At 35.5% G+C, this 281,369-nt stretch overlaps 1 protein-coding gene across 11 annotated transcripts; it reads right to left on the reverse strand.

Moving 5' to 3' along the window:
• Positions 1-7,214: 7,214 nt before the first annotated feature.
• Ikzf2 (IKAROS family zinc finger 2) lies at positions 7,215-169,028 on the reverse strand. Of its 11 annotated transcripts, none has more exons than XM_074071645.1 (10): positions 166,810-166,953; positions 165,232-165,280; positions 164,248-164,352; positions 75,891-76,157; positions 69,256-69,423; positions 41,768-41,905; positions 34,128-34,271; positions 18,046-29,143; positions 16,784-16,906; positions 7,215-8,777 (listed from the first exon to the last, which is right to left on the reverse strand). In XM_074071645.1, exons 1-8 carry the CDS (start codon positions 166,810-166,812, stop codon positions 28,419-28,421), a joined length of 1,599 nt encoding a protein of 532 aa, XP_073927746.1. In that variant the 5' UTR covers positions 166,813-166,953; the 3' UTR covers positions 7,215-8,777; positions 16,784-16,906; positions 18,046-28,418. The 11 variants fall into 11 exon arrangements, with proteins under 11 accessions (XP_073927746.1, XP_073927753.1, XP_073927754.1 ...); XM_074071644.1 differs by lacking the exon at positions 7,215-8,777 and adding an exon at positions 167,174-167,984 and having other exon boundaries at positions 16,520-16,906; positions 166,810-166,876; XM_074071649.1 differs by lacking the exon at positions 7,215-8,777 and adding an exon at positions 167,174-167,983 and having other exon boundaries at positions 16,520-16,906; positions 166,776-166,876.
• Between the last annotated feature and the right edge of the window lie 112,341 nt (positions 169,029-281,369).

The raw sequence follows: 281,369 nt of genomic DNA on the forward strand, positions 1-281,369 counted from the left end.
GTCGCACAGGAAATTAATGGGAGTCAACTCCCTGTATAGCTATCCTTATCTCAACCAGCAAAAACCCTTGTTCCTTCCTATTATTGCTTATACTCTCTCTACAACAAAATTAGAAATAAGGGCAAAATAGTTTCTGCTGGGTATTGAGGGGGTCAGGGGGAGAGGAAGGGGGCAGAGTGGGTGGTAAGGGAGGGGGTGGGGGCAGGGGGGAGAAATGACCTAAGCCTTGTATGCACATATGAATAATAAAATAATAAAAAAAGAATACAAAAAAACCCCCCAAAATAGTATTTGCTCTTGTGAAGTTCTCTTAAATGACCATCTCATGTCTGTGTACTGTGTGTAGTCTTTATCTAAATACTGTACAAACATTTGCAAAGTTAAAAGCGTCAGTAAAAAAAAATAAATAAAAATTGTGTATGTGTGTGTATATATATATATATATAGAGAGAGAGAGAGAGAGAGAGAGAGCGAGAGAGAGAGAGAGAGAGAGTTCTTTATCCTTGATCCATATCCATATCAAAAAGATTATTTTCAGATATTTTCTCCCAGTCTGTGACCGTCTTACTTATGGTGTCATTCAAAAAGTTTTAAATTTTGGTGAAATCTAATTTATCAGTTTTTCCCTTTGGTCATGTTTTTGGTGCTGTATCTAAGAAATCTTTGCCGAATTCAAGATTTAAGAAAAGATATTTCCTTTAGAAATTTTAGTTTTATGTCTTACTTTTAAGTATATGATCCATTTTAATTTCTATGTATGGTATGATGTATTAATCAACATTTATTTAATGGCATATGGCTATCCAATTGTTCTCATATGATTTGTTGAAAAGACTATCCTTCTTTATTGAATTGCCCCTGTCACTATGCCAGAAGGTTGTCCATGTGTATAGATTTCTCTTCTGTTTCACTGGTTTATCTGTCTACTGATATCACACTGTCACACTGTCTTCATGACTTAGCATTATGGTAAGTTTTGAAATCAAATAGTGTAAGCCCTCCAACTTTGTTTCTGTTTCTTCCCTTATAATTTCCCCTCCTATGGTTATTCTTGTAGATACTGCTGTTGGCTTGAGATTTTTCTCTCTAAACATGACTGGTCTTATTGAATTCTGGAAAATTTCTCACAATTTCCATAAACATTTTCCCTCTAAAGGCTCTAAAAAAAGAAGAAACACTAGCCCCAACTTCTCCTATGAGTTCTTGGCCTGTAGCTCTGCTAATAAGCAGAAAGCAATACTTGCAATTTCTTCTGTCTCTGAGCTCTTTTGAAGGTCCCTTGTAATATTCCCCATCAGCTAGCCTTCCCAACTTCATGATGTCTGCTCCACTGCTGTTCTTTGCTCTGTTGCCCAGACGGAAAACAACTTTTTTTTCACTTAACCACGTCCTTCTCTGGAGCCAAAAAATCACCACATCCTAGTCATTTTCTTTTTCACTCAAGACATCTTCCATATGAGTTCTCTCCAATCTCTCATTCTAACTGTTACTAAGGTCATATGATCATTTTTTTCCTGCCTAAATGGCTGACTGCAAGCCCAGCTGACCAGCCCATTTCCAGATTCTTCTCTGTCCCAAACCATTTCTCATATATAGCTTCTTAAAGCAAATTCATGCTCAAGTCACAGTTTTCCTTTCTGGCTTTATTTTCCCCTCTCTTCTTGTAAGTTGCTCCAGACAAGCTGGTTTTTCCACTCTTATTTGCAGCCTCCTATAGGATAGGCAAGACTTCTGCTACTGAGTGTATCACCAACCCAGGCTAAGTTTTCAAAAAGTATTCTCTCAATACAGGGGGATTTTAAGTAACACTTATTTTTTAGAATGGCTGTGCACCATTGCATTGTGATCCCAATCTCACGACTGTATTTAACTTACACTTCTAGAGTTTTCAGTGGAACTCTAAAGATAGTCTATCATTTAACGGTGAATAATCTTTTATTTAAACCCATCCCTTTTTCTATGTAGGAAATGACCATATATTAAAAACAAACAAACAATAAAAAAAAATTAAAAATTAAAAAACAAGAAAAATACATTTTATTAGTGGAATGATTTTTTCAAGGAGCTCAAGGTTTTTTGAAAACACTCCTGGATTTTCAAGGACAAGCACGTTCAGGTACAAGAGTTTGTGTGGGGTAAAGGTGTCATAAACCAGAACACGGTGTTTACAACACCAGGTCCGGTGCAATCTCACACAGTTCAACTTAATAGCTGTTTCAAAATATAGGAGAATTGGGGTTGTCAGAACAAAAGGAGATTAATTTACTTTGTCTTCCCCTTCATGTGTAAGGAGCGAGGGTCAAAGAAGGTTAGTGCCACAGTTAACCTTACACAGCAACCCAGCCCAAACCTTGCCTGACTGCTCAAGAGCTGTATGACGTTAACTTTCAACTGCTCAGGAGAGAGAAGAAAGTGTAATGCTTTATTTACATGAAAACACAAAAATTCAGGTAAGTGGAATCCAATATCCAATGAAAAGATGATTCAACTTATTAGAATCTTGGAAGACAATATGGGGGAAAAAAGAGATGGAAAAAGAATAACTCTACATTTCCCAGAAAACCTAACATCTGTCCTTAGGAGACAGGGGAAATCAGCATGTACAGTTTAATAGCTTAATATTTATGAAAAGATATACACAATTATATTGACTAGGAAAAGTAAAAATTAGAAAAGAGAACTAGAAATACTCAAATTACACGTAGTGCATACGATGTGATTTTTGATAGTTTTAGAAAGATATTTTTAACAGACTTTAAAAGGAACGGAGAAGGATGTAAGAGAGAAAGCTTGTCCATTTCAGCATATTTTTCCCCAGTCCTTACTGCTCATCTGAAAACAAGAAGTAGAGCAGGTCAGGAAAGGGGTTATGGTTAACACTGCAAGATGAAAGATAAGCAGCCAGGCAGTTAGAAGCCAAAGCATTTTATCTAGAAGAGCAGGTCTGGCCTTGTTTCCATCTTGATAAGAATTAGATTGGAGAGCTTGTTTGTCTATAGACTAGGATGGGGAGGAGGGGTGGCAGGGCTGAAGAAAGAGGACAGGGAAGTGGGGGGCTTAGTGATGGAGTTGCGGCAAACCACTAATGTAGCCGTAATTCCTTCTTTTGTGTTCTTGAACTTTGAAAATGGATAGACTTGTCTATTTAGGCAACATGGCTATGTTTCTATCATACGTGGAGACTGAAATATCTAGAAACTTTAGGTGACCTGAGCAGACACATTATCCTAGTCTCAAATTTTAAGACAAACTGACTGGGCCATTGAAAGAACTTGAAAGAAATGACATATGAATTTAAGGTCCTTTTTAAATGTGGTTATCTTTATTCTGAAGCATGTGCATAATATACTTTCTCTTTAAATTCATGTCGTCATTTTAAGCCCTTTAAAAAATAGTTTATAGGAATTTTCACTTTCATGCCACTGATTTGGTGCTATAACTTATTCAGAAGTGCTATTTTATGTAACTATTAAAATTGGCAAAGTTCTAAGATCATCAAGTTTTGCTCTGATAAGGACCACTGTTGCAAAAATAGCATTTTTCTCTGGGATTTTATTTCTTATTACTTTTAGAATTTCAGTCCATAAAAGAAACCAAAAATTCAAAATGAAATGTCATATATTTTTAAAAATTGGCCTTTAAAATTACTGTGACTAGTTAGCATGAATTTTTCTTTGTGGTGGGTTTATGTTACTCATGTTGGTTGCCCAAGTAGAGCTTATTGAATATTTAAGATGATTAGCATAGAAGGAAGCATTGAGGGATGAATGTAAGCCATAAGCAGGCTAGTTTATAATCTATATTAAATGAGAGATAAATCAACAGTGTTTTCAGATTAGATATGAAACAAGTTTGTATAACTGACAGGTGGGAAGAAACCATCCTAAAACAATATGTTCTTACTTATCTTGGCTGCTTTAGATTGTCTGGCATCTAAGTCTTCTCTGTGATCCTGTGGCAATCCCTATTGATAATTAGTTCTGGATAATTAGTTCTAGATACTGCCTGACCACCAGGAGCAATGCTCAGAATGCTTTTGTAGGAGCATTCTCTTTCTACAGCTCTTTTCATTTAAAATTTTTCTTTTCTTACCTCCTGCTCTTGGCTACTCTGCAGAGCGGAGCTGGTGCTAAAAGTCTATGAGGCCTAAAGGAAATCTAAAGATAATAACTGCAGCCCTTATTTATTAGAAACCTCCAGGTAGCAAATGCTTTATAAATGTGCACCTCTACTGGTTATAAATGTACTCTAGTGCTTACGTTCTTATTCTTCTTCCTTTCATGACAAGTTTTGCCAAAGCATAGTTATAACTTGCTATTCTATACCCTGATCTCCAGGATGTTTTAATTTTATTCTTACCATAAAAATGTTTTCAATATATACAAAATATTCAATATATACAATGAAAAAGTAAAATAAACAAATTCATACTCAACTACTTAGGTTTTATAAATACCTTGTTGTATAGCTTTCTAAAAATTGTCAATGTGTATCCAATATTTACTTACCTGTTTTCACTTACTCTATTCATTTTGGTTTATAAATTTTTCCTAATTTAATCCATTAATATCTTTCCATGTTGATAAATAGTAAACTACATAAATGTTCATGATTGTGTGGTATCACAGTACATAAATGAGTTCTTTTACACAATTTTATTATTGCTTATTTTTCTTACTTTTATCTGTATGAATTTAGCAAATACTCAATTTGAACTTAGTATGTGTTAGGAATTGTTGTGAACGCTTTATAAAATTAACTCCTTTAATTCTTTTAAAACTCAATTAGCCTGCAAGAACAATATTGATAACAATAATAATTTTACTATCCATAGTTTCCAGATAAAGAAACTGAGGCAGAGAAATGTTAGCAACTTGCCCAAGTTCACAGAGCTAGGAAATGGCAGACTTAAGATTTGAACTCAAGCCATCTGGCTTTAGAGTTGGTGCTCTTAACTACTGTGATACAACTGCTGTCGTAACAGTGCTGACATGAATGTTCAAATTTATTGTTTCCTTAGAAAAATACCTAGAATGCAACTGCTGGCTTTATAAATGCACCAGTGATTGCCCTTGCAAAGGTTTATGATCTTCTTTCACACATATATCTTCCCAGACTGTAGATAACACTGATGCCATAACTTAAAATTTCTCACTCACACTTAATCTACTAGACTTTTTAAGTCCTCCTCTTCCATGACTACTCCATAGCAACTGATGGTGCTTCAATTACTTCCTTCTCTTAGAAAACTCTCCTGCTTTGTCTGGTGTGAAATCACCATCTTTTATTTCCTTCTAACTTGTATTCACCTTCCTTCCCTGTCTCCCTCACTTTTCTCTGACCTCCTTTTTCATTTTGATGTTTCTTAGCTCTCCACTTGATTCCCTTGTCATGTTGCAGTCTCCTTGGGAAACCTCACCCATTCCCATGACTTTAGTCACAAATGAAATTCTAATACCTCATAAATCTCTATCTCCTCAAAGACATCTCTCCTAAATTCTAGACTTATATGTGTAACTGTCTATTAGACATCTTCACCAGAGACATTCTCCAGACTTCAAAAACAGAGTATGTTTAAAACTGAACGCACCATATTCCTCTGTACCCAATCTTTATTTTGTATTTATAGTCTGAATTTGATGTGACTATCATACAAGCAAATGTGTAGTCCTTCTGGATTTGGGTAATGATTTTGAATCTGGAAAATCTGAATTTGAACCTTGGCTATGCAACTTAAAATGTGGATGAACTTAGGAAAATTGATTGACTCTTGAAACTCTAGTTTTATTATCTGTAAAATGGAGATAAAAAATATACATTGCAAGGCTGTTGAGAAGAAGGAATGGGATGATGTTTGTTCCTGAAGTGTTAGACGTACCAAAAGCATTCAATAAAGAGTATTAATACTTGGGGAATGATGTTACATGTCTCACATTCAATCAGTTTTTGAATCCAACTCTTTCTAAATCTGAACTTCACTCGAACAGTCCTTCCTCTGTTGATAGTAGTGCTCTATGACCTTTTCATCACTGCTTCAATGATTGCAATGTTCTGTTACTCAGAAGTCTTCAATCTTTCCTGATGACAAAATTGGATCGGTAATGTTCACATGTGTAGCTCACGGCCACAGGCCATTTAGGTTTTAATGCTACCTCCTTCTTTCCCATTCCATCAGAAAATATACCAGAAGAAAAGTAAGAGTGACATTAGGAAAGAGGTAAACTTGAATCTCTTCAAGCTTTTTAAATTGTGTGCAAATTTGGGTACTGCATTTTTCGTAGCAAACTGCAACACTCCTGGGTGTTGTGTTCACTAGTTCCTTTTACTAAATTTCACACATATGCTAATTCCACGTACCACACTGTTGTTCAAGGGAGCTAGATTCTATTATAGAGGCTAATTTCTACTGTACACACAGTAATACCTCATATTCCCGATGGGACAAAATTCAGCCCCATCTAGCTTAAAATATAAGGACTTCCACACCAGCCCTTTCCAGTTTTTTCAGGCTTTTCTCTTTCATACTCCACCTTGCATGCAACTCTTGAAACAGCAAAAATAACAGCATTGTTCCATTTCTGTTTTGTCAACCTCCCTATTCCTTGTCCCACTGTATAGTTTAGTTTCCAGAGACTTAGGCTCCAGACATTCCCCCAACTGTGACCTCAATCCTGGACACCTATAACCTATATACTCCAAATTGCACTGGGCACTTTTCAATCAGCAGCAACAAATATCTTGAACATTCCTCTTCTTCTTGATTCTTTGGCTATTCCTCTATTAATCATTTTTGGCTTTACTTCCTCTCTACCCATATACCAATACTCTTTCCCCAGGACTCTTTCCTAACTAGTTGTCTTTTCTACTCTTTATATTTTATTAACTAACTCTCTTTGGGAGATCTGCTATATCCTTTATGGTTTCCATTGTTGTATATGCATACAATGCCAAAGAGTCCTCTATTTCTATGCCTTTCTACTTCCTTGAACCTTATGCAGAATTGGTCATACAGCTTTTCTACTTAGTCTTGTGACATAAGCACAAGTGTTTCCAGAGGAGAATTCATTGTCCTCCCCATACTGTCCAACCAACCTCTTTTTCTATTAAAGTTGCACGTTTGCACAAGTGACACTACCCACTTAATTTCCTCCCTCCCTCCCTTCCTTGCTTCCTTCCTTCCTCCTTCCTCCCTTCCTCCCTTCCTCTCTTCCTCTTTTCCTTGTTGGTTTTTTGGTTTTTTTGTTTTTTGGCAGCACTAGGAATTGAATTCCAGGCCTCATACTTGCTAGCCAAGCCCTCTAACACTTCAGCCATGCCCCTAGTCCTTTTGCTTTTAGTTTGTCTTTCAGAAAGGGTCGGATGCTTTTGCCCAGGTCAGCCTAGGACCATGATCCTACTACCTCTGTTTCCTGAGTAGCTGGGATTCATGTGCCACCATGACTGGCTCACTATCCACCTAATTTCTTAAACCAGAAACTAGGAAATAACTGAACTTTCACACTATTTTCAACCCCCTACATTTCAACTATAGACACATCTTGTCTATAGTTGATTATGCTACCTCTGAAGTTTTTAAAAATATCTCTAAAATCCATTGATATATCTCCATCTTTAGTGCCACTACCTTAATCCAGATTACCAACATCTCTTTCTTAGATTAATTAATCTCCTCCAATTTTACTCTTTACCAGTCCATCCTCATTTCATACTTCAAATCTGATAATATGGCCTCCTGTTTTAAAAAGATAAGGTTCAAGGATCAATCATGATTCATCAGGCTTTCCAATATCTGAGTCTGATTCCAGCTGACCAGCCCAAATGAATTGCCTTGTGCACTCTCAGACTACATAGTCCAGGTGCACTGAATTTTTGCCAGTTCCTTCTGTCTCTTTTTGTCTCTGTTTTGCATTGGATGCTCTCCTTTCCTTTTCCTTGTTCATTTATACTTCAGAGATTTTTAGGATTGATCAGGTCCTCCCCCTATAGATTTCCAAGATCCCAATACTTTCTGTATCTTAACATACACCATATTCCTTTCCCAGAAGCCATCTTATCCAATATGATTGCTAATAAAGTTGATTCAAATCAGGGAATGATAAAATTAAACATTTATTTAACCTAATTCATGTAAATGCACAGCCATTCACCATTTTTTTGACGTAGGGAAAGGGCCCTTAATTTGAATATGCGTTCACTGATGGTCCATGTAGTATTGGTTTAGCATAGTGCAACACCTATAGTTTCTGGCTTCATTTTATTTAAAGTGGAATCAAAACACAGATATTTACAAACCAATATGAGTGTAGAGCTTTTCTGAGTCTTTCCCTCTCTTGTATCTTCTCTACCTAATTTGACGAAATAGTTTTTAGCAATTGTTTTTTAGTGAGTCTTTCCAAAATAATCAATTTCATTTTCAAAGAAGCAACTCTTTCATTTTACACTCTACTTCACTGAATTATGTAATCAATGTTTAATTATATTACAGGTACCTTATATTGTACCTTATTAAGGTACAATAATAAGTCAACTGGCATAAATAGTTTGGGAATAAATACAACTAATTCTTGGCAGGCATGCAACTAAACCAAGGAGAGGAGTGTGTAGGCTTACTGGAGTGCAGCCTACTGACTATGAGTTTTCTCTGAGTCCTGATTATTAATCAGTTTATTTTCCAAAAGAAATTGGTAGTATTACTTAATTTTCCAAGTCGGTAAACGGAGTTCTGTTTGGAGCACTTCTGTTAACATAGTTTTTCTCTTGCACATTGACTGCAGGCACTGTGAAGACAGGAAAATATGCGTATCTTAGGAATGAAGAAATGAGTGAATGAATATATTAATAAATATCTAGAATACCTTAATTCTGTATCCTTCTTCTAGCTCACATGTCAACAGCATAATATAACCTGATTTTTCTAGATGATTTTCACATCGTTCAAAGTAAAATAACTAATTCCCCTTTTTCTGCCTCCACTGTATCCTATACTTACTCTTACTTTAAAATGTTCTTATTAATATTTGACTTTGTCCCTTTGTTCTATTATATATCTCTTGAAGGCAAGAAATTATTTTTATTTTTATATCTGTGTTTAATATATAAATGGCACGTTATTTCCTACCCACCAAATTAATTGATATAAGAATATATTAAATAGCTCTGCTTCGTACGTATTCTTATCACTACCTTAGATGAGGAAACTGAGGCCAGAAAGATTAAATACTATAAGTAATATTAACAACAAATAACTCTTGGGGTCTCCCTGGTTTGTGTACTTCTAAGCTCATGCTCTCTTTCAATTGTATGTCCCCTTCATTCAGCTAGTTAGATAAGACCTCTTCTAGGAACAGAAGTAAAGCACTTCCTGGCCCATCAATTCTTTTTGTGTTCTAGCTTCTTGTGAATATTAATACTCTCCGTTGGAATTTTTTAGCAGACTCACAGACAAACAGCAAGAGGAGCAGGGGAAGATGCTGAGGAAAATGGATATCAACCTCAGCAACAAGGAGGATTGTGTGGTCTGAACCACAGTTATGTGACTGTTGAGGTGGGAAAGAGGTTAGAAAGTAAACCAGACCCCAGGTTATAGATTTTACCCTACGGCAGTACTCAACACATGGGATGAGGGGGTTTCATATAAATTATCCAAGCCATTGCTCCCCTCCATAGAGGATACCATCTTTCCATATGTGATTTGGGAAGACTTCTGGGGGAGTCAATTGATTCCAGGTTTGAATGACAGATAAAATATAGCCTGGTGTTTAGAAGAAGAGATCTAAGTTGCAGGCTGAAAGGACAGTGAGATTAGGAAACTGATGGAAATAAAAATTGGGCAAATTTCAATGTTAGGTAGAGGGAAGAAAGAACCATTGCAATGAACAGTGAACAGTACAGAGATTCCATAGAAACCCTGGAAGAAGGACATAACATTTTTCATGAATGATTTTCCTGGACCTTCAATTCCATACCACTGACCCTCACATTCATTATTTATTTTGTCCAAAACAGACTTTCCTATTATTTATCTTAGAGTTCTTTAGACAACATATATTATGCTAAATCAAGCTGGAGTAACATCACATTTTAGAATATTTAGAACAAAATCAATTCTCTAGTTTTCTAAACACTTCTGTTACTGGTTTTCTTTCAGCATCCTCAATAATACAAAGGTTTATCAAATTTTTGTGTTTCACCACAGATTAATTCTCTTTCATATCATCTCATCAAACATGCATCTAGGATATACTATTACCCCCTTCCTACTTTTTATTTTTTGTTTTATAAGTCCTGTGGCTACTTTCTTTGACATCATTATCTCTGTAGTATTATCATTCATTTTCTCTACCTCCTTTTCCTCCTCCTCCTCTTCTTCTTCCCCTCCTCCTTCATTTTTTCCCCCATAAGCAAGATGAGGCAATGGCCCAATTTTTTTTATTATTTTATTATTCATATGTGCATACAAGGCTTGGGTCATTTCTCCCCACTGCCCACACCCCCTCCCTCTCCCCCCCCACCCCCTCAATACCCAGCAGAAACTATTTTGCCCTTATTTCTAATTTTGTTGTAGAGAGAGTATAAGCTAATAGGAAAGAACAAGGGTTTTTGCTGGTTGAGATAAGGATAGCTATACAGGGCATTGACTCACATTGATTTCCTGTGTGTGTTTTACCTTATAGGTTAATTCTTTTTGATCCAACCTTTTCTCTAGTTCCTGGTCCCCTTTTCCTATTGGCCTCAGTTGCTTTTAAGGTATCTGCTTTAGTTTCTCTGAGTTAAGGGCAACAAATGCTAGCTATTTTTTAGGTGTCTTACCTATCCTCACCCCTCCCTTGTGTACTCTCGCTTTTATCATGTGCTCAAAGTCCAATCCCATTGTTGTGTTTGCCCTTGATCTAATGTCCACATATGAGGGAGAACATACGATTTTTGGTCTTTTGGGCCAGGCTAACCTCACTCAGAATGATGTTCTCCAATTCCACCCATTTACCAGTGAATGATAACATTTCGTTCTTCTTCATGGCTGCATAAAATTCCATTGTGTATAGGTACCACATTTTCTTAATCCATTCGTCAGTGGTGGGGCATCTTGGCTGTTTCCATAACTTGGCTATTGTGAATAGTGCAATGGCCCAATTTTTAAATCACTTTAATCACTTTACCACAAATTTGCTTTCCCCTAAAGTGAAATTGGTTATCTTTACTGAAAATTATAAATTCAAAATCTTATAAAACAAAAAATTATAAACTCCATTTCAATAGAATTGTCTAGCTGCATGCTTGAATCTCTCTGGTCTTGTTAACACTGTAGCTTTAAGCAAGCCACAGAAATCCTCTTAATTCTCTTGTTACTTCATACAGAAAATGGGTTTGGAAATAGCATCTAGGACTGTTTTGAGGATGAAATAAGAAAAACATGGAAATCACCATAGTGACTGGCATGTAAGAAAAGATAATAGGTAGTGATGGCCATCATTATAACACAGGAGTGCTTATATATTTGCGTTTAATTATTAGAATAGACCATAGGTCTGCTATGGTGCTTTTGAAATGTGGTTTGTCTAAATAGAGATGTACTATAAATGTATAATACATGCTGTATTTCAAAGAAATATAAAAAATAAAGATGAAGTATCTTAGTAGTAAGTTTTTCCATGCTTACGTATTCAAATAATATAGATGTATGATAGCAAACAAAATAGATTGAAATTAATTTCACTTTTTAACATGGCTACTAGAGACAAATTTAATGACATAGGTAGTCTGTATTTGTGGTACAAGTTAACTTTCTACTGCATAGCACTGTTGTCAATAATGATAATCAAACTCTTGAGTGGGTTTAGGTTTACTTGGAAGTCTTGTTTGAAACTCCTTCTCATCTGAAATGTCACCCAAATGAGCTTTTATTAATTCTTATGTGAACTGATGTCTTTTGTACACATTTAAAATATTTTGAAATATTTTATTACAGGTTCTGCAGAACATGTGCTTTCTTAAGATTATAGAGTTTTTTTTGGAGCTGGGGAAGATAATAGATTTTTAGATGATCTATCAGTACATTGTAATTTGATATTAACAGATTCTTTTTATATCATGTTTGCAAGATGCCTTCCTTATATAAGCTGTGAAAATAACAATAAAGATTTACTTAAGCATCAAATATTTATGTATCCAGTTAATTTAAATGCATATGATTAACTGAAGACCTATATGACAATAAATATGAAGATTTAGTTAATTTTATTACAAGGTATTTGGATTACCAGATGATCAGTATTTGATGGTGGTTAAAAAGTGGTCCCAGAGAAGCCAATGTAAGTAAAAGAGATTGCCTAAAAAGTTGTGTGGAAACATTCTATTTTAGCGTGACCTTGACATTGAGCATCATCTAACTATGATGAAATCTAGTCTCCCATCATGTCATTAATTGTGAAGAAAAAAGACTAGTAAATAAGTTCACCCAAAAGCCTCACAATGAGGGTCTCAGTTCCCATCTTTGTAAGGTGAGATGGTCTCTAAGAGCCTCCAATTGAGAAGATGATCATATGTGGACCATTTGAGTAAGCAAGTGCAAACACATGCCCGTGTACACATGCTGCACTATAAAGAGAATAGTGTTAAACACTACTATACCCAAAGAAAAACAAGAAACTTCTCAAATGTTCATGAGAGAGGGGACCTGGGGATCTTGTCTCTCTGGACTAAGCAGAGCTGTGTGTTTGCGGAGGTTTGGGCTCTCTGGTTTCACGCTACATTTGCCTTTTGTAGACACCTTAAAATTCAAAGGACCTGGAAATGGAGGCACATTTCACTTAAATTTCTCCATAACATGATTTTGACGTAATTTTTAAGTTATCTTTCTGAAAACTTCCAAATGAAATTTCAAAACCTCTCTTTAATACCTTTCTCTTCAAGAGGCTTTTTCTATCACTCCAACGTGTCCCTACCACGAGGCCCAGGTAACCTGTACCTGTGACTGGACCCTTGATGATCATGTTTTTCAAGTCATTTTTAACACACATCTTTATACAAATTGCTTCTATTGTAACATACATTCTTTGGCAGAAATCTTCTTATATTATAATTGGCAGAACTCTTCTAATATTTTAAGTGCATGAATTTGACTTTAACCTTTTCGTTTTTACTATACACTCTCCCTAGATGGTATCATCAAACTGTGGCTTTAATTACTATAGCACACACATACAGACATAGACACATCACTTAAGCCCAGATCTAGCTCCTTATATTAACCTGGTGTCTTCATTTCCTACGATATATCTCCACCTGTGCATTTCACACTCAACATGGTCAATGAATTCGTCATGTTTGCTCCTCTTAAATTTGCTTCTCTCCCTGTGTTTTTGAGGTTAGTAAATACCACTGCAATGAACCTAACCTTCCCAGTTAGAAACTAGAGTATTATTCTGAACTAACCCCATTCTCTCACTATCTACACACAATCTAGCACAAACCAGTCCAGCACATTCTACATCTTAAGTATCTTCAGAATCTGACCATGCCTCACCATTTCCACACCCCTCCCACAGCAAAAGCCACCATTGTCTTTCCCAGGACTTACTGCAACAACTTTGACTTCCAGTCTGGCATCCCCCCTCAATCTGATCTTCTACGGAAACTCAAGCAATTTTGTCACTCCCAAATAGAAGTACCTTCACTGGTACTTGTTTCCACTGGTACAAATTCAAATTCTTAAACAAAGCCCTAATATCTGACTCTACTCATCTCTCTAGTTGCACCTTTTGCTTTGTCCTTGTTCTCATCCTATCCTCAAGCCATAATGAACATGCAATTTCCTAAATGTAATCATTTTTATTCCCTCTGTCTCTGTGTTCTCTCTGATTTTCCTTTGCCCTCTCCCTGTGTCCCCCAAGTGTCCTATGCTTTCTATTTTCCTCTCTCTCACCTTTCCCTCTTTGCCTCACTTGCTTTCTTTTATCTTTTGGACTCAACTTATATGTCACTTTTATTAAGGTATATTTTCTTATTCCAAGTTTAAATTAGTTTACCCTTTCATTTGTTTTCATAGCATATTACGCTTACATTTATAAAAATATCTATCTTGTTTATTATGCCAGATTATTTGTGTGCTTCCTCACTATAAGACTTTGATTTCCTGGAATTTAGCAACTGTGTATCTTTCAATATTATGGCCTGAGTACCTAGACTGATACCTTGAGGTACTGAATAAAAGAATGAGCTCCCTGAAGAACTTCCAAATGGCTTTTACACAGTAGGCACTCTAATTCCTTAATTTTTAAGTGATTTTTTCTAGTGGGTGATGGAACAGGAACAATCATGCAGAAAGGAAGAGCTAATATAGAAAGAAAGAAGACAGAGTTTTTGATCTTTTCAACTTTTCAAATGAACTCAAATCTTGATGTTGGGAACTAAATCATTGGCATATGTGTATCCTTCTGTTTTAGTACTTTGGACCTCTGGTTTCCTAAGCAAGCACTCTACTACTTGAGCTCTGCCATATGCCCTTTTATTTTTGTTTTAATTTTGACATAGGGTCTTGCTAACTTTGTGCGGGCATGAACTTGCTCCCACCTCCTGAGTAACTCCTGCTTCCTGCTGAATAGCAGGACATGTGCCAGCATATCCACACATTCTATCCTCTTGCTTAAATTTCTCCAAGGACACAAAGTGACCTAGCCTAAAATCCTAGAATAAATGATGTTCTCAGGGCCAGAAATCCTAGAGTGAAAATGTAAATATGTTGCTGCTTATTGATATTTTATTCTATTAGAACTATTTACCAAGTAACTTGTTCAGATTTCTCAAAAGACAAAAGGCAAAACCTCACTCACATCTTTGAAGGACAGTTTATGCCCATTCCCTTGAATTTAGGTTAAAATTAAAATTAGGTTGATTTTAGCTTTTAAATGGTGCACATGCTTTTATAGATACTCTGCTTAATATTAGTCAATCAAATGATCAAGGATGTTTTCACACTTAGACCCATTATGGGGTTACTTTACATATAGTAAAATATCAAAAGGCCTCATTGTGTTATGAATTAGGTGTTGCTACATATAAATCAGGTCTGCTTTGTACATAGTGATAAATGTAGTGAGGTAAGTCATTCATTCTGACTTGTCATTGAGACAGCCAATAATGTAGCTCTCCTTATTTCTAAAAATTGGTTTTATTATGGAGTTCAGCCATAATAGTCTGGCCAAATGGAATGAATTCAGATCCCATAGGCCAAACAGTTTTGTAGGAGTGAAACAGATATGGGTCAAATCCCCCAAATTATTGCATTTGTGATTAAGGTGGTTCCAAAATAGTGAATCTTACTTAAAAGTAAGAAAAACAGATAAACTCTTCACTTATGAGAAATACAAGGATTATTTATAATCCAGTGCCCCAGAGGACTCAAGAACAAACAGCAGATAAATAGAAAATAGAAAATAGACAGTCTACAGATTTAAAATGTAATAAAAAGTAAATAAATTATAATAGTTGTACCTTCAACCTGTGCTAGTGTACTCTTATGGTTGACACCGACTCTTCAGTAGCAAGCTGACAGGCGCCATTGCTGAGAGATAGTGCTTCAATGCGCCAGATTGCCATGGGACACTGGTGTTACCCAAAGCAACTTCTATGTGGTGACTAACAGCTGTACTTGGGTTATATACACACTGGAGATGTGGCTCCCAGCCCTACTGATGTTAATATGAACCACATGACCACAGAAAGGAACACACACACACACACACACACACACACACACACACACGTAAGGGTTCTTAAATGCTTTTTTTTTGGAAACTGGCTAATGGTGCCATGTTTTATATGTCAGATATATGAATACAATGTAACTAACCCACACATATAGAGCATGGTAACATATTTATTATAGCAGATTTCTTATATAAAAAAAGAGTAAAATAAACCATGTTGTTAAGATAATCCATACTGTTAGAACATGTTATAAATATCTATTAGGCTCCAAGTTACCACATTAGATCAGCCTCTTTAGTGTTACATTTTCTATAAATTAGAAACTATGAACCAGGATAAATTGATTTAAGAGGAGCTCAAAATATGTCAGCAGAAATGAGCACTTACTGCATTCAAGAGCTATTATATGAATATGGTGAGTGGCCTCAAGAAGATGTTCAATAACTTTTTTAAAAATCAAAGTCACATTTCTATAATTAAGGCAGAGTATGTTTTCCAGCACACTGTAGTTTAAATTGATGATCCTGTGTGCACATTTTAGAGTTTCAACTAAAAATAAAGAAAAACATAACAGATATAATTCTCTGCAGCTCATCTTTATTTCAGAAGAATTAGGCAATGATCCACTTTCTGTCCTACAGATCTTGGAAAGCTACTTGAATTCTTCTAGGCAAACATAGTGCTTTTCTTCTTTCTTTCTCTATGTCTGATACAGATTTTTTTCATGCTTATTATATGGTCAAGTGACCATTTTCTTAGCTATAATCACACTTGTCAAAACATTAAAGAAGAAAGCAGAAGACATACTTGGAGCTCAGAAAATATATCAGTGTTATAGTATAGCTAAATTACCATTTGTCAGGATGATTCAAAAATAATTTGGCTGACAGTTTGGAAAAACATGAGTCATTTGCTGTCCCAGTTTTTTTCCCTTTGAGTAATATCAAATGATAGTAATATGTATGCATGTTACAATCTGATATAAATAAACAAATAAACAAAGTGATGCCGGGTAGAGGGGGTGGGGTGCAGAGGCAAAGAATAGACTATTTGAAAGCCAAAAAATTAGATTACTTACTTCTGTTGTAGAAGTATGACAAGAACATGATGATAGGTATAACTATAGCAACCATTCCTGAAGACTGGTGAAATTTTCAGATCAAAGCCAAGAAATTCCAAAGTGGCAGTAGATGTCTCAGTCCTAAGGGTAGACAAAATGAAGCTGGGTGTTTATGGTAAATATATTACTTGCATCACAATGGATACAGTTGAGATTGGGGATAAGTTTTGGTATTGCTTTATGCTATAAAAGTAAAGAGATAAATTTGTAGATAGGTTTTTATGCGTGTGAAGAAGCAAAATGTCCAGGCTGCTCATTAACTTTGGAAGATATAATGACAAACATATTACTGAAAACTCTTGTATGTAATGGCCAGCTCAAGTTTTTTAAATGCAAAGGAGTAAGAAAAATAAGTTAAATACTGAAAGTTAATTCAGTATTAAATGAAAGAAGGAAATGAATGAAGGGGATATGGATAGAGTGATTTGGAAAAAGCAAAGAATTTCATCAAGGAAATTTAACAAATAAACAGAACACCACACTTCTTTAAATTAAATATAAAAAGACAAACTTAAGATAATACATCCATATTTTTAATCTTTCTGCAGCAAAACTTTAATTTCTAACCCGAATTTTTCAATCCCCCTGTGTTGATGAGCTCATCTGTGATCATTCTGTTTAAAAATGAGAAAAAGCAAAACATTAAAGTATGCCTGAATTATTTCTTGTCTTTCCTTCTTTTTTTAAAATTTTTTTCATTTATTCACATGTGCATACATTGTTTGGGTCATTTCTCCACCCTCCCCCTCTCCCCCCATCAGTTCCAGACAGGTCCTGTTCTGCCCTTATCACTAATTTTGTTGAAGAAATGACATAAGGATAATAAGAAAGACAAAGCGTTTTTGCTAGTTAAGGATAGCTATGAGATTCCTACTATTGCTTTCATGTACCCATGTGTTACCACCCATGTTGATTCAACTCTAACTCAATGAGCTTTATGTTGGTTCCTGATCCCCTGCTCATGATAACCTCTGTCGTTTTAAGGTTTCTGTATTAGTTCCTCTGGAGTGGGGACATCAAACACTTTCATGTTTTGGGTTTTCTACCTATTCCTATATCTCCCATGTGTGCTCTCCCCTTGTCATGTGATCCAAGTCCAACCACATTGCTGCATTTGTCCTAGATCTAAAGTCTGCATATGAGGGAGAACATACGATTTTTGGTCTTCTGAGCCTGGCTTACCTCGCTCAGAATGATGTTCTCCAGTTCCATCCATTTACCTGCAAATGATCAGATTTCATCCTTCTTCATGGCTGAGTAAAATTCCATTGTGTACAAGTACCACATTTTCTTGATCCATTCATCAATAATGGGGCATCTTGGTTGTTTCCATAACTTGGCTATTGTGAATAAACATGGGTGTGCAGGTGCCTCTGGAAAAACCTGTGTTGCATTCCTTTGGGTATATCCCCAGGAGTGGGATTGCTGGATCATATGGCAAGTTTCCTTCTTGATGGTGTTTATCTACCAAATGCTGAATAAACTGGTTTAGAAAATAAAACACTGGACAAAGTATACCTGAAATTAGAATCCAGTTTAATTTTTTCACTGATTTGGGTGTTTATGAACAAAATCACAGCCAACCTGAACCTGTTTCCTTGCCAAGAAAATGAAGGTAGAATATCAGAGACCCAAAGTGTCCATGATTGTTAGGAGAAGTATTTAAATAAAGCTAGTAACAACTGCACTTATTGTTAAGTATTTGTAAAAACAAAAAGGGAAGGGGCATGGTTAAAACTCATATATATTCTGGCTACATTAAATTACTTACATGGAAAGATTTATTTTATAATAGCTACTCAGAATTATGATAGCATTAAGGAGAATAGAAAGCAAGTGGTAAAACAAAACAGGTTATGTAGAGAAGAAAAAGAGAAAAGGTTGATGCAGAGAAATAAAGGACAGAGAGAAAGCAGCTGAACATAAATGTAGAAAAATTTCCATAAAATAATGAGGAAAACCAGAAAAAGAAAAAAAGAAGAAAGTGGAAGAAAAGATAAGCACTCATTCTCGGGCAGGGAAGGTATACATACAGTTCATTACTCTAACAGCCAAGTGTGCTGGGTCACCTCATCCCGACTTTCTAACAGGGAATGTCAAAATTGGAGACTCCTCAATCACTTACAAAAGCTTCCTTGGTCAGAGCCCTTTAAGCTTTTATGTCCACCAATCCAGAACCAGGACTTGGGCCCAAGGCATTGATATCATGTGGATTCTGTTGCCATTCCCTTTTAGTTAAATTCTACTTCCAAATTAAGGATTTTCAGCTGGTGAAGGCAGCTGATTCTGAAAAGACTACTCCCTTTTAGTCATAGGCTTACCTAAGGCACAGTGGAGCCCAACCCAAACTACCTTACCTTACTTCCTTTTCACCTTTGGTCCTTCCGGGAGCACTTAAAACTACAACTTCTTCACAGATATTCCAGGTGTTCTGAAGGTTATGTTCACATAGTTCTTCTCTAAGGGTTTCTAGAATAAACAACTCAACACCAATATGGGTAGTATTTGTTTTCACTATTTTGAGGGGTTTTTTTTTTTTTTTTTGCCTGACAAACTTCGTTAGAAGCATTTGGCTTGATGCCAGGATTATAAAGCAGCAGGAAGGATAAGAAGAAAAAGGTAAACACATTTTTCTCAGACTGAGCATATCTTTGGATTTCCCCCTACTTTTATCCAATTTGCTGGGGGACTATGCGTGTCCAAGTCACTTAAAACATTTCTTTTGTCAATGTCTTCCATTTGTTTTATGAAAGCACCTCCTTTAGGTATTTCATACAGGAGAAAAGTGGCAGAATTCAAATTTGCTAGTTGTTCTTGTTGGAAGCCCTTAGTGAAAAGTTTTTGTTTTTGTTTTTCCTAAACACACTGGGAATATCTAGTAGGGAAATTAAAAAAAATAAAAGGCTATTTGTTGGAACTTAGAACCTGCTAAAAACCAGGTACAGCTGCTAAATGGGACGAAATTGAAATTCCTTTAGTATGTGGCTTACACCTCACTTCCTTCAGTTTCTGTGTACCGATAAAAAAGTCCTAATATCATTGGTTCTCATTTATTTTCTGACTCTTTTGAAATGGAAAAGAGTAGGTAATATGTTTTTCAAAAAATCTTTTTTGTCACTTGATGCCATAAAACAGAATTTGATATTTGTTGCTGATTGGGATGGGACCCCTTCATAAACTTAGTACTGGAGAGTAAGTTGGTAAGTTCATCCTTTTCTTGTTTTGCTATTTCCCATATTTGCCTACCCCCACCTAAGTATTTTGATATAGTTAAGGAAGTAAAATTTCAGTTGAATTTGTATTTTTCATTTGGTGTGACATTTGGAAGTAAAATTTTTGAGGAATATGATAAATACCCGTGAATTCTGTAATTATATATCAAGGAAAACTTAAAAGCTATCTCAAATATGTGGCAGACTTTAAATTGGCCTGAAAGTAAGTGGATAGCCACAGCTACATGAGTTTGCAATCATTTGTGCCCTACCATATTTAAGCTTTAGATGTTTGTAACAGAACCAACCTCTCATGGCAAAACTCCACTTGTAAAATCCAAGGGGTGAGCAGTTTGACAGGATACCATGAAGCAGAACTGCAATCAAATTCATGCCAATCACAACTGAACAGAGATGCAGCTTAGTCCTTGGCTTTATCCATCCTCTTCTAAGAAATGTTGATTTCTAATACGATCAATAACTATTATTTGGATCACTTGGGTAATTTACTTACTGTGTACTTGGGAGCAAGGCACAGCTTTCTTCCTTTAGGTCTCACTTCTTTCTTCTATACAAAGGGCTTAGACTCAGAGAGATATAATGACCTCTTGGTTTTGTTATAAAGATAAAATAAGATTTATATGAAAACAAGGACAAAGAAGTCATCTTAACAAATCACGGAATGCCTTGTCCTCTACTTTGGTAGACTCCATATAATGATGGAAATCAATTAGTGACTGAGATGAGGAGTTCTGAGGTCACAAGTTTCATGTGGGTCAGGAAGTGTGACACACACAATGGCAATGCACCATCCAACAATTTAGTTTTCTGTGTTGGGAAGATGTGTCTGTGTACAGAATTTTCACCAGAAAGTTTTTATAGCAAACATTTTCTGTCAGATGTTTATTTTATTGGTAAAATATTAAATAATATACAGAATTAAAAACTGCACTTACACTTCTGAGAAGAAATAAATCTTGGACAAATTATATGCTTGTTCCTGAGATTCCCTAAATTTATTCCAGTAGCTGTGCACTCAGACAGTACAAACCTTTATAATATAATCCTTTTCACAAAGTATTACAAAGTTTCTGCAGCTTTAGTTGTACACATACAGACACACTCACACATGCATATACAACACTCACACACATATACACAGTATCCACACACTTGCACAGAGCATGTCTGTGTGTGCATTAAAAACAAAAGAAACACAAGTCCCACATTTTAGTCTGCAGTGATAAAACTGTTTAGCGGAGGTCTCCAAATCAGTATATAGCAGAGTGACTAGTCACACAGCTGCAAAGACTGGTTCAGTATTTCCATAGTAAACCCCATTTTCTGAGGTATGGTATTTGAGCCTTAGAAAACTACATTACACTGAGTAAACCTGACATACAAGGTCTGGAATTTAAATTTTACATATACCTATATATATTTCTTTTTAAAACAATAGTTTATATTTCCCCAAATTATTAGTTTGAAAAAATGAGGTTTACTGGTTTGACCTTTTTTTTTTTTTTTTTTGTTTTTTGCTTCTAAAACTCAAAATATCCTAGAAACTGTCAAGCAATTAGTCTTTAAAATAGTCTAATTACCTTTGGTATTGTTAAAGAAAAAATTAAGTAGCCAAGACACATACTGTACAAATGCAGTAACTGCTTTCAAAAGAAATGCCAAAGTAATGTTACATTTTAACAAAACATGTATTTACATTACAGCAGTTTCACTACAGAAACACAGGTATAAAAAAACCCAGCATACTACATATAAATATGCATGATACGAAAAATACTTTTTACTTAAATTTGTATGAAAACAGGGCTGCTCAAACTTTTTTTAATAATTATCTCCAATAGGTGAGATGTGTTTAAAATTGACCTAAGTGCTTTGATATATATATGTTTATTTCCAAAAAGGAGAGAAATGCAATAAAAATATTAAATATTAGTTTCTTAACTTAGAGCATTAGGCAAAGGTCTAAGAAGAAAATTCAGTCCGTAAGAATTTCAACTTTAGGACACATTTCTCTGGCAAAAGAGTAGTAATTTCAATGGAAATTTAGACTAAATAAAGATACCAGGAGATCAGAACAGTAGTTTCTACATTCTAATCTTTTGACTGTGGAGTGCTTTTATCTTTGCTTCTTGTGTCCTTTGACATACTATGATTTCCAAGGGCTTCTTTTTGTCATTAGCTAAAGAAAGAACAGGCTAGAAAAGGAAATAAAAATCACCATAGTTTTTAAGACTTCAAAGAAGTATTGCACTTGTACAGAAAGAAAAGGGTATCTTTTTAACTAAGTAGCAGAAGCAATCATTCTGGGACTGCAAATAACACATGGTCTAAAAGGTCCAATTGTTAAGAGCAAACATGGGGCCTGGACACTGCTTCCAAACCTGGAATATTATTATAGTAATGATAAAGTACTTTTCTCCCAATTGGGAGAAAGTTAAGACTCTTGTTTTACATTTTTAACATCTTTCTAAATACTTGCAAAAATTTTTGTAGACTCTCAAGATTTGTATTTTCAAAGAAAAGCCAAATAAGAATGTAAAATCCAACAAAAAAGGAAGGCAAACACAATCTGATCATATAATCTCTGGAGTCAGATTTTAGGTACCCGGTATTTGAAAGTGAAAGTAACATTAAGGGTTGTATAGCTTACTATTTTTAATCCAACCACTTTTCTTTTTAATATAAAACTACAATGGAGCATAAAAATATGCCAGCAGATTATACAGTCAACAAAAATCACAAATAAAAAAATTAAGACTTAAGAAACCAATGAATTGGAAATTAAGAGTTGACCTAATCTGGAAATTAGTGAGAGGCAAAGACTTCCAGAGACAATGGTCAAAGGGAGATGAACAGAAAAGTGAGAAAGAGATGAAGGGAATTTACAGTTGAAGAGGTAACAAGGCGAACTTAGTTACACAGAAAGGGAAGTGATTAATGTTCAAAATCTGAGAGTGCTTGACAGTCTGAAACAATGATCACAGTTTCAGAATTTGAACTACTAAAAAAAAAAAACAAAAACCAAAAAACAAAACCTAGATTCCTTCTCTTGTTACAGTGTATTTGTTTAAAAAAATCTACTTCCAGTAAATGAAATTAGGTGGAATCCTGATGAGTGCATAGTAAGGTGGCCTCCACCTGTTCAAGAAGCATTTCTTACCAGGTGTCACTGAGGTAACAAGAAGGCCCGGCTCACTGAAAACTGGCTTATTTGTACCTATATGAAATTAAATGCCGTTTTTATGTGGCTTACCAGAGGGCCTCTAAATTTTATATTTTATTCACAATAAAAAGGACAGCTTAGAAAACCATTCATGTACCACTCTCTGAATGGAATAAAGGTTAACTGACAAAAAAACTGTACAGAAAATATACAAATGCAATGTTATGGGAGATAAGTTCCATAAACAGAGTTTTTAACTTATCTAGAAGAGTGCATGTGAAAAACATCCACTAACTTACAGTATAGCAAGATAAAACTAAACAGCAAGAAACAGAATGTTGCATAAAAATCTTACGGAAATTCTAAAATTTTCGGTTTCTGCAATAAATGTAAAAATATTCAAGGTGTCAGTATTTGGCCTAGCAATGCACTATGGTAAAAAGAAACACTAGCAGATCACAGCTTCTTGGTCATGTGATATTTGCTTTATACAACCAGCAGCTCTTTTTCAAAAGCTTGTCATATTCTAACACATCCACCACAAGTTAATACACAACCATGGTATGAAACCATTTGAGGTTATGCTTTGGAGAATGGCAATGTGATATGACTATTCAATTTTGTTTTGCTCAAGAATTAATCACTGCCTTTTGATATCACTTCATAAAACATTGACAGATTAGAAGATAGAAGTTCCAAGACTAGAACAACACTAGTTTGGGGATAAGAATCCAAAACAATACTGCATATTACCGAGCAAAAATTCCACTATTAAATCCCTGTGTGACACAAAACTTATTCTTCCTTAAAAACAAAAACACACATCATAATTTAATTCACAGCTAAAATTTCACTTTACCTTATGTTCTGCCTGCATGATCTTTTAATGGTACTCAGAAATACTATCAAACCAAAAAAGATACTAAAATCTGGTTTCTAAGTTTCCTTTATCAGCTGAGCTGAAAGTTTCTGTATTGGAAATTACTTTAGCAGTTTTGCCCTAAGAACACTAAGAAGAATTATATAGTACTCAATTTTAAGTAATTTTAAAAAATACACCATAAAAGTGTTACAGAGCTAAAACAGCTAACCAACACTCTCAATGCACTTTAAAAAAGCACCAATAGAAAATTTCTATAAGTACTTAATACATTAAATTCAGAACCACAAGAGACCAGTTACTGTATATTTTAATTATTTGCAGAAACTGGAGTTTAGAAATATTTCTAAAATATTATATATAAAAATTTCAATTTCACCCCTCATTTTTTTCTTTTGGATTGGGGAATTTTCTACTGTAGAATAATCATTGACAGTAGTTACTAAAACAATATATAAGATATAACTGAAGATGACCACAAATCTAACAACTTTTTTTTTTAAATAAAATGAACAATCCAAAGTTAAAGAAAGGATGGCCAGTGCCTTTTATATTCTAACTTATATCTTGAAACTAGGGATATGAATTTTTTGTTTGTATTTTGGTAGCCTCTTCTGTTCCTTTTCTAACCTAACACCATTTTGGAGAGAGGATGAAATAAAATTTGGAAAATATTAAGAACATAATTTTCCTCTAACTGCCTTCTCTGCTGTAAATTCTGGGGCATTTAAAACAGGTAAAGAATTCATGTTTTTAGGAGATGTATAATGTACAACTGTGACACAAGAATTAGTTCTTATCTTTATTTGCCAAGTAAAAGTTGCCAAATATTTCTTCCTATCTCAAAATTTTATATTTCTTTCAATTTTTATTGGCCAATTTAACATCTTTTTTTTTATTGTTTATTTCATTTTGTTCTGGAAGTAAAGGATGAAGACCCAAGGTTTAAGCCTAATAATTGCCACTACTTCTAAAGACACATATAACTTCTTTAGTATTTTTTAATACAATCACTCTGGTAAAGCAAACCTAATAGCTCAGGTATTAACTGTAGTTTTAACTTTCTATTTCTTTAACACATTTGATAACTCTAGTTACTTCTTTTCATGAATTTTCTTTAAAAGAATGTGTGATACATATATACATGCAATTCAGACATACAGTTGCCTGTTTGCATATAGGTTAAACACTTCCTATTTTGTCCCAAATCTGAACTCCAGGCTCTCATTCTTCCATATTGTTCCTGCAGAAAGTTCTTAACGGAATGTTTCAACAACTTCAAATCTCTTTCTTCCAATCTGCCCACTGGTCATTTTCTCTGTTTTAAAAACCTGTGTAGTAGCAAGTCATCACTATTGCAGAGAGGCAGCACACATTCCCCAAAAAAACTGGAGATAAAAAAGTCTGTGCAAAATTAGGGCAAAGCAATATGATGATTTCTGAATTTTTGCCAAACTGGAAAATACAGAGGATAACCCATTTTCATGCCCCTCAAAAACTTCCTGCACTGTGAAATCTCACCTAAATAAACCGGGCATGCTACTGTTATATAAAATTTGATTTATTTGGTATCTGACCCTCATATTTATTTTTAGGTGCTACGGTATTGCACATTTCCTTTTGTGAACAAAAGGCATGCAAATATAGCCATCCAGAGTTTCTCAGAAAGCGCTATGTCCATAAAAATTCTCTCTAACCTATAAATTTGAATTGACCTTGTCCTCATTTGTCCTTGACACTCCTTGAGCCATCTCTACCTCTTTCTCTTCCTCATGTCATGTGGCTAAGAAAATTTACTTGTCACAAATAAACTCACACATTAACTCTGTTCAATAAATTAAGTTTTCCAAAAAGATAAAATCAGAAAAAAAGAGTGCACTAGTACCATTTTCACAGAGGAACGACACAACTTTTCAGGTCCAACTAAATTCAGTTTTACTCCAAGGCTGGTAGGTACATGATTGCTCACACACTAGTAGAAAAAAATGCAGCAAGCAAAGTCAGATGATGCCAGGAGAAATTTACACATGGCCAAAATGATGAGCATATTGACTGGCATTCAAATGTTTCCTTAAATTTCAGTACAACACAAAATCATGAGTCTTAAAAATCACTTAGCTCATCCAAAAAGAAAAAAAATGTCATTTCACCTATGGGAGTGGTTAAAGTAAGTTAGGGTAAGAAAGTCTTGAAGACACGCCTTATCTTTGAATAACTTGTATGTTCACCATATACCTAAGGCATTCAGAAAGAAAAAGAAAAGTACCAGTTGATAGTCTATGTATCTCTGTTTTGGTGCATTTTCTTAAATTTAAAAGAATAGTGTGGACATTTCCCCCAAAATAATTAAGATAGGGATTAGCAGATGAGAGCCGAGTTAGAACTGTTTTTACCTAGTTCTACTTTGTGTTAGTGCTTATAAGTTGCTTAAACAGGCAGGTGGTAAACTAGAAAAAAGACTTAATAGCAGTAATGACTCACTTATCTGTCCATAGTTTTCTAGTCTTGACACTTCTCACATCACACTGTAGTCAAACAATTTCAGCCTTCTATTTAATGAATTTTTTGAGCAGTTATTAGTTACTGCTTATCAGAATTTCAGTACTCACTAGTGGTTATCAAATAATCCAGTCATAGTCAGGCCTGTTTTCCCAAAATGCAAGCAGCATGTTTTGCCCACTAAAATATGTTCCCCCAAATGACCTGAAAATCAACATCACTTGATTCTTCTCCTCTAATGCTGATGGACTGCAAAACAGAGCACCCACACAAATGAAATTAAAATGTGCACATGATATATGCAGCATATGTCATACATGAATTACACGATGGAAAACTCTGTACTAAGGGATTGACATTCATTTCTGACAGACTTCGAGAGGTGAAATATTTTTAAAACAGAAAAAAGTACCACAAGTTTCTGTCATATTCTAGAGTCTAAGAAGGGTAAATCTTCATTGTCTTTTTGTTTGATCTATATAGTCCTGTGTGCAGGTTACAAAGAAGTTCCCTTTTCTCTGCAGCAAAAGTAGTAAATATTACCATTGAAGAAATACTAGAATAAATAGCCCTAGTTCAATAACCTTACAGGGTTCCAGGTACCACATTTAGGTCAAATTATCAGTTGCTCTGAGGAGATGTTGAAATAAGAGCCAAACGCATGACTGTTAAGACCTTCTACTCCAAGAGTAAAAGAGGAATGGACTATGGACAGAACACTGAATGGTCACAGCTTGAAAAAATGAGTGAAAAGAGAAATACCAGACGAGAGATCTCTAAGTGGGTTTTCCCCCTACTGTTAGCCTAATTATATTTTTCTGCTGACTGGTTAACACTGATTAAATGCTGATAAAGTGACAATCACAAGCATACTTTTAGAAACAAATACATATAGTATGCTGCTATCATATTACAACTTTAAAAAAAGTCTCAAATAAATTTATGAAAAGTGGAAGTCCCTCTTGGAAATTACTGACTGCTTCTTACCCACTCTTAGACCATATGTTATTCTGAAAACTACATAAAAATACTATTTGTTACAGGTGTTAAAAGTAAGGCTACCAGGGTGTCTACAAAATGCCAGTCATCAAAACTATGGAAAAACAGTGCTTAAGTTTAGAAAAATAAGATCAAAGGACCTCAGATGTACTGTAGTGGTCCTTAACTACCTGTAGTTTAAAAGTTTTGCTATATGGTACAGTGTAAAACATACTGAATTATAAGTTCCATAGGGGAAGTAAACATAGAACCCACAACAACTCAATTCATCCCAGGAGTTACCGTTGAAAAAAAACCAATTTGTCTGTGTTCCATAATTTCTAAAGAACAAAACAACAACAAAAAGGGTTTACATTTTGAAACAAGTTCTTCTTTGAAGAGTAAAATTACTTATGCCATTTTAAATTGTTGAAGGTCTACTCAGAAAACTCTAACCTTTCCTGCCTTCAATCAGAATCCTGAACATCAGTAGCAAATTAGAACATCTTAGGTGAATCCACATAAATCAGTGATTTTTTTTTAAAGCATGATATGCCTTAATATCTATGCATGGGAGAAATGAACTGCTTTAAATTTCCATAAAATAAACAAGCCAAGTGATCAGGAAACAATATTCCCATCCCTTCTCTCTTCTGTTACTTCCTCATTGTAATTAGGCAGAGCAAATGACACTGCGTCCACAAAATAAGAATTATTGACAGTAATAATATTAAAAAAAAAAAGGTATGTCAACATCTGAGGGAGGATGGGATTGTAAGTGCAGTATTTCTTCATGTGCAGTTCTTTACTTCATAGGGGTCCCCTTTGGAATGAAAAGGCCTAGTGGAATGTGTGCTCCCCTCGAACAATGTGTGATGAAAACTCATAGCGGTCCTGGCTTCTGTAGCCACAGATGTTGCATTCCAGTGGGTCCCGGTAGCCATGGCAACCCATGTGAATGGTGTACATGACATGGTCTAGGAAAAGGACTCGGCAGTGCTCACACTTGAAAGCTCTTATCTGTTCTCCTTCTCCATTGAAAACCTTGTAGATGTCTTTAAGAGAGCCCTTAGGAGCCTTGGTGGCATCCAAAGCTTTAACATCTTCCTTCATGTAAGCTGGGCTTTGTTTCCTCTTGGGATTTAAGGCAGGGTTTCCTTGGTAGGACTGGTGGTCATCATGACTGCTTTCTGAGTCAGTAGAATCCAGGCAGCTATTGCTGGGGGAGGCCTCTCTTTCCTGGGGTCGACTCTTTGGTCTGATGAGAGAGATAGGGCCATCCATGTTGTTTTCATGACTATCAGAGGTTTCCCTGCTAATGGGTCTTTCTATCCTATTTGGATGATAGACCTGAGAATAAGCTGAGCTTATAACTGGGGCCACCTCAGCGATTGTGCTTGGCGGGTGCTGCATCAGAGGGTGAAGGGCCTCAGTTCCAAGGTAGGTGATTGCATTGTTGATGGCTTGGTCCATCATATGAGACTGCATCAGCTCAGCCTCCTTCTCGTACGTTAAGTTCATATCAAAGTGAATATCTGGGTAGCCGAATCGCATGAGCTTTTCCCCTAAGACACAGGGCAAAAAAAAAAAGGAAAAAACAAAGTTACAACAGTCATTGACAGGATTAAAAACTATAATCCCATAATGTGATATATCTTAGTCTTTAGACTCTTTAACTCTGCTGAAACTCACAGACACTTGACATGAAAAGGAAATTAGTAACGAGCCATTTGCACTTGTCCTAATACCATCACAAGAATGCCTCTCATCTGTTACTTATTTTCATTTTCTATTGAAATTCTCACTTGTATGAAGCCTCTGGACTGAAGAAAGAATAAATACCAGGTGAAAATAAGCCAGAGACTATGATTGTTTTTGCATAATTCATACAGAGTGACCAAGCTACAAAGACAATAAATGTAAGAATGATCTGGCTATAGCATTTGTCACCTCACTCTTGTGTAGGATTAATTTGGTTGCTTTAGCTGCTACTTTAGAAAAAAGTTACAAAGCCAATATGTCACTTTGGAGAATTCAAAAAAATTATTAAAATACTTTAAAAAGTTGTTATCAGCTGATAAAGTGAATGAAATTAGAGGCTGTTTAAAGATAAATTTGGGAGTTAGTTCTAAAAGCACTTGATCATAAAACTAGAAAAATCTTGTATTTCACACTTTTGCTTCTTGAAATCAATAATTATGCATTTTTACATCATCACTTTCCTAATCAGACATGAGTGATACACTTACTTATATCCATTGTTAGTTTTCCATGCCTTTTCTTGTTTGAAATATGTAGTTTTTCCTTTAATATTTACTTCAACAAATATAATTTTACTCCAATATTTTAACAGAGAGATTTGGTGCTTAAAACAGAACAGGAGATTTTAATTTTTTCTCAAACTATTCCCAGCTGGCAATATAGTTCAACTTTAAGTGCATTATGGAAAAGCACATTCAGGTAGTTTTTATTATTTCATAATTGAAGAAATGGCCCCAAAGACAGATAAGGGTAATGACTGACATAATAAAAACCTGGAGAAAGAACTGATGAGAAATTATCTCATGCATGCAGTTTAAGATATTGCAATGTGAAGAATTTCAAAATTAAGCCAGACAAACCTATATTTTCAAAGAGCTTATAGTTGAGAGAGAATGACAGCAATTTAAAGATCACTTATAATAGTTTTTTAGGTGTTACTGGGTTAAATAACATGAATATTTAACTTACTATAGGAGAGTAAAGGAAGATACTGAAGGAAGTGGCACTAGGAATAAGAATGTGGAGGCAAACATTAGCCATGTAAAGATTTATGGGGGTGGAGTTGCTGGTAGGAAGGCTCAGAGGCAAGAGAGCATAACTTGGAAATAAGCAATTCAATAACTCATATTTCAACTGGCTAAGAGTAGCAACAGATGAGTAAGATGAGTCAGATAACATAGGGCTCACTGAGCAGCAAAGGAAGGAATTTTAGCCTGAGACCAGTAGGGCTTGAAGAGGTTAATCAGGGAAGTGACCTGATAGAATATTCTTCTAACAAGAGGATTTAGAAAGGTACCGTAGTGATGATGGTGCTGGAACTAGTGTAGTGGCAGGCAAATGGAGAAAATCAATGATACGGAGAGCAATTTTTAAAATACCACTGCTAGGGCTTGATATATACACAGAAAAAGAAAAAGAGAAAGAAGCATGAAGCTGTTTCCTGGCCTGGAAAACTTAACGGATGACAATGAGATAGAAAAAAGGACAAGTTCACTTTGGGGAATACTGAGTAGTAAAGTTGTGCCCAGTAAGTTGTTAGATATAGTATCAAACTTAGGAGAGAGATCTGGATTTGAGATATAGATAAGAGAGTCATCAGTTGATACAGGGCAACTTCTGAAGCATGGGAGAAGATGATATCACCTAACAATAGGCAAACTGTGCAGAGAAGAGGGTCAAAAATAGGACCTGGAACACATTTTTTATGCTAACCCATGGGCAAAACCAAATTGGATTCTTGCAGTAGGCATCACGTTTAGAATGTCCTTGGCCTTGCCCTCATGGAGTGAAGATTTTGTAGGGATAAAAGTTTGGGCCTATCTGACTTATTGACCAGACTTTGTTAGTCAGGGTACTCAGAATCCAGAATTCTTTCACCAAATGGCTCTGAGTGTGCTTCTAAGGTCTGTATAGTTCTCTTCATGGGGTCCATCTCCTAAGTACCAACTGTGCTACTGGTAAGCACACACCTAGGCTTAATGCATGGCCAAGACATTACTTTTTATGTGCTATGTGTGTGGTGCAATATAAAAAGAACTTAGATGTGCAGGTAGGAGTGTCTACACATGTATGCATTAGGCACATTTTTGGTAATGGACACAACCAGGAATGGGTCTGCCAGGGGGTAGTTCTGTCTAAGTTGTTAAGGTCTAGTATGAAGCACCAAGCATTCTGAGAATTCTGTATTTATTTAATCTTAATCTTCCAAATTAGGAAGGAAGAATGTATATTTTTCAGCCTAATTTATAGTAATAAAATATTTAGTCATATGAACTGGGGCCTCCATTAGAACTCTGTCCCATCTACATAGGAAGAGCAGTCTGAAAAGATGGAGGAAACATGGGAGAGATAAATGTCATAAAAACCAGGGAAAGAATGTGTTTCAGAAGGAGCAACTATTCAACAGTGTCAAATGTTCTCTAGGACTAAAGCATGGAGGGAAGTAGGCACAGAGAGAATTCTTTCAACAATTCTATTTTTGCACAGAAAGAGAAAGCAGGTGGTGGCAGATGAAGGAGATCTGGAGTTTAGGGAAGTTTTTTTTCTTTTTTTAATTATGAGAATTTTATCACATTAAATCACAAGTGAGAAGGAAGAAAAATAATAGTGTGACGTACATTGGGGGCAGGATAAGAGAATTCCAGATCTTAAAAGGAAGAACTAACTTTAATCAGAAAGAGGGATATTTCTTTCACTAAAATAAGAAAAAGAGAATAAAGTATTTATGTGGATGCACACAATCCTATAGGACTGATGATATTATACTGAAATGATATTAACTCATTTTATTCTGTGACCATAGCTAAAAGATCACCAAGGAGGCAGATGTCAATTTTGCAAAGAGTAGAGAAAGGTCAGGAATGGCCATAATGGAAAGAAGAGGAGGAGATTATTCAGGGATCAATTAGAGGAATGATAATACATAGTATTATGAACAAACTAGTATTTGAGACCACTTATTTATCTGTAATGACACCAATTTATAAGGTTGTGGTTTTTTCCAAAAGTACCGGGAGCTGAGATATAAATATGGAAAAGACACTCAGTCAGGCTTATGAGAGTGAGGTTTCACCAGGAGAAGGTGACAGGACAGCAAGGCAAGGCAGCCAAGACTCCTGGGAGGCAGTAGTAGAAGTGATGAACCATGAAATCTATGCTGCCTAAGAAAGAGAGGAAGAGGCCAACAGATGTGCATAAAGCCCAGGGGTCACTGGCCAGGAAAGCCTGACAGATGAAAGAACAGTATTTAATGGAGGGTAATAGTGGAAAAAGACTTATGGTTAAGTGTGGAATGATGAAAATTTCCATTTCAGGAGCAATCAAAGAAACAGTGATCGAAGCTATTATCTGTTATGCATTACTAGGGTAAAATCCAAAATAAAAGAGAAAAACCTGAAATTCTTAAAAAAAAACATCTAATATTATTTTAGAATCTTGCTGTAATTTTCTAAAAAGATGTCTCTTTTCTAAGGATGTAATCAAATTGAGTATAGCATTTCTAATTCATTGGAAACATGAAAAAGTACAGAAGACAGAAATCATTATAAATTTCTTATTTTTCCAATTAAACTAATTACCCCACACAAACTAAATAACTTTAGAAATAAATGAACTGGCTTCCCAGACCACTCCTCTTTTCACAGATACCTATAAAAAGGAAGAAAGAGGAACAGAAAGAAAAGTTGCCAAGCCAACCTTTGAGTATAATCTCAAGGTCTTGAACTGACCTTGTAGAAAGGAGTCTCCCATAGCCTTCATCCAGTGCCTTCTCACTAAATTCCTCCAGCTGGTCTTAATGTGATATTCTGGTGACTTGTTAGTTCTTCACTTTTAGACCAAAAGGAAATCTTTTCAATGTGTTTATTGGAGTATCAGACTTGCAATACCCTTTCCTGGTTGATATAACCAAAGAAAGGGCTTTTTTCCCTTCCAGAATGTCTCATAGTACTCTCTCTGATATTAGAATGTGGGAGTCTGCTTTAATATTTTTATTTTATCCTATATGAACTCTTATAGAATAGATACATTACAAAATCAGTGAATGATATTTCCTCAAGAATTTTTCTATTGAGTCTTTATTATTCATACACTATTTAAGAAATTGATGACTTTTGTGTCTTCAGAGACACTCTGTGAATTAGACACTCTATGACTAAATATACTGCATGTATTTAGAATGATGCCAACACTAGGCATATCAAAGGGTTTGGAAATAAGCAGGGAAAGCATAAATATATGTTTTTTAATATTTCTAGTGCAAAATATAGGCTGGGTGAAAAAATGATCAGAAATCAAAATATAGATCTACATATGAAACACCTTGAATGTAGAATGCTACATTATTTTTCTAATGCAGAATTTTGGGAAAAATTAAAACATCTCTTAATTTTAGATAAAATACTAAACAATTAATATGAAGAAATCAGGCAAAGACCTGATGCCAATGCAAATTTTAAAAGCAGCTTACAAAAGTCTAAATCAATATGCTAAATCACTTCCATTATTTTGTATAATTATTTTTAAAAGACATTATATTCTTTACATACTATTTCACTTTATATATAATTATACTGAGATAGCAATATACTATTATCAATGTTCCTTTATTTCTTTCTTATGTTCATATGCATAAGATTGTGTGTGTATTTAAAATGGGATATTCGTGGAGCCTCATAGAGTAGAAGGAATAATGATCTGAAATTTACCAATATAAATTTCTAAGTCATTGACTTGCCTTTTCCAGTGAAAATCACCTTGTAGAGAAACAAAAGTGTTTGTACTGCTTACCCACAAACTTTTGTGGAGTGGAGCTTTTACGTTTTCCCATATTCCCCGTGAGCTTCTCTATGACAGCAGGTCTCTCAAAAGGCACCAGAGAAATATTGTTGTCCATAATAGGCTCTTGTTCCTTACAATCTTCCATAGGAGGTACTATATAAAACCATATAAAAAGGCAATCTGATAATTTCTTCAACATTTTGAAATATGCAGAGATGGATTTGCCATCTCAATCTGTGTTACAAAAACATAAGCCAGTATGCTTGAATAAAAGCAAGTAAAAAGAACCTACAGTGTAGTGTGAAAGAACACTCCTTAATTTTATACACACACACACACACACACACACACACACACACACACTCAGGGGATTTGCTTTTGTCTGGTCTCTCTCAAATCAATGACATAAACTGTTGTCACTACTGGTGCCAAATCTGTTCATCTATTTTTTTCATTTTATTTTTCTGAAAGTATTTTTAACATTGATTAAAATCAATATAACTTCAACACTGATCTATTTTTAAGGTTTCTTGAGTTTACCTTTCTAAAACCATGTAGGTAAGTAAACTTGTTTTGGAGAAAAGCTAATTAGGCACTCAGGGTAACAGCACATACTTGACCATTTCCACCCCCATATGTTCTTCTGCAGCAGACTGCCTATTTGATGAGCTACTAGGCTCACTGGCAGTAGCTTAAAGACCTGCACAAAGAAGGCTTCATGAAGGGGATCCAATTCTGAACATGTCTACGCACAGTAAACCATGGCAGCTTTATGATTGCAATTTATTTTAAAAAGAGCTCTTCACCAGGAAAAAAGAATCCATTTCCAAATTGGCACACTGGTTCACTACACTTCTGCCCTAATTCATCGACATAACTCTCCAGTGCTGTGCTCCATTCATCCCACTGTCTATGGTGCTAATGTCTAAGGTGACTAATGTGTTAGTTAGCCCTTAGATATTAACACTAGATATTGACACTTATAGTGTAGCAAAGAACTTATAAAAGTTATTTTTGAAAAGAAAAACTGTCCAAGGATATTTGATTAAGGATACAGTAATATTTCAAACAGATCATAATAGTTGATTAAAACTAGTGTTCACAGGAAAGACCTAAAGTTCCCTATTTTAGGCATGAACTATAAAATGACTTATTCAGATCTTTTTGTTTGTATAAGATAGTCCCACTGTGTGAAACACAATGAATTCTTATTTATAAGGCAATCCTGCTGGCTGACACTAAAATAAGAAAGCAAAGATGAAGGTGAAGAGAATTAAGTGCACAATTCAAGTGACCTATTTAATAACCAATAGAGCTGCTGATTTTGAAGAAATGAGAAACAGTATCAAAAACATTTTGCTTAAGGAAATCAACATTCAACCTATGATTTAGTTAACCCAGTGGCTGGGCCAGAAAAAGGTAATCATTAATCTACGTTATACTAGCTTATGAAGGAATTCTACAACCACTAAAACTACTGATTTGTAAAAAAAAAAATCCAAGATAAGATTCAATAATAAGGAAATACTTAGATCACTTTCTACACCAATATCATTCATGACATTATCAAGTAGGAAATATGTCCTAAGACATTACATAAAACATTATATACTCTTTTAATAACTCAAAAAAGTTACTTATCAGAAAATCAGTAGATTAAGAAAAGGGAGAGAAATTAAAAAAAAAAAAGGCCTTCAAGGATGACCATCAAATTCAGATAGGGGGCCAGGAGGACAGAAGGGTGACAGTGATGTCATGGGAGCCGGGTAGTAAGATACAGATTATGGTCAAAAGCTTAACTTTTGTTTTCGGTTGTAGATTCTCAAGCACTTACTACATTATTGAAAATAACTACAAAACTACAAAGTAATTCATGTGTGAACTAAAGATGAAGATATGTCACAGACATAGATCAAAAATGAAAAAAACTTGGAAAGAAAAAAATTGTTGTTGTAAAATTTGCTAAAAAAACAGCAAAACTGGTTAACAGGGTTTGCCCCCAAAACTGAATATGCTAATTAGTTCTGAAATGAGCAGCCTCAATGTTGGCAGTTCTACCGAGTCGTACCGTGAATTTTCATATCTGCACATACTTAATACTCAAAATGAAACCTGTGTGTGGGAACTGTCCCACACCGCATCCACCTCAACTCAGGTGGTCTGTCCTAAGTTCAATGAAGCTCAGCTGAGCTGAAAGCAATGATTTTGGCAAACTCTGGTCTAACGTCTACTTTACAAGATCCCTTTATGTCAAAAATGGAACTGTGTTCTATCATACTGGCAATAATAATAACTGACTCATAATAGGTGCTAAGTACTATTTTAATAATCTATTTAATCCTTTCAACAGCCCCATGAAATAGATGCTATTACTATCTTCATTTTACAGATGGGCAAACAAAGGCCTAGAGAGTTCAAGTAATTTTCTCAAGGTTTACAACTGGTTAGAAAAGAACACTGGGCTCTGCTATTTGTAGACATGCTTTGAATGCTGACATCCTGTAAACCATTTTGACATATTTGTAAGGTCTGTCATGGCGAAAAGCCCTGATAAAATTTTCCTCAATTATATAACCTGAATGTTTTTGCTTTCAGGAATCTGGATGTAACTCAGCAAGTGTTTCTGGATCTATATTGCTTAAAACACAAAAATACATTCTCTAAATATCTGGTATCTCAATTGCATTAATCACATGCTAAGACATTTATTTAGGCTTAAGGTGTATCAACGTGCTAACAGCTTCACTTGTTTGAGGAAACTTCACAACCAAACATCTTCTTTGACCTTATTTGAAGTTATAACAAAGATGAAGATGTGCTTACGCTTGTATTATATCATTATTTCATATTGTTAAACCATAAAGGCAGAGCCATAAAACAAGCAAGGCATGGTAACACACAACTGCAATTCCAGCACTTAGAAGGCTGAGGCAGGATGATCATGACATGAAGGCCAGCATGCGCTGCGTAGTTAAGATCTTGTCTTACAAAATCAAAGACATAGCTATTTCTTTCGTTTCTTTTCCACCAATCAATGTAAAATTCAAATTCCAAGAACTAGACTGAGGGATCTACATCAGTCACAGGGGAAAGGTGGCTAATTGGACTGACTCTTCCATATAGCACATGCAATGGAGAAAATTTCTCTAAAGGAAATGGGAAAGAGAGGCAGAAACAGATGTTTTTTTTCTACAGTTTTTCTCCATGTTGCCGAATATGGAAACAAAAGTTTTCCAGATATTTGAGTTATTTTCTTGGTTGCATGTGACAGCGAGGACACTTGCTCTGCTGAAATGAAATCACCTTTTCCATGTTCTTACTCATTTTCATGGCTTTTCCCTCCCTGTCATGTTCTCGGCCTGCTAGGTGTCTCACTATATATTCACCCACATGGCCTTAGGTTATGGTTTGGACATGATTCATTTCCCCAAATGATCATGTGCTAACATTTGGTCCTGAAAGGTGGGGAGAACTTTAAGAGATGGGACCTAGTGGAAGGGCACCAGGGGCATGGCCCTGTGAAGGAATTAATGCTTTCTCTCAGAGTCTCCTAGCAGAGGATTACTTCCCAGGGAGCAGACCATTGTGAAAGTGCAAGTCTGGCCCCTCTCTGCTCCCATTTCCTATCTCGCCATGTGACACTTTTGTACATGAACCCGAGTTGTAATGCTAAATGCCATGAGGCCCTCACTGGAAGATGATGCTGACTCAGGCTCATGTGCCCTAAAACCACAAGCCAAAAGAAGCCTCTTTTCCTTGTAAAGTACCCAGCCTCAAATATTTTGTTATAGCAACTCAAAATGAATTAAGGCATCTTATGAAGACCTATTATTTCAAGCTTCTACCTATATAATGATGGTTGCTATCTCTTTGTTTCCTACACAGACTGCTCTCTAGAGCTTACTCAATTTTCTGCTAGACAGTTTAACTTGGCTCTTATGAGCACATTAAATGATATGTTCAAGGCTGGGCACTGGTGGCTCACGCCTGTAATCCTAGCTACTCAGGAGGCAGAGATCAGGAGGATCAAGGTTTGAAGCCAGGACGGGCAAACATTCCATGAGACCCTACCTCAAAAAACCCTTCACAAAAAAGGGCTGGAGGAGTGGCTCAAGGTTTATGCCCTGAGTTCAAGCCCCCATACTGCAAAAATAAAAAAAAAATAAATAAAAAGATGTGTTCAAAAACTGAAATCTTCCTTTTCTCCCCTAAATCTGTCCTGTTTTCCTAATTCCAATCCCAATGAATGACACTAAAAACTACTTTATCATCCATGTTAGATACTTGTGGCAAATCCTAGATTTTTGTCCTTCCATCCAGTTACCTGCCTCTCCCTACCACAAATACACATGGAGGTACCCAGTGTTTTAGATTCTGTGTGTGTACTTGTTCTCAAAACTGAACAGACTTGAAAAATGAGCATAAAGATAACATTCAAATAAGATAATCCACTATAAAAACCAATTTATTGTTATCTTTCCCCCAAACTAAAAGTCATAAAATTCCTTCCTTTCCCTCAAGCCCTATAAGCATTTATAAGAATTTTGTTTCTACCTCCAATATACACCTCCAGTGTTCCACTTTGTTCCCTTGTCCTGTCATTGTCCTTTCATCTTTTATTTTGCACTATTGCTTCTAGTCTCTTCCCACACCACCCCCTGTGCCAGGAAGATTTCAATCCTGTATTCTCCACTGGTCACATTTTTCTTTAGAAGACACAAATTTGATTACCTAGTGGCTCCATAAAATTCAATCACCAAATTACCATAAAAGGCTCTGCTTTGGCATTACTACTTACTACGTCAGTCTCATTTCCTATTACTCCTTTAACTCAAATCATGTACAATGTTAAGGAATCTGTTAATGATCCTTTGTATCTCCATACCTCTTCTCTTCATGGAATATACAGTGTCTGTAGATATACGCCATTTTTACTTCTCCTTCATGGTCTGATCACACACTGCTACATTTAAGTTTTAAGTTTTCCATTGCTTCTAATGGAGAAGTCTCTTGGAGAACTGTAGACACATCTTTACTACAATTTTTGCTTCATTTCATTTTATTATTTTTTAAAATGAGTGTATTTCCTATTAGGATATAAGTATATGAAAGAAACTGCATCCATCTATCCTTATATCCCCAGAATGTTCCTTGGAAGCTGGGTATGGTACCTCACATTTGTAATCTTGGCACTTGGGAGGCTGAGGCAAGGGGACTGAGGGTTCAAGGCAAACTAGCTACGTAGAGAGTTAGAGGCCAGCTTGAGATACACAGTGAGGCCCTGTCTCAAAAAACACAAAAGTGTTCCATAAAACTAGGCAAAGAACAAACCCTTGACAAATATTTCCTGAATGAAGTAAAAAAATGCTTCCTTTTCATCAGACACTTACTTCCTAGAAAAGCCAATATGGGATGAACATGTTTTAGAAATGGGAAGCTAGGGAAAATAACTGTCAGACATGAAAAACATTCATAGAGTTAATGACAACCACTTTGATGTCAACCCTAACTCCTACCACTAAAAGGGAAGGGAAGAAAACAGATAAGATACAGTAGGTTGGGAAGAGAGGAAAAGAGATAAATGGGAATTTCATTGTGACTCTGTTTAAAAGGAGACACATGCCAACCAAGTGTATGAGAAAAGATTAACGATGAGCTCCAGTAGCATTTATCAACTCCTACCTCATACAGTAATTCTCTATTAAGCATGTTAATAAAAGGAAAGGGTTGTTGATCTCAAATTATTATTACAACAAACATAGAAAAATACAGTATGAAATGGCATTATTCCTGTGGCTGCTGTAGTTAAAGAATAAATATACAAGTCTGTGCATAATACCAAAACCTACCCCCATCTTCTTGGCTTTAACCCTTGCTCAACCAAGAGCACCTGTCTCCTTCATATTCATCCCCAATCTGCACCACCTTCAACACTACCCGTGCTTGGTAAGAATGAAGAAATCTAGGAAACAGGGCAATACTGAAGCCCCAGTTACTTGGACCACGTGTTGTTTTCTCTCCCCAAATTATGACAGTCATTCTAAGAAGGTCAGTGTGCCAAGAGACAATGTTGATTATGATTATTTATATATTCCTTACTTTCCTATGAAAATAGAAAGCCACTAAGGAGAGATACTACTTCTTATTCAGGTATCTATCAGTGTGTAGCTCCATAAAAAATGAAAGTAAAAATAAATTAATTTTCAAATGTGTTTCAATCAAATGCCAGAACTGCAATTGGGAAAACATTATATGGAAAGGCTGGTGGTGAGGCCATAAATGTCTCCAGAAAGCTGCAGCATATTCCCGAGCCTCCATCAACTCCATGCCGCCAGCTACTCTTCACCCCAACAAAATGGTGTTCTAAGTAGGTGAACGAATCCTCTAATGCTTAAGTTAATACTGGAAAATGACAATTTTACTGGGAATGGCACATTTGTTGCTTCTTAGTATTAATGGCCTGAAATCTAACAGCAAATGAACAATCTGGTGGCTCTTTGTTATACACCAAATCACATTTAATTCTCAAACCAAGCCTATGAGCGACTCACTCAGACACCATGTAGCCAGACCAAGTTTACTGAAATCCAAGGCCCACTGATTTATAACTTCTAGTCTCTGGGTCCTATGCTGTCCTCTTACATCCAGGTAATACAAGCTTGCAATATCAAATTTATTGATTTGAAATAGAGAGATTTATAAAAATATTAGTTAATACTGGTTATAATATGAAAATAAATGACTTAATCAAACAATCAGTGGAATTAAATCAGATTTTTTAGGTTATAGAACCTATTCTCATACAAGAAAATGCTTAAATTATTTAGGATAACAGTGAATACTTAAAATTAAAAGAAATCGCAACTCAACAACAATAATCATTAACTATTTAATATGCACAGCTCCCTAGTATATTAAAAACAACCAAAAACCCATAAATGATCATTGAGCTATGTCGAAATCAATAAATGAATAAAATGTTGAAAGTGACTAAAGCAAAACACTACACATTTAAAGAACTAAAATTCATTGCTATCGTTTGTAAGGTTGATTTAATTAACTTTTCAGGAATTGAGAATTACTAATTGATAAACATTAGCAACTACCTTCCTATCTGTCATAGAATATTGTAAAGATCAGGATGTTTTGTTCAGAAAATGTTTATTTATGGAGGGAGATGGTGTCTAATTTTGGTCTACATTATCTCTTGCACATGTAGAATACAAAATTACTAATTTCTCAAAGAAATCAAAATAGATTGGAAAAGTTTTCAATTACATCACTGATCATGTACCTAACAGAGAAGAAATAACGCAAAGAATCAACTCCTTCTTTTAGGAAATCTACAAACCTATGTGGAACCATCTGTATCATTTAATTAGAATATTTTCCTTTGGCATATTTAAGCCAGTGGCCATTATTATGTTAATTCAAGTACGTTATCAGATATAATTGGGGAGTATCACAACTCAGTATAGCTTGTTTGCACCATATCCCAAAACTTAGCTCATTTCAAGTGCTTGAGAAGATAATCCCATACAAAGTACTATGGTCTAAAATTGTTTGAAACAGAGTAAGATTTTATCTTTATAAAGACAACAAAAGCAGAACAGGAGGGAATGAGAATCACAAATGCTCTTTCTACGCACCATGGTGACTCATGACCTGCCCAGCAGCCTCCATGCTGACATTCTGGAGATAGTTGTGGCAGCGTTCCTTGTGCTCCTCCAGTGAACTGCGCTGCTTGTAGCTTCGTCCACAGTAGTTGCACTTGTGAGGTTTACCCACTGTGAAGAAAGCTCAAGGTTAGCGTGCTGGCTCATCCACGTCTAAAACAAAATTAACAACTAGCTTTTGATAGTTTGGGGTAAGCATTTGTACGACGTTTACACCTAAATCTCTTCCTCCTCCACATTCTCATTTAGGCAAGAAAAAAGATAATACATTTCTACTAAGAGTAAAAGACAGCAAGAAGATAGGTAGATTTTTACCTCTGGCAATAGGGGAAATACTGAATCAAACTCATACTCTGACTGTATTCCTGACCACGAGGGACTGATGACCAATTTTAAAATTACCTGACTCTTTCACACATTTACTCTTACACAATTATGTCAGCTTTGACTCATTCGAAAGACAAATCAGGGGTATCCTACATAAATGCCGAGTAATCTTTTTCAGTATGTGTGTGTTTTGGTAAGAGCAAAGAATTTTTCTGAAAAAATACTAAAATGCAATCATTTGAAATGTCAATGCTTAAACAAAATGAGATTATTCATGGGTACCAAGAAGATCAAAAGGAATTCAAGTGGTGAGAAAAGTTACAGATAAAAGTAGAGTTTCTCTTTTCTTTCCATCCTGATAGTAACTGTTCACACATGAAAAACTGTGCAGCGAGTAAGTACATTCTCTCCCATCAGAACTGCTTTTCATAATACCAAGAGTTAGCCTAGAAGGCACTGAGTCAGGATTATCAACAATAACTACTGAAGTCATAACATATTTAATTACCATGATAGTGGTATTTTCAAAACACCTGTCATTCAGGAAATAATTTTGTTCCTAATAGCCAGGGAACCATAATCTCAGTACATCTATTAAAATATATACTGTGATGACTCAGCAGACAACTTTAAAATTTTTGATTGAAAAGAGATGAGGTATGTTTTAATGTATGATTACTCATAAGGATTTTAGAGAGCACTTCAATTCTTGGTTTTAAGTGGACACAGAACAACAAAACACAACAGGTGATCTGTGCCAAAGTCCTAAGTTATAAAGGACACCATGAATCAGGCCGGTGTCTCTCATTCGACTCCCACAGGAATCATTTAGTTTTGCCCAGAGAACAAACAGACAACTCTTTTTTCACAACTGAAGATAGCATTCTTAACTCTAGCTACCTTACAAACCCAGGTGGTGACACTGGTCACAAGAGAAACTAAAATACTCTAACAAAGAACAGTATCCAAGGCTGCCTAAAAAAAAAATAAAAACAAAACAACCCCCCCTCCAAATCAAACCCTCAGATTCTATGAGGTATACATACATTTAAGTCAGTTATTTCATGAGCATAATTTTTTTTTTTGTAAACCATCTTAAGTAAAGGCTATTTAAAGCACGATTAGTTGCTTTTAAAAATACTAGGCAAAGTACCATTTTTCAGAAACTTATTTCTGGGAAGTGTCTTTGAATGTTGTGCAGAATTTATACCACTTACATTAAAAAACAAAAGGAAAATTTTTGCTCAAAAAACTGAAAATAATCTAAATATATTTGTATGTAACTACTGCAAATCATGGGAACTATATAACAAAAAGTCCTTGTTTGCTATTAGAATTACTCATCATTTTGTAGAGTATGAAATAGTGATGAATTTATACTGAATAAGTCTAGTAACCAATCAATACTTATTAAGCACTTACAATGTAGTTACTAGTCTACTGTAAATAGTTCAGATTTCTCCTGGTCTTTCCTGTTCTAAGTCCTGTTTTATTGTGTCTTATGGTACCTGTGTTTTACTATGAACAAGTCCTCCTATACTTTCTTCCCCTTACTTCTATAAGTAACTTTCATACCATCAGGACCTAACGGAAACATGGTTGCAAGCCACTTCCCATGACTCCCAACTCTCTATAAAGTTCCAATGCACCTGGCAAGAAGAGACTATACTTGTTACTGCTGTCAACTCATTTTCTAGCTCTCATTTCTGAAGACTATCTTACCTGCGTTACTTCTGCTTCTTCTACTTTGTCATTAATTTATCTTGAAACATTACTCCTACCTCTTCATCTCATCCTGCCCACAGTGGGCCCAACAGGAATTTGAGTAATTATTCTAAAAGTATAATCTCAATTTTTCCACCTCCTATCTCTACTTACTCCAATAATCCAAACACTGTGTGACATGGTAGATTTTGACATGTCTTATTCAATCTCTAAGAAATTGACTCTGCAAACACTGTACCTTCTCTCTCTCCCTCTCTCATTCATTCAGCACTTATTAAAGACTACTATAGGCAGGCATGATGACACATGCCTTATAATCCCAGCTCTGGGGCGGCTGAGGCAGGAAGCTTGGGAATTCTGGGCCAGCTTGGGCAACATGGTGAGACCCTGTCTCAAACAAAAACAGACTACTAAGTACCAACACTGACACTGTCATGAGGCTAAAATAGAAAGTGGAAAACTAGTTCTCATTGTGATTATCCTCATGCACCTGAGCCTGGTGAGAAAAACAGACACTAACTATATGAGCAATATATTACAGATTGTGGCAGCTCTAATGGAGCAAAAGAATGGGGTGTGTTACAGCACGGGGAGCTGACTTTAGTTTGAGGTGGTTGGAAAGGATGGGCTGTCTGCAGTAGGAACATTTAGGGTAAAAGATGAAGGAAACACAGTAGTCAGAGAATTTCGGGTGGGACCAGAGGAGAGGCAGAATTTCAGGACTTTATGAGAAGTGTCATCATTTATTTTCTCTCACATACTTAGCTCTTTCAAGGACCACTTTTCTGCCTTTACTACTCCTTTGAAAAATTTTATTCAACCATCACTAACAATTCTTGCTAAATTCAATGACTCAGCCACCTCCACAAGACCATTTTCTTTTAGTTCCTTATCATTATTTCTTAAAACTAAAGTTCATGAATATACTGTTTATATTTCTTGTGTATATCTCCTATTTTAATTTCTGAGATCAGATTCTGTGTTCACTCTCACTGGCTTCTCATCCTCTTCCCACTTTGCAAATAGATAGAGCTTGTTCTTGGTACAAGCTCTTCCTCTTTGCCCTCTATATTAAATCTTCACTTCTATGAAACACCCATATCATGCTTGGAACAACTTCCCATTGGTAAGCTTCTACTGATCATTTAAATCTTCATTCAATGATCTCGGCACTCTCATTCATGTAACGGGAACAGCTTTGTCCTTTGTGATCTCACAGCACTTTGTTCATTCTCTGTTGATCCACTGCTTAATTGCATTGTAATTATTCACCTAATACCTATTTATTTCCCTAGTCCAAATAAAGAGTTCCAGAAGGACAGATACTGTGTCTTACTCAATTTTGAACTGATAATGCTTATGGCAGTTATTGAACATAGGACACACTCAATCTGTGTTTGCTGAATGACTGTATTTTCAAATCCATACTGCCTTTACATATCTACCTCACAGACATGCCCCTCTAAAAATCAAACCAACCATTCAAAACAGCCCGAGCCATCTTGTTCCACAAAACTCCTTTCTTCTTCTAATTTCCCTTTTAAGTTAGTATTACCACTGTTCTAATAATAAAGAGTCATATATGGCAGCCACTTTTGTTGCCTACTACTTCTCTTGCTTTCACATAATTTCTAAATTCTACATGCTCCTTTAATGTTTCTCAAGCTTATCCCTTCTTTCATTTCCAATACTAATATCCCAGTGTAAGCCCTCACTATTACAAACCTGGACGAGCATAACAGACTTCCAACAGGGTTCCTCTTTTTGTGTGTAATTATTCTACTCCCTCTTGAACAACCTTCAATGCTTGCTAATTTCTATTAAACAAATCTCTTCACCTGGCTTTCAGCACCCTGTATAACCTGGCCTCACCTCAAAGCACACGTTCCATCTTCTACCCCAGGCTCTAGCCCAAACTACCTTGTGCTAAACACTTCTGAATTTTGCTTTTGTTCAGAATGGCTTCACACAATTTCTGCTTTTTAAATTTTTCTGAATCTGGCCAGGCTCTGATGGCTCATGCCTATAATCCTAGCTTAGTTGGGAGGCTGAGATGGGGAGGACTGCGGTTCAAGGCCTGCCCATGCAAGTAGTTTGCAAAACCCCATCTCCAAAATGACCAGAGCAAAATGGACTGGAGGCAGTGAAGCCCAGTGTTCAAACCCCAGTCCCACCTAAATAAATAAATAAATAAATAAATAAATTCTGCCTCACTGGAATTCCCTTCCATCTAAAAGTGGTCTTTCTCATTAAAGAAGTGTAACTGCACTGGTCCCCATGCTGAGGACACTTCAAACATCCTATCTTGAGTTATTTGTGGTTTTTGTACATGGCATTTATACATTCATTTTTCATTTTGATCTCCCATGTTAGAAAGTGACCTTGAGAAATTCAAACAATATTTTGTGTATCTTAAATAATCTTCAAAGAGTTTAGTATGGTGCCTTATTCACAGAAAGCAGTAATAAATGGAGTTTTCATGAGAAAGATAATGTCTTCATTCTTTAGTTTTGCCTCACCAGATTTTCTTATATAATTTCCAATTCCAATACACATATAAAAATTTGAAAAAATTCACCAAAAATCATTCATAATTATACCATTCAGAAATAAATGTCTGGTATTTTTGTATCATCCTTTCATATTTTTCTATGCACACAAATATAAGTTTTGTTATGAAACTGGGTAATTTTGTACACTGCATTTTATAATCTGTGCATTTTACTGAATGATTTATCTTGATACGTCCCTGCTATGAAATGATATTTTGATTCCTGCCATTAGGTTAACCGTTTTCTCCCAGATTCTAGAATTATGGTAATGTTGAATCACTTATCTGGTTAGCGTGTTAGCATTCTAGTCCTTTTCTTTTTTAATTTAGTGACTTTTTTCTTTTTTACTGAAGTTATATATGCCCATACTTGAAAAATAAAAAACAAATAGTATGAAAGAGCATTTAAGGAAATGCATACTTTCTTCCCTGTCTGGCCCCCAGCAATCTAATTATAATCCATAAAAGCAACTGTTTTCAACTCCTTCCTGGAGTAATTATATCCTCATTTCTAAATAATGTATGTTTTTCTTTATTTATCAGGTGTAGAGATTAGATTGTCTTTTGCTAAGGATTCAACTTTCTTATAAATATCCTCTCATTTCTCCTTTTCTTTCAATAGTTATATAATAATTTAATTAATATTATAAAAAATGGAAATTTCCATTATTAATGAAAATATTAATCATAATATTTTCATTATATAATTTCATAATATTTATTATGAACTAAGTATCATAATATGTTACTTAGTTCAACAGCAATTACAGTTCATTTTTTCATGCAACTTTTAATTTTTCCTAGTAATGATTATCTCATTTTTAACTTTTCTTGGTGTTTTTGTACATAGTGCTACTTCTCCCTCCTCCAAAATATTCTCACACCTAATAATAATTATTCTAAATATTCAGAGTCCCGAACAATGTCTCAGGTCTCTGTCGACTCCATTTCCCTCTTGTTCCTATTGGAACAGCTGTTGTGTTGACACTGAGCTTTGTCTGCCTCATGACTGGTTCCCTTGATTACCTAAACCCTATGTTTTCATCTTACTTTCTTGGGTATAGAATTTTAAGGTTAGAAATCATTTTCCATTAATATTTTTAAGTTTTGTTCCACTGAGCTAGTAATCTTCAGTTTCTGATGCCAGAGCCAAATGTAGCTTCATATGCAGACTGTTTACCAGAAACAAATATCTAAAATATGAGTTATGTGTCTTTGGCTTCTGGTCTCTAATTTAGCTACTTGTCCTATGCCTCTGAAGAAATGTGTTTGTGCCATATATAATAATATTTATAGAATACATTACATATTATATGTACACCAATAATACCTACAGATTGTTATCAGAATTACAGATATCTGAGACTTTGGCAATTTAACTTTTGTATTTGGTATAAATTAAGACACTTACACTATTTTTCTTAAAAAGATGAACATCCAGTTGTGCCAACTGTAAACAGTATTCTTTCAGTCAAACACAGTATCAATACCTTTGTTAAAAAATCAATTGACAATATATTTTGGGATATAGTTCTAGACTCTATTCTACACTATTAATCTCTATGTCTATCCTTAAATCAATAGATCAAGTCTTCTTACCAATAGACTTAGTCTCTAAATTAGGTGTAAGTCATCCAACTTGGCTTTTTCAAAAATTTTTGGATATTTTAGGTCCTCTGCATTTCCAAAGGAATTTTGGAGTAAGTTTACCACTTTCTACCAACAAACACCTGCTGTGATGCTGACTGGGATTACGTTGAAAAGGCAGGCTCAATTTCAGGAGAATTAATCTTAACAGCAGTGAATCTTCTAAACTATGATCATATTCTAGTTCCCACTTGTTTAGGTGTTCTTTAATTTCTCTCAGAAATGCTTCAAAATTTTAAGCATATTGTTCTTATACATATTTACTAAAACTGAATTTGAGGTATTATATATTTTTGGATGTTATACTAAATGGCATTGCTTTCTAAATTCCAATGTTCAACTGCTAATTTCTACACATACAAATATATATTATTTCTTGTCAATAAAAGAGATATCTGCACTCCCATGTTCATGAATTGTAGTATTGGTTGGGGTGGTGTGTGCGCATGTGTGTGTGTGTGTGTTCACAGGTACATGCGGTTGTGTGTTAGGGAACTGTTTGTTAAAGGGCAGAAAATTTCAGTGTGATGAGAGGATTAAGTTCAAGAGAGCTACTGTGGTATACAGTAACTATAGTTAATAACATGGTGACTATGGTTAACAATAACATATTATACTCTTGAATTTTCTGGGTGAGTCGATTTCAAGTGTTTCACCCATAAAAAATAATAAAAATGTGAGTAGTGAATATTTTAATTTTCTGGATTTAGCCATTCCATAATATGTGTATATATAAAATGTCATGTTGTACATGACAAAAATTCTTTGTCAGTAAAAATATTTTTTAAAAGAAAAGAAACATACCAGATTTCTTTATATTGATCATACATCTTGAAGCCAAAATGAAATCACTAATTAGTTTTAATTTTTTGTTAGATTCCTTGGTATTTCTAAATAGGTGATCATATCACCCAAAATTAAAGACCACTTCATTTATCCCTTTCCAATCTGTGTGTCTTTTGTTTCTTCCCCTTTTGTTACTACACTGACCAAAATTCTCAGTATGATATCTAATAGAGTAGACAGAGAAACATTCTTGCTTTGTTCCTAATCTTATGGGAAGTTTTCATAATTTTACTATTAGTATGATATCAGCTGAAGATTTTCCATACATGATCTTCATCACATCGAGGAAGTTCCTTTCTACTCTTGTGCCAAGAATTCTTACTCTGCATGGGTGCTAAATTATGTCAAATGATCATTCTTCAACTATGAAAGTGACTATGTTTTTTTTCTTTTTTGTCTCCAAACATGAAGAGCTATATTAATCAATTATTGTTAATGTTAAACCAACCTAAATTTCTGGAACAAATCCTACTTGGTTATGATATATTATCCTTTCCATGTATTTCTATACTCGATTTGTTAAAATCTGAATAAGGATTTTTACATATATATCCATTAGGGTTATTTGTATATGGATATCACTTTTTTAATAATGTCTTTGGTTTTGGTATCAGGGTAATGCTGAACTCACACAATTCATTTGGAACTATTCTTCTCTCATCTTTTCTCTGGAAGAAACTTAAATGTTTTCCCTAAATTGTTTTTCTTTAAGTGTTTAACAGAATTCACTAGTCAAATTACATAGAATTTTCAGTTTGGACAGGTTTTCAATTTCAGTTTGAATTTTTGGAATAAATATAATGTTATTCAAAGTATCTACTTCTTCACAAGTTAGCTTTATCACCTAAGTTCCTTGAAAATAGAAATTACTTCATCGTGTTGAATTTGTTGACATACAATTGTAGTATGCTTCCAATGCCTATAGGGTTTTGGTTTGATGTTCCATTTTGAACTGTATGTTCTCTCTTAATATTGTTCAGTCTTGGCTTAAGGTTTATCCATTTTTATACAATAAGCCTTTTATTTCATTGACTTTTTGTTTTTCCTTTTTATTCATTTTATTGGTTTTTGTCTTTAGCATTCCTTCCTCCTTTTCTCCTTTCCTTTCTTCCTTCCTCCCTCCCTTCCCTCTTTCCTTCCTCTCTCTCTCTGTCTCTGTCTCTTTCTCTCGCTCTGTGTATGTAGTTTTTTTGTGTGTGACTGGAGCTTGAATTCAGGACCTCATGCTTGCTAAGCAGGTGCTCTACCATCTTTGTATATTTTGGGTTTAACTTGCTCTTCTTTTTATATTTTTAAAGAAGGAAGTTTAGATAATTAGTTGAAGACTTTCCTTCATGTCTAATATAGGCACAAGGCTACCCATTTCCCTCTAAGCCTCAATTCTCTTTCCATCATGTTGATACTTACCTCTATATTCTTGAACAGACAGTGTGTCTTTATAACAGCAATTTTATCAACTGTGCTGGCCAATTCCATCATTTTGGTCATTCTAGACCTGTACTACGGAATGATTATTCTACTAATGACTGATATTTTCTACCTTTTTGGCTTGTCTATTAATTTTTAATGGGATGCTGGGTATTATGAATTTTGTATTAGTGGGTTTTAGATTTGGTTGCATTTCTTTAAAATGTGGTTGACTTGTTCCAATATGCTGTTTGCTTACTTGGAATCAGTTGGATCCTTTGAAATTTGCTCTTATGCTTTAAGGCAGGTCCAGAGCACACTTTAAGGGCTACTTTAGCATTTCTGAGGACTTTAGTGAATGCCCTGCATCAGAACGTCCTTTCACTTTGGTGAGAATTAACTATTCTAGCCTTGCATTAGCTCCAGGAGGTATTCGGCTTTCTGCTTTCTAGTTTTTCTTTTGCCAGCTTCAGGTAGTTACCTCATACACACCACACAAGCAGATCATCATTTGGTGAAAGTCAAGGAGGCCAGACGCAAAATTCACAGTATTTTCTGTGTAGCTTCTAGCAGATACTGTCTACTCTAAGCACTTTGGTCTCTCTAGGCTCTGATCTCTGCCTCCTTAATTCAGCCACAGTACTTGAGTCTGTTGAGTTTGCTGCCTAAGCTGTGGTCTGAAAACTGCTTCCTGGAAGTAGACTGGGGAATCATAGTACTCATCATTTTTGTTTTCTGCTTTTGGAGATCAAAGACCTGTACTGCCTATTGTTATTATCTCAAAATCATTTAATATATTTTGTTCAATATTCTCATTGTTTGGGGTAGAAGGTAATTCTAATCCCTAACAGTTATCAGGATTGGAATAAAAAGTTAATGTATATTAAGGCAGTACTAGGAGTTGAACTCAGGACCTTGTGCTTATTGGGCAGGCTTGCTACTACTTGAGCCACTCCAGCAGCCCTTTTAGCACTGGTTATTTTTGAGATAGGGTCTCGATTTATGCTGGGTCTGGCCTGGACAGCAATCCTTCCATCTGTGTTTCCCTGCATTACTGGGATGACAGACATGCACCACCATCCCTGCCATCGATTGAAATGGGTTTCACTAACATTTTGCCTAAGCTGGCCTCAAACCAAGAACCTCCTGTTCTCCACTTCCCAAGCAGCTGGGATTACAGGCTTGAGCTGCTGCACCTAGTCAGCCAAAAGTTATATTTTTAATTGATTTAAATACCAAGAAGTTGTGCTAAGCCTTGTAAGTTTTAGTACCAGTTCAACTCAGGTAACTGAAAGTTTCTTATGAATATAATTTTAAGAAGAGAAATTATGATTCTAAGACCAAAGATTCTAAGACATAGAAGATAGCAAATGTTTCTAAATACCTCAAAAGTTAATGTATAATATTTTTTCATTAGCATGGGAACTGAACACCACATTTTTCTTCTGAAGCCCTATTTCTATTCTCAGTATGTTGATATTTTCCCTTGACAAAAATCCCACTCTAACAAAAATGGAAGGATTATTGACAGAATCTGAGGGATAAAGAGTTCTGACCTGAGGAATAAATTACAGATTGATGATTTAGAAAACAAAATAACAGATGACCCACCAACTATTCATTAGAACAAAAAGTGGCTTGCATTTACTAGTATTTTCCCTATGTCTTTTCAAGGAATTAGAAATAAGAAATAACTGTTCTGTATTCCTAAGACCCCCATAGGCTTACCTACAAATAAGAGCAAGTCAAATAGCCATAAAGAATTTAAAACAGGAATGTTTACCATAAGTTCATAAGTCTTGTTCACTTATATTTTCTTGAAATAGGTCACTTCAAGAGTTTTCCTAGTGAACCTATAAAACAAATTACAATAGCACTAATACATTTGGTAAATGTTTTATTCTTTATATAGATGTATGTATGTTTATACACATAGAAACATACAAAGAAACACATCTATATACAGAAAATATATTTACCATGACACATAATATCAGCAGAGCATTATGCATGTATTATATCCATTTCCTTTAATAAAATTAAATGTACTTATTTTCTTATACATATTTCTAGGACTAAAACTGGGACTTGGATATTTGACTTCATGTGGTAATTGCTTATAGAATTATAATCTTTGGAAAGAATAGCACTAATATATATGGCACAATTAACATTTAATTTTTGTTTTTACTCATAAATTATATTACATTTAAATTAGTGGTCTGTTTTATCATATGGACTCAGTATATGAACAGTTTTAAGGTTCTTGAGCCTTGTTGCTATACCTCTGACACAAAAGAACTTTTGCAAATTCATATTCACACTAGTAGTATATACGACAGCCATCTTACCACACTGTCATTAACAAGAATAATGTCGTTAAAATAATAAATTCTCTACCAACGTGCTAAGCCTATGTTCCAGAGTTGTAGCAAAATACTTTAGGATACTGAAGCAAATTCTTATGGAGACCATAAGATACTTTCCGTTTCTGAGGGAAATAAGAATAATCAACACCTCTCAGATATCATGAACTACTGCTCAGTTTCAACACTGTATCACTTTACATTCACTTAATGATGTGATATTTTTGTGAAGTTGAGTGTTAGCTATTGTTGCTCCAGTACAGAGCAAGTACTATGTACTAACCAATATGGAATAGGGAATGAGAATGGTATTGTCCAATCTGATTCCATGGGTTGGAAAGTAATCAAGAAGGCACACTGTCTCACTTGTAAGTAATTCTGGCTATTTAAGAATGAAATAAAAACATTATGTCTTCACTTACATATTATAATAATTTTTTTTCAAGTGGCTATTAGATCCTTAGGATACAAATAATTATTAACTTGTTTGGATCTGACTACTTAGTAAATAAAACTCTTCAGTATTTCTTTTAGCCTGGGAACCTCTGTGCTAGGCAATATGATATAATTTGTATTTCTTCTTAATTTGCCTTGGTAACGCTGAATAGTAAACAAAAATGTTAGTCACTTTTATGATACTGTATGCCATTTCAAATTCAGTGCCTTCACCTATTTATCAAATATGGTCTTAATGCTATTGTCTTTCTGATCATTTCATTCAATCTATATACGGTAATGTTAACAACTCCTAAACTTATTTCAAATAAACAGCTAACATAATAAACATTTTTTGAAGTTCAGAGGTTTTTAGTGTTCATGTGGTCAAAACTTGGTATTTTTTTCCCCTTCCTGATTTATTTTTATCTTTTACAAGTTTCAAAATCCTGCATGATGGAGAATCTTTGGAAGTCTTAATGACTCTAGACTTTTTAAAATAAAATGATTAAGTGGGACGAGAACATTTTAGAAAGGAAACAGATCTGTATCTGAAAAGTGAGCTATTTTTCAAAGAGAATCTCTGTTAAGTTAAATCATATCAGTATAATTAGGTGTCAGTCAAAAATGATTACAGTCAAATATCTTTTATCTTTCTTAGAAGAGTTTACTAATGCAGCTGGGGGAAAGAATGGAAAAAGTTTAAGCAGATCTGTGAAAAGGTATATTTGGTAGAGATTTCTTACAGATTCACAATGTACATGAGCAGAGCAAAGGTTCTTCTGGATGTTCAAGACTCCTTGTAACAAAACAAGGAGGCAAACAAACAAAGCTTGTTTAACAAAATATTTCTCCAAATTTTTGTCCTTGTATAATATTTTTCTCTTTTAATAGCTATTACTTTCCTGGGCAAACAATTTTTCTATGAACATGCTTTGAGAAGTTGTGCCCTATGATAATAAAACAGGTGTGCACTGATGACATTAATGCATGTTAGTTTCCTTTTATTACACTCTAATCTAATAAGTGTTGAGCAAGGACTAGAGTTCCTTTAGCATGCTTTAACATTTATTTATTGAGTACCTTCAGCACATCACCTGCAATGTTTTAGCGCTGTGCATACAGGAGAGAACAAGACAAACATTATCCCTGTGTTCAAAGAGCTAACTCCTTACATTTGTAGAACAATGTATTAACACGGATTTGCAAATTAAATTAAAAACCTTATAATGGACACAACCACCAAGAGAAAACATACATAGAAGTATGAGTAAGCCTTTTAAACAAAGAAAAAATCAGACAATTTCAGCCAAAAAAAACCCAAAACATACTTTTTATTATTAGCTCACTGAGGAAAATAGGCATAATTCAAAAACAAAGGACTCGTGTAAGACTCTTTTCCACAAGAGTGTAAGCTGCTGGCATCTATTTTAATATTACTTTGTTTAAATAACAGGTTTTGCCCCATTTCTTGAACTGAATGCCCAAAATATGGACGCAAAATGGAATTAAACAAAAAATACACTGTAAAATATCTGGGCAGTATAAGAGGTATGCGCACAGGCTCTTCTTTATCACATAAGATGCTATAATTTATTGCTTATATTTCTTGGTAAAATAATTTTTAAAACAATAAACAGATAAATATCTCAAAATTTTACAACTTTGTTTAAACATATGTATATTTTAATTGCTTATTCATATCTCAGGTGTTTAGTAACTACCTAAAATGTTCTATGTACAATAATAATAGTAGCAATAATAGTCACAAACTATTGGACCCAGTGGGATGCCAACTTCTTTCACTGTAGCTGTAACATAAATTGCTAAACTGATTGGTGAATGTGAGGAGAAGAGGTAAAGGAATTATAAAGGGGCAAAAAGACAATGGGGCAAGGAGAGGGTACAGTGAGCATAAGACAAATATATTTTGTACTGCTTCCTTATTATAAATGTGCAAAGTACTCATCAGGAGAATAAAAAGAAACAGAAAATCAAGAAAGAACTGTCTAGGCATACAGAAAAGATAAACAATCCAATCACATAAACTTTTTTGATGTAATTTCTATTCTTAGAACTAATTTTTCTTCACCTGACATTGAAGTGTGATAGTAACTCATACTACAAATGAGGAGACTTTTGGATAACATCAAAGTCCAAAATAAACCATTTGGAAGCAGATTAGTTGTTCTAATATATGGGTTATTCATACACAGTAAGATAAATATAAATGTAATATATACATATTTATGTATATATAACATGTCCAAAATATGATTTCTTTCTTGGATTTAAAATTGTAGTCCTAATGCCAGCTCTGTGTGAATCCTAGGTTAAGTTAAATGAAGAACAGTTGTACCTAACACACGTCTGTGAGAAATTTTTTTAAAAATGCATATGGGAACCTAAGACCTGACACACTGTTAATGCTTAAAATAGGTCAGCTATTTTTGCTTTTTTGATCCTGTAGCAGTACAATCTTCTACTGTACTGGAGAGTTGACTTACTGTGTTTACTAATTACTGTCCCTCTCCCTTCGTTAGATTGTAAATTCCACAAGGGCAAGATCTTTTTGCTTCCTAGTCATATCTCTAATGTCTAGGATAATCTTTAGTGCCTTAGACACTGAAGAAATATGTGTACAGTGATTAACTGTCATTTAATTGTTAGAGCCTGAAGGGACTTTTCCACATGGTACTAATGATTTTTCAACTGGGAGAAACCATTATCCATGCTTGCCATGTCTATTATCCAGGAGTGAGTAAAAAGAATCTAACTTCACAAGAAAAAAAATCTCTAAGTATTTGTTTTAGAGGTTTACAAACTTGAAAATATGCATTAACTGACCCTAAAAATATTAGAATGGGTTAGTGTTTCTCTTCTTTTTCCTTTGGTGAGGATTTTTTTAGAACAAGTGAGTAGAAACGTAAGGTCCTCTCCATTCAATACTTAAATACTTTTTGATTACTATTATATGCCAAACATGGTTCCCAGGACTGAGACTATATTAACAGGTAAGATAGAAGAGGTTTATGATCTCATACAGCTTAATTTTGAAAAGGAGGAGATAGATAACATGAATGTAAAGAAAAAAATCAACATAACCACAGGTTTTGATTCAAGCTTTTTAAGATGCTGAGACAGAGGCAACAAAATCAGGCACTTTTGGATATTTTGGAAATATCCTTATTTCTTCTAAGGATATAACATTTAAGCCAATATCTGAAGGGGAAAGAGCTGGAGATAGTGGCCTCTTGGTTTATCCATCACTGCAAAATTCCAAGAGTAGGAAAGAAAAAAGCAACCTACCATGGTAAAGAACTGAAAGTGAGGGGTTGGGTGGTATAGGATTAGATAAGAGAGTTGGGCAGAAGTTCCTATGGTCATGATAAGTAGCTTGGTTTTATTTCAAAGGCAATGGAAAGCCACTGAAAGATTTTAAGCAGAGGAGTGACATGATTTAAATTGAGTTTTAAAGTAACATTCTGGATGTACATGGAGAAGAGACTGTAAAGCAGGCGTATCATAGCAGAGAGCAAGGGCTTTGGAGTCAGGAAGGTCAGAGTATACAGCTCAGCTTTTCACAAGGGCATTGGATTTGTATAAAATATGCACCTGTAGCTATAAAAATAGGTATTTTACCACATAAGAGCATAATTTGTTAAAAGCTCTCTCACAAAGATAATTTGTACTACTCTTAATTAATTTTGTTGTAGCCTGGTGTATGTCCTCAATCATAATGGACTATTTTTCCTTACAAAAGCATGATACAATACTTTAGTTTTATCATGCTGTGTGTGGGTGTAAAATTTAACCCCCCAAAATACATTGTTAACAAAGCAGGAAGTAAAAATACAAATAAGGCAAAAGTATACTCTTAATAAGGTAAGAGAACATACACATATGTCATGTAAAATTATACACTGTGGGTACATTAGATAATATCACTCTCTTGAAACTTGACATTCCTTTACACTTTTTTGTTTTGGTTTCTTTTTTTTTGTTTTGGTGGGACTGGGATTTGAACATGACATTTCTTATCTGTGAAATAAGGCCCTTATAACGATGCTTCTCACAAAGTAAGAACCCACTAAATATTAGTCATAATATAAAATTTTTAATGGACTGGTGTTATGTACTAGAAAAAATATCCAACCACCACTGACATCCATTAACCTTAAACTTTCTAGTCAATGTAAGAATATTCATCTGATAGCACTGATTCATTCATCAGTACATTAGAAGACACACAAAAGAGAACATATATCAAGATCTCTTCCAGAGATGCCAGATTGAGGACCTTTCAATGTTACCCACATGCTTACTATCATCATAACTGTGCATAATTTAAAGGGATACTATTTATAGATGATTTATGATACCTAATATAAAAACTTAAATACATTCTAAATATATTTTATATACTGATAGCGAGTGATCCTTGGTTTGTATTTTTCTTATTTGTCTGATTTGCTACCATTTGAGAGTATTCTCAATTTGGCAAGAGTACAGCTATTGGATGAACATGTTTCTTTGACTTACATACACAGATTAAGTAGGGAAAAAAAAGTGGAGGGTTGTTTAAAAACAAAATGAAAACAATTCCAAATAACCTCCTCCCCCCCAAAGGTACCGTGCACTCTTTTGGACATTAAATGAGTAATGAAATTGGAATGCAGCCACTCCACTTCTTCCAAGGAGTACCAGGCCTGCAGACATGGTAAAGAAGGTAACTGTGAAATAGGAACAAGTCAAGACTTGTCCACACCAACATCCAAGGAGGATGCAAACTTTGAAATCACAGCAATGTCAGTAGGACATTTAGAACAGTAAGAAAGAGGACCACACATCTTTCTTATTTCCTTAGGATTCCTAAGAATAGAGAAAGGATCCTAATTGATTTAATAAATGACTTTATACAAAACTGAAAAGAGCTCTATCAAATGAATATGCATTACAGAAGAGAGACTTATCAATAATTCCTTTAAGAAATGTGCCTGGAATTTAAAGAAGCAAGGCTAACACTATCTGAAAAGGTGAGGTTGCATATGTCATTAAAATTTTTAATTTGTTTCATGAAAAACATATAAGGTAGAGCAGAAAGGTAATAATTGTTGGTTGGGTGAGGGGTGCAGAGGAATTCTGCCAGATGGTAATCACATGGATTGTCTCACCAGCTTGCCTGACTCAAAGTGGCTTTTACCTGGAGGTCAAATTTCTATGAGCAAGGCCTTAAGTAAGATATTAATCCCATCTCTTCTCTTCAGTGAAAACCAAAGAAAGAAACACCGAGAACATCAGTATCAGGACTTGGTATGAGAAATCAGAATGGCACAGTTATGCAAATCATGAGTCCAACTGACACTGTTTGTGTAATAATCAGTGTAACCCATTTCTATCAACTACCTCCAAAAGCGAAAGGAGGGGGTGTGGGTGGGGAAAGCTCACACTTGGGAGATCACGCAGAAAGTGGGTCAGGTGCCAGGTTTAAGATCAGTTCATAACAGTTCCTTCTCATGTGAAGCCGGCAGGACAATTACACTTCACTTACTGCAGCATTGCTATTTGAATGAGCTGCTCTTTCAATCTCTGAGGCAGTATAATTTAATCCAATGGGTCTGTCGTTATACTGGTTCATGGAGTTGCACTTTTAAAAAGATCTCCATAACAAATCTGGCAGAAAAGTCATGTTGGTCTCGTTTTAAAATAGTGTAAACATGAAAATAACTGATTGTGATAATCTTTGGGTCAAATACCTAATTTTCAAGCAAGTTGTATGTTTCATTTATTCTACAAAGTAAGCAATGGTTATTATCCAAACCTGCAACAATATCGTGTTACTCAAAACACTTTGAAAGTTATAGAAACTGAAGAGTGTCATTTATGTACTTTTTTGTGTCACCACAAAAACAAAAAACAAGATGAAGTAGTAATTTTGAGGCAAATGGTTGAAGGATTAGGGAAAGGACATATGAGAAAGACACTAAAGAGCAGACTGTGAAACAGGAGAAGAGGGAAGAAAATTTAAATAAAACAAGTTAGGATGGGCATACTAGAATAGAAGGTGCATGACTACATCAGGAAACATGTTTGTTTATGGAACTGCAGAACAGACAGCAATTTAAAGAAATGATATGGTTATGGTAATAAATTTCTAAGAAGTGACAGCATGTTTGGGGCATATCACTCATGAAAAATGAACAGAGTATCTCATATGAGGGTTAAAACTAGAGCAATGTTTTGTTTTTTTTTAAACAATGTAGGCAAAGGTTAACTCCATCTCAATCCAAGCCAGATAGTACTTTTAAATTTTATTTTTAAGAAACTTGAAAACATGGAAAAAGCTACTTTGTCTTATCATATTCTCTGAGGGCATGCAGCTTACACCTTAAAAATGCTTATTGGTCAATTTAACATTCTACTATAGGCAAATGGCCAAAGCATTCAAAAGCAGAATAGGTTATAGTATTTAATTTTCTCATTGATAGGTAAAGGCATAATTGAAAAGAACATAATCTAGAGTTTTTAAAAGGCAAACTAAAGTGAATTTTCAGCAATCATTATACTATTTAATTGATATGTTTTTAAGAACTCAGTTTTAGGAACTAATATGAGTATTCCATAATTCTGATCTATTTTGTGGATAAAATATAGTCCTTGGAATTATAGAGACATGAAGAACCAAGACCATTCTTGATTCAAAAAAAAAAAATCTAAAAATGTACAACAGGGAGAAAGCTGTTGTTATTTTAACAGATGGGCATTTATGTGGCACATCTGGTCCAGATCCTTTTTATAGGACAAAATAACTGACAATTAGACATAAACAATAAACTTCTTAAGCTGAGAATTGTCAAACATTGAATAGGTTGCAAAGTGTTGTAAAAAAAAAAAACATTCTTGAGGTGATTGGAAATAAATTAGGTATGTGTTTAGAATAATTTAGGCTTATTGACCCTAAGTCAAAAGAACTTTGACCGTGGAGGGTTCCTCAAATCTCTCTTACTGCATGGTTATGTGGTACAGATAAATCATAAAAAGTAATTATACAAAGTATTTATTTGTAAGTGACATATAAAAATACATGCTATAATTAGTAATTACATGCTAAGTAATTAGTCAATGGAAAGCTGTTACTTAGAATATATTAGAAAGCAATATTGAAAACTTGAAGTCATTCTATTCCTGAAGAGATGAACAAAAATAAATGATAACAATTCCTGAATGGGTCTGATTATTTGATAGTGTATTTCCATATTTATGGTAAATAACTCAGTGTCAGAACAAATAACCATCTTAAAAACATAGTACTGTTGAAGAATATTTGACTTTTGTAGGATATGAGACAAATTATTCCATTTTTGAGCACTAATTTTTCATAATAATTGATCCAGTACAAGTCTACCACCAGAGTTGAAAAATATTTGAGGTTCTATGATAGGCATTTTTACTCATTTTTCTCTTTATGATTTATAAAAAGGTATTATATACATATATGCTATAAGTTTTCTATACATTGAAACATATATGCTTATATTTTGCTTCCACTTACTAATTGGGTACAGTATTAGAATATTTGAGAAATAAATATTCCTGAAGTGCTAACTGGAACAAGCCAATAATTCTAGTTCTTCTTACAATTAAAAAAAAATCACAATTATGCTAAGTATTATTTTGATTAATAGAGGTTCATGGTCTAATTAAAAGTACTATTTCCCTAGAGTATTGGATATAATGAAGACAGTAAAAAGGAACAAAATATAATGTACAAAACACACTAATCAAGCTGGCTGTGGTGGTGTGCACCAGTAATCACAGCTACTTGGGTGGGATTGATAGCATTGTGATTTAAGGCCAGCCTGTGCAAGACTTAGCAAGACCTTATCTCAAAAGCAAGCCAGGCATGGTGGTTCATACCTATAATCTCAGCTACTCAGAATGTGGAGACTGGAGGATCATCATGGTCTGAGGCCAGCCCAGCCAAAAACATAAGATCCTATCTCAGAAACAAACTACAAAGTAAAGGATTGGGGCTGGGAATGAGTTTGGCTCAATTGGTAGAGTGCTTGCTTAGTAAGTGTGAGGCCGTGAGTTCAAGCCTGACTAGTGTCAAAAAAGAGAACCAAAAAAACCAAAAACCACAGTAACCAATTTCTAGGGCTGAAAGGATTATAATCACTTGTTGAATTGAAAATGGAAGAACCAAAAGTAATAAAAATCATTTTTGTAGCAGGAGCACTGATTTATTACTAAAGTCATATAAAAACTATGTCATGCTATAAATTTGTATAAAGTAAATGAGATACTTGATATATCTTAAGGTTACTGAAAAGCAAGACTTTAAATATGGACTAGTACCTTCTATTTCCTACAACGTTATAAAATATATATCTGGGACATCTTTTTAAAAGTATAATTCATCTTTTCATTGTCTGAAAACTTGACTGTGATCTTTATCTAATATATTGGTGATAATATATTTCAATTCTTTTTCTCCCTTTGCCTCTTATCTTTCCTACTGTCAATATGTCATTTAATTTTCATATGGAAAAAGTTTTCTTTCTTAGACATGGGTTAGCAGAGAGTAGCAGAGGAGAAATACTGGTGTTGTGAATACTCAATGAAAACCTTATCATGTTAAATCTGTTTCATATAAATCTGTTTTAAAAGTTAACATAAATTAGGACAAGTGGGACTACTCTTTTAGGTCTGGTAGCAGTGACCAATCAGGAGTAAAGTCTAGACAGAAAAGAGAACACACTGTGTGTGAACATCAATGCTATTTGCAGCACAGAAGACTTAAAAGAGCAAATCAAGTAACTAAGTCCTATAGCTAACTCATAGCAAGCCTGTTCTTAAATCCAGATCTTCTAACCTCTTGCCTTCTAAGAGCACTGGTTTTTGTTTGTTTGTTTGTTTGTTTGATTTTTTTTTACTTTCTTTAACATTAGGAGTTACTGTAAGAGAGTTAAATTTTATAGAATAAACACATGAAGCTGTTTCACGAATCCCATAGCATAAAGGTAAAGGACACAGATTCCAGAGTTTGACTGACTTAATTTGAATCCAGGCTCCTTCTGTGCTACTTCTCTCTGCCTCAGTCTCCTCATCTGTACAAGAGCAATAAAAGCAGGAAGCTCTTTGCCACTTGCTTACCTTTGTAGACACACTGATGGATGAGTAACCTGAAATACTTAATTCCTCAAGCTTTAGAGGAACCTCTTTTGGTATGTCCAAGTTAACTCCTAAGAGGTGAACTGTATAGTCACTTAAAGTCAGGTCTGCTTGTAGCCAAACTTACAGCGATTCCTGTAAGTAACTATAACTATATAACTATAATTATATAAATTACTCACATAATCAATTTCTTAAGAAATAATTTCAAAAAGAAAGCTCTTTCTATTTCTATCAAATGATATATATTTTTTTGGCAGTAGTAGCAGGCACTGTACTCCTTGAGACACTCCATTATCCCCTTTCGTACTGATTATTTTTGAGATAGGGCCTTATTTTTATGCCCAGACTGGTCTGAACTACAATCCTCCTATTTGTGCTTCCCCTTGTAGCTGGAATGACAGAAGTGAACTACTATGCCCAAGTTTTATCTGTTGAGATGGGGCACCTTTTTGTCGGGGTTAGCCTTGAAATGCAATCATCCCAATCTTGCCCTCCCGAGTATCTATTATTACTGGTAGGAACCAGTGTACTTGGCCCTAAAGTGAATTTTCCTGCTTTGAAAATATTCAGTAAGAATGAGTTGATAAAACTATTGCTAATAAATGGGATGGTGAGCAAAGATAATCATACACATGATTAAAAAAATCTTAAAAATTTAATAGAGGTCTGATTGCCTCACAAAGGTCTTTAAGTTCATACAGAAACTGAACGTATAATTATTAATTATGCATTATGAGTGTGGTTAGGCCAGAAAAGGCTTATATGCTATTCAAAATTCACTGAAAAAAGGTCTAGCTTTCCATCAAAAGATAAATGATTAGCCAAGCACAGTGGTGTACAGATATTAATCTTGCTTGATACATACAGCTTATTGATACATATCACATATATAGCACTTGTTGAATACATACTGTATTCCAGATAGTTGTCTAAGTGTTTTCCATTCTTTAAATTGTAATCCTGTATGACAGAAACATATAAATGTGCACCAATGCTGAGTTCACTGCTACCAACTACTAAATAAAAATCAACTTTCAAAAAATTCATTTCTACAATGTAGGAAGCAGAAATATGATAATATGATAATATCTAACATACAATGGAACATGGACAGTCCTTACCCACAGGCAAGGGGTAAACAAAATACTTTCTACTGATAAAAACATTCCTAAAAACAAGATAGATCTGTTCCTGCACAAAGCTAATTTTTATTGGCTTCTTCAGTAGGTTCCCTTGACCTCTGTTTTCTGGTTTAGTAATGAGGTGAAGCACCAGCAGGAAACTAGAGGTAGAAAGAGTGCATGCCCCAAGTCATAGATTGGCAAGGGGATCTGCTCCTCTCCCAAAGGTCAGTGCTCAGTGCTCTTCTATCATAATTTCAGTGACTACTGGTCCCTTTACCCTTTCAGACGAGGGCTGGTAATGGCTTCCTGCTATAGTTAGCCTCAGAGTACTTCAACCCTCCTTTGCTGGTTTCCCTTATGCCTAACTATTCTCTTGTAAATATGTATTCTTTCATGAATGTCTCTATAAATTTTTTCCAATTGTCTCATGGCTTTCCTAACTAACAAGTTATTGATAGCAGGAATAGCCCAAGGCTCCAGACAGTCACAATGGAATTGTGGAATTGGTTTGCTCATGTTTGAAGTGAGTGGGATAACCTACTTAGGAGGGAGTTAGTGGGACACTGTAAATCTCTAGGAAGGTGCTTGGGAAGAGCACTGATTACTCAAATTGTCTGTGTTGGTGGCATGGAATAAAGTGTGACACAGGGTAAGGTTTTGGAAGCTATGGTATTTACATGTAAAGCAGCAAAAGCATTAAACAGCAGCGTGGAGAGTAAAGCTTAAAGTGTGACAAGTCTTGATCTGATGGCCCTAAGGGACAAACAAAGGTGAAAGGACAAAATAAAGGCCTTGAATGCTTAAGCCAGAATATAGGTGAAACTTATTTACCTAAACCTAGGAGCAAATAAGGCTGAAAACCAACTCCAAAAAATTTGGAGGTAAGGCTAGGGCAACTTTTTGCTCCTTGTCATAATAGAGTTGGTAAGATCTTGCTCTTCTTAATGTGCCACAAAGTTCCAAGCTGGACCACTATGTTCATGACATTATACAGACTGGAACTGATGAGCAGGAATTAGTAAGCATCCAAGATACTTCCTTAAGATAAATGCTCAAAGATAGCAAATAAACTCCATCAAAGTTCAGCGACTTTCAGCATTTTTGAAATGGTATGGGCTCAGCAGCCTGGCTATGCTGAAACAGATCTGTCCCTATATTTGCCATTGTGAAAAATAAGGCATAACACTTGGTGACATCTTTGAGTTTGGGAAGCAGCGGAGACCACATTTGTGTATTCTGCATTAATGCAGGTATTAAGTATGCTACACGGTTGCCAGTTTTGAGAGAAGCCTGGAAAAAAAGGATCTGTATCATTTCCTTTTCATGATGGAAGTCCTCTGTCCTCTTGACTCTAAGGTCCAGCACATGCAAGGATTTCTGGAAATGTCTGTGGCAAGTAGAGATGCTGCATGACATTTCTGTCAGTAGAAGTCTCAGAACACAAATCCCCAGCTATTGGCAGACAAAGAGTGTCTGCCAATAACTACTCTCCACTTAAAAAGCAGCTCCTACCTTGCTACTGGATGTTCATTAAGACTGAGTCATCAGCAACACCACTAACAACAGGTGTTGGCGAGGATGCGGGGGAAAAGGAACCCTCTTACACTGTTGGTGGGAATGTAGACTAGTACAACCACTCTGGAAAAATATTTGGAGGCTACTTAAAAAGCTAGACATTGATGTACCATTTGATCCAGCAATACCACTCTTGGGGATATACCCAAAAGACTGTGACACAGGTTACTTCAGAGGCACCTGCACACCCATGTTTATTGCGGCACTATTCACAATAACCAAGTTATGGAAACAGCCAAGATGCCCCACCACTGATGAATGGATTAAGAAAATGTGGTATCTATACACAATGGAATTTTATGCAGCCATGAAGAAGAATGAAATGTTACGATTTGCTGGTAAATGGATGGAATTGGAGAACATCATTCTGAGTGAGGTTAGCCTGGCCCAAAAGACCAAAAATCGTATGTTCTCCCTCATATGTGGACATTAGATCAAGGGCAAACACAACAATGGGATTGGACTTTGAGCACATGATAAAAGCGAGAGCACACAAGGGAGGGGTGAGGATAGGTAAGACACCTAAAAAACTAGCTAGCATTTGTTGCCCTTAACTCAGAGAAACTAAAGCAGATACCTTAAAAGCAACTGAGGCCAATAGGAAAAGGGGACCAGGACCTAGAGAAAAGGTGAGATCAAAAAGAATTAACCTAGAAGGTAACACCCACGCACAGGAAATCAATGTGAGTCAATGCCCTGTATAGCTATCCTTATCTCAACCAGCAAAAACCCTTGTTCCTTCCTATTATTGCTTATACTCTCTCTACAACAAAATTAGAAATAAGGGCAAAATAGTTTCTGCTGGGTATTGAGGGGGTGGTGGGGAGAGGGAGGGGGCGGAGTGGGTGGTAAGGGAGGGGGTGGGGGCAGGGGGGAAAAATGACTCAAGCCTTGTATGCACATATGAATAATAAAAGGAAAAAAAAACAAAAAGACTGAGTACCACAATATAGGACTCCAAATAAGTAAATGGTTCAAAAGTACGCATCATGGAGGCATTATTTGAATTAACATATGACAGAATAAGAGAACACAACACCATTTCATTGTTCAATGCAAGTGGGACCAGACAGTTAAGGAAAGAAAACTTTAATGTATGAGCAAGTAACTTAGGTGTCTACAATAACTCTGACATCACAATCTGCCCCCTTCAACCCACATCTATCACTTTATGAACTGTTCTTAATGAATGGTTAATGGGTTAGTTTGTAAATGAATTGCATGGTATTTGGTACTAGCTGTGACTGCTGTGTTTTTAGATCCATTTAAAAGGACTAGCCTCAAAAGAGAGGCGAAAGAATATCTACTAGAAGCCAGGATTACAGCTAGTATGTTTGATTGTACACTCTGGAAGAAGAGATAGCTGAGGTAATGATAAATGGTATGACTATATGCTCATGGACTTCAAAGGTTTGAGACAGAGATCTAGAGAAGGGTTATGTAAATGTACCTTTTAGAATTGGAAAAATATGATAATGTGATGCCCTATGTTAATTCCACCTTGAGAACATCTACCGTGGAGGAGACTCTTAGTAATCTGGACAAAGTAAGGTATCTTATGAATTTCAGTTAAAATCTTTACCTTCCCATCCTAGTATTTCCTCAATGGGCCATGTACAAAGTAATAAGAGGAGCAAGGATAGAAACTACATATGAATTCAAATACATGCCTCCCCCCCAACACACACCTTTACAGCTGATTTAACTACCACCAATGCTGAGAGTATGGCACCATTCCCCAGGTAGATCAGCTAGTCACCAGTGCCAGGAAGATTATACTAGATTTCTTCTAGTGAGGAGGCAGAAATTTGTCCTCAGGAATTGATAGGTATTTAGGCTATGGATTTCCCCTCCTTCCCCTTCAATACTCTTTCTGCAAGCTCCTTCATGTGTGGATTAACATCATGCCTAATCAATTACCATGGTATTCCTTGCAACACCTTTCAACCAGGAAATTCATTTCAATGACAAAGAAAATACAATGGACCAAGACTCTAGAAATCTCCTGTCATACCTCATGCTCTACCATCTGGAATCAGCTGGCTGATGGAGTGGTGAAATGGCTTACTACTGGGTGCTTCATGTATGGTTACAGCTAGGAGAGGTTTGGGTGTATTCTACAGGGTATGATATAGACCCCAAAGTCATTTCTCCCATAGCCAGAATGCATGAGCCAGAGAACAGAGAAGTGGCTATTCTAATATATAAAGTAATCTTTTAATGGACTTTTTTCCTCTCTGTCTTAAAAACTTGGGATTGAAGCTTCTGGAGATCTCAGTACTCAAGGAAGCATGTTTCACTGAGGTTCAAAGTTCTGCTACATTGAAAGCTGTGAATATGTTTTGGTTACTTACGGCATCTCAAGCTGCTGAAAAAAGGGAGAAAAGTGGGCCACTGGTTGGTAGCAAATTGATTTTAGGTTATTGCTATAGAGGTCAAAGAGAGCTCTATTTGAAATTTGGGGGATTTACCAAGGCATCTCTTAAAAAAAATTCTGTAATTCTGGTTATTAAAAAACTGCAAGAAAGAAGGGAGCACCAAAGACTCAGAACTTATAGGAATGTATTATGTAGGAATTAAGGCTTTGATTAATGAACCTTGTCCAGCCCAGAAGTTAAAAGAGAGTAAGAAAAGAGGAAGATGGAAGTGGTGGAAAGGAGAAATCTATAATGATCAATTTCAAACTTTCTGACCAATTAGAGAAGCTTAGGCTTCAGCAGCTGTGTATTATGTGCTAGTTATTATGAATAACATTGAAGGTGGCTAATATTTTATATTCAGTTGGAAGTAGGATAAAATTGATATCACTCCTGATGATATAGTAGCTGGGTGCTTCTCCCTGATAGTCACTCCATTAAACTCCCTTACTCATACTACGTTGAGTATGCTGTTGTTGATAGCATATCAACATATGACTCGGTATACTAAATTGCAAAATCAGCACAATGGCAGTTATAAGAACCATGTCTTTATTCATGAAAATAGATTAAAATTATGTTTTAACACCCCAGTGTTAAAAGCAACATAATTTTGTAAAGAATGAAAGATATTTAATGTTATCTATTGTAGAAAGTTGAGGCAAAAGAATATGTTTATGAAAATCTGTATGTTATGTAATCCTTGGTCAATTTGGTAATGTTTTAATAAGCCAGATCACATAGCTGCTAAAGGAAATACCCATCACATCTTAAAATATCTTTCAATATGGAGTATTTGTCATAATAAAATAACACTTTAGGATATAATTTTCATAGCATAATACTCTTGAGTCAGGGAGGAAAGTAAAATGTATACCTAGAATATTTTAATGTTTGCATTAATATCATCTTTACAACTACCCGAATTTATTAATTAATGTTTAAAATAATCTTACATAATTCACATTCATGTTAAAAATTAAGTTCAGCCTTAAGGATAGCAGTAAAGATAATACAAGCATTCCCTCATAATCTTTAGTACTCTCTAATACAATTTGTCAGTGTAGATGAAAATATCACTTTCCTCATATCTGTATATTGAAATTAAAATGTAATGTGTCATTATAGACAAAAAGAGCATATAAAACTTGGAGGTACTCCCATTAATTTTCCACCTTTAACTTCTTATTCAAGCTAAAAGTCAAATGAGATTCATTCAGATGTCTGATCATTTTTTTCTCTTTTATATACTTATATTCTAGCATTTTAAAAATATCAAACCCTCTAGGTTAATAAATCATTTATAAAGCAGAGAAAAGTTTCAGATAGTGTCCAACAAATATAACTTGAGAGCTAAACAAGTTAAAATAAAATGTAAATTATTTTTACAGCCAATTTTTTAATGAGTATAATATTTTCTAGTTTAAAAATAACAATATTTGCTTTCCCATTGAAGTCTGAGCCTGAGTACATTATAAGCCAAAAATATCAGCACTTTCATCTCCTCTGTAGTAATTTCAGAATATAATTGTGGTATTTCAGTAGATCTTCAATTATCCTGGATTAACCATAATTATTACACTAATAAGTATAAAATTAAAAAATCACAGAAAATTTATATGATAGCTACTTATCCTGAAATAAGACACTCATTAGTTGACAGTCCTCCTTTGTGCCAATTCTATTAATCTAAAAGCAAGAAAGGCCATATGCATGCTGCAAGAACTATCAGTTAATATTCCTAAATTTCTGTCTAAGTTGTTAGCAGCTCCACACCAATCTGTATTCCACTTAGTACAATTGTGCAGCACTTTCTTGGAATCTCATATTTTAGCTTTATTCTCAAAGACTTGGTGACACTTACCAGAGTGGGTCCTGAGGTGTCCTGTGAGGGCGTCCCTTCTTCTACAAGCATAGCTACAGAAAGGACATTTGAACGGCTTTTCTCCAGAGTGTAACTTTATATGCCTCAGAAGATTGCCCTTCTGAGTAAAAGAAGCTCCACACTGGTTGCAGTGGAAGGGGCGTTCACCTGCAGACAAAAGTGGGAAAAATGAAGTAAGTTATGTGCCAGTGACTGACTTGCCATCCACTGTTAGGCAATTCTCTATGTTCCTGATATTCATTTCTCCTCATAAGTCTTCTAAATATTTATCTCCTCCTACAATTGCTTCTCTAACACTACAGCCTTTAGCATTAGGTCAAGAAGTCAATTCATTTCATATAAATTTGGCAAGATTCCTGTCACTGATTCAAAAGAATAACAATAATAGTATGTACCAGAGGTTGAACAACTAACTAGGTGCCATACAACACTTCACTACCTGACTGGTTGCTTTACATGCTTTAACTCTTACAATAATATTAATAATTAGGTATTAATTTAAATTTATAAAAGAAGAAACTGAAGTTCACATATCAAAGTATCTGATAATAGTCACAGAGCTAATAAGAACTCATTCAGAGAAGTGAACGTTGAAAGTGTGAATACAAAATTTTGTTCTATTTATTTTACCATGCTATCTAACATTCACAGATATTTTCAGTTGGAAGTGATTATTAGTCTAACTCCTTCATTCAGCTGATAAAGAAAAGGGAATAAAACAGGCATGATACATGAATCAGCTTACAAAGCTCAATACCACTAGATTCTCAAATACTGCCCAAGTCTCTTGATTCTTCTGGTAACTAACAATGAAACTTTTGGCAAACCTGACATAGTGGGGAAAACCCAAAGGAAATTATTCAGCCAGATATTTCTTATATATTCTTTATTTTATAATAATCCTTTTTGACAGGAGTCTTTTTTCACCTGTCTCCTATTATTGGTACTGCTATAAAATTGTTTAAGCCTCATCAATTTAGTCTATTGCCATCAACTTGCCATCACTAAAGTCATCAAACCTGAAAACACATAGGTAATGAAACAATAAAACTGGCAACTAGGATCAAACTGGTAACATTATCAAACCATGAAGAAAATACTCTTACATTAAGTTTGGATATCTCTTAAGGATAGACATGAAATAAATGATAAACTAACATACAAACAAATCATAAAAGTGTGTCATTCTAATTCTCAAAATTTAAGAAAAAAGAAAAAATTTAAAAATTCCCCTTTGATTGAATTATTTTCTGTATTAGAGGTTTCAATGTTTTCAAAACTAATTTTCAATAGTTTATAATTTCAGCAGATTTTCAAAACAATTAACATTGGATTGTCATGTTTTATGTATCTTTAACTGAAAAAGATAGTAAATAATGAATCTTAAATATAATTTTTTGGCTCTTCAGTGATTCTCTTATGAGGAAGATTAACTATGGTCACTTTCTGGAAATAGCCACTGCAAATTCAAAATACTTTTGTTACAAAGCCTAAAGAAACTAAAAATTAAGATCATATGTATCCAGAATTCTGTACATGCAAAACAAAAAAAAAGTGTATCTCTTTTTGTGGTTGGGATTGAAGTTTTCCCTTAAGAAATCTGGAGCTAAGTTTACAAAAGGTCCTATAATGATATATTAGGTTGAAAAAAATATTCATCATGTTAGAGCTAACATAAAGTATATATTATTTAACTACTTTGGTTCATTTGGTGAAATCTAAAACTGGTCATAAGAAGCCTCACAAAATAGTTAAAAGTTCTTAAATCTAATGTTTGCAGATCTTTTTTATTTTACATACACACATACAACTTAATTCTTTGATTTTTTTTCCTCTAATGAAATAACAAAGCACAGCTTTTAAAAATCATAATTATCTATTCCCCATCCTGCCATAGAATAATTAATGAAAGGACGGAGGTACTTCCTTTAAAAATTAACTTTTTTTGTTAACAAAGAAGAAAGCAACAAGTATAAATTATACTTTCACCTCAAATATTTGAGCTTACATTTCCAATCTCTCTATGTAGGGTTTCTCAGGTAAAAAACAAATTAGTATGCAATAACGTTAAAAAGGAACTTAAGCAGTAAGTATAGGGAACAAAAGAATGTGAAATCACGCTTGCCTTTGGAAAGTATTACTGTAGCATGTGACTTAGATTTTCCTTAAGCCTCCTGTAAGCTTTCAATTCAAAACAAATTTTAAATCCATAATTTAGGGTAGTTATTTCAAAATTCAAAATAATGCTAGTCTAAAAAAACAATAATAAGGGGAATCTTTAAAAAAAAAATTGTAAATTCACCTAACCCCATTTTATGAAACTAATGACAGGGCAATTTAGTTTTTACATTTACAAAATACTACAGATATCTTTGCTTTTTTTTTTTTTTACTAAGAACTACTGAATTTATATAATTAAAGGCGGCAGGAGAAATGTAAAAGAACATCTGGAAGTACTGCCATGCTGCTTAGTTTTCATGCCATGGTATAAGGCATGCTTTGGAGGCCCTTGTAAGCTCTGTGGCCATAAAATGTAAGGATAAGAGTAACCAGCCAGACTCTCTTGATAAGAGAAAAGGCCCTGTCAACAATGCATGTGAATTGCACCAGGCAAGGCTTTGAGAAAGTGATATGAGCTATGATTAAGTCTTGATTGATGCTTTTCACTTTTAGGTACCAATTACATGGCTTTCCTTATTTTTGGTTGAAATCTGCTTACCTACTCATAATGTCTTGATTATATGAAATTTATCATTTAAAGAACACAGTTGTTTTGTTATATTCAACACTAAAGTTAAGTGGAATTACAGGGATACCCTCAATAAAATCTCTATTGGAGACAGGGATGAAAGAAGACAACTGAAGAGTTTTTTTTTTTTTTTTTTTAAGTATGAATAGCTATATTCAGGAATACTCCAAATACAGTAGACATGTCCATATCTATTTAATAACAAATGAAAAGTAAGTGAATTAACTTGTTTTAGGGGAAAATGGATTAGGAATCTTTTTATGCAATGTTGTGGGGTATTTTCTGGCCTAGACATTATGAAGATATAGCTGAAATTGTTTGCTAATTAAGTAAAAGGTTAGCTACCTTTGTTTATGCAAAAGGCACACACATAAAAAACTATTTTGTCTGCAAAACTTTAAACAATGCATTTCAATTATTTTAATAATGTCTTTTTAAACTAAATAGAGTAAATCAGTTGGCCCTTTTGAGTCAGTTTAAACTTTGCATAAAGATGTTCTTCATATACAATTCAAAGCAAATTTTAAGAGAACCTCAAAATTTATTACCTATACTAATAATATTAAGGAGAATCCAACTCAAAACCTTTAAGTAAGCTGCTGTATATGTGATGGTTAATTTTCCCACTGGTGGACACAAAAGTCTGGACTAACAATGCCAGGAGAATAAATAAGACATGGTCACAGTATTTGCCATGTACATTCTGATCGTGATTTTTTAAAACAAAGTCTACCAATCTATTGGTCTATTTTTAGTTATTAACTAGACAAATTTATATATAATTTATATTATGGAAGAAATCATATTTCAATAGTTTACAAACTTTCATAAATTTATTTTTAAATCTGGTTTTAAACACCCACTTACAAAGCAAGTGTACATCATAAATTTGTTTTTGTGAATCAAAGACAGAAGGTGTTCCTGTGTTGGATGAACAACCACCTACAACTATGCAGAATCCTAAGCACTTATTAAGAGGGCCTTGGATTAAGAAAATGGCTCCACAACACTGCAATGTACAAAGGGTACTAAAACCTTAGTTACAATGATGGGAGTACTCTATCCAAAACAGGAGCAAAAATAAGGGCTTTCTGTATTTATTATACTCTCACCCATTCATGTTCATGCATGAATTGATTTACTACCCCTGTGTTCCCAGTGAAGAGTACCTGGAGCATCTAATGACAATATTATCTGATGACTTACTAAAGTAGCAATGCCAAAGAAATACCACTAAGCCATTAATAAGATACTGGAATTGGCACTTTAGTAGAGTATGAAAGAGAAAGAAGTGAATTAGATCTGATACTCCATGTCATTTTAATAAACAGGTTGGTTGTGTACTTTGTTTTCATTGTCAATTCTGCATTAGTCTATGAGCTAAAACACTCCAAAATGCCTCCCAAAGGCTTTATAAAGATTAAAGAAAGTGCCCTTTATATTAGCTATAAAATAATTTGTTAAGAGTGAAAAGTTCTAAAATAAAGACAGTAGTTCATGATATTATGGAGAAAACGTTTGATAAGACTAGATTCTGACTACTTTCTCAAACTTAATGAAAGAAACACAAATGGCTTTCTAAGTTCCAAAACAGTACTAAACTGAGTTGAAAATATCAGGACCCACTCAGATATGTATGTAACATGGGTCATGAAAAATACATATTAAAAGAACGAATTTAAGATAACACATCCAAGATTTCAGTCAACAAAGCCTAACAGCTATCCCAAGCTCATCCATGAATGGCTATTAACGTCAATAAAAATCTCCTACATCTTCAGAAGGTATAATAACTTGCACAATCGTCCAATAAACATTTACTAAGGAAGTCCACAGTGTTGCAAGTGTACTTTTAATGATTGTTTTAATTCATTGTCTTTGCATATACTAGTTTGTCATATTCTTAAGACTTATAGAAATCCAAGTAACTATTTATGAACAGGTTTCATGCCAATTAGATCATTTACAGTATTAAAATAATTTGACTCCACTACAGTAGTAAATATGGATAGTAGACTAGGCATGTAATTACTCTATTTGCAAACTAACAATCCTCATGAATATCACTATAGACAGTGAAATACTGATTGACATAATTTTTCAAGAAAATTTACTCTGGTTCTTTGAATTTTCTTTACTAAGGACAGAAAAGATTTAATAAAATTCTTTCACAAATTGTTTTTAATATACACTTCAGCCTTAAAATTAACACTGTGCAATTCAACTGAAAAGTAATTGTATGTATTTTTAGTATTTTACTGGAAAGTTTCACATTTGAATGAGTGTTATCTTCCTCAATATACTCACTCTGACACAATATAACTGTGGGACTCATTTTATGAATCACAGTTTGAATTACTTCATGAACATGAACAAAAAGGAGATTCATAATTTTGTAGTCTTCCCCTTTTGTCCTTATAAAATAGATAACAAGGCTTGATTGTTCCACTTTTCCTAAGACATTTAAAAAAATAAGGAAAAAAATTCACAGTAATATAAAAATTTTAGAACATGTTATTACTTTTAAAAAAATTCAAAATAGAACCAAAAGCAAAAATGTAACAGATTGTATGGTTAGAAGATGTGTATATACTAGAAAGTTAATGATTTTGGTTATGATCATACCGATTTTAGTGTATGATTATTCACTGTAATTAAAAAAAAATAAGCCTTAGTACAGTCATACCTCATAACAAGTTGTTGTATACTGATACACCAAGCATGATACACTCAAGGAAACCCAGTCTGGGCATCAAGATACCTTACTTCTGGCTTCAGCAATGCATTTACCCATATAAAGTACAATGGAAAAATCTTTCTTCATGTGTGATGTGAGAGGTTTGAATAAAAAACACATTGGTGTAACTTATATATCTCATGTTTTTAGGGTGAAATTATTAAATTGATTATTCAGAAGTAAAAAATTTTAAATAAATTTCTTTATTGTAATCTGTCACTCTTTCCAAGGTGTTACATTTTAAAATCCTGAGATACTATTGATTAATATGTTGCTGTAAAATGCTACTTTATATTATAGTGAAAGCTACAAGGCCTTCAAACCAATCTTTTAATATAAACCTTAAATTTGTTTTCAAGAGTCAACTATCTTCCTATATCTTGTTGTTGCTTTAAAAAACAACAACAACTGGCAAAGGATTTGAAGAGATTTAAAGAAGTCCTTCTCATTTGGCTGGATTTCGTTCTCAAAAACCCAACAGTATATATGAAATTAGAGAGCCTTTTCCTCATCCAATTCTATGATTGTACATGGTTACCTACACACCTGCCACCCTCCATCATATTTGATCCTAGGTATCTCCTTGTGGGAATTATAAACAAAAATTATAGGAGATGGTGGCATTCTAAACCAGGGAAACTACTTGCCTACTACAGAGACCTGAGGTAGGCAAAGACCCACTGGAAATTAAATTTCAAGGATTCAACTAGATAAACTGAAAATGATTTACCCTGTATAAATGTGTGAGTGCCATTTTGTAGTATAAAATCTTAGGTAGCAAACTGTATTACCTGCCCATGGGCAGGGTAAAATATGTACAGAAATATAAAAAATTAAATTACCCAATGAAATTCTCCTATACCTTTTGAACCCTTATCATATTATTGCTATATTAAGAACTGTGGAAACTGAATCCCAAACTTCTTTTCTGATATGCTATTCAGATTTGAAGGCTTGAAGTCAAGACCCAGGCTACTCTCTGCTTTTCAGCAATCCAATACTAGCAGAATTCTGAAAAGGTAGTTTCACCATTGCCACCCCTGAATAAAAAGGAAAGAGAATAGATGTCAGGTAATATCAACACCAGATGTCACAGGCAGTCATCAGGTTATTCTTTCAGCTGCTTACCAGTGTGACTCCTTTTATGTACCATAAGCACATTGGGCCCAATGCAAACCATGCCACAGACGTCACATTTCAGTTTACCATTCGGAAGCCGGATTCCTCCCTCGCCTTGAAGCTCCTGGGCTTTCCTGTTGTCCGCCACCTCACTGCTCTCAATTAGGGGCTCTTCTAGGCTGCTCCCCTCATCATGACCCCTGATCTCATCTTCACGGCTCAGGGGTTTCCTGTCACACTCTTCATCACTCTGCATTTCTAGCTTTACTGAATTTGCTGTAATTTAAAAAGAAGAAATTTTAAATACATGCCTACATCGCCTTCCTACCCACTGTCATTCTGTGAAATGGATGCAAATGATACATTAAGTAGGATACTGTTCATCAAAGGCCGTGTTGATACATGCTGTGTTCTATATTTTAGTGAAGCCTTGGTGTGGGAGTGAAGCTGTATTAGCAAAGCTTTCAGTAAACAGACCGAGCCTGTATTTTTATACATACATGATCATTTCTTTACCTCAGTTATTTCTGCTTTTTAAGCAAGTCATTAAATAATTATCATATTGGTTGTTGAGTCTGTCACTAAGGCTAAGAGTGAGATACATTAACGGAAGACATAAGGTTAAACATTGCTTAACCTACAAGCTATGCCCCTTCTTAATTTAACAATCATCATTATTTGTTTCATATTCTCTGCTTCACAACAGAATACTTGTGTAAACTTGTTTCTGAACAGAGCAAGAGAAACAAATCAAGATCTTAATCCCCCAAAAGTCTTTCACATATGAAGGCACACTCTCAAGGCAAATGTCTTAAAATCAGACTAAACACAAATATTCAGTTAAGAGCTGAATAAATATGGAACAAAGTGCACAGATCTCTCACACTCTGAAATTCCTCTACCTTTTTGTCCTGCACAGAAAAAAAAATTTCCTCTGTGAAACATATTATTCTGTAAACCAAAGAATTCTAACTCTAATCTGTGTACACGAAAAGCAGCTAGTGACAGGAATGGCACAGCAAGCAAGTACACACTTGTGACTTTGGAAATTTAATGCCTGCTGTTGGCTGTTTTTGGATCTTCCCACAGAAAAATTGGAATTCTGCTAGCACAGCCCTCATTCTGGATTGCTGACAGAGTCCTTTCATGGAGCAGAAGAAAGCTTTAAATTAATTTCAGATTTTTTATCCAGTGATCTTAAATTTTTCTTAAGAAGTCAGAACAAATTATTTGCACCTATTTGAATAGACGACCATTCTCATAAAAAGGAAGTTCTTTTCACTATAATTATTTTCTTGGAGAAACCACAAATTCTGTGACTTGCTAGACTACTTATCAGGACAGACAGTACTATCAAAACGGCTCTTTTCTTGTTCCTCTCCTCAGAGCTCCCCTAGTAAGTAAACGAAGTGAGGTGAAAGAGTACTAGCAGTGTGATCTTGAGCTAATTATTTAACCACTGATTCTTATGTCTGTCCTTTGCAAATTGGAGATGAATTTAGATTTCTAAGTGAAGTTTGAGCAGAACAATTTATTTAGTAAGTGAGGATCCTTAAATTCTTCAGCATCAAGAACCTAAGTTCTCTATTGCCTCCTAGGGTTAATGGTACCCATTTCTAGGGTTAATGAGAACATTAAATGAGCAAATATGGTAAACATGCTTAGCTATTGTTTTTCTCTGAATATATAGTACTATATTTATTTCATAAGATTTCTGTGAAGATTAGTCAACATAGTATACACACTACTCTACAATCTACAAAGGGATACAGATTCATGCTCAATCCATCTCTGTAACAGAGTGTTACTACATTGAGTTTGACATTATTTAGGAGTTGATATGGCCTCACTGGCTTTAGAGAAGACTAGAGGCAACATTTTATACAACTTTATATCCCTAGCAAAAAAGTCTCACAGACTGTGGTTATAGAAGATGTTGAAGCAATATTCATTGACAAGCAAAGTCAATGAATAAACTTATTACTAAATTTATTAAGAACTTTATTCTTTTAAACATATTTCATATCTTTAAAGAATTCATAACATAGTAAAGAAAAATGAAACAATATAAAGACTAAAAGATGAAAATTATGTTGTATTCTAGTTAAGGTACACAATCCCTCAGTCCCTGTCTCAAAAGATACCATGACTGTAATTTTCATATTTAGAAGTCTGTCTGAATCAATTTTTAACTATAATTTGTTCATCTAGACTATCATTAGAAATCTAACATTATTTCTTCTTTGTAGCTATTACAGACATTACTTTACAATACCACATAGAACTGTCAATGTGAAAACTAGTATTTTACTATAGGTTTTAATGTGCATTTAAAAGTTACGAATAAAGAGCTGGTCAAGTGACCCAAGTGGTAGAGTGCCTGCCTAGCAAGCACAATACCCTGGGTTCAACACCAGTACTGCAAAAAAAATACTTAAAGTTGATGAGTGAAGTTAGCCATCTTTTTTGCACATTTATGTATCTTTATTTTTTTCTGAAAACTTCACCATAGTTGTTTGCTCATTTTTCTACTAGGTTGTCAGTCTTTTCTCACTGAATTTAAATGTTCTTTATGTGCAAGTTGACCATTCCTTATTCTGGAAGTTCAAAAACCAAGATGCTCCAAAATCCAAAATGTTTTGAGCAATGGTGGGATACCACAAATAGAATATTCCAGACCTGACCTTGTGTGACAGGCTGCAGTCAGAATGCAGATGCACTACAAATATTGTACGATATTACTGTCAGGCTATGTTTATAAGTTGTATATGAAACATATTTAAATTTCTTCTTTAGACTACAGTTAACATCTCCAAGATTTCCTTATCATATGTAAGCACTGAAAAATATCTGAAAAAGTTTAAAATTAGGAATACTTCTTATTCTAGGCATTTCCAGTAAGAGATATTCCACCTGTACTAAGAAACATAGCCCTGTGTTGATGATGTATTTTGCAAATATTCTGGTTTATCTTTCCCGTCATATGTACCACTATCATACGTTGAATTTTTCAATTTTTCAATTATGACTTCTGGGTTTATATCCTGCTTTTAGAAGTTTTCTAATACTCCTAGAAGATTTTCCATATTTTCTTTTCTGGTAAGGAAGACTTTTCTAATCAATGTAAAATGCTACTGGTCTAGGTAGTCCCATATTTTATCCACAATTGTAATTTAAAAGAAAATTTTACTGCTGAGTGTGATGGCACATACTTGTAATCTCAGCTCCTTGAGAGGTGGGGATAGGGAGGATTGTGATTTGAAACCAATCTACACAAAAAGTTAATGAGACCCTATTGGAAAAATAACTAAAGCAAAGAAGGGCTGGGGTTCTGGCTCAAATGGTACATCTGCTTGCCTAGCAAGCACAAGGCCCTGAGTTCAAACCCTCCCACCACTACCACCAAAAAAATAAAAATAAAAGGTGTAAGGCAGAGCACCTAATATTTTAATGATTAAATTCAGGAGCTTGGTAAACTTAACTATACCTTAGATTAAAATTTACATTAATAAAAGGGTTATATTTTTACTATTTGTAGCCATGATATACACAGCTATTACAACTATTAATCTTTATACATAGCACTCAAAATAGTTTAAAATCTTTGAAAATAGATTTCTAATCTTCATTATATGGATTTTAAAAATTTTGTTAGAAAAAGACATTTTCACAAATGGGCTAATTTCATCCTCTAGTTTAAGTGAAATGAAATCTTGCTGTTGGAAATCTCAACATGAATAATTTTTCAAGACAGTTTCTCTAGTATGAAACAAAGGATGTGGAACTCGAGCACATCTGTGGGGGTTGCACACATTAATATGTACTGACAAGCAATAATAACTTAACAAAAATAACGTTTTGTCAGAACAAATTATTAGCAATGAAAAGGAACTGTAAAACAATTTCAGTTAATTCACCAATTTTCTTTTTGTTATCCAGTATTGTACCTACAATAATTACAATATACAAATACTTAAATTTTTTGACAAAAGTGTTCAATATAGGTATCTCTAGTTCTATTAACTTTAAGGGATATGGTTGATATTTAAAACAAATCAAATTTTAAGGCATTAATAATCAAGAAAATGTTATTTTGTGTATGGGCAATCAATAACTGACAGTGAAGATGTCTTTTATATTTTCATTATAGCAGCACACATCTATTTATAATTTTCTTTTTGAGGTACTTGGGGTTGAACTCAGGGTCCATGTTTGCTAGACAAGTGCTCTACCAGTTGAGCTATGTCCCCAGCCCTTTTTGCTGTAGTTATTTTTTTAATAGGGTCTCGTATTTATGCCTGGGCTGGCCTGGACTGCATCCTCTTATGTATGATTCCCACATAGCAGAGATGACAGGCATGTGCCACTACATCCAGTTGACTGAGATGGAGTCTCACAAACATTATGCCCAGGCTGGTCTTGAATCTTGATCTTCTTGATCTCAGCCTTCTGAGTAGTGAGGATTGCAGGTTGAGCCGCCATGCTGTGCTTAGAATTTACAGCTTATTATTATTGACATTTTTTAGTAGACTCTAATATCTGTGTGTACAATGAAAGGATAATGATAACTAACAGGAGAGCTTTTATGATCAAGTTTATGTAGAAAAGGCTTGAACATGTTTCAGGATAAAAAGTTCCACATGTATTTTTGTGAAAGTAGCATCACGATGCAAACATCCTATGAATACAAGTTCCCTCCTTCTCTTTGGTTTCAAAATACTACTCATAAACATTAAAATTTGAAATTATAGATGCCATAAGAACAGATTATCAGCACCATTTACTTCTTGGCAGAGATGCCAAGAAGTGAAGAGATTTATATAGGAGCACTTTTTAAAAATGACTTCTGGCCCAAACAATTTGCAACCATAAAAGTTTTTTCAGTGACCATACTGAGCTCTCCACCCTTAAAAGCTTCAGAATTATCACTGTTTCTAGTTGCACTGCACTTGCCTTTCATTCATTAATGCAGTATTGAAGAGGTGATTTACACAGGTAAACAGATACAAATTAGTATAAAATGGTAGAATTTAAAACCAAAAATAGGGAAAATTACATTATTTGTGAAGCTGTTACGAAGTTAATTCAATTCAATCCATGTCATAATAGCAATTTTCTTTGCCATCACTATTACTCTAAAAAAAACCTGAAAACATGATGGATGACATGCAAGAATGAAATGGAAAATAAAACGCACTATGCTGTTATAAACACACTCAAAGAATTCATCCTCCTCTGCAAGTAGGAAACAAAACTGAATTCTCTTTAAAATTGTAGCTCAAGGACAGCACTGGCCTAGCATGTAGCTGGCCCTAGGTTCGGTTCTCAGCATCCCTTCCCTGCCCTACCCCCCAAGAAAAACTTACCAAATTCCTGTTGTTCGCCTAACACTTTGCTTAAAACTTTAGTGAAAGTTTAAGCCTAAAAGCAATAATATTAACTTAAGAAACCCATATTAATGGGATAGCATGCACACAGAAACAGGTCACAAAAGAATTCTTGAGAAAGTGAATATTTCATTAGCATATATAATTTGGTTACACAATAAATTTATTGAGTGGGTGGAATAGTATATAAGTATTAAGAGGCTTTTCCTCACAAAAGGACATTTGACTCTAACATTAACTAGTTACCCACCTATGCAAGACACTATACATTTTTTCAATGTCTGGCAATTGATTTCTTCAGGTAACATGAAATATTCAAGCTTTTTGAGAAAATGATCATTTTTACATGCATGGTGAAATATGTTCATTTAATTTTGAATTGCCAAATGGATAAAATACTATCCTCAAAATCAGAATTTGGTTTGCAAAAATAATTCCATGAAATTTCAACTGTCATGTTCTAGAAATACCCTAGGAACCAGAACTGAAATGTTTTTGATTAAGCTAAATTTTGTACAGCTTAAAACTTAATCAGTAGTGTGGCTTGATCATTCAACTTGCAGATCACTCAGGTTTCCTAACCATGAAAATAGTGCAGAAGGATTATGATTCATTTTCTCTGTTTAAAAGGATATATTCTATTTATTTATTTAATTATTTTTTTATTCACATGTACATACATTATTTGGGTCATTTCTCCCCCCTGCCTCCCTCCCCCACCCTCTCCCCCCTTCCCCCTCAGTTCCAGGCAGGTTCTCTAGTTTTGTTGAAGAAAAGAGACAAGCCTAATAAGGAAGACAAAGTGTTTTTGCTAGTTGAGTTGAGGATAACTATCCAGAAATATTCCTAGCATTGCTTTCATGTACACGTGTTATGACCCATGTTGATTCATCTCTAATTGATCTTTACCCTGGTTACTGATCCCCTTCTCATGATAACCTCTGTTGCTTTAAGGTTTCTGTATTAGTTCCTCTGGAGTGGGGACACCAAACGCTTTCATGTTTTGGGTTTTCTACCTATTTCTATATCACCGAAATGTGCTCTCCCCTTATCAAAAAGGATACATTTTAGAGTACAAAAGTTTTCTAGATTACTTTCTATAAAGTTAGTCATTTACTTTTGTTTAGATTCCCAATTATATTTTTATATTTTTAATTCCTAATGGAATTAAATACTAAGGGAGTTCAAGAAATATTTGTTTCACAGTGCTGAATAGAAGAAGACTAAAATGCAATTCTTGACATATTAGAAAAAAAAGTTTAGGTGTGATTTTATATGCTTGCTTTCGGTTTGTGAGAATCCAAGTGGGTACTTATGGGATTTCATAATTTAGAAGCATTAATTTCTCCCAGGCTCTGCAAGATACTTAAAATGGTATTATATACACTAATTGAATCAATATGTCTATCTAAGAATCTGCTGAAGGTGCTAATATGACTTTCTCATTTAAACTTTACAAATGGAAACACCCAATGTGACCAAATCTGTGGTAACAGTCCAGCAGCTGTTTAAATAATGTTAGAAAAAAGACAAACTACTTTCAAAACTCTGATGTGGAGTACAATCACTTACCAGGAATCTACCAACAGGCTAAACAAAATAAAATCATCACGCCAGAATTAAAGTATATGCAAACATTTAAAAAATTTCTTCGGCACAATATCATATAACATAGAACCTTTGTTTCTGTTTACTGCAGAAGTCTTGCAAAACAGCTCCCTTACAATAAAGTGTTCGTTTTACAGCGACTGACAAGTCCAGACACCAGTGTCACTGAACTATAGCTGAATCACTTGTGGGTACCATCCTAAGTCTGTACATCCATCACCTCATGTTTTCTCCCCATTCTTTATCTTCTCTCTCAAATACAGCCAGATTATGTATTTCTTACATGCATTGGGATAACTCCAGATCAAGACAGTACTGGTTCTGAAACAATGTTACTTTTCCAAGAATAGCAGTAAAAGTTACCCTTTTACCAGGGTCTCTTACTCCCCTCTGCCACTAAACTAGTTGTAGGAACTTGAAAATTCTGTTTATCCTGTCACAGTCACCTGCATCTTCTAAAATATGGGGAAAGGAATACTTGTCCTGAAAACAGATGGAATAACTTATAGATTTTATGACTTATAAAATACCCATTCTGCCTCATTTGATACTAAAAATGATTAAATTACAGGTAAATCAGCCACAGGTAAGCACAGAGAAGCATGATTGTTGAGTGACTTTCCAAAGCATCCAAACTTAGTAAACATCAGCTTATTATCTACTCAAGATCTTCTGCCTCTCAGTCTACCCATCTTTCCATGACATGAATACTGGCTCTCCAATTAAACAAGTAACTGATATCAGTGTTATATTTTAGGCAAAAAACAGTCAGGCACAATTGCCTCCTTTAGTTACTATAAAACTATGTCTATTGTTAAAAAGAAGAGACTAGCAGGAATTCAAGTCCAGGATGGTCACATAACATAAAGATACTCAAAGTTTCCATGAACTGAACTCCTGAATTAATACTTACTATCAAAACAGGAGGCATGTCTCTCAAAAAACATCTACCTCCTAATTACTATTATTTTTTTTTGGTGATACAGGGTTTTGAACTCAGGGCCTTGTGCTTGCTAGGCAGGTACTCTATGGCTTGAGCCACACTTCGAGCCCTTTTTGCTCTGACTGTCTTAGAAATCAGGTCTTGCTTGTGTCCAGGCAGTATTGACTGTGATCCTCCCATTAGCCTTCCCACCATGGCTTGGATGACAGGCACATGCCACAATGCCCAGCCACTGGTTGAGTTGAGGGGGTATCAAGAACTCTCTGTCTGAGTGACTTTGAACCATGATCCTACTAATCTCAGCTACCCAAGTAGGTAGGATTATAAGTGTGAGCCCCCAGAAACCAGTTTGCCTCCTAACTTTTAAGTCTGGTTTGGGCTTAAGGCAAATACACTACATGTAGGTCCAAGAAATAAACTAGCTGCTGAAGAATCTATCAGTATTCAATATTCTCCCTTTCCTTCTACTTTTTACATAAATTTCTAGGTCCCTTGTAATGTTAAGACTAGTGATAGTTAAGAGCAGTAACTTGAGGAATAAGTCAATGTATTATCCATTTTAAGCTCTAAGCCATACAGAGCATGGCATTTCAGGACAATTTGTGGACACATTTTGACAGTCTTGTAGTATAAATTATCAGTACAGAAATAATCACACATCCTAAGGAGCATTTAATTTATATTTAAACATACCTTCACAACAGAAGTAAATAGAAACAAAGTATCCTTACTTCCTTAAAGAAAAATGTAAAACAAAAGAGGGTAAAACATCTAACTCCCTAATGATCTAAACGCATGAAAGCTTATATTGGATGCCCACTGTTAAAACACACACCTTTATTACCTAGCTCGGCAGCACCATTATAGGCCAAGGATGAAGTTTCCATTTTTTGGCAGACAACTAGTTCATGAGAACTAGTTCATGAATGATTTCATTTGTCAAGTCCTATAGATTCAGTATCAGCTGTGTCTCATATATCTACTTTGGTTTTGCATCTTAGGCAATACAACCATTTTAAAGTCCTCATGACCTCACCTTAAACAATTCCAGCAGCTTTCTAACTATTTTCTTGTCTTTGGCCACACCCTATTCCTCCAATTTACGCTGTACTCAGTTGCTAGATTAATATTCTAAAAGCTGACTTCATAGCAGTATTCATAGCAGGATTTTAGGGACGGCCTCAGTACTGCCCCACTCATGTATCCCATAGCCTACCGTACTATATTAGTCCTGTAGTTACTCTTATTTTTCCAGTCAACCATTTTCCTCACTCTTCCCAGAACACATCCTATGTATCTCTATTTATTTTATTTTCCTGGCTCTCATAATTATTTTCTGGCATTTTTCCTGCATTCCTATGAAAATAAGCACATCACTTATGGCTCACTTACCTGTCACCATTTTTCAGGAATGTTTTTGGGCCACAAAATTCTCTTCCTATGAAACCTGTGACATCTTACATTATAGTGATTTATTTAATGTATTTGTCTTAATTCTATATGGTCTATACAGTAGACCTTGAAAGGAAATATAGTCTTTACTCAGGGGTAAACCCATATGGTCCTGATATACCCTTACATACACTAGGCACCTAGTGTACATTTGTTGAAATGTTGCATTAATTTACATATACTACTTGTCTTTTAAAGTTACTTGTATCAACTACTTGTAACAAATAGACATAACAATACAATAGGTTTTAAACATAAAACATCACCAATATAACATCAATTAAAGGACAAATGTATGACAGGTAACATTTTATGCACTATATGTAGTAACTGATTTAGTTATGAAAGCCACTCTGAAGTATGTAATTTCATCTTCATTTTATAGGTGAGAAAACTACAGTCCAGAATGGGTAAAGTAACACATCACACAGTTATTTAGAATCAGCTGAGGCTGGAATCCCACAGCTACTAGTTATCAGCAAAGTAAAAAAGGGATGATAAATATATTAAAGAATGGTAACTTTTCACCAATGTGTACCATTTGATAATTTTTACTGCATGTCTAATATAGGTGTAATTAATTTGCTACTGTTAGGTAAAGAGAAATTTGCCTGAGAGCCTATTTTGGAATAAGACCAGCTAATACTGCCAAATTTTCTGAGCATGGATTTTATCTCATATAAGAGCAACTGACTTTGAACTGGTGTTTGGCAACCATCTGTTTAACATAATTGTGGGAGGCTTGTGAAGAAAATTACATTGTGAAATTATCTCTTTAATAAGGGAGTACAAATTTCTTAACCTAACTTGGGTAAAAAGTAAAATCATTACTATAAAATCTAACAGAGCACAAGATGCCAAAGGTCGCTATGGACACTAAAAGCAGGTCAAAAGGCAGTGTTATTCACTAAAGAAAAAAAGATAGGAATGGAGCTGGTTTCTATTACAGGGCAACAACAGAGGAAGGGTCCAAAGCCATGAGACTCACTTCAGCAGCTTTACAGAGTCTGTGAAGTGACAGGGGAACAAAACAGCTCCCCATACCCTGAGCACAAATGTCCTTGGGTCAAACATATTGAGATCAGGTTACAGGGCATCTTTCCCTGGTGTTCATCCATAGACACTTCATTATTTGTCTGAGACAAATAATGAGAGTCCATATTTGGCTCTGAGATGCAGGATTGATCAATTAGAAATATATAGCCAATAAAACATATCAAGTAGTGACAAAGTGAAAACTTGTGCTTAAGGGAAATTAATCTGAACTGCCATGAAAATTTTAGCAGATCTTTTTATTTTTCACAATGTAACAGTAGTACTTTTTAAAAATAATGCTTATACCTAGTTTCCAAGCCCCAATTAGTAAACAATTTTTGTAGGCATATAGAACATATATTTTAAAAGATAAAAATAATTACAAAGCAACATATGAAGTACCAGGTGACGTCAGAAATGCTGGATTAGAACACCTGTGTTTAAACTCTTACCATGTGCGAATGTTAAATCAGTTAGTATCTCCCCCACATCCTACTGTAATAACATAGAGGTAATATGCTCTACATAAAAACACTAAGACTGGGAAATCATATAGTCAATTAGAGTCAGCTTTATAGTACTCTAGTTAAGAGCACAGGATCTATATCTATCAAGTGCCTTGGGGTTTAAGGCCAGGTGTTTTCACTGTTTAGCTTCACGACCTTAAAAAACCTAAGTCTCAATTTTCTCAATTATAAAATCAAGATAATGAGTCCTAAGCATTAAATATAATGGTATAGATAACACACTTAGAGGTATTTTGATTCTTACTAATAGATACACATAAAACCACTTCATAAATGTATAACATCAAGCAAACCTAACTCTCCGGTCAGATTACTGCAGGGAATCTAAGAAGTAAGTAGCACCGAAGATAATAATTACAGATTGGTATATAACAAAACCCATACATAAAAAGCCAACAGTTAATATAATACCAAATGGGAAAAATCTGAAAGCATGTTCTCTAAAGATCTGGAACAAATCGAGCATGCACACTTTCACCACTTCTTTTTGGCATAATTCTGGAAATTCTAGTCAAAGCAATCATGCAAGAGAAAGAAATAAAGGATATCCAAACTGGAAAAGAGGAAGCAAAATTGTCACTGTTTGCAGATAACTTGATCTTGTATGTAGAAAACTCCAAGGACTCCATCACTAGAACTAATAAACAAACTCAGCAAAGATGCAGGATACACAAAAAACATAAAATCAGTACTATTGCTATATGGCAAAAACCAATTATCTGAACTAGAAATCAAGAAAGCAATTCATTTAAAATAGCTACAAAAAAATGGCTATGAGTAAATTAACCAGAGATTTTCATCTTATATCCATAAGAACTATAAAACATTGATGTAAGAAATTGAAGAGGATGCAAAAAAAAAAAAAAAAGGCATTGTAAAAAGCCCCAATTGGTCAAAGCAATCGTCAGTAAAAAGGAACAAAGCAGGAGGCTTTATACTGCCTAACTTCAAAATATACTACAAAGCTGAAGTAATCAAAACAGCACAACACTGGCATAGAAATACACACACAGACCAGTAGAACAGAAAAGAGAACTCACAAGTAAATCCATGCCCCTACAGCCACCTGATTTTCAACAAAGGTTCTAAGAATAACACAGAGGAGAAAAAAGTCTTTTAAATAAATAGTGCTGGGAAAATTGGATATCCACATGAAGAATAATAAAACTAGACCCATTATCTCTTACCAGTTATAAAAAATTAACTTAGAATGGATTAAAATTTGGACTGAAAATTACAAAATTACTAGAAGAAAACATAAGGGAAATGCTTCAGGAAATTAGAATGGGCAAGGTCTTTTAGAGCAAGATCCCCAAAACATAGGTAACAAAAGCAAAAACAGACAAATGAGATTACATCCAACTAAAGGGCGGCTGCACACCGAAGCAATCAAGAGAGTAAAGAGATAGACAAAAGAATGGGAAAGAAATATTTTCAAATTATACTTTTGTCTATACAGAGCATTTAAGGAATGCAAATAAATAAATAACAAAAACCCCAAAATAATTAAAATGGGCAACTGATCTAAATAACCATTTCTCAAAAGAAGACATACAAATGGCCAATAGGTATATGAAGAAATGCTCACTATTATAGCAATCAGGTAAATGCAAATCAGATCCACAATGAGCTCAATCCACTAAGAATGGCTATTATCAAAAGACAAAAGATAACAAGTACCATTGTTGGCAAGAATGTAAATTGGTACAGATATTATGGAAAACAGTATGGAGGTTCCTTAGAAAATTAAAAATATAACCAACATATGATCCAGAAATTCCATTATTTGGTATACATCCAAAGGAAATAAAATCAGGATATTGAAGAGACATCTGCCCTCTCATGTTCAGTGAAGCACTGTTCACAAGGACCAAGATGGGGAGTTGACCTAAGTGCTCATCAACTGCTGAGTGGACACAGAAAATGCAGTACAAATATGGAATACTATTTATCCACAAAAGCAATAAAATCCTGTTACTTATGATGACATGGATATAACTCAAGATCATTATAGTAAGCGAAGTAAGTCAAGCACAGAAGGATGTATACTGAATAATCTCTCTCAAAAGTGGAATCAAAAAAAGTTGATCTCATAGAAGTAGAGAGAAGATTGGTGGTTACAGAAGCTGGGAAGAGTAGGAGGAAGAGAGAAAGGGATAGAAATGGTTGATTATAACTTACTAGTAAGTTATGGTTAGACAGGAGTAAGAAGCTCTGATGTGCCATTGCACAGGAAGGTGACTATAGGTAATTACAATATAAGAATGGGCATAGAATGTTTTCACCATGACAAAACAATAAATGTTTGAGACAGGTATAGTTACTCTGATTTGAACATTGTATTAAACACGTACTTTTATCGAAACATCACATAGTTCCCCATAAATATGTACAATTTTTATGTTTTTATGTATGAATTTAAAACTTTGTCAAAGATAGTACCTACAGACTGGATAAAATTAAAGTAAAAGGAGAAGACAAGATAGGAAGCAAGCATGAAGACAGGAAAAGGGGTGAGTATATGTTGGGTTTGAGTGAAGCTAGTTTGTCTGAATGCATGCAAACAATGGGTAACATGGAAACGAAATACACTCTAAAATCAAAGAGTGTTTAAAATAGAGCAAAATATAAGAGAATTAATGCTTAAATAGCAGTAACTTCAAAAGATAAATACTGTCCACTTATTAAACTTGTTTCAACAACCAAAGTATGAAGAAGGGAGCTCAAAAAATCATTTACTCAAAATTATCCACTGAGCACATCTGTACCAGGCACACAGATGTAGTCAAAAGAGACAGACATGACATTGCTGAGTGTATGTGTATAGATGTATTCATATCCTTTTTTTCCTGTTTATGTATGGGCAATTATGTACTAAAAATATTTTAGTGAGAAATATGATTCAGAACACTACCACCCCCAGGATATTAAACTACTATAAACTATCAGCCAAAAATGTAGGGCATAAATAATCAAGAAATATTCTCATAAGCTCACTAATTCAAAAATAAACATTAATGCTATAACTCTATGTATCAGAGAAAACAAGGTAGATCCCATACACTTAAAAGCACATACAAATGGCTTTTCAAACTTATAAAGACATTATATTTATCAGATATAAGAGAGTACTTTAACCATTTAAAAAATTACTTCTTCATAATGCTTGATGTCTTCTGGTTGGATAATAAGGAGACTAAAATTCATACACATTGGGTTTTATAATTTCTTCTATTAACTTGTGACTTAGCACTGAAGCTCTCCCTCATTCCACCTATAATTGCACAGGTTACCTTCTAAGAAGCTTACCTTCCTTATCTGTGAAATAGAGATAATGCTACTTTTTCTTTATGCAGGTAAAATAATTAAAATCCTATCTGCCAGAGGCTCTTGAGGTCCATTTACTTTGTGGTATCTAAACTCCAGGATACAACCAGCCTGTGCTTCACATTTTATATATATATATATAAACAACAATTTGTGTAATTGGTAATTACTATAGTCATTTAGTGTCACAATACAAATTTATTTATATAAAATATGTTCCTAGATTTGGGCTGTGGATAAAGAGCTAACTTTCAGATCATATATTTAAAATTTCTGAGAACAGCATTCCTAATTCTGGTTCTTATTTTGTTTCTGAAGGTCATGTGTAAGAACACGTTCAAATGTTGAGTGCTCACTTACATATGTGTGCAGTATGTACACTGAAAACCAGCTGGTATGCATGCAGGACGTTCCTTATTAAGTAATAAATGTCTGCTACTTAAGCAGAAGATAGTGCAATGTGATTAAGGTACCATCCCCATGTGTTTCCTTCAGTTGAATGTTGGCTGGTATCCAGAAAGGGGGAAGGGGAATGCAAAACAAACAGAACATACCTAACTCAACAAAAGAAAAAATTGCTACAACCTTCACAAAAAGCTTAAAATCCTCCACTCAAATAATATCATGAAGACATTTTTGAATTTTTCCTTTCTTCTACTCCGTCCCTGTCAGGATGTGAACCCTACCATTATGGATGGCTTGTGGCTGTTTGTGAGCTTCCTCCCCATCTGGGACTAAGAGGCAAATTGCAGGTTTCCAAGGAGGGGAATGCTGTTACAGCAGGGATCGCAGCCTCAGCACTTCACATGGATTGTGCCAAGTCCAGTGACACTAGCTACATTGCTCCCTGTGACAACCTGGCCACCAGATTTTGTATTTTTAGTCACCGAAAATATATAGGCATTAGTTTTAGAAGCCTGGAGTCTTCCTTTACTTGAAGACCATAAACTCATGAACGATCATTAGAAGTCATTTTACTTCTTTTCCACCTTCAAAATGAAAGCAATTATTTCAGGGGCACAAAAGTGCCCAAATCCGCATTTTTGTCACTTTTCTTACAAAGCCCACTGTTCTCTTTCACATTCTTAGTAGGTTGCCTTTTTTAAAGGAAGCACATGCTTACTAAAAGCGCCTCTCATTCCGTGGAAGCTGTCAGCAATTACTGCAATGAACTTTAAATCTTTTTCCTCTAACTACTGCAGTAGTCTAGAAATAATGACACAACTTCTCACGGCTTTAAAATGTCAAGTTGACCACTCAGAAATTCAAGCTAGGTTTCTCTAGGAAGGCCCAAGTGATAAGACATTTTATAAGCCTTCCATTTTATCTCTGTTCCCTAACTACACTGCCTAACACCATCACAGTATAGCAACACCTTCTGAGGTAAGCTAAAATCTAAACAAACCACAAAAGCTGCCACCCGAAAAAAGGTAACAGTATGTGCCTGGCAATAGCAAGAGTTTTTGTTGTTGTTGCTGCTTCCTTAACCTCACACTGTGATTTGAATTAATTTTATTTTCTTCTTTACTGTGCTATTTCTAAATGGTTTAAACCTGTTGCATGACTTTTTTACCTAATGACAAGATAGCTTTCCTTTAATTAAACAACAGTGTTTTAAAAAAATCTAATTCCCAACAAACTAGTACTTGCATGCATTTCAGTATTGGATTTATTTTCAAATGTCTGGTTCAACTTTTATGTTCAGAGAGAAAGAGAGAGAGAGAAAAAAATACCTCCCCCAAATTGAACCAATACTCTTAAGCTCACTATGCTTTATAGTTGCAGGTGACATCAGAATTATGGACTTACAAGGTTACTGAGAATACAATAAAATCCTCACATAGTTTTTAAATAATGCAGAATGCCTTGGTTTTGCATTGTTACCTATGTTCAATACTCTGAAAGACAGATATTTTATTAAGAAGGAACTAGGTAAGGTTTAAATAGCATGTTTTTAACCCCAGGAAAAAAAAACAATCTAAGGCACAGGTCCTGAAGAATAGCTTTGATAGACAGAAAACTTAGCTTCTTTCTTCATACACTGGAACTCTTACTACTGGAAAGGTTATATCCTGAGCTCAAGGAATTCACTGGCTCCCTTCACATCGTCCTTTTACCATGAAAGTTCAAATTCATTCATCTACTCAGTACACAGTTATAGAACACAAACTATACCTAGATACTAGTATTAGAGATACAGGTGTGAACAAAATATGCACAGCTTATAGTCTAGCAAAAGACAACAGAATCCCACAGTATAGGTAGTTCTCTGAAGACACAGTACTGGATGCCAGGGGAGCAAAAGTCTCAGTGACAAAAAGTCTAAGAGGAGGAAAAAGAATACAGGAGACTCAATGATGGTATCGAGCTCTTTCAAAACAGTACTTCTGGAAAAGAAACAGTTAAGATTCTTTAAATCCAATGTTAATGGGGCCAAGGGATTTATTCATTATATCAACCAGTTTTGTGAAGTGGCTAGCAACAGCAGAGGTAGATGAACAGAAAGGGAAAAACACTAACATTTTAGTAAAGGCCTGTTTAATTGGGTGACCTTTAACATTAGCCATTTTTTTTAATTTCCAAATAAATCTTTCTGGTAGATATTAGCTTCATTTAATAGAGAAGGAAGGTGGGGATCAGGACTACATGGTAACGCTCATGCATCTATCTCACTACCCACAGAGGGAAACACATAGGGGAAAAACTACAAACATGGGAATTCTAAGCTCATTCCTCATTGATGATGACATTTACATTTTACCAGGAACTTACATTCCTGGTAAATTGAGGTATAAATGCAAATGAGCAAAAAGCAACATAGTAAGAAGTGCAAAGAACCTGTGTAGAAAAGGCGTTCAATGCAATGAGTAGATCTAACAGGTGGGCTTCACACCTGGTTTCAAGTTGGCAAAGTGTGGACTGCTCACAATATGAACAAAACCATAAATAAATAAAATCAAACACACACATTGTGAGACTGAAAAACTGAAATAAAACCTCTTCAATCCATTATATCAGCCATCATTAATATAAGATTGTTATGACAAATGATAGAACATTGGTCAAAAAGTAATAGCTTGGTTAAAAATTTCTACATGCTGATAATAGTTGCAAGCTTTCACTATGCTGCCATGTTATCAGTCTTAATGAAATTCACTTGTCAGTTCCATTTTGAAACACTGAATTCTCTCACTGTATGACAAGGATAAAATTTAAATCTCTTTTTTTCCCAATCAAATCTGCTAATGATGAAAAATAAGAAAGAAGTAACTCAGAAATTCCTGTTACTTAATTGGTCAAGAACAGGTTCCTTTTCAAAAACCTTTCCTTTGCATTTTTTTTATTTCCACTAGTGATCTTCATAAATATTACCAGTCAGCTACTTCTTTTCTTTTCAATTCACTTTGTCACTAGCAGCTATACTGAGTAAAACTAGCTGAAAACTTGTAGGGAATCATGCAGTAGACAATCCAAACTCTCAGATTTTATTATAATTATCACTCATTGGGTACTGAACCTGTCCTGAACCTTCTCATTCTAAAATTGAGAAGGCAAAAGACCTGCCTACCTGTCTTGTCTTTACTTATGAACTTCTATAGACCTTGGTGAACTTTAACTCTTGAAAGTAACTTTGATAGGAGAAAGAACAGTATGAACTTAACCATTTTTTCCCCATTAGTAGGGTAACTTTTCAAGCTTACACATATCATACTTTATAGTTACTCATGTTTGTATTTTAAGCTTTTACAGAAGACTGTTAAAAACAGCAACTCAATAAAAATTCAGCATGGTAGAAGAAGATATGAAAATTTAACTCAAATGATGTGAACATGGAGTCTAAGGTACTAAAAGTTTTCTGAGTCTCAATTTATGTTCTATTATACAATTTTTATTCTGTTTAACTTTATTCCATACTCTCAAAGTATGCCCTGTTAATTTTTTCATTTTTTAATTCATTTAAAAATGCACAATTCAATAAGTAATAAGGCAGAACACTTATCACCCAATATAAGCAGTGTTGTGTTAGGTGCCAGAAGGCAGGAAGTGTAAAGAAATACATGGAACTTCTTAAAAACTTAAAATCTTCTACTTAAACCATAATATGCCCTAAGTCCTAACTCTTCATGAGTGGGGGAACTATTTATCCACTGCTTGAGAAACACCATAAATAAAAGTTGATTAAGAAAACTAGAACAGTAAATGTGATACTAGAAACAAAGAATAACACAAGCATGGAACTAGATGTAAGATTCCCTGATTCTCAAACCTACTTGCTCTTTAGTGATAGAAGGCAGTGAATAAAAATGGAGGTAAATATTAGCATCTCAATTTCCCTCTAAGTAAATGGAAATAACTAAGTTCCAGAAGAACTTAGGAAAGTTAAACAGAAAACACTTCCACAGCAGTATGTTAGAAATAATCCCTACTCATCATCAATCCACTTTGTCAGAATCGTGAAAATGTTCTACACTAAGATAGAGAAATATTCAAATGTTTAGTGAGCAACAGACAGCATGTTACTCTTGAAGGATTTACCTTTTATTGTAAGAAAAGCAGCAGAACATCAATGTACTTTATGTTTCCAAAATGTGAAGCTCATACTTTTTTTTTTCCTTTTATTATTCATATGTGCATACAAGGCTTGGGTCATTTCTCCCCCCTGCCCCCACCCCCTCCCTTACCACCCACTCCACCCCCTCCCTCTCCCCACCACCCCCTCAATACCCAGCAGAAACTATTTTGCCCTTATTTCTAATTTTGTTGTAGAGAGAGTATAAGCAATAATAGGAAGGAACAAGGGTTTTTGCTGGTTGAGATAAGGATAGCTATACAGGGCATTGACTCACATTGATTTCCTGTGCATGTGTATTACCTGAAGCTCATACTAAATGTATAAAATGTAAATCAGAAAAGTGAAAGCTGAATTAAACTTCTAAAGCACTAAAGAACATGAAAATTACTTCCTAAACAAACAAAATCCACAGGTGGAGAAATAGTGAATTTTAATTTCACAATCTCTAAGATCCAGAAAATTGTACTTATTTGACTCATTTTCTATATTCATATTTCTCTAATCTCTTAAATGTATTTTAATATCCTTTCCAATTTATACAAGTTAGAATATTATTTGCTATTTTGTTGCACACATCCAGAGCACTGATCTTAAGATCACAGCAATGGACAACAAAGTAAAACAGCAAAGTAAGAACAAGAGAACCCTAAAGGAATGCAATAGTAGTATTTGTTCACAGTATTGCCTCAAACTAGCAACCCAATATAAAACTAAGTCAAAGATGATAAATCATTCTGGGATGTTTGTGACAGTTATATACAAATATTTATATCAAACATTAAGATCCAGACTGAATATTGGTTAGAATTTACAAAAGTTCAACAGAACTCTAGTTATGCTTTTATATGCTCGTAAGTATGTGTGTGTTTGATTTTTATAAGCATGTACATATGAACTGACATAGCATTACTTTACCACATAGAAGTTGGGATTTAAATTTCATTGACAATCAAGACTGTGTTCTCTACTTCAGTATTTTCCACGTTTTATCAGAGAAATAGAATAACAAATTTTCTGGAGTTATTTTAGCTAGGGAAGAAGGAAAAAAGAAAAAAAAACTCCCCTTGTATATTCATGAAACAAGCAGCCTGGATCCTAATGACAGAAAGTTTGTTTTCTTAAAAGTAACTTTGGTTCATTTCAGAGTTATACCATGTATGTAGTTTTCAAGAAACAATTCTAAAAAGGCATACAAAATGGCTATTTACCATATTAACCACTCTAACATGAGTTACATAATCTCACCTAAAGAGAAATGCTGAAGTCTTTTTTTTTAAAGTAATCTTTGTTTATTTAAGGTTAACAGAATTTAAAAAACAACAATTAATATTTTTATTATTGGGTCTAGCTATGTAGTTCAGGACAATCTTGAACTCATCCTCCTGAATATGGGCTTATAGATGTGGACAACCATACCTGGCAATAAGCAAACTGTACCAGATCAAGTAATCAATTCCAAGGTTAATAATTTTTTCTTTTTTGCAGTACAAGCAGTCTACCACTGAGCTACACCTCCAGGCCTTTGATGTCTTTACTTAAAGTGCCTTTCTTTGTTCAGTGAAGGTTTTATTTTGTTCTATTCCTCTTAATATGGTCTAATCAGCATTTCCCATTCCCATTTATTCACATTAAATATGAAAAAGTAAATCTATTGGGCAAAATTTTCAAAAGTTTTCCATGCATTAGAGAAACAATCTATTGACACACATTGTATATATACATGTTCATTAGTAAATCTATCATTTAAATACATAAAATTAGGTATCAGTGGAAATATTTAAAACGAATTAAGAAACACATGAAAATACTAAGTACCCTGGGGTTACAGTCAGTAGAAAACACATATACTTAATGCCATATTTGAGTTCAGATGTGGCTATTATAATCATGTCAATAAAACTTTTTTTTTTTAAAGTGACACATGGAACAAGATGTTAGTGGCTCATGACTGTAATCCTAGCTACTTGGGAGGTTGGGATAGGGAGGATCATGGTTCAAGGCCAGCTCACTGGCTCCAGTGGTAGAGAACCTGCCCAGCAAGCATGAAGCCCTGAGTTCAAACCCCAGTACCACAAATGACACATAGTTTGTTCCAACTGTTGGCTAAATACAAATTGTTACTTATCAACTCCTACTTGAGAATAGTTTTACAAATTCTGCTTTTCTAGGATAGTATAAAAGTCTTCTTTAAAAATGAACTTGTATCTTTATGGGAAAGATTTATGTTACCAACATAATAACCATTAAGTAATTTATATTAAAAATACTTAGTATATTTTAGTCAGACTTGTTTGGGTGAAAAATGCAGATACAACATTTTCATGTGGCCTCTTTCTTGCTATAATTCAAGCACTGAGTAATTATCATAAGAAAACAGTAAAAATATGACACCACCAAGTAAGACTCTTCATCAGATCAAATTAATAGCACACAGCAAAGACTCAAGCAAATGTGACATCACAGAGATTCACATACATATTTTTAAACAGATACACAATGTTTTCATCACTATTTATAAAAATGTAATAGATTTTTCTAACTCTTTTCTACACATGAACTCATTTAAAGGAAACTGGATTTTTTTTATGCAAGCAGAAAAATACTGAATTGAACCTCATAAAATGCATTACAACACTTACAATTTTCCCAGGGTTAAAGCTGTTATATCATACAGTTTTTCACTGTTATGGAAAAATCTATTTATACATATTCCGTTTATTTCAAAACACCGACAGTGTTTCAATGAAACACTGATAATACTAAAACAGACTGTAATATACAATCTCATTTTCTAAAATAATGATAACAAAATTCTTAAGTATATGATATAAACAAGATATACATAAGACAAAGCTTATTTATATTACTATATTATACAATACTAATGTGAAATTAAATGGGTTTTGCAATGTTATTTTGACATAGCATCTTTTAATCTACTTTCAACACATATTCTATCCTTTATTTAAATTAAAAGAGATTAATTTTATGTAAAGTGCTTTTAACTCTAAAGTCAAATGCATATAACTACAAACATATGTAAGTACAGCTATATTTATGAATTAAATATTTGACATATAAATGTTAATAGTTGGATTTTTGATATTTCCTTGTATTCCTTGTGGTTGATATTCCCTTATTTTGATATTTTCAATTGTTTAGGAAAAATTACATATATTGTTTTAAATTAGAAAAAGCGTACTTCTATATTGAAATTCTACAACTCACTATTAAGAAATCAATGTATATAAACTTAGAAAGTCAGTAGGCATATAACTAACATAAAACTTATGTCAGGGAAAATTTTAGTTTCCTCATAACAAAAGAGTATTACACAATAGCACAAATTCACCAAAAGGATTATGAAATATCTTTATGTAGGCTGCTTAATAACAGTAGAAATATTCATCTTACATATGTCAGCTTCACCAAATCCACCAAATAAGAAAGGCTTATTTTAATAATTTCCTAGTGGCTAAATTCTCTACTTCCAGCATCCTAACAACAAATTATTCTCATAATGAAGAAAAATAAGTATACTAATTTGTCATTTGTTCAATACTGGATCTTAAAATGTTCCCCTAAAAAACACAAGTTTTCTGCACATTAAACTATAGTATTCTGTAGCACAAGTAAAACACTGCCAGCCTTTTTCTCATCATTGAAATACTCACTTCTTAAACTTTCTCAATTTAAATTTTATCTAAGAATTTATACAAAACTGTGCCATGAATTACCTTTTATTATAGTGAAAGCTAACATACAAACAAATGAATGAGCTGGGCCTGGTGGTGCACAATGAGAATCCCAGCTCTTAGGAGACTGAGGCAAAATGATCAGAGTTTAAGACCAGCCTAGGCTACACAGTGCAACCCTATCTCAAAGAAAAAAACAAAATGAAAATAGTGAATGAATATGTATAGTAAGAAAAGGAAAACATTTTAGGACATTTAATTTGTCAGTTTTTTAAAACTGACTCAAGGTTCTAGGTGATTTCATTCTATGTCTTCATAAGAAAATTATATTTACCTTGGTTTAAAAGATAGTTCTGTTTGAAATCTAACTTAGTACATTTCTTTCTAGCTTTGAAGCTTTATGATACCTATGGATTCCATGATAAATCTACATATTCTGCATCCTCAGATCTTTAAATATAAACAGATTATACCTATGTTCTTAAAAAAAAGACAATGAATACACAGATTTATGTTTAGCTAGGTACATTTTAGAAGAATAAAAAAACTTGGCTGAAATTGCTAAGGAAACTTAAAATAGTGGAGACAATATTTTACCTGTTGTTGAAAATGGTTATAAAGCACACTGTTAAAAAAAAAAATAGGGTTTTTTAATAGCGAGTAGACAGGGGAGAAAGGACAAGGTAGATAGATTTGATCAATGAATGCCATTTGCATATATGGAGATATCACAGTGAAATGAATTACATTAATATATATAATTAATATGTGCTAATAATGTTTAATGAAACATTAGTTATTTGGTCCATGTTATGGTTCAAATATGAAATGTCCTCCACAGGCTCCTGTATTAAACACTTGGTCCCCAACTGCTGGTGCTATTTTGGGACATGGTGTTAACTTTAGGAGATGAGGCTCTGCTGGGGGAAGTAGGTCACTGGGGGTGTGTCTTGAAGGTTATTCCTGGTCCTTAGTCCCTTCCTCTCTCTCTGCTTCCAGTCTACCATGAGGTGAATGGACTCTTCCTCACTGAAGATAGCCAGAAACATGAAACCAAGTGGCCATGGAGTGAACCTTCGGAAACCATGAGTCAAAATAAATCCTTCCTCCCTTAAGTTGTTTATGTCAGGTATTTTGTCACAAGGAAAAATCTGACTAATGCAGTCCCTAACAGTAAATGTTATGTTCTTTTCAGAAATAAAATCTGTGTGACACAGAATTCATGAGAAAGTCTATTTTGTTTAAGTTTATATTATAATATGTTTTCAAATCTTACCTCTCTTAACACTGTAATGAGGTAGGTGCTGTTATTATCCCCACTGAAAATGTAAGGAAATTTAATCCCAGAAAACTCAACTGACTTGAGCAAAATACCATAGCTAGTAGTTTAAGAGCCAACAGCCTAGACTATTTTCTTTTTTCCTCTAAATATTGTGACTTTTCAACCTTTGAAGAGTCTAGAAAGATGATTTTACATTTTGATGAAATAAAGTGAATTTTGACCATTTAACCTGTCCCACATGCATGGACCAAAGGACAGCCCTAAATACAGAATGGAACTTCCTTGGTATTTTCTGCCATACTATCTTTCTTCTCTTTCATTTTAACCAATGGTGTTCACGATCAAATGGCTTCCTCTGAGTTTTCTGTTTTCAGATTTCTCAAGGACAAGAATTGAGTGGTGGGTTTCAGATACTGATATGACAAGACTCATCCATCATCTTAAGGTTAACTCTTTCAAAAATTTCAAATACAGAAGTTCTCCCTATCCCCAGAGAATATGCTCCAAGACTTCCAGTACATGCCTGAAACTGAGTTATACCAAGCCCAACATAAACTGTCTGCTTGTGCTGTGGTACTGCGACAGTCCACGTGACAATGGATAATGGAGACAGCTAAGTGAGTAATGGGCAGGTAGATTATACAGCAAAGACATGCTGGACAGAGGCATGATTCCAAAGTAGTATGGAGCAGGAGGTGGGAGATTTCATTATGCCATTCAGAACAGTACACAGGCTAAAACTGATGAATTTCTTATTCATAGAACTGTCCATTTAGTTTTTTCTGACCTTCGTTTATGGAAGGTAACTAAAACAACAACAAAAAAAGTATTGATACATAAAACTACTGTACTACACTTTATTTTTTTCAATTATTTTCATTTTGGGAGGGAGAAAGGAAGGAGGGTCTATCAAGAATAGACTCTATCCATTACCTACCACCATGAAACTCTCATATACCACTATGAAAGGAATCCCATATTGTCCCATTATAACTTGGCAGAACATCTGCCAATCTAAGTAAATCCAAAACCTCTCCTGCCTTTTCATCTCCTTGGTTTTTTTATTCTTATTGTTTTTTCTTTTTTTGGCAACCACTTCCATTTATCCTTAAGTGTTAGACACCTTAAGATATTTAATTAGTGACCACATGTTTTCCAACCCTCCATTTTGACATTAGGCTCATCCTTGCTAGGACATATCCTAAATGAACAATACTTTGTATATGACTTCCTATCAATGGCCTCAATCAAAATTTACCTAGCATTTCTTCTACTTCCTGGAACCTTGCCAAAAGCTTTTCAAGAAACCAATTACCTCATTTGATAAACTGATAAGCAATTTTTAGCAAAGAACTTGATTAACACTTAAAACGCTAGACATAACCCAATGCCACTTCGTATATCTTACAACAAAAAAAATTTAACAAAAGAAATAAAAACATTTGCTTAAGAACAAAAGATATAAGCACAAGCCTGAGCTTCTATGTATGCTGAAGCAGCTATAAAGATGGTTAGATTAGATAGATGGATAGATAGATAGATAGATATGACTCAGATTGCTAATAACCTTGATGCTGACAGTAATACACATGGGAAGAAAAAAGTAAATAAATTTTATCTATAATTCATTTAGTGACTTTCTTTTTTTTTTTTTTTTTTTGAGATATGAGGGTTTGAACTCAGGGCCAGCTTGAGCTGTATCTCCAGCCCTTTTTGCTTTATTTTTCAGAAAGGGCCTTGTGCTTTTCCTGGGCCAATCTTGGACTGTAATCCTCCAACCTCCACCTCCCACATATAGGGGATTACAGGCTTGTTCACCATATGTGGCTTGTTTTTTAAGATACAGTCTCACTAACATTTGCCTGGGCTATCTTCAAACCACCATTCTCCCATCTCTACCTTCCACATAGTTTCTACTTATTTTTAAACCAACCCTAATTATTAAATATCCCTTTTGTAAAGACTATTTTCAGTGTTTGGCTGGGGTTTACTTTTCAGTAAAATGAATATAAAAAAATTAATAGGCCTTATTCATTTGCTAACATTTATTAACTGAGTCAGAGTCACAAGCCCTGAGGATAGAAAAATGAGTAAAGCAGAGCCCTTGCCCATGAAGCCAGGTACAGACATACTAGGTCTGGGGAGAACCCAAGGTAGTTCAGAATAACTTATACCAGTATAAACAAACTGGAGCATGGCCTAAAGGTACAGTGAAATCAGGGTATTAGGTAGAATAGGGAAAAAAAAAAGATATGTGAGTACTCCATTAGTAGATTTAATTAAGCTCTAGTACCTACAACAACCTCAAGTAGACATACAGCAGGTGGCAGACAATGATGCAAAGCAGCAGGAGACAGTCACACTTTGACCCATGTACTTAACAAAAAAGAGCTGAAGTTCAACAGACAGAAAGCCAACAAATTATGAGAGCACAGCAATGATATATGCATGGACTTTGATATGGGAGAAGATGGCCAAAGTTATATGGGTGGGTGAGGAAAGCTTCTCAAAGATGATGACTAGATTTTGAAACACGAAGAGGGATTTGCCAGTCAAACTGGGCACGAGGATATCCATGCAGAGGGAGTAACGTGTACAGAGGCAATGGAGCATGAAAAAAAAATGGAGTGCAAACAGTTGGTAGTCAGGAACCAGTCATGGAGAAATTTAAGGGCAAGGAACTCAAAGCCCTGGAGCTGGAATCACACACACTGACTCTGAGAAAGTAAGGCACCAACATCAAACTGGGACTAGCATCTAAGTTAATTCTGTATTAAACCAGTGAGTCAACATGCAGCCTGTAATGTCCTCCCATGTTAGGGTCCTGGCCTGAGTATGTTTAAAGTTCTCATTCAGCTGTAAAATTAAAAGCTCAGACTACAAAGTCAGGCCAATCACTAAATATATTTTAATAGAACTAAATGTTGTATCTTGAAAAAACTTTATAGTCCTAATAAGGGTCTATAAAGAACGTGGGAAACACATAATCAAATTAAAGGCAGGTGAAGGTGACTATAAGTTATGCAAATAAGAAATCTAGAATTTTTGGTAACATGCCAAATAAGAATTTTTCCCTCTAGTTTTGTTCTATTTGGTGTTATAGTCACTACATGTTGAAGCAACTGGTCATGAAATCCAGTAGCAATAAATATATACTGAAGGCTTACAATATAAAATTATTGTAATTTCTTTCTAGAACAGAAGGAATGAAAAAGAATGAGCCTTGCCCTCAAGAAGTTTACAGCAAAATTAAGGAAAATTAGCTACCTAAACATATCGACACATATGCAAAGTAAAGTAAATGTCATGAAAATGCTTTCTTTTTTTTTTTTTAAGCTACCAGTATAGGAGATTGTAGGTGATCTTATCATGGTATATCCATGCCAGAAGTGATGATACTTACAACAGTGATAAATGAAGAGAGCCTATTACGGAATCTGTGCTAATGATGGTCATGAAGTAGATCCTTTGGCCAAGATTTTCTAAAACTCTGCTTCTATAGGGTTCGGATTTTAACACATACGTAGTGGATACCCTATGACATTCAAATTTCTCAAAGCCCTCAGTATATGGGATATTAAGAGATATTTAGATACCTGCTATGAAGCAATAGTTACAAATATCCTTCTTCAAAGACTGATAAGTATGCAAATAAGAAATATCTGTTGTCAACTCTGTAGAACTACCAAGATGACTCATATGTGTTAGTGACAATTGTTTTTGGATGGAGTTTTTAGCTTACTTATTATATCCATAAAAACTAAGGGAATTTTCACTACCTTTGACAGTTCACATTTTCCTTTTTTCACTCTAAAATACAATTGCAAAACATAATTTCAAAGAGGCTGTGATTTTTCCTTTGCAGGGTCCTCAGCAATTCACTTGGAGTCCCAGAAAAGCATTTTATGTTTATTTTTTTCATGTGTTTATGTGATGGTAAATTTATACCTCTGCTATAAGAAAATGATCTCTCAAAGCCTTTAATTAAAATGAACCAAACAGGTGAAAAACTAGAAAAACTATAGTAAGACTAAAACTAACACTGCCTTAAATAATGAAAATGCTTTTAAAGTGTTTGAAGTTTAACCTGTATAAGCTCTAGTGGAAGAAACAGTCAGGCTTTGCTTTCTAAACACTCAAAACTTATCTCATACCAATTATTCAAGTACACCCACATAACAACAGTAATGAGAGCACAAGTGGTGGAACCCAATAATCTTATTAATATTTATTTTTTTTCAAACAATCTTAATTTCCAATCCCAAATTGCCACTAAGAGCTGTGAATCACAGGGTGTGTTAATTACCTCAGTTTCCCTCTCCTGGAATGTTCCTCTGGCTTGAAAAAAATGGAGACAATAACCATAACTTTCCAGAGGAACTTTAAGAAGTAAATGGTATAGAATATATGAAATCTCCTTAAACATAACCTCATCCACAATGGTGCTCAATAAATGCCTTGCTCCCTCTCCAAAGCATTCTCCTAAAGTATTGTTTGCTCATAGCAATATTAATCTAGTTCCTATAGCCAGTGTTAGCAAACTGCTTAGTGATTATTTTATTATACCTTGGGACAAAGAAATGACTACATATGAGGTCTTACAGAAGTAGGAAAGTCTACACAAAATATTTTTGAAACAATCATGAAGTGATAAAATGTATGAACCAAACATCAACTATGTCACTCTAACATAAGAATACACTTGAGAAGAGAAAAATCATGACTTTGCCCTAACCTTAAAATTCTATGATGGCAGATATCATGTCTATCTTGGTCACCTGATGTCATCCTAGAACTAAACACTAGTGTTTAATATTGTTGTATGTATCTCAACCAAAAATTAAGTGGCTTCAGTCTCAGGGAATCCTCTTTTTCAACTGAAAACCTCTATAGTTTATAGCATTTAAAGAAACAGTTTGCCTTTACTGTATCTTCCTTAAGAATTTTCTAAGTTGCTAACAAAGTCCCAAGATTTTGATATAATATAATGGGCATCGCTTGAAGGCATTTCATACATGCAAAAATATTATCAGGCTTTTGCTGTTCTGAAAAACTGGAATAATATTAATCTTTGTTAAAGTCATAATTTGCAACCTTTTCCATGCTTTCCGGTGTCACTGCCACAAATTGCTAAAACTCTATTGATGCAGTATTTTGTTTCATTGCATGTCCCTGCTTGCCAACTTCATTTTCCAGCTCCCATCATTCAAGCTCCAGTCCCAATGTGACTTCCTAGGACAATATCTCTTTCTGACCACTTTAGGGAAAACGAATGGCTTCTAACAGAACAACGACTCTACACGCCACTTGTAAGGGGAGTGAAATGACTCACTTGTCTCCTCTGTTATACTGTACACTGTGACCCAGGAACAAGCTTATCCATCTGTGTGTTTCAGACACTTAGCACAGTGACAGGCACAAAATAATGTTCAGAAAATGTTTGCTGAATCAAGCTGAATCGTTTCCCAAATCATTTTTGTTTCTCTCATAAAAACACCTAGAAACAGATGCTGCAAAGGCAAATTTTAGTAAGCATTTTTAAAACTCAAATGGTGAGCACTTTCTTTCATTAAAAAGGTGCTACAGAGAGCAACTAAATATTTTTCAGATTACTCGTGTTGTTAAACAGACTGGACACAAGCTCTTGTTTACCAGTAAGTGACACCACTGGCATCTTAAAGTATGAATGGTATGTATATTAACACATTAACATTAAATATCAACATATTTCACTGCAATTCTATTTAAAGGAGGCTTTATTTAAAAATCTAATTGAGGACTTTATTCACCTTAATCTTATTCCAGAAATTATTTTAAAAGTTTTATTTACAAAAGCAGCAAAACTGGAGTTTATTCATCAGTCCCTGAGAGTCAGCAGTGCTGGTTACACTGTGGTGTAATAAAAGAATGAGAGAGTGGATATCTACTCAGCAAAGGTGTTGCAGCATTAATGATAGGGAAACTGACCTGAGAAAAACACCTGAAACCCACAACACAATCTGTAGAATGAAGGAGGCAACATGATGTTGGGTCAGCCTGCCAGACAATACAATGTAGTCTATTTAAGAATTATCGTATCCTGGTTCATAAATACCTGATGCTTTCTATACAGAAGGGCAGGTCTCCTTCCTCGATTATCCTTAAGGAGGTTACAGCTGTGTTAATGATAGGTGTCAAGATCTCCAAAAGAGATGGACTTTACTCACTGGAAAATGTTAAGACTTTCCGGGATCACTCTGGCCAAGTTCTTAAACTTGAGAAGGTGGTGATTAAAAGTTAGCAAGTGGCTCTGTAGTGGTAAGATGTAGAGTAAAGAATAATTGCTAACCCAAACAGCAGGAGCCAAATGCTAACTTCACCAAATTACAGAACATAAGGCTGCTTAGTATTGGAATCATTGCCCTCCTAAGAAGAGGAATTACTTGAACATAGGGAAATACTTTTCAGTTTTCACCTAAATACTACACTAATGGATCTTACATCCAGCAATATTCAGTAATACTTCTTAGTATTTAAATATAACTCCAAATGTAAGCATGTAGAATCCAGGGAAAGAATCTCTGGAATGCTGTAACTGTTTGAATAGTTCATATCCTGCAAATACCTGCATCCAAAAAAAAAACAAAGGCTGGAGGCTGTAACTGTTACTAATTTACTCATATTAAGCCCCCCAGAATAAGAAATTTCTATCAAGAACATGGGCAGAGGGAAGCAGAGGTGATCCCGATTGCCTGGTGTGAAGTTAGTTCAGGTGAGTAATATCAGTTTGGTTATTTTTCATACGTACACTCAAGTAGGGGAAGCTCACACATCTTCCACATCCCTAACGATGGTTAAGATTGCTGGTTTTTTCAGCAGTAACTACAGGGACTGACAACTCTTTCAGACAGACCCCCTCAACCTACTTTATTCAGTGGGCACCAGTCCAGCAGCCCCTGGCTGTGCTCAAGCAAAGAATTTTAGGAATGGAGAAAGGAATGGCACATTCCCTAGAGAGGTTAGTGTGGAATGGAGGTGGAGGAGGGAGGAAAAGAGGGCACCCTTCACATCTCTGTCAATCAGCTATTATTAACTATTATGCTGATGGAATGGAATCTAACTTTATACTGGCTACATCTGGCTTTGCTCCAGGTTCAACACTACTGCCAAAGAAGAGACTGTGGTTTTCTTAAGTGATCTGCCCTTTGCTCCTTAAAGATCTTTCTTTTCATGCAATACAGTCTCGATATAATATTCTTGAATTTACATTGTTCTGAAAAAAACTTCCCTAATGCCAGTAACCTTAGGTCTTAAGGAAAGGGTAGGGGAAAGTCTAATATGGAAAACCTGAGCAATGAAAGGTCTTGAAACAAAACTTATGATACGATTAATCCAAGTAGGGCACAGGAAAGGATGGTGATCTAAAGACAGCTTGTTACTTCCTTTTGGCTCATTCTATGGGAACTGTGATTTGCATAAAGGTATGGCAGACCTTATGAAGTAGCAAATACTAACACTACCAATCAGATTTATGTTAAAGAAAACCCCCCATGCTTATAAAATTCAAATTACTAGCTAGACAATGGTGGCTCATTCCTGTAATCCCAGCTACTTGGGAGGCTGAGATCAGGAGGATCACAGTTTGAGGCAACCCAAGCAAATAGTTTCCAAAATAACCAAAGCAAAATAACTGGAGGTATGGCTCAAGCACTAGAGCTTCTGCTTTGCAAGCATGAAGCCCTAAGTTCAAACTCCAGTCCCACCAAAAAAAAATATATAAAATATATATATATTTTTTTTTTATTTTAATACTCTCATCCTTTCTATAATGTTATGCAACAATGCAACTCAGTTAAGTAAGAAAAAGCAATGTATGTAAGTATGTGTGAATGCATGTATACATAAAAAAACTAACTATTAGCATCTACTGGTTTATATTCTATCTCATTCCAAAGTATTATTTAGAGCCAGCTTTATAAACAATATTCCTGCCGGGCACCATGGCACACATCTGTGATCCTAGTACTATGGAGGTAGAGGCAGAAAAGAATTTCAAGTTTGAAGACATCCTGGGCTAGATAGTGAGACTGACCCTGTTTCAAAAAAACCAAAAAAATAATTATTTTAATTTACTAGTATATTCCTCTTGCCAAAAATAATAACAATGACTTGAGATATTTATTAGGTGCTAATTGTATACCAGGCACTGTGCTAAGGGTTTCATAGATGTTATCTAACCTTCAAAACAACCTAGTGAAATAAGTATTATATGTTCACTTACAGAAGAGGATGCCAAGTCTTAAAAACACCTGGCAGCTTTGGTCCTCCTCTGTACTGTAGTGGTTTCATAATTGTACTACCCAGCAAGAACATTCTGACTCTTTAACCCTTTGGTTAAGACACTATAAAACTCGTTCGTCTGTGTATCTTCTCGAAATCAATCTCAAAATTCACCTGTTCAAAATACAGCTCTTCTTATCAATCCCTAAGTCCATACTTCCCATAACAGTAAATGACATCACCATTCCTTGGGTTGCCTAGGCCAAAGCCAGCTGTCATTCTTTATACCCCTTTTATCTCACAGGCTACTTCCACTCCATCCGCAAGTCCAGTAGATCCAAGACCACTCCTCACCCCTCACCATGGCACTGCGCTAGCTGGGCCATTCAGAACCCATTCATGCAGGACTCCTCACACATCACCTTGCTTGTACTACTGCTCCTTCAATCACTCTCCAGAGAACCCAGGGTGGCCTTTAGGAAACATACTTCAATCTACCACTCTCCCCCTCATTCACTCAACTATAACAACACTAGTACTCTTGCTGTTCCTCAAATAGATCAAATATTAGAAATTTCACAATTACCAGGAGTGACTCTAATTAGTAAATTTAATTTGTTATGTAATAGGACATTTTTGGCTGGCAGATCTGGTTTCCCAAAATTAATCTCATCTGTCTGGCCCTAATTCTGTTTGCAACCATTTATGTAAATGACAACCCTTATTCTGCAAATGGGAGTTGGTGGAGGAAAGAGAAGAAAATACAGCCTAGCATCTGTTCTTTATTGGGCTCTTTTTTGCTTAAGATTAAATGCTTATAGTAGAGGAATGAAGGCCAAAAAAAAAAAAAAAGATGAAACTGTATTCCATAGAAATGAACAAGAGGCATGTCCTGGTGCTACAGGTACCAGCAGAGATTTCTAAAGACCCACATGACAAGGTTTGACAGGGAGCTAGGGAGAGGGTTCCCACAACCAAACCTAGATGGCACACATGGAATCTTTGACACAAGCACTGGCCTTCTCCTTATAAGTAGTAGCAACAAAGATCTTTGCCACTGGATTTCCTGATTGGTAGATGTGGTTACCTGGACATGCAGTCCATGTGTGCATGTGAGAGCTAAGAGAATGTGTTCTGGACATATATGATGTGTGAGTGGGTTCCTAGAGGTAATTAGGAATATGTAAGGAAGATGAGTGTCTATGAATCAGGCCAGTGGGGCTGGTAGAGAAGAGCAGGAGCAACAACCAATCTGTTTATTAAAGTATATGTGTCTTATGTGGAAAAGATGGCTGGTGAGGTCTAGTAACATTTAGGTTCGGCCTATAGGTTAAGTTCATGCTGGTTTTTTCTTTTTTCTTCTAACTTTTATTATGCAGACTAAATGAACATGATCTTTCTGTGTCACTAGTCCTAAGGCTCATTTTGGCATTCACTTTTTTTTTTTTTATGCTCTGGCCACAACATACACAGAAAAGAATTATACAATGAAATAGTTTTATATCATACTCTATATTTACCAAGAAAAAAGCCAGTTAAAAAAAACAGAGCTCTCAGACTGAGGATATTGTTCATTAGCTTAGTGTTTGCCTAGCATGCATGAGCATCAGGCCCTGAATTGGACCCCCAGTATCACAAAGAAAAAAAAAAGTCAAAAATATTAGAGCTTTTCAAAGATTGCAGATGTGATTAACTAAAGTAAAATGAGGTCATGCTGGAGTAGGGTGGACCCTAAATTTACCAGTGCTGATATCTTTGCAAAAAGGGGACATTTTGATACAATGAAGCACTGAGTGAACAGCACACAGGGTGAAGAGCAAAGATCTGTGTGACGCATCTGCAAGCCAGAAGCACCAAAGATTACCACCAGTCCAACAGAAGATAGGGGAGCAGCTATGGACAGATTCCCCTCACATCCCTCAAAAGAAACAAAAATGATGATCCCTTCATCTTGGACTTCTAGCATCCAGAATTGTGAAACAATGTGTTTCTGCTGTTTAAATCCCCAAGTTTGTAGTTCACTAATATAGTAACCCCAGGAAATTAATACAGGTTCAGATGAGATGCATTTGCGAAACCTCAAAGAAGATACGGAAGTGATCAAAGACCTACAATAAGAAATTTTGAGCAATGTTACAGAAGAGGAATGGTGCCAGAATACCAGAGATGACCTAATTTTATAAATTTAAAGGCCAAGGATATGAATTCTGCAAATCTCAAAAGCTTGCAATAAAACTCATGTTTGGTAGGGAAGTATTTGTGTCACAACTTCTTAAAAAGTATGATCCAATATGGATTCACTAATGATATTTTTATTGTTGATGGAATTACTAGACTAGTAGAGTTGAAAATGTGACTTTGTTCATCCTGAACTTAAATATACATGTAAACAAAACTCGTAATATTCTTGTGATCAAAATGGAGAAATATTCAGGAAATAATATGAGAGGTATATTCATAACAGGTTGAACAACCACACCCAAAGTGTATTGATTAACGCAAAGATGTTAACATGAAAAGATCTTTCCAGTCATATGCCACAGGACTATTTTACCCAGATTGAAGAGCCACAGGCAAGGCCTATTTAGTAACCCTGGGATGATGCATGGCTGACAAGAATAGCTGAGTTTGGATTCCACAAGTCATCTATCCAAGCAATCGCTTAAGGAATTAGTTGGTGTAAACAGGAGAAAATAAACATTAAAGGTAGATATGAAAGATTAGAATTTCATGGATACAAGATCGAAAAAGATCTGAGATCTTATTAAAAGAAGAACTAGTTTCTACTCTCCACCATCACTCCGCTGCTGATATATTTTACTTAATTATTGTAGGCTCCTAATACCCACTAGTTTCCCCATTTCTTACATTTTCCAATCCATTCTCTAAAAAAATGACCTAAGGCATCTGTTATAAACTGTAACTATAATGACCTCCTCTAGAGTTTCAATGGTAATCATGGTCATATTTAAATTTTTACTTCAAATGTAGCTGGCCATCATTCTCGCTTGCCCAATGCACATACCATACCACAAGGATGGGTAGCAAACACACTGTAGTCTGTTACTGTCAAGGTCACTGGTCTTTTATCACCTAGCAATGCTGACCCCCTCTGGGATGCTACCTTCCTGGGTCCCTGTTGAAGCCACAATGGGTTGATGACCCTGTTTCCCTGATGCCTCCACCAGTCAAGGGTCCTCTATCTCTGTGTTTACATTATAATTATCATCTGCTCTTCCCGAGGGCACAATCTATACTTATGACAGCATATACACAACCTCTCAGCATCAGGTAGTTACTCAAAAGTTCTCTTTTCTGCTGGTTCCCAGCCTGGTTCCCCATATCCTTCTCTCCTCAGGGCAATTTCATTTCAGGAATTTCATTGCCTTTTCCTAATTTAGTCACAACTCTGTCCTGAGAGAGACCAGGTTTTAGTTCTTTCTCTCTAAGAATGCCCTGGGCATCTTATGCAAACTGATCTCCTTCCCAGGACCAGCTTTAGAGTAAAGAATACAAGAGAATTAATGAAGTCAAAGAACTTCCTGCTCTATGAAATGTTTGCTTTACATTTGGCTAGCTAGAAACTTATTGAAGTAATGGAGAAAATCAGTCTTTCTACGTTTAAAAACTTGCACATCAAATTCTACCAACTCACTGTTCAAGATTCTTTGAAAAGGTTTTCACTGAGTCTAGGGTAAAAATCCCAAGTTCTTTCCATGGCCCACAAAAACGTTCAGCATAATCCTCCTTCCCACCTCTCTCGTCACCTGACTCACCAGCCTTCCTCTCACTCACTCACTCTTTTGAAGAACGAAAGAGGAGCCCCTCCTTACGCACGCTTCAGCTTAAATTTCTCCTCCGTTAAATATGCAACATAAACTAAAGCCCTCATGTTCTTTCTCATGCTATAGTCATTTTCTTTTTCAGCACCTATCATAAATTATCACATGTACATAAATGTGTATATTTATTTAGATGCATATACTTTATATGCTTACATTTTAAATGTGTTCTCCCATGTTAGTCTGTAAATTCTAAAAGGATGAGCCATTTCTGTGGTTCGTTGCTATAGAGGAAGTTTAGTGCCTGACACACAATTTTGCTCAAGAAATATTTCATTAGTTAGACACCAGAAGTGCACACCTATCTGTAATGCTAGGGACTTAGGAGGCTGAGATAGGGAAGATCGATATTCCAGGCCAGCGTGGGCAAAAGCGAGACTCTATCTTCAAATCAATCAGAGCAAAGGAGGCTAGAGATGTGATTCAACTGATCCAGTGCCTGCCTAGCAAGCCCAAAGCCCTGAGTTCAAAACCCACTGCTGCCAAAAACAAATTTTAGAAACTATTTTATTAAATAAATAAAGGACTAAGTAGAACTGCTCCAGAACAGAACTGCCAGCTTTATATTCTTGGAAGAAATCTCCACTGAACATTATAACTTCTGCATAAAGAATTCCTAAGTTAGGAGAAACATCAATTATATGACCTTGAACTTTCAAGTTCTGGAAGTAATACTTTATGAGGCCCAAAACTGTTAAGTGAACTCTAAACAGAAAAGACCATTATAATCTAGGAAGCCAGTAATAGTTTTGAGGAAGAATCACCTGGAATAGAACTTAGGTAGAAGTTAAAGGAAATGTTTGGCTTGAAGCAACACAAGATACAGAACTTCAGAGATGCAACAATGAACACACAAACACAAAAAGGTGAACGAGAGCGTCTTGCTTGGGAAGATTGACCTGATGTACTGACAGAGGAGGTGATTGTTAAGCAGACATAATAAGGTCAACCGCTAAAAAGTCTGAATTGAGTTCAAATTTCCATCTTTTAGGAGTAAGAAAACTAGGGAAATTCATCTGACTATGCTGACTATGATGGGAGGAGAAGAAACCAGAGGAAGGGAGTCAATAAAGTGCTTCTAATCTACTGTAACAGTTACAAAGCTCAAGTAAATAAAGGGGTGAGATGCTAAATATTCAGCAGTGGAAAACACTAAGCAAATACCTGTTATTTAAATACACCAGCAGTTATATAAATTGGCCCACAGCACAAACTTCAGTTACCAAATGCAATAGCAGAAGAGAGCTGGCAGGGACCACCACAGCTTCAGGGACTCAGCAGGTATTCAGCATTTGCTGTATGCCAGTGCTGTCATTGGGTACCATCTTCCTGAGGGAGCCTGAGCCCCCAGGGGCCTGAGACAGAAGCTCCATGGGAAGATGGAGGCTGAGATGCATGAGCTGAGACAGGCTGCCTAGCCAGGGATAGTTTTTTAGGCAGCAGAATGTCCCTGTGGGACAGATGGAAAATAAATGCCCAATGGATTTGAGGAAAGGCCTAGCTCTCAAAACTGTAAAAAGAAAAAAAAAAGTGTTTTAGCAACGAATACAACTATAATTAGATCTGTAAGTGCTAAAGTTATTAGCCCCTGGTAAGAAAGTTAGATGAAACAAAGCCCAGGAAGACAGAAGACAGGACCAAACCAAGAGATACTATAAAATAATAATAATAATGATGATGAAGATGATGATAAAAGATGTCAGAAAGCATAATGAGCGTTAAATAATGATTCCAAAACTTTGAGCCTCAACAGCCACATAAGGGAGAGAGTTACATTGATGACAGAGACAAGGCATTTTGGAAAAAGGACAAATTTGAGTGAAGTGGCACAAGGGAATTATGAGTTTTTAAATTGTTGAGTTTCAAATGTTATTTATAGTTATTTGCAAACATCCTTATACAGAATTAGAAATACAAATCTTAAGTTCAAAACTGACCTCAAAGTTATAGACACTGGAAAGCACTAAGCAAATACCAGTATAAATATAACAGTGAGAGACATTGTTCTACTCAGTGACTATGAATATGAATGTTATATGGATGGACAGACAGATTCATAGCTTTCTTTTGGATAAAGTAAATTAAAATTGGCCAAAACATATCCTTAAATTGAAAATCAGGACGTTAGATAATACTACACTGAACAAATCACTCAAAATAAAACCCAAGATTCACTTTAAAAAATGACTCTTAATCCAGGATAAATACTAGATTTACGTGGGTAACTTTAAAAAATATACTTATATGAAAGAACCACTGAATTAGAACAAAATGATCACCAAAATAAAATGATCTTGTAGAGGAACATATACAAAGTGAAGCAAATAGTTATTATAGTACAATCATTATTAATAACAAATGTCTTTCTCTGGAGTATTTTATTCCTCTGTTTACTTTTTGTCAACAGACATCATTTTAAGTCCCAAGGTCTAATTCTAATTTATTTAGTTATATTTTTTTGGCAGTACTGGTGTTTGTACTCAGAGCTTCATGTGTTCTACCATTTGTACCATTTGAGCCATGCCCCAGCCCTTTTTGTTCTAGTATTTGAGGACCAGACTTGGACAGCAACCCTCTTACTTCTGTGGGACAGATGGAAAATAAATGCCCAATGGATTTGAGGAAAGGCCTAGCTCTCAAAACTGTAAGAAAAATTAATATTTTAGCAACTAATATAACTATAATTATATCTGTAAGTGCTAATGTTATCAGCTTCCTGCATAGCTGGGATTATAGACATGGACCAGCATGACTAGCTGAGTGGCTGAAATGAAATCTTGCTACCTTTTTGCTGGGGCTAGCCTCAAACTCCTCCCGATCTCCCAAGAAGTTGGATTACAGGCAGAAGTCACCATGCCTGGCCTCATCAAACATCTTTATATGTTATTATTGGTTAAATGTAATCTAAGTTTATGATCATATTAAAGAAACTTTTTCCATCTCAGTATCAGAAAAAAATAAAAGGTCCTATGAATTATAGATTTTTTTTAAAGGGTGATTAATAGTTGATATATATTAACCAACGAAACTCAGAAAATCACAGAACTTAGGTCAACTATAGCATTCTACACCTGGATCTGGACTTTCAATGTGCATCAGAATTATCTGGGGAAATTACACCATCATTACCAATACCAAGCCCTACCCTGCAAGGTTTTTATTAAATTGTCATGGGGTGGCTTGAAGCATTAGTATTTTTTAAACATCTTCAGATGATTCTAATATACAGCTACAGTTGAAAATCACTGTATGTCAAAAGGAAGTAAGTTACAGAGTTGTGGGATAACTGCAAAAAAAAAAAAAAAAACACAAAAACCAAAAACAAAGCCAGTGAATAAGCTGAAACTAGAATTTAAGGATCCATTTTTAAGAATTGAAAGAAACTCTCACTGTAGTGTCAAAAGATTGAGTGTCTGAGATTATGTAACCTGGAAATAATTAACCACATTTATTTGCCTTTAACCTTACACAAAATGCTGACAAGTCAACAAACAGCCCCTCTTGCTATTGCCTTGAATGGTGTATCCAATGGGCTACCTTAATTTCAAAACTAACATTTCCTTTGCATCTTACTTTGTGGAAAACAAAAACCCTCAAAATACAACACAAAAATTAGCAACTATCTTTTACTATATATGAAGAGAAATAATAATTAGTTATGAAGATAACTAATCTATTTTACACAAAAATGGACAAACAGCAGAAAGAAAATATGAATAGATTCACCACTGCCATAGGTGATGGGCAAAGCATTTCCAAAGCAAAGAACTCTCTCACTCTTGTCCTGGTTAGAACCTGTTTGTCTGGGGATTGGCTCAGCTGCTCAAGTTCCAGCTTCCCAGCCTTCCAAGGTGCTGACGTGACCTTGGTCGTCTCTTTGCTGGAGCTGGATCCAACTAACAAAATCCAACGCATGCAAGCACTTGTTTCTCCATTATCCCGTACTTTCAAGGGCAGCTGAAAACCAGAAGTCAGTTACCTCTTCTAGGGTTGCCCGTGATAGTCTTTGTGCTGAATCATTTGACACTGCCCAAAGGTAATCAGACAGATGGTCAATGATGACTAGCAGTTGAGCTGAAGTCAAACAAAATATCAATACAGTAAGAATTAGCTAAATTGCAGAATTTCGCTATGAGGAAAGCATAGAGCAACCCAGTCCGCCCACATGCTGATGAGGATCTGAAGGCTATTAAGTTGAAGACCTTACATGAAGAAAATCAGCCAACCTATGTGCCTACCTCCCTTCCTTCCTTCCGTGAATATCTGTGTCCACAGAAAGAACAATGCCATTCAAAAATTGCATCTTATCTGCCTTTTGAGAAAGTGGATTCTACCTTATAAGCCGTGTCAACTGTACCCTGAACACATTATTCTTAAAAACTGCATTTATCAACAATTTGTAGCAACAGATTCTGAGTGAGGTCAAGATCAACAGGTATGATGTGATGAAGTCTGCTCTTACTCTCCTGTACCAACCTAACAATGAAGATTTTCAAAGACTTGAGTTTCCTCTTCTGCCTCTAACAAGGTCCTGGTATTATAGCATCAAATATCTAAAAATATTAAAATTATACAGACACTAAAATGTTACAAAATCCCTTTAAATAATAGGAAATTACTAAAACAAAGTATTTAGATTTTAAAAACACCATCTCCTGTCCTAACACACAAAATTAACAAACCAATTCTCCTCTACTAAAGAAACATCGAACAGTATACAATTTCATGTGATATACAGAATTCTATGAGGTATTTTGTGCCTGCCTTGACCACCTAGCTAGAACATTTTCCTACCAGGTAAATGGAAATATTACCTATTGTAGAATGACTATCAAAATATTAACTGGAGCTGGTCACAGTAGTTGAAGTCTGTAATCCTAGCTACTTGGAAGGTAGGGAGATCTGAAAGATTAGAGTTCGAGGCCAACTGGGCAAAAAAAGTTCATGAGACCCCCATCTCAACCAATGGCTGGGCGTGATGGTGTACACCTGTCATCCCAGCTATACAAGGAAGCACAAATAGGATCATAGTACAAGTCAGCAAGTCAGACACAGAGATCCTATCTTAAAAAAAAAAAAAAAAAAAAAACAAGGTCTGGTGGTGTGGCAAAAGTGGTAGAACACCTGCCTAGCAACCATGAAGCCTTGAGTTAAATCCCCAATACTGCCAATATATATCAAATAAAATCATATATGCTCCTACAGGGCTACCAATACTTGAAGGCAGTCAACTGGTTTCTTTCTGGAACTGAAAAGGAAACAAACTACTCATTCTGTATTTCACAGATAGGTTCTTAAAAAACTACAAACTACCACACAATACTTGAAATTTAAAATATATAACATTTCTAAGATCATAGACTGTGAATAAAAGGAATGCAAAATACAATTAATGTGAGTATAGGAAGTGATTTTATACATATTCACAGAGCAAATATGTACATACACTCTGGAGGGCAGTTCTGAAATACTTACCAAAATCCTTAAAAATATTTAATGAGCTACTTCTGCCATGCTGGGTTTATCATAAGGAAGTAATCTGATTAAGGACACTAAAATGTAGACGAGTATTTATCATAGTATATGGATGGAAATCACCCAAATACGTCTCTAAATAAAATAGCTAAATAAGAAACAGAACAGACCTTCATTGGAAAGTTATATACAGAACAGTAGTTAAGAATGCAGGCACTAAAATCAGACTGCAGAGGTTATATTTTGGCTTGATCATTCAATAATGAAATATTGTGGGTGATAATCTGCTTGAATCTGTGTCACATCCAAAAACACAGGCATGGTGATGGTAATTACCTTTGAAACTCCAGTAAGAAAACACAAATAACCAATGCAGAGGACTCACTGAGAGCCTGGCACAGTAAGCACATAGTATAGGTTAGGATTATTACTTAATGTACCCATTACATTAAAGGGATGGACCAGTGTATAGTAGAAAGCTATGAACTGGAAACATTAAAACCAATGGCTGGGTTATTTCATTCCATTTTGGCAAAAATCTACATAAATATGGTACAAAATTTGGCTGATGGTGATACCCAGGTGAGATGGGAGTACAAATGCTTTTTACTGTCTTTTCTATATCTTTTCCTCATTAACTATTTTATTTAAATTTTTATTGTTGTACTGGTGGTACATCATGGCATTTATAAAAGTTCTTACAATATATCAAATACATCATACTTGAATTCATTCCCTCCACCATTCTCCTTTATCCTCCTCTCCCTCCATTCCTGGAGTAGTTTCAACAGGTATCATTTTTTTTCATGGGTAGGTATTTCTCTATAATGAGGAAAAAATATTTTGAAGTAAGAAGGTTTAAAACACTTTTTATACTCTCTTTAGAAACTTTATTTTATCTTATGAGAAATTTAAATAATTATTTGAAATTTGTGAGGTAAATCTGGATTGGTTATTAATAATAGCATGATCAATTTATAAATTTAACTTACTAAGAGTAATGTAACTCAGCCTAGCTATATAAATACCTTAAAATTTTCTTCTACCTAAAATAACTAATTAAGAAAATACATTATCGGAATTTATGCAGCATAGTCAGATTAAAATATTACATTTTAAAAACAGGAATTTTTTCTTTTAATTAAAACAAGAAAAACTTTACCTACAAGCACCAAACAACATTCTTTACCCAATCAGTGTTATTACTTCCTTTTTGAAAAGCAAAAATGTTAAGTACAAGACACCTAACATATCATGAACAAAATCATGTGTTAATGTCAGCTTTGCTAGTTTGGCTGAGTGGCCACCAGCACATAATTTTAACCTCTCTGACCCTTAGATCACAACCATAACATGAGGTTGATATGGAACCTATCCCATTGTGCTTTTATAGGATTAACTGAGATGTTTTAAGTAGTTACCTATTGTAAACACTTAATAAATGATAACTTATTAAGTGTACAAGTAACAGATATGCTGCTTTAGATTCAGTAAAGAGTAGGCTTTCATTTACACTTTGGTTTTCTTTATGGAAAGAAAGTTATATTGTTATGGATACAAGTATGCTATCAATACAAACTGCCTTGGAACATGTGTATATGTTAACACGCAGCATTTAAGCTAATTGACGCTGAGTACATCGACAGCTCTTCTTACATTTCCTAACCCAGCACTCTTCAAATGATCTGGGGGGAAAAGGCGAATTTTTTCTTTTAATCTCCAATTCATCACAAATAAGTTTCTATACTATACAACAGTGAACTTTGACAAATACAAACTACAAGCCTCCTGTATTTTATTACTCTGCCAAGTTTTAAGCAGCTACTCAACTTCTATATTTATCTCAAGGCAGACTGGGAACACACTTTTTCTAGTCTACAGATCAGACAGTAGTGGTACTGTTTAAAGAATACTTGATTTTAGGAATGATACATGCCAACTGTAGAATTAAAAAAAAAACAGTCCATATACCATATTGGCTCCTTCATGAAAACCACATACTTTATGCACTATTTTAAAGGGGTATTTAAAAAGCAACTATAGTGCAACGTAATAGAGAACAGGACGCAAAACATTCATACTGTATAACAGTCACTAAATAAACTGCCAAATACAACCAATGGGAGTACACCCACAGGCTTACATTTAAATCATCCAATGAAGGTCCTTGCACTAATTTATGTAGGAACACTTGGCAACTTTAACAAAATCTTTTGCTATTCTGGGAACCATTAAAAGTACACTGGGGGTATATTAAGAGAAGCCCCAATAATACTAAACCAACAAAGTCAATTGGTTTATTAAATTTTTAGTTTTTAGTTTATATCACAGAAAATAAAACACTTATTAGGTGGTTTCTCCTGTGTAGGTTTTAACACAACTTATCAGTTTTGTCATTAATGTAAATTAATAATACAGACCTTACCTACATGGCTGAACCCCATTGGGGCTGACCTATATGTAAATACCTACATATACACAGTGAATGTGTGTACACACATACATGTGCACCCCACTAGTGATGAGACAAAATCTTCTACATTCCCTATCCCTAAGAGAAAAATATACAATGAAAGAAAGTAAGATGGGCAGCAAATATTCTTCGATACATTACTCTGAAGTTTAGTTCATCAGTAAGTTACTTATTACCTTCAAGTCTGCCTTTAAAAAAAAAAACAACCATGAAAATGTTTTCTTTGATTATTTAAAACACTATGGCATTACTAGGATTGGAAAGGAAGATAAGAAGTAACAGTCTCTAAACCAGCAGCACTATTTCTCCAACTTGAAGGAACTTTTCCTATTTCAGGTATCAAGCTAAAGGTGTCTTTGTCTCAGGTAATGCAGAAAAGACATCAGAATATAAATGGAACAGGTACTTTAACTCCAATCTGCCTAACACCAGGAAAAAGAATTAAGACATAAATTTACTTCATATTGAGTTTCTTCTGGCAACTGATGCTACAGACTATTAAGATGATTCTAGAATTACAAAAAGAAAATTAGTTTAAATAGAGAAAATATTTTCTCTGGCTCCAAATTAGATTTATATTTCATTTAAAAGGGTGATAATTTAAAATGTTTAACATCCACAAGTGAAGAGAACTTCAGGTTTACAATGGTGTAAGGCTATCAAATGAATAATCCAGAATCTTCCAGAGTATTTTTAATCATTCTCTGTATTCCATCATACATGAAATACAGTACAGCTTGTTCCATGTTTGGTCCAAGATACTAATGATAGTAACTGTGGCAATCAAATCAGTAGCACAAACGATCCTGCATTCACACGGAAGGTGCGAAAGAACATTCTTTCTTATCACTTTATTCTCACTTTAGTTCTGCCTAAAGGACAGGAAATAATGTCATTCCTCCCTTAACAAATAAGCCTGCCATTTCAGAGAACTGATCCATGACGGGTTACTAGTATTCAAGACTGGCACGTACAGCAGTGTCGCCATGTGAGCCAACAGGAAGCAATTTGCAGGCTATAGACATGAATCTGCTACACAGATTTTTTTAGGGGGGGAAGGGGCATGGGGAAGATGGACCAGGAAAGCATCATATACAATACATATTTTAAAAATTGCAGTGATTTTCATCTTTTTTCCTTCATGCTATGTTTTAATTGGCATTTGCGATATTTTTCACAGAAATACTGACTGCTTTCTGTACCTAGGAAGGCCAAGGCGTGGTGCTGTTGGCAGTTGTCAAGGTATCTGTTTGCCCAACTTTCATGCAGTTGAAGCAAAGGGAATAGATTCTTAAAGCATAAAGAGAAAGTAAAACAATGTACCTCCAGTACAACAATAATATGATAATTTTTTTAAAAAAAGCAGAAAAGGTAAAATAAATTGCAGACAAAATTTTTGATACTGAATTAAAATGCATAGAGTACTTTTCTTGACTATTAAATAACAGCAAGACAAAATAAATCAGAGCAGCTCACAAACTGCCAAAGTAAGTGTTTTTGCACTCTTCCTTGTTTGTTCCCAATGTACAAGCAATATAAAATATCTAAAGGAAATATCTATCCATCTTACAAGATTTCAGTAACTTACCTCAGAGATTCAAAAATGTGAAAAAATCACATTCAGCAAAACGAGTTGCAAGACTAAATATATTTAAATGAAGAAATCTCAATCATATTGCAACTATAGAAAATACTGTTGATTGGACTGAGAATCAAATACTGTATTCACCCTGTAACATTTCCAGCTATACCAGAGAAAGGAAAAGGCTGTTCCCTAAGCAACACTGCAGCTCTACACATACAAGTGTGTGTAACTCCATCTAGTCAGAAACAACCATGAGAAAAAGGGCTGCCCAAAATGGTTCTTTTTAACTCTAGAATATTGTGGGATGCACAGTAATAAACAGAAGGAACATGGCATGGGGTCAAGGAACTAATTGGAGGGTCAAGTCCATATGACGGATAATGATAATATAAACAATGTTAAGTAACCGAGCTCCTGTGGTCTTCCAAATAGGGCTTAAATGTATAATCTAGTATTAACAGTCACTGCAAATACCAGTATTCACACTTTTTATGGGAAAGTTAACTAAGGCTCAGAGATATTAATTCACACAAGATCACTCAGTCAGTAACTATTCCTTTGGCTAAACAATGAAGGACTATGAAAAACAACAGACAGACATATAAACCTATATGCACAACTGATGGTAATATTTGGATTTGAGGCTAGGGTTGACTGGTTCCAAAGCCTGGATAGTTTACAATTATAAAAGACTAATTACACCCATTTGTGACTGTGTATTACAAAATAACTTTCTAATTTATCAAATCAACAAAATGAAATGAAAGAGAAAGAATTGAAAGTTGGATAGACACTTAACAGATGTACATCAAATGAAACAGTTAGGGAATGAGTACTGAGATGTCAGGTAATAAAAAGGCTTTTTTTTTTTAAAGGAATAAATGGGAAAGCCTTTTTTTATTCCTACTTCTGTTCTCTCAAAGAAAATGTTTTCTTATATACTTGATCTCCAGTAAAAGTTTGTTTTGTAATCTTTGGGTTATTAGAAAAAATAAGACTGTAATTCAATATTTAAAGGTAATTTACATTAAGAATGAGCTAGCTTAAGGTGTACATAGATATACTAAAAATACTGTTGTAACATAATAATTATTAGAAAAATACACAAAATTCAAACAATCTCATTGTAAAGTTCCTTTTTAGTTAATATAGTGATCAGATAAAGTAATGTTAAAATTGCTTTGAGCTTGCTAATAACAGAATATTTTGAAATGTACTTAGAGTAATGCTAATTATGTTACATAAATAACATATCCAGGAGATTTTTAGTATGCAAATAAATGTATTTTCTGGTTAGAACTCTATTTCGTTTGATTTATTTTAACGTTCATACATCTTAGATTCTACTTACAATATAGATAAGATGGCAGGGGGGCAAAAGAGTTAACTAATCTATGCCTAGAGGTATTGCAAACCCTTAGAAAGACATTACTTCCCACAGTTAAAACAGAACCTGTTTGCCTTTCTTATTGGGCTGCCCAACAAGAGTTTTAAAAGTTTGGCTTTGCTCTGCCTTTAATGCTCTCTGCCACTAAGAAACAAAAACTAAAGAGTTAAAACTCAAATGCACCAGTAAACCACAGAGCAGAGGACACAAGGCACTCTCAGCCCATTCCTTAACAGACTTGTTGCTAGTCCAGTCTGCACCATCTCCCCTATGTTTCCCTGGCCTTGGGCCAAAAGTGTCATTTTACTGAGTGAAGAAAAAGTTTCATTCTTCCAATCTTGTACTACTTTCACCCTGACCTTACAGTCTTGTTTTTCCACATTTTCTAACTGTCGCAACAAAATCTTTCCTCCAAAATATTCATGAAGAATAAAAAAGAGAAAGAGAGTGGGAAGGAGGTGTATTACTCTTGAGCACTATTTGAAACTCTGATGGAGCAGGCTTGGAAACAGGGATTCTGCTTGAATTCAGGTAAAGCATCCATTGTTCCACAGTGCTATGGTCTGGTGACAGGAACCCCAACTAGAACAAGCTTGCCCTGCATTTTCCTTTGCATTTAGATGTCAGCTTCGATAAGGTCACACCTTAAAAGATCCACATAGCGTGCAACACACAGATAGCAATAAAGCCTTCAGCCATTCCCATACGCAGATAAGACTGTAGAAAGAAGAGGAAATCAGAACCACATTCTCATACGCCAATAGATTTACAGGAACAGCCCATTTACAACTACATCTAGCTAAATCCTTTCACACAGTGGAAACCCAAAGGAGGCAACAATAAAGGTAGTTGGAATTTTCCTCAAGGAATTCACTGCTGCCCCTCACTGGCTTCCTTTGAGCATCCAAAACAACTTCCTTCATTGCTCTGACTGCTTATTTCAATTCCAGTGACGCCTTGCTTGAAATGTTCAATCCTTGACCCTCGATTCCCCCAAGCATCCCCAAAGACTTGAATTCTCTTCTTCTAAAAAGCTCTCTCCCATGAGCTACTCATAGAAACCAGTTCCCCAGACTGCCTTCACTCCCAGTCATTCCCCTAAGATCCAATCTTCTCCCTCGCTATTTTCCTTTCCAACAGCTCCCCAAAGAACCTAATCTGACATCACTGTGACAGAAAATATACCAGAGGTTGTGGGGGTAGGGAGGAATGCCACTAGAAAACACACCACACCATACCACACACACATACCATGAAGGAATGGTAATGTAATTCCTGAACTGGTTTTCTCTAACTTTTGTCCATATACATACTCAAATATGTATACTCAAATATTTAGAAGCAGTTTCCTTAAATGATTTTATCTGGAACATTTGATCAGGTATAGGACATGTGTGTGTGTGTGTGTGTGTGTGTGTGTGTGTGTGTGTGTTTATAACAAAAACTATAAAACTTACTAACTTACAAAATTGTGACCAAAATCAAAAGACATGCAAAGATTCTTTTATACTTCCTTTTAAACACTGAAAATCTAAACTCTGAAAATTTTTTTTAAAAAAACTCTTTTGCTGCAACCATTGATAGGTTGGCATGCTGCTCAATCCCTGTCTTGTGAGAAGCCTATGTTCTAGTTACTACTTTACCAACCTCTTCCAGAAAACTCTTCATCATCTCACAGAAATGTCTACACTAAGTTTTAAGAGTTTCCAAACAACCTCTACACTATTGCAATTTTTTGCCTCCTTTAGGTAACAAAAAGATCTCTGGGGCAAAATATAAATATATAACCAAATTTATAACCAGAAATACAATGATAAAAAGTGATTCCATTTTCCTTTTCTTTTAAGGTATAAATTAAATTTCCCTAAGCTGTTTATATTTAAATTGTTAAACTTCATAAATGCCTACTTGACTTTAAAAACAAAAGGCCCTACCATAATGACTAAAAATAATGAACTAAATAGTTACTGGGATATTTTAAAAATAAATCCTATTTTTTAAAATTCTTTTGTAGTTGAAAAAAATAATTATGGAAAGGGGAATCAAGCTTCAATAATTTTTTTTGTTTTTTAATGAAAAGATGGTCAAATTACTTATAAGTAAAAGATTTGGAAGGGAATGTTATTTTGTTTTTGGCAGTGATAGGAACTGAGCCTTGGGTGTCACACAGGCTAGGTAAATACTCTACCACTGAGACATCCCAAATCTCAATTTTTCATTTCTGATACTGAAAATCTAACAATAAACTATTTCAAATCTTACACTCATATTACTTGTATTTAATACTATGAGGTACAAATTAGATAAGGTACACATGTGGTTAGTATGTAATACTTGGACATAGAAATGAAAAAGTATCTCCCCAATTTAGAGCTAACAGATAAAAAAATGAATGTAATTTGCATTCAAATTATGTCATATCACCCATCAAGCAAGCCATCATGTGGTGAAGAAGAGATGATAAAGAACATGCTATTCATTAGTTACAATGGAAAAAATCATAAATTGAGGAATTAATTATGTCACATATAAGAGGCTGGGTTGAGGAGAGTGTCCTCAGTTTTCAACAGGGCAACAATTTCTAATTTGGCCAAATTAACTTGCCCTGTTTCAAAAAAAAGACTGAATAATAACATCCCTCCAAAGATATTTTCTAATCACTTGCTTATGGGAGCTTTAAGGTTTAGTGAGAAAAATGAACAATTGCTTTTAACCTTGGCAAGAATTATTATTTTATTTATATTGAGGGACAGAAAATAAGTCTCAAGGGTCATGATCTTACAGTTGTAATATTTGAAGGGGGACATCTATGAAATGAGACTGACAATTTTTGTGGCTCATTGTAAGAACATGTGTAGACATGCATTTTTCCACTTTCCATTAGAATTGCAAAATTTTAATTGTAGAATTATTTTTAAATGTTTCTCTAACTGTGGAAGGTGCGGCTTTGCCCATCTGTAGAGGGAACCAAAATGAAACTTAACAGATAAGGTATGGACACCATGGCTCAAGTTCAGCCATTGCTAGAATTATGTATCAATCTTCATGCATTACGTTTTAGTGAGAATCTCGATGCTTTGCTCACCAAAGCAATTAGAAAACATGCATATAGCTGGATGCATACTAGGAGGTAGACTTCTGTAGGATCCCTGTCCATGGCAAGAATGTAACACCAGATCTCAAAAGTAACTACAAGAAAATAAAGGGCTGGGGACATGGCTCAAGTGGTAACACACTTGCCTAGCAAGCGAGAGGCCCTGAGTTTGGACCCCAATACTGCCAAAAACAAAAAGCAAGAAAAAAGAAAACATTCACATGCGCATGTAATTCTAAACTCTTCTGCACTCCTTGAAAGACAGTGCAAAAATCCTACAACCTTGTTGATAAACTTCTAAACAATTAGCAAGACTACTAGAATGTGCTAAATGCACAATAGACTGTTGAATCAGAAGTCAAAAGACTTGAAGAAGTTTATCCATGTGCTATCTAGCATTGGACGCTTCATTGTATTTTCTGGATCTTAGTTTTTGTACCCCTTAAGGGGGCGGGGGAAAATGGTGATATATTCCAAAAGCTATGGTTAAGATTAAATGTGAATAATCAGGAATATGGCGCTAGATAAGGCAAAAGGTAACATAAAAACAACAGTCACACCATATTAAATTATCAGGAAGACAGTGAATTGCAGGAAATTTACTGAATCATTATATAGCTACACACAAAGCATTATCCTCATAGTTTAGTGAGATTTCCCAAAGTATTCAAAACTTTGTCTGATGTCAACTAGGTAATGCCAACTGCTAAAAGAAGGAATCATGACAACTACATAAGATATACAATAGTTTGTTGGAAAGTAAGTGACTTTTATTGCACAGAAATATGACAGAACTTTACAAAACTTTTTAAAACAACTTTGCTCTAACACAGTAAAAAAATAACTTGGCTTACATTAGCTTAATGTGCTACCTTTGCCTTTTTCAATGCCTCACAGGCATGATAAGCAGATTTACATGCATGAAAATATACTGGGATCAGCTTCTAAAAACCCTTCTTCATGTGGCCCACAATTTCAGAGAGCTGAGCTACTGAACTGATGTGACCTGAGATCTGATTCCACTGCAGAGGCCATCAGGCTGTAGTGGTGGTGTTACTTTACCAAAATAAACCCCTCCTCAATAGGAAAACGTTCCAAGAGAGCTCCCAGGCGCCAAGTTCTCCTCTTCTGGAATAAGATTCCACTAAGTTAACATAGCTTTGGACTGTTTTACTTTAAAAGGAGGAATATATTTAGAACCTACTTCACCCTGAAATCCAGTCACAAAGAATACATACAGGCACACGCTGGTTTTTTCCCCTTATAATTTTATGTATATATGTGATTTTAATAGCTGCATCTTATTGTATCTGGGAGATATACCATTTTAAAACAATCAAAAATTATTTTAAATATTTCAAAGTAACAGTTAACCATTCATATCAAATACTCACTCTGAACTCATCAAGCACTCAGCAAGTGAAAAATCCAAGCAGACACAAAACTTTAGTAGTGAAATTCATAATGAATAACTCCCTATATTACTCAAATAAATCAAACGTAGGTAGTGGTAAACTGTACATATTGTCTTGTAAACTTCCACTTTGCAATTTTAGGGGAGAACATAGTGATTAACAAAACTACGAAGGTAGTAAATGCATATGTTTTGTTTCTATTATGTCTAAGACAATGGTAGGTATTTTAAGTATATTCACTCTACCCTTGACCACAACTGTGTAAGGATTAGTAGTCTCCTTTTTACAGATTAAGAAACCCATTTTCATAAAGGTTAAAAAACTCACACAGCTACTCAATAAATCCTACCAGAACTTAAGATCCAGCACTGGAATCCCATATCCCTAATGTTCTCATTTATATTTATGTACTGTATATTCATAATTATTAACTGTACTGAATTCTAATGGCAATAAACACTTAACACTGCCACTGTTACCATCATGCTGCAGCATGGCAATTTGACAATGTTATATTTCAAGGACGTAAACATAAGCAAGGTAAAACATCTATACATTTTAAGTATTACAGTTTCTAAAGTTGCATGTTGTATAAAAATGTCTAATAACTTCTAAAAGGAAAATTGTTTTTCATTTTTGTACAACTGGTGTTTCCAAACACTTAGCCAGGCACAGTGGTTCATGCCTATAGTCCTAACTACTTGGGAGGCTAAGATCAGGAGGATGGTGGTTCTAGGTCAGATCAGGCAAATACTTCACAAGACCCCATCTCCAAAATAACCAGAGAAAAACTGCCTAGAGTTGTGATCAAGCAATAGACAGCCTGCTTTGCAAGCATGAAGTCCTGAGTTCAAACTCCAGTCCCACCAAAAAAACCCAAAAATAACTAATACTTACACGCACATAATGAGTACTTGATTCTTCTAAAGCATAAAAAAACAAGACACAAAATGCAATTAAAATTACTAAATGCACCCGAGAAATAAAAACTATCAATAAATCCAAGCTGCATGTGAGGGAAGCAAATTAATGGGATGTTACTTTTTTAAGAGTTCCACTGGCAAAGAACAAAGGAGCTAGCATTCTTAATTCCACTTCACAGAAATAAATATTATGTTCTCAACAAAGTAGCATTCAACATGGTTCATCTGTTACTTTTAGTTTTTGTTTTCTTTTTTGGTGTTGAGGAACTGGTATATATTTGTATGGTTTACTACTTTCTGGTATATACTTCCAGATATTTTATAAAATTTCCAAAAAGTGTTTCCTTTTGCCTTTTGCACAATTTATTTTATTCTGCCTCTTCCTTTTTCTTATTTCTTACTTAGAATTCTATTTGGGAAATCTTTCCTTATTAATAAGATTCTTCATTTTGTGGACACCTACATAATATCCTATTATTGGGTTATCTGATTTATTTAACCAGTCCCCTATAGACAAGCATTGTTTGCAAAATGTTTCCCATACTTTGGCATTAAAAACCATGCTGCAATGAACACATGCTCACAGACAACATTTAATTTATTTCAAGATAGATTTGTAGAAGTAGGAGTAGTCAAAGCTTGTATGCATTTAACCTGATTTACATTTGTATCAGTTTATGCTCCCACCAACAACATATAAAAATCCCTATTCCTTGCAGCCTTGCTAATTTCTGGAATTTTCCTAATAAAATAAATATCTTAAAGTACTATGTCAATGTAGTTATATATTTCTCCTATTTTGAGTGAGGTTTGGTAACTCTCCACAGGGAAGTAATATGATCACCAGAAGTATTTAATCATAATACTGTGCAAAAAGATTCTGATTACATGTTTATTCTTTACTCAACTATACACTAACTCAATGAAGATTCACTGAACACATATCTTCAAGGCACTGAAAGAGTGTATAGTGTTGTTCAGTGGCTTGTAAATTTTTTCACCCAAATAAAGAATAACAAATATAATTTTATTGCACTTCATTATAAACATGTGCCTATGTGTGTCTAAATATTTGTTAGAATGTGTATGAAAATGGTTACATAAAACAATATTTAGCGCACATAACATTTCAAATTCTATTATTCTCCATTCCATGTAATTTTTATTAATGTGCTGGTTACTATATACCATGTTGGTTTTCCAACCCAAAATAAATTGCAATTTGAAGTTTTGGAGATTGTCATATTGGCTAAGAACAGGAATTCTGGAGCCAGACAACTTAGGTTTTTATTACACAGCTATACCTCTCAATGCCTTTTAAATTCTACCTTAGTTTTTCATCTATGAGCCACAGCAAGCCTGACAAGGTGGCACATGCCTGAGGTCCCAGCACTTGGGAGGCTGCAGCAGAAGAATCATGAGTTCGAGGCCAGACTGGACTGCCTAGCAAGACCCTGCCTCAAAAGAAAAAAAAAAAGAAAGAAAAACAAAAAGATGAAGGCAATACTAGTAACTACCTCAAAAATTTTTACAGTGATTAAATGAATTAATACTTATAAATACATGTTTGTAAACAGATTTTTGATTGATTTGATGAAACACTTCCATGGCTACAGTTGCTAAAAGAAAGGCAACGTTCCCCAAATAAAAACTGAAGGAAAAATCATTAAGTATATAAACTATATATGATCTAATAAAAAATAACTATAACCATGCCAATATAACTTAAATGCTTGATTATTTTTTAGAACTAGCTTTGAATTACATGCCTTCCCTTCTAAGGTCTTCGCAAATAATCAACAAAATATTTGCAGGATATAACAAACATTAAGTCTCCCCTTTTTTTTCTTTTCCTATATAGATATACTTGATTCCTTTTAAGACTTTCATGAAACCACTAAACATGTTAAGAAATTAGAATTTACCAGTATATTTTGAAAATGTTACCATATATTATGACTCTAAATTATATACTTGCTAACTATTCCACAGTAACATATTAAGCATCTCAGGTATATATAGTCTTACATGTCAGATTTTCAAATCTGTAAACCTGATAAAGTAACATGTTTAAGCTACATTTCTCAAAGAACTTTTATAAAAACCTTCAAACTCATTGCCTATCCCCTACTCATTACTGCTTCTGATTCAGTAGTCAATGAGGTTATGGTACCATCAACATAACTACAGGTATATCTAAGAAATTCAGTATCCAAATCCTGGAATTTATCAGCTCAATGTCCTTTGCTTAACCTCTACCGGAAGTTGCTGACACTAACAGAGTTGGTCAAATACCCTCCTAGGAATCAGAAATGAACTTCTCCATTTTTACAAGGTACTACGTTATTTTAGAAAGTCCAAAATGAAGAGGAGACAAGCACATGGTAAAGATTTGTATAAAAGGGCAGCAAGTACCTGGTGGTGATTCCTACAGCAATTGAAAAGTGAGTTTTCCTATTATACCCACCAAGACTAATGCATACCCATGCCCGCCCCTGAGCCAGCTATAGCAAGGAATCCCCGAAAGCAATGTGATGGTATAACTCTGATTCATTCTAAAACGGTAGGCACAGAGTACCCTAATCTTTATACCATTTAGGGATATAAAAATCTCAAACCTAGCCTGGAGGAAAGGGTAATCTTATTTCCTCCTTAACTCCTAGTATTCCAGGTCCACTCTAAAGTGAACTTTAGAACCAATGAAGCATCATACATTTTTATTAGACGTAATTTCACCATCACATCAACCTACTGGATTATTCCATTGTGTGTGTGTGTGTGTGTGTGTGTGTGTATATATATATATATATATATATATATATATATATGATGGACACACACACACACACATATATATATGGTACACGTATATATATATATATATATATATATATATATATATATATATATACACACACCTATATCACAAATGCCATTACTATATAGGCTACCTATGGTAAGTATACTACCTCAATTTCAGTTACAATCTCAAAAAAACCTGTAACTATGCAAATGTCTATTTCTCTAAAAATAAACAACCATTTTTAAAGTTAATTTACTTTGGAAGTAAGTTTTGTTTTTTAAATCTCGTTTTCAGTTGTATCTATTGATATATGGACATCTAGCCCCACACACAATCCTGGAGGGAAGGGTTTGTATTGTTTTGGTATGTTCCTAAACCTGACTTAGATTATATGCTTGAAGTTGGCATCTATTTAGCAAAGAGGGGCAAAGGTAAAGAAATAAAGACAAATGGGTATTTTTATACTTATCACAAGGATGTCAACTGCCAACAAAATGGCAGGATATCTATTTCCTACTGTAGCTGGACAACCACCCTCATCCTAATAGACCCATAACTGTCAGCCCTTCCAGAACACTTGCTTGCACCTTGTTCTCTGCCCTTAAGTGTCTTCCTGAATTCCTGCAACACTAACACCCAACTCCAAATTTTAGGTTCAAATAACATCCAACTGAAAGTGTTCCATGCATTTTCAGCATTCATATTTGCTAATGATAACAATAGAATTTCTTGAACAAAATGTGTTTCTTCCTTAGAGAAATCTAAATTTAATCTTCCTCTAAAATAAATGAAAAGGGGTGTGTGTGTGTGTGTGCGTGTGCGTGTGCACTCATGTTGCAAGAGTAAAGCAGGTTTTTTGTTTTGTTTTGTTTTGTTTTAACTTTGACAGAGTACTGGATAGTTTTACTTTGATTAAGCCTACATGCAAATTGTTACAGAAAAATCTACAAGGGTGTTTTGAATTAAACAAAATATTAAGACATACCAAGATTCTTTTCCTTTCATATCACATTCCTTTATTGTTAGTCTTGAAAAATGTAAGTAACAGTAATCATAGAGACAGAAGAGGGGGAGTGGTGACTGGAGAGGCAAATTAAGACTCCTTGCTCCCTGTAAATCAAAATTCCATACTCTTAGACCAAAAGGCTCTAGGACTGAAACAACAACCTCATCTGGGATATTTCCTTTTATTTCTCTGCCATGCTAGGAAAACACCTGCTTTCCTAGTGAGGTCTCTTAAAATGATAGCAAACTAATCAGCACAGGTTCTTGAGATAATGGGAGCTGCCTGGCTAACCCGGCAGCCTGCTGATCAACTCAGATCCACATCTCCTGAATTATAATCAGAGACTGGTGTTCACACCCTGAAACCAATCCATCACTGCGATCTCCTGCCTTAAAACTAAGTTAAAGGAATAGGTGAAGGCACTGCATGACTCAAACCATGAGGATCTCAACAAGGTTGACCCACTTACTGTCATGGAAGAGTTATGAATAGTATTAGACCAAATTTTTCCCGTCAAAACTAAAAGTCAATACAAATGCTAACTTCCAAATGTTAGTAACCGAGAAAGTCAAATTGTTTGCATGACATAATAAATATCTAGATCTTATTTTACTTTAAGACATTTTAGTTTATAACAAAAAAATTAATAAATCAGAACTTTTCATATATATACAAAACAAAGCAAAACTCTTAGAAATATGAATGACTGTCTGAACCTCATTTAACATAAAGGAATAATAGATTATACCTACTGATTTGTAGTTAATAAGACTATTTGTAGAGGAATAAAATCATATCACCAATAAACATGAAGTTCTCCCTTAGTTTCGGGGACACAAAACTAATGTGCCAGTAAACTGATTACCACAAAATGAACTACTCTGTAGCTGTTAAAATCATGATGCTAGCAGTACAAAACAGTATTTGGATGTCCAATGTTAAGAAAGATTAATCATATCATAAATAATTTCTCTGATATACTCCCACCCATTTCTATATTTACATGAGAATAGAAAAGAAAAACAAACAGCTTTATTTTGAGTAGTTAAGTGAATTCTATGCAAAGAACTTAGAACAATACCTGATCCACAGGAAGTGCTATATGCAAATTTCTGCTCACATCATTTTGTGTGGTAATTGACTGTGAGATTCTGAGTGCCTCCCCTCTAACTTTAAAAAAATGTTTTCCTGTCCCCATTATTCACCTGCATTCATTCTATTAAAATGCTTATAGTAAATTCTATATGATTAAAATATAATTTATAAAAATCATAACTTTCACATCTAATAACTGCAATCCAGGAAAATTAACCCCTATTATAAATCTGTCATGTAATTGATGCACCTAATAATTTTTATTCAATAGCATTTAAGATAAAATTCCAAAGGAAAAAGGCTCAGAGTTGAAAAAGAAACAAATATTAAAATTTTAGACATCTGGGTGTTCTGTCTGAACCTCAATAGACGAGCCAAGCTGTAAAAAAGCAACTGCCACTCAACACTGCCCCCCACCACAGTGAGCACAGAAGATGCGGCCATGCAGCCAACCATTACTGGATAATTGCTTCTGACATTACTGGAGCATTTACTATGTGTCCCATACTTTGCTAACAGCTTTAAATGCTTAGTTTCACTGAACCCTCCCAACAGCCTTATGGGAATCATGCTTTTCACACTCTTCAGGGCTGAGGAAAATGAGGCATAGAGAGGGTAAGGAACTTTTCCTAGGTCACAAGCTTGTATTAGGACCAGGACTTGAACACATGCAAAGCCTAAGACCCAGCATCTAGTCAGTAGTTACTAAGCACCTACTAGGGACAGAACACTGATGGTGGCTGTTATGGATTGGATGTGGTTTACTCCCAAGGGTTCCTGTGTGGAAAGCATGGTCCCCAGTATGGCAATGTGGATGGTGATGGAACCTTTAAGACGCAGGGTCTAATGGGAGGAAATTAGGACACTGGAGGTGACACCCTCAGAAGGAATTAAGGCAGTTCTCGTGGGACCCTGGTTAGTTCTCAAGGCAGGGTTATTATAAAAGAGCAAGACTGGTCCCTCCCTGATCTCTCTGGCTTCCTATCTCACTGTGTGATCTCTCCCTGCCATCTGTTTCTCTCACCCACACTCCCACCATGATATTATCCACCATAAGACACAGTCAAAGAGGCTATCGTAAGAGCTGAGCTAATGCCAATGCCATGTGCTGAAGCTCTGGGCTAAATAAACCTCTTTTCTTTATATATTACCTAGTCTCAGGTATTTCACTAGAGCAATGGAAAATGGACTAAAACAAATGCAAAGTCAAGACCTCTGCCTTGCTGAGGTCAGGGTCTCTTAACAATTACTGTCTAATTATCCTCTTGTCTTTTATTACTGTTATTGTTTATTTTTAATTGAAACATAAAATACCATACATACTAATGGGGCAACATGATGTTTCAATACACATATACATCAAGTAATGTTTAAACCTTTATTATTTTTTAGCTGGGTACAGTGGTACATGCCTATAATCTCAGCAGTCAAGATGTCATGAGGTCGGTCAGAGCTACACAGTCTCAAAAAAAAAAAAAGAAGAAGAAGAAGAAGAAAGTCAATCTTTATGGCACCATAAAGAAAGGACTTTCAAAGTCCTTTCTTCTAGCTTTTTGAAATGTACATTATTGTTTTCCATAGTAAACCCTACCGTGCAACAGTATCCCAGAATTTCTTGCCCCTACCTAACTGTAAATTAGTACACTTTAATCAACTTTTCCTATATATCCTCTTCTGGTTCTGCTTCTGAGCCTGTATATTTATCACTGCAGTTACTGTAACTGCATTCATCACCACTATAAACCAAATTCTAATGACCATAGCTCTGCTCCCCACCTCTGACTGTGAGTGGTGAAAAAAAAATGTACTCCTCAAGTTCTGGCTTGTGATTTGAAATGTATCTCCTCATAAATAGCGTTAGTATGCATGATCTATGAATACTACCAATCAGATAAGTACTACATTAACTAAGTCATTGCATTGGTTATTCTGGGAATTTAACCACCATTTTTACACTGCTTCAAATGAAAAATGTATTTTTCATTCCATCCTTTTATTTGTAAAATTACCACATAGAGAAACCGAGCTTTTTTATTTTTTTCCCTTTAGCATACATGTTGGTCTTAGTCCATTTTGTATTGCTAAAACAGAACACCTGAGATTAGGTAATTCAGAAAGAAAAGAAATGTATTTTTTGCAGTTCTAGAGGCTGGTAAGTCCGATAGTGCCAGCAGCTGTTGACAGCTCTCTTGCTGCATCACAACATGGTGGAAGTTGCCACATGGCCAGGAAGTGCAGAGGAGCAAACTCAGACTACTCTTCCTTTTCTTGTCTACCCCACTAATCCTCTCATGAGGGCCCCACCCTCACCACCTCTTCTAACCCTATGGCCTCTCACAAGTCTCTACCTTCAACTGCCTTCAGCATATGAATTTAGGGATTAAGTTTCTAACACAAGTACTTTTGGGAGACACATTTAAACCATAGCATAATTCTAGAACATGTATAGATCTGTGTATCCAACACCATAATCAGGATACAGAACAAAATTCTATCTTGATAAAATAGAAAATTGGCTTATAAATAGACTTAAATAAAAATTTCTATTATAGTAAGGACTCCCCTGTTCTCTGTGTCTTCCAACCAACCAGATATTCCTCCTTCCTAAGACAACCACTCTGAATTCAAACATAGAAAAGTTTGATGTATTTTTTTCAAAACATATTTTAAATCTGTGACAATTTGAACTTTAAGGATATCAGAAGTTGTGGTTTTGTAAAGGCTTTAGCAAAAGAGCTGAAGTTCTTTTCCATGGTAGAGCTTCAAATACTGTGGCAATTATTAGCTGAACACCTATCTTTAACACTACACATGTCAGAACACTACATATCCAGAAGAGATGAGCGGAGGAGAGAGGCTTCCAGACTCACGATTTTCAAGAACGTATTATGTGATATTTGAAGATATATTTATGCCATGTGAATCTGTAACTAGAAGGTCCTTATCTTAAAAGAAACAAAAAAAGTCAAAGAAAAAGCCACTAACTCCAACAAACAGAAAGGTAGCATTGCAGGCTCAATCAATCCCTGATCAGATGATTCCTAGATGCTTTGTGTTCCACATGGAAGACTCCAGGCAGAACACATGCATGTAGTAAGGGAGGCAGTAGAGTTTATTAAAGGTAAGAGGAAGGCATCACAAAAAGGAATGGTGGCAAAGCGGAAAAAGAGCAGGCTGTGTTTGAAGTTGTTTTAAATTGCCAATAACCTGTCGCTGGGGAAAGGTTTGGGAGATTTGGTGGGTCTGGCTAGGGAGATTTGGTGGGTCTGGCTAGGGAGATTTGGTGGGTCTGGCTAGAGTGACTGACAGTTGCTCTGTCCATACACTTATATTAATTTTCAAGTACTCTAACTTCCAAGTAGATGGAAATTTCCATAGTTTTTCTGCCTAGCTCTGCAGGTAGCAGAGAATTTGCAATCAGAGAGGGTGAAGGAAGATGTCTAATCTGGAATGTCCTAGGTTAAATTACATAAATTTAAGTGTCCCAATCTTTCCCTATTGTCTATCCTGCTGCCGTAGTTGCTAATCTAATTATTAGCTTAAAGCTCTTATTTAGTTTTGCAGAGGCCACAGAGACCTTTCCCCTCTTTCTTCTTCAAAATGTCATTTGCCACAGGATCCACAAATGGCCAAGGAGTCAAGGAGTCACCTTCAGATTCTATATTCTTTTAACTCTTGTAACTACAAAGTAAGTCATTCGTGCTGATATTCTGCACTCATGAAAACAGCCTCAACTAAGGTCTGGTACTACTTTGAAAATAGAATAATATTCATTGGCATAAACTTCTTCAACCCCGCCAGCATGATTTGGTCTGTGAAATGACCATTATTGGAGATTTACTACTATGACTTGAGACAGAATTTCTAGAGATACCTCTAACTGAAACATACATACTACATAAGACAACTATACACTATTAAACTATGTCACTCTCTAAAAACCTCAGCTTGGATGAATTTATTTGAATTGCTTCAGGGTAAGACTGAAAGCTGAGGAAAGGGTTCCTAGTGTCTACGGATAGGTTTTGGTTCGGATAAAGAATTTTGAACACACATATTCAAATTGTGCAATCCTGAGAGGAAGGCAGGACTGATCAGGACAGAGAAGAAGCAAACAAGTACCACAAGGGAAATGAGTTTGCAAAGAAGAGTGCTAGGAAAGAAGAAAGAATGCTAAAAGGGACCCAGAAACAATTTATATATACTTTCCTAAAGCCAACAGAACCTACGCAACCTTTGCTAGGGTGATGATGGCATACCCCTTCCTGCTTTCTAAGTACTTTCTACGTACTCATCCCACCACAACCTCTGGTTTTTTTTAATGAAATAGGTCAATTTGACAAAGGACAAATGACTAAGCTGAAACAAAATTCCCTAAGTTTAGCCAGAGGAAGTTTCACTAGAAGTCTAAAGCCATGAGCCAGCACAAACAGGACAGATGAAAGTGTGGGAGAGAAGAAACGTGAAAAATACAAAGAAGCAATGGTGTACCACTGTTACTCTGTTACAATGACACATATAAGGCAATCCGTAGGAATTTTACCTGTTACTACTCTACCCTACCATGAGGCATAGCTATAGACTTATCCTTTTTTTGTCATCGCTAAGTTAGAAGAGAAAGTACGAAGCAAGACCAGCTAGAGATTTAGGTTCAGGAATCACCATCTTTTATGGAACTCTACTTCATCCCATTCCCACAAACCCATATGAAATCAGTCAAAAGTCACCTTTATTAGCAATCTTAAAGGGAAAAAAAGTAATCATTAAATAAGTATCATGCACTTAGATGAACACACATGACAAAGGAAGGAGCACTCTCATGTGTCTGACCTTACTGAGATGGTAGCTATTTGTTTAGAGAAAGAATTTACTGTTGAAAGTAGACTATGTGTTTTGTCTTGTTTTTTTTCTCCCTGACTCCCCAGCTAAGCAAGCCATCTCCATCTCTCTTCCACAAGGGTAGTTCCTACTCTGATCCATTTCACAAAAAACTTACTCAGTCTCCCTCAGTCTTTTGTTCATACAACACTGTGAAGGGGTGCGCCTTCTGTGGTCAGGTACAGAGACAAGGAGATTACAGGTACAAAAATAAACAAGACATGGTCTCTGCCCTGGAAGATCTCAAAGTCTAATACAGGAGGTAAAGACATAAAACAGTAACAATACAATGTGGTAACTACTACAACAGAGCTACTTACACCCTCAGTGCCACAAGACTATGAGGAATGACTACAGTTCAAAGAAGAATTGGGATTTGCCTGGGTGGGCAAAGGGGGCAGAAATGCAAGGCAAGGGGAAATGTTCATGCAATGATAAGGCAACATAAAAGAACACATTAAGTTGAAGACATCGCAAGTATCTTGACCAGAAGCACAGTATAGGAGAATTTCAGGAGAAGAAAAGACAGATTGGGTTGTTTAATTAAGAAGTCATAAATGTTTTCAGGAAGGAGAATGGCAAACAGATTTTACTATAGAAAAGGTGAGAAGAATACGAGAAAAAGTGATTAATTCTATATAACTTACTAGAAGATAGACACCATACAACTATAAGAAATCTGAGTATCCTTGCTTTAGTTATATAAATATTATTCAGAAACTCTTGTTATATTTGTTGGAATATCTCAAACTCACATCTAAAATATTCAACCATTTGATTTTTTAATGTATGATTTCATTCTACTTTCCTTTTCTTTAAATGAGGAATTCATTCCTTAATCAAGGCACAATATTTTTCATAACGTATTCAAAAACACTTGCTAACTAAGTAAGATGCATAACAATTTTCCTATAGGATCTCTTCTAGGTATTAGTTATATGACTTCTGAATTTATTTCTACTCTATTAGTTTTATTATATTGCTTGATCTCTTTCTAATTTATTTCTACAGACTGTTGGAGAAATATAAGGTCAAACAGATAAGTGTTTTCACAAGTGCATTTAAAACGTTCAGCTCTTCTTTCCTTTTGGCTCCAGGTCATGGGGATAGGGCTTCCTATCTTAGGCAAATCAGTACTTGGGTGCCATGCTGATACCATTAGCTATATTTCTTACATTCAGTAGTAATTCAATGTGGAAGCTGGAGTCCCTGAAACTGTTTAGCAGGTCATGTAGGATATTCCTGGAATTCTACCAATATTCTTTCTATCATTCACAGAGTTGTTGTAAATGAAAGGACCCTAATGAAATGGTTGTGATTGCTCATGGAATATGATTTGTGGAATAGAGGTCACTAAATGTTTTGAAAGCTTCTGTGAGGTCCAATAAGGAAAAGCGTAAATTTAGCAAGGGCCTTTTACAGCCACAGAATTGGTTAAAAGTTGTCATTATTTCATTTTGTGCAGAAAACTATGTAGAATAGTATGTTACCATTCTCAAGAGCTCCCTCTCCGTTTGGTTAGAACAGAGCACTAATCAGCTGTTGAAATCTAAACTGATTATTTCTGAAGTGTCAACAGATGCACAGGCTCCCTGGCTGAAACAGGAACAGGAGTCTATTTTGCATCAACAGGCTGAAGGAGTACAACTCAGAGAGAAGTGGAGACAGAAAATAGCCTTTTACTCAGTCTCATAAAATACAGTGGGGAAATATCGTAATGATTTCATAAAATATCCCAAACAAAAAGATTTGGAAAGCCAAGAAAAGCAAAATAGGCATAGGCAGGCACAGTAAAAGAAGAGGAAAAAAGTAAAGATCTTTTGCATGGTATAATATGTATGTAAAACAACTTTACTTTTTTTTTCTCTAAGATACAGTTAAGTCATATTCTTGTACCATCCATTGCAAAGTCGGGGACATTTTAGTGTTTGATGGTAACATGCGGTAACCCCCTAGCTCTGGGAGCCATCACTGTCTTCTTTCCCAGGGCAGTCCTTTCCCATGCCTGGCATATTCACCTTTGATAATGCTTCTTCGACTGGCCCAATCATTAGAGTCACAGGCTCCTGTCTTGAGGATTATGATTCAGCATACCTGGGGTGAGGTGTAGGAATCTTTATTTTTACAAGCTTCCTAGGTGATTCAAGCAAGTTTGGCAAAGAAGGCTCTACGACATAAATATTTCTAAAACAGCTTGGTTTCATAATTTGTTCATGATGGGAGACATCCAAGGTACTATATGACCTTGCTCATGTACCCTTACCAAATCTTCGGTGACATTATTAAATGGGCTAATACAACTCTTAAATTTGCATCCAAGCGAATCTCCTAATAAGATAATTCTCCAAATAGAAGCAAAGACATGCCTGACAAAATCCAGCCTGACTAATCAAGAGAGACTCTAACCCAGCACAGGGCTAGGTTCTGCTACATGTGACCTGGAGCACTGGTGGTATCTCTGCAGCTACAGTCAACTCCTCCCCAAATGTTCACAGAGACCGGAGCCAGCTAATTTCCCTATTAAATGAGAGTGAGTCACCATTCTAACGATTTAAATTGCTAAGGTGCACATATTGAAATATGTGCTTCCCAGCACAATTCCATATCCAATTACAATAGTAAATCCAATAAAGGCACAGTAAAACTGCCACTCAAGCAGGGGAAAAATGCAGATATTGTGGCCTGGGGATGTAGCTCAGTGGTAAAGTGTTGCCTAGTATGTGCAAGAGCCTAGGTTTCATCTCCAGCACCACAAAAAAAACAAAACAGTTATTGCTAATATCCTCAGAGGAACAAATGTAAGGTGCCTAGAATCACTCTTAGAAACTTTATCTTTTTCATCTCAGAATCTTTTATAAGAAATGTCAACTGCAAAACTATGGTAAATCTCCACATCTTAAACCAAATGAAATCTGGAAAGGTGGTTCCATTTCCTTTGTATGAGTTTCATCAGATCTCTTTATAGTTCTCTTCACTTTTAAGTTTCACAATATCAAATTTTAGAGTAACATAGTAACCATTCCAACTTCTATGCTCAAAATAAAAATTGTGTATTATATTTGAAGTGGAAATATAACCAACGAGTATGTCTTCAAAACATAGTCTTCAAGAAAGATATCGTTTTTATCTATAACATAATCTGAATTTCCAAATAAAAGATTTTAAAGTTCTGAAGTGTAAAATGCCTAACAGTACTATTACTAATGTATAATTACAGATAATAAGTTCAGGATTTTGTCTTGTTCTTGTTGTTCATATTTACATGGTTTACTTGCAATGGTGTGGAAAAAGGGTTAAAAAAAAGAGACAGAGACAGAACACATATGCTAAGCATTGGTATAATCCTCAGGAGAAATTACGATAGTCTTTCAACAAGACATTCCAGATGAGGGCTCAATAATGTAAGGAAGAGCTTTCTAAGAATTATAGCTGATCAACAATGCAACAGTGACTTTTCTTCCTCTAGCACTGGAAACAGCCAAGTAAAATCCTGGAGACCACCTGTCATGCATGCTGTCAAGGATGTTCTTGACTTGTTTAGGAAGTTGTTCTAAATGACCTTTGGGGTCATTTAAAAGGTCATTTAGAGTTTGATTCAAGGGTCATTTTCAGTAGTGAGATGAATGGCATGTGTGTGTGTGTGTGTATATGGTATGTGCGTACTGCAGAAGAGAACTTGGAAGTTTGATATTTTAAAATGTGATTTTATAGGCAAAAAAGCAAAGAAGGATCAATCAGTTATGTCCTGAAACTGCCATTCTAGGGAAAGTGAAGGAAGGCACATGGTTTTCCTACCTCAGGATTCTCTGTGGGTTAAAGAACAAACCTATTCCCTTGGTGACCTCTAGCATATTTTTTAATAGTCTGTCAACAATCTAGTTCTTCGAACACAAGGAGCTACAAAACTCCACTCCACACTAGGATGCATAATTGCTCATGTAAAAACCTGTCACACAAGGAGCCTTCTCTGCTCTCAACTCTACTTTCCCATGTGAGGAAATCACAGGGCGAGCCCAAACTGGGTAATTTCCTGAATAAATGTAAAAGGGAAAAAAAGGAGGAGATTTTAGCTTTTCTCAGTAGTGGGCCTAACCTGAGTTTCTAGGCAAGCTAACATACTGTCCAAAGCAGATCTGGATCTCCACGGACTTGACGTGGAGTCCTTATCCCCTTACACAGTTCCCAAGGCACCCATTCCCTTACACCTCCTAGCAACTTATACATTAACTGATCAAATTTTTAAGTAAAGGCATATAGTTCTTTCTGAATTCCTTGCTGACTACTACTTCTAAAACAGCTGTTACATGATGGCCAGGTTTCTTACTATAAACAATTAAAATGTCACAAACCTCTGGACTTTATTGAAGTGCTATGCAAAATATGTTAGAAGGGTTTCTTATGTGATTTACCAAAATGCACCAGTGAAATAAGTGCAGACACAGGAATGACAGGTATTCTCCTATTCTACAAGGCATAACATTTGAAAGTTTTTACTTAATACAAAGCAATTCCTATCTTCCCATTATCCCTTAGTAAATATGCCTCAAAATGTGCCTCACAAATAAAATGCTTTCTTTTTTCTCTTTCTTCTAGTATTTTTGGTAGGACTGGGGTTTGAACTCTGGGTTTCACCCATGCAAAGCAGATGCTCTACTGCTCGAGCCACACCTCCACTCCATTTTGCTCTGATTATTTTAGAGATTGGGTCTCTCAAACTATTTGCCCAGGCTGGCTTCAAACAGCAATCCTCTTGATCTCAGCCTCTCAAGTGGCTAGGATTACAGGTATGAGCCACCAGCGCCTCACCCTTTCTCCTAGTTCTTAATGAAGTTTTCAGTTATTATTTTTCCTGGATAAATGTTCATCAGAGACAAAAATTAAACACAAACTTTACAGCCAACAAACATATGAAATGATGTTCAAGTATCCATAATTAAGAAAAGTCAAATGTACTAGGCACTGGTCACTCACACCTGTAATTCTGTGAGGATGAGATCAGGAGGATTATAGTTCCAAACCAGCCCAGGAAAATAATTCATGAGACCCCATCAACAAAATAATCAGAGCAAAACGAACTGGAGGTGTGACAGAAGCAATAAAGCACCTGCTTTGGAAGCACAAAACCCTGACTACATACCTCAGTCCCACCAAAAGAAAAAGGAAATGTCAAATACTCCCACATACCATTTTCTCCCTATGGAATTCACCAAAATTTCTAACACACCCCATTATCAAGGTGAAAAAGTAGTGCCTCATACAATATTAATTGCAGTGTGAATTGGTAACCTTTTGAAAGGACAATTTGGTCATACTTTTCCAAAACAGTCATTGCACAGACTTCCCAACATAGCAAATCTACACCTAAATTATGTTATCCTAAGGATGTATGAAAAAGTAAACAGATGGATGAAGCCAGTCACTATAACACTGTTTATATAATAGAAAACACCCAGAAACAACCTAAACGCTCAAGTAACTAATAAATTCACTAATACTGTAAATCACCCTGTATCCTCAGTGTATAATGGAATTAAATGCAGACAAGAACAAAGTATGGATAGGAAAAAGAAATTCCCAAATGAAAAGTCCCACCACAGGTAAGTATGCACAGTGCAATCCTGTCCATATTAATAGGAAAGGAAATAATATATGTACATACTTGATTATGCTAGCATATACTAAAAATTGGGGGAGAATAATTAAGAAACTGGCAAAAAGAGCTTTGACTTTTTAATTCACATCTTTCTCCAGGATTTCACGTTTAAACTATATTCCTGTATCATTTTTATTTAGAATCTCTATTTAGATTGCTCTTTAGCCCCAGTCTATGCAGAATTTTGTAACACTGACCACATCCACCCACACCCCGTCACCCCAGCACTATCAGGCCACAACACCAAAGTTCCACTTCAGAGCTTACGTAATGGATGGATTCCAAGCTGCAACTTCCCCGATCATTTCTCCTTCATATCCTTGTGTTACTTGTGTTGATGTCTGTTTCTCTCACACCCAAACATAAGTCCCTGTGAAAGAAGGGTCACCCTTGCCTTAAGGCTGGCTTCTTCCAATGATATCCAGCACAATAAATACAGGTTACATATAGCTTTTTAAATGAGAGTATAGCTGTAGGGTTAAAATTTTATTATAAAGAGGAAGAATCTTCCACTTTCCTAACCATGCAGATTTGGAAATAAATCACTTCCAGATTAAAGAAAGAAACATTGAGTTAATTTGAACTTTTAATAATTTTTAATGTTAAAAAACAAAGCAAAAATGGAGACAAGAAGACAGAGATGTTTAAATGTGTCTAAATAAACTTTCCTAAAGACTAGAAAAATAAACTTACTTTCAGCATGTATGCCATAGCCATATGGAACAAGAGAGCACAGGCAAAGGAAAAGGAATTTGACCCAAAAAATTATGAGAATGTCTTTATTTCTCATAGTGTCAACTACGATTTCACACACACACACACACACACACACACAATACAATACAACAATACATTGGTTTTAGCTTCTGGTTACACATTTATAACCGTGAATAGGAACTGCACATCAGAATGGAATGATTATTGATTTCTTAATGGATTACTGCTGCACAAATTTACACTCACCAAAAAAACCATCAATCTTTGGGTAATAATTATAAACCTATCATAGTGCATGCAGCACTGTGACTGAATTGAAACTTACTGCTATCTGCCGGGAAATGACCAATTTTCTATTTCTCCAGCTCCAACCACAACACAGAATGGTAAGCAGCAACTTACATCAAATGCTATTAAAGGACCCACAGCACACCCCATCTGTAAACTGCTATTAGACAGGTAAACAATCAGGTCCTTGTGGGCTGTTCCTTATAATTCATTAGCTATGAAAACTGTAAATAAAATGAGTATAAGACAGTTACACTTATCAAAGATCTTTCATTACTGGTAGGTTGTGGAGAAGGGGTCAACAGGACATTGGCTGAAGTCATAGCTATTATTACTTCACATCTGGTTTCAAACCATTCCCGGAGTCTGCATCAGAAGCTTTGTAACAACTAAGAGGTAGGTCTGTTTTTTAAGTCCTAAATTGTTCACAGTAAATAGCGTTTTAACGAAATACCCAGTGGAACACCATTACAATTAAGATACTAACAAAAAAAAAAAATCTCATTATGTTAGTTCCATCTAGCAATCCTTAGTCATTGGCTAATGATGTAAAAAGATATTAATCAATTAAGTTTTCGATGCTCATATGTTCTGGCTGTGGAGTCTAGATAACACTACCTTCTTCCAGATAGTCAATCCCATTTTGAACACCTTATTTGATCTACATTACACACAAATAATCATAAGATGAAGACAGTTAATCTGACCTAAATAAAGGTAATTTAGAAACAATAGCTAATTTGTTTTTATTTTCTATTTCAGTCCTAAAATATTACCAAAATTTTGGATTAGAAATAACAATTTTCTTTCCAAAACAATTACAAAGTGCAATTTTTCCACACGATTAACTAACTTGAAAAAATATGTATTTCCAAAACATCCTAGGAACTAAAGAAATGAGATTTGATTGTTTTTATAAAGTATTCCCTTCCTAAGTACTAAGAGACCATTAAATTACCATGATAATTAACCACAGTAATTAAAACACTATTAAGTACGATATAAAATCAAATTAAAAAGCTAAATAAACTTACCATTAAAAAATTAACAAAATAGATTTGTGAAACATAACAATAGATGGATAAAGACAGTAAAATCTGAAGATGACAGTTTTTTGCTTGTTTGCTTAATGAATAAGAATATTCTAAACCTTGTATCAATCAATTCAGAAAAATAAACTAACTCTCTAAAATGTAAGTGGTAACTTTAGGTTGAGTTGGTATTATTTAATTTTCTTATTTAATTTTCAAACCTTAGGATGTAATAAATGTAGAAAACTACATGCAAATGTTTACAGTATAGAATAACAGAAAATTATCCCAGAAAATGATCTAAGTGTCTATAAAGCACACAGAGCAAATTATACTAGAAAATGCAATCTACTGCACCTTATTTCCAAAAAACTTTACAACAGTTATTATTATATCTACTTTATCCCCAAGAGAAATTAATCTAGAAAACTCAAGAAACATTCTCATAGTCGCTCAGCTATTAGGTTGAAAACAATGCAAACCACTGGATATCCTATGGTTTACCTTAAAGACTTGAACCCCATTCTACATACTTGAAAGGCATTATTCTTAACCAAATCTACAGGGCTTTACCCCAAAATATAAGAACAGGCGTGTCATCGGGGACTATCATGGTCCAGAGTACACAAGAGCACAGTACCTGTTACAAATGTAGTAAGGACACAAGCAAATATAAAGAAAGAATGGACACATCACGTAATGGAAGGAACACCAAATTCCAAGCCAGAAGACAAGGTTTATAACCACTATGTACTCTCTCCACATGTGACCTTGGAGTGTAACTTACAGATTTCTATATCACGAGCTTTGGAATGGATATCATAGCCTAATATACTGTGTGAACTTTACAGACACAGACAATCCTATTTACAGAAGGGATAATACAGCAAGTCAGTTAGTCCACATATTCAAATTTATTGTCTATTATATTCTGGACCCTATTCTAGGCACTGAGGCTATATTGGTGAGCAAAACTAGTAACGTTCCTCAAGTATGTGTTGGCAGAAGAGACAATTAAATTAATTCAGACATTGTTAGGTATAATACATGTGATTTTATTATAAGGTATTATCACAGAATGGGTGATATAGGCTTTATTTGCCTATGGTGCTTAGACAAAACCGCTCCAAAGAGGCAACAGGTGAACTGAGAAAGGATGTTTTTGAGAAAAGTTATGAATGCAAGGTGTTACAAGCACAAAGAAAGCAGGTACAAAAGCCCAGAGATGGGAGTGAATTGCCCAGGTCAAGGAAAAGACAGGAGGAAAGGGAAAGTGAATTATTATACTCTGATTTGGGTTTTAGAAAGTCCAGGTCTATAGACTGTGTGAATTGTGGGCAATCAGAGTTCAAGAACGAAAACAGGAAGACTGGTTATAAACTGCTCCAACATTTTAAACTCAAATGATTAGTAACTAAAGTTATAGGAATGGACATGGTGAAAACTGTTTAAATTTTAAAGGATTTTAGAAGCAGAGCAACGGTTTCTGATGGACTGGATGAGGTGTGAGAAAGGAAATCGTACTAGACACAGAGCTTAAGGTCACCAAAGCCATTACCAGTATGAACAATATGTGAAGAAATCCACCGAGAAGAGGACCTGAGAGGGAGACCTAAGTGCTGTCAAAGATGGTAACTGGTGGCCACTGATGACATCATCACTTCTAATGAAGCCAGGCCTACATTTTGTTCTCTTCTATTGGGCGATAGCTCTCACTTTCCTATCAAAATCATTTGGTTTTCTGATATCCACTAACTGGATCATTTCCTTTATTTCAATAGTCAGTAATCCAGAAAATCAATACACATGGTAAGAACAGAAACAAAGAAACAAATACAAATCACCCAGCTTAGGGCCTCAGAGATAGCAAAGTAAAAGTGCCAAATTCAAAGGATCAGAACATTTTAAAGCAATAAATGCTTTGTTACAAAGTAATGAACAAATCAACAGACGTCAATAATCGGAGTTGTGACCATCCAGACAGGTGATCCTGAAAACACCTTAAAATCCTCATATTCATAAATGTCACACTTGAAAAGGGGAACATGGTAGAGTTCCCACCATCCGTAAAGCTCCCCAAGATGGTAAACATGTATTTTAATGGTGACTTAAAACAAACCTCGCCAGCAGCTGGAAGTATTTTCTGTAATTCAATGCTAATCACTCACAAAATATGAAAAAGTCAAACAGAAAATTAGATATTAATCATTACAAAGGGCTCTTTTTAGCATAAAAATGCATAATTGTTACTATTAGATATACAGACACTAACTCATATCTTAAGTTTAGTTAGAATTAAACACATTGCTTTTCTATATAATATTTCCAGGTTAAATATTATGGACTTAGCAAATCACATTTCATGATCTTGTAAATAAGACAGAATTTTGCTGTAACACCAAAAAAAGAAAAAAATCAAATCAAAACCAGGGGTACAGGAACAATGAAAAGGTTACTACTTGTTAAGAAGGCATTCTATTAAAATACAAATAATAAGAGGACTTGGTATTCTCCAAGCTATTAAATATGGTGTCTTACTTCTTACAGCTCTAGGAATAATTATAAATAAATGTTTGTGACACTAGATAATGACTGCTCATGTAACAAATTGTCTGGACATTGTTTGGATACATTTAAACACTATTTCAAGAAAAGATTAAACTGAGGGAAAAAAAACTTTTGTAAAGGTTGTGTATCTGATCACAGGTACAGTCATAATAATTACATCACGGGCAAATGTGATAATTACCACAATTGCCCTGAGAAAATTGTGTGGCCTCCCCATCTGTCATAAACAGAACTGTCTAACGGTTTTAAGGAAGAGCCATTTGGTTCACAGGTTTCTAAACGATCTTTCAGGTTCAAATACTGGAACAGAGCTGACTAAAAACAACTGCAACATTACATGCCATTTTCAGGGGTGTCTACTGAAGAGCTATTTTATGATTTGAGAGATTTTGGTTGGAGAGATTACCAATGCTATTAGTCAAAGAATAATAGTAGCAATAATTTAAAATCCTAACTTTAAACTTTTCCATATCTTGATTCATACTTCTTCCCCATAAATGACAAAAGTGTCAGGTGGTGAATTTCACCTCTTTTAATTAGTGTGCGAAAACCATGATGTAATGCACCAAAACTCTCTCCATAGCTTTTAGAGTCTTCTATAAAATCCATTTCTAAATTCTATAGTGATACTGGCTGGAAGATGTGTTTTCTTTTCTGAAGCCATGGGAGGATTCCAAGTAAATTAAGTTTTTAATCCAATATAATATTCTGAGTATTGAGGAGAGTCAAAAGTCTGAACTAGACAGAGCTAACTTCAGAGCATTTATTTTAAAACTATCTTGTAGGTAAGAATAACTGGTTTGGTCTCTAGTATCCTCAACACAGATAGCATAACTGAGTAATCTCGATAAATAAATCCCAAATAACTAAGATAAGTTTCTAATGCACTCAGATAACCAACACATATTAACTCATAATGTCCTCCAAACTTAATGGACAACCTACTTAGTTCAGAGAATGTAATGCTTAAGAAACTGCACTACCTAGCTACACAAATGTGAAAGCAGTACTTTTTAAATCATGTCTTTAAAGGTGTTAGGCACTGTGAGAAAGATTTTGCTATTTTATTGATCCTCACAACCCTTAAAGACAAGCACCAACTTTTCCTAGTTTACAAACGATGAAGACACAGCATAGCAAAGACACCATTTCCAGTCTGTTAAGCAATAAAGCACTACTCTGTCTGCTGCCCTCAGGCTACACAGATGAGAAAGTCATTTTCCCTACCCTCAAGCGGTTTCCAGTCTTACAGGGGAGATAAGCTGCAATCAAGAATTCAAGCAAGGGGGAAATGAGATAGGAAGTGATAAAAACTTCCAAGCCTTTGGAGAAGAAACTACTCAGGGAGAAAAAGGATCACTGGACTGCAGGGACTGACTGCACTGTGAATGCCCCTTGTAACTACGACCTAGGAAATGTCAAAGTTCACTCGTGAAAATGTCTATTTACATGTGCTTTACTGTGAAATCTTGAAAAGTCCTTATTTTCTCCTCGATTCTTCAAAGATAAGAGGGAAAAAGGACACTACCACTGTCTGACACAACATTCTGAGAATTCCAGATGTACAACAGAGAGATGAGTTATGACATAAGTCATGCAGCACCATGACTACGGAAATTCGTGAAATTTCAGATCCATACTAGGAATTCACTTGCCAATACGTCTAGTGCACAAGTACACAAGTTCATGCTAAAAACAAACAAACAAACAAAATCACTCTGGGCAATTTCAGGTAGGTTGTAGGTACTCTTATGACCTTCCACCAAACACATCTGCAATTGCCAGCCTCCAAAGAAATGCATTACTCCTGCATCATTGCCATTTCAATTACCCCCTCACAAAGAGAGCAGTTTACTTGTGATTTGCTTTAATTAGGTAATTTTACTTTCATTTCTTCAGTAATTGATTTGAACACAACAGCATTAATACATGCCTCGTATCTGCACACACACATTTCTTTTCAAAGAATTATGAGTCCATCTACCTGACAGCACAAAGACAGATGAAAAGCAAAAACATCCAGTAAGTGATCCGGGTACCCTGTTACGTTTGCAAGGTGATGCTTCAGACTACTTTTTTAAATTGTAGCTGGTGATGAAAAGCAGAATAAAAAGCATGTCCTTCTTAGAAGACCATTTGATATAAAATTGATTCAACATATGCTTGTGGGATCTGTTCCTTAGTTATTTGATTCAGTTTTTTTCAACATTTTAATCTAAGAGTATAACAATATATCATTCTTGTTAACTCACCATGTGCCAGTCACCATTTTGGTGTTCATCATCCCACTGACAGAGCAGATAATAATGTCTGCATTTTACAGAGAAAGTGGAGATTCCCAAAAGATAAAACACCTGTCTAGGAGACCCACATAAAGAGGAAGAAGAAAACCCATTCAATTCTGTATTTTTAAAAATTATGTATTGTTTATCTTTCAGTAACAAAATAATAGTTAAGTACCATCAGAAATTATAGATTCTTCTGAGATTGCTTAAATAAATGTTAAGCTCTAAGTTTTTGTTTTGTTTGTTTATTTTTGGCAGTACTGGGGATTGAACTCCAGTTCACTTGCTAGGCACACTTTCTACCACTTGAGGCAAAAACCCAGTCCTTTTGTTTTTTAGTTTGTTTTTCAGATAGGGTCTCAACTTTTGCCTGGAGTGACCTCAGACCACAATCTCTCTACCTCTGCCTGTGAGTAGCTGGGATTATAATCATGTGCCACCATGCCCACCAAGCTCAAATTTTAATCTGAATAGTCTATCCAAGCTCAAGTTCTAATCTCAACAGCCTATGCAGGATGCAAAAGCCTGAATAGTGCATCTTACAAATAAAATGTTATTTTAAACAGGCTTTAAAACAGTTTGTACTCTTATGTAAGCTAAACATATACCCTGATCTTGTTTTTATTATTTATGGGATTAATAAGCCTTTTCTTTACTAATAGTACACACGTAAACTTCATCTCATGCCTGATAAATTTTCACTGAAGTATTATTAAAAGGTTAATTTCAGAAAACTATTTTAATGAGTAAAAGCCAATCAGAGGATTCTAAATCTATGACAGAGTATGAACTCAGGAAAGTCTTTTCAAGCACTCACTGACTGTGTTGCAGACACTTTTGGAAGAAAATGAAAAAGTAAAGATCAGAAAACAAAAACTGAATGTAAAACCCATGTCATCTGCTCAATGTCAAGTTCTTTCTTCCTTCCAAAGTGGGGGGGGGGGCAGTTGGAGGAGGGGGAGAAGAGAAAGTTGTCACTGTTCCTGTCAGGCTTAGAGTCTCCCTAATTCCCTAAGCCTTCTTGACCGTAACGTAAGGTAAAATGGGAGCTGAGGGGCAATACCAATGGTAAGGAACCTATGACAATGTCAGAATACAACTAGCTAAGACATCTCACATGCAGACACAGACAGTGATACAGTCCTGTGCAAAACATAAAAGCAATAGTGAGCCCAAGATGGCCACTGGTAACAGAACTGGTTTAGTTGGACACTCTGCTAGGTCAGGTCCAGTGACTCATTCCTATAATCCCAGCTACTTAGAAGGCAGACATTGGGAAGATGCAGTTTGACACCAGCTGGAGCAAAAAGCTTGTGAGGACCCCCACCTCAATAAATAAGCCAAGTATGGTGATCACTGCCTATCATCGAAGCTATGTGGGAGGTATACAGAGCAGGATCAGGAGTCTGAGGCCAGTCTCTGGCAGAAAGTGAGACTCCATCAGAAAAAAAGATAACTAAAGTAAAAAGGATGGGGGCATGGCCTGTGTGGCAAAGTGCCTGCCTGGTAAGCAAAGGTCCTGCACAGTAACCCTCTCCCCAAAAAATCTATTCTAGGAAATACTGACTTTCATCCTGCTTCAATACACCAGCTTTTCTAGGCTCAATTCCCAAGGACCCCAGTTCTCCAAAACGATCATCTTCTAATCCCTGCAAAGACAGCTCAGGAAGCATGAGGTCTATTTTTCTCTACTGCATCCAGTCCCACTCCTTCATCTTCTACCAGAAACTATTCTCATCTTCCCGCCATTCAAGCAGGAGACTGCCGTGGTTGACTTATAAATTCTGTTTTCTATTTACAATTTCTGAAAGAAAAGAAAAAGCAGGGAAGGGTCCTACTTTTCATAGGCCCTCTTCCTCCCTCTACTAGATCTAGGTGAGGCAAAGGCTCTCCCCACCAAGGCTGCTGCTGACCTCTCTCTCTGATGTTCCCTATACCTTCACACCTTTGCTCTTTCTTTTCAAATGCTCAAGTCATTTTCACAAAGTACCACAGTTGTCTTGCTAAAAACAGTTTCTCTTTAAAAGTTTAACATAACAAGTAGCAACACTCAACAAAGTTTTAAATTGACAGGAAAAATAGATGAAGGCTTTTTTGCTTTTTTTTAAGTATACTTGTTTGTCCTTCAGGTGCTAGAACAGAAAATCTAAGTCTTAACTAGTTCTGCTCTAATTTCTTTTGCTATATGACATGCTACAAAGCCCCCTCTACAACTGCCAAAAGTGACTACAATGTTTATATGTGCATTAGGTCTGCAGCATCTTAAACTATGGATAAATATCACCCATAAAACAATTCCAAGCATGTAACATTTGTTGTAATTTCCAGTTCACAATTATGAAAATACCATATATTAAAACTAAATCTAAGACTGTACAATAAATACAAATATACCATTCATTTATGAAAATACCCCAGACTTCAGTATCTATCACCATATCAGGTGTCCATTTTCATGCTTCTATAATAGTATCACGGAAGAGCAAATCCACAAAAGCAGAGTTAAGACCTGTTATTTTGCACAACAGCTCCATGATTTCTTGGAAAAGATGGCTGACTAAATTCCTTTCTTTGTTGTTGCTCAAGTAATATATGTACTCATTCTTTATAAAAGATCCAAAGAATACAGAACTATTTAGAATAAAAGAGAAAAAGTCTTGCATAAATCACAAAACTGTACTGAAAGTTTGATGTTTCCTTATTATCTTTATTCATTGCATACACATGCTTTTAAAAACATAAATACCATAATCTTGTAGATAGTTGTGTGAAATCAACTGTGTAGTTAGTATAGGTTCTCTGATTTGCTTAAAAAAACAAATTTCTTCAAATTTAAACTATAGGTCTGACTACAACCACCCAAATCCATCAAAACGTATGGAAACAGCTTGGCTGTGATAACTTACATAAGAATAATTTCAAATTTCATTTTCGTGGGAGCTAGGTGTTCCTTTCTTGTTTGCTTTTGTTTCCAGAATCCCCAACCCAAAAACTGTCATCAGTTCATAAATCTGTCAATGGTTCAAACAGGTAGAGAGTGTGTAATTTACGCTTTCAGAATTCAAAGAAAGCAGACTCAGAAAATATCTCGTATTTCTTCTAGTTCTCAGTTATAGCCAAACAAAATCAATTGTTACTTATGAATATTTTGGGAAGATTTAAGATGGCTATACTATATTAGAGTTAGTATTTTATCTGTTTGTAATTTTAAGGTAGTACCCATCTTTAGTCTCTAAAAACTATTAGACAGTCCAATTTCTAAACTTTAGATAATAAAACAAATAACCCAGCATTGTTTCTTGTCCTTTTTTTTTTTTTTTGCAATAATGGGATTAGAACTCAAGATCTTGCAGTTCCTAGTCAAATGTTCTACTACTTGAGCCATGCCCAGTCTTTTATGCTTTACTTATTTTTTAGGGCCAGCCTTAGACCTCTAACTATTATCCTCCTAATTATGCCTCCCACATAGCTGGAATTAGATTTACACCATCATGTAAATCTAGCTGAGGTGGGGTCTAGCCAACTTTTTGCCAGGGCTGGCCTTGAGCGATCCTCCCAAAATCTGCCTCCTGAATAGCTGAGATTACACATGTGAGCCACCATTCCCAGCTCAGCAATCATACCTAATAGAAATTAGATGGACATTTTCCAATCAGATATCAAACATAAATCCTCAGCTCTAAAAAATACAGAAATGTGCTTTCAGGCTAAATGGTAACAAATGTAGTGAAAATAAAGCAAACCACATCAGACGATCTGAATAGTAAGGATACTAGCGTGTCTGAGCAAAAGAGCCACAAAACGTGTTTTATAAAAGAGATGTATCTTTGCATATAAAGATTACTTATTAGGATGTACGTGTCTTAAACAGCAAAAACAAAACAAGGATCTTTATGAGAATAGCCATAAAGTGTTTTACACAGTTGTAAAAATGATGCCTCCTTAGAACTCAACCAGAAACTCTCAATGTTAATTAATTTAAACTAGTACAATGAAATATAACTACAAAATATTACAAAGCCTTCCATTTGATGTCTTAGTAAGAATTTGGTAGAGTTGACATAGTCAGATGTAAGGAGAGCTACAGTTTCAATGATAATAAGAGAGTAATGACAAAAATGTCAAAGGTGTAGACACCCAGAATGTTAATTTATTAGAACGTGACTTTACACTGATTAATTATATGCTCCTTAAAATATCTAGAGTGCATAAGAAAAGTTAATTGAAGCATTTCATCTTGTACATACTACTAAAAACTGTTTTAAATAAGTGATAGAGAACTGACTTTAAAATTACAAGTATATCGAATTCAATCTGTAAACTTCCCATGTGCCATATAAAGATAGTTGTAGTGATGAAGATGATGATAGCTTCATGAAAGCTATCACAGTAGCACTAACTGGGATTCCACTGAGTACGACTGTGTAGAATCAGAAAACTTAAGAGCTACTTAGAATCTTACAGATTATTTTTTGGGATTGAGTTGAATATTGTAAAATCTTTTTAAGAAATGAATCACTATAAAAGTAAACACAGATCCATACAGAGAATAATCACAAGTAAATTAGGATTTCAGGGTTATTTCAATATCTAAAAAATCAAATATCCAAATTTCTTCAAATATGTCAGAAGCACATTATTTAAACAGATATATGCAGTATGCTAATCATAAATAGTTCTTTCATTCAACAAATATTTCTGGGCTCCAAAAATACATATTGCATGCTGGAAACAGATAAATAAGGGAGGGCCATTGTCTTTAAAGATTCACATCTAAAATATCCCAGACCCATTTCTTTGTACCCAGGGTGTGGCCCTCAAATAAAGATGCATCCTTTAAAAATATTCTTTAATTCACTCTCAGTAATTAAAATATCTTTCCTATCAGCTCACATCAAATGCTGTTAATTTTGCTATAAAATCTCATTAGCTGTGAACAAATTACTTCAATGATTCTATGCACCCAGTAGGAAATTCTAAATCTGAGGCTCCTCTTAATCCCCAGCTTGCCTAAAGTGTCCATCCCAGGGGATGGTGTATTCCCATCTTCACCGGAACTGCTGACCACATATATCACCTGGCAATATTTCAATGCATGGAAATTTGTGTGTATGGCAGTAATAGTAGATGCATCCTTTGCAGGCATTATAAGATTGTCTTTACAGAGTTAAAGCTATAAAATCAACATTTAACAAATTTACAACTGAAATATAAACCATATTAAAGAAAATGACTAGATCCCAGGCCAGTAAGAATTGGTTGCTACCTGATTTATGTATTAATGTAGATTAAGGACTGTAACTGAGGGATTTCACCAAGGAAGGTGAGAAAGAAAGTAACAAAAGAAAGAAGCTTAAGTATTTTGGCCGAGTCTAAATCAATGACCATTCAAGGGAGAGGAAGAAACTGGACAAAATACTTCAACCCCAAGGCAATGCTGTCCCTATTGTGATGCTATATATACTGGATCATTAAATACTTAAATTATATTCTCTCTTTGTTCAGATTCCGCTCACCAAAAGACCTTCATTGATTACCCATATAGGTCAGCTCAAATGCAAAATGATCCAGTCAAGCCCACTGCAGTCATACAGGTCCTATGTTAGCTGCTTGGGAATTTTGGGTTGTTTCTTTGGCTTTTTTTTTTTTTTTTTTTGGGTGGTGTGAACTCAGGGCCTTGCACTTGCTAGGCAGACCCCTGTACCATGCTCTCAGCCATTTTTTGCACTGGTTACTTTTGAGGAAGTGTCTGGCTTTATCCCATCTAGTCTGGAGCAAGATTCTCTTATTTGTGCTTCTCTGAGTAACTGCAGTGACAGGTGTACATCACCATGCCCAGCCAGTGGTTGAGATGGGGTCTTGAGAACACTTTTCCCAGGCTGCCCTTGAACCATAATCCTCCCGATCTCCACCTCTCAAATAGTGAGGATTACAGACTTACAGACTTGAGCCCTGCGTTTGACCCTAGTTTCATTCTTAATGAAGCTGTAAACATAAATGGGCATTCTGACTTTAAATATCAACTTTGTAAACATATTGAATATGAATCCACCCTGATACAGGGATCCACTTTAACTGTGCCACAAATCAAATTTTGGAACTTGCAACAATGGGGGCCAAAGCCAGCATTAGAAATAATTTCACGGGGAAATATTATCCTGTGGGAACCTACTGAATAGATGGCCGTGCTTTCATCTCTGTTTCATTGTGCATCTTCAAATTTACACACTTGTAAAATATACTGGGGAGGTAAAACATGAGAAGCAGAAAAAATTTATCTATAATGGATACAAATCATACTGTGCACATCACACCTATTTACTTTTAAATACTATAAGCAATATTATAAACTCAAAATATCCATTCATTTGGACCACTGATGATAACATCTTTCTCTTCAAAACACCTCAGACCTCTTTTTTGTACCCAACACCAGCAGTGCATCACACAAAGTAAACGTTCAATAAATACTTGTTGGATCAATGATTCAAAGATGAAAAATACTGCTCTGAAGAGTTCTCAATCTCCACATACAGGCGATCTCAGAAGTATTTTCATCATTAACATTCATTTGGAATTTGATGGTGTCTTAGGTAATCAGAGTTTGCATTTTTTAGACGGAACTCTATAACAGATAGTTTAAGACAATAGATATGTTAATTAAGGTGTTTGCTATACCATACTTTCCACATAGGCAATTTTATCCAAGGTGCAAAATATTATATTTTTTAAAAAATATTAAGTACTTTCCAAATCATTTTAAAAGAATATAAATTGTTTTTGCATATTTATGTCAAAGTTTTCATAAAGACTCTGCATTAGAGTACTAAATTCCTTGACTATTAATGTGGCAAAACTGATTGGCATTTAGCTAACAAACTATTCACCTACTGCAAATTACATATTTATTTGTAAAGAAATGGGTTACAAAATAACGATACATAATTAGAGTAGAAGCACTGGAATATATGGCATATATTAGCCTTATGAATTTTTAAAAATGTTACCGATGAAAGTTATGATATTAAATATACCACATAAACTTCAAAGAGAAAAGCCAAAATATTTTACCAGTGAGTCAATCATATAAATTAACCCTATATCTGAAACTAGCATAAAAGGATTCCTATCTATAAGCACTAGTTTTATTAAATCATGCAGTTATCTATTTTGATACAGAATTTTTTAAAATTGTTTGGTGGTACTGGGTTTGCATTCAGGGCCTTGTTCTTGCTAGGCAGGTGCTCTACCACTTGAGCTATAACCCTAGTCCTTCAATATAGCATTTTGATTTAGTGGGGTAATTGGGGAAATAAGATCACTGATCAAAATGCTAAAAATTACTGAGGGATGAATTTTTAAGAAATAATGAAACTATTTTTAAAGTAATACATTAGCAAAAGAATGGAACCACAAACTACATATTCCTTTTCACTAATAGGAAAATTCACGTTTCCATTTAGTCTGCCCATCTACTGATTGCTATCTCTTCCCAAAGTCTACCTTAGAGGTGCTTCAAACTCTGTATCCAGAATTACACTAAACTAAATGTTCTCCTGGAAACTCGTTTCAGCGTTCCCTATCTTCACCAATGGAGTCTGCCACCATCTATGCAATAATTTAGGGATCATTATCCTTAACTCCTTCTTCTCCTTATCTCTACTATCTAAGCTCTGGCCACTTTAAAATGTTACCCAAATCCTTCTCTTCCTTTTTATCCCCACTACCACAATCTCTCATGATGTATCACTTAAATCATTACAGCAGCCTGTTAAAATCACCCCTGAATTTAGACTAGGCCCCATCCACAATCTTTTTTACCACACTAATACCAGTATAATCCATGCCAATCAAAAAACTGTAGAAAATCTCCCCAAACTATCCCTGCTTCTCTTCTCCATGACAATCAAGACACTGAGTTTATTACAACATACTGCCCTGTTTAGATGTCTGCCTGTTCCACCAGACACTAAGCTCCATGAGGACAACGATGGTGAACTTTTGGATTTACCTCACAGTGCCTGACATGTAGAAAACAACCGACAAACATTTGTTGAATTAATTAACTAGAATATAGAACAAAATATCAAATGCATATAACCAGTAACTTTTTTATCAAATCTCAAATTTACTTCAAATTTTAAAAGCCTAAATGCACAAAAATGCACAAGTAGCAACACTGAGCAATATGACATAATTACATATCATCCCAAGAGGATTTATGATACTCCCAGAAGCATCAAGTGAGATTAAGTTTTAGATGGGAACTCTCTAGGAAAGAACTGATTCTCAATATGGATAGTTTACTCCATTAAGAAGACTGTTTTATTTTTCTAGTCTTAATGACAGGTATCTTCCAACATGAATAAGAAGCAATGATTTTCTTTACTTATAATCAAAATCACAAAACTTAATTAGGAACATTGAAACCCAAATAATAAAAGTTTTTTTTTTTTCTTCAGTTTTTCCCTAAATTATCTGTAATGCCTATCTCTGCTCCAGGGATAAGCAAGGACAAAAGACTCAGATTTCAAATGGATCCGGATAAAGCAAACCCTTTTTCTTATGAGTCTTGGGGACATAAAACAACAATAATAATAATAACCTGACTCCTCCAAGTAGTAGCAGCACTAATTACTGGGTGTTATGTGTCAAGAGTTGTGCCGAGCATTTTCCATAGAATGTCTCATTTAAACCTTACAACCCACTGGGGTAGATATTTGTTACCCCTAAATTACAGATAAAGAAACTGGAGCTAAGGGATATGAAGTAAAACACCAAAGATAACACAGCAAATTAGTAGCAAAGCAGGGATTCTAACGTAGATCAGTATAATTCCCAAGCACCTATGACCCTTAGTTTTATGTTATAAAATGGAGAAATTACTTACCCACCTCAGGGCATTGTGGTGGAGACTAAGTATACAATATGGGAAGTATTTAGCATTATGCCTGTCCACTTCCCAAAATCCAGTGGTGGCAATGTTTTATAAGGGAAAAAGTTCCTAAATACTCCTTACCTATTTCAAAGCAGAAATATTCTAAGTCTCATTCAATACACAAAAAGCAAGTATTACCTGATTAACATATATATGATATAAATATAAAAGCAAGGAAAAGCAACATATTCTATCTCATTTTTGAACCCTAACCTACTATTGATCTTTTAGAGCATCCAAGATCAAAATATATCAATGTATCAAAAGGTAGGAGAAAAGAATATTGAATCCGGAAATCTTAATTCATTATAGCTTACTGGAACACTCCCAACATAACTTAATCAATCATGGTACCTTTAAAAACAAATACATTCCGCAGGAAACACAGATTTGGACAGAGACAGAGACAACAGGCATAACCTTTCTATATTAAGTTGCTTTGTTCTTTGAAGATAGACCTTAATTCTCACCTATAAGTAGCCTAAAAAAGATAGAGTGGTCGGAGTAAAATGAGGCTCAAACAAAAAGGTGCTGTTAATTACTTGTAAATGTATACTCCCGTTAGTTTCCTTATTTATTTTTCCTTTTCTTTTTGATACACAATCATGACACTTGTCTGTGATAGGTGTGAAGCAGACAAATCAGATTTTTTTGTTGTTGTTTTAAATTTTCTAACAAATAAGAATTATATGTAAAAGTACATTAGGTGTAAACATAAACTTAAGTGCTGTGACTCTCAATGGAGCTTGATTTTACATCAAGCCCATCTGGTGTTATATTAGGGTGGTTCCTATGGAAATCCAACTAAGGGTGACTGCCAAACTAAGCTATAGAAGACAACTTAGAAAGCCAGGGAGATTCATAACATAAGCTGTATTTTTAAAAGGGCATTAGAACACCCGCTTGACAAGATTACCTGATGTTGCTCCACCCTCCTAATAATTCTCTTCTATTTCTGTAATACTGTTTTTGTCAGTAAAGCATGGGTCAGTATTGGACACAGCAGATACCTTCGGAGGATAACACTGTAGAGACACCAGTTATCTAACCTACAAGATAATATCCCAGTGTTATGTCCCAACCCTGCGAACTGTCTTTTCTAAGTGACCTAAGAGGTCAATTGATTTCTTCATGCCTCAATTTCCACATATGAGAAATAGAAATCATAATACACTTCTGCTTCACTAGGCTCTAAAAATGGAAACTAGCTAAGAAAAAAATGAATGTGAAGCACTATGAAAAGAATAAACTAGATTCTCTGACCTGATTATTGGTCAGAGCCTTGTAAAACTAGAATTACCACTTCTTCCAATTCCATACATGCCACCTGGTCATCAGACTGACTGATAACTAGTAGTGACTGTATAGTTGATCCACCTAAGGGTTTTAAAGTAACAGGAACAAATTTTGTATCAGGATGTATTTTTATACCATTTAAGGAATCGCCTGCAAACAAAAATTACTTATTGGCACTACAAAAGTAGGTATAAGAAAAAAATAACTTTACTTACGAACTTTGAAAACAGTCAGCTGCAATCTGAAACTGATCCTGAAACAACTATGCAAGAATTGGAAATGAGCTAACCCAGAAACAGAAGGAATCGCAAAGTAAGTTTCATCTGATGGGCCAAAACACAATATGGATTATTTTTATATTGTTCTGTCTGAGTTGTCTATCTCAGACTCTTAACTCCCAAATTCTATTTTTAAAATCACTTAACACTGTATATTTCCAGTAGCCATCAAGGCATCTGCTGTCATCCCTGACACGGAAGATTGTCAGCAAACCCAATATATACACTAATGATCTCAGGCAACAATGCCCATCCTCTTACCAAAGAGATCCTTAATCCAGAAGGAAAAGTCTAAAGTTCTCTATAAAAATGCATTCTAAAACACAGGGAGTAGTCATTGTAAAATGTTTGGATCACCAGTATCTTTTATTTCTTTTAAGGTTATCATATACACCAAATTTTAAAACAAAAACTGTCAGGCATAACACTTTAAGTTCTCTCCCAAGTTTCAGATACTCTACTCCAGCACTGTCAAACACTAAGAACTGTAGTCATTATTTTTTATATGATAACTGGCAGCAAGTTGTACAGATCCCCTTCATCTTGGAATACACAACAAATACCCCTAAACAAATGACTAGGACCTTACAGTGATACTGACCACTTTTCTAAAGCCAAAGTAAATGGGCAGTCACACCTTTCTGATACTTTATAGGCAGAATGTTCGAATATAAAACTCAAAGGTTTTATTCCTTTTTTTTAAAACTATATTAAAATAATTCTTTTTTCCCCCCTTACACATATCCCTCTCTTTCCTGCTACTAGAGACTGTCTTATTCTATCATAAAGGTTTTCACATTTACTTTTGGCTTAATACTTTCAATCAAACTCATAATTCCATTTTTGGAAGCAGCAGCCTTCCAGGAAGTATATTTGAAGATATTGTTAAAATGCAGAAAGTAAGTTACTTTCATTTAACAAGTGAACAATGTGTGAAAGGGAATAAGGAAAACCAACGATCTCAGACACAAGAGATTTTTCAGGCCCTACACACCCCAAAATGATTCCAAGTCACAAAAATAAATAAATAAATAAAACATGTGAGTGACCGATTTCTAGGTCTCTGTTCTAAGAGACAAGAGTCCCTTCTAACTCTATTTACTTTGGCAATCTAAAATGCTGATATTCTCCTAGATCTAACAGAGAGGAAAAATGGGTATCTTCTCCATCTAACACCTAAGTGGGTAACCTAGATACTGTAAATAGAGGCTACATAAAGGATGCAACAGACAGCTCTGATGTGAGCGCCAAAATAGTTAACCTGCAACTCTTTGGAAAAGAACCTGAAAACACATGCAGCTTAGCCAAAAATGGTACTAATATGGAATTGCCATAGGCTAGTAAATTTAAAAAACAACACAAAAACCCTTTACCAAACATGAGTTTACAGTTGTTGGGTGAGAAAAGCTCCAATGTCAAAAGCGCAGTTGTTATTTGTTCAAATTAATCATGTCTGTACTCCGCACTGTTTATTTTAAAAGATGAGTAAACTGCTTTCTTGAAGCAAGTATTCTAAAAGCAGAATCAAATCCATAAGTAAAAGAGACTACTTGCTAGTTAACAAGCATTTTCCTAGTGATATTCTGGTGGTGATAAGAGATGACAATCAACTCTTTGATTAATAGTTACTCTCTACTCCATATATTCCATGTTTCTAAAGACAGCAGTCAAATATTAAACAAACAAAAAATACATATAAATCTATCTTTACTCATTACAAAATTATATTAAAAAGTTTCTGAGAAATAAAAGCATATTCTACCAAAGAACAAGTATCACTAAATGTTAAACTGTAAAAATTCTACTGCCTACATTGTTACAGCAGTATAACTTTTATCAAATCAATAAGCAAAAAATAAATTAATGCTACAAGATTATTAAGATTAGCACTATAATGTACTATATTTTCACTTGATAACTTTATTAGTTTTTCCTTTTTATGTGATAAAGGAATTTCAAGGATTGCTTGTACAATGAAATTTTCTGGGTAAGTTCTTCCCATTCATAAAAAGGAACAAAGTTTTTAGATCAAGTAAATTCAAATAGTTTTGCATAATTTCAAGTTGATGGCTAAAATCACGTAAAGTTAATGAACTGCAAAATGTATGCAAGAGTAATTTTTATGCTTTTTCCTTATAATTCAATCTTATTAATTATAAAGCTTATAGATTTACAATAATTTAAGTTGGGTTGTAAAAGAGAAGAGAAAAAGAAAATTGTTCTTTACGATAATCAGAAATAAGCTAAGGACAGACTTATAATTAACTAGATGATTCAGTTTTCTTCAGTTGTTAAATCTTCAAAAAAGAAAGGGAGTAAAGATCTTTCCTTCACGTATCATCCATAGAAAAGTTGTAAATTAAATTAAATTTGCATATAAATCAGATGTCCTTTCTATATAAGAATAAAATACATATCAAAAGTACGAAGGAAACAAGATTTCAAACTGCTTTTGAGGAGGAGTTAATAGACCACTGGCACTTGATAACTAACCTGGTAAAACATAATTAAGAGAAGACAAACCATAGTCTTAATAAGTCAAAGTATTTTGTCTTCTGTCACTGACAGCATGTAAACTGCTTTTTTATTATACAAACATTGTACAGTACCTTTTATCAAATACAGCACCTGAAACTACCTATTCCTGCAAGCTCAAAACAACCTTCCAAATTTTTTCAGTCCTGCCCTGGACAATCTAAAACAAAATGCTTCCATCTTTGTTAGAGAAACAGATGTAAATGACTTCCATATAGTTTCAATCACACTTCACTTCCAAGGAGAATCACACTTCTTCCACACTTTGGAGGAGAAACTTGCACTTTTTTTTCTTTTTAAAAAAAGCAAGTGACACTACAATTCTACCACTGATGACTCTACTCTGTACAAAGGCAATATAAAATTAGTTCATTTTTTTACTTTTGGAAATGGCATTTCCATATTTTTCATCCAACAACAACAAAAAATCCGGGCATAAACCTGGCAAGCTCCAACAATAATCAACAAATCCTAGCATTTCTTACCTGATACAGGTAAGCACCAGCTCCCAAATGCCACCTTGGGATAGTTCAGACTAGTAAGCAGGCTCATGTTTTACGCCACTAGAATGAACAGGAACAAATCTGTGTTGTTCTTTCTTTAGCAAAATCTATAGCAGCAGCTATACCACAATGTGAGCAGACCCTACAGAACTAACAAATTCAAATCTGCCACTAGAGAAATAGAAAAAAGATCATAAAATGAAGACTTACTGCTTGTCATGTGACTTGGAGAGGCATGTTGTCCATTGGGTGTGCCTGAGGTGAGGTCAATTGCCATATTGGAGTGTTCTCTTTCAGGTGAAAGCTCATTGTCACCTGTTTTCACAAAAGAAAGTCTTTTAGTCTCACTTCATTTTCACATAAAATCTAATTACTAAGTTTGCCTCATTCGCACAGTAGCATGCATCGTGGAATTTTTTTAAGTAACACATTCTTCCCTTAAGAGAGACTATAAAGGAAATAAATTCACAGTAAATGAATGAAATGACAAAAAGTCATCAGTCCACAATAACAAAAAATTTTAAAAACTTTATTTTCATATACTCTTACATGTCAAACAAGGGAAAATAAAATAATTTCTAAAGTATCTTTAATTGAATAAAAATAAGTTTTGCTTTAACATCTGCTTTAATTATTCAACATAAAGTATTTACAATGAGCATTTTCCAAAATTCCAAAATGCTGTTACAAAGTTGGATGTTTGAAAAGAGTACTAAAAAAAAAAAAACAGAAGAAGAAGAAGAAGAAGAAAGAAAAAAGTCACCTTAAAGAAACTAATTCCTTCACCTCATGTGTCTGGGAAAAATAGGTTATAGAGTAGTAAAAATTCTGTACATACCATACTAGTAGGTATATATGTATACATACATATATATGTATATATAACATACATATATATTTAGACTGACATATTCTAAGCAAAAGGAAAATCCAATTAAATAAAACAGTGTTAATATGCTAAGGTATAGACTGAACTATTATCCTTAATTTTACTAAATGGTAAGTATAGTTCTATATTTCCTTCTTTTATTGCTTCTGTGTTATTATTTTCTCAAACTCATTTAAAGGTGAAATTGTGAACAGAAAGTAAAAGTACAGAGTTCTTAATAAAATCTTATAATTCAGGAATTAAGATACAGGTAATAGGAAGCTAACTTTATTGCCAGCAACAAATAAATGCAAAGGAATACTTACACGTTATATAGCCATCAATAGTCTCTGTTTCCATAGTCAAAGTGCAGTGCTGCAAAACAAGACATTACACCCTTAACACAATGATTCCTTTCGACATCTGCCATTAAATTCTTAACTTAGTTGAAGCTCCAAGCAGTTAGTCCATGTTGCCACTGCAACCTGTACCCAAGAAACACACTCCAGTGCACTGTATGTGCTCCTTTCAAGTTACTGAACTGTTTCTGCAAATGATCTGATTCCTGCTGGAGATAGGATAGGGAAGATAAGTGTGCTGTGCAATGGGCTGTAGCAAGAAAGGAATCACTCTCTTCATCAAAATTTACATGTTTTAGAGAGATGGGGGGAAAAAAAGCAGGAGTAGACCTAGGAGTTGCCAGCGTTCACTGGGATTTAAGTATTTTACCATTCAAGACTTCCCACAGTCACACTGCAGTTTGAGGATCTCCCCAGTATACAGACAGCTCTATTCACAATTGTTGCAAGTTGGTTCATCATGTTCTAATAAGGAGGGGAGGACAAATAAACATAACAAAACAAAACAAAACAAAAAACTTAGTGCCCAACTGTGTCTTGAAGACTTTCTGCTGTAGTTGGCCAACTCTCCAACTTGTATTGACATTCTTGCCTACCCCGAGTTCTGTGTAAGCACCTGTTCAATGTAACCTTAATTTCCTGCCAGACCATGGCTGGCTATAAAAGCCAAACCTACTTAATACATTCAGATTTTTAAAATTTCACAAACTTTTGGCTGTGCCGGAGGGAGTCACTTTTTTTCAAGTTTGGGGATTGATATTCATGCACCAATGACACAAAACAGAACTTAATTCTCAGAAACAAAAGTAAATTGTATGACGTGACACCCCCTAGCTTTGATTCACATAATGAAAAGATCGATAATCCAACTGTATTCTTTGAAGGAAAAAGTTTAAGAATTGACAAGTTCTGAAGAAAATTTTACTTATTTTTTTTCCGTTTGGCCCTGGTCCTTTTTGCCTTTAGTTTCAAAACTCTCACTGCACCAGCAGCTAAATTATTCACAATGAGCCATTTCTGTATTGATCGCCAAGTATATTTAGCCCAGGCTCCTGGAATTTCTCCATTACTTACTGGAAAACAGGCAGCTTCACTTCTAGTCTCCAAAACCACTTCCCTTCTCCCTCCCCTCCCCTTCACCACCACCCTCCTGCACCCCCCCCCAAAAAAAACTTTTCTTTCTTTCTTTATGGAATAATCAGATCAAATTCCCAACTCACTCACTGCATAGCACTTAAATTTCAACCTGCTGTACAGTTATCAATTTCTTTCAAATATGATTACATAAGGCTTTAAAGAAAGGGACCCGTAAAGTTTAAAGGGGGAGCAGTTTTTCGGATATTTTACAAATGAGTTTATCTCTTTAAAAATGTACACATTTAACATACACATATTAAAAAGAAAGAAACGTCAGGGAGAAGCGAAAGAAGTCTGCCACATCAATGAAATGGTTATTAACCCTCAGAGAAGGAGAGGAAGAAAAAGGAGAAAGAGAAACGAAATGTACATACAAAAGAAATTGTCCTTTGATTAAAAAAGATTCACCATTTCCAGCTCTGTCGGGAGATCTCAGCTTCTTCTAACCCCTCAAAGAGGAGGTGACAATGTCGGGCTGAAGATAAACGAAGAGAGAAAGGAAGAAGTTTTTGTGTTTCCCCCCTTCTCTCTTTCCCTCCCTGGCCCCCTCCAAGCCAAGCCCCCTGCAGAGTTCAAGGCGAGGAGGAAGGAAAAGCACTTTACAGGTGGGTCATTCCAAGCCCAAATCCAGCAAACAGATCGGCTGATAAACAAAACCAAGGAATGAGAGAGAAGGAACACCCCCCCTTCTCCTCCTCCTCCTTCCACCCCTCCCCCTCGTCCCTTTGGGATGGTCTAGTAGGAAAAGTCACTCAGGAATGGCACCACGTACTTTCAGGAAAGAGGAAAAAAGAAAGAGAGAGAGGAGAGGTCAGTCAGTGCCACGGCAATGCGATTAACAAGAAGAGAAAAAACTTGATCCACCGGTTCCTTAAGAATCGACCAAAAGCTAAGACAAGAAAACTGAAAGAAAAAAGGGGAGGGGGGGCCGGCGGGGAGGGACAGTCAGGCAGAACCCAGTGAGGAACCTAGGCCAACTTCACAGCACTGTTTTTGGCCTCTGGCACAAAAATAAAATTAAAAAAGGAAAAAAAAATAAATCTTAATTCCATCTCTTTCACCCATACTAGAACCTGTCAAAGTGATTTAACTGCTGCCTTTTTACATGTGTCATACCAGTTTTGGGAGGGGGTTGCTTTTTTTTTTTTTTTCAATTCCAACAGGATCTGGATATTACCTGCTATCTAGACAGCTGCAATTTATGCAAAGCTATCCAATCTTTCTCCTTGGAATTCAAGTTAAAACAAAGCAAAACAAGTCCAAATCCATGACAGCTACAGAGATGAGAACTGATTAATCGATTAATATCCCAGAAACAGATTACAGAAAGGGGATGATAAATTAAGGCAGAGGACATCATCTCCAACACGATCCCCTGAGCGTCCTTTACAAAAATCATTACCCTAATCATAACCACAGCCCCATCTCTCCCAGAGAAAAACACCTACATTATTATTATTATTACTGGTTAACAGCAACAAGTCATTTGATCACAACACAGTGCAAAACGAGATGCTATATCATTACACTTAACTTTGAAAACACTCCCCCCTTTGCAAGCCATACACAAATTTATATATCATCTAGGAATCAGAAGACAAATAAAACAAGAGCTGTTCTTCCCCACGCAAAAAGCCAAGCGGAGATTTACCTCAGCAGTGCATGCAGTAAAATAATCCCATCACCCTTTTGTTTGTGTTTACTGTTAGTGTGTCCTCTCTCTTTCTTTCTTTCCTGTGCCTAACGTGTGTTTGTGCACTGCAGTTGGTGGTGGAAACTAAGGCAGTGGATCTGTAGCTAAGGGTAATCCTGTTTTTACTTCCTCCATCTTCAGCGAGGAGCAGGGTTAGCCCGGGACAGCTGGTCAAACCCCGAGAAACCGATCCGGCGGAGCCCGAGCACATCTCCCCCGCCGGCCGGGCTCGCGCAGACGCCCGCGGGCGGAGGGCGGAGGGCGGGCGGACGGACTGGCGGGCGAGCGAGCGGGAGGGCGGGCGGAGGGGGCCCCCCGGGCGTGCGTGCGTGCGTGCGTGCGCGCGCGTGCGTGTGTGCGGGGCCCGGGAGCCGGCGCGAGTGTGAGAGTGTGCGCGCGCGTGTGTGCGTATGTGTGTGTGTGTGTGTGCGTGTGCGCGTGTGCGTGTGTGTGTTCGCCAGCGCGTGTGCGCGTGTCTGCGCGCTCAGCCGCTCGGCGCGCTCGGCAATCGATTACAGGACAAGTGCTGCTGCCCCGGCGGCTCCGCGACGCGCGCCCTCCTTGGCGCCCACCGCGCGCTCGGGGCCGCGGCGCTACTCCCCGTTCCCCCCAACCTTCCTCCCTCTCCCCAGTGTCCACCCTGCCCCCCCAGCCCTTCAGTCCCCGACGGTCGGCCCCGCCCCCAACGAGAAGGCCAGGTAACCTGCGCCCCGCGGTGCTGCGGCCACCCCCTCCCCCCCACCCCGAGTCACAATAAATCTCACATTTTCTGCCAGCGGAGAAGGAAGGATTGGAGCGGAGAAGGGAGGTTCATTTCGGCCGCGTGAAGTTTTCTTCCCAACTGGGATCGGTGTGGGGCCGGGCGCCCGACAGGAGCGCGGATCGGCCGTGGCCCGAGCGAGCCCCGTGCGCCCCGGACCCCTCCGCTCACCCGTGGCCGCTGGGCAGAGAACTCCGCGCGCGCTTGCACTTCGCGGCCCGGGTGGACCCGGACTCCGGGCAGGGTAGAGGGGCCCTCGGGGACGCACCGAGGAAGAAATTCAGGTCTGAGACGAAGCTCCACTATTACTATTTTGAAACTGCTTTCCAGTGCAAGTTTAAAATTAGAGTGTTTACTTTTTTTTCTCCCCCGGGCATGTGGCACATGCACCCAAGTCAAAGGAATGGATGAAGGGTCCAAAAAGTTGTCCTTGAAGTGTTGCCCAGCAGAATCATCAATCACATCTACTTTATTTGAGAAGAAATGTGTATGAATCGTCTAAGAAAAACAAATGTGTATTCTCTTCTACAAATAGTAGCATTAAGAATCTTTCTTGACCACATTTGCAGAAAGAGGGAATGGAGACTTCCATAATTAAAGGGAAAAGGAAAATGAAAGGAGCTGAAAATACTGAACTGTGTAGCCTGGGTGGGTTAAGTTTGAAAACACATGAAATTATCAGGACTGCCAAACAGCATTTCTGAGAAACCGTATCACACAGATTGCGAAGAAAATCAATGCTGAAAGAGTAGGAGCAGGCACTGTGCGCCTCCTACTCCTTTTAAGAATCCCAGAAATAGTTGCTGAGGTTTTTCCTTTTTTTTTTTTTTTTCTGCTGAGGAAAGAGAAATGACACGTTGAAAATAAAAGCATCAACTATACTTCGACATCGCTCTGTGTGGGGAAATTTGTGTTCCTTAGATTTTGGTGTGAAGAAAGACTTCATTCACAATGATAGGCACTGAATAGTGGAAACCATACAACTTGGATAATATGTTTAAATTTTTATAAGGAATTGCTTTTTCAAGGTTCATTCCATACATTGTATTTGTGAAACAGTTGTACCAATAGGCACATTTTTTCCCCTTTAATTAACGAGAATGATGGTGCCACAGAGCAAACAAAATTAACCAATTTACATTGGAAAGAAAATTTGAGCTCAGGCTTAGAACTTTTTGATGTTTTAAGTAAAGTTTCCATATCTGTGAGTTAGGTATTGATAACGCAAATTTTTAACTTGCCAGTTATCTAAATAACATTAATTTCCCTAAAGTCATGTTTGGAAAGACCAAACCCACAAATAATTCTGATCACCGCAATAGACAGCAAAGCTTTTAATCTTTGCCTCAGAAAATTGGAATGTTGTTTATATTTATAAAGGGTAACATAACTTCTCTAATTTTGCCTAAATCCCTCTTAAAAACTAAGCTCAACTATTGAAGGATCTGCAAAGTTATGAGATATTTTAAACAATTGAATTTTTGGTAGAAGAGAAGCTATCTTCAAATCGTACGGATTCATCCTCAAGTTCCCCCAATGTTACCATATTTCATATGATCCTTGCTCCTGGCTGAGTACATCTTAATTTAGCTCCCTTGAAGCCTGTCCTTTTAATGAGATGCTTTCTTTGGCTCCCAGTCACGAGAGGCACACTTTCTCCCTCTAGTGGTTAAGTCTTCAAATCAGATAGTTTACCACCACGGGTCACCCTGTTTTCCCCAATAGTGAGATATTGGGGAGAGGATGAAGCCTAGATTTTTTTTTTTTTTAAGAGTGTCAAAGATTCTTACACCTAGAATTAGAATACCTTGGCACACAAGGTGTGCCTTTTTTAACATCCCGTATTCTCATCTCATTTGCAGAGAAGTCATGATTGTGTGTACATACTAAGTTTGGGGGTTTGTTTCATGCCTCTGAAGTCTGTAGTTATGGCATTAAGACTCATATGAAATTGACTCTTTGGAAGGAAACCTTGTATAAACTGTAGTAATTTGCTTTGTTCAAAATTTCTCTCTACAGTTTTTCGATAGTGGTTAAAGGATGCATTTATTCATGTCTTTCACCATCACCATACTGTAGGAATTTTGTGAAACACATGTATAGTTAAACTGTGCATGAAAACATACCATGAGGGAAGGGGAGTACCATATTCTTTGGCCACTGTATCTGGGTGAGGAGTTAAATTTTCACTTTGGGTGGGGGGAGACAAGGTGGCTAGAAAATATACCTGACCTCTACCATTTTTCACATGGCTGGATCTTTTTCATCCTTTCTCTCCTGGCCCTATGGAAACTGTTCTTCCTTAGCACCAATTCTCCAACATCTTGCATATTTTCTTTCTAACACAATTGTATGAATTCTTCATAAGACAATTTTATCCACATGTTGAGTTTTAAAATAAAATCTAGCCCCCTACTAGAATGTGATCTTTTAAAGGACAAGGATTGTGTCTGTCCTGTTGATCATATTTTCCTATAACAAGCAAAGTATTTGGACAAGTTGTTACTCAATAAAAATTTATTCAGTGAATACATTGAAATCACATACTCACCTATCAGCTCTGGCTTATGGTCCACGTGAAGGATGTGAATCTCTTCCTAGATATTGTCAAGTACATTTTAAAAATATATAAGAGGAAATGTTATTACTCCTTCATTTCATAAATTATTTCCTCTCACTACCTGACAGTTCAAAAACCTGGCTATTAAGGAATGCAGCAGATTTAATTTTATAACCACTAAATACAAATAGCAAAAGGAAGAATTTCTTACAAGGAAGTGTAGCTAAAAGGTGTATTGTGGAGTATTAGTTTGTTTTCTTTGTGTAGTTTGTGTTACCTGTTTTAGATTTAAAAGCAATTCCCTTTAAAGGAGCTTGATAAAATCTCATTCTTGTTCACTCAGTAATTGACTCCATGTTTTTTAAGTTTTGTTTTTTTTGGGGGGGGGGTATGTGGGGGTGGGATTTAGAGAATTCCAGCTCTTTCCTAATAGCAAAGAAATTATTGGAAGGTAACTATATGCTAATTTTTATTTCAGTGGTTTTATAGTGTTTAATGTAACACATCATTACACAAAGTAGATGCTTCAAAATAACTCAAATCCCTGGAAAAGTTGAGAAGCATTAAAACTGATAACTGGTTTCATCTTTGTCAGTTGTTATTATTCTTGACTTTGAAGTACTGCTGTCTTTTTAAGAGGGTTATTGAACAATGGTCTTACTTTCTCCTGTCCACCTAGATTGGCATGGAAGAAGCAAGGAAGCCAGAAATGGAGCCATAGTTTAAAAGAAAACACTCTGAGATCCAAAATCCATTTCATAAGTAAGCATATTAATACCTCCCCACTTTTCTGCTCTGAGTACATTGATACTCTAGGGTCTTTCTGGCATCTGAGTCCTGCATGGGAAGGGTCTTCTCATTCTTTCAACAATTCTTAAGAGTCACTTTGCAGTTAGATAAAAGGCTCTTGTGCAAATTTTCATTTTTCTGAAAAATGTAACATTATGACTTAAATTCACACTTTGATAGAGTAATAGCAGATTTCTTCTAGAGAGCACATTTTGATATGTAACAAATGATAAACTAACTCCATCCCAGATGAGAATTATAAATTGAGGCAAACAAGGAATGTGGACCAAGGAGATTCCTAAATGAAAAATTTAGAAAAAAACTTAAAAGCACATTTTCCTTTTATTAAGGCTTTGTGCTTGTTAAGCAGGAGTTCTTAACTACTTTAGTTGCTCTATCATCCCCAAAACAGGCATTTTTAGAGATATTAAAAATCTATCATAGTTGCTTTTAAAATGTAGATTTTTTTTTCAGCATTTGAGGAACTGAGCTCTATGTGGAACTTCAAGCTTGGTCAGGTGAGCTTGGTCAGGTGGTGATGCTCAAAAACCCTGTGTAAAAGGCATTGGGAAGAACATTTTCTAACCCTAAAATTTTAGTGCATGAACAGTACAGTGAAGCTATTGGAATCCTCAAGAAAGTGTTAATACAAAAAAAGAAAATTTTTTTTCTTTCAACATTGCAAAAACATGGCTTTCAAACAGGATAATATTAAAATAGGTGTTTCTTAGTGAGCATTAATTTAGATAAAAGATAAAAACCGCTCTCAATAATCCAGATTTCTTTTTTTTTGATGGCACTGTTTGTTGAACTCAGGGCCTCATGCTTGTTGGGCAGGTGGTCAGTCCATTAGTTCTCCAGAACATTTCTTTAACAACTAGATGTAAGAGACTAAGAAACTTGTTTTTCAAGGGATAAGAAGGAAAATCCAAAATGATCATTTCACTCTGAAATTGGGATGGGTAAAATAGGACTGACTAGACTATAGCTCCATCCTACCAAAGGTCAGATTCTGCTAGATGGATCATACTCTAAAAAAGTGAAGACAAGTTGCATCTCAGGGGAAACCTTTTGTAGTCAAGCCAGCATCAATAGCAGTGTGATCCTTTTTCTTCAATTCTGTGAAATACATGTGGAAGTACATGCCCAATGTTTGTGGGAAGCTTCAAATCTTTATAAACCAACATTCTTTCATAGTATGACAGTCTACTTAGTTACTTAAACAATCCTCCATAGGCTGAAAAAAGTACAAGAATGTTAGGTATAACAGAAACTGAAGAATCCAGGGATACCATTGTCCCTCTTTTTTATAGCCAGATGGTGGTAAGCTAGAAAATTAAGATCCCTGTAGGGATAGAACTGGAGAATCATTTGTTGTTTGATAACTCTGAAAGAGAGAGTATGCTATGGAAAAGGGATTTGAATCAAAGAAAGGTTATTTACAGGTAGTAAAGTCAAATGTCATTTTCCCCCAATTCACAAAACATGTGGTTTTAGCAAAAGGTTAGCTTAATATAGAAGTTAGTGTGGCATTTTGAACTATTTCAAGATATAATATATGAAGAAAGCATAACACCATCAGTGTCTTTTCTCCAGAAGCTGTGTTCAAGCTTAAGAAAGGAACTTAAAAACTGATGTCATGGTGAAGTACTAGACATCTGGGAAAGTCCCACTCAGTAGACTAAGAATATCATTAAAACTCAAATGAACTGTATTCTAGAAACAGCTATACTTGGAAGACTGCATTTCTAAGTGTACTATTATTGAGAAATGACTCCAATAAATGTATTTTAGATTAATGATGTAACTGGTTTCAGTGAAACTAGTATCAGTGGAACTAGGGAAGTCATACATATCATCATTATCATTAAAGGCATTTATGACAGGCACCAGGGTAAGCAGGCTACATACATTTTCTCATTTAGCATTCATTTTCATTTTTAACAGGTAATATTATCCTTGTTTTACCATGAAGAAACTGAAGCTTGGAGACCTATTTATCTATCCTGAGTCTCACAGTGTCAGAAATAGTGTCAAACAAATTTAAATTCTCGAAAGCTTGTCATAACCACCATACTATACTGTCTTCTATATAGCCAAATATCTTCATCAATCATATAAATCTGAGACTATAATTAAATCCTAAAATTTGGGTAACAAACTGTCCAGTGTTAAGTCTCTTGAAAGAAAACTAAATGCCCAGGGTGTAGTTAGATCATTCAAACATAGTCAATGTAGAACTCTGCCAAATCCAATGCTTATCTATGTATGAAATGTGACCTGATATTTAGTACTACAATGTCATGTATTCATTAATAACTACCTGAGCTTTTCTGAACAAGTGAATGACATGAGAATACTGGGAGTAAATTAAAAGATAACTGCCCTATAAATCTCTAAGTAATGATGGAAAAGGGATACAGAAAAGAACATAACTTTAAATTCTGGGTCACCAAGCATATTTTCACAATTCATTTCAAAGGAGATCATTTCTGATTCAATTTTCCCAGAAACATATGGATCATACTCTTCCCTTTGAAGACTTACTTTACCTACCTGTGCAAAGAATGAATGAATGACTTTCTGTGGTAAGCATTGTAATTTTAAATGGTTATGCCATTAACTGATATTTTGGATTTCTCAGGAAACAATTTTTTTCTAGTGGATAATAAAACTCAATTTGAACATTTTGCTAGGATCTATTAAATGAAGCCTGTGAGCTTAGGATTTTTTTTTTTGTCTAATGTTTAATTTACAAATACAGTGGATACCAATAGAGAAGCATAAATTCATTGTTTTAATTAACCTTTTCTCTCCCGATTTAAATAGGCACAGAGGTTACATATTAGCCTTCTCATAAAACGGTTTTTTTTCCTAAAAATTAAAATAAATAATGCTTTTGTTTGAGAACAAATACACTACTTATAAAGGCAGCTTGTCATTGGCTTTGGGAATACATTGCTTTAGGACATTTATTGTTTGTTTGTTTTGAGACAGAGTCTCACTATGTAGCCCAGGCTAGCCTTGATATCACAATACTCCTGCCTCAGTCTCCCCAGTGATGGAATTATAGACATGTGCCACCACACTCACCTAGGACATTTTGAATTTCATGTTCTTATCCAGAAGATTTTCCCAAAACATCAGGAAGTAGCCAAGAAATAAAATGAAAATAATATCTGGTATGCTCACAAGAGATTTTTAAAAATTTAACTTCCCAATATTTTCATTAGAAAATGAATGCTTTACATCAGACTGGTTGGATATTTAAAGAGGAATTACATTTCTTTACAGTGTAACATGGTGACAGAGAGGTAGCCTCCTTGCAAGTCTTTGGAAATAGCACTTTCAGAGGTCATTCTCATGGAGCTGGATGTTGCCTTTGACACAGTTCATATGTAAAACTCCTTGATCAGTTCTAAACCCAGCCTTAGCAATTTTTTGGTATTTTCACTTCAATGTGATTCTCCTGTGAGGGGAGAATATACTTGATAATCATATTTTCATTTATAAATAAATGTTGGTTTTGGATTCTTTTACACCGTTTCTTTTTAGAAATTTATAACTGTGCTTTCAAAGAATGGTACAGAATGTACCTATAAACTTGAGTTCCCATAATCCCCCAAAGCTAATGGCCATACCCTTGGCCCTGAAGCTCCCTAAACCCACGTCATTCTGCAGTGCCCCTTGAGAATATAGATTCATCCTTTTGCCTGCTTTAGAGCTTCAGTGGATCATTCAGCCTCAGTTAAGTCAATCTACTTAAGGAGTTTATGGGGGACAGCAGTATTTCTGAGATAGGCTGTCTAAATGGAGCCTCTCAGAATTCTGAAAGGAAAGCCAGGAAATCTAGGAATGAGAAAGGAGAGCTTAGTAGCATCAAATGCTGCCTGTGATATGACAGCAGGATACAGGGTAGAGTTACCAAAGAAAGCAGTGAGGGAGTGGAGGCTGTGAGTGCAGACAATAATTTTTATAAGACTAGCTATAAAAGAAAGGGTAGAAGCTAGAGGATAATGTGAGGTTGAGGGAAGGTGTTTGTTTGTTTGTTTTGTTTCTTCTTTAAGTAAGACTTCAACATGTCCCAATGCTGATGTAAAAGTGCCAATAGCAACTAAGAGATTGAAGAGAGAAGAAAATTGAAGGGAGGTCCTGAAAGGGTTAGGAAAGACAAAAACTGATTGTGAAGGTGGCAAGATTAGCTTCAGATAAAAAAAGAACATATCTCTTGCACTTGAAAAGAAAGATGGCACTAGCAAGTTAACTTGCTAGTTGTCATGATGGGAGGTTGAGGGTTTGCAGAAGTAAATGTTATTTATTAACAGTGAAAACAAGAACCACCAGATTAAATAAGTTTGAAATAGTTGCCATGGATAATATGAAAGAGGTTAACTAAAAATACAGAAAAATTGGTGAATAGAATAGGAGACCCATTTGAGGCTAATGATCTCAAATAAGCCATCAATATGATCAATGCTGAGCTCATAGCTCAGGAAAAATCTGAAAAAGAATGATACACTAGATTGATCCAATGAAAAATTTTGCAAAGTGGGAAGCTATATGACATTGAATCAAAGAAATTGAGTTTAATTAAAAGACTATATTGGACCAATTCACCACACAGTAAACTGTGTAAAGGATACCAACAGAAAGGGAACTGGCAGGAACTTCTTGAGAGGGATGTGGAGACCGTGAATCCCAATGAGATTAAAAACTCTGATATGAGGAGATACTGAGTGAGAAATAGTAAAGTATAGAAGACAATGAACAGAAATTTGATATTTCTGATGGAGAACAAGATGCTAAGAGTTAGATTATCCAAAACCTGATAGGATAATCAGGACACATTGTTCTTGGGGGAAAAGAGAGAAATATTGAGCTAAAAGCAGAAGTCTATAAAGGATGAGTCTCTGTAAGGCTGACAAATAACAGTAAAAAGGGTCATGAAGACGTAACAGAAAATAATACCCATCAGTGGAACTGGGTTTCACACGGAAGTGAAATTGTCTTTAGACTGTACAGTAGTGGTTGATCCCATATTCTAACCCTGAGCAAGGTGAATTAGAGGAAAATGAATAGTCTTCACTTGAGAGGACTACATAAAAGGTGACCTTGAGAGCTGGTTTGCCAAGAATACTCCCAATGTGTAGGTGTGGTTCTAACACAATTAATTGTGTACATTTTACTCCTTAAAAGTGACCTGGTGACTATGTTAAATTATGTATTCACCCTAAATTAGAGGGAAGTAGTACTCAAGGAAGAGTTCTTTTGCTAGGAAATAAATCTGTTTTTAAAGACCAGGGGAATGTAGGATGTATTTGCTTGCTTGTTTGTTTTGCTTGGGAGAAGACTTTCAGGTGCCATAAATAAGAACTTGGGAGGGCTTTGAGCCATGGCATGTTGAGCTAGGGGAGAGAAGATACAAGGCAGTGTTGGAATTGAGAGTGCAAAAGAGTAAGGTTGACCTCAGCAGGAGCTCCCATGTTACATTTCACTCTCCATATCATCTTTCCTACTCCTTCAATCTGTAGTCAAATGGACAGCCAAAATTTCAGAGGTTTAATGTGCCCAGTATTATTTATGCCTTTACATTGTGGCCAATGGTTACAATAGTTATTATTCAAGAAGAAAGATTCAGGTCAGAGACTTTTATAACGGTTCTCCAGAGTCCCAAGTTCCTACAGATCATTGCCATACAAGGACCTCTAATGGGATGATAGCACCTAACATTTTCCCTGGCAGTTAGTTACTGACTATTCTTTATTCCAAACTTTGACAGATTTGGCTTTCTCTGCCAACTCAGCTCCACTACTTCCTTTCAAACCAGGGTAGGAAAATAAGGGAGCTTAAAACCTCCCTTCATATGATCTTGGATCATTTGAAGACTTTGGTTTATTCATCGAAGTCACTAGATTTTGCCAAGCATTGTGTACTGAGCACTAATGTCAAAAGGATTATCATACTTAAATCAGATGACAAGGTAAAAAGCAAAGAGAAATTACCACCATTGTTAAAAGTTAAATATCCATATGTCTCTCCTCACAACCATAGGCTAAAATGCAACTTCAAACCAATTCAACATGTACCCATATCAGAATCAGAGTCTTAAAAAAAAAAAAAAAGAATAATCTCCGCTCAATGTAGAAATCTCCACTACAACATCATTGTAGGAGACCTTTGAGTCAGTGAGGTACTAAGTCTGCCAGTCACGTATTCTAATGCAAGTGAGACATAAAGCTCATATGTAATATATGGAATTGGAGGTAAGGCCCTTTTCCATGAACTGCGGGCATTCTTCAGCCACCATGACAAATAAAAATATAAGTTAAAATGGCTGATTTGGTGGACTAGGGGCAGGGCTCAAGTGATAAAGTGACTCCTAAGCATAAGGCCCTGTGCTCAAACCCCAATACTGCCAAATGAAAAATAATAAATTAAAAAAATGAGTAATTTGCCCAGGCTGTCTTCCAACCACAATTTTACTCATCTCTGTCTCCCAAGAAGCAGGGAATACAGGTGTGTACCCCCACATCCAGCCCACATATGCAAAATCTTGACTAAAAAAAAATATTGGCATGATTATAAAAGGGGATGGTTTCCTGGGGGCGGGCCTGGGGATAAGCAGCAAGAAGGGGGAAGGCAAAAGAAGAAGGAGGTGGGGGTTAATATGATCAAAGTACATCGTATGCATGTATGAAAATAGAATAATGAAAGCCATTAAACCTGGAAGAAGGAAAAGGGAATAAGAGAGTAACAGGAGGGGAGATATGTTCAAAGTACATTATATACATGGATGGAAATATCACAAGGAAAACTCTGTACAACTAATACATGCTACTAAAAAAGTAGATAGAAATAATAGAACTTACCTCATCAGTTTTTAGGATAAGGATTAAGTGAGTTAATATTTGCAAGTAATCAAATCAAGGATGAGAATAATATCACATTTCCTTAGTAAGTTAAGCAAGCAAATACACTGAACAGAAGTTTTACAACAGGCTTTCTTAAATTAGTGCGATCGGTGCTTTTACAATTAATTACTATAGTGATGAACATTGCTTTGTACTTTATTTTTCTATTAATATCCTTCACAACATTTGTTTTAAACCTTTCCCAAAAATCTAATGTGAATTTAAAAGAAAAATCAGACAAATAAAAAACATACTTTCTGGCACATGGATCCAAGTACCCATTTCTCATGCTTGCTCTTCGCAATGCAATACTCATAATAAGTTATGTCACATTTAGATTTTTCTATCCAGACCTCAGCTGCCTGTAAACTAAAGCATCTGTGTCCTTGCCTGGAAAAAACCCACATGGCAACAGTTAAACTCACCTATGCTCATGTAGGGAATGCATGGTTTAAGACAATTAAGTTGTCTCCCCCAAAACTAAAAACTCTTTTTTGTTTGTTTGCCTTTGTTGAACACCTTTAAAACAGCAAATCAAGTTTTTAGCATAAGCATTTTAATGACATCAAATCAAAGATACCAAAATTATTTATGGACAAAAACTTTGTATGTGAAAAGTCACCCCTGTCTATCACACCTTACTTTTATGCAGCTTGCATCTCATTAAATCACCACATCACATTTTCATTTCTACCCCCTAGTTATGCTGATACCATGCATTATAAGTGCATGCTTTGTAATTGCATTTAAGTTAACTTATTTAACACCTAATAATTACAGCAATAATGTCATTTAGCTTATAATAAAATATAGATTTTCATCAATGTGGGTCTTCTCTATCATACTATGTTAGAACAATTTTAGAGAAAGACTGAGTCATCTTTTTCATAATGTTCTTATTGTTTAATTTAGAGCATTACAAAGCTTTTGTACTGTCTTTATTTTTTAGTACTATCTTTGTTAATAAAAAGTTATCGGAGGTAGAAGCCTTCAGCAATACAGTAAAATATTCCAATGTGGGCTACACAACCATTCATTAAAAGCACTTGTAATGCAATTTTGTTTTCTCTTTTTGTATATGCAAATACCTATGATATTTCCTTTGTGTGTGTGTGTGTGTGTGTGTGTGTGTGTGTGTGTTTAAGGTCTTTGCCCTTTGTCTAAATTACTTCCTTCTGCAGTTCTTAAACAAACATCTGTTGGCTCTTCCTAAATCTTTTCAATAGTTATTAAAAAATCCTGTCAGTTCAGTATATTTAGCTTTTTCAGAAGTTATATGATGGTAATGTTTCAAGCACTGTCCACTTAGAGTACTGTATTCATATCGTGTACTTTTTAAAAGTGAGCTAATGTCTTAAAATAGCTTGTGACTTCAATGTGATCACAGCACTAAAACTAGGATTAAAGTTAAGCTTTCAGAAACACCTGTTAACTTATTCTCAATTTCTTTTAACTCAGGCTAGAAAACATAGTGAACTTTTACTTTTTTATTCTTTGGTTTTTTTTTTAACCTGTTTTTCCTTTTATGTAATTCTTCTAGTATTTTTCATTTCCCAGTGAAAAGCAAAAAATTAATTTGTACATTAAATTGAAAGCAAGATGTATATACACTTAATAAGAATATATAATTCTAACCCAACATGTTAATCTCTTAGGCTTTTATATAAAAGGATTTTCTATGGTAAATTTCTTTAGGAACAAAACATTTTAGGAATTGCCAAAACAGTTAATTCATCTCCTTTCCACTATTAATGTCTCATCTAGTTATATAAGAATTTAAATTTTTTATTGGCAAATTCACATTGCAAGTTAGATATAGAAGTTTTGTTGCAAATAGAACATTATTATAATTAACTCATTTTTATTATATAAACTATGATTAATTCTGAGAAACATTTGAGGTTACTGAGGGAGAGATTTGAGAATCTAAAGAATTAATTTAACAGAATATCAATGGCCTTTAAGGTATGTAGGATTAAATTCAAAGTCATGTGATGAAAACATTGTAATATATTTTGACACAACCCATTCATTTGATATATTGTTTATCATATCTTTTGTATTTCAGAAGGTCATAGTCATAAACTTTGAATATCCTTTTTAAAAATCCCTAATAATTGAAGCAAAATTAATTGTGATGTGAAATCATAAAATTGTTAAAAATTATTGTACCTCACAGATTATTAATTATTACTCACTTTGATTCTTTACAAAAGTAGGTATATTTCTGTTTCTGTGCACAGAATGTGTTTTAGAGAAAGCATCCAATGTATTTTATAATATGAGCCAAAGAATCTTTTCAATAGAATTAATAAATTATTGCTTAGATTTATTTTTGAACAAAGCAATTTTTATTACTACTTACCCAGCTCAATACAATAATAACAATAGGGGGAAAATCAGAACCTCTCTCATTACCTGCTTCTGTAATTGTGCATGCATAAAGTATGCATGAAGCCTTTGAACGAGAGACTGCAAACTGAATACTAATTTTGTGAATTCTGTAATTTCACGTCTGCTCTCCATGTACAAGCTGGTTGTGCTTTGAGGAGCAGCTGAGGCTTTATGGAAAACTTTGTAAAACATTCTATTTAGAAGCAATTCTTTTTCTTTGCATTATGTGCTCTGGGTATTTTTCTGCCTTTGTGTTTTATTTTGAGAACATTTGTATGGAAACAAGATCTTTGTTTCTTACAAGCACATCTGCTCTTGCTGCTTGTAGCTTACGAGAAGTCATCATCTTCTGTGACATCATAATCATTTCCATGGCAACCAGTTTAGTTTTTTTTTTTAAATACATAATAAAAAGTTACAGAATGTTAGCAGCAGCAAAGCATTTATCTCAGAACAGAAATATAGTGCCTTCTCAGATCTGCACCACTGTATGTGGGCCATGCCTTCACAGCAATATAGCTTTAGACTATTGCGTTTAATTCCCTAAAGTGCAAGCAACTATCAACTCTAATTAACCACAGTTAAAAGGAAAAATAGAATGCTTGATGAAACCATTTTGGAGGTGGAGGTGACCAGCTTTCCTGAACCTCAATGCCCTGTCACATGGCTTGGCTGGTGTCAGTTCAATAAGGGAGAAAATATATGAGACCTTGGTGTTTTATGCTGTACAGTAAATAATGATACAGATTTGAATAACAGCTTAAAGGATCTTGAAGTCCTTTACTTGAAATGATTTTTATGGACAGGCACTACATTTGCTCAGCCACTTCGCTGCTGTCACTACTGTGATAAAATGTGCCTACGGGGGACCTTAGAACATAATCATTTGGATAGCAAGCCAAGGCTGCTAAAGAGGACTGGAAGTAGGGACAGACTTTGTGGCATGATTTACCACATCAATTTTTGTCAAAATTATGAATTTTTAGGCACAATAAACAAGCAGTCTGTAAAGAAGTATCTATTGAGTACTTGCTGTGTGTGTAGCACTGCACTGGGGCTTGTGAATGGATAAGGTGCTAAAGACACAATCCATGACTTCTCCAGCCCTTCTTTAAAACTAATGCCTAATTACTAGTACCACTGTTTTTTTCAGTACCACTGGAATAGTTTTAATTACATCCTTAGCCTTTTTGTTTAAGCAAATTTTAAATTTTTATTTTTGAAAATATACATGTCTGATATGAACCACAATTAGTTTGGGAGAGTTGATTAGCTGAGCCCAAAGAAGTTGTTCTGTGTTGAATATTAAGAAAATTTGGAAAGATAGAACTCAGAGGCAGCTGCTACTGGGTACAGTTGGGTTCAGAATGGCAGCATGACCTTGGACCTGCATAGGTAGTCAGTGTCAGTTATACTGGTAAAAGACACACAGAACCGTAAGTGCAAAGATAGGTAGGGAATGACAGGGTGGGCAGAAGAACCAAGGACCAAGAGTCCAAATCAAGGGATAGCCCAAAGGATCTACCTAAGCAAAGGTGGGTCACGTTTTAAGTAATGGTCAAATGACAGGCAAATGATAGAGATCTGTGTACTTCATGATGTGGAGAGCCAGTCATGAAAGACTGAGCCAGAACTGGGAGAGACTTAACCTGTAATTCCAGTGGACAAGACAGAAGACAATTGGAAAGAGTTTAGTATTAAATGTCACAATGAGGATAGTTTATTTATTGTTGTTTCATTTGTCATTCAAGTGCTAAGCACTTTACTAGACATAGGAGTTAATAAAGCTGAAAAACTAAACCTAATGAAAAACATATTACTGGATGAAACAATGAAGAATTAATTTGCAAAATAAATGTAAAATTACAATGTCTTATGGAGGAAGCAAGTTGTCATGATAAAGAATGAAGCAGTGTGTGGGGGAGGGTAAAGGGATGCTATAAGGCATCACTGAAGGCCTCTTAGAAAATGCAACACTAATTTAAGAAAAAATATCTTTACCCTAACCACTGTGGTCCACCAAAAAACCAAAACAAAACTGAAGAAAACAAAACTATGGCTATTTAATATACCTCATCCCCAAGTTTTGTGATCAATCAGTGGCCTCCCTCATCCAGTGATTCCTACCACCAAAATCTCTCCCATGTTCCTGAATTTCTTTCATATATCTGTCCAGTATCCAAAATTAGCTGATATGTTGTCCTGATTTGTCTTGTTTTCATTTAAGCCCCACCTCTTCCCAGTTGATAAGTTCCTGAGTTGAAAATAGCTTATTTTAGGTGGGGAGGTTTCTTCTATTCAAGAGAAGAAACATGCATAGTAAACACACCCCAAATCTCAGAGGCTTAACACATTACTCAAAGCACTGGGTGAGATTCAGGACCTTTATAAACTGTTGCTCAACCGTTTCTTTTATGAATGTGAGTCCTAGCCTGGCTCTTCTGCCTATACCTCTCAGACAAAGGAACATGACAGCAGATCAAGATCGTAGGGGAGCTTCTACAGGCACAGAATTACTGTGCATCACTTTTGTTCAAATTTCATTGCATAGAACTCAGCTACGGGCCTACCTAACCAAAAGAGTGACTGGGGAATATTGTCTAACTGTGTGCCCTGAAGAGAAAAAAGAACAATTGGAGAAAGTCTTTTCATTCATCTAAAACTCCATTTCCCTCTTTTTCCCATGCAAAGAACTCACTCCTCAACTCGTGTGAGATCGTCAGTGTCCCACTCAGTCTCTGAGTCTAGCTCAAAGTCCAGAGTCTCCAGGACATGTGTCTTGTGGTTCTCTCAAGTTTAGTTGGTACTGGCCTTGTGGGTGTGTGGCCAGTAGGTAAAGTTGCATAAAGCTCTTCCCTCACATGGGCTCTTTATTTAATGTTCTGTTATCACTGCCTTGAAATTACTAGTAATTATATCTTTGAACTTGTGTTTTTAAAGTGAAGTCTGATGGGATAATAAAGAATACCTATGAGAACAGATGTGTGCAGTATGTGTGTCCTCAGTTCCTTGCTGCCCCACTCATATATGGTGTTTGCAATACCCACTAAAAACAGAATTCCAGTAGACCTGTGATGCTTGGGAGTTTAGCAAGATGCAAAGTGAGTATAAGATACCAATGTTATGTCTATCATTCAGTAAGAAGAGCACTGATTGCCCTGAGAAGCCACATTTTTCATTTGAACCAAAATATGCCTTGAACACATAGTATTCCAAAAGTACAACATACCAAATAATCTTATTATATCCTTCTTGTACTAGCTTTCCATGTATGTGTTAGCAATGTACACTAAAATGGTGTCATAGAAAGGGACCAATAAAGCAACCATAATTTTTTTGTTAGTTCTGCTTTACTCATCAGTAAGCCAAAGGTAAAGAGTATTACTAAGTTGTTCATACATTGAGAAGCAAAATAAAAACAGTTTAGTTGTATGCAACATTTCCATATTCGCATGCACAAGCCATGAAATATGAATTATGCCATTTCAATAATTTTTCCTTCAAGTTAAATTCTTGTATTTACATTTAAAATCAGCATTACACAATATAAAGATGAAAAGTAAAATTAAGCTTTTTTTAATTTAGAAGTACATTAAGTAGCAAATATAAGGCACCATGACAAGTCAAAGCAGAAGAAAGGAAAAAGCTTTATATAATGACATACTTTCTCAGCTTTTTTTGGACAAGTGGCCCTGCATTTTCATTTTATATTGAGCCCTGAAAACTATGAAGGGAATCCTAGGAAAATAGGGTACATATAGAATGACCCATAGAAATATTAAATCCTTCTGGACATTTACTCTTGATGACACAAGATTTGGGATGGTTTCTTATCTGTTCCTTAGTTGTTTGAGAAATCTCACTGGCCTGTGACCTTTGGCTACTCTCAGTGAGAGTTTCTTCCTCTACTGATACCTTCTATGGCAATATCTGAAACAGTGGTTGAACTCTCCTTAGGAGTTAGCAGCTTCCACATTTCTCTTCCTTCCCAAGGGATGTGTTAAGGCTCTTTTTGCCTAGCTCATACAATTCCTTAAAAAAATTCTTAGTAATCTTTTGATCTATTTGCTTTTAGTTAGTTCCGTGTGCCAAGGATTTTATTAGATATAGTTATTAAACTTGCCTTCTCTTTGTTTCCTAGTCCCCATGTTTTGCCTTCACCTTATTGGCAGGTACCTTGAGGCCATCTGAAACAATTTGCTATGGTGAAAAGGTATTTCTCTTAAGCCAGTGTTTACTGAAGGGCTCAGTTGTGTGAGAATTCTCACTGGTCCTTTGTCACTCAGTACCATTTTTTATTCTGGGTCCAAAAGCTATAAACTTTTTAACAACATAAAGAGGTCCCTGAAATTTCTTCTGCTTGGAAATTAGCCCAAACTCACCTGAGTGCATCTCTTTCTTGCCTTTCAACAAACTATTGTTCTGACAGCTTCAACTTCTTCCCCTAGAGTTATAGACTCAAAAGCTATGATGTCTTCCTTCTATGTCTTCCCATAACAAGCTCTACTGAAATTTGTTGAGGCAGTACAACTTTTCCAGCTTAGTATATTTTAGTCTCACTGTCTTCTGGCCAAGTCTCTGAAAGAATGCCACTTATCAGGAGCTCTTGCTACAGAAGTAACATATCTCAAAGTACCAATTTCTGTATTGATCAAGGTAGAACAGCTGCTAAAACTAAACACTAAAACTTCAGTGCCTCAATATAGCAAAGGTTTTTTTTCTGCTCACATAACATATTACTGGTGGATTTATGATGGATAATACAGCTCTCATTGATTGAAGTAATAAAGATCGTTTGATCTTAAATTACTTTTTTTTTAATTACCAAAATTTATACTTTTGAAAGTCTTGGTTTAAAATGTTCTGTTGAAGCAATTAAAAGGTCTGTGTGGAAGTTCAGTTTATTATAACACCTAGATTTGATGGATGTCACAGTTAAAGACCCCAGTCAGAGGTAGAGTCAAGTGAAAAATATATATATATTTGAAATAAACTTATGAAACTCAGTTCTCAGTCTTATCTAGTTATTCAAGAATTTTGTTGAAATTTTACTTGTAAATTTAAATTTCCATCTTCCCTGTAAAACTTCTCACCTCATGGCCAGGAAGTAAGCAAATGAGAAAAATAAGAAGGGGCCTCAATCTTACAATCCCCCTTGAGGGCATGCCCTCAATGACCTAAAGACGTCATACTGTTTTCTATCTCTGAAAGAGTCAGCCACCTCTCAATAGCACTAACTCTGAGGACCAAGCCTTTTTACAAGTGGAGTGGGGGTGGGAGGCACTTACTCAAATCATAACAGCCTGTAATAGACCCCAGAATTATCATTGAAAGTTTTGTTAGATGAGGGCCAGCCTCTCCAAGAACAAAGGAATGAAAGCATTGAGTTGGAGGGGTAGAAAGGCCAAGAGTTGGTCTAGGAAAATCTAATAGAAATGAGGTGCCTGAAAAACGTTTTCCTCTCTACAGATAATCATGTAACAGACCTAGTTACATGATCTAGATACCAGGGTCAACTCATATATTAAATATCAGTAAATTTTAATGTATTTCCTTTTAGGTAAAAATAAATTTAAATTCAAGTTCTAATGTTTTCTTCTTTCAATTCTGAGAGTTTTTTTGCAGACCTCTTTGGGTATACACATACCACTTTTAAAGCCATTGAGGTAAACAGTACAACACTGGACCATAATTGCCCAGTAAATATTGCACTCAGCTCCCAGTAAACTTCGTGTCAAAGGTAAGAAGAATTTTATACATTGGGCAAAGTTTTCCTCGAACATAGTTTGACTCTCACTCAAGTATACCAAAATCAAGTTTAGACCCAAGTGTCAGACCTATCTTCCACTGAACATGTTCTCTGGTTCTTTGTAAGTAGCTCAGCATCAACCTGTCATCACTGCTCAACTCAAACTTGAGTGCTATTGACAGAAAGTCAGCCTTACGATTATATATGACGGACAACACATTATGTCAATGCACTTAAGTCTTTTCTTTATCTGGTACGAAGGTTAGAATAACTTTTTAATCTGATCGACTCCTGACAAATCAAGCAAAAGATTTTAAAAAGAAAAGAGAGGTACATCTTAAATTCAATTTATACAAATGAATAGGATTTTATGTTCCTTTCCAATAGCTTCATAGTAACAGAATATGAAGCAGTAGAAAGACTAAAATGGGAGACACATGGCATTTATGTTCTTTTCTGTCCTTTTTAATCAGAAAGGATTTTAAAAATAAACTTTTCATTTTAAGACAATTTTAGATTTATAGGAAAAAAAGTTGCAAAAATCTTATGAGAAGTAGACTCCAAAATTTAAACTCAGCTTCAAAACAATTTTAAATTTTGGTTGGTTGGTTGCATTGCTCTAATTTTTGTTTTCTGAAGTCACGTGAATGTAATGTTACTTCAGTAGATCACGGCAGTGATTCCAACATTTGTGTAAGGAGATACCACTGCCATATCCGTGGATTTAGGATAATAAAACTACTCTGCTTAGTTAGAATTCAAGACATGACCTTTAGCCTTCTTAAGTAAATAAAAGAGTTTATAGCTGCCCTCTGGGCAATTATTTTAGGAGCTAAGAAGTATTAGCCTTCATTTAAGAAGCAGCTTGTCATCAGTATACCCAAGTGACTGACAATTTCTATTTATTGTTAAATAAAAGTGAACCTAGAGTCCACTGAAGTTTCTTGTCAACTCTAGGACAAGAGAAGAGATACATCTTTGGAGTAGGTCTCTGTTTAGCACAAGTCTTGGGTGAGTCCATAGTAGCATAGAAACTTGTTGCCTGATAGCCCAAAGAGGAGAATTCAAGAATTCAAAATAAGGGCATGTGACTGTCCCTTTGCCACTTAAACTCCATGTCTCTGCTCCTGCGAGCAGAGGTCCTAATTGTATACACAGAAATTGTGATTAAATGCAGTTATTAATTAATAGATAAATATTTGTTGACCAATAGACTTGGAAAAAAGTTGGTGATTCCTACTTTGCATGAAGTGTGTAAAGAGGCCACTAAGTTGCAAAGAGAAGTGAGAAGACTTAGGGGGAGGAAATTCATGATATATTAGTATTCTCAACAAGGTTCCCCAGAGAAGCAAAACCAATAGGATATATATGTTTACATACACATGTATATGCACACATAATGTACACATGCACCCACATATGTGTGTGTACATATTTATTTAGCATGGAAATCGGCTGACTTGATTATGGAGACTGAGAAGACCTACCATCTGCTATCTGCAAGCTGGAGAACTAAAATCCCGGGTTACAATTCAGTCTGAGTCTGAAGACCTGAGAAGTGTGGGTGGGTAGGGTGGTTAGGTGCTGGTGTAAGTCCAAGAGTGATAAGGCCCAAGAACTAGGAACACTGTAGAGCAGAAGTAGGTGTGTCAGCCCAAGAGAAAAAATGCACCTTTGCTCTATTCACGTCTTCAGAGGATTGGTGAGGTGATCTTACTTAGTCTACTGTTTGAAATGCTAGTATCTTCTGGAAACATCCTCACAATATACTCAGAAATAATGTTTTGTCAAGTGTCTGGGCATCCCTTAGCCCGGTCTTGGTGACATAAAATATACCATAACAAGCACCCCATTTTTTAACCTGTGGGTTTTGCAAGAAAAACACATACATAATCCAAGAAACAAATAAATACCAATAATCCTTCCTTAGGACACAAGAAGCCACTACCAGTTGGACTGTAGGGTCCAATCACATGATGGAGTGTACTGTGTAGCTGAGATTGACCTCTGACTAAAGGGAGACTCAAGACAGAATGGTCTGTCATTAGAAGCAATGGTGCTGAACACACGTTGGGACAATAGTGAACAGTTGTCTCCACAGAGGATCTTCATTACATAGGACTGTTCTGGCAGCAACTTATAATGGGGGGTAGACTTTGGCATGAAAAGTTGCTTCTTGCTGGAGAATCCTCATTGTTTGACATTGTGGGACTGTACATCTGTGCAATCTACCTGTGGCAAAACATAAATTGATATTTAATACATAACAATTAGTGTCGTTTAACTTCTGGGTAGCCACCTAGCCTTGTAGCAACCACTTAAAATAATAAGTTCCCTTTATATTACAGATATTCAACAATAATAATATTTATTTCTCTCCTTTTTTTGGTGGCACTGTGGTTTGATCTCAGGGCTTTGTACTTGCTAAGTAGATACTCTACCATTTGAGCCATGCCTCCATTCTTTTAGCTTTAGTTATTTTTCAGATAGGGTCTTGAATTTTTTACCTGGGCCAGCCTCCTACCACAATCCTCCTACCTATGCCTCCTGCCTAGCTGGAATTACAGGTGTGAACCACCACTCCTAGCTTGTTTTTGAGAGAGATTCTCACTGACATTTTTGCCTGGGCTGGCTACTTAAACTGTGATTCTCCTATGTCCAACTATCAAGTAACTGCGATTACAGATGGCAGAGTGCTAAGTACTTTTCTCTTTAAAATAACCCCATACGACAGGCAGCATTATAATCTTTGCTTTCACAATGAGAAACTGAGTCTTAGAGAAAAGTTTAAGAAACTTGCCTATTGTCCTCACAAATATATTAAGAAAGAATTCAAACCCAGTGGTTGCTCATTTCAGAGCCTGCAACCTTGTCCAGTACATGATTCTTAGAAAACTTAAGATTAACTTGTGTCCTTTTTTTTCACATGGTTCCATTACTCTGTCAATAAATAATGTAGTTTAAACAAAATATTGCATAGCCATATGGCAGGAGGCATGAGTTGGGGGCCTGCCATCTTAGAAACCATGTTTTTCCTTATTTACTTCATCCAACAATTCAGAATCATGTCCTTCTCATATACATAGCACTGTATGAAAGAAGCATAAGTCATAGACCAAACCCTCAAGGATCTTATATTCTTAAAAACAAAATCCCACATTTCCATGTGGCAGATTAAATATAACAAAATCTGTAAGATAAAGCTCCAAGTGAGTTGAATGGACAAGTGGCATGAGAAAGGGACCACTGTGTGCTTGATGGGCAGGAAAACTCTAATGGAGGTGGAAGTTGAGTGATTATTTAGAAGTTGAAAAGAATTCAGGTAAGTTAGCAATGGGAATAATCTCCTATGCCTGCTTCTTTCTACAGGAAAGAGAATGAACAAAAATTGCAAGATGTCAATAATCATTGATGGGTCCATGGGGTGGCAACCAAACCAGTTTAACTAGAATGTTGTAATCCTTATTGGTAAACATGAGAGATAAACTGAAAATACAAAACAGATTGAGGAAATCCTTGAAGAACCAACCAAAGCTTTTCTGTGGAGCTGGAGGAAGTACCTGGGGCTGATTCTGAGCTCCTCCATTCAGAAGATGTGGAAACCTAGGCAAGTTTTCAAACCTTTCCCTAGGCTATCATTTCCTTAAACTTAGCATCACATTTTTATAGGTACTTTATATGTACAGTATACATAGCATGCCACTCACTGAGTGCTTAAAAAATGGTAGCTAGCATTGTTTTAGGTAATGGAGAATCACTCTACATTTATGAAGCATAAAGCATAAATCAAGCAGGACTGCTCATGAAACAGTTTTTAGGGTATCTGGGAAATAGACCAAGAAAAGTGAAGTGGGAAAGAATATGAAGAAGTTAATAGAAAATAGGGACTGGCACTGTGGAAACATACTTTTTAGATAGCTAAGCATTGAAGAGTAGTGAAAGATTCTAGAATAAGAAGATTGTAGCAGGAAGTGCTAACTAGACTGGTTGAAGTGGAATGGATCACATGTCTGAAGCTCTGGATGGAGAAAAAGAACAAGATTAGTGGGAAAGGGATAGATGGGAGGCAAGCTCCAAGAGGGAAAAGATCAAGGCAGAAATCTTAGTAAATTTGAGCCTTATGAAGACAAAATCTGCCAAGTTGGTCATGGAGGAAAACCATGATAGAGAAAGTCAGGATGTTAAATTTATTATAGCATATCCATTTCAAAGAGCTTTGAATTGTTGAGGATTACACCAAAGTTTAAATATTAGGATAAGAATGTGAGGCAGAGTCTCAAAAATTGAAACTAATAAGAAAGGACCAGTGTCTCCTAAGGGTTGGAGGCAGAGAGAAGGAAGGAAATTCAAAACAGGTTGAAAAGGGTATGTGGATGTGTAATCATCAAAGGGAGAAAATGGAGCACTAATGATGAGTTAGTGTTCCATTCTTGGAGACCAAAAAATCCATGGTTTTCTCTTTTCTCCATCTAGCAGATATGAGAATGATAATCAAAGATGTCATTCTAAGACGCCATCTCTTCACTGAAGACTAACTACAAGCTGTGATATTTACTGAAGAAATCTAGGGACACTGAAGGAGACTGAGAAATGAAATAGATCAGAAATTGAGGATTCTATATAACATTTATTTCCTGACACTTACAGATAAGAATTCTGAAAGAGTTTACAAAAGTGTAGTGGAACTTTTATAAGATATACTATGAAGAATGGATTCACTGTGGGAAATGGAAATATAGAAGGGTAGAATAAAATTCAAAAGTTGAGAAGTGGTAGCAGGAGAGTTTAGACCTCCGATAGCTAGTATGAGTGACAGAAATAAGGAGGGGGAAAGATGTTCTGGAGAACATCTATGATATCCCCAGGCAAAGGATACCAGCAGAGACAAATCTCTGCTTAAACATGGTTATACAGAGTCAGTTTTGATATCTAGAATATAACATCTCATGGTACATTAAGCACTCCTCCTCACCCATGGAACTGATCAGATTTCAATCCTGGAAACTTGACTTTTAGAGGTTACTTGGAAAAGAAGAGAAGACTGTTCATAGAATGTAGGAGCCCAAACAACTCTGCCTCTGGCTATAACTGAATGACTGACTATTTGGAGTATTTGAATTACTAAGATTTCATAGTTTGTTCACGTCAGTAAATTGAATATAATAATGTCCTTAACTTACTAAAAGATCTTCAGGTGCCTTCGGAAATCATCAAAAAAACAAATGAATAGTTGTGTATTTCCTGTTCTTCAACTGTCACAACAACTGCTACATCTTCCAAGAAGGCTTTTGTTTTGGGAAAGTGCATGTATGTATGCATGGAGTGAACAACATAGACATACTTGGTTGTTACCTCATATTCTTTCTACACTATCCTCATAGTCCATGAGTCAATTGTTTGAGAATTAAGCAGTTAGCTTCCCTAAGATTGGACCTTGATTAGCAGATGCCAATCCGAGTGACCCAGTTATATGTTCCCTTACAGCAGAGCTTTGTTCACAGTTGGGGCATACAACTCTAGGCCTAAGCCATTTTAACACATGGAATTCCTCTGGTCAGAGAGATTAACCCTGGGTCAATGTAAGACTTAAGAGGTCCAGTTAGAAAGAAGCCCAAGTCTTTTGTTGATACTTGGTGTAAGAAATTTACCCAATCATGTCTCTGACTCTTTATCTCACCCTCACCCTCTTTTCATGGTTATTGGTGTATATTTTGTGACCATAAGATTAACCAGCCCTGGAATAAAGTTACCATAATAAAAAGAAAATTGGAGAAATAAAACTCCTTGGTGAATGCCATGGAGCTGCCAGAAGCCTTGCTTGAAGCTCTTACCACAAGGGGTATTTTGAGTTTGTAAGTCAATAAATTGCCTTTTATTGACTTAAAACCAGTTAAGAATCGTAACTGAAATACCCATCTGAATTATATTTATACTAATCTGCTAAATATTTTATTTTTCCCATTTATTTTAGCCAAACACCATGCTGCCATGCACTGAATTTATCTTTCCTTACATATTTTGAACTCCTGTATATTGAGCTCCTGGAAGGAATTTATGTACTTCCACTTTAGATATTTTCCATGTTTCACCCAGCTTTCAGAATACTTCTTTGCCTATAAAGCAATGCTTAATGAATATTTGTAGAATGAATAAATTGGGCTTGTGAGCTTGGCCATTTGATCTCATTAGTACCATGCTGTACTTAATACATAATAATTATGAAGCTGTTGAAGAAACCAAATATAAAAACATCATTGTTCTATCGTCTGATTTTTGTTGGTTTCCCTTCATGATTATAGGAAATATTGAAATGGTGATTAATGTTTTAGACATCCTTCACCCAATACCACAGAAATTACAAAGTTGCCATGACAATTCCTCTAAAGTTCTAAAGATTAATGAAATATTCAGTGTGCTCAGTGTTGTGGATGTAATTCTAACTAAAGTTGAGTAGTTTGCCATTTTAGTTAGCTAATGTGGCCTTATCTTGGGTAAAGGAGGGATTTACAATAAGGTTTGGGTACAAAAGGATTTGGGCACAATGAAGATAGTCAAAGGCCAAAATAAGTCTGCCTTGCTTTGAATTCAAATCTTAACACTTACTATACTTGATCTTGTTGTATCTTACTATGTTTATCTTATATATTGTATATATCATCTTACCACAGAATCAGTATTATTATTAATATTATTGTGTTGGAGTTTGAACTCAGGGCCTACACCTTGAGATGCTCCACCAGCCTTTTTTGTGATGGGTGTTTTTGAGATAGGGCCTCACAAATTACTTTCCCAGGCTGGCTTTGAACTGCGATCCTCCTGATCTCTGTCTCCTGAGTAGCTAGGATTATAAGCATGAGCCCACCAGTGCCCAACCTACAGAATTATTCTTGACAGACTTATTTCCTTTCTTTTGGTTTTAGTTTTCTCTTCTATAAAGTGGGAATTATAATCAATGTTTTAATATTGGTATAAGGTTTAAGTGAATTAATCAAGTCACTTGGAGGCAGAAGGGTGGGCTGAGATAAGGGGGGAAGTGGCCCAAATAGTGTATACATATGTAAGTAAGTATAAAAACAATAAAATAAAATTTAAAAATAAAGCCAAATACTTAAAATAGTTCTGGATATAATAAATACTTAATAAGTGCTAGATATTTTTCTTATGCTTATTATTGTTCTAAAATATTGTTTTGATATTATTATTTGTACCATCCAAGTTGGAAACAATTATGGGTTTTTTCATTCAAATTACTTCTTTTCTTTTTACTCTGAAGTGCAATAAAATATATTTGCTCCTTTACAATAAGAACTAATCTTTCCATGTACCTACTATAGATCAAAGCTAGCTGGTCTCTTTGTCAGTCATGTGCCCATGAAACAGATATGTATGCATGTCAGAAATTAACTAGGGAGACCTACTCTGGAGATGAGTACATGAAGGTTATCACAGATAAAATAATTCTAAAAATACAAAATACTCTTCTTGAGTCTGTCTTAGTATGTAATCCAGATCACCCTTGAACTCCCAATCCTCATGACTTAACCTGAGTGCTGGAATTACAGGAATGTGCCACCATGCCTTGCTCTAAAATAGCTTTTAAATATGGTAGACACGTTGGCCTTTAAAATGAATTTCATAAATGAAAAGTAAGTTTTTAAAAATTAATTTGATTTTTATTTTAATTCATGTTTGTTAATTAAAAATTATGTATAATTACTTTTTACTGAAATTTTTATTGAGATAACTGTATTCTTACATGCTGTTGTGAGAAACCATACAGGAAGATCTCTTGTGTACATTGTTCAGTTTTTCCCATTTTGCAAAATCACAATATAATATTCTAGTCAGACAGTTAACATTGGGTACAACCCACACAATCTTGTTCAGACTTTTCAGTTTCGTTTGTACTCGTTTGTGAGTGTGGTGCATGCATATATACAAGTGTGTGTATACACGCATGTGTGAAGAGCTTTACAGTGTTACCACCTGTTTTCCATTAGTGTGATCTATCACCACAGTCACGATGCTGAGCCGTTCCAACACTCCCCCCTTTCCTTTCCATACTTTGTGATCAAAAAATCAGTGTAGAAAATAACAAATCAATCAAAAAAAAGACTTGTGCATTCAGCACTCCTGCTATATATGCTATCTCCTCTACTAGCTCACAAAAGCCCCAGGTTTGGTTATAGGCTTCTGATGTCAGTTTCTGTGAGTTATACTCATTAACAGGCACATCTGACTTTATATTTTTGTGAACATTTGTAAATTTCTATATCATCTCTCACACATTTATTTATATCTGTCTAGAATAGAATTTACTCCATACTCAATTCTCATTTATTTAAATTACAGGATCTATTCATTATTATCAAAATCAATTCAGTGACTTTGCTATTTAGCTTAGGAATTTCAAACTCTTGTTTCTCCTTTGATATCCAGCATTTTGCCCATTTTTATTAGATATACATGACATTAAAATAATGAAAAAATATTAAAATATAAATACAGTTATTTGAAGTTTAAATATAAAAGACATTTTATATATTTTAAATATAAAATGCTAAAATGAAACATAAAATGTTAAAAATGAAATCATATCTAGATTCTTAAAAGTCTCCTAAGTGTAAAATTATAGAAAAAAATGCCTGTCAGCCAATAAGTACATTCATCAAGGTATAATAAATTACAGAAAACTAAAGTTTTATGTCAATGATATGGAAATATGGCAAGATGAACTCAGAAGGTGTGCTGTACATGCTTTTAAATAACCTCGGTGCAAAGAGAATGAGCATTCAGGAACTACTTTGGAGATATTTGACAGAGCTGTGTTCCCTTCCCAGTCATCAGCCTTGTCAGCTGATCCTGTCTCCAGAGGTTTACTCACCAGGAAATGGAAATAAGCCCATTATTTGTAAGAGATTAAATATTGATCACAATTTTATATTTATTTCATATAAAAATCTATATGTAAGTGCTTCATGAGTGAGTTTAGTTTCTGTACTATTGTTCAGTTCAGAAAATAACACAATAGATTTGCTTCTACTATAAATATAAAAAAATTAATGCATCATATACAATGATGGAGATAACTCGTACGAGAATTAGCACTAACCTTGAAATAAAGTTTGGAAAGTGAGTGGCCAAAATTGAGGCAAAAAAACAAAAACTGAAAGAAAAATGACTGAGTGTTAGAATAAGACTGAAAGAATTGTTGGCTGTGCCTCAGAACAAGCAAAACACTCACAACAGTCTGGGTGGGGCTTCCCCATTTATAAAACAGCAAGAATGATACAATCTAACTTCTAGGTTGTTGTGGGGGTTAAATTATTTGATACATGTATCATACTTAACAATTCCCAAGAATATAATTGCTCCATGAATGTGAGCTGTTACTAAAAAATTTTTTTTGAATATTAATCTCAACTTTTATCCTAAGTACCCTATTATATGAAATTATATTGAAAACATATACTAAAACAGCACCCTAAGAGCTCTAGCAATAATACCCTGAAACAACCATGAAAATTAGATGACTTTTCCCATTAGAATTACTCTCTTTATCATAAATATTAACGGCGACATTATTAGTTGTATACAACAGAATTACACTGAAACCTGTATAGAAGTTTGCTAACTAAAGTGTTTTGTGTGTGTGTGTGTGTGTGTGTGTGTGTGTGTGTGTGTGTGTGTATGTATGTTTTGACAAGGTGCAATCTCCAGAGAGTTCAAGTGTTGCAAAATCTTACAAGTAGATGTTGAGTGTGGAGGGAAGATTGGGGTAAAATGGATAGATGGACTATTAGCCTTGTATGATATTTCATTTCCCTTTATTTCTTCTGTCATCATTCCACTTGACATTTCCCAGCACCTTGCTATCCGTTATTGTTTATTTATCATATACCATATTTAATATTATGCATGACATTGTATTGATCAACCCATTATGTCTTTTTGGCTTGTCTATCTACTCTGTTCTTATGGCTTTACACATTAGCTCTTTTGAATGATGCTATAAACTGATGCAGAGTCTCCTGGTGCATACTGGTCCTGAAGAATATATCAGACACATCAGTAATATGCTTTAGATATTTCTGGGTGAACAAAAGTAGATTTTGCTTATTTCTACCAATCATTCCTTCTTATTCTGCTTTGCAAATTTCTCTTTTTATACCTTTTTCTTTCATGATTCCATCTTTAGTTTTCCTTGATTACTGATTTCCAGAGTCTGCTTGGATGAGTTCTTCAACTATAAGTTATTTATTAAATGATTTTAAAATCTAAACTCTCAAACCTTTTCTCTATAATTGAATGTATCTAACTGGTCTTATGATATCTCCACATGTTTGTCCTATTGACACCTAAATTCAGCATGTCTACACTGAATTAATCATCTCCCCAAACTTGCTAGTGCCTATTGAAGAGAATGGCACTTGAGAATTATCCTTAATTCCTCATCCCACTGTTCCCTCAATTAATCAATTACCTTTCCTGATGAATCTTTCTTATGAATAATTTTCTAATTGATCATTTTCTCTCCATCTCTATTCCTAACCACCAGCAACACTTACTGAGACATTGAAGATCTTTCTAAGTGGTTTCTCTCTACCTAAAATATTCTTCAAGTGTCCCTTCAACAGCACAACTGATAGAGTAAAGAAATGTAGCTGATCCCCTAACAAAATACTCTTCAGGATGTTGTTAAAGCAATTTTTCTTAAATACAAATCTAATTGTGTCACTCTTCTATGTAAAACCCTGCAGTAATTTCTTACCCTGACAATAGAATTGAAATTCTTTATTGTGAATCTTGAGGATCTTCATGACCTAGCACCAGAAGTCAAAAACACAAGTTTTGAGAGTACATACCTGGATTTAAATCTTAACTATCCATCTATCCACCAACCCATTTGTTCATTTTTGAACACTGTGTGCCTGGCACAGTTTTTGCCTTTGTGGATACAGCAGTGAAGAACAAGACATGCTCTCTGGAATGTTCATTCTAGAGGCACAATAAGAACAATAAAAGAGCAAGTGTAGTTTGTTAGATGAGGATGACGTGCTCTAGAGGTTGTGATAAGGTGGATGTACATATTTAGTGGCATTCAATAAACAGAAAAAGAGGGCAAATCTCCAGTGGAATAGAATATTAAAGAGCCTTTTCTTTTCACTAGGATCATCTTGGCACTGAAAGATGGCACTTTATATTTGCAAATTATATTACTCAAAAGAATCTTTAGCTTCTTTGTAGATGGGAAACTAGGAAAAACAAGAGCAGAAGCAAAGAGACCTTTCAGAGTCTATAATGAACCATCCAGGGCAGGGACAGAAGTGGAAGTGTCAGGTGGGTGTGCTGGGGAGTCATCTGGCTAAGAGCATATTTTGAGTATAGAGTTACAGGTCTTCCTGATCGAACTGAGGACAAGGAAATAAGTGTCAAGGACAACCTCCAGGTTTTGACTTGAGAAACTGCAAGTGATGGAGCTATTTACATGGATTGGAAAAAAAATGCAACCCTATTTGGATTTCAGAGAGGAGAATCAAGAATCTATTGTTTTTGAAATACCTGGTATAAATCCAAATGGAAATGTCAAATAGGAAGCTGAATATGACAGAGTGGAGTTCAGATGAGCAGTTTGGATTGGAATATAACATTTTCTATCCTTTGTATAAAATGGTTTAAAGTCACGGGACTGAATGAGGATATTTAGGCATGAGTATATATCAAAGGTATGCTAAAAAGTAATTATCAAATGATTTGCTTCTAAAAAAACTATGTGTATATATATATAAGCAATTAGTGTACCCCTTTTTGAAAGGATGTACTGTTTGCCACAGTTCCCCTCACCCACTCAGCTGTTTACCTATAGTCTTGTAGGTCATGTTCACTCCTCTATATTACATGCCTGGCCCTTTTGACGTTGGAGTTTGCTAACCAGCAGTAGCCTTTTCTCTGCATCCTTTCTATTTACTTTATTAACTCCATGCTGTATTACATACTATTTGTCTCAAATGCCATATCACTGGTGAAATCATTTGTCATGAAGCCAAGCTTCTTAGATAATGGCCACTGTCAGCCATGGCAACAAGAGGCAAGTTAGAAATATTGTACTTCTACATATGTTTCAATGCATAACAAGGTTATTCTTCATCAAAACTTAAAATTCTTCAAGTCAAAGTAGGAAGCTGGAATACTGCCTATAGTTGCAGGGAAGTGCCTCAGGAATTGTGTTTCCGGGCTCCTTTGAATAATGATGTACATGTTTTGGATATCTTCTTGGAGAAGATTACTCTGATTACTTCTTAAAGTTGAGACTAATAGGTCAAAAGGAATTTTTAAAATCCTACTCAAAATGTGATAAAGAAGACTCATTCCACCTTATTTTTTTGACCAAAGCAATCATTTCAGACATTAAAAAGTTACAAAAAATAATTTATTATAGAAATGACTCAGAGTAGAAGAATTATACACTGAGAAGCCACACACCAGATTTGTCCACAGTGTTGTAGGATTGGATACTGAGTTTCCTCTGAGTTTATCACCCTCTCTCTTGCTGAGGACACAGGTTAGCTTTCAAACATATGCCATAATTTCTAAGTGATTTTTTCTTCTCTGGATGATGTATGAAGTATAACTAAAAAAGCAATGAAAGAATATTTCATGGAAATACTATTATTATACTTTATTTCACAGAAATAAAGCCAGAATTGTTCCTTTATAGCCAAATAGAAGTCATAATTTTCTATCTTCTCAAATTTGTATCCCTTTCTCTGTTCTATTTGTTCTCTCTTTCTGCTTCGCCTCCCTTCTTTTCTTGGGTTTATGAGTCTTGTGATATTTTTCTTTTTCCCACAAAGCATAGATATAATTTCCTGTGTGGTACTCAGTGTGTCCAAGACCTAGGATGTTCCTTGAGAAGGATGGAATTATTTTGAGGTAAGATATAGCATAAAACTGCATTACCTGCCTCATTTGTGAAAATTATACCAAATTCCCAGATATGTAGTAAGCAATTGATGGTAAAAACATAATCCTAATGGCTTTCATAATTGATGTTTAAAAAGCCAGAAATAACTCTGACCATGTTGTATCCCCCTCAGGATATGCTGGTTATGAGAAAGGATTCTGTAGTTTGTGAGATTTAGTAGGTATTATATTTAATCATTTTTACTGCCTTGTTTCTGTAGCAGAAAAAAAGATAAACATTTTTCTAGTACTAGTATGTGAAATATTAATGAAACACACACAGACATTTCTACCTTTATTAGTAGAATTCTAAGAAAAATTCTTATAGAAGTCCCAGACAGGTATAAGTATTTTTCAGCTAGTACCTAAAATAACTTTAAAAGAAAAAAATCTTTGCACCTTTATGCTTACCTTTTTTAAAAAAAATTATAAGACTCAAGGAGTGCTCTCTTTCTCTCTCTGTTTCTCTGTTTGTGTGTATGTCTCTCAGTTTTTATTTCGTCCTACTTTGGCATAACTTCTGGAACTAAACCTTCTGCATTGCTTATTGGCCTAAGCATTAATTATAAACTGCTTGATCTTAATCAATTTCTCTTCTATCTATTAGTCCAAATTCATACTTAGTGTGTAAATAACTTAAGGAACATGATCTGACTCATGCAAAACTTCCATTGACTTTTACTGGAGTCGGAGAAATTTTGTCAGACATCCAGATTCTAATTCATTGCTACATCCCAGAATACAAACTACAAACGAGAAACTGGAGAACTTTGTGCCATACAGCACGGTAATGTTCTTTTAATGTTTTTCCTGGTCTCAATGGGATTTTTTTTGATAAATATGAACCCTTTAGAGTGACATTAGATTCCTGGTAGCTAAGTATCAATTTGCAATGTATGCATACACTTAATGTTTTTATTGCATAAAATATTAAAATTACCATTTATTATCATTATTATTTTTCTTCAAATTAACTTTTTAGACACCCTGGTTAAATGGAGTCTGTTTATAATAAGGTTTTCTTTCTTTCTTTTTTTTTGGTGGTACTGGGGCTTGAACTTTTTGAGCCACTCCACCAGCCAATTTTTTGTGACAGGACTTTTTGCGATAGGGTCTTGCTAACCATTTGCCTGGTTTAGCTTCAAATTGTGATCCTCCTGATCTCTGCTTCCTTGGTAGCTAGGATCATAGGCATAAGCCACTGGCACCCAGCCAGAAATAATAAGGTTTTGCCAATTATGTGTTCCTAAAGTGCTTATGTATAGTTTTAATAGTGATAAATAATAACTGCAAATATTTCATCATGTAGATGGAGTGAATTAAAGATTACTTAAAGTAGGATGAATCAAAAAGAAATGAACAATTCTACAATGATGGCAGTATAAATGCCTATCATACTTCCATTCAAAAGCAACTGTGGGATGAAAGGAAAGCAGGTTGTCTTTGGGCGGTGAAGTGGGTAATGCTGCCTTGGGAATGATAGCAAACACAGACCACACACATTAAAGAATTTCTTCTAAATTTATCAGTGTTTAGGACCAGATCGAAAGTAAGATGTCATCTTTTTGAGAGTATGGCAGTCTTATGGGAAGTAGAGGGAATTCTGGCAACCATTGCCAGTATTAGCAGAACGAGGAGGGGAGCTGTAACCAGATTGAGCAATGATGGAAACTTTGTGCCTCTTTCCCACCATAGTCCAACAGCATTCCAAGGCAATGAGAGCATCCCTGGGATGTAAAGTGGGCACCTGCCCTTGCTCATATTGTTGATCTGACCTGGGTTTTTGATAATTACCCTCAGGTGAAGGAAGTGATCACCCTACTATAAAGGGAGAACTGAAGTAGAGACAACAGGAATAAGGATACCAAAAGAGGTGAGGTGGAGGAGAGAAAAATTAAACACAAAATAAAACATTGAGGAGAGGGCAAAGAAGTATGGAAATTGGAACAAAGACAAAAGAACAAAGTAGTCTGTTAGCCTGAGTTTCAATTCTAGTTCACTGATTAGTAGGTGTATGCTACTGGGAAAATTCCTTAATCTGTTTGTGCCTTAGTTTCATCATCTCAAACAACATACACATGATGGGTAAATGAGACCTGTCACTTATATATAAAGGATTTATAATAGTGCCTAGCAATACTGTGTTCCATAAATGCTGATTTTTTATTAAAGTAAATAATTTCATACATTTAGTTTAAATTATTAAGTATTACTATCATTAAATCTAAATGAAATGGGACTAAACTCATTTATTTAATAGATAAACACTGAAATTAGGTTTAAAAAATTCTGAATGGTGTGTAAAGAAGAAAAAAGAAACATGGCTCAGCAGTAGAAAAGCTAATAACTTATTGTCCAATCACATTCATTGTTTGCAATAATATCCCAAACACAGGTATAAAGGCCATTTTCTTTATCACCTGACTGTAGCCCACCCTTGATTACAGTGACTTGTTCAGTTACAGACACCTGACCAAAGGCAACCTAGTAGCCCTTGCTTTGTGTCCTGGCTGGAAAAGGTTTGAGAGGATCAGATTCTTTTTTTTTTTTTAATTGGAAATGAAACAGTGGAGCTGAATGGAAATGTGGTGGTGGAATGAACTGGTAACTTTTTGTAGCTTTATATGAAGTATAGCAGGAAAAGTGAGGGATGGGTGAATCCACTCTACCCTAGACTGGCAGGTGTGAAGCAGATAGAGAAAAACAAGAGAATTGTATGTCATTGCAGCAGGAAACAGTCCAAACCCTGGTCCCTGCTCAGAGAGCACTGAATGACACCAGCAGTCTTCTACTAAGCTGTGCTTCTAAGGGGAGGATTGGGATCCTGACAGAGAATAATGTTATCCCAAGAATCCCCAGATTCTCCATCCTCTTGGCCTCTCTGAGGCACTTTACTGCATAAGTTGCCTCCCATGTGTGATGAGACATCCTTTTATAAATCCATCCTGTGACCAAAGAATGGAATGCAGCACAGGGGTTTTGGAAATAAGCAAAGGCAGATTAAGGAAGAAAGGTTCTTTACTGCGATGATTTCAAACTGATGTTTCCCTTCAGGGCCCTGAGGCTTAAGCCTTTTATTTCTAGAAGAATGGGGAAGGGAGGAGCTAGTCCCATTTGTTGCTAAGTGACCAAAGCTTTCCCAGGTCAGGTTTACTGCTATTGAGAATCAGTGACAAGGTGGATATTGTGAGGCAGGGAGAAGCCTCTGTTTCAAGATGCCTGGTCCTCCATTATAAACCACAGAGTTCTCAAGAATGAAATGGACAGGAAGCCCATCAAAGTTCTTCAAGGATGGTGTTGTAAGATATAAGCCAATTCTGAGAAGGTGGGGGATAAGTTTCAGATTCAAATCAACATAGTAGGGAATCTTATCTTCCCTTACAAGGTCCAGGACCACTAAAAAGGATGCTATGAGTATACTTAACAAGAAATATACAGAAACTGTATGAAGACAAAACACAACCAACCAACCAACCAAATAAGGGCATAAAAAGAGTGACTAGAGAGATATCATATGCTCTTGTTGGGAGGACAGATACTGTAAAGATGTGAGTTTTCTACAAATGCACTTGAAAATATAACACAGAGATCCATAGTTTTTGACAGAGCAATATACTCTTCACTTATTTGGAAGACTAAATATTTAGGAATATCCAGAACCATTCTGAGAAATGAGAGTAATGAGTAGGAGTTTATCTAGGATATATTACACTGTATTACTAAAGTGTGATAGTACAATGAGTGTGTTTCCCACCTCAGAATAAACAGACAGCCAATGGAAGAGATTAAACAGTCCAGAAGCAAACCCAAGTGTAAAAAACCATTGGGAATTGATCAAGCACTACAGGTGGCATTTCAAGTAATTGAGTGAATTTTTAAAAAAACATTTTGGACCAAATGGTAGTGTTTGCAAGAATATTATGTTGGAACCTTACTTCCCACTTAACTATATTTTGAAATTTTAAGTAAGAGATTTAAATGAAAAAAATCATAAAGTAACAGAAGATAATTTAGTACCATAATATTATAATTTTGGGGTTGAGAAGTATATTAGTCTTCTAGGGCAGCTTTAACAAAACTCCTGTGTCTTAAACAACAGAAATTTATTTTCTCAATTCTGGAGTCTAAAAGTTCAAAATCAAAGTACCAGCAGATTTTGAGGTTTCTGTTCTTGCTGTGTTCTCATAAGGCCTTTTCCCTGTGTACAAACATCCTTGTGTTTCTTCAGCTTCCTCTGAAGACACTAGTCATATTTCATTAGGGCCCAATCCCTATTACCTTATTTAATCTTGTCTACCTCTTGAAAGGCCCTATCTCCAAATACAGACACACTGGGACCAGGCCTTCATCACATGAACACTGGGGGATACAAATTACTCCATAGCAGGTAATATTTTCTAAGCATTATTTCAAAGGCAGAAAAATTCATTTCACTAGAAATTAAGGAAATTCAAACTAAATAATAAAAATATCATTTCTTACTGATTTGCTTTTTCAAAAAGTTGGTAAGTGAGGGAGTACATGGATATAAACACCTTGCAGGACAATTGGCTATTCATATCACATTAAAAGAATGTACATTTCTTAGATTTTTATTGCAAAATACAACCTTACAGGTGAGCAAAACCAAATGTGAAAAATATAAGACTGTTTCAGATAGTGAAAACAGGAAAAACATTTGATATTAGTAAGTGATTGCATGAGCCAATTAAGATACCAGTTATATAATGGAATGTTCCTCCCTCATTAAGAAAAACAAAAAAGCAGGTAAGTTTTCTGGTTATCAATCTAGGGTCTTAAAGATATAATGTTACATTAGCAAAGTAGGTTCTCATTTTTGTGTACAAAGTATAAATAGAAGTCCATATGATGAAAAGTGGTTATGTTTGGTCTGAATTATTTGCACTGAACATACAATATTTTGCAAATTAGAAAACCAAGCTGTTTTGATTAAAAAAATTTGCAGAAATTTTCTTTTTATATTTTATATTTTCACATAGAATATATTTTCAAAGCATTTTCTATGTACAGAAATATATTTTTAAAAGAACAGAAAATCAGAAAACAAAAATAGGTAAAATAATTTTGTTTGATTAGGAGGCTCCAGAAATAGAGAAAAAAACCTTATAAATTTTATGAGCAAAAGAATGTGGAAAACAACACAGACTTAGGAGTTTTCTTGTGAAAGTTCCATTCTGCCTGAAAACTTTGAAATGTAAGGAGAATGGCCCCTTGATAAGAAAGCATTTGAGAAACATAGCCGGATATGAGAGGAGTGGTCCCCTGCTACCAGGGGACAAACTTTAGTTTGTTCCTAAAGTTTATCTCTTAAAACGGAGGTCTATCCTTAACTTGGAAAAGTGTGCACCAGATTTTCGATATTGACAGCACATCTTTTAAAATTAAGGTTTTAAGTAATTTCTTTCTTCCATAACATGGTGCTTACAATATGAAGTATGGCTTTTGTTTGTTCAGCTTTAAAGAAATGAATGTATGATTTTAATGAACATATCTTAAAAGATGAAATATTTCCATACTGTATCCTTACTACATATGGTGGAAGAAATTCTTTGTGGAAAATCTATATCACACCTGGTATAATAGAAGTTTTGTCAGTTTTATTTTTTATCTATTTTTTTTCTTTTTACTGCCTGACAAGTAAAAAGTGTATTTTAAAATTTGCTTTTTATGGACCCAATACTCAGTCTGTTGTGCTGATCCACAACATACCCATGATGCTAAAAATTCCTTCCTGGCATTTCAAATGGAAGTTAAGAAGCACACTGAACCACTTTCTACAAGCCTAGTGCCAAATGATGAAAAATATGTTTTTATTTATCCTGAGTCCATGTAGGTACCAACATGAATGACTTCTTCATTCAGTGTTGGAAAATGTATCAACAAGAAAAGAATGATTATTGGGGTTTGACCACACATTATACTCCCCACCATCACATCTCTTTTGTTTTTCTTTATTTAAAAAAAAGGTATGTGCAGAGATGCAATCTCTGTGCAAAGAGTGCTTTTATATTCATTGCATGGAGTGTTTTGACTGCAAGAAAGGGTTGGGAACCTCCTAAGGGAGGGAATTAAATGTGGAAGGGATACAGGTCCTGGGGAAGGTGAGTGTCTAACCCTGGATTCCAGAAAGAGAAATAAATACAAGTGAAAAAGGCTGTAAGTGTAAGAATTGGTAAGTATAAGGGAAATTGAGTGTCTGGAAGCTTTTTGATGTAACCATTGCACAAATTTTCCCCCAACACACATGATAATTTCAGTCAAATCCTGTAGTGAAAAGATTAAAAAGATCCATATGTGTAGAAAGATAAAAGTTGATCATTCAATATACTCTATATCTAAAAGTAGCAAAGGTGATCAAAAGAGAAACCAAAGCAATGCCAGTTGCTTATGAGATTAAGGAGTTAAAAAGGAAACAAAAATATCAGAGTAATTTAAGCATTTTAAATGTAAAATTTAATTTGAGAAGTATGCATTTTCAGATCATTTCTAGAAAATTGAGAGTGAGCTGTCAAATTTTTTTGGTAAGTTTTAGATGTGTTTAGTCAATCAATTAACTATGAGTCAAATGGCTCAGATTAGTCTTCCTATCTCTAAAGGTATATGCTGGTGCTTAAGCCAATGGTGCTCCCAGGTAAATTTGTTTCAACCATGTTACATTAAAATAAATGATAAGCAATTACAAAATGAAATTTGTGTTATATGAAAACAAGAATAAGTAAGTATATTTTAAGGGAAAAATCCTTAAAAGCTCTCAGCAAAATGGCATAGTTTTTGTAGATAAGTTTGGTAATTTGTTAATACAAACATTTGACTTTCAACTTTTTTAAGTTTTAGGAGATGAAAGCTTTTGAATCCACTTAACAAACTGTTTTTGTTGTTGTTGTTGTTGTTTTGGTTCTTTTTTGTTTTTACCAGTAGCTTAGAAATCTTTCAATTGCGCACTGTTTGGTGTGTGTGCAATGCTAAAACAATGTCAACAACTTTTAAACATTTATGATCAGTTTTTCCTGCTCTCACTAGAGAGCAGGAAATAAATAAATGTAACTTGTTATTTAGCATGCATAATTGCCCTCTAAAATGTTCCCAAATGCATCTAGATATCCATAGCTTTTAGACTGAAAAAGTTATGATTTTTTACTCAGAAAAAGTTGGTGATGTTTCTTTGTAAAAAAAAAAATGCTCAAATTTAACCTGTTAACAAAGGAAAGTTTCTAAATTTGAGAATGTCACAAAAGATAAAGGTAAAACAGAAATAAATGTGATTATGCATCATAAGCACATTTTTAAGTACTGCTGAAAAAAATCCCAAATGAAATGTTTAAAAACTCAAAATTATTCCTGAGAATCACTGGGTTAAACTGAGTTCAATATGTAGTTACATTTTCTTCTTTAATCTATGAAGTAACAACTCTGTTACTCTGATCATTTGGGAATATAACTTTATGCCTTTGAATTTTGCCTTTTATTTTTATATCAATTTACGGTGCTCAAAACCCTCTCATATATTTATCTTATAAATATATTATACTTATAACATGTAAATGTTACATAATGCCACTCAATTGAAATATTATTCTTATTTTCAGATCTCGACACTGACAATCATTCATCTTATCTACCATCATATATTAATTGATTTCCATTGCCAGACACTGTATTAGACTTCGGGAATAAAAAAGTAAATGAGCACATCCTTAATGCCAAAGGTTTGTTAACAATGACTACAAAGTATGTGTATTGTAAAGATAGTGTGTTTGGGATATGCTAAGAGTATTACCAAAAAAAATTCAAAATTGGGTCAAGAAAGGCATCTTAAGAAGATGAGGGCTGAGCCAATGTCATGAATACACATTATCTAGGCAAAGATGAATGGTAGAAGGGTGATGTAGTTTTTGCAGAGCAGCCTGGACAGAAACACCAAGGACAGAGTACCTTGCCCATTCTGGGAATAATGAAAGGACCACAGAGACCCACTTTGAGTTGGATTGGGAAAAGGAAAAGGAAGATGCAAAGAATGAGGTAAAAGAGATATCCAAAGGATACATGAAGAATTTTGTATGACATGTTAAGTGGACTTCATATTGAAGGCTATGGACCAGGAAAACTCATCAGATTTAATTCCTTCAATAAACCTTACTAGAATGGTTTGGAGAGGGCTCAATATTGTAGGTAGGGAGTAATTTAGGGAGGATATTATAACAAACCAGATACAAAATGGCAAAGGTCGAAATTAAGGGGCAGCAGTGGGAATAGAAAGAAGGAGGTCATGTTGGGTTTATCCAAGAAATTAAGAAGTTGTTTAACTTAGGAGTATTGCTAAAATTCACAGTGTAAACAAGTCAAAATGAAAAAGATAATGAATTACTAAATAGTTATCTAGAGTCATTTGTTAAAATTCAAAATACCAATAGGATTTTGGAAAGAATAATTATATAAGTATAGACAAGAACATTTTTAAAATTTAATAAAGAAAATTGGAAGTTTTCACTGCATAAAACAGCATAAAACTGTCATAATAAAACAATGTTATCATGACATAGAGAGAGTCAGTGTAATGACTCCAAAATAACAATAAGCTTTTGTATGTTTAAAAACATCATAAGCAAAATTAAAAGGGAAACAGTAAATTGAAAAAAGATACAGTCAACATGTAAGAAAGAAAATGGATTTATTCATAACTAATGAATAAAACATCTCTTGAAATTACATAAAAATAGTTATCAAAATGACAAAGCACACAAACTTCTCCAAATATAAATGGGCCATAAGCATATGCTTATTGAATAAAGTTCAAATTTACTCTCATTCAGAAAAATAAAAACTTTAAAGAGGTTATCTCTTTTACATATTGAAGTACAGAGTAATAAAAATGATGCCCGTCGTTAATAGGTATGGAGGGACATTGCTGATTTATAGATTCCTCAGGAAAGTGAACACATGAGAGTAAACTAGATGATCTGTCCGGAGAGCGATTTCAGCAATGTGCACCTGAGGCTGAAAAGTACTGTGAGCTGGGAATGGTGATGTGAGCTTACAGTCTCAGTGCCAGGAAGGCAGAGATAGAAGGGTCAAGTTTGAGGGCAGCCTGGGATACACAGCAAAGTCCTGTCTCGAAACAACAGAAAATTTTGCTTTAATTCTACTTCCAGATCTAGGAACTAACCTAAGTAACTGTAAATCTATGAAGAAATCAAATGTCTCTTAGCTCATGTTCCCCACTATTGAGGTGTCTCCTCTATTAAAGTGTTGTCCCAGAGACCAAGAGTGAAGGGGCAATTTACTCTTGCACAGATTTCCTTGTTGTCAGTTTCCTAATTTCACTCTTAATTCACTGAAAAATCAGCTTCACCATTTGCCACTGCCGATGGTTCCACATACCTCAGATCACTCTTCCTTTCACATGAATTGAATACCAAAGGTACTCCTCATAGTATTCCCTCTGGTAGAATAACCCTACACTACTGTCATTTGGGTTGCCCCTGAGGTGCTGTAATGCAGCATCAGTCCCCTTTTTAGCTAACACCAGGTATCACACTGACCTGTGTATGAATCAGGCCAAATTACTTTCCTGTTCACTTCCTTGAAGGAAGATTTGAAATGAAAAATTGGAAGTGTTGCAACAGAGTGGTTGGCATGGGGTGTCTGGGTCATGTCTCCATCAAAACCAGATCAATGGGCTCACATAAACTTCACTGGTGCTACATGCCCTGTATTTTTTGTGTGTGGGGTTACCAACCAATGTTTGATATATATTGTCTTTCTAAGGAATATAGTACATTTGCCAACTGCTGCTCACCCGGTCCAATTACTATGATGTCATCTAAGAGCAGATCAACTAATACCCTAACCTCAGAAATCTTTTACTCTCAACTGCTTCATTCTATTCATAGGAATAATCACAAGCTTGCCTAGATTCAATTGAAGGAGAGTTAGATTCAGCCCCTTTATAAGGGAAAGGTAAGTTTCTAGAATAACATGTAGGTAAGAGATGATATTGTGGCCATCTTTGAAAAATATAATCATCCCATTCACTCCCTACACTAACATAATACATCCATTCTCATATTCCTTTCTCTATGAATCTTGAAACCACTTTTCCAATGCCATTCCAAAGTTCTGGCATCTACAATTATCTTACTTATTCTAGGTCAAGTTCAAGGACACATCCCAAGAGAGAATTAAGGACCATTCACATATTCTTATCAAGATACTTGATCATGAGTTATAGATAAGTAGAGTACACATAAGCAGAGAAAGAGGGAAACTACTATGGACTGCTGGTTCCTGCTATAGATAAGTACCTTCATCAATAACTTGTAAAAATTCTCCTGTATCCGGTCGTTTATTCCAATGCTCTCATTATCTACCTGTAAGATTCTTTCCCACATGCTTGCCCAGATCCTGCAGATCCATACACACTAGTCAGGCCTCATAATTACTTGGTGTTTAAGCTAATCTTCCAAGAGTGGAGATTTCTCATGATAGCTCCTCAGGGATTTGGTCATAGTCATTGACCTGGAGGCAATGAAGCATTTCAAAGGCAGATCTTACAAGGCACCAACCAGAGTCAGGTGAGGGTGTTGCAAACTCTCCATGGAAAGGAAGAAGGTCTTCTGGCAAAGAGTTGGCTTCAGTAAAATGGAGGGTTTGGAAGAAGGCAGTGGTTGGTGGTTCTCACTCTTCTCTACCCAAATGTCCTCATTTCAGCCCTAAGTCTAATCTTTTATCTTGATGGGCCTTAATTGATCCAGAAGATCTGTCAAGATGCTGCTTTACTCTCATTTAAGCTCTGCCATCCTTCCTGGCAATTGTATACTGAATCTGATTTTTAGCTAAATCTGCCCTGTGGCTTGATAGGATTGGATTCCCTTTCAAAGCTGTCATCTGATGTTCACATTCTGGAAGCATCATTTTCCTTTTAAAATTTCCTACACAGTTAAAAGAAGCTTGCTAATGCAAAAATACATACCATTATAATAACTATAAGTTTATTCCCCATACCATTCAAATGCCTCATCTCCTATCTATACTTCATCTCAACCAACCAAAAGAGGAAGTCTTGTTAACTGTCATGCCATTCCAAAAGAGGAGTTTTTACTTCCAATGTGGAGGGGAGTTGAGGGAGCCCTTATGAATGTCTAACCATTAAATAACCAGTTCTAAAATCCTATTCAGAAGGTTTGCTTTCCATGGTCATTCCTGATGCTATCTTTTGTGATTTATTTTACCCAGAGACCAAAGCTTAAAACAAAGACTTATGTGCATATGCCTTATTTGGCAAAGTAGAAAGACAAGAAAATTAAAGCAGAGAAAGAGGGAAACCACTTTAGACTGCTGGATGATCCTATGGGATCATTTAAGAAACCAAATAAAATGCGTAATAGGCCTGTTCATACAGTGAGAGAAAGTGATATGTATGTGTACATATATATCACATACATATATACATATATATACATTCAACAGTTTCATCCTCACTAGTCCAAATTTTGACCAGGGTATGATACCAAGTGGTTCCTTGGAATCTAATGCCTTAGAGTCAAGAGAGAATTCCTGGGACGAAAGATGAGAGGCTTATCACAGGTACCTGAGCCAAGATATTATCTGGTTGCATCTGTGTGAAACTAGTCAGAGCCTGTGCAGTATTGATTGCTACAGAAGAGTCTGAAATAAAGACAGGTAAGACTGAGGGGATCTAAGGGAGTTCTTAAGAGGTCTCCAAAATTATAATCATCAAAACATTCATCAAGTTATGAAACTAGAGAAAGCAATGATAAATTTCCATCAACTCAGGATTTGTTAAATAAATGGGGGACTGAATTGGTAATAAAAATACAATACTAGAAGAATATATAATGATATCAGATATTCACAATAAATTTTAGATTTGAAATTATGAACATATTGCTAATATAAACCTCATTTTATAAAATCAATTCTGTGAGTTTGTGTCTTCTGGATCAAAGCCTCCATTCCTAAAATTTCTTTTCAGTTACTTTATCCATTAAAATTGATTTTATAGAGTGTATAGAATCATATGCTGTTAGAATATGATGAAATTTAGAGGGAATCCAATCTTTAAGTCAAAAGAGGCCTCAACTATTGGATTCCTGTGAAATGGTAATGGTACTTTGTACTTGAGTTATTACTCTTTAGACAAGAAATTTACTACCCTCGAAGAAGCTTTTTAAATAATCCATTTGTCTCTTTAAATGAGAACAATCTTGAGGACAAAGTAATCTCAAACTCTTAATAATAAGCTAGTCTCATTGAGACAAATGTGGCATGTATTCTCTCATGTGTGACTGTAAGGGAGGAAACAAAACAAAACAAGGTCATGAAAGTAAACAGGGAACTACTAGGGAGATAGAAGGGAAAGGAGAAGAGGAGGTCAGAGTGGGGTGATAAGAGAGTAATAGAGGGAGTGAATAAGATTCAAGTACATTACATAGATGCACAGAAATGCCATGGTGAAATCCCTTACTGTGTACAGTTTATATATGCCACTAAAATGTGTTTAAAATATTTAATAAAAATAATAAATAATAGCAAGCATTTATACTTCTCTTCAATGTGTCATGCACAATTCTAAGTACTTTTCAATAGTTAACATATTTAATCTTTACTCTGTCCCTACAATGTGGGTGATATTCATGTTCTCATTTTATAGAAGAAACTGAGGTTTGGAGAATTTAAGTAGCTTCCCAAAGTCACATGATTCGTAAGTGGCAGAACTGGGGTCTGAAATCTAGCCATCTGGCCACAGAATCTGTACTCTTTTAGATGTTATATAAAGCAAATAATTTCTCAAGCTTCCCTTCTTATTTCCTTTTTTCTCATTTGCCATTGCTCCTTTATTTTTCATAAGGTTTCTATGATCTCTAGGCCAAATGAGATTCCCAAAATAACAATTTTAATTTCCAAATCAAGGGCATGATTTCTAAATGGACCAAGTTATTTTTGTGAACCCTACATAAATTCAGGAACAGAACTTTGGGAAGGAGCTTCCAGATGGCAGTAAATCTTCACAGTTCAGTAATTAAGCCTTTTGAGAATGTGACTCTGGGATGGAGCTACTGCCTGATTAACTGTACAATATCAATTACATCAAATGGCACTACTTTAATTCTGTCAAAATTTAGAGAAATCTGACATGCTGACACGAGAGTCTGTGGAATGTGATAATGAGCTGCCAAGTGTCATAAAGTGTCATGGGGCGGGGAGGGGTGGAGGAACCCTCGCTTTTAGACTAAAGGTAGGCTTTTCACCGTTATTCGTATCAGGGAATGCATTAGTAAACACTATAAACACCCTGATATACACATTGGTCCTGTTTGAAATAAACAGTGCAATCTTTTAAAGGTTTTATGAATGACGTTCAAGTTGTAGAAGTGAGATTTACAGAAAAAAATAAATGTGGCATTAGTTTTTTTTTTTGACTGAGAAAGATTGCATGTCTAGGAAATTAGGGCCTTATACATTTTGTCCCCTCATTCCTGTGAAGCATGGGCCTTAGAAAGTTAACTTTAACTTTTTGAAAGCGAAAAAATTTAACTTGCCTAATTTTACAGCAACAGAAACTTGTCTGGTCATTAAGGACAAATCCAGGCTGTTTAAATAGCAAAGCTGGAGTCCTTTAGTGACAGGATCTTTCAACAAAGTTAGACATTCTTGAAAAGAAAGGCATGTCTTTTTTTGTAAAAAGTAGAAGAGACTTTATTTTAAATATAATACTATCATCAAGTAGAAGATTTCAATGTTTTGTTAGTCAAATAACAAGAATAGCTAAAAGACATAGACCACTCTGTTTTGATTCTTCTCACCATGACTTCAATATGATATGTAAATATTTTAATATTCTGTTGTCTCTTAAAGGAGACAAAAAACAATCTTGTATTTTGACTTAGTGAAGTATCTGAGTGTCATTAATGAGCACCCTTCCACAAAGAATTCATTTGCTTTCTTATATAGCATTTGGTGATCATCTCTGAATGACTACCATACTGGACCGTTTTAGCCTAAAGGTCTAACCTCATTTTTACCTTCTCACATGTATGTCCTGTTACCTCTAGATATTTCCCGCATCCCATGTTAAGTGTCTACATCTCAAACCACCATCCTCTCTTGGAGAATCTTAGTTGTTCAAAATTGACATCTCTGAGTCTTCCTTATTTCTTCTTTTGCTTACTCACTTTCAACACTGTATAGACCCATTTGCTGAACATTCCAAACTCAGTATAAAGCAAACAGAAAAAATATTTTCTTTTCCTTGAATCACTGTTTTCAGCCAACAGTTATATTTTTTCATCCCATAAAGGCATTTTGGAGCTGATTCTGCATTGACATTGGTCAGGTTTTTCCTCTTCAAGTACTTTTTGGTTCCTGGGACCATCCTCCGTGTTTCTCCCCAATAGCTACTCTCTACTAATGTTCTCATCTGGTAGGCTGTCTTTCATTGGTTAGGTAGTTCAGATCTGGCTACCTTCTGTTTGAGTTCCTTGACACACAGGACATATAGACATCCCTACCATGATAAATAGTAATAGAACTGGTAGACACATTACCTCCCTGCCTTCATCCAGTTATCATTTTTTCAGTTCTATTTCTCTTGGCTCTGGTAGGCTCAGGCACAAACCAACAACTTCATTAGTTAAATAGAATAAGATACCACTCTCTACTTCTGACAGGTACTTCAAATTATTTATAAGTAATTGAGTTCTTGCCTTATTGGTCTTTGGGAGGCACCTCACCCATCCCATTGCCAAACATTGCCCCTTTTTACTTAGTTTAATTTTCCTCTTAGCAAAATAAATATTTTGGTACATAGTTCTTTCTTCCAGCTATAAGGAGGAGGATAAATAAAAACCATACTACTTCACTCCTACTGTGTTCTCTGCTCATATACAAAGCGAGGAAGGGTGCAGCTGGGATGATAGTTGAGAGGAAGAGGATTGGCAGTCCAGCTGCCTTCTTATATCTAACTCCTTAATGTACTCAATTACTTGCTACTATATTGAGAAAGTGAGGTTATCTAAGGCTTCTTTTTACTGAACTTTGGGACTTAGTTACTGGTTCTGGGTAACTAACAGAGAGACTTCCACTTAAATCACTACTACAAGGCACAAAATTGTTTTAATATTTCTTTCAAAGTATTTTTCACATTCATAGTAGAATCAAGAAAATTATCTTAAGTTGATTTCAGATATTTGTGTGCGTGTGTGTGTGTTGGGGTCATGGAGGGATACTGTCTTGTTTAAGAAAATCTTTTAATTGTCCTAAAGTAGATAATAAGATATGAGTGCTTCTATTGGCCATCTGTATCTTTGCAATCTAATAGGTAATTGTATCTGCATGTCTTTGGCACTTCCAGATTTCATTATACCACTTGAAATCAGGAATTGCATTTCAATTATGGCATTTCTCACTGTTTTCCCTGGACTGCATTGATCAGATTTTACTGATATATTCTAAGATGCTAGTGACCACAACTCTTGAGTCTCTCAAGAATTCAAATGTTAGAATTTGTATTCCTCAGAATTTTTAAAATATAAATTAGCAAAATCTCACATGAATAAGATAGTTTTTAAAAAGTCTTGCTACACCTTTATTAGTGTGATAATTCCCTTTGTGCATGCTTGGATTTGAATTATAAGCATGGCAGCAATGAAAGCTGTCAGAGGGTAAATGTTGAGAATAGGATTTACCTTGCAAGGTAACTGCCTTAGTTAGTGAAGTTACTATGGAGTTATCAAGCAAGCAAATGGTTGTCAGAAAAATGACTGCTTCTGTTGGCAAGGGAGCTTCAAGAAGATTTTATAGCTCCAATTCCCAGATTTGTCTGAGGACTCAAAAATGTGCTTATTTCATGTTTTAGGACCCATTTATTTCCTATCTGTTGCACAAAAGACGTGGCATGGGTGTGAATTCAAGCTATGTTTTAATACCATTAGCTATTCACTGAATTATTAAATCCAAGGTCCAGCCATTTCTGCTTTATTGCTGGTGAAGTTATTCAAGACACATTTCTAGGAAAGCACAGTGGGAGTTTACCACTCAACAACTCTTGCAGAAAGAACTATGTACCAAAATACTTATTTTGCTAAGAGGAAAATTAAACTAAGTAAAAAGGGGCAATGTTTGGCAAGAAAATTGATAAAGAATTAAGCAAATCAAAGGCTATCTGAAAGTTAAAAAGAAACTGATTTGGGGACATTTCAAAGAAAAGGAGATCGAAGTACTTGGTGTGATTGACTTGACTATCATTTAGTAAGCGTCATTTGCCCTCTGCCTTCCTCACACCTGGAGGAAATATGCTTCTCCACTTCATTGATGTTGGACCTGTAACTTGCTTTAGCCAACGGGGTGTTGACAGATGTACAGAGAAAATGGGCTTGACATGAGCCTACTTGTGATATTTGCTCTTGGTTTCCTGCTTTTTTCAATGAGAAGAATATGCTTTAGGTGGCCAGTGGTTCAAGGAAAATGAGAGATATCGGGAACAGATCAGGAACCAAGGCACAGTTTGGACCCAGTGTCAGATCGGCCAGGTCTATCCTCACCCAGCTAAGTCCAAAACACACAAGTAAGGAAGGATTGTTTATTGTTGAATGCTTCTAGGATTCTTTAGCTGTCAGTTAAGTAGAAAATCTAAGTGACGTATTATACACTGAGTATGTAAAAACAAGGAAAACTGGGTTTTAAATATTCTAAGTTCCTTGAATTATTTTGGGAAGAGATATTAATTGTTAATATTACTACAGTTATAAATATTGTGTATATTATACAAAATTCAAATTGTGCAAGGGCTTTCAGTAGAAAGTATTTTCTATGTTATACTTGTTACACACTTCCCTATTTGCTTTCTTCAGAGGAACCACAGTTGCCAGTTCCATAGGAATTACTTAGAGATATTTTGTACACATTCTTTTATTTGCAAATATAATTATAGGTTCTTAGTGAGACACTTTTAACTTTTTTATATGTTTTGTTATCCAAGAGAAAACAAGATAGAATAAAATGAATTAAAGTAGAAAGCAATGAGAAAATGCACAAATTAACAAATTAAACTATAAAAATGAGAATCAACAATAAATAAATTAGAATTTAGTTGAAACTGGCAAAATTTACTACAAACAAAGCAGCAGGTAAAAATATACAGTTATGAGGACATAATTAGAATAAATGAATGATGTGTATTTGTCACTTATGTAAAGGTTCAGTTAAAAGCCTAATCCTATGTCTTAAGACTAGGTCCTTCTATACTACTCATGTTGGATTCATGCTTTTTTGAAATTATGAAAAACTGTCAGGTTCTTTTTAAATGGCACTGCATCAATGCCCCAATAAACTAGCAAAGAGGCTTTTGGGCACATATTAATTCTGTGCTTTGATATACTTTCAAATATTTTATGTACTTCAAAGGATAAGGAAGAATAATAGAGGGGGGGTATTGGCTGAGTAATGTATATTCACTGGTAAAATACCAAGGCAAAATTCCACTGAACAGACACTAAAACAATGAAGGACAGGAGTGTAAAACAGGTCATGTGAAAGGGAGGGTGATAGGAAGAGAGGAGAGGAGGGTAAATGAAGATGGTAAAGGTGGGCAAATATGGTTGAGATACTTTGCATACAAGTATGAATATGGAACATTGAAACCTATGGAAATCATTTTAAGAAGAGGAGTGGGAGAAGAGGGAGAATAATGGAGGGGAGGAACCAAAACCAGGGTACAATATATGTGTATATGGAAATTCACAATGACTCCCCTGTGTAACTATAATATACTATTAAAAATAATAAAAACAACCTTATGTGGTATGGCTGAAATTCTATATTGACATAGGGGAAAATGTTACTAAGGACTGGATATTTGCAACCTTTGCATTAAATTCATATATTGAAATTTCAAGTGATGCTGTTAGGTGGTGAGGCCTTTGGAGGATAATATGGATATGAGGGTGGAGCCCCCCCTTATGAATGAGATTAGTGTCCTTATAAGAGGAGACAGGGGAGCCTGCTCTCTCTACTCTCCTCCTTGTGGAGACAATAGCCAGCTACAATTCTGGAACAGGCTCTCAGCAGACACTAGATTTGCTAGCACTTTAATCTTGGACTTTATAGCCACTAGTTGGTAAGAAATAATTTTCCATTGTCTAAGGAACCCAATTTCTAGGTTTCTGTTTTGGAAGCCCAAACTGAATAAGACAGATGTTTAATTATGTTTTCTTTCTGTTGCAGACAAGATTCTACATTTCTATTTGTGATCTGTACAGTCTTTGATACCATTCTTCCAGTATTGAAAGGTTAGTCCATTGACTTCTATTCTTAGGTAATTTCTTTTGCACTTGATATCTTCTTCCATTGAGCAAAGACATATCTTAATAAATTTCACAATTGGAAATAATATATAATATGCTAAATTGTTCATAACTCATCATTGCTTAATATAGTAACTTTCCAGTGATTATAGAATCATAGAAGAATCATAGAAGAAAGAGTAATTTAAGGTAAATTATATTTTACCAAAGTTACAGGTATCAAGACATAATGAACTAGGTGAAGGATTTTAAACAATTTTTTTCAGAAACATCATAAAAATTGTTTTAATTCGAACCTGAACTTACAAAACGGATTTTGTAATGTTCTTTTGAAGTGTTTATAACTTATGCCATTTCAAGCTGTATGACTTACTAATACATAGAAGTTGTTCTTGGGAGAAATTGCAAATGAATGAGCACAAATCTCTCTATGTAACTTTAAAAATAACAGGTTGAAACCATATTTGAAATCAAGACCAGCTTACTTTGGATTTGGCTGACTAATGCAGAGAAAGAAACAGCCAAAACCAGTTTGGGCAAGTCCAACTGCTAAGTGAGTCACTAGAAGCTACAATGCTAATCTTTTTTTGAAATAACTGATTGTTTTCCATTCAGGTTTATTCCAGGGTCAAATAGAGTTTCAGCATTCCACGAAGCAAATGGAACTACCTCTAACAGAACAGTTTGTCTTCACGTCATAAACACTGATGCATATATAAAGCCTGCTACTATTTCCTGACAGGAATTTATTTCAAGATTATGTTCTCTATTTACATTTCACATGAAGAAACCAGGAGTTCTTCTTTAAAAAGCTGTTTCTTTAATAGGGTGGGTTCCACATCTGACCATTTTGTATACTCTGACAGTAAAGAACAAGACCAAATGCAAGGCCATTTTGAGTGGTAAAAGATTATTCCAAAACCTCACGACCAAACTGAAATTAGAATTCCCGTATATACACCCTTACATGTGTGGATATAGTTCTCAAAAATATGAATAAACTTTTACAACATCTATGTGAAAGAATAGTGGTTTGAAACCAGTTCTGCCAGTCAACATAGCCTATGCTTCTCCAGTGTACCTCACAGCATCCCCAAATGGACAGTCTAATGTTCTAATTGTTTTCCTACAGCAAAGATGACAACTTTTTAGTTACCAAATGAGCTTTATCTATCTATAGAAATGTGCTGTTCTTCATGTACGATCACACACAATGTATTTTGAGCTATTTTGACACCTATACTACATTGCCTAGTCTTTTTTTGTGAACTACTATTTGTTGAAAACCATCTGACTAGAATTTTGGCACTCTCTCAGGCAGAGACTTATGTCTATAGAATCCAAGCAGAATGGATGCAAATGTATGTAAGTAAGCTGGGTGGGGACAAAGGAAGTCATGTAGTGGCAGAGACAGCAAGCATTTGCATAGTATCCATTCTTCCTTTCATGGTTAAGAATGTCACTTTCAATTTTACTCTGAAAACAGGGCTCCATGACTCCTTCATTTTGAAACTTCCCTTGTAGTGAAAAATGACTACATATGAGAGCCCTGGACGGTGCTGTGTTGGGGCTGGCCAGGCTCAGGAGAGCCATTTGTGCCCCTTTCTTCCCTATCTTCATTCAGTAAGGTGAAGGTGGTAGTCTGAAACTCACCACGAGTGGATTATTTATGCAGTGAAGACTGGAGGGCTATTTATCAAATATTTACCAGCACACTACTGGTTCTTGACAATGAGCCAACTGTAATCTATTACTCTGCTTAATAAAAGGCTTTGCATAAGTCCCCTGCATCTTCCTCCATACCTGCTGCTTGGAATGGGGATGTGATGGATGCCCCTAAACCAGCTCCTTATGTCATAGAGCTGGGGGAGAGGATTCTTGATGACTTACAGAACAACCATGCTGTTTGTTGACTACCAGGTGTTGCTGACACCACTGGTTTGGAGCACTATACTTTGAGAACCACCGTTTTACTTTGGATTTTTTGCAACATGAAGCTGAATGAAATTCCAGCTGATACTGTTAGAAGATTCTGGTGAGCTAGAGATAAAACTACTCATATTCAAGTTTTTGAAATTTCTACCTGCCCAACAATACACATCTACTGACTTTATTAATACATGGAACACAGTGAAACAAAAGAATCACGACCTTTACCCACTCTACTGTCAGCAACTAAGTTCTCTGACTAATCTTAAGCAGGCACAGAGAAGGAATAAAGGAAAACATACATATGAGTAAATAAGTAGAAAAAAAACACAGACAACCTAAGGTGTTAAGTTTATATAGTGACTTGTTTAAGGACTGCAGCAGACATAGCAATACCCCTACAACTTGCTTCCATCTTTTTGCATTTCCACTTTTAAGTTTCCTGCCTGTGCTTCTTTTTTGGAGGATTGGCCTCAGGCTGCTAGAACCTTCTTGGTTTCACTTCATTAAAAGGACCTGTGAACTTATATCGCTCCAGAGTCAGTTCTTCAACAATCATTGACAGGTGCAGGGATTTAAGCTTCCCAGCCACCTTGGCTTGATAGGAAAATCTGTCTTCAGACATCCCCTTCAGCATACAGCCAAAGTCTTCCTCCACGAGTTTTTGCTTGGTAATATACTACCTGGCCTCCCTACCTTACTTTACTTTTCATTAGCCACATTCACTGGAATCCTCATCTTGGAGTCTATTTCTGGGGAGCCAAACTTAAGAAAGAAAGATAATAAGAATTTCAATCTTGCCAGAAAACAGGGGGCAGAATAAAGGAAATCTCGGGAATCTTCTATCTTCTTGAACTTGAGCTTTCGCCACTGACATGTCTCAGATGTGCTTGGGAAGAAAATCAACTCATTTTGGACATCGGGGTTCATTTAGGAAGTTTGCGGTATATGTCTGTATGTCTGCACTCCAAGAGAGAGGTCAGCCTCAGAGATATATTAAATTAAAACAAGTAGGGTTGTAAACTCATAATGTATGAGTTATGCTGATTTACTTTTCTAAGAGCTACTTGCCCATCCTCACCTAATTTTAAAATTCAGTACAGCTGTGAGTTTCATTAAATGTTTATGATCCTATTATAAGATATATTTTTAGCCTTAATAAAAGGAAGTTGATAAGGCTTCATTATCTGTCATTTCAGAGGAAGAGCAAAAATCTAACATCTACCAAGTGAGTCTATAATATGTCATTGTAAATCTTCTATTTCCAAAGCCTTTGTCTCTCTGCCATCAAAGATAAATTACTATTACTAGAATTAATATCTCTTAAATATATCATGATTCTTCCACATTATTACCAAAAGGCTGTTATGAAAACTTCACTAAAATAGAATTTGATTTTCTTTCTATGAACTGTAAGGGTGACTGATTTTTTAGTACCCGTAGTAGAAATGTCTTCCATATTAACTCAGCAGCTTTTCTCAGAGGAAAAATATATGTAAGATAGGAAATTACAAAATTTAGTGGCAAAATTGCCCTAGGTTTTTTTTCATCGTTTGAAAACCACAATCATTTGAATCACTTTACTAAAAGAGATTAATGTCACTTTCAGGCTGTGAATCTTACTTTAAAAAGACATAAGTCTGGTTGCAAAATGATACAACTTAATTGACTAGAGAGAGCTTTTAAGAAACAAACTCAAGATCTTTGAAGTACTCCTGTTTTTCCTACTAGAAGAAAAAGATAATTTTATTGTAAGTTTCTTTGTATTATTGCGAGTAACAGCATAATTTCTCTAGAAATATGTGTCTGTGTAAAAGCTCCTGTCATAGTTACTATGGAGCTAGTTTCTAGCACTAACATTATTGAGGTTCATTTGGATTAGAAGGAAATGCATCTGAAAGACATTGAAAAGTGTTTCCATGATTAGGAGAGTGGTGAAAATTTTAGTAATTTGCTCCTTTCTTTTCAAGAATATCCCACTAAAGGCAAAACTATAAAATAATTAAAGAATGTTTCCTTATCCTCTGTCTCTAAGGCATTTAGGGAATTTTATACTTCCTTTACTGTTTCCCCACTATCAAAGACTTGTCTCTTGACAGCAAGGATACCAATTCACACCCAGACATGTGCTGCAAAGGATCAACTTTTCTTCTGACTTCATTTTCTGTTTTCTCTCTGTTTTCCTCTTGCTCTGATTTTTCTGCTTAAACCTTTTAGCATAATCTTTTCTATTTATTTTGGAAACTGTCCCCAATTCAATTTTGAGAAGTTGAGTTATAAATGAACACATAAATGAAATCAATAAATTGAGACTTAGTTTCATGGGTTAAAAAGTTATAGAATCAAAAGAGTGACTTTTCTCAATTTATTTAATAGTCTTTTAAATTGGGAAACAGCAAGGAATGCTCAAGAACTACAAGTTAGGGGGTCCAATTTCCTTTTAATGGAGCCCCTTTCTACCTATCCCCTCTTTTCTGAGGACATCTGTGAAGCCAGGTAAAGAGGAGAACAGCATTTTCACTTGTAAAAGCAAACTTTCCTAAACACATCCTTGTCCTTGTTTGCAATCATAGATCTTAAATTAAGTGTCACTCTTGAATCTGCTACCAGATTCAAGATAATAATAATGGGATAAGCCCATTATGGGGCAGGAGGATCCAGGTGAATCGTACCGTAGTAGGTGGCTTATAAAGAAGAGACTCTGTTAGAGAAGTTGATTACTATTTAAAACAAACAAGCAGGAGAAATATGGAAAAGTAACTGACTCCTTTGTGTTGAGATCATTACTTTTCCATTAAATCATTGTCACATGATCCCACAAGCACCTGTATTATCATAATTGAAGTACATAATATAAAAGAAACTTAGTTTACACGTTATCTTTGAATTTTGTTTTTAATATGAAGATAAGCTCTGAAGAGGACATGAGTTTGGTTATAATTATAGCTATATCACATTTGAAACGTCAGAGCTTTTCCACCAATTTTTAATTTTCCAGACTTCCTAGATATCATGCAGATTTTGATCTTCTTGTATAGATCTTTATCATCAAATCATAGATTTTGAAAACTTTTTCTTCATAATGGTCTGCTTTTTTTTTAAGCCAATGCTTACATTTGAAAGGGAATATTTTTATAAAATGCATCAATATATAACATTTATGGCAAATAATAAATTAAACAACCACAGGTAAATGCTGTATACAACGTTATTAGGAAGAGAGAGGAAATCTGTTACATTTGGAAGGGGGGGCTGATGAAACTAATACAGGAAAAAGTGACTGTATGCTTCTTTTCTGAACAGATCTTTCTCTACTATTGAGTTTACTTTTAGAACCCATACTTGGAATGTCCAGAAAGTTTTCTTCATTAGAAATGCTATAGAATTTTTTTGTGTACACTGCTATCACATGTGTTTCCAAAACATGTATTGCCTAAGTTTTTATGTCACAATGTCAAGTCTTCCCCACTCTGAGCCTGCAGCTATTGTATAATTGAAACAACTAACAAACTCAAAATGTGAAAATAAAAAGGTATATTTTAAATTTATTACATATCAAATTCAGGAAAAATTTTGGAGAATGATAAAGTTAATATAAAAAAATTTAAAAATATAATTTAAACTACTGATCACTTACCAAACTTGTCACTATGAAAAAGAAAGGAGGGGGCGGGGGGGGGGTAGTTCAGTAGTAGAGCTCTTGCCTACCATATACAGGTCTTGGTTTTGATCTCTAGCACCATAAGAAAACAAATCAAACACACAAAAATTTTTCTTTAATACATGCAAAAAAGAAAAACAAAACAAAACAAAAAACAAGGGCTGTGTGTGGTCATTGTCACATGATCCCACAAGCGCCTGTATTATCATAATTGAAGTACATAATATAAAAGAAACTTAGTTTACACGTTATCTTTGTGGTGTCACCTATAATCCCACACTCAGAAGGCTGAGGCTGAAGGATCCTGAATTCAAGGACAGCCTGAGGATCCATAGTGAGTTGAAGGCTAGCCTGAGCTACATAGTGAGACTGTCTCAAAAACAAAAACAAAAATAATTTAAATCCGCATTTTAATTATAGGCAGGTCATTTAACATATCCAATCATTATTTTTTCAAAAGTAAAGGAGGCATTAAATTAGATGAATTCCAAAATCTCTTCCAACTTAACCCTTATAAATGTCCTTTCTCTCAATGTTCTCACCTAGAAAAAATATATTGAAGATAAGTAATACAAATAAATGCAAATGTTCCTCTGGGTATTTGTCAAAACTCAATATGCTTTTGAGGGAAGTACATTAGATTAATCTGGTCAGGCCATCTGTTTTATTTGCATTATCTAGGAGCAAGATTAGTTGAAAAAATGATTAATAAACAAAGTGAATCTGAACTAGTGACACAAGGAAATAAATATGAACCGAGAGGCTAAGAATGGCAGAATTCACTATTAGAATGCACAATGAAATGATATGACGATCCGTGGCTTAAAAGAAACCAAAGTATGACTAAGGAAGATATGTTAAAGTTGTATACTAAAAAGATATATTCCTTCAAGAAAATCTGAAGAATTGTGGAGAGTTTTTGCATGAAACTAAAGGAGATTTGAGACAAAATTAGGTGATAGCTCACAGTGATTATCAGGGTAACCTTTAAGATGGATTGCCTGGGCTCCTATCCTGAATACATCACTTTGAACTTGGAGCCTTGGACAATGTGCTTTAATCTCTTCATACTGCAAATCATATATCTGTGGAACAATATGGATGATGATATCTACTGCCTAGAGTTACTGAGGTTTAAATATAAATATACTGGCATAAAAATGGTATTCAATAAATATAAACTATTATTATCATATAGGAGCATATTAGAGATGATTTGACCAAATAAACTGAATAGATTATATTTATCTGGTACAAATGACAAAGTTGAACTGTAATGACATTACTCAGCTGAAAATCTCATTTTTTAAAGTAGAGAATTTGATGAGTTCCTGTCTTAACTCACTGATTGTTTCATCCAGTAAAAGCTAAAGAAAGTTATTAAGGAAATTGTTACTATCAACCTATGTATTTGCATATTGGCTGGATTTTTAAAAAGAACAGAAAAGTACTGAAAGAAACCAATGTAACTTCCCAGGAAATTACTGACAAGATCAGATCTTAAATTGGTGAGATACAAGAAGAAAGGCCACACACTTAAATATTATGGTGATACTGCCTGTCAGGATAATGTCAGAGGTGTTAAAGTCAAAAATGAACTATGATGTATGAGAAAGGTTAAGGTTAACAAAAATTTAAAAATATGTAAAGGGGTTTCTAGAGAAGCAGAATTACTATATGTGATGTATAGTCTTGGCTAAGGTTATTAATGAGTAAAGTCTGAAGCTTGCTGGTGAAGGAGATAATTAAACTTAGTTGCTATTTAGTATAAAATGGTCCAAGACCTTGAACTCCTTCCACATGAAGTCGAAAGTTTGTGAGATTTTTGGAGAGTGAGCTAGGGTAACCTGGTCCTAAGTCTTATAGCAGATGGGCAATTTCTATCTAAGACAAAGTCATCATAAAAGTAGGAAGAAATGGGGCTGGGTAGCTGGCTGATCCCTATACCAGGTCAGGTTGGTGAATGAGAATGGTAATTCTGAATCCATATGGGGCAGTGAACACATGCTATTCCTATGAACCTTGGGACAAACTACATGAAGCATTCCAACAAGCTCAAACACTGGAATTTCAGCAACAGTGAATAAGGGGTTTTCACAGTCAAGGTTTCAGAAAACTGTAATGGGCAGAAGAAGCATTTATCATTGGCAGCCCTGGTATCATTTCAGCAGGCAATGAAAAGATGCTGTAGCACTAACCATATGGAAGCAAATGGAAACATGTCTTCTTGTCAGATTTTACACAAAACAGCAGACCTTTGGGTTTGGTGACCCCATCAGGATCATGCTTGTAAGCTCTAGTGCAGTTGGCATCAAGAAATGACTGATGTCTCTAACCTTAAGGGGCAGGTAGGAGTTCTGGCGTGAGTGTTGAGAGGTTAAAATGAAGCCTGACACTTTAAATATAAATAAATACATGAGGAGAAACCGGCTATGGAGGAGAGCGAAGAGACTAAATTCCTGTTGATTGAAGAAGATGGGGCCTATAGCAAGTCCTTTTCTGTGCTTACATGCCATTTTCCCCACTCCATCATGAATAGACAGCTTTGTAAGATAGTAAGAATGAATTATTTAAAAATGAAATGAAAACATAATAATGACTCTAGACACAACATGTATGTAGATAAAGCCCTAATTACAAACTTGCTGGTTGTTCCTTGAAAGTGTGTGCTCAGGTGACAGATAAGAGACCGTTTACACATTGGACTAGAATACTGAACAGTGTCTCAGCTGATGCCTTCCAGCCTTGGAGCACATGGTATATATTGGAAACGACAATACATGCACAGTGCCATGGAGTAAATAGACTACTTAGGCCACCATTTCCCAGGGCTGAAACACATGTCTGAGCCTGAGGAAATAAAATGAATCTAAGCCCATGTAGTTATATGAGGAATATATGAAGCCAGACATGGTGGCACACTCCTGTAATCCCAGTACTCCAGAGGCTAAGGCAGGAGGCTTGCAAGTTTGAGGCCAGCTGAAGTTACAAAGTGAGACCCTGCCTCAAAACAAAAACAAACAAACAAAACTAAAGAAGCCCTCAAATAAACAAAAAACTCTTTATACACACACACACACACACAAACACACTGGAAAGAAAGTGCACTTAATTATGATATTTATTCACAGAAAATCTCATGTTTTGTGATCAACTACAGATAAGACTGGAAGACTTAAAACAAATCTGGTTAAAAAGTGTCTGGAAACTTGGATTAACTGAAGATAGGGGGAACTCTTTCAGGATGGCGACATACAACCTAACCAGGAACCTGACTTGTAACATTGACATTCTTTCATCATATTAAAATACACTGTTCTTAATATAGTACCCTTCATGTTAAAAAGAGTTAACAGTAAATTTTATTTATGCAAGATTTTCATTTCACATTTAATTTAATGAGCAGTATCAAATGTTATAGTCACTGTTTTTCAATTTTTAATACTCAAAGGACGTTGATAATGTGCTGATTTGACATAAGGAGCACATAGCAGCAAATGGAGTAATCAGGTGTGGAAGTCTGCAGTGTTGTAATCCCAAAGCAAAGGTCCTGTCAGGTAATAAGAAATCAGGTCTTTTATCCTCTTCCATGACTCAGCCTGAATAATGCCTATCCAATATTACAAAAAACTCAAGGCTTTAAAATCCTGGGAACAGGGAACAATAAAGTAGGTTTATAGATGTCTTCTTGTGAAACAGAGTGATGGCAATGAAATAATCAAATACACAGTGTGGCCAGAGCACTGTAGTAAAGTCATGAGAGCATCATGCTGTGGTCAAAATATCCTGATTTGTATCCTGTCTTCGTCACCTCTTACCTGTTTTTTTTATTAAATGAAGTTATTTACCCTTTTTGTGTATCTGTTTCCTATCAGTAATGATAGCATCTTTCTTTACAGTGTTATGCTGAAAATTAAAGAAATTAATACACTTACAGCCCAGATAATAGTAAGTGCCAATAAGTGTTAGGGAAAGCCAATTTAGGCCTAAATAAAATGTGCAGAAAGTGTCTTTGTTACATGTTAATACACAATTTTAGGACATGTGATCGAACAGAAGTTGATCTGTGACTGTCCACGTCCTGTTACTGATAACACAAAATGTAATCAACCCCAGTAGTGCCAGCGCCCTCCCTCACCAAGGTCTCAAACAGCGTTCGGCTTACTGGAATGGCAGTGGCTGATGTTTGTGAAGCAGTGCCCTGTGAAACACTCAGCATTTGCATGCATGATTATCTCTTCATCCTCACAACAATCCTGTGAGATAACAGCAACTGGTAGACTTTTTAAAGAACAGGAAATGTTAACAGAGATTTAAGTAATTTGCCCAAGGTAAAAAAAAAAATGTAATAAACTGTTAAATAACCCTGACAGTCTAATCCCAGAAGACTTCCTTGTTGCCTCTTGATGGGCATCCTAACATTTTCTTCTCTACTGTGTGCCATAGGAGTGAAACCAAGGGTCACCTTTGGTCACCATTGAGTTATTTGTGAAGGAATTTGGGGTAAACCCAAAATTAAACAGAAAAATTTGAAATTTGACCTTTTCATTATCCCTGGGGAAAGGTTCAAAGAACTCAAGTTTTCATTTGGTAAACTCAGTTTCTTTATCTATAAACAGGAACTGATACCAATCCTATAGGCTTGTGGTGATCATTACATAAAATACTTTGTGTCGAGTGCCTCAGGTGGAGCCTGAGTATAATAGTACCCTTACCTTGTTGTTGGAACCTTGAAAGTTAACTGCTTCCTTGCAGTAAGGGAAAGTGGAGACCAGAGACGAGGAGGAGAAAAAAAGGTTTGAAGGAATGCACAAGTGAGTTAAAGAAAAGACTTTACACTCACTTAAGCCCGTGTCATGCAGACTTTATTCAGTTCTAGAGTTATTCAAATTCTCTTTCTTGCTACTCTCCTTGCTGAAAGCTGTGTCCTTTTAAAGCATATGGGTAAGTATCATATTGTGTGTGAAAACCAAAGAGGCAGTAGTCTAAAAATATGTAACCTGGATTCTATTCCTGGCCTCGCTGCAGACTCCTGTTAACTTATTAATATGTGTATGCCTCAATTTCTTATACACATATATAGAATTAACTCTTTCTGTCCTACTTACAGAAATTTCAGAGTGACTATTGAACATCCACAAACCCCTGAGTTCTCTTGAAGAAAGAAATGTTAAGTATAAGTAAAATTCTTGTTAGTAGGTTGCATTTGCTTTGATTAGAAAAGCATTTTGGTAATTGAAAAGGGGAAAAGGTTCTATATGCTTATAGACAAGAAATAGTGTTTATTTAATTGGAATTTACTTTTTTCATGAGCTTTTTAGTTTTCTTATTAAAAGTTTCTGACATTTAATATTTACAAAATTAAAAGTGATTGCACATTGACCAAAAATTTGGCAACTGCACACTTGATTTTGCCACGGTGGCTAATGAGAGTCATGAGTTAGATTAACATTTTGTAAGGGCACAAATTAAATTGATTGTTACATCAAATTTGTTAAATGTAGGTAAATAATCTCAATCTCAATTTTGGAGTTAGATCATTGGTGTATAGATTTTTTAAATTATTTTGCCACTACATTCTTTTTCTTTTTCTTTTCAGTGTTCGGGATTAAACTTGGGACCTTTAGCATGCTGGGCAGACTCTCCACCACTGAACTAAGTTCCCAGCCCTGCCTTTTTAATTTTATTATGTAAGTTTATTAGTATCCAAGTTTCCGCTTTAAATATTCCACCATCAGGGCATTCTTATCACCTGAGGAAGATTAAATATAAACATATTTTTAGCATGTATATTTATGCAGAAGTTTCCTCTGCCCCAGAAATTTTGTTTAGTTTAGCCTGCTCTGGAAGATATATATTCCAAATGATCCCCAGGTGATTTTAAAATATGTCCTTAATTATGCTGTCCTTTTTGCATTCATAGACCTTTTAAATCTGAGGATAAGGTTAGCTTTACTGTTCCATTGGTAGTCACAACTGTAGAGAGAACATGCTATTGATTTCTCAGAAATTTTGTTTGCCAATCTTCTGTGAGTTTGTCATGAGTGCAAAATAAAGATGTGTGAGAGATTGAAAAAAACAGATTCATGAGGGGTGTCACCATGGCCACCTATGTGCAAAGCAGAGCTCCTGTGACATTCCTTTTAAAATTTTTTATTAGCATATTATTGTTGTACTGGGGATACATTGTGATATTCACAAAAATACTGACAATATATCTTATTCTTCTCCTCCGTCATTCTCCTTCATCTCTCCTCCCCCATTCTTAGAATAGTCACAACAGTTCTCATTGTTCCATTTTCATATATGAGCATGTAATATTTCTAGCATATTTGCCCTTCTTCACCCTTTCCTTATGTCGTCCCTCTACTTACATTCTTTTGTATGTTTATTCCTTACAAAATGTTCTCAAGTTTTGAGTGAGCCTTTGATACTGTGAGGTACCAGTATTTAAGGTTCTTGTTATCAAATGGTTTGATAGCAATCTCAGTTCCACGTAGCTAAGGTATGTCTCTTGTGTGGAATGTTTTCTAGGACATTGGTAGTTTCAGGTTTGCTTTGATTATACTGCTCCTTAAATATAAGTGTTATAATAAATTAAGTGCCATGATATCTTAAGTTGATATCTACCTCAGGGCCGTCGATGCATAATATATGGATCATGAAAGGGCAAAGTACTTTGTAATCTGGAAAGTGACATAAATATCTAATCTAATTAAATATTGCTTTTGTTAATTTAATGGTCCTTACCATGTTGATCCTTGAAGGGCATTTTGTTAGGAGCATTTATTCCTACCACACCTTTTGTAAAGTTAGGCAGCTTTCTTAGAAGAGATAGTTCACCTTCATCAAAGAAAACTGTCCAAAGTTAATTATATAAAAAAAGAGATTTTAAAAATAATTACAGAAGTACTGTATGGTGATTGTAATAAGTTCAAATAAGGCAGAAATATATATAAAAAAAGAATGGCTCCTACCCTCTCCTGAATGTCATGTTTAGCAGACAATAACTATGGACATAGTTGTATATATTCCAGGATTTTATTTCTATTCATAACCCCCCACACCCTATAAGTTTCACTAGAAACTTATTTTCCTTTTCACAGAAATTATCCCTTTTTGTATATTCAAAATGGTCTCAACAAATGTTTTAAGGGACTTCTAAATTGGATACCTAAAGATCCTGTTAACACTGTGGTTTGTGCTAATTTTTGGACCCATAAGGGATCAAGAGCGAAATGCTGTTCATACCCAAATTTTCTGAATGTAAGGGAAAGGTTCACCTGTTTTCATGTCTTTGCATCTCTGCATCTCCTCAGGGGATTTCTGGTTGGGGGAAGAGGGTCTGCACCACAGTCTCACTCTAAGTGATTATTATCACACCGGTAAGTTTCCACTGTGGCTGCTGTGTGCAGGCTGTGAACACATTTGAAGTCAGTAGGGGACCGTTAGAAACCTCCCCTTTGCTGAGGAGGAGCTGTAGAAACCTCTGCTTCACCGAAGCATACTTGCAACCTGCGGTCAGTCGCTTCTTTTTTCATCCAGTGCTGTTTTAAACTGTCTTCTATCCCACAGAGCAAAAACATACCCAACAAAAAACAGTACAAACAATCCCCATGAGTGTTTTTGAATTTTCCTCTGCTAATCTTGTAATGGTATGAGGTCTTTCCAGGAGCCATTTGTGGTTTAGACACACTAAATAACATCACATTCACACAGTTAAAAACAATTAATATCAAGTATCAAATCAAAGGCTATTTGATGCAAAACCTAGGTTAATTGACTTTTCTACCAGTCTTAAGGAAAAAGCACTTCATCTTCTTTACAGGGTGCTGATTGCTATGTAAGGATACATATTACTAATCTGTAGAAGATATAGTATACTTAATAATGACATAATTGCATAGATTATATACTAAACTTGCATGTTAGATTATCAGTAAAAGATTATCCTGTTTCAAATAAAAATGGTCTCCATTAGTTAGTGGAAAGTTCCTTATCTCTGCTTGTCCTTAGCTGACAGTGGACTTGGTAGTAGTACCCAAATACCTATTTGGTGTAAAGTGTAAGGATGTAGTTGAGACCGTTGGTTTTTCTATGAAATATAGTTTAGGTAGAATTTCCACTTAAAGTAGAGATTTCAAGAGGTGTGCAAAGGTCATGTAAGAAAAATTGATCCTACAGCCATTAATTAGTCCTATGCTAACCATTAGTCCTAAGCTAACACTGCCAGAATAAACCCAAGTCGCTAGAATTAAAATAACTTTTTTTAAAAACACAAAGTAACACATTTTTATTGTAGAAAAACTGAAGACACAGAAATGCTTAAAAGTCACAATTACCATTTCAACATTGTATATGGCTATAATTAAAACTGTTAAATAATTAAAGTTAATTAATAATTAAATAATTAAAATTATTCTAAAACATGTAGTTTATGGAATGATAGGTAATATTATCTATTTAATATATTACCACTATATAATATTATTTAAAACATCTATGTCAATGAATTCACTTTAACCGCAGTATTTTTTTGTTGTTATAGGATATTCCAATTTCCTATTGCTTTTGTTTTTGCCTACTTTGACATATATTTTTTCAATGTATTAATCTTTAATACTACCACTTGACTTAGCAATTGTAATGAAAGTTGTAAAGAATGCAGGTGTTCTTTTTAGTATTCAAATTCTGTTAAATAGACACTGTCATTTTCAGTATCATGACTTAATACTTTGCTCTGCTCTGTTCGTAGGTGTATGTGGTATAAATATTTGCTTGTCCAATTTAAGCAACACATAGGGTTCATTCATTTTGTCACCATAGATCTGCATATGTCACTGCATTCTCAGTTGAACTACTCTGAATCCTGAAGTTTGAGTCTAGAGTCATATATGTTTAGGATTCAACTTGGAGACCTATCAAAATGAATAGAAATCATATGAACTCTTAAATATAAAATGGAGTGGATAAAAAACCATAAATGTTAATTAAAACTGACTTTTTATTTTGCACAGTTAATAGCTAAAGTAATTACAATTAAATAGGAAGGTATTTTTCCTGTTTTAAGCTATTATGATTATAGCTATATATTTCTGTCTTAAATCACTAAGTTCAAAGTTGTTCACTTAGTTTTTAAGATAAAATTCAGTAGATTAATCAAATGAGAGATGAGAACTGGTGCTTCTTGCAGCATTTTGAGATATCCAAAAAAAAAAAAAGCCTCTAAATCTAAGAAACGTCTAAACTTAATTTATTCTTATTCTGTTCAGCTCACCTCCCCCATGGTTCACTGAACCACAAGAGAATGAATTTCCTGACATGGTAACGTTGGCTTTTAAGAAATCACTTTGTGTCAAATCATTCATTATTGGGAGGCAACTTCTGGTCTTATTCTACTATTCTCCAGTCCTATTGAATGACCCAACTCCAAGTTTATAGTATTAGAGGCAATTCTGTATAACTAACCACAAAATAGGTAGAGTAAGTAGTCTTTTATATTAGGTCCTTTAAAACAAAACCCATATTCCTATTGCAAGGAGGAATGTTACCTCAAGGAAAAGGCAACAAGTATCGTCTTTCTTGGGAGTGTATCTTTAATTAGATTTCTTTTTGAATAAGGAATGTAGCATCATTCCCTTCTCTTTTTCTCAAATAAAGGAGTTAGAGTGACCAGAGGAGTTAATGCAGGCACATTTGATAATGGAAACGAGGGTCTAGTTTGTCCTCCCAGTTTTAGGTTTGTGCATTTCTGTGTGAAAATAGATCCATAAACACACAAATGCCTTTTGTTTCTTTAGCTAATCTAATTTTGCTAGTGGAGAAGCCTTTAAATGCCTTGTGGTTCCTTTCCCATGCTGATTAATAAACTCTCATATTTTAATAGTTTCTTTTTTATTGGGAGAAATAGCACCTCATTTAAACCCATCAAATGAGGCTTTGATAAAATTAAAATGAGCCAAATAGCTGTAGAGATATTTCTGAGTTTCATTGATGAAGAAGTAATCTGGTTTGATGGATGTCTTCATTTCTATCTTAATCACAGCATGCAAGATTAGCAATACATGTGTTTCACTTCAGTTAATTACTCAGACACATGCACAAATACAGGGTTTTACTTCAATTAATTGCTTTGAATTTCAATAAACTTAGGAGGGACCACACAGGCAGTACCCATCAGAATCCTTAGCTAATCTAATGAACGTTGCAGAAACTTTATACAACAGCCTCCTCCAGCTCTAGAACTTTTGCATCATAGTGAAAAATCTGAAGACATAAGCATGTACAACATATAGCAGTAAATCAAATAATTGGATGACCTAATATCCTGTCTTTAGCTATAGTCATTACCTGAGGGTTCAAAGAACAGTGAAAATCTATTTAGATTAACTGTGCCATGGTTACAAGGGAGAAAAAAAAAAAGAAGACCTATGTTCTTACTCATACATTGATCTACCATTTGTGATTGTCAACATAAATTTTATTAGTGACTATTCTGTTGTTCTAGTCTTGGGAAAATTTATAGATGTAAGACAAGATTACTTTCTTATTTCTAACTGGTGCTAACATGCCATGTTCTAAACACTTCCTGATTACTGTGTACCACGTAAATAAGCAGTTAGAGTTCTTTCATCACCAGAAACTAGAAATAATCCTTTGATTTGCACAATCAACACAAACACATGAAAGTCAGAATTTTATTCAAAAGAGTGGTTGATGGAGACAACAATAATGGGAAAGGTTGTAGGAAATGTGTATAAATTTAAGCAGAGAAGTCTTATGCAAAAAATATGACTGAGCAAGGAAGTAATTTTGTGGTGGGGACACTGTCAATTGTCAAGTTAAGAAATAATAAAGATAATCTAGTAAAAGTGTGTCTGTAGTCAGTGTTTCCATTGACAGCATTGTGGATATTTAGTTCCATGAAAGAAGAACATGTTTTTATCTATTTTATTCAAACATTTATTCCTATGTCTAGGAGAAGCAGCAAATCTGTTGAATTTGAAGGACCCATTAACTGTGCTAATAGATGTTAATATTAACACATCCTTATCTAAGCAGTAGACATTTTCATGATACATAAAGATAGATAGATGATAGATAGATAATAGATAGATAATAGATAGATGAATTTGGTATACTAACAACAGACCTCCATGGAAGTTTTTTTCTCACTGTGGCTGAATTTGTACACATTGACAGAGGATGTATCCTTATTCCATTTCTATCACTCCATATAAGGGCAAAATTGCTTATACAATGGAGTCATGGCCACAAAATTTTAAGATTGGGCAAACTTTCTTAAAAAACTACCTTTCTACTTACACTTTGATCCCTTTGTTTAAGGGTCACAAACAGCCTTTTAGAAAGTAAGTTAAACAGAGAAAACAAAAACAGAGAAGCCCCACAGCTTTCAAAGAATACTGAAATAAACAACATTAAACCTTTGCTGATAACAAATAGGGAAAGCACCAATTTGTTTCAGGGGTAAGCTTAAAATATAGTCAGTTTTTCTGAGAAAAACTGAACAGTTGAAAATACATCATGGGTGGCTGGTGTATTCTTGAGAAAAAAATAGTCTGGTTGAAAGAATAATTGGTTTCTGACTTCTGCTAGAAAAGTACAATTCTAGCATAGTTGCTAAATGAAACTCTACTATTCAAATCTCCTCACTGACAATGGAATTTGGTTTTGGGTAAGTAACTTCATTACTCATCTGTTAGTTATTCTTTAAACAAAAAGCAGTTTTGTTTCTCAGTCTAGCACTGAACAGATAAATGTGTAACACCCTCTGCACTGGGGCTTGGGGTGTTGCCAAAGTCATTTTGATAGTTCATGAGTACCGCAATATTAAAGAATCAGAGTATTGGATTCATTCACTTTCAGTGTCCATGAGCTGCAGAAAATAGAGAAAAACTTCTTTTTCTGAGGATAAGTTTAAACTGGAAATTTCAGTTTCTTTAAAACTAAGATATCATGTGCTCGAGTGACACAAGAATAATCAGAAATAACTCACAGTGTAAGAATGGAGATCACTTCAAAATATGTAATAAGACAAAATGTAATGGCCATTTTTATTTCCCAAAATATAATGAGTTATACAGATCATGAAAAAGAGAGGTAGATGTTTCTAATACACATTTGGTTGGTAAATGAAACAAGCAGTTGTAAACACCAAGTCCTCAAAAGCTGCAAAAACATCGTGGATTTTATATACTACATGTTTAGAAACAGGGACCTGTATGATGGCTTATGTTTTTTATAATAGAATGATATTAGTGGCAGGCATTTTTGTTTTGATTTAAGAATAAGAATATATATTTAAAATCAGAGTAAAAAAAGACAATTAAAAAACTATTGCTTAGTTGTTGGCTCCATTTTTATATGACCTAATGTTATTATTAAAGTTTAAAAATACTGAGCTGGCGTAAGTGAATGTTCAGAGCTAAGACTTTCCTGTGAGATACATTGTTTGGTCCTCATTGCCTATCTTTTTGGACATTTCCACTTTAAAATATTATATTTTTGCAAAGCTTCTGCTCATATAGTCTGCATAGAATATAAAGATAGGTGTCAAGACATCACCCTAAATATTTCTAATTAGAAAAATCTTTAAGTGAAAATCAGTAGTGGTTAAAAAGTGAAATTATCTGTCTATTATATGTACAAATAAGCAATATGTATGTTTATATGTCATCTCCCAAGGGACATAAGAAATAGTATGCATTTTTCATTTTAATTTGTTACCAACTTATTTTGGTTATGGACTATGTAAAAAATTACACATTCAATAAACACTTTTTAAAAGTACCTATTTTACATACATGAAATAATTCTTGGTGTTTTACAGTAATTTCCTTACTTATCAAGGATTCATTTTAAAAAGTTTTTTTTTTACCTTTATTATAAAACCATTGTGCCAGTGTAGCTCAGTTGTCTATCTATAATTTAAAGAAGCATCTTAAGGAAAGAATGACCCTCATTCTTAGATTTAAATAACATTGATTGTGTTCAGGTATCTTTAGAATGGAAAGAAAGTTTAGATGAACTAAAAAATATAAATCTTCACACTTCCTTCTTTACCTTATTTGTTTAATATCTTTTTACAACTGGTGGTGATTATTTTTCTTGGACAACTTAGGTCAAGGACAAACAATTCCAGTGCTGTAGGGGCCAAGCATATAAGATACTTCTGGTGTTGCTGAGCAGGTGTGGGGATTGATGAAGGGCTAGCATACTTTGCTTAAATATGTGCAAATTGTCTTCATTTTCTTAGCATATAATAGTTGTACAGGGGATACATTGTGATAGTTTCATAAGTGCCTACAATACATCTTGGTTACATTCACCCCTCCATTGTTCTCCCTTATCTTCCCTTCTCTCCATTTTAGAACAATTTCAACAGGTTTCATTATTCTATTTTCATATAAGTTGTCTTCATTTTTGAAAGCACTGCACTCATGAAACAAAACCATTGCCTCCTAACTTTTTAGGCAGACGGGCTAAATTGAAATGAATACACAGCAATTGTTCTCCAGTGGCCTCTGCAGAAAGGCAGCTCCAATAGGACGTGGTTAGTTTGTTAATGCAGATTCTGGTTCATACTTGAAAATTCAAACTCTGTAGTCTTAGGAACCATATTTTTACAAACATGTTAAAAATAGCTAATGATCAAAATAAGATAGATGTTTAAAAATAATCAGTCATCAGAAAGGATCATGAATGACTGAAGAAGGGTTTGCTAAAATGAGACTAGATATAAGGCAGTTTTCATATGGGCTATCTATTACATTTGTTGCATGTTAGCTTTTGCTCTTGTAAAGTATTACAGGCACAGTATACAGGACAGATCAAGGAGAAGAAAACACTGGATAGAGTAAATTAGTACTAGTAAATCCTAAATGGTCAGTGTCATTTGAGTTCTTTGTTTCAATGTATTCCCACTTATTTGAAAAGCAGCTTCATAGAAGAGATACTGGTTATAAATACTGACACTTGATTGAGAAGTGTACGTCCTATGATCTGTGGAAAATAAGCTCTTTAGCATGATTTTAGGAGTTGGCAGTAGGCAGTTGTTATGCTATATTTCTTCTCTTAATCTGTTGCCTTTCACAGTTGCATTTGGGGTAAGGAAAACATTACGCTGAGCATGGTGGTTATACTTGTAACCCTAGCACTGGGAAGACAGAGGCATGAGGATCCAGAGTTCAAGGCCAGTCTGGGCTACATAGCAAGACTCCATCCCAAAAGAAAAAGAAGTAAGACTGAAAAAAAGAGAGAGAAAGAGAGAGAGAGAGAGAGAGAGAGAGAGAGAGAGAGAGAGAGAGAGAGAGAGAAGGAGAAGGAGAAGAAGAAGAAGAAGAAGAAGAAGAAGAAGAAGAAGAAGAAGAAGAAGAAGAAGAAAGAAGAAAAGAAGAAGGAGAAGAGAAAGAGGAATGAAGAAGGAGAAGAAGAAGGAAGGAGAAGGAAAGAGAAAGAAAAAAGAAGGAATGAAAAGAAAAATAAAAAAGCAACATAGAAAAAATACATACATATTGCAACATACATTTCCTTGCTCACTCTTTTTTCCCACCTGACCTGTTTGACTTATTGCAGCACTGTGCTCAGTTTGTCACCTTCAGACAACGATCCCATGCCTAGCCCTGACATTTCAGGTAGTGTTATTTTGACACCTTTATTATTCTCACAAGCTTTTTGGAGACCCTACAAAACTAAGTCAGAATAGCTGAGAAACAAGGAGAAGTTTGGTGGCATGTGGAGTCCACACCAGTTACACCAGTCTCAAAATCAAGAGGGTTTTGATCGGAGGCATTAGCCAGAAGTCTAGGCAGTCTGGGGCACAAGTGGAAAAGGCAGCTTTGTTACAGGGATTTAGAAGAAAGTCTCAAGTACTAGGGACGTGTTGGGAACTAAGTCTGCATTTCAGTCCTAGAGCAACTTTGATCTGGGTGAGAACTGAGGCAGATGCAGGAGCAGCAAGGAGAAGAGGGAAAGATATCTTCTTCTAAGAGTTAAGCCAGGAACCTAGTTTTTAGAAGCTGGGTTTAGGTCTGAATGAGAATTGATTCTGAACTTACTCCTAGGATTCTTATCGTCTTCCTGTCTGGTGTCAAAAATTTTTCCAGAATCAGATACCAGAAGTCAGAATTTAGTTGACCGTTCAAGATCACAAGAAACAAAATTAGACCCTGGGTTTTCAGTTCTCACACCATTAGAACATGTGCCATGTTCTAAATGAATCAGAAATGAAGATTAATGTTTGTTTTTGACAATGTTTACTTGTTACTGTTGTTTTATAACTATAAAGAGAATTAATAACTAGGGTCAGATTACTAGGGAGATAAATTGAAGTATGTCATAGACATATGTAGTAAAATATGAGTTTGTCTTAGAATCAGAATTGACTGATTTTCTGATTATACATTTCTCTGAATTGTTTACAGTTATAGGAGTTTCAGATCAGAAAATTATATTCTTTTTTTAGGATTTGATTATTTATTTATTTAGTTTTTCTTTTATTATTCATATGTGCATACAAGGCTTGGTTCATTTCTCCCCCCTGCCCCCACCCCCTCCCTTACCACCCACTCCGCCCCCTCCCGCCCTCAACCCTTTTTTGCTTCAGGTATTTTTCTTTTTTTTTTTTTTTCATTTTTCTTTTATTATTCATATGTGCATACAAGTTATAGGAGTTTCAGATCAGAAAATTATATTCTTGAAAATTATTAAATAATATGTAATTCCATGTGTCCATTTTACTGATAAAGTTTTCTTTTCTTTCATTCTCCAAACATGGCATAAAAAGAAAAAAAAACTTCTCAAGACATTTTTTGATCATGGCTTAAACATTATTGCTATTTGTTTTTCTAATCCAAAGTTTTTGAATTAAAAGTTTATACAAAGTAAGTTCCTATGTTATTTGAAAGTTCAACCATTAATTTAAAGTAATTAATTCTCTATCTGGTCGCAATTGCATTTGTATTTGTATGTTTCATTTTTACCTTATAACTTTTAAGGTTAGCATAGATTCCTGTTTTCTTACTTGACCTCAAAGACCCCTCTTTTTATTCCTGAAGTTGTTCTACTTCGATCTCACAGAAGTGATAGAAAAGGAATTGATTTTTTGGTGGTATTGGGGCTTGAGCTCATGGTTGTTAGCACGCTAGGCAAGTACTCTACCACTGAGTCCTACCTTAAGCCTTTTCTTCTTTCAGTTATTTTTCAGATGGGGTCCCTCTTTGTTTTTGCCCAGGGCAGGTGTTGAGCTAGATCCTCTTACTATGTCTTCTGAATACCTGGGATTACAGGCATGTAACCACTCTCAGCAGGAACTAGTTTTCTTTCTTTGTTTTTTTTTTTTATTTCTCATGCAGTGTTCCCCCCCCTTTATTGTCATGCTAATGGGGGTACATTGTGGCATTTACAAAGGTTCTTCAAATATATCATAATTTAATTCACCCCCCAACCGCTCTCCTTTATCCCGCCCCCCTCCAATTCCTGGAATAGTTTCAACAGGCATCATTTTTTCATTTACATACATTGTACACATTTTTTGCACAATCTTCACCCTTCCACCCCCTTTTCCCACCATCTCCCCCCCTCCACTGGTACCACCTCCTCAGTCCCCCCCCATGCCCCCAGGCAGGACCTGTTCTGCCCTCCTGTTCTCTGATTTTCTAGAAGAAAAAAAAATTAAAACTTTTGGTTATTTGAGATAAAAGTAGCTACACAGGGTGTTTCCTTTGATTTTCTAAATTGACAGGAATTATTTCAAGGTTGTACAAAATTTATAGCTAGTGGTAATTTATTATTGCACTGTTGCCTTAGATGTCTCTGGGTTTTGCTTGTTTTTAAGCAGAACTGATTTTTTCTTAATTGACAAATCATGGAAGTTTCTAACTTTCATAGGCCCATGATACTGATGTTATAGTTTCATCTTCTTACATAAAACCACAATGAAGAATTAAGGTGTGAATTAGTAGGAGCTAGAAACTAGGCTTTGAAGTCAAAGCACCTCCATGAAACTGCAGTGTGTGGAGTGGGATGAGAATAGACAGGGCAAGTTTTTGAGGGAATTTCTACCACTGACAGCATAAAATCAGGCAACCCACAGTAATAGATATTTTCATTTTTTGTCACCCAAGTAAGAAAAAAAATTGGCAAATGAATGTTGTGTCAGTATTTGAGAAAATATTTAAATAACTAGGAAGAGAAGGATAAAATATGTGGTGATTCTGTATTAAAATTGAAGACTTTACCCTTGCTATTGAAACAGTGACTCAAGAACTAGCAACAGAGCACCAAATAGGGAAAGAAAATACAGACTCCTGGGCCCCAGCCTGGACAAAGCCAAAACCTTCACTTTAACAATATCTTGCATGATTAACGATAGAGATTAAACCTTGGAAGACCTGCTCTTGACATTAACAAGAATAAAGGTATACATGCAATTGTTATCAAAATCACTTTGGGAATTTTTCTTTTAGGTTTGAATTTTACATTTAATAAGATGGAAAAATGTTAATAATTTTACCAGAGCTTGTTGTTAATTCTATTTTCTCTTAATTTCCATGTAAAATATTTAATTACCAAGGTATTTATGAAGTATCCTTAAAACATTCCATTAAGTGTTTTATCATAATATTAATATATTAATTTTTTTAATGAATTGAAAAGAACTCTGAGCTTGCTTTTAAATTGCAATTTCCCAGGTTTTGTTGGATGGTTCATTTTCTTTCTTATTTTTGGGATGAAGGCATGACTTAAATGGTAGAGCGCCTGCCTAGCATGCACCTGAGTTCAAACCCAGTAATCACAAAACAAACATGTGAACATGTGAATACAAAGCATTGTGATTTGCACAGGAAAGCAATGCAAGTCAACTCCCTGTATAGCTATCCTTATCTCAACTAGCAAAAACCCTTGGTCCGTCCTATTATTGCTTATACTCTCTCTTCAACAAAATTAGAGATAAGGGCAAAATAGTTTCTGCCTGGTAGCAAGGGGGTAGGGGGGAGAGGGCAGGGAAGTGGGGGTAGGGGGGAGAAATGACCTAAACATTGTATGCACATATGAATAAAAGAAAAAGTAAATAAACAATTTTAAAAAAAGAAAAAGAAAAAAAAAAAAAGCTCTGATGATGGAAGAAGAGAGTCAAAGAATAAGGGGTAGCTTCTAGAAGCTAGAAACAGCCAGCAAGAAAGGGATACCTCTGTGCTACAAACACCAGGAACTGAGTTCTACCAGCAACCCAAGCAAGAAGGAAACAGATCCTTCCCCAGAGCCTTCAGGAAGGATAAAGCCTGCTGACACCTTGATTTTATCTTAGACACCTAGGTTGGACCTCTCACCCAAAGAACCATATAATAAATCTGTGTTGCCTAAGCTGCTAAGGTTTGTAACAATTTGTTATGGTAGCAATAACAAACTAATACATTACATTCCCATGAAAAATAAAAATAGTTGAACTATTTCCTCTAAATAGGCAAAATAATAAAAATAATCAAACAAAAAACCCAAAGCCTTGTGATTACTTTAAAACCTCAACTAACTTGAAAATGTTCCCTTTCTTTCTTTTCTTTTGTTTTTGGCTATACTGGGGCTTCAACTCAGGGCCTTGTGCTTGCTAGGCAGGGGCTCTAACATATGAGTCACACACCACCCATTTCGCTTTAGTTCTTTTTTCAATAGGGTCTTGTGTTTATGCCTGAGACAGTCTGGACTACAATCCTTCATTTGTGCTTCCTGCATAGTTGTGATGGCAGGCACACACCACCATGCCCAGCTTCATTGGTTGAGATGAGGTATTGCAAACTTTTGGCCGAGGCTGGCCTCAAACCATTATTCTGCTGATTTCCACTTCCTCAGAATATAGGATTACAGGCATGAGCCACTGCACCCAGATTCTAATGTTCTCTTTCTTGATCTGGGTCTAGTTCCTTGGGTGTGTTCAGTTTGTGAAAACTAGTTTTGAGCTGTGTGCAATATATATATTATATATATATATATTCGATTTTGTGAGCATGTATAAAAAGATTCAATTATAATTGTTTTCCAACTTAATAACATTTAAATTTAATAAATATTTAAACACTTCAATAAAAAGTTCAATTATATAAGAAACTTATATCCACAGAGTATATCTACTACCCTTGAAGCAGGGGTCTTGTGAGACTTTGTACACATCCCCAAATTGCTGAAATTGGTAACATTTTTTGGGAACTGTCTCTGTAATGGTTTAAGGATAGTTTCAAAGTAGTCTTTAGAGTTAATTTCTATTTGCTGCACCCCTTCCTCTAGGCTTAATACATTACAGCCCCCACACAACTTTTTAATTTAATTTTGTTTTATTTTATTTTACTCGTTACCCAGCTTAATGTAATTACCTGTTAGTCTTAGCTGCAGATGCCTTTTAATGATGCTCAAAAAATTTAAATCCATCACCAAAAGCAAATTTATGTTATAGATACAGATATTCAATGAACATGCTATCAGCATAGAGAACAATTTCCAAATATGAGTTCCAAATTCTTTTGGGCAAAGGTATTTTTTTAATGAAAGTTTGATCTTCTTAGGTGTCTGATTTCAAGAAATTAGCATTCAATTAGACATATCTATCTATCTATACAATTTCTATACATTTTCTAAAATAATTTTATCACTTGAAAGTGTATCAAATAGCTGAAAAAGGGAAAAAGCTAAAATTCAAATTGTATACTTTTTCCACTTAATTTAAGATGAAAACCCAAGACACAGGTAAAAACAAGGTAAGGTAGTGTACTATAAAAGTGATAGAAGGTTCTAGGTCAATTTGGCTATTGGAAATAAAATCACTATCATGTTTCATCAAATATTAGGACTCAGTGCCAAGGGTTTTCATTATACACAGGGTATGAAGTACTTTATAAATCACCATATCTGCTGACATTCAATTACATCTACTCTTATTAATATGAACTGCAGAGTGTTTTTAGGTGTCTACTGGCAGTAAAACTAACCTTTCATTTAAAAAGCTTGGCTTTCACACATGGTCCAAAAGTTCATATAACACTTTGAAACATCTAACATACAAATGCTGATTATTCTGAGATGTTTCAAACCGTAGACTTAGAAGATAACATAAACACACAGGGACTGATTAAAATGTGAGGACAGACCTTGTGCAAATCAGGCAGTGTTTTTCCCAAGAAAACCCAGGCCTTCCATATCTCCTTCTGGTTGATCTCTATTTATTTTGCACAGTAATATCTTTTTATGTGTGACTCTTGTGCAATTGTAGAATAGCATAGAAGCTTCTAGGAGATGAAACACCTGTCCTTGTTCTTGTAATTCCAGAATAATAGCCCCTGTGCAAAACCAAGTGGTAATAGATGGTCAGATTCAATATTTCACCATTTTCACACTTCTGGATAGTAAGGACCCACATCTTTCTCTCCATTTTTTTATATTCTTTTTCTACTGAAGAATCCTTATGCCTATTGCAGGTGACTCATGCCTATAATCCTAGCAACTCAAGAGGCAGAGATCAGGAGGATAGCAATTTGAAGTCAACCTGAACAAATAGTTCACAAGACCCTATCTCGAAAAATACCTAATGCAGAAAAGTGCTGGAGGTGAGGCTCAAGTAGTAAAGTGCCTGCCCAGCAAGTGTAAGGCCCTGAGTTCAAACTCCAGTACCACTACCAAAACCAAAGAACAAAACAAAACAAAAAAAGGATCCTTAAGCACAACTTTCAGATCAAGGTTTGAGACATCAGCAATAAAACTATAGGTTCCTATACTATATTCATGCTTTCTGATTAAATCTCTGTGGTGACACGTGATATCATTCATTGTTACTGTTGTTACTATTGTTATTCTTAATATTACTGGTAATTTTCAAATTCAATCAGGCTTGAGAACCACTCTTAGATCATGTCTGTTGGGAGCTGAAAAGTCCCTGTATAATTTTCATGTGGTAGAAGAGAGACGAGATATTTTTGGGAGATGTGCTTGAGGTCACCACAAATTTTATAGACATTTATATGAACAAAACACCGGGCATTTTGCGATCTATTTACGATGTATATTATACAATCTGTACCTTTTTGTATGCATGTAGACATATATGGATGCATGCTATGCCTCATATTTATATAGAAATAAACATTTTATTTCAACTGGATTTTGAATAATCAGTTCAAAACAAGGTACTTTAAACCTTGAAAGTATTCCCATGCACTTGGATGAGAAATATTCATACATGACCACAAGGCGGTGCTAGTGATCTGTAAATGTAAATAGTGTAACAAAATTATTGGTAATTAAATACACATGTTGAAATCATTTGCTAACAATTTTTTCTCAGAAATAAATGTTATGATTTATAATGGCAATAACATAAATTTCTTTCCATGCCATATAAATCATTTCTGCATGCCCACAATACAGTAAGTTGTTCTCTTTCTTTGGAAAATATTTTCCTGTAGAAAAGTCACTTTTCCATTTAAATCTTGGCTATTTTTATACTACAGATTCTGTAAACATCTGTTAAAGAGATAGGTAAAATATTCCCAATGTCCAATCTTAACACAATTCTAATACCTAATTTATCTTCTATAAAAATATTGCAGGTTTATCAGACCAAAAAGAAATATTTATCTTATTTCCATCAATGACTCTGAGAGGACTTAATTCTTTTTTGTGTGTGTGAGGCAGGGTCTCATTATGTAACTCAGGTTGGCCTGGAACTCACTGTTTTGTGGTGCTGGGGATCAAACCAAGGGTCTTGTACGTGCTAGGCAAGCATTCTGCCAGCCCTGGAACTCACTATGTAGCTTAGGCTGGCCTTGAACTCACAATCCTCCTGTCTCAGCCTCTTGAGTTCTTAGATTCCAAACATGCCCCACTATATCCAGCTTAGACTTAATTCTTAATTTTTTTCTTAACTTGTAAAACTCAGAGTTAGAATATGCTTAAAGGTGACAAATATTAAAGTAATATTTTGGGTAGTTTTCAGAATCTGAGGAGATAAAATCTTTTACTTGATTTGACTTTTTAAGTAATTATTTTCCAACCTTTTTCTATTGAAAGAGCATTCTAAAATACAATCAATAAAATTTCATACAATAAACATTATAGTGCCTTTTATTTTGAGATGAAAAGTGCCAAAACTTTATGAAGAAAGGCATATTCCCTATGCTCAAGAAACATTCAACTTAATGAGTTTAAAGAAAAATGTGTTTTGCAATACCAAGAATTCTGGTTCTATGGCTTAGCTCAAAGGCTTTTCTCTGCTTCACTCATAACCATCTTTTACAAAAGAGGTGAATGTCCATTAAGTACTAATATTAGCAGACAGAACTTGTGCTTGCTTTGAAAGCTCCTCTAGCTGTGTGGAGATCCCTGTTATGCCTCTGTGTTAAATATGGTCCCACACAGGAAGGGTCAAAGCATCCTCCCTTTGGAGCAAAGGAATCTCACACATTCCAGAATTCTTAATATTGCAAATACAGTTTTTGCTAACTCTGGCACAACTTCCTAGCCTTCCTGTCCTCCAGAAGGGTCAGTACCAGACTGAGACCCTCACATACTGCTTCTCTGTGGATGACCTTTAAGGATCTTCTCTCTGAGATTTCAAAGCCCTCCATTACATATTCCTTACACTTATCTCCCTGCCATATTTTTACATTTTTTATCATATATGAACCTAAGTGCATTTTTATTTACGGGAGTCCAGATTGGATTCACTCTGGGACTGGTTTGTGCATCAGGAAGATAAAGACTTCAGTGCTGGACTGAATGTTGGTGGTGTCATTGCTGTTTAAGTCAGGGTTTTCCTGGCTGTTGATATTCTATGTAACTGGAACTTCTTTAAAATAAGGGGCTGAAAGGGAGGATTTCATCTTCCCAACTTCCCGCAGGCAATCATCTCATGCTAAGCCCTAGCACAAGGTGGTTCCACAAAGTGGAAACAGAGCTGAAACCAGACTACAGCCTGTGGAAGTTGCTAGGTCTGCATGACTCTTGGCTCTCCACTTTTGTCTTTCCTTATGTAATCCTGAAGCTGTTGTCAGTACAAGAAGACAGTTTTCTAGACTAGTTGTCTGCTTGGTTTGGCCATACTGAGAATTTCTTTCTTACCTCACCACTGTTTCTCTCTTTGTTAATTCAACTCCAAAGGTGGCAGGTGACAGGACCTGATAACCTGAGCTAGGCCTATGGTTCAGGACTCCAGGAATACTAAGGCTACTGTATTGTCTTGTATAAATGTTGGTCACTCTCTTGTCCAGATTCTTCACCTGGTCTCACCTGCCAGCATCATTCCTATGTCATGCATGGTATTTGGTTGCTTGCTTAAATACCTTTGTCCTTAACGCTGAGCCTTCTGGTCTGTGTTCTGACCTCACTCACCTGTGTTACCATTGCTTTACTGGGTCATGTGGATTCTAATAATTTTGACTTGAATCACTTCCTGGGCTGTAAACACTTCCCAGATCACTCCCACACCTGACCAGCATTGATTCAAGTAATCTTGTTGAAAAACATGACTTCCACAGGGTCAGCAGGGGACTAAGACTGTCCTAATTACCTGGTTACCCTTTCTCTCCCTGTGTGGCTGCTCAACCTTGCTAGACTTCCCAGTGTCCCCAGTGTAACAGTACATTCTCCTGTCTACTTCATTATCTATTGAAAACAAAGCTCAAAAAACCCTGATCATTCCACTGTTTCTAGGATCCTTCTCCTGTAAACAGAATTTTCTTCTGTCTTGTCATCTGAAAGCTTCCTTTCTCTTCCTGTCTTGGCTATTTGTTACGAGGCAGATTTTCATTCATTGTTTTCTGGAACTGACAATCTCAACTTAGTGTCAACTTAGGGTGCAAGTTACTAACAAGAGCTAGTTATGAGTAATTGTGTGAACTGCTTTGGTTTTATGGAAATGGGATTTATTCTAAACAGCTGACAGCTCTGCGATGCTCACCATCAGTAGACACACTACGTTCTGCTTAATGTTGTAGTGAAAGTTTTTTTTTTTTTACACTATGAGGGAATTCTAGTTTTTACTGTAATTCAGGACATATACATGTATCCATAGGGGATAATTTGAAGGAGCAAAATTTTAAGAGAAAAATGAAAAATAAATGAGGCCGTTAACTCAGCCCACTAGTTTAAGTTGACTTCTGTGACTGGTGGGCCAGGGGAGAGTTCTGAGAGGACCCAAAGAAAATGAATTTTAATTTTTTATAATATAGCGTTCCTGAGTAATATTTTGCTTAGGGTTAGAGACATCAGGGTGGAATAAAGGAAGAGAACAGGATTTCTGAGGAAGGTAAAAGTTTACCTTTATAACTCCTAGAATATTCAAGTAAAACATGTCTTCAAGTAACAAACATGGGACTTTTAGCTTATGTCAGAAATATCCCTGGATCACTACACCTGACTCCTCTCTTCCACCTCTGGATATGCAGTGCCACAGTAAGAAAGTTTCTTAACTTTCACACTTTTGACTTCTTACTGTGTCTGTATTACATGCTACTGGCAAAGAGGATAAGAATAGAAAGGAGCCTCGCTGTGGGTTTGTGGCTTATTGGCTATATGTTCTCATTTCACTTAGATCAGTACCGAAACTGGGTCATGTAGGCAACTATTGAGGGAAATCTCACAGGTAAGTTGTTTAATTTTTCTTCCCTCCATTTTCTAATCTGAGAAATGGACACATTTGTGTTGAATATACAGTATATGATGAGCCTAGTCTGTTCAAGGGTTTATTTAGCATGCTGGCTGGTGTAGAGCACGCATTCAGGATGTGAAGTTTGTTTTAGCTGAGGACATTCTCCAGGGATGATATAGACCGAGCTCCAGTCACTAGGGTGGTTGGTACTTCCTACACGCAAAAGTAGAAACAAATTGTTTGGAGCCAACTCTTGGGGTTCTAATCCTAGCTATCACTTGGCAACTTGGTGTCCTTAACAATATACAGCATTTAGAACAAAATATAGCGGGGTATAATTGACTCCAAGTTTTTTTAAAAGAAGCTTAAAGACAACCAACTAATTTTCTTACCAATTGCTCAATTTTAAAACTTTTATCAATAGCATTAGCAAGCATGTATCTATTACTTTTGGTATCAAGGCCTATATTTTTCAAAGTATTCTTTGACTAAATCCTGTTTTCCTCTAGGCCTATTTTTGCTGATGTCTAGGTCTCTGAGGATTTTGTGACTTTCATAACAAATGCAATTTTTCAGTATGCCTCTTAATGAGAATGCCATGTCTGTGGTCTATTTACTCAGGGACTTCAAACTATCTCTTCTATAGGATAGTTAATATATAAAGTACATTAAGGGACTCACAATTACCATTTAAAACTCATTATTGGTATTGTTTAGCAGCAATATGGCGAGGTGATAAACACATCTATGTGTCTTTTACTGTTTTGCTTTGTGTAGTTCCCTCCAAAACCAAATTCTCCCAGTTTAACAAGGAAAATTTCATTGCTAATTAGATTTAGTTAGGAAACTAATGGAAAAATAAATTTACAAAGAGGGGGAAATTAGATCAAAATTATCCATGAAGTCTTCAATGCTACCGTAAGGTACATTTTCAATTTATTTTTATAATGTTTGTAAAACTGCCATAAATAATATATAAGCGCATAAAAGACAAGTGGAAAAAAGCATAGAATGAACTTATTAGTGTGGAAAGAGTCTCTTCTTGCTAAGGATTTTAGATGAGTTGTACTTATCACAATTTTAAGATTTCAGTCATCGTATAGGATGGGATCACCTGTCCAGTAAGTCAAAATGAAATGAGTGTCTCTGTACTTGGACAGTAGATGTCACTATTGTCATTTTCTAACAATGTGCTGAGTCAGAGTGGGCTGAGCTCCATGATGCAGACACTTTTTTAATTAAGGCAAGAGAACTGCAATCCAAGAATCAATCTTGAAAGTCTTTATGAATTTGAAATGATGTCAGTTTTATTCTGTTGCCACTCTCTTGTTTAAAATAACAAAATTCCCCTCACACCTTTTCTATAAACCACTCCCTTTGTGTGGCCTAAAATCCTTTTATGTATAATGATTTTCTTTTAAGTAACTTTAGGGCTTTTGTTGGCACAAGGGAACAAAGTCTTACATAAATGTCGTTGAGGAAAATCTCACTCTTCTTGATAACGATGATCATACTTATTATTCATCTTTGATATTTATTATCCCTCTCCAGTAGCATTGCATGTGTAATATGGCAGTGATCAGGAAGGTTAGAGTCAACAAACTTTTCAATGGGAATATTACCTGTATTTACATTTTTTTATGAATTGTTGAAATTACCTCCCACAGCTCTTTTGTCAATCTGAAATCCATTTGCTGCTACTTTTGATCCTAAAACAAACAAAGCAACAATAGCAACAACAACAGAAACTTAGTTCACTACTTTTCTCTGCAATGAATGTTCTGTTTCTATTGTCTGGCTTAATACTGAGTCAGCCATTAGTCACTAATGGATTTGTAGCTGAAAAGGTGGATGGTATTGACAGGCACAAATGGATTTCTAACCATTTCTCTAAAACTTCTTGCTAATGTTTGTTTCACAGGAGCAATGAAGCATGTCAATCCCTTCTTGCAATGTTTGGTTCTGGTCCAATCAAGGCTTGCCATGCTAGTATATATATACTGTTTAATCTTAGGGGATCTAGTTTGCCTTCCTAGCATTGTTATAGTTGAAAGAGAGTGTGAAATAATGCCTCAATTTGGATACAACTCAAGGAAGGTCGCCTGTTTTTGTTTTATTTGCAGTTATGCTTCCCTCTAACTCAGAAAATTGACAGATGTCTATTATATTCCATCCTAGGTGTTTGCATGTGATTTTCTTGAACATATTTAGGTACATTTTATCTGCAACATTATATTCCAAGTAATCTGGGCATATAAAATGCATCCAATTACTCCCTTATTCATTGCATCTCATGTACATGTAAACTAAGTGAAAAGCTAAAATTTAAATATCTGATTTGACAATTTCATAAACAGAAATGGTATAAACAAAGATAAAACATGTTTTTAAGAAAACTCAAGAGATCCAACATATCATTTTCTTGAGATGCCTGGTGTCATTCACTACCCATAGGTGTTGCTGAATCTGGACGAAATTGCTGCTCTTTTTTGTATTTCCAATTGGTATTAGAGGCCAAATGGCCTGTATCTGGTGCTGAATGACTCAACCTAATTGATAATTAGAGATATTGAGACAAAATTATCCACAATTTCTATTTCAATTTGGCTCAGCTCCATCAAGTTCACAGCTTTGACTCCATTGTTGCATTATCCCACACGGCCTTTGAGCTCTGTAGATGTTTTAGGCATAGTACTGCAAGTCAAATAGGAAAGGCTGTGTGTTTTCTGTGGAGTTAAGGGATGTACTTATCCCTCTATGTGCTCCAAAAGCTCTTACAGACTAGTATGTTGCTCAGCAAATTATTTGTTAAAGCTTTTAACAGGAATGCTGACTATCTGTAAGCCTGACAATTTGTTCTTCAAAGTTTCATCTGTCAGGGGCTACCCAATCAACCTATCTTTTAAGCAGTATATTGATTCTCTGCTACCCTTTCTAAGGACCAAGATGTTCCTGAAAAATATTAGTCTGTTGTATTTGGCTTATGTGCCTTTTAAAAAATACCTAGAGATTCTTGTAGTTGCTTTGTAATTTTATTTTTAACATGAGATTTCATCAAGATAATACAAAAATTAGTTAAGAAGTACAGAAAAAAACATATGTAGTATATGGTTCATATTAGCTATTAAGTTCATGTGTACAATCATATGCCTAAATTTAGAAAATATAATCTGGTTGCATCCAGGACATTTTAATCATTCCTGGGATTTTTTTCAGGCATTTCAGGTTTTCAGAGTATTCTTTCTACTATAATTGGGATATGGTTCATATGTGTTCCCTAAAGGTTCATGAGTTACAGGCTTGGTACCCAGGGTGGCAGTGTGAGAGGTGATGAGACATTTAAAAGGTAGAGTCTAGTGCAAGGTCATTATGGAGACTGCCACCTCCCATCTCTGTAGCTTCCTGTCTTACTGTGGAATCTCTCCCCTCTTACATATACTCTATCCTGATTCCAACAGCTGTGATATGACCCAGCCACAGAGCCTTCATCAAAGGCTGAATTGATCTGGTTCACCAATCTTGGATTTTAGCCTCCAAAACTGTGAGCTAAAGGAATCTCTTCTTTCTAAGGCCTCCAGGTATTTAACTAAAATAAATGAAAATGAACAAATGCAAACTCAGTTCAATTCAGAATTTTTCTCTCACTCCCGGACTGAATTTTATTTTAAATCATTGGAGTGTTAGAAAGTTCCTGGTCCTGTCCAGGTTATCCAGCTGTGTTGTGTACCCCCTAAAGCCACCTCTACTCTCCTGATCCATGGTGTCAAGGTTAATGGATGGCTACTCTTCTCAGGATTTCAAGATCAACAGTGGACCCTTCTTCCTTCTTTTTCGATCACCAACATTGAATAGAGGTGCTCTTTTCTTTTTCCTTCTGCTCCATCATCATGGAGTTGACATGAAGGAGAATGAGAACCAGAAGTTCCTACACCAGGGTGTTGTTCTCTCACTTTGCTTCCCTTTGGTGCTTTCCCTCCACAAGTCTGGAAGCACTTACCTAATCTATAAACAAGGTGAAATGCAAAGTGAAGCAAGTATTGTCCTCAGCAGGCATTCTTCTAAATAGTTTATATGAGGCTGACTATTTTTTCTTGGCAGCCTTGGGGGCTGAAATAAGGGCCTTACACTTGCTAGACAGGTGCTCTACTGTGGAGAGCAGGGTACATAAGCACAGCTGTGTCAAACAAACTGCAAGCTGAGTTTGGCACAGCCCTAGTCACAGAAGAGGGCAAGATGCAGCACAGCTGTTTTTCCTAAGATGTTCAAGTTCAGAGAGAAGCAGTCACAGGTTCCTCCTGCTCCCAATAATTACAATGTCCATGCCCTCTCCCCCAAGAACTGCTGCTCCACCTCGTTTTGCCACTGTATATAATAAACTTGCTGGAGGTGGAAGGGGTTGTTGTGTGTCTCCATCCGAGCACCCAGCTCACCTGATTCCAGCTTTGTGCATGTTTTGTCTTCTGTCTTTTTTCCTTTGGGCATCTCCCATTGCCCCCAATTAGGTTTCTAAGATGAGCTCATGCAGGACACAAGAGGGGTGATGCCTGGACAGGAACCTAACTACAGGGGAACTTGAAGCCTGAGACGAGGAGATACTCTCTGAGAAGTATGCATATAAGTTGTAATAGAAAAGAAGTAAGGTGAGGGGGAGAGTGAATTGAATACATCCAGGTAGAAAAACATGAGGCAGTGTGAGCCTAAGGACTGAGACCTCTATATGCAGGCTTTAAAACTATGCTAAAGATTAGAGGAAGCAGACTCAGGTCACTTCAGCTTATGCAGTTTTTCAATTTTGTACAGGATACTTGCCTGTGTTTCCTTGAGGAGGACATTGTAAATTTAGAAACATGGAACAAGGTAACAGATGGGCTGAGGGCATGATATATGGCTGAGGGGCTGGAATGCATGCCCATTTTTACTTTTGGTTTGTGGTCTATGATTAAAGATTGTTTGGGGCCTACTCCATCACATAAAGACAGATTTTCCTCCTTGGTATTCAAGCAGGGATGTGGGACTCACCCCTTACAATCAGACATCCAAGAGTTTAAGAGGCAGTATCCTTTGAAGGAACAAAATGCTGCAGGAGGCGGAGATGCTGAATCATCAGCCCCACCTTATGAGGATAAGTTTTCACATAAAATTAAAATTCAGTCAAAAGATGATTCTGATTCTGATTCAGTGTCAGATGAGGAGGGTGAGGAGAATGCTCCAGCCCATCAAGCACAGGGAACTATGCATTTGGGGTTACCTCCATGGGCCAAAAGACTTCCTAATCTTGCTAAGAGTCTTGTGTAGGCTGCCTTTCAGGCAGCTCATGGACAAGGAAAGGATACAGCTGGTTTTAAATTTTGTCCTGTGCTCGAGAGACTAGACTCTAACAACCTTGGCAGGCAGCAGAAATTTCATGAAAAGATTTCATTTAAAACTTTAAAGGAGGTAAAACAAGCCTGTACAATGTATAACTCTATGTGGAGAGTGGATTATGAGAAGCCTATGAGAACTGGACATAAGCAAGTTGAGCTGGAGCTCAGCTGCTTTTCCTAAGATGTTTATCTATATACTGAGATTGGCACAGCCCCAGCCACAGAAGAGGAAATTGCAGAACAGCTAGTTTTCTTAAGTTGCTTATGTTCAGAGAAGCAGGAATGTAGGTTTCTCCTGTTACAATGTCACACCTCTCCCCAAGAACTGATGCTCCACCCTGTTTACCACTGGATATAAAAGACTCACTGAAGGAGGACTTCAGGCTTTTGCTTTTTGCTTTGGGCTTTTGGCTTTTGGATGAAGGGAGGCTTTTTGATGTGGGAGGCTTTGGAAGAGAAAATGAATGGCTGAAGGTAGAATTGCTGAAGGAGAATTGCTAGTAAATCTGAGGACTGAGATTTTAAAAAAGCTAAAGAGAACATAAGACAGTGCCAGTCTGCACCAAGAACTTTATACATAGGCTTTAGAAAAGCTAAGCTAAAGAACAGCTAAGAGAAAACATGGGACAGTATGAGTCTAAGGAAAGAGACTTTGAAGAACAGAAAAGAAGACTTTAAAAGGAAGGTTTTAAGGAAAGACTTTAGAAGCAAGGTTTTAAGGAATTGTAAAGGAGTAAGGCCTTAGAGAAAAGAAGCAATGAGGGTTGTGTATCTCTACCCAAGCACCCAACACACCTGGCCCCAACTTTCTGTCTGTCTGTCTGTCTATCTTGTGTCTTTTCTGTGTCTCCTGTCACTGACCAGTTAGCCCTAGTTATGTTCAGTAGTAACAAGGGAGTGAGAGAAAATGCTTGCTCTAGCTCTATGGCACCATTTATGCTGAGGCTATTACAGAGTGTGATAGGAGATACTGCTATGCCTCCAGATGACTGGACAAGGCTGGCTAAAGCATGCCTCCCTCCAGGTGATTACTTGCTGTGGAAAACAGGTTTTACAGAGTTATGACAGGAGCAGGCAAACTATAATTTGGCCCATGGACTTCATATCACTGCAGATATGCTCAGGAGAAGAGGACCTTTTGAAGGCATAAATAATCAATTACAGTATCCCCCTCAAGCTTATCGGCAGATTGCCATCACAGGCACAAGGGCATGGTGACAACTACCCATGAAAGGAGAAAAGACTTTGGAATGAACTAGCATTCTCCAAGGTCCTGATAAGCCATATCAAGAGTTTGTGACATGACTGCTGCAAAACTTGGGCAGGATAGTGATGGATGTTGAAGCCAGAAACATGCTGGTAAAACAGCTGGCTTTCAAGAATGCTAACAAGGCCTGTAAGACAGCCCTTCAGCCATATAGAAAAAGAGCTACTCTGCAGGAAATGATTAGAATTTGCGCAGATGTTGGCCCAAGTCACATCCAGGGTATAGCTTTAGCTGCTGCCTTAAAGGAAGTGGTCCACCCTGGGGGAAGAAAAAAAAGAACATGTTTTTCCTGTGGAAAAGAGGGACATTTTGCTAGGGAGTGTCAGAATAAGCCCAGATTACAGCTAGGTATCTTGGGGCCCATCACCGGGCCACCGACTGGTGCCAATGGGCCCAGGGCTTGACCCCCTGGGATATGTCCTTGGTATCCGAGGGTAAAACATTGGGCAAACTAATGTCACTCCAAAACAGATATAGATGGACAACCTCTTATAGGACAGGGAAACTTCCAATGAGGCCTTCCCTGGCCCCATCAAACAGTGGGGGCAATTACTATGCAGGCTCCTCGCCAATACCCACAATTGAAGACCTCATTCATGGCACCCCAGGAAGCACAGGACTGGACCTCAGTCCCACCTCCTGATACATGTTAACACCTGATTTGGGAGTGCAAATTATCCCTATGGGGGTCTATGGCCCTCTGCCCCAGGGCACAGTGGGTTTAATATTAGGGAAAAGTAGAACAACCATAAGGGGATTACAGGTTTATCCAGGTGTGATTAATGAAGACTATACTGGGGAAATTAAGGTAATGACCCAGGCACCAGTTCCTTTGTAGCAGTATCCCCGGAGATAAAAATAGCTTAGCTGGTTATTCTCTCAAATGTGAAGAAAGGCACAGTGTTAACTCACAACCCATGGAGAGATGGAGGATTTGGTTCCTTTAATCATGCCTACTGGGTACAAGTAACAAAAGATAGGTCAAAAATGACTTTGTTCTTAAATGAGAAACAGTTTGGGGGACTTTTGGATACTGGTACTGATGTCTCTGTAGTTGCTGCTAGACATTGGCCAAAAAATTAGCCTTGCCAACCCTCTGCTGCTGATCTGCAGGAGATAGGGGCCAGTCATGGCCCCCTCCAGAGTGCTGAGCATATCCGTTGGAGGGAGGGACACTCAGGGCATTTTTTGTTCCTTATGTCTTGGACAATCTTCTGGTCAATCTGTGGGGAAGAGATGTATTAGAGGGTATGGGAGCTATATTCTACAGTCCTAATAGTGTGTTCTCTCACCAAATGTTTCAACAAGGCTATAATTCCTTTAGGGGATTGGGACAATATCAACAAGGTAGGTTACATCCTCTGCAGCCTTTAGGGAATCTAGGGAGGACGGGGTTAGGATATCAGGCCATGCAGTGATTTCAGTAGGGGCCCTGGTCCAACAAATTAAACACTCTCCTTTCAAACACGCAGCCCAGATCACTTGGCTCTCAACAGATCCAGTCTGGGTGGACCAGTGGCCTTTGACAGGGGAGAAATTGGCTTCAGCCACTGGTGGAGTAACAATTAAAGGCAAGGCATATCCATACCCCTTGGAATACTCCGATTTCTGTGATTAGAAAAAGTCAGGAAGATGGAGGCTTTTATAGGATTTAAGAGCTGTCAACAGAGTGATACAGCCAATGGGAGTGCTCTGGCTTGGCCTTCCCTCACCCACAGCTATTCCATTAGATTATTGTCTTTGCACTCTTGATCTTAAAGATCTTTTTTCCCCCATTCCTCTCCATTTAAAAGACAGAGAAAAATTTGCTTTCACTTTATCATCACCAAGTCATCAGGGCCCTGGGCACCAATTTCACTGGACAGTGCTGACCCAAGTCATGGCTAACAGTCCCACTATGTGTCAGGAATTTGTTGCTGCAGCAATAGAACTTACATGCCGTGAGTATCCAGGAGTGTATGTCCTTTATTACATGGATGATATTCTGATGTCATCCCAGTGAGTCTACACTTTTACTAATCTTGGAAGATCTTACAAAGGACCTTGAGGCCTGGGGATTGTGCATTGCCCCAGAAAAGGTACAAAAAATGCCTCTCTTTCAATATTTAGGGCAAGTTATCAATAGAAGCTTGATCTGTCCTTAAAAGATAGAGATCAGGAAGGATAATTTAAAAACTGTAAGTGATCTACAAAAACTGCTGGGAGATATCAATTGGCTCAGACCCTCTCTAAAACATACTGGTGACCCTTGTCTCCTCTTTTTCAACTGCTCAAGGGCAACCCTAATCCTTCCTAGCTTTGAGAACTTAAGGAGGACACCCGACAAACATTGGTTAAGGTTGAGAGAGCAATTACTACAGCCCAGCTTCAGCGCTGTACTGATTTTACACTCTCTGTCAATGCCAATCGGAGCACTCTGGCAATTGCAGGGGGTGTTGAAATGGTTAAACTTGTCACTCTTCTGCTAAGGTTCTTACACCATAGCATGAGCTGGTAGCTAGGCTGATTGCTAAGGAACACACTCGTTGTTGTGAATTGCAGAGGCATAAGCCCAGTAATATTGTTGTCCCATTTTCAAAAGATCAACAGCACTGGTCATGGCAATTTTCAGACTTATGGCAGTCTGCACTGGCTAATTTTCAAGGACAGGTGGGGGAACATCTCCCACATTCAAAACTTTTACCTCCCTTCATGTGTTTGTCTTTCCAAAAATCATTCTATCCTTCCCTCTGTCACAATTTTCACTGATGCTTTGGGGCATGGTACTGCTGCCTATTACACCAAAGATTGCCATAAAGTTGAATATACTGTTTTTTGATTCAGGTCAAAGGGCAGAGCTGTATGCTGTTGTCATGGTCCTCAGGGACTTTCCACAACAACCTATCAATCTATACAGTGATAGTCACTATGTGGTGGGTGTTTTATACTGCATTGAAACTGCTTATATTAGCCATACTAGTAGTGAAGAATTATTTAATCTTTTCTTTCAGTTGCGTAGTCTGGTGCGAACCTGCCTCTATCCTTATTTTATGAACCATTTGCACTCACATTCTAATCTCCCCTGCCCACTTGCTGATGGTAATGCTGGGCAGATAACCTAGTCTCTGGGCTTGCAAACTACCACACCCATAGAAGCTGCCTAACTAAATCATGCTGTGTACCATCAATATGCTTTAGCCTTGCATAGGCAATTTCACCCTACTGGGGAGCAGGCTCAACAAATCATTAAATCATGTCAAAAGTGTGTCACATGTTTGCCACAAGCACCTGAGAAGGTTAACTCTGAGGCCTTCAGCTTGGAATCTTGTGGCAGATGGATGTCACTCACATTTCCTCCTTTGGTTGGTTCATGTGTCAGTGGTCACTTATTCAGGTTATATCTATGCCTCTGTGCATGCTGGTGAGGCCACAAAGCATGTCATTGCTCATTGTTTGGTTGCTTTTGCCACCATGGGTAAACCCCAATGACCCTGCATACGTCAACTGCTTTTCAGCATTTCTGTGAGGACTGTCAGACATATCACACTACTGGTATTCCATATAATCCTCAAGGGCAGGCCAAAGTGGAACACACATATGCCACTCTCAAAATGCAATTAAAAAAATTGAAAGGGGGAGATGAGGTACTTCCCCTAGCTAGCCAATTGTGTAAAGGTTTATATATCCTTAATTTTTTGAACTGCCCAGAACAGGGTTTAACATGTGCTGAAAGGCATTGGCAGCTACAAGAGCTGACCGTCAGGCCTCAGATTCTTTGGAAAAATGTGTTGACTGGCAAATGGCATGGTCCTAATCCTGTCCTGATGTGGGGTTGAGGGCATGCCTGAAGGTGCAGAACACCCAGTGTGGGTACCATTGTGGTTTGTGAAGTCTCATGGACTCCGTGGTCCTGAAGATAAGGAGGCTGAGACTGGAGGACTCGCCCTGGGACAGGGAGCTGCTGAGGCTGACTCCTCCACTGATCAGAGGGTGGCCAAGGAAACAGTCACTGGCAAGACAGACATGGGACAGTGAGCCACCCACCTGGGGTCAAATTAAGAACAATATAGGTGGGTGTTGTCCAGGGCGATGCATACTGGACTTTCATGCCCAACTCTCCAGTGGTGCATCCTATCACTTGGTGAGCCACTCTGTATCTATCTTTACTGATGATATGGTGCACATGGGAGGTCACTCCTCAGGACATTTGGTGCCTCAATATGGCAAGTATAACTTTACAGGTAAAGCTTATCTTATGGGCACATGAGAATGAAGCAATCGATACTATAGACTTATGGCTACTAAGGCAACAAATATTGGCCATGCAAAAGGCTTATGATAATGTTGTTTATCCAGCTAATATTGCAAAAACTATCCTGGATAAATTCAAGGGTTTCAATCCGTTTAACTTGCTAAAAACACTCCTTCTGGTATTGTTCACCTGTTTTCTTGTTTTTTCAGTCAGATGCCACACGGTATGAAGACAACTCCTTGGATTAAGGCTTCATCGGGAACATTTAAGAAATAAAAAAGGGGGAGATGTGGAGAATGGAGTACATAAGCACAGATGTGTCAAAAAAACTTCAGACTGAGTTTGGCATGGCACCAGCTGCAGAAGGGAGCAAGCACAGTTATGCCCAATAAACTGCAGGCTAAGTTTAGCACAGCCCCAGCCACAGAAGAGAGCAAGATGCAGCACAGCTGTTTGTCCTAAGATGCTCATGATCAGAGAGAAGCAGTCACAGATTCCTCCTGTTCCCAAGAATTACAATGTCACACCCTCTCCCTTGAGAACTGCTGCTCCACCTCATTTTGCTACTGTATATAATAAACTCTCTGGAGGTGGAAGGGGTTGTTTTGTGTCTCCATCTGAGCACCCAGCCCACCTGGTTCCAGCTTTGTGCATGTTTTGTCTTCTGTCTTTTGTCCTTTCAGCATCTCTCATTGTCCCCAGTTAGGTTTCTAGGATAAGCTTGTGCAGGACACAAGACTCTACTACTTGGGCAACACCCCCAGCTCTTTTTACTTTAGCTATTTTTGAGGTAGGGTTTCTTGTTTGTACTTGGGTTAGCCTATACTGCGATCCTTCTATTCATGATTCTCCAGTAGCTGGGATGGCAGGCATGCACCAACATGTCCAGATTGAGATCATGTACCACTAACTTTTTGCCCCGGATTAATCTTGAACCACAATCCTCCCCATCTCTGCCTTACCTGGCTGCCTTTTTTTGATACTAAAAAGTTAAGAATTTGCTCTAGGCTTTCTGTTATTCCCATTGATATCTCTCCTTCCAGCAAGTTGGCCTTCAGGAATAAATGTACATGTAGGGGTATGAGATGCAGAGCAGACACGTCAGCTAATGCCTCTCACATCACCCCAATTCTAACTCAGTGCAATGAAGTCTATAAGCAAGGGTCACTAGGCACTTTAAAAATCTTTATAATAATGCTGCAGTGACTATTTCTCTCCTTTCTATCAGGTGAGAAATGAGATTTAGATGTCTAAGATGTAGTAATAACAAATTACAATGTAGTATGGTGACTGTTAATCCAATAATACTTTCAATCTTCTCTCACTCAGATATTAGTGAAAATTTTATGCACAAATGTCAGGGAATTAGATCTCCTAATTTGTGTCTGACTGTCTCTGGACATCACTCCAGTTCCATATTATTAACTTCAGCAATCTGGGATGGTCCACATCTCATTTTGACTCACACTGATCCACATCAGCATGGCTATTGCCTTGTATCAGCACTGATATATTTGTAACTCTCTCTTCTGCCTAACATTCTTAGTGTAGGCCAGGATTTTCAACCTTGGCACTATTTTGGACCAGATAATTCTCTTTTATGGTGTACTGCCTTGGCATTGGAGCAGCATCTTTATCTCTGCCTCCTCAATGCTAGTAATACTCTCTCTCATCATACCTACTAGACATGCCTCTAGACATTGCCAAATGTCCCCTGGGGACGGAATGCTATCTCCCATTGGAAGCTACTACATAGGCTTTTGATCTGTAACTTTATTTCTCAAGGATTATTTCTATTCTTCATTTGAGAATACATTTGGTAGGATTTTTAAGTTCTATTTTTGAGAAAAAGAGTATAAAATTATGAAAATAAAATTAGACATAACAGTAAATAAGTATTTTGATGATAAAAAAGAAACAACAGTAAATAAACAATTTTGAAAAGCTGATAAGCACAAATATCACAGACCTAAATATACACAATATTCTTAATGAAATCATTGTTTGTAATACTCATATTGGCTGACATCACTGTCTTTTTTTTGATAACCTCATTTTATTGGGAGTTTTTAGCATTACTTTAAATGAAGGGAATAGGTAATCTAGGTTTTCTCTAGTATGGTTAGATTGACATTTATTTGCTACTATTAGTATTTCAGAAATGTTTATTTTAACCTCAGATTATACTGGAGCCTAAAGTACTGTGATAGATAAAATGTAATTTTATGCACCAACATCTCTCTGCTCCTCATGTTACCAGGGGTTGGTGCCTATACAGACACTCCAATACATTCCATTTCATATGTTTCCCGGCAAAAAAGGGTTCAATCTGGAGAGTGTTTTTAAGAGCAAATGTACTTTTGAGTTTATTCTGGCCTGAGCTCATTTCAGCACTGACTTGTCAGTCACGAGAGTGGAATTTTGTGCTTACAGTTTTATTGGTTTGATTATTGGAAGACTACTCCATAAACTAGCTCTGGATCCACACATTTCAACCCCTTTTCTTCTTCCACTCCACACCTTCTTTCAATTCTCATTATCATTGGATGTGTTCATATAGAAGTATAGTCTCTATCATTCCTCATTGCTTTCACAATCTTGGGTAAGTCAGGAAGGTGACCTAGTGTGCACAGTACACCAAAAATGCTGCTGACTAACTCAATTTTCCTTTATACAAGATGGAAGTACAGTGGGAGGGCATTAGAGTAGAAAAGACAGATGTCTTAGTTTATACTATTTTTAAACATATTATTTTATTTCACAATATTTTCCAGTAGTCCAGTTTCAATGCATTTCTAAGGTTTCTCCCAGGACCCCTGGTATAAATGCAAATGAAACATTAACTTCATTAATTTAAGATGAGCTGCTACTCAGGTGAAGATGAGGATATGAAGGAAGGAAGATTCACAGGAGATATGTATTAGGTCACAGGAAATAGGCAGAGAATTAATGGTTCATATTTTCCAAAAAAAAGGAAGGAAAATTTCTTAGTAGTAACCAGTGCAGAAGCTTTATGTAAAATTTAATAAAGGCTCTCTCCCAAACAAATAGTGAAAAATTATTTGGTGGCACTTGTGACACACAGGGTATATTCCACTGGATTAAAGATCACTGTTGGTTATTTTTACTTGTTTTGGAATTTCACATCAATGGAATCAACCTCTATGAACAATTCTCCTCAGCTGGAGAAAACTCCGAATCTCATAGGATGTACTACTTTTAGTAATCCCATTATTATCATTATTTCCATATCATATTAACATTTTACTGGAATTATTAATCTTGGGATGGTATACCATTCAAAGAGTTTTTCTATAGCTGATAGTCAAATAAAATAGAGCAAATTGCATTTGGTAACGGACTTGCATAGTGAAGGCATCTTTTATCTGCTGTACTGCTTCCCTGCGTTTCTTTGCCTTAATGCTGGAGAATACTTTTCCCCAGAACACATAACTTTCCCAGTCTCCCTCAGTCAAAGCAGTCCCTCAAGGAGATCTTTCCTTTTTCTCACAACCTAGTAGGTGTTTATGGAAATAAGTTCATGCAGATCTTTTTATCCTTAGCTGCTCTGTGAGATTCATATAATTTAGGAGTTTGTTATGAGGTCCCGACAGATGGCAGGGGACAGGAATTGTAATGGCACACTCAGATATGAAATAGTCAAGAGCTGTGATGCATCTAGAGTTTTTAATGCTGAATTGCTATAGACATAAAATACCAAAAGCTCCACTTCTGCCTCACCTGGTAATGATGCTGCCTGAATATAGGTGGTTATGGTACTGAAAGGGACTGGATTGACAGGGAAACCAAGCTGCTGCTATGATACAGAAAAAGGACCTCATTTTAAGCATCCATGGAAAATTATTTCTTTTGTGAAGAATAGAGACATTGCATAAACCAGTCCCAGGGGGCTGTTGGTGACCAGGAAGTCAGTAAAAATACTCTTTTTAAAGCTAGAATGTCTCTATTCATTTTATTATCTCACTTACAAAAAGTAGATATAGGACCCAATTTTAGCAATAGCATATATTTACAACACCATTTACATAAAGGAAAATTTCAAGTATATTAAGTTCACAAAATGTCCTAGGTATAACTAGATGTATGTAGACTTAAATGGGTATGATTGAGAAATCTAGCTGTTAATGACATACCAAGTAACCTTGGAGTAATTTTTTTCCACACTTTATTGTGGTATAATTGGCAAATAAAACTGCATATATTTACAGGACATAACATAATGTTTTGATGTACCTATATATTGTGAAATGATTACAACAATCAATCTAATTAACATAGCATCTCCTCACACAGTTACCTTTTTTGTGGTGAAAATATCTAAGAGCAAATTTCAATGCACAACTCATTTATTAACTATAACCATCAGACCATCTATTAGGTCTCCAGAATTATTCATCTTATAACTGCGAGTATGTGCTCTTTGACAAAGAGTTCATCATTTCTTCGCCCCTTGATCTGTGGTAACTACCATACCTGTCTGTTTCTTTGAGTTTGTTTTGTTAGTTTATGCATTCAAAACATATCATTTAATATCTGTCATTTTGTGTCTGGTTCATTTCACTTAAGTTCATCCATGTTGTCTTAAGGGGCAGAATTTCCTTCTTTTCTAAGGTTGAATTCTATTGTGCATATAAAAATTTTATGTGTATAAAAATATATACACATAATATACATACATATAATTCATCCGTCAATGGATACTTAGTTCCCCCCAAATTTTGGTACCATGACTAGTGCTGCAATGAACATGGGAGTATAGATATCTTCTCTCTGAGTTAGTGATTTTATTTCATTTGGCTATATACTCAAAAGATTGCTGGATCACATGACAGTGATAGGAAATTTTTAATTTTCTAAGGAAACCTCCATTCTATTTTACATTATGGCCACACTATTGTACTTTCCCACTACAAGTTTCCAATTTTCATTGTTCATGCCAACCCAACACTTGTTTATATTTTCAATAAAGCAATATATTAACAATGGCCATCCTAACAGGTGTGAGGAGATATTTTATTATTAGCATTATTAAAAGTTAATGCAAATATTTTATGATGTTTAAAAAAAACAATAGCTCACATGGAGAGGGTAGAAAGTAATAGAATACTGTACTTCATTTTCACATTTAATATTAGTAATTTCTGTAAATTTATGGTAGAAGATTCTACTACAGATTGGGGATACTGATAGTATTGTTTTCTAGAGCTAACAATTTCTGTCAAATGTTTTAGAATCAAAAGGTAGCATCAGAATGTTTTGTTGTTTGTTTTTTGGCGGTACTAGTGCTTTAATTCAGAGCTTTGTGCTCTGATTAGGTGGTTTTATTGTGGCTCTACTGCTTGAGCCACATCTCTAGCCCATTTTGTTTTAGTTATTTTTCAGACAAGGTCTCATTTTTTGCCTGGGTCAGCCTAGATGGAGATCCTATTTTATGCTTCCAACCACCCACAGCTTTGTTCTGTTGAGATGTGGCCTCAACAGTTCCATGCCTTGGGCTGGCATGGAACTTCTGACCTCCCATGGAAGACATGCACCATCATGCCCAGCTGTTAGTTGAGATGTGATCTTGTGAACTTTCTGTCCAGTCTGGCCGCCAACCATGATCCTCCCAATTTCAGCCCCACAAGTAGCAGAATAATTTTTTCTTAATATGATATTGAAGATCAGTGGTATTGATTATTCTTCTATTATCATTTATTTATAAATACTGGCACTGTCATGCAAGTGAAAAATGAACTGTTTCAATAGGTCACGAGTTATGCTAATTCTGTGTTGTTTGCAGTATTGGAAAGGACAGGACCTTACACATGCTAGGCAAGCACTATAGTACTTGAGCCACACCCTCAGCTTTGTTGTTTTTATTTTGTTTTTAACATAGGGTCTCCTTAACTTTGCCTGAGCTAGCACCAAGTTTGCAATCCTCCTCCTTCTGCCTTCTGAGGAACTGGGATTATAAGCAGGTACAACCATACCTGGCTTAGTCCTGTGTTTTGACTGTGAGTATGATCATTTGATGCCTATTTTGGGCTGACTTTTGGCTTTATTCCAAATAAAGCCAAAACTATTTCAATGTTGTCATCTTTAAAAGTAACAAACTATAATTGTGCACTGATAATTGGATTTGGATTACTAATTGCTTTATTCCAAATCTTAAAGTTATGTGGAAGTTCATAATTCACCCTTTACTTACTAGTTTTTTTACAGTAGCTACACCAAAACATAGTGTATTCTTTTCTGAGTAAAATGACATTGTAGTTTTGGAAACAGCAGTTAAGAACTCAGAAATAAAGAAGGAAGGATATAACTTACTAAGACAGTCACGATAACTCTTTGGGAGCTACTTGAATAACCAAGGGGACATTCAGAGAGAGTGGTATAAAATTCTGTAAGATTCATATGGATTCATTATAAGTTGGTATTTATTGGGTACATTTAATTGATTTAACATGGAAACAATTTCAGGTGAAATCAGAATTGCAGTATTTTCTGTTTTCCTTGATTGGCCTGATGCCAAAATTTTTATTAGGTTCTAATTCTCACAGACCATAAACTGATTTGTGGAAATGATATCATGAATGATGAGAAGGAACAACTCTTCCTGTTCTTCATATTGAGTACTTTTCCATGCCTAATTTGTCAAACCATATTGCATTAGACAATTTTCTCATATATCTGAGACTGGTTGAAGGCTAAATTTAAGAGCATTTCTTTCAAAAGATTTGGTTGATTGAATTGCTGGGCTTGTTTTTTTTGTCCTTGGTACGGCCTCATGGCAAGTAATCTTTTGGCTTGATTTCAGAGCTTTATTTTGGGTACATGTTCAAACTTGATTTTTGAGTTTTACTTTGGTCAGTAGAAATTTCAGTAGATGTGGCATGTGCCAGGGCCTGAACTATGCTAGAATGGTTGAACTTGTCTTCTTTCTTTTTGTCAAAAAGAACGTGCTTTGTGTAGCCTCTTATCCAAGGAGGATAAACAACTCATGGAGAAAACTTGGATTCAGTCCAGATTTTGGAGTCAAGGCCTGCTGAGTCAATCAGGATCAGCTGATTTCAGCTGACTCAAATGTGCATACCCCAAAAGTAAAGGCTTACTGTTACTTGCTCAGGTTTGGAGTAGTCCATATGGCCACATTTTTTGTATCTGACTGATAAAGGATTCAGGATGTTCTGATTGCTTAGTAAAAGCTTTGGCTTTATTTTGATAATAAAAAAGTGAAGCATCAACTGATTAGGTGGTTTTACTGAGGTCAGAAAAAAACATCAGAAGATAATATGACACTACCTGTGTCAGCCTTTCCTTACCTTAAGCCACGACATTTTATTTTATTTTTATTTTTATTTTTTTTCCTTTTGCTTTTTTATTTTATTATTTTTTTTTCATTTTTCTTTTATTATTCATATGTGCATACAAGGCTTGGTTTATTTCTCCCCCCTGACCCCACCCCCTCCCTTACCACCCACTCCACCCCCTCCCGCTCCCCCCCTCAATACCCAGCAGAAACTATTTTGCCCTTATCTCTAATTTTGTTGTAGAGAGAGTATAAGCAATAATAGGAAGGAACAAGGGGTTTTGCTGGTTGAGATAAGGATAGCTATACAGGGCATTGACTCACATTGATTTCCTGTGCGTGGGTGTTACCTTCTAGGTTAATTCTTTTTAATCTAACCTTTTCTCTAGTTCCTGGTCTCCTTTTCCTATTGGCCTCAGTTGCTTTAAGGTATCTGCTTTAGTTTCTCTGCATTAAGGGCAACAAATGCTAGCTAGTTTTTTAGGTGTCTTACCTATCCTCACCCCTCCCTTGTGTGCTCTCGCTTTTATCATGAAGCCACGACATTTTAAATCGGGCTCCAAAACATAAACATCTTAGATGTTTGCTTCAAAAAATTTTTGCCAACCAATTTTTCTTGGGCAAATAATTATCTTGTCAGATCACTGATTTGCTCATTTGAATGAATAACTCACTAACATGCCATTAATTAGTTTACCAAGACTTGCTTTAAGACTTACATCTTTCTTCTCCTAAATTATTAGGACATTAACTTTGTCAACTCTTCTAGAAAGACCTGCCTAAAACCCCTTGGGAACACGTCTTAAATTCTCTAAATATGCTTCCCTAACATATACCTGGGATATGACAGTCACGATGAGGTTCTCTCTTGTTGCAGTGAATTTAATGCATTCAGCTTTGCTTGATCAACAGCTTGTTTTTTTTTGTTGGTCCCAGAATATGATTTGACACCTCCCATATATAAGAACAGCAGAAAAACAAAACAAAACCAGATAGGAGTTTGATGACTTCCAGTTCTCTTTTCTCTATCATGAAATTGCACATTGATCTATTCATCAGGCTGTCATCTACAGAGGACAGGGCCAGGATGATCATCTTTAAAGTTTCCAGGTCTAAAATTCTATGGTTCTAAGATTCTGATGTTTTATAAAACATCAAATATGAAAGCAGTTTTATTTGCTTGTTTCTGATCTCTCTTAATAGTGGGTAGATTGTAACACTTTAAGATTATTTTATTATTGCTTCTTTTTATGTATAAATAGTGCCTCTAAAAACACTGACCTAATTTATTCATTTTTGTTTGTTTGGTATTTTAGAGATAATGTCTTGCTGTGTGGCCTTGAGTGGCCTGGAACTTACTACATAGCCCAAGTTGGCCTTGAACTCCTGATCTTCCTGCCTTAGCTTCCGGAGTGTTGGGGTTACAGGTATGCAATAAGGGTTTTGGTTATGTTAATTGGTTTATATTAACAATTTGAGTCTAAGTATTTTATTTTTTTATAATATATTCCTTCACATGATAACAGTTCCCATTTAGGATTTATTTTCAAGCAATATCACCTACCTCGAGTAAAAGTTCTATCTACCTACAATTAGAAAGTAAGCAAAAATAACTTTCTGCCAAGGAAATGCTTCTATGGTCAATGGCATCGTGTTTCATCTGGTCTTTTTCCAGAAGATACGTATTATTATTTTTCACATAATTTGAAGGTGTCCTGTACAGATTAGAAATAATAAAATAAATTGTAGAGTGATGCTATGTATAGGCACATTGAAAAATGTAGAAGAGAGAGCAGATATCTGCAATGGAGGAAACCATGCAAGTATTGAAAGGAGTTAGATGCTCAGATTGTACAAACACTACAAATATTTCCAGTGGATCAAATGGTCACCTATATCTTTGATTTATAGAGAGTAAAGTAGCAGTTGAGAACATTCCATCATCTGGTTGCAGACTTAGAATATCAGTAGAATTCTTTCCTTCAAGATTCAGAGAAATGTATACTGCATTTTGGAAATATTCATATCAAATAACAATCTCTTCTAACATTCAGAGGTAAAATATCATATGCCTATAAAAACTGACTGTCCCAAATAATAAATTATTCAGCAAGTGCTTGATAGCTGGGATGTTATGATACTTAGCTTTTTGAAATGTTAATTGTTCTGATTTGTTTTCTCTTAGTTATATACTAATTTTAATTCAAGATTTTATTTAGTATATTTAATATTTTATAAACACAATTTTCACAATGGCAAGAATTAAATTTGTCTTTTATTTTCAGATCTACCTTCCTTTTATTCCTATCTTCTTTTTTTTCAAGAGTCTTTATTTCAAATCCACCAGGATGATCTTGCCCACGGTTCAATGAACAAAGGTCAACTCTAAATAAGAAAATGTTACAATTTTGATTTGACCTATTTTTAGTGTGGAAGTGAACTCAATTGGAGGATTTTTTGTCTTCTGAGTTGAAAACTTTCATTTCTAATAAATAAGATATAGACTGGTTATACCTTGTGGTCCAGTGTAATGATCCCATAGTTTTATCAGAAAATGCTATAGTTTCTTTAGAGGCAGGTCACATTAGAAAGGCACTTTGAAGCCAGGTGTTGCCTTCTTTCAATATTTTTGGCAGCTTAACTGTAATATCTTACATATGTGAAATAACTAGGGTGTTCAAATAACTTATAAGCAGTTTTTAAATAGTAAGAGCTCAAACTTTGTATTGCTTAACTAGCACCATGAAGATGAATATAGAAATGGATGAAGCTGTAAAGAAAAAAGTTTGCACCCTCAAACAGATGTTAGGTGAGATGGATGAGGAAGGAAAGAAGTTATATCTTCAAATTTACAAGTGGAAATTTCTAAGTGCAATAATGAGCACTGTGTCACAGGAAAAATTTCTCAATCTGAAAAAAGTGTGAACATATTTCCTATATAATGCTGATTTTCTTCTTGACTGGTTTATTTCACTTAACAATGGTTTGGGCAATTGATTGATTGTTTGGATTTGCTATGATTATTAAATATTTTCTGAAAGACTGAATAATAACAGTATTACTTTATAATCATCACTACAGTACCTCTATAAAATATGTTGTTGAAGCAATTTGAGAGCAAATTTATTTTAAAATAAATGAAATAACAGTAATTTCTATAAAACCAACTACTTATTCCTATTTTTGGTTGGTATCATACTATATCCTTTTTTAAGTATATTTTGCCATTTTTACACCAAATATTATTTGTGCTTGCACATTTATTTAAATATTAAATTGAAATTAAGTAGAGATAATATTTAAAACACTTTGACAGTTTCTGCCTGGAAGCGAGGAGGTGGAGGGAAGAGGAAGGGGGTGGGGGGAAAGGGAGAAGATGGGGAGTAGGGGGGAGAAATGACCCAAACATTGTATGCACATGTGAATAAACAAAACAAAACATAAAAAATAAAACACTTTGACTATCAGAAAGGTAATGGATACTTCCTGTGGTTTCAGAAATTCAAGACTATGAGTTGTCACTTTACAACTCATATATCTAATTTAATGATTAGATGATAAAGTGTTTTCAAGTGTGATGATATCCAGGTTAAATTGGTAAATTTGCTAGCTCATTGTCAACTTCACTGCATTTCAAGTTACTTATTAGAGAATATGGAATTCTCATCTCTCTAGATGACCTTCTGTCCTTAGATTGTATTCTCACAAGATTTCAGTTCTATTGGGGAGAATTATCTTCTATTTTAAAAATCTCAATAGCAATATAGGAATGTTGTTAGTGAAATTTACTTTACTGATAACTAGAGAATATTTTGAAAACTTTTGACTTTAGGCTTCCTGTTCTTGCTTCCTCAATTCTTTAAAAAGTTGGGTGAAACTCTAAGGCAACAAAGGAAAGTGCTCAGTTTTCTCATTATGTCACTAGCTGAAATTTGCCAAATCTGCCAGACCCCAAGAGGCATCCAAATCTTGAGTAGTCTATAGAAATAATTAATAGTATATAAGAATTATTGAGCTCTACAACATTGCAGAAACTTTGCTACAACCCCATATGTTATTTTATAATCCTATTTCACGGATTAATAATTGAGGCCCACAAGGGTGAAGTAATTTTTCCAGTGCTACCATACTTTTAAATGGTTGCTCCGGAGTTTGCACTATTTAGGACTATGCCTTAACTGACTGTGATCATTAATAATCTCTTCCTGTCCTTGGAGATTTCCTCAATTTCTTATACATTATGACTCCAATAAGCATCAATCGCTAGTTCAAAAATTGTTTCTAGATCGTCACCTACCTTTGTCTTACTTTACCTGCCAGGGGTTGAAGATGATGAAACTTATGGTCTTTTTCAGAGGCATAGATGACTATGTTATTTAAAAAAAAAACAGTTACATCTATATACTTATTGATGTCTTAGACTGTTGCTACTACAGAATACACAGGCTGGGTAAAATAATAAACAACAGAGGTTTATTTGGCTCATGGTCCTGGAGGTTGGGAAATGCAGAAGTGTGGAGTCGTTATCTCCTTTCCAGCATGAATGTACTCATAAGGGTAGGCCTCTAATGACTTAACCGTCTTTCAAAGTCATCTCTTAGTACTGTCATGATTGCAATTAAATTCCAACATGAGTTTCGAAGAGACATTCAAACCAAATCATCCTATGTATTTTTATGTATTTTTTTCAACCCAAGGTAATGGACCTGTAGATCTCACCTGAATGAAATACATTTAAATACTCCCAATGCACTTGTGTGCATCATTTTGGTAGTAAAAGCAGTTTTTTTTTTTCTTATCTTGGTCAGGTTGCCAGTTATTTAGAAAATAAGGATACAAGACAGTTGAAATGCTTTCTGGGTTTTTTTTTTTTTTTTAGACTATTTGTTACCATTCCTGCCTTTTTTTTTTTTTTTCTGTTACCAGAGTTTGATTTCAGAGCTTACACCTTGAGCCACTCCACCAGCCCTTTTTGTGATGGTTTTTTTCTGGATAGGTTCTTGAGAACTGTTTGCCTAGGCTGGGTTTGAACCGCAATCCTACTGATCTTTGCCCCCTGAGTAGCTAGGATTACAGTTGTGAACCACCTATGCTTGGCTTACCGTCCTTTTTATTAGCATATATTAATTATACAAAAAATGGGTTTTATTATGACATTTGCATACATGTATATTAGGTGCTTTGATTATATTCTCGCCCCCTTACAGTTCCTTTTCCTCTCTCTCCCCTGTTGCTGGTCTTCGTCCTCTTCCCAAATAGTCCCCTTTGTACTTGCATGTCTTTTTCTTTAAATCAAGATTATTCAGATGAGAGAAAAAAATGGTATATTTTTTTTTCTGAGACAGATTTATTTCACATAGCATAAAGATCTCCAGTTCCACCTACTTTTCTGCAGATGATATAATTTCAGTCTTCTTTATGGATGAATACCACTCCATTGTGTATAAATACTACACTTTCTTTATCTATTTATCTATTGATGCACACATAAGCTGATTCTATAACTTGGATGGTGAATAGTGCCATGATAAACCTGGGTGTGCAGGTGTCTTTATCATATGCTGACTTACATTCCTTTAGGTATAAACCCAGGAATGATATAGGAGGGTCATATGGTAGTTCTATGTTTAGTTTTCCGAGGAAACTCCATATTGATTTCCATGGTGGTACTACTAATTTATACTCCCACTAACAGTGTGTATGAGTTCCTTCTCAACCCCCATCACCTCCTGTTGCTATTTCTTTTCTTGATGATTGCCCTTCTGACTGGAATGACATGGAAAGTCAGTGTAGGTTTGATTTGCATTTCCCTGATAGCTAAAGATGTTGGACAATTTTTCATGTATTTATTTGCCATTTGGAATTCTTTTAACAACTGTTAAATTTATTCACTATTTCTGTCTTTTTAAGATACTCATCAGAGCAGTGTAAACAGCTATTTTGGAGGTGGAATTAATGCCATTGAATTACTTTGTAGCAATGTTGGATGACTCCTTCTGGGGAAGATAAAGTAACACTGGCATAGTTATCTTCTGGGTGAAACTTTTGTGATTCAGAGATATAAAATGGGCTACATTATCTATAAATCAAAGTTTGTTAGCCAGCTATTATACACTTACTGGTTACCCCTCAAACAACTGAATGATTGGCCAGAAATTTAACATCTGTTAATGATTTGGAGAAAGTGCTGTTTACATGCACTGTTTTTGCATCCTTCATACCTGTGCATATCCTGAGAGCACCTGCTGGAAATCTAGCAGGAAAAATATGGCAGGTCAATGGTTCTCAAACTTCAGTATCCATCACAATCACCTGAAAAGTCTGTTTAAAAGGGCTCCACCTGGGAGATTTTAATTCAGTAAATTCACATTTAGTCCTAGAACACTTCCATCATGTTCCTAGTAGATGCTGCTACTTCAGGTCTGAGCAGTGCTACAGACCTGAAAGAAGGATGATTGTTTTTTCCAAAATGTATTTTGCACAGTGCAATACTATTGCATATTATAGAATCTACTTTTCTTCTGTTAATATTGTGTATTTTTATTTTGTTATTCTTCATTTCATTCTTAGCCCAACATGTGTCTTTGCCTCCCTCTCTTATGGCTACTATACATTACTGGAAAAGTAATTTTTCAAATTAGAATTATCTGCTGGATTTTAAGCATCCTAACACAAAGAATGTGTTAGGGTGAGTCCCAACTCTCCTCCTATCACCAGTACATAGCACTGACCACTCTACATTGAAGAAATTCATAAATATGCACTGAATTAAATACTGCTACATTTTGATCTTATTTCTTTCTCCTATAAGCAAAAATGTCAGAGAATTTTAAAATGTCTGAAATTTAAATACAAAGGAGACAAAAAAAGGAGTAAGGGAGGAATAGAAGGCTAATAAGGGGCCTGTAAGAACAGAAGGTGGTATGAAACAATTAAACGCCAATCAGTTAGAATCTTAATCTATTAAAAACTTTATTTGATGTGCGGTGTGGTGGCACATGCCTGTAATGCCAGCACTGGGGAGATGAAGACAAACTACATACAGAGACAGTATCTCAAAAAAAAAATACAAAATAAAAAAACCCCACTATTATATGAAGGTATCATGTTTTAATGATTATTGATTTGGCATTTTATAGTGCAATACATGAAAGGGAGCACTTAATGCAGATATATTGATCAGAAATGAGTTAGAACAAAATAAAATCCTTCATAGAATTTTACTTGAAAATAGTTTACAGAGGACACTAGTTAAATTCTGTCACTACTAAATAAGTTAAATGAAATGAAATAGTAGAGAATGATTCAAAGGACAAAATGAAGTGACTTAATCATGGAATTTATCATAATGAAGTTACATACAAAATATTTTCTCAAATGAAAGGATCATGTATGATCTGTGTATAAGGTGTACAGTGAACTTGTGAATATTTTTATCTTTGGAATTAAAGTATTCATAATATAAAAATATATAATCTTACTGAAAGACAAAAAAAAATGGAAAGGCCTACTTACATCTTTGGAAAGGAAGACCCACTGTCATTGGGAGACAATTCTTCCAAAATTAAAATATAAATTTAATTCAGTTTCAGTCAGAATCCTGTAGTTTTTACTTGTGGAAGAAATAGCATTTATAAAACAATACTAATGTGCATTGCTTGAGCCAGGAAGAGATACTTAAATTTCAGACATAAGAATATTAAAGCTGGAAAAAAAAAACATTGAGCACAATTCAATATGGCACTGATATAGAGAGATAAACAGGCTATAAGAATAGAATAAACGTCATAAAATATCGGTTTAAATCAGAATTTGATATACAAAATAACAAGGTATTCAATGAGAAAGCAGAAATTCTGTTTCCAAATGTTTGCCCATGGTCAGGAAAAACAACAGAATATCAAGAGGAAAATAGAGAAATGAATTTATTTACAGTTTTGGCCAAAACAAGGGGAGAGAAGTTTTTAATCTTTCTACCTTGAAATTTGTTACAATTTATAGAAAAAAATTAAGCAAAGGCTAGGCAAGGAGGTGCATCCCTGTAATCCTACTGGTGAAGGAGGCATAGGTAGACGGACTGGACTGTGGTTCTAGGCCAGTCCCAAGCAAAAAGTACGAGACACTGTCCGAAAAACAACTTGAGCAAAAAAGGGGTGAGGGTGTGGCTCAAGTGGTAGAGCGGCTGTCTAGCAAGCATAAGTCCCTGACTTCAAACCCCAATACCACAAACATACAAAAGAAACAAAAACTAGGAAGTAGACAGATGGAGGCAGACTTTCTCCTGAGCATTCTCTTCTCCTGTGGCACATTTCCACTCACCATACAGTACTTCCTCAGGAATCCTAATTTTTAGGATCCCCACTGTAGTTTAGCAAAATACTCTTCATCAAGTCTGTAAACCCAGGAGGCATAAAAGAAAATATAGCCATAATTGACTATAGGAAAAATTGAAGTTTTTTTGTTCATTTCAAAATATATTAAAAATCAAGTCAATACAAGATGATACATGGGAGCAAATATTTGGAACAGAATTGATAGGCCTATTATCAATAAGTTGCAAAATGACAAAAATATAGAAAAGGAGAAAAGGCACTTTAAAATACTGCAACCAGAAATGGAAATGCACATTTAAAAGACATTATATAGTTCACCATTTGTTAAGAGGTGAAAATTAAAGTAATATGAAGATGTCATGTTACTTCCAGTAGATAGTCAAAAACTACGGAGAAAGTCACACACCTATGCATTGAGGTAATTGCTGTGAGATTTTATAGTTTCTTTGGGAAATCAATCTGGCAAATTGTTTTTGAAATTAAAAGTAAACATACCTTTGGCCCAGTTCTTCCACAGTTCCAAGAATCAATACCATAGAAATCAGAGTGCCTTAATTAATGGTATGTGTGCACTGATTTTATGATGGTGCTTATGGGGGCATTGTGTGGGGAAGGTTAAACACAGTCTAACCTCGAAGAATATAACCCATATATTAAAGAAGTAAACTTTATTAATTCAAATTGAACAATTTAAGGTAAAAAGAGAAGGGAAAGATAAAAATAATGTCATCCTATTTTTTGTAAAAAAAGCTGTGATTATTTATGTTTATATTTGCATATGCATATATGAACTGCTGTGGGTTCTGAGACTTTTTTCTACTTCAGACTATCAGGTAGGCCTGCTTTTGTTTCGTGGACACTGGTAGAAGATATAAGAGTCCTAGATGATGCATGGCAAAACACACATTAAATCTGTGACAATTCTCTAAGACCTATGGGATGCAGAAAAGACCATGACATTTTGAACAAGCAGAGGACTGCATTGTACGATGGAACCTAGAGAGGGCTGCACCTTTGGAGCAAGCAGAAAACACTGCAGCATGCAGCAAACAAACCTGCCTTCTCCAGGGGAACAAGGTTTTACCCGGTAGCCAAATTGTGGTTCCCTTGAACTTCTCATTACTTATTTAACTAGAGAAATGGCTCAATATCATGAGACTGATCTTTGCAATCTGGAACACTCAGCACGACCATGAAATGACACTTAGGGGCCAGGTGAACTGTAAATGAGTGCAAAGAAAAATATAGAACGTGCAGTACTGGAGTTTGAACTCAGGGCTTCACGTTCAGTAGGCAGTTGCTTTAACACTTGAGTCCCATCTCTAGCCCTTTTTGCTTTGGTTATTTTTGAAACAGGGCTTCACTTTTTGCCTGGACCAGCCTGGACTCCAATACTCCTATTCATGCTTCTGCTATGGCTGGGATGACAGGAGTGTGCTATCATGCCCAGTTTTTTCTGTTGATGGAGTCTTGTGAGCTTCTTTACCTGGATTGGCCTCAAACTGCAATCTGCCTGATCCCTAAGCCTTCCAAGAAGCTAGGATTACAGGTGTGAACCACCATACTTGGCTTGTATATTTTAAACATTTGTAACCTGTAGGGAGTAAGTGGATATTGGGGAAAGTGAATGATGGGGAAGGATGAGGTAAATGAAAAAGACTGTATTTAATAAGCACATGTAACTATTATTTATATATACTTACTTATAATTATATTTTTAATTAAAAGTATACAAAACAAATAGTTTTTGTTTTTGTGTGGCAGTACTGGGATTTGAACTCAGGTGCATTGCTGCTAGGTGAGCTCTCTACCACTTGGACCATGCCTCCAGCCCTTTTTGCTTGAGGTTATTTTTCAGACAGGGTTTTGCAGTGTTGGCTATGACAGGCCTAATACCAAGATCTTCCTATTAATGTGTTCCACGTAGCTGGGATTACAGACAGGTGCCATCATGCTCTTATTTGTTGATTACCTTTTTCCTGGAACCTCACACCTCCAGATCTGCATCCCAAGTAGCTGTGATTACAGTCATATGCTGGGTCCTAAAAATTGTGTTTAAAAGATTAATGTTACCAGCGGGTGGTATGTTCCAGATGTTTCTCTGTCTTTGGATATTTTCCTAAGATTAGGCCTCAGGTGTGGCAAAAGAATAGGAAGAGTAGGAAGATAGTTGAGTGACTTAGCAAAGTACTAGTGCACCTGCAGAGGTGAGGCAGTCAGTTTGGGTAAGGATTGACTTTGTGGAAGCTATTGGGACTTAGGGTTTTACCCAATAGAATAGGGTTATGGAGTCGCACAGATTCAGGGTCCTCCCCTTGTGAAACCTCCTCGAATGGTTCTGCAACTTAGAAGTGGCTGCCCAGGTATGGACGTCATATACTTGTGTTTTTGAGATGATGAAGGCAGGCACCTATGCATTTAATCCTGTTTTCCCTCTAGCACTGCCAGTGGAAGGTCAGATAGCAGTCATTATGCCTTCATTATGGGCTGTTTTCCATGAAGAGGAAATAGGGTGGTCAGGGGTCTTATGATTCTGCCTCTTTGAAGGCAAATGAAAGGCTGTCGCAGGGCGTAACCTCATTCCTGCTTATCCTACACTCAGTCTACACTATCATCAAGACCCCTAAAATGGCCATTTTACTATTATTTAAAAGTTTCGGTGGCTTCCTGTTAATTTAGGATGAGGTCTGTACCCCACCCGTGGCATGTAGTGACTTCCACCTACAGTTCCTGCCTGGCTCTTCATCACTCACTACAACCTAAGTGTTACTGTTTTAAAATGTATTGCTTCCTTGTTACTTGAAAGAAGTATAACCATGAATACCAATACTGTGAAAACAGTAAGGGAACTAGGGGTGATGGTGCATGCCTGTAATCCCAACACTAGGGAGGATGAGGCAGGAGGATCACCAGCTCAAGATCATCCTGGATTAGATACTGAAATCCTGTCTCAAAACAAACAAACACAATAAACAACAAAAAATGAAAGAAAAGGTAAACAATAAGAAAAGCTTTTTTTAGAAGAGAAAACTTCAGAATTCTCTTTGAACTTTTGTGTTGCATTTAATTTTTTAATTTCTTTTCCCTTTTTCTTTTTCTTTCTTTTTTTTTTTTTTTTTGTGGGTCTTGGGTTTGAACTCAGGGCAAAGCAGGCACTCTGCTGCTCGAGTCATACCTCCAGTCCATTTTGTGGTGGTTATGTTGGAGATGGAGCCTTGAGAACTGTTTGCCTGGCTTTGAATTTTGATCCTCCTGATCTTACCTTCCCAAGTAACTGGCTGGCTTAATTCTTTAATTTTCTAAAATATAATTCTAAATTTTAAAGTTATAAAAAATATTAAGCATTGTATTATGTATGCAGGAGAAGCTTCCATAAAATGATCAATAATGAATTGACTTATTCTAGGGACAGAAAATGAGAGAAGGGGCATTTTCTGGGAAGCATGTGGTTACTACTATAACAGGGAGGGAGGCCTGGGTATTAGGATTCCTGTAGGAAGTACATGCTGGGAGTGAAAATGGACCAGAAGCAAGAGCTCTGGGGCCAGAAGAAAGATGACTCTTTCAGGAGAAAGACTAAAAGACCATCTCCATAGTGTGTTTCCTGTCTTCTGTTTCATCTATTCTGTAAATTGTAATACTGCTATAGGCAAGGCAGAAACAAATAAAAAATTTCTCCCTCCAGTATTGGCCCAAACTATAAATAGTTTTTTCCTCTATATGCTCTATTGTTTTCTTTTAATGAGCATAGACCCAGAGCCAGGCATTAGGGTTGGTGGCTTTACTAACAGTACCTTCCTTGACCCTTCCAATCTGGTCAGCTTTGGATAGAAAGAAGGGAAGATGACAGTGACAGTCCTCATTTCCAGATTTGATCTAGTGCCAAGTTTTGAAATAAAGCCATAAATATGGCCTACAGTCTACTTAAAAACATGATGTATCCACACAAAGAAGTACTGTAAATCTATTAAAAAGAATGTGCTGTTTCTCCTTATACTGCCATGGATCAATGACTGAGATATACTGTTAAGGAAAAATATTTAAGATCAGCAAGCATATATTTTATTTTTCTTGACTGGTAGCCTACTATAAATCATGGATTTCAGAGCAATGGTATATGAACTTACTAAGAAGAGAGAGTAGGAAAAGCAAAGATTTATTGGGATGCCATTGAAAGGAAAGAAAATGGGCAGTAGTCAGGCAAAGAGCCAACCGGACAGGGTTGAGAGTGACTTTTATATCTTGGGTTAGGCTACTTTTGATTGGTTGTCTCCCTTTTTGTGGACATTATTGATTGGTTGTCTCTTCCTCTGATCATGGTTTCTCACAGTGAAAGATTCAGAAGCTTGGCCCCTGTCCTCATTCCTCCTGACTCTTGGTGTTTTGTTCCCACTATGCCTCCATAAGTGTGTGTGGAGGGCTTCCCTTCACACCATATGCATTTTATTTCAGTATGTCTTTTTGAAAAGGCATACCAGAAACAGGATATATGTATTTTTTTCTATGATGAAAAGAATAAATTGATTGTGAAGGAGGAAAAAATGAATTGCTGGTCTGTAATCCTTATATTTGTTTAAAACTTAGTGTAGATTGATGTACCAGAACACCCTGACCCTGAATAAGTAGGTTAACACCAAGAGGGACTTTCATAGCTTCATGTGGAGACTGAAAATAAGAGGTGAGTCTTTTCCAAGATGGAATGAGAGATCCTTACCACCTGTCTAACTTTCTGTATCCTCACCTAGGGGTGAGGATTCATCTTAAGTCAGCCCCACTAAATGAGGGAGTTGGTGCATCTAAGGTCACTTATCTTCCCTTCAGGAAATGCTTCAAAGGATTGTATTGAGGTCAAATAAAATATTCTCAATAAAGCATTCAATAAGTGTTAACTATCATTGTCCTTATTCTCAGCACTGGGAAACCAACAAAGATCATGCAATTGTTTTAACTTCAGGCTTTAAGTTGTGCCCAGCTCACCAAAGCCCAAGGGTGTCACCCAAGCCCAGGGGTAAAGGTGTGTGCTTTGGTCAGGAGAGCTTTGTGTCACAGGGGTTATTAGCTGAGCTGTCCTCATGTTGGAAAGTCATGTAGAAAAACATGTTCAAGAACACTTTTAGCATTACCTTTTCACTCTTGGAATCCAAAATCATGAATAATCTTATTAAAAAGATTTTCATTACTGAAGCTTTTGTAGAAAATAGAATATTTCTAGCTAAATTCCAGTTTATAATTCAGTAGCCATTAGACTTTTCAGGATGTATATTTAAAATCCTTTATGTGTAGCAATAATTTTTAAGTTCCTCAGTTTCTGGGAACAATGGTCCTTATCTAAATGTTCTCTTATTTCTAAATTCACTCATCTGATTATTTTATTTATTTATTCATTTACATGCATTTATTTATTTTTGAGACCATCTTTCTTGCTAGCCCAGACTGGCCTTGAACTTGCAATCCTCTTGCCTTAGAGTGCTGAGTGCTGAGATTACAGACATGCAGCACCACGCCTGGCTCACCTATTTTATTTATATTTTATTATCAGATTATTATTATACTGGGGTTATATTGTGACATTTACAAAAGTGCTTACAATATATCTTAGTTAAATTCACTCTCATCTGACTATTTTATATTCTACTTCTTTTTTTTAAAACATTTTGAGTGTTTTGATGTAAAAATAAAAAAATGCTTCCAGGGCATTGACTGTTTAATTAGGCAAACAAAAATATTGTGAAGGGTGCCAGTGGCTCAACCTGTAATCCCAGCTACTCAGAAGGCAGTGATCAGGAGGATCAAGGTTTGAAGACAACCCAGGCAAGTAGTTTGTGAGACCCATTTGGAAAAACCCATCACATAAAAAAAAGGGCTGGTGGAGTGGCTCAAGGTGTAAGCCCTGAGTTCAAACCCCAGTACCACAAACAACAACAACAACAAAACCTGTAAAGAATGAGTAGATTTACATGAGTAAACTTTGTCAGAATATTGGTGTTATTAAAGAATTAAAAAATAATATTTTGTTGTCAATGTAGAATTCTTATTAGGGAATAGTGATCAGAGGGTAGTTTT

The sequence above is a fragment of the Castor canadensis genome, chromosome 4 (assembly GCF_047511655.1).
Source record: "Castor canadensis chromosome 4, mCasCan1.hap1v2, whole genome shotgun sequence".
NCBI classification, from domain to species: Eukaryota; Metazoa; Chordata; class Mammalia; order Rodentia; family Castoridae; genus Castor; species Castor canadensis.

Coding starts and splice junctions, on each gene's coding strand:
- Ikzf2 (XM_074071645.1), bottom strand. Junction 69,424..75,890: donor ACATAAAAGGAGTCACACTG/GTAAGCAGCTGA, acceptor TTTTGTCTGCAG/GTGAACGCCCCTTCCACTGC. Junction 29,144..34,127: donor CACTCCACAAAAGTTTGTGG/GTAAGCAGTACA, acceptor CCTGTGTCTTAG/GGGAAAAGCTCATGCGATTC.